We start from the raw sequence: 244,750 nt of genomic DNA on the forward strand, positions 1-244,750 counted from the left end.
GTCTTTGTTTATTATTTATCTAATAGCTGAGTAATCTGGTCAAGATATTTCTCTTTTTTTAACATATTGCGTTAGAATAGCTACTGCTTTCTTAATGTATAAATATTAGCACTGCGTTGGCCGGGAATCGAACCCGGGGTCAACTGCTTGGAAGGCAGCTATGCTCACCACTATACCACCAACGCTCCATGGCATATGTTTTTTTTAAGCTCTAGACATCACAACCCTGAGTTCAATTACTATATTGCCCAGTATCAGAGGTTATTTTTTGGTTTACAGACCAACATGAAAATCAGGAAAAAAGTTCTTGCAACTGCTAAGGAACTGGAGATTGATACCCATGCAAAAGCTGCGCAGAAAAGGAGAAAGGGAAAGCAGCAGTTCAAATCATTGAAATAAGCATATATTGGGCAGCAAGGGAAAAACAGCAGGGTAGAGAAAGAAAACAGCTCCACGAAATTCACAGGAGATTGATAATAGTAGGAGAAAAAAAGGGAATAATAGCGTTCCAAGCAGGCTCAGAAAGAAGTGCGAGGGTCCCATCTTTCGTTAATGGTCATAACTGTGCATCATTTCCTTTGAAGAGTAGGGTTGATTCTCTGACCATCTGTCTCCCTGACTTTGAGCAGAGACCGATAGTTGAGCAGTCTCTTCCCACAAAAAGCTGGCACAAGCCTGCTGTTTTCCGCTCGGGCAGCGTGGAAACGAGAGAGTGGTCCTCACAAGAAAAAAAAAAATCAATCCATGCTAGCAGAGGATGGCTTCGATCCATCAACCTCTGGGTTATGGGCCCAGCACGCTTCCGCTGCGCCACTCTGCTTCCTGTTCAAAATGCTGTGGTTATGCAGATCAGGAGCCTTCAGAGGAGTGGCATGGGATCGCTGGAGCTATTCTGGCAGGGCTCTCACTTCATTTGCCTAAGAATGTCACAAGGCATGCTGGGTGCAGAAAATCTTCGCCTTCCCCTCTCACAGTCAGTCATAGGGGAAAGTCAAGGCCCTCTCAGTCACTAGCCATGTCACGCCTTTGTCAAGACAGAAGCACCCCCACCCGCTCCTTCTCTGTGATCCTGCGCTACCGTGCTCAGGTTTTGGCCTTACCTGGGAGCCAGAGGTGCACCCGGTGAGGGCTTGTCCGGTATGAGCGTTTGGGAGCGTTCGGGACGTGAGTGGACTTAGGATTGGAAGTTCTGTCCATTCGAAGCAGCCAACCTTCCTGCTGCAGACAGGGGCTGTTCCCTTGGGTTTCTTTCACCTTGCTCTCGGATAAATTTGGTTGTATGCTGCAGTTGCCTGCGATGACTACAAGGTGGCGCTGCTTTCAGGTAAGAGCACAAATATGCAGAAAATGTTGGGGACTTTTGCCACATTTATCGGTGGTGGGTCTCGCACATTTTTTCCAGGGGAGAGATATTGACCTGAAACACTTTTTACTACAGAGATGCTGCAGTTCTAAAGGCTGGTCGGGCAGAAGGGCTTAGCCGTTTCATTGCCTGCCCCCCTGCAGCCCATTTATTACCAGCAGTTGTGAGTGGTGACTGCTGTTTGTAAAATATAAAAATTTCAGGACATAGAAAGTCGCAGACGGGGCTTTTGGGATGCCTGCCTATGTCTTTGTTTATTATTTATCTAATAGCTGAGTAATCTGGTCAAGATATTTCTCTTTTTTTTAACATATTGCGTTAGAATAGCTACTGCTTTCTTAATGTATAAATATTAGCACTGTGTTGGCCGGGAATCGAACCCGGGTCAACTGCTTGGAAGGCGGCTATGCTCACCACTATACCACCAACGCTCCATGGCATATGTTTTTTTTAAGCTCTAGACATCACAACCCTGAGTTCAATGACTATATTGCACCAGTATCAGAGGTATTTTTGGTTTACAGACCAACATGAAAATCAGGAAAAAAGTTCTTGCAACTGCTATGGAACTGGAGATTGAAACCCATGCAAAAGCTGCGCAGAAAAGGAGAAAGGGAAAGCAGCAGTTCAAATCATTGAAATAAGCATATATTGGCAGCAAGGGAAAAACAGCAGGGTAGAGAAAGAAAACAGCTCCACGAAATTCACAGGAGATTGATAATAGCAGGACAAAAAAAGGGAATAATAGCGTTCCAAGCAGGCTCAGAAAGAAGTGCGAGGGTCCCATCTTTCGTTAATGGTCATAACTGTGCATCATTTCCTTTGAAGTGTAGGGTTGATTCTCTGACCATCTGTCAACCTGACTTTGAGCAGAGACCGATAGTTGAGAAGTCTCTTCCCACAAAAAGCTGGCACAAGCCTGCTGTTTTCCGCTCTGGCAGCGTGGAAACGAGAGAGTGGTCCTCACAAGAAAAAAAAATCAATCCATGCTAGCAGAGGATGGTTTCGATCCATCGACCTCTGGGTTATGGGCCCAGCACGCTTCCGCTGCGCCACTCTGCTTCCTGTTCAAAATGCTGTGGTTATGCAGATCAGGAGCCTTCAGAGGAGTGGCATGGGATCGCTGGAGCTATTCTGGCAGGGCTCTCACCTCATTTGCCTAAGAATGTCACAAGGCATGCTGGGTGCAGAAAATCTTCGCCTTCCCCTCTCACAGTCAGTCATAGGGGAAAGTCAAGGCCCTCTCAGTCACTAGCCATGTCACGCCTTTGTCAAGACAGAAGCACCCCCACCCGCTCCTTCTCTGTGATCCTGCGCTACCATGCTCAGGTTTTGGCCTTACCTGGGAGCCAGAGGTGCACCCAGTGAGGGCTTGCCCGGTATGAGTGTTTGGGAGCGTTCGGGACGTGAGTGGACTTAGGACTGGAAGTTCTGTCCATTTGAAGCAGCCAACCTTCCTGCTGCAGACAGGGGCTGTTCCCTTGGGTTTCTTTCACCTTGCTCTCGGATAAATTTGGTTGTATGCTGCAGTTGCCTGCGATGACTACAAGGTGGCGCTGCTTTCAGGTAAGAGCACAAATATGCAGAAAATGTTGGGGACTTTTGCCACATTTATCGGTGGTGGGTCTCGCACATTTTTTCCAGGGGAGAGATATTGACCTGAAACACTTTTTACTGCAGAGATGCTGCAGTTCTAAAGGCTGGTCGGGCAGAAGGGCTTAGCCGTTTCATTGCCTGCCCCCCTGCAGCCCATTTATTACCAGCAGTTGTGAGTGGTGACTGCTGTTTGTAAAATATAAAAATTTAAGGACATAGAAAGTCGCAGACGGGGCTTTGGGATGCCTGCCTATGTCTTTGTTTATTATTTATCTAATAGCTGAGTAATCTGGTCAAGATATTTCTCTTTTTTTTAACATATTGCGTTAGAATAGCTACTGCTTTCTTAATGTATAAATATTAGCACTGCGTTGGCCGGGAATCGAACCTGGGTCAACTGCTTGGAAGGCAGCTATGCTCACCACTATACCACCAACGCTCCATGGCATATGTTATTTTTAAGCTCTAGACATCACAACCCTGAGTTCAATTACTATATTGCACCAGTATCAGAGGTATTTTTGGTTTACAGACCAACATGAAAATCAGGAAAAAAGTTCTTGCAACTGCTAAGGAACTGGAGATTGAAACCCATGCAAAAGCTGCGCAGAAAAGGAGAAAGGGAAAGCAGCAGTTCAAATCATTGAAATAAGCATATATTGGCAGCAAGGGAAAAACAGCAGGGTAGAGAAAGAAAACAGCTCCACGAAATTCACAGGAGATTGATAATAGTAGGAGAAAAAAAGGGAATAATAGCGTTCCAAGCAGGCTCAGAAAGAAGTGCGAGGGTCCCATCTTTCGTTAATGGTCATAACTGTGCATCATTTCCTTTGAAGTGTAGGGTTGATTCTCTGACCATCTGTCTCCCTGACTTTGTGCAGAGACCGATAGTTGAGCAGTCTCTTCCCACATAAAGCTGGCACAAGCCTGCTGTTTTCCGCTCTGGCAGCGTGGAAACGAGAGAGTGGTCCTCACAAGAAAAAAAAAATCAATCCATGCTAGCAGAGGATGGTTTCGATCCATCGACCTCTGGGTTATGGGCCCAGCACGCTTCTGCTGCGCCACTCTGCTTCCTGTTCAAAATGCTGTGGTTATGCAGATCAGGAGCCTTCAGAGGAGTGGCATGGGATCGCTGGAGCTATTCTGGCAGGGCTCTCACCTCATTTGCCTAAGAATGTCACAAGACATGCTGGGTGCAGAAAATCTTCGCCTTCCCCTCTCACAGTCAGTCATAGGGGAAAGTCAAGGCCCTCTCTGTCACTAGCCATGTCACGCCTTTGTCAAGACAGAAGCACCCCCACCCGCTCCTTCTCTGTGATCCTGCGCTACCATGCTCAGGTTTTGGCCTTACCTGGGAGCCAGAGGTACACCCGGTGAGGGCTTGCCCGGTATGAGCGTTTGGGAGCGTTCGGGACGTGAGTGGACTTAGGACTGGAAGTTCTGTCCATTCGAAGCAGCCAACCTTCCTGCTGCAGACAGGGGCTGTTCCCTTGGGTTTCTTTCACCTTGCTCTCGGATAAATTTGGTTGTATGCTGCAGTTGCCTGCGGTGACTACAAGGTGGCGCTGCTTTCAGGTAAGAGCACAAATATGCAGAAAATGTTGGGGACTTTTGCCACATTTATCGGTGGTGGGTCTCGCACATTTTTTCCAGGGGAGAGATATTGACCTGAAACACTTTTTACTGCAGAGATGCTGCAGTTCTAAAGGCTGGTCGGGCAGAAGGGCTTAGCCGTTTCATTGCCTGCCCCCCTGCAGCCTATTTATTACCAGCAGTTGTGAGTGGTGACTGCTGTTTGTAAAATATAAAAATTTCAGGACATAGAAAGTCGCAGACGGGGCTTTTGGGATGTCTGCCTATGTCTTTGTTTATTATTTATCTAATAGCTGAGTAATCTGGTCAAGATATTTTTCTTTTTTTTAACATATTGCGTTAGAATAGCTACTGCTTTCTTAATGTATAAATATTAGCACTGCGTTGGCCGGGAATCTAACCCAGGTCAACTGCTCGGAAGGCAGCTATGCTCACCACTATACCACCAACTCTCCATGGTATATTTTTTTTTAAGCTCTAGACATCACAACCCTGAGTTCAATTACTATATTGCACCAGTATCACAGGTATTTTTGGTTTACAGACCAACATGAAAATCAGGAAAAAAGTTCTTGCAACTGCTAAGGAACTGGAGATTGAAACCCATGCAAAAGCTGCGCAGAAAAGGAGAAAGGGAAAGCAGCAGTTCAAATCATTGAAATAAGCATATATTGGCAGCAAGGGAAAAACAGCAGGGTAGAGAAAGAAAACAGCTCCACGAAATTCACAGGAGATTGATAATAGTAGGAGAAAAAAAGGGAATAATAGCGTTCCAAGCAGGCTCAGAAAGAAGTGCGAGGGTCCCATCTTTCGTTAATGGTCATAACTGTGCATCATTTCCTTTGAAGAGTAGGGTTGATTCTCTGACCATCTGTCTCCCTGACTTTGAGCAGAGACCGATAGTTGAGCAGTCTCTTCCCACAAAAAGCTGGCACAAGCCTGCTGTTTTCCGCTCTGGCAGCGTGGAAACAAGAGAGTGGTCCTCACAAGAAAAAAAAATCAATCCATGCTAGCAGAGGATGGTTTCGATCCATCGACCTCTGGGTTATGGGCCCAGCACGCTGCCGCTGCGCCACTCTGCTTCCTGTTCAAAATGCTGTGGTTATGCAGATCAGGAGCCTTCAGAGGAGTGGCATGGGATCGCTGGAGCTATTCTGGCAGGGCTCTCACCTCATTTGCCTAAGAATGTCACAAGGCATGCTGGGTGCAGAAAATCTTCGCCTTCCCCTCTCACAGTCAGTCATAGGGGAAAGTCAAGGCCCTCTCAGTCACTAGCCATGTCACGCCTTTGTCAAGACAGAAGCACCCCCACCCGCTCCTTCTCTGTGATCCTGCGCTACCATGCTCAGGTTTTGGCCTTACCTGGGAGCCAGAGGTGCACCCGGTGAGGGCTTGTCCGGTATGAGCGTTTGGGAGCGTTCGGGACGTGAGTGGACTTAGGACTGGAAGTTCTGTCCATTCGAAGCAGCCAACCTTCCTGCTGCAGACAGGGGCTGTTCCCTTGGGTTTCTTTCACCTTGCTCTCGGATAAATTTGGTTGTATGCTGCAGTTGCCTGCGATGACTACAAGGTGGCGCTGCTTTCAGGTAAGAGCACAAATATGCAGAAAATGTTGGGGACTTTTGCCACATTTATCGCTGGTGGGTCGCGCACATTTTTTCCTGGGAAGAGATATTGACCTGAAACACTTTTTACTGCAGAGATGCTGCAGTTCTAAAGGCTGGTCGGGCAGAAGGGCTTAGCCATTTCATTGCCTGCCCCCCTGCAGCCTATTTATTACCAGCAGTTGTGAGTGGTGACTGCTGTTTGTAAAATATAAAAATTTCAGGACATAGAAAGTCGCAGACGGGGCTTTTGGGATGTCTGCCTATGTCTTTGTTTATTATTTATCTAATAGCTGAGTAATCTGGTCAAGATATTTTTCTTTTTTTTAACATATTGCGTTAGAATAGCTACTGCTTTCTTAATGTATAAATATTAGCACTGCGTTGGCTGGGAATTGAACCCAGGTCAACTGCTCGGAAGGCAGCTATGCTCACCACTATACCACCAACGCTCCATGGTATATTTTTTTTTAAGCTCTAGACATCACAACCCTGAGTTCAATTACTATATTGCACCAGTATCACAGGTATTTTTGGTTTACAGACCAACATGAAAATCAGGAAAAAAGTTCTTGCAACTGCTAAGGAACTGGAGATTGAAACCCATGCAAAAGCTGCGCAGAAAAGGAGAAAGGGAAAGCAGCAGTTCAAATCATTGAAATAAGCATATATTGGCAGCAAGGGAAAAACAGCAGGGTAGAGAAAGAAAACAGCTCCACGAAATTCACAGGAGATTGATAATAGTAGGAGAAAAAAAGGGAATAATAGCGTTCCAAGCAGGCTCAGAAAGAAGTGCGAGGGTCCCATCTTTCGTTAATGGTCATAACTGTGCATCATTTCCTTTGAAGAGTAGGGTTGATTCTCTGACCATCTGTCTCCCTGACTTTGAGCAGAGACCGATAGTTGAGCAGTCTCTTCCCACAAAAAGCTGGCACAAGCCTGCTGTTTTCCGCTCTGGCAGCGTGGAAACAAGAGAGTGGTCCTCACAAGAAAAAAAAATCAATCCATGCTAGCAGAGGATGGTTTCGATCCATCGACCTCTGGGTTATGGGCCCAGCAAGCTTCCGCTGCGCCACTCTGCTTCCTGTTCAAAATGCTGTGGTTATGCAGATCAGGAGCCTTCAGAGGAGTGGCATGGGATCGCTGGAGCTATTCTGGCAGGGCTCTCACCTCATTTGCCTAAGAATCTCACAAGGCATGCTGGGTGCAGAAAATCTTCGCCTTCCCCTCTCACAGTCAGTCATAGGGGAAAGTCAAGGCCCTCTCAGTCACTAGCCATGTCACGCCTTTGTCAAGACAGAAGCACCCCCACCCGCTCCTTCTCTGTGATCCTGCGCTACCATGCTCAGGTTTTGGCCTTACCTGGGAGCCAGAGGTGCACCCGGTGAGGGCTTGTCCGGTATGAGCGTTTGGGAGCGTTCGGGACGTGAGTGGACTTAGGACTGGAAGTTCTGTCCATTCGAAGCAGCCAACCTTCCTGCTGCAGACAGGGGCTGTTCCCTTGGGTTTCTTTCACCTTGCTCTCCGATAAATTTGGTTGTATGCTGCAGTTGCCTGCGATGACTACAAGGTGGCGCTGCTTTCAGGTAAGAGCACAAATATGCAGAAAATGTTGGGGACTTTTGCCACATTTATCGGTGGTGGGTCTCGCACATTTTTTCCAGGGGAGAGATATTGACCTGAAACACTTTTTACTGCAGAGATGCTGCAGTTCTAAAGGCTGGTCGGGCAGAAGGGCTTAGCCGTTTCATTGCCTGCCCCCCTGCAGCCTATATATTACCAGCAGTTGTGAGTGGTGACTGCTGTTTGTAAAATATAAAAATTTCAGGACATAGAAAGTCGCAGACGGGGCTTTTGGGATGCCTGCCTATGTCTTTGTTTATTATTTATCTAATAGCTGAGTAATCTGGTCAAGATATTTCTCTTTTTTTTAACATATTGCGTTAGAATAGCTGCTGCTTTCTTAATGTATAAATATTAGCACTGCGTTGGCCGGGAATCGAACCCGGGTCAACTGCTTGGAAGGCAGCTATGCTCACCACTATACCACCAACGCTCCATGGCGTATGTTTTTTTTAAGCTCTAGACATCACAACCCTGAGTTCAATTACTATATTGCACCAGTATCAGAGGTATTTTTGGTTTACAGACCAACATGAAAATCAGGAAAAAAGTTCTTGCAACTGCTAAGGAACTGGAGATTGATACCCATGCAAAAGCTGCGCAGAAAAGGAGAAAGGGAAAGCAGCAGTTCAAATCATTGAAATAAGCATATATTGGCAGCAAGGGAAAAACAGCAGGGTAGAGAAAGAAAACAGCTCCACGAAATTCACAGGAGATTGATAATAGTAGGAGAAAAAAAGGGAATAATAGCGTTCCAAGCAGGCTCAGAAAGAAGTGCGAGGGTCCCATCTTTCGTTAATGGTCATAACTGTGCATCATTTCCTTTGAAGAGTAGGGTTGATTCTCTGACCATCTGTCTCCCTGACTTTGAGCAGAGACCGATAGTTGAGCAGTCTCTTCCCACAAAAAGCTGGCACAAGCCTGCTGTTTTCCGCTCTGGCAGCGTGGAAACGAGAGAGTGGTCCTCACAAGAAAAAACAATCAATCCATGCTAGCAGAGGATGGTTTCGATCCATCGACCTCTGGGTTATGGGCCCAGCACGCTTCCGCTGCGCCACTCTGCTTCCTGTTCAAAATGCTGTGGTTATGCAGATCAGGAGCCTTCAGAGGAGTGGCATGGGATCGCTGAAGCTATTCTGGCAGGGCTCTCACTTCATTTGCCTAAGAATGTCACAAGGCATGCTGGGTGCAGAAAATCTTCGCCTTCCCCTCTCACAGTCAGTCATAGGGGAAAGTCAAGGCCCTCTCAGTCACTAGCCATGTCACGCCTTTGTCAAGACAGAAGCACCCCCACCCGCTCCTTCTCTGTGATCCTGCGCTACCATGCTCAGGTTTTGGCCTTACCTGGGAGCCAGAGGTGCACCCGGTGAGGGCTTGTCCGGTATGAGCGTTTGGGAGCGTTCGGGACGTGAGTGGACTTAGGACTGGAAGTTCTGTCCATTCGAAGCAGCCAACCTTCCTGCTGCAGACAGGGGCTGTTCCCTTGGGTTTCTTTCACCTTGCTCTCGGATAAATTTGGTTGTATGCTGCAGTTGCCTGCGATGACTACAAGGTGGCGCTGCTTTCAGGTAAGAGCACAAATATGCAGAAAATGTTGGGGACTTTTGCCACATTTATCGGTGGTGGGTCTCGCACATTTTTTCCAGGGGAGAGATATTGACCTGAAACACTTTTTACTACAGAGATGCTGCAGTTCTAAAGGCTGGTCGGGCAGAAGGGCTTAGCCGTTTCATTGCCTGCCCCCCTGCAGCCCATTTATTACCAGCAGTTGTGAGTGGTGACTGCTGTTTGTAAAATATAAAAATTTCAGGACATAGAAAGTCGCAGACGGGGCTTTTGGGATGCCTGCCTATGTCTTTGTTTATTATTTATCTAATAGCTGAGTAATCTGGTCAAGATATTTCTCTTTTTTTTAACATATTGCGTTAGAATAGCTACTGCTTTCTTAATGTATAAATATTAGCACTGCGTTGGCCGGGAATCGAACCCGGGTCAACTGCTTGGAAGGCAGCTATGCTCACCACTATACCACCAACGCTCCATGGCATATGTTTTTTTTAAGCTCTAGACATCACAACCCTGAGTTCAATTACTATATTGCACCAGTATCAGAGGTATTTTTGGTTTACAGACCAACATGAAAATCAGGAAAAAAGTTCTTGCAACTGCTAAGGAACTGGAGATTGATACCCATGCAAAAGCTGCGCAGAAAAGGAGAAAGGGAAAGCAGCAGTTCAAATCATTGAAATAAGCATATATTGGCAGCAAGGGAAAAACAGCAGGGTAGAGAAAGAAAACAGCTCCACGAAATTCACAGGAGATTGATAATAGTAGGAGAAAAAAAGGGAATAATAGCGTTCCAAGCAGGCTCAGAAAGAAGTGCGAGGGTCCCATCTTTCGTTAATGGTCATAACTGTGCATCATTTCCTTTGAAGAGTAGGGTTGATTCTCTGACCATCTGTCTCCCTGACTTTGAGCAGAGACCGATAGTTGAGCAGTCTCTTCCCACAAAAAGCTGGCACAAGCCTGCTGTTTTCCGCTCGGGCAGCGTGGAAACGAGAGAGTGGTCCTCACAAGAAAAAAAAAATCAATCCATGCTAGCAGAGGATGGTTTCGATCCATCAACCTCTGGGTTATGGGCCCAGCACGCTTCCGCTGCGCCACTCTGCTTCCTGTTCAAAATGCTGTGGTTATGCAGATCAGGAGCCTTCAGAGGAGTGGCATGGGATCGCTGGAGCTATTCTGGCAGGGCTCTCACTTCATTTGCCTAAGAATGTCACAAGGCATGCTGGGTGCAGAAAATCTTCGCCTTCCCCTCTCACAGTCAGTCATAGGGGAAAGTCAAGGCCCTCTCAGTCACTAGCCATGTCACGCCTTTGTCAAGACAGAAGCACCCCCACCCGCTCCTTCTCTGTGATCCTGCGCTACCATGCTCAGGTTTTGGCCTTACCTGGGAGCCAGAGGTGCACCCGGTGAGGGCTTGTCCGGTATGAGCGTTTGGGAGCGTTCGGGACGTGAGTGGACTTAGGACTGGAAGTTCTGTCCATTCGAAGCAGCCAACCTTCCTGCTGCAGACAGGGGCTGTTCCCTTGGGTTTCTTTCACCTTGCTCTCCGATAAATTTGGTTGTATGCTGCAGTTGCCTGCGATGACTACAAGGTGGCGCTGCTTTCAGGTAAGAGCACAAATATGCAGAAAATGTTGGGGACTTTTGCCACATTTATCGGTGGTGGGTCTCGCACATTTTTTCCAGGGGAGAGATATTGACCTGAAACACTTTTTACTGCAGAGATGCTGCAGTTCTAAAGGCTGGTCGGGCAGAAGGGCTTAGCCGTTTCATTGCCTGCCCCCCTGCAGCCCATATATTACCAGCAGTTGTGAGTGGTGACTGCTGTTTGTAAAATATAAAAATTTCAGGACATAGAAAGTCGCAGACGGGGCTTTTGGGATGCCTGCCTATGTCTTTGTTTATTATTTATCTAATAGCTGAGTAATCTGGTCAAGATATTTCTCTTTTTTTTAACATATTGCGTTAGAATAGCTGCTGCTTTCTTAATGTATAAATATTAGCACTGCGTTGGCCGGGAATCGAACCCGGGTCAACTGCTTGGAAGGCAGCTATGCTCACCACTATACCACCAACGCTCCATGGCATATGTTTTTTTTAAGCTCTAGACATCACAACCCTGAGTTCAATTACTATATTGCACCAGTATCAGAGGTATTTTTGGTTTACAGACCAACATGAAAATCAGGAAAAAAGTTCTTGCAACTGCTAAGGAACTGGAGATTGATACCCATGCAAAAGCTGCGCAGAAAAGGAGAAAGGGAAAGCAGCAGTTCAAATCATTGAAATAAGCATATATTGGCAGCAAGGGAAAAACAGCAGGGTAGAGAAAGAAAACAGCTCCACGAAATTCACAGGAGATTGATAATAGTAGGAGAAAAAAAGGGAATAATAGCGTTCCAAGCAGGCTCAGAAAGAAGTGCGAGGGTCCCATCTTTCGTTAATGGTCATAACTGTGCATCATTTCCTTTGAAGAGTAGGGTTGATTCTCTGACCATCTGTCTCCCTGACTTTGAGCAGAGACCGATAGTTGAGCAGTCTCTTCCCACAAAAAGCTGGCACAAGCCTGCTGTTTTCCGCTCTGGCAGCGTGGAAACGAGAGAGTGGTCCTCACAAGAAAAAACAATCAATCCATGCTAGCAGAGGATGGTTTCGATCCATCGACCTCTGGGTTATGGGCCCAGCACGCTTCCGCTGCGCCACTCTGCTTCCTGTTCAAAATGCTGTGGTTATGCAGATCAGGAGCCTTCAGAGGAGTGGCATGGGATCGCTGAAGCTATTCTGGCAGGGCTCTCACTTCATTTGCCTAAGAATGTCACAAGGCATGCTGGGTGCAGAAAATCTTCGCCTTCCCCTCTCACAGTCAGTCATAGGGGAAAGTCAAGGCCCTCTCAGTCACTAGCCATGTCACGCCTTTGTCAAGACAGAAGCACCCCCACCCGCTCCTTCTCTGTGATCCTGCGCTACCATGCTCAGGTTTTGGCCTTACCTGGGAGCCAGAGGTGCACCCGGTGAGGGCTTGTCCGGTATGAGCGTTTGGGAGCGTTCGGGACGTGAGTGGACTTAGGACTGGAAGTTCTGTCCATTCGAAGCAGCCAACCTTCCTGCTGCAGACAGGGGCTGTTCCCTTGGGTTTCTTTCACCTTGCTCTCGGATAAATTTGGTTGTATGCTGCAGTTGCCTGCGATGACTACAAGGTGGCGCTGCTTTCAGGTAAGAGCACAAATATGCAGAAAATGTTGGGGACTTTTGCCACATTTATCGGTGGTGGGTCTCGCACATTTTTTCCAGGGGAGAGATATTGACCTGAAACACTTTTTACTACAGAGATGCTGCAGTTCTAAAGGCTGGTCGGGCAGAAGGGCTTAGCCGTTTCATTGCCTGCCCCCCTGCAGCCCATTTATTACCAGCAGTTGTGAGTGGTGACTGCTGTTTGTAAAATATAAAAATTTCAGGACATAGAAAGTCGCAGACGGGGCTTTTGGGATGCCTGCCTATGTCTTTGTTTATTATTTATCTAATAGCTGAGTAATCTGGTCAAGATATTTCTCTTTTTTTTAACATATTGCGTTAGAATAGCTACTGCTTTCTTAATGTATAAATATTAGCACTGCGTTGGCCGGGAATCGAACCCGGGTCAACTGCTTGGAAGGCAGCTATGCTCACCACTATACCACCAACGCTCCATGGCATATGTTTTTTTTAAGCTCTAGACATCACAACCCTGAGTTCAATTACTATATTGCACCAGTATCAGAGGTATTTTTGGTTTACAGACCAACATGAAAATCAGGAAAAAAGTTCTTGCAACTGCTAAGGAACTGGAGATTGATACCCATGCAAAAGCTGCGCAGAAAAGGAGAAAGGGAAAGCAGCAGTTCAAATCATTGAAATAAGCATATATTGGCAGCAAGGGAAAAACAGCAGGGTAGAGAAAGAAAACAGCTCCACGAAATTCACAGGAGATTGATAATAGTAGGAGAAAAAAAGGGAATAATAGCGTTCCAAGCAGGCTCAGAAAGAAGTGCGAGGGTCCCATCTTTCGTTAATGGTCATAACTGTGCATCATTTCCTTTGAAGAGTAGGGTTGATTCTCTGACCATCTGTCTCCCTGACTTTGAGCAGAGACCGATAGTTGAGCAGTCTCTTCCCACAAAAAGCTGGCACAAGCCTGCTGTTTTCCGCTCGGGCAGCGTGGAAACGAGAGAGTGGTCCTCACAAGAAAAAAAAAATCAATCCATGCTAGCAGAGGATGGTTTCGATCCATCAACCTCTGGGTTATGGGCCCAGCACGCTTCCGCTGCGCCACTCTGCTTCCTGTTCAAAATGCTGTGGTTATGCAGATCAGGAGCCTTCAGAGGAGTGGCATGGGATCGCTGGAGCTATTCTGGCAGGGCTCTCACTTCATTTGCCTAAGAATGTCACAAGGCATGCTGGGTGCAGAAAATCTTCGCCTTCCCCTCTCACAGTCAGTCATAGGGGAAAGTCAAGGCCCTCTCAGTCACTAGCCATGTCACGCCTTTGTCAAGACAGAAGCACCCCCACCCGCTCCTTCTCTGTGATCCTGCGCTACCATGCTCAGGTTTTGGCCTTACCTGGGAGCCAGAGGTGCACCCGGTGAGGGCTTGTCCGGTATGAGCGTTTGGGAGCGTTCGGGACGTGAGTGGACTTAGGATTGGAAGTTCTGTCCATTCGAAGCAGCCAACCTTCCTGCTGCAGACAGGGGCTGTTCCCTTGGGTTTCTTTCACCTTGCTCTCGGATAAATTTGGTTGTATGCTGCAGTTGCCTGCGATGACTACAAGGTGGCGCTGCTTTCAGGTAAGAGCACAAATATGCAGAAAATGTTGGGGACTTTTGCCACATTTATCGGTGGTGGGTCTCGCACATTTTTTCCAGGGGAGAGATATTGACCTGAAACACTTTTTACTACAGAGATGCTGCAGTTCTAAAGGCTGGTCGGGCAGAAGGGCTTAGCCGTTTCATTGCCTGCCCCCCTGCAGCCCATTTATTACCAGCAGTTGTGAGTGGTGACTGCTGTTTGTAAAATATAAAAATTTCAGGACATAGAAAGTCGCAGACGGGGCTTTTGGGATGCCTGCCTATGTCATTGTTTATTATTTATCTAATAGCTGAGTAATCTGGTCAAGATATTTCTCTTTTTTTTAACATATTGCGTTAGAATAGCTACTGCTTTCTTAATGTATAAATATTAGCACTGTGTTGGCCGGGAATCGAACCCGGGTCAACTGCTTGGAAGGCGGCTATGCTCACCACTATACCACCAACGCTCCATGGCATATGTTTTTTTTAAGCTCTAGACATCACAACCCTGAGTTCAATGACTATATTGCACCAGTATCAGAGGTATTTTTGGTTTACAGACCAACATGAAAATCAGGAAAAAAGTTCTTGCAACTGCTAAGGAACTGGAGATTGAAACCCATGCAAAAGCTGCGCAGAAAAGGAGAAAGGGAAAGCAGCAGTTCAAATCATTGAAATAAGCATATATTGGCAGCAAGGGAAAAACAGCAGGGTAGAGAAAGAAAACAGCTCCACGAAATTCACAGGAGATTGATAATAGCAGGACAAAAAAAGGGAATAATAGCGTTCCAAGCAGGCTCAGAAAGAAGTGCGAGGGTCCCATCTTTCGTTAATGGTCATAACTGTGCATCATTTCCTTTGAAGTGTAGGGTTGATTCTCTGACCATCTGTCAACCTGACTTTGAGCAGAGACCGATAGTTGAGAAGTCTCTTCCCACAAAAAGCTGGCACAAGCCTGCTGTTTTCCGCTCTGGCAGCGTGGAAACGAGAGAGTGGTCCTCACAAGAAAAAAAAATCAATCCATGCTAGCAGAGGATGGTTTCGATCCATCGACCTCTGGGTTATGGGCCCAGTACGCTTCCGCTGCGCCACTCTGCTTCCTGTTCAAAATGCTGTGGTTATGCAGATCAGGAGCCTTCAGAGGAGTGGCATGGGATCGCTGGAGCTATTCTGGCAGGGCTCTCACCTCATTTGCCTAAGAATGTCACAAGGCATGCTGGGTGCAGAAAATCTTCGCCTTCCCCTCTCACAGTCAGTCATAGGGGAAAGTCAAGGCCCTCTCAGTCACTAGCCATGTCACGCCTTTGTCAAGACAGAAGCACCCCCACCCGCTCCTTCTCTGTGATCCTGCGCTACCATGCTCAGGTTTTGGCCTTACCTGGGAGCCAGAGGTGCACCCAGTGAGGGCTTGCCCGGTATGAGTGTTTGGGAGCGTTCGGGACGTGAGTGGACTTAGGACTGGAAGTTCTGTCCATTTGAAGCAGCCAACCTTCCTGCTGCAGACAGGGGCTGTTCCCTTGGGTTTCTTTCACCTTGCTCTCGGATAAATTTGGTTGTATGCTGCAGTTGCCTGCGATGACTACAAGGTGGCGCTGCTTTCAGGTAAGAGCACAAATATGCAGAAAATGTTGGGGACTTTTGCCACATTTATCGGTGGTGGGTCTCGCACATTTTTTCCAGGGGAGAGATATTGACCTGAAACACTTTTTACTGCAGAGATGCTGCAGTTCTAAAGGCTGGTCGGGCAGAAGGGCTTAGCCGTTTCATTGCCTGCCCCCCTGCAGCCCATTTATTACCAGCAGTTGTGAGTGGTGACTGCTGTTTGTAAAATATAAAAATTTAAGGACATAGAAAGTCGCAGACGGGGCTTTTGGGATGCCTGCCTATGTCTTTGTTTATTATTTATCTAATAGCTGAGTAATCTGGTCAAGATATTTCTCTTTTTTTTAACATATTGCGTTAGAATAGCTACTGCTTTCTTAATGTATAAATATTAGCACTGCGTTGGCTGGGAATCGAACCTGGGTCAACTGCTTGGAAGGCAGCTATGCTCACCACTATACCACCAACGCTCCATGGCATATGTTATTTTTAAGCTCTAGACATCACAACCCTGAGTTCAATTACTATATTGCACCAGTATCAGAGGTATTTTTGGTTTACAGACCAACATGAAAATCAGGAAAAAAGTTCTTGCAACTGCTAAGGAACTGGAGATTGAAACCCATGCAAAAGCTGCGCAGAAAAGGAGAAAGGGAAAGCAGCAGTTCAAATCATTGAAATAAGCATATATTGGCAGCAAGGGAAAAACAGCAGGGTAGAGAAAGAAAACAGCTCCACGAAATTCACAGGAGATTGATAATAGTAGGAGAAAAAAAGGGAATAATAGCGTTCCAAGCAGGCTCAGAAAGAAGTGCGAGGGTCCCATCTTTCGTTAATGGTCATAACTGTGCATCATTTCCTTTGAAGTGTAGGGTTGATTCTCTGACCATCTGTCTCCCTGACTTTGTGCAGAGACCGATAGTTGAGCAGTCTCTTCCCACATAAAGCTGGCACAAGCCTGCTGTTTTCCGCTCTGGCAGCGTGGAAACGAGAGAGTGGTCCTCACAAGAAAAAAAAAATCAATCCATGCTAGCAGAGGATGGTTTCGATCCATCGACCTCTGGGTTATGGGCCCAGCACGCTTCTGCTGCGCCACTCTGCTTCCTGTTCAAAATGCTGTGGTTATGCAGATCAGGAGCCTTCAGAGGAGTGGCATGGGATCGCTGGAGCTATTCTGGCAGGGCTCTCACCTCATTTGCCTAAGAATGTCACAAGACATGCTGGGTGCAGAAAATCTTCGCCTTCCCCTCTCACAGTCAGTCATAGGGGAAAGTCAAGGCCCTCTCTGTCACTAGCCATGTCACGCCTTTGTCAAGACAGAAGCACCCCCACCCGCTCCTTCTCTGTGATCCTGCGCTACCATGCTCAGGTTTTGGCCTTACCTGGGAGCCAGAGGTACACCCGGTGAGGGCTTGCCCGGTATGAGCGTTTGGGAGCGTTCGGGACGTGAGTGGACTTAGGACTGGAAGTTCTGTCCATTCGAAGCAGCCAACCTTCCTGCTGCAGACAGGGGCTGTTCCCTTGGGTTTCTTTCACCTTGCTCTCGGATAAATTTGGTTGTATGCTGCAGTTGCCTGCGGTGACTACAAGGTGGCGCTGCTTTCAGGTAAGAGCACAAATATGCAGAAAATGTTGGGGACTTTTGCCACATTTATCGGTGGTGGGTCTCGCACATTTTTTCCAGGGGAGAGATATTGACCTGAAACACTTTTTACTGCAGAGATGCTGCAGTTCTAAAGGCTGGTCGGGCAGAAGGGCTTAGCCTTTTCATTGCCTGCCCCCCTGCAGCCTATTTATTACCAGCAGTTGTGAGTGGTGACTGCTGTTTGTAAAATATAAAAATTTCAGGACATAGAAAGTCGCAGACGGGGCTTTTGGGATGTCTGCCTATGTCTTTGTTTATTATTTATCTAATAGCTGAGTAATCTGGTCAAGATATTTTTCTTTTTTTTAACATATTGCGTTAGAATAGCTACTGCTTTCTTAATGTATAAATATTAGCACTGCGTTGGCCGGGAATCTAACCCAGGTCAACTGCTCGGAAGGCAGCTATGCTCACCACTATACCACCAACGCTCCATGGTATATTTTTTTTTAAGCTCTAGACATCACAACCCTGAGTTCAATTACTATATTGCACCAGTATCACAGGTATTTTTGGTTTACAGACCAACATGAAAATCAGGAAAAAAGTTCTTGCAACTGCTAAGGAACTGGAGATTGAAACCCATGCAAAAGCTGCGCAGAAAAGGAGAAAGGGAAAGCAGCAGTTCAAATCATTGAAATAAGCATATATTGGCAGCAAGGGAAAAACAGCAGGGTAGAGAAAGAAAACAGCTCCACGAAATTCACAGGAGATTGATAATAGTAGGAGAAAAAAAGGGAATAATAGCGTTCCAAGCAGGCTCAGAAAGAAGTGCGAGGGTCCCATCTTTCGTTAATGGTCATAACTGTGCATCATTTCCTTTGAAGAGTAGGGTTGATTCTCTGACCATCTGTCTCCCTGACTTTGAGCAGAGACCGATAGTTGAGCAGTCTCTTCCCACAAAAAGCTGGCACAAGCCTGCTGTTTTCCGCTCTGGCAGCGTGGAAACAAGAGAGTGGTCCTCACAAGAAAAAAAAATCAATCCATGCTAGCAGAGGATGGTTTCGATCCATCGACCTCTGGGTTATGGGCCCAGCACGCGGCCGCTGCGCCACTCTGCTTCCTGTTCAAAATGCTGTGGTTATGCAGATCAGGAGCCTTCAGAGGAGTGGCATGGGATCGCTGGAGCTATTCTGGCAGGGCTCTCACCTCATTTGCCTAAGAATGTCACAAGGCATGCTGGGTGCAGAAAATCTTCGCCTTCCCCTCTCACAGTCAGTCATAGGGGAAAGTCAAGGCCCTCTCAGTCACTAGCCATGTCACGCCTTTGTCAAGACAGAAGCACCCCCACCCGCTCCTTCTCTGTGATCCTGCGCTACCATGCTCAGGTTTTGGCCTTACCTGGGAGCCAGAGGTGCACCCGGTGAGGGCTTGTCCGGTATGAGCGTTTGGGAGCGTTCGGGACGTGAGTGGACTTAGGACTGGAAGTTCTGTCCATTCGAAGCAGCCAACCTTCCTGCTGCAGACAGGGGCTGTTCCCTTGGGTTTCTTTCACCTTGCTCTCGGATAAATTTGGTTGTATGCTGCAGTTGCCTGCGATGACTACAAGGTGGCGCTGCTTTCAGGTAAGAGCACAAATATGCAGAAAATGTTGGGGACTTTTGCCACATTTATCGCTGGTGGGTCGCGCACATTTTTTCCTGGGAAGAGATATTGACCTGAAACACTTTTTACTGCAGAGATGCTGCAGTTCTAAAGGCTGGTCGGGCAGAAGGGCTTAGCCATTTCATTGCCTGCCCCCCTGCAGCCTATTTATTACCAGCAGTTGTGAGTGGTGACTGCTGTTTGTAAAATATAAAAATTTCAGGACATAGAAAGTCGCAGACGGGGCTTTTGGGATGTCTGCCTATGTCTTTGTTTATTATTTATCTAATAGCTGAGTAATCTGGTCAAGATATTTTTCTTTTTTTTAACATATTGCGTTAGAATAGCTACTGCTTTCTTAATGTATAAATATTAGCACTGCGTTGGCTGGGAATTGAACCCAGGTCAACTGCTCGGAAGGCAGCTATGCTCACCACTATACCACCAACGCTCCATGGTATATTTTTTTTTAAGCTCTAGACATCACAACCCTGAGTTCAATTACTATATTGCACCAGTATCACAGGTATTTTTGGTTTACAGACCAACATGAAAATCAGGAAAAAAGTTCTTGCAACTGCTAAGGAACTGGAGATTGAAACCCATGCAAAAGCTGCGCAGAAAAGGAGAAAGGGAAAGCAGCAGTTCAAATCATTGAAATAAGCATATATTGGCAGCAAGGGAAAAACAGCAGGGTAGAGAAAGAAAACAGCTCCACGAAATTCACAGGAGATTGATAATAGTAGGAGAAAAAAAGGGAATAATAGCGTTCCAAGCAGGCTCAGAAAGAAGTGCGAGGGTCCCATCTTTCGTTAATGGTCATAACTGTGCATCATTTCCTTTGAAGAGTAGGGTTGATTCTCTGACCATCTGTCTCCCTGACTTTGAGCAGAGACCGATAGTTGAGCAGTCTCTTCCCACAAAAAGCTGGCACAAGCCTGCTGTTTTCCGCTCTGGCAGCGTGGAAACAAGAGAGTGGTCCTCACAAGAAAAAAAAATCAATCCATGCTAGCAGAGGATGGTTTCGATCCATCGACCTCTGGGTTATGGGCCCAGCAAGCTTCCGCTGCGCCACTCTGCTTCCTGTTCAAAATGCTGTGGTTATGCAGATCAGGAGCCTTCAGAGGAGTGGCATGGGATCGCTGGAGCTATTCTGGCAGGGCTCTCACCTCATTTGCCTAAGAATCTCACAAGGCATGCTGGGTGCAGAAAATCTTCGCCTTCCCCTCTCACAGTCAGTCATAGGGGAAAGTCAAGGCCCTCTCAGTCACTAGCCATGTCACGCCTTTGTCAAGACAGAAGCACCCCCACCCGCTCCTTCTCTGTGATCCTGCGCTACCATGCTCAGGTTTTGGCCTTACCTGGGAGCCAGAGGTGCACCCGGTGAGGGCTTGTCCGGTATGAGCGTTTGGGAGCGTTCGGGACGTGAGTGGACTTAGGACTGGAAGTTCTGTCCATTCGAAGCAGCCAACCTTCCTGCTGCAGACAGGGGCTGTTCCCTTGGGTTTCTTTCACCTTGCTCTCCGATAAATTTGGTTGTATGCTGCAGTTGCCTGCGATGACTACAAGGTGGCGCTGCTTTCAGGTAAGAGCACAAATATGCAGAAAATGTTGGGGACTTTTGCCACATTTATCGGTGGTGGGTCTCGCACATTTTTTCCAGGGGAGAGATATTGACCTGAAACACTTTTTACTGCAGAGATGCTGCAGTTCTAAAGGCTGGTCGGGCAGAAGGGCTTAGCCGTTTCATTGCCTGCCCCCCTGCAGCCCATATATTACCAGCAGTTGTGAGTGGTGACTGCTGTTTGTAAAATATAAAAATTTCAGGACATAGAAAGTCGCAGACGGGGCTTTTGGGATGCCTGCCTATGTCTTTGTTTATTATTTATCTAATAGCTGAGTAATCTGGTCAAGATATTTCTCTTTTTTTTAACATATTGCGTTAGAATAGCTGCTGCTTTCTTAATGTATAAATATTAGCACTGCGTTGGCCGGGAATCGAACCCGGGTCAACTGCTTGGAAGGCAGCTATGCTCACCACTATACCACCAACGCTCCATGGCATATGTTTTTTTTAAGCTCTAGACATCACAACCCTGAGTTCAATTACTATATTGCACCAGTATCAGAGGTATTTTTGGTTTACAGACCAACATGAAAATCAGGAAAAAAGTTCTTGCAACTGCTAAGGAACTGGAGATTGATACCCATGCAAAAGCTGCGCAGAAAAGGAGAAAGGGAAAGCAGCAGTTCAAATCATTGAAATAAGCATATATTGGCAGCAAGGGAAAAACAGCAGGGTAGAGAAAGAAAACAGCTCCACGAAATTCACAGGAGATTGATAATAGTAGGAGAAAAAAAGGGAATAATAGCGTTCCAAGCAGGCTCAGAAAGAAGTGCGAGGGTCCCATCTTTCGTTAATGGTCATAACTGTGCATCATTTCCTTTGAAGAGTAGGGTTGATTCTCTGACCATCTGTCTCCCTGACTTTGAGCAGAGACCGATAGTTGAGCAGTCTCTTCCCACAAAAAGCTGGCACAAGCCTGCTGTTTTCCGCTCTGGCAGCGTGGAAACGAGAGAGTGGTCCTCACAAGAAAAAACAATCAATCCATGCTAGCAGAGGATGGTTTCGATCCATCGACCTCTGGGTTATGGGCCCAGCACGCTTCCGCTGCGCCACTCTGCTTCCTGTTCAAAATGCTGTGGTTATGCAGATCAGGAGCCTTCAGAGGAGTGGCATGGGATCGCTGAAGCTATTCTGGCAGGGCTCTCACTTCATTTGCCTAAGAATGTCACAAGGCATGCTGGGTGCAGAAAATCTTCGCCTTCCCCTCTCACAGTCAGTCATAGGGGAAAGTCAAGGCCCTCTCAGTCACTAGCCATGTCACGCCTTTGTCAAGACAGAAGCACCCCCACCCGCTCCTTCTCTGTGATCCTGCGCTACCATGCTCAGGTTTTGGCCTTACCTGGGAGCCAGAGGTGCACCCGGTGAGGGCTTGTCCGGTATGAGCGTTTGGGAGCGTTCGGGACGTGAGTGGACTTAGGACTGGAAGTTCTGTCCATTCGAAGCAGCCAACCTTCCTGCTGCAGACAGGGGCTGTTCCCTTGGGTTTCTTTCACCTTGCTCTCGGATAAATTTGGTTGTATGCTGCAGTTGCCTGCGATGACTACAAGGTGGCGCTGCTTTCAGGTAAGAGCACAAATATGCAGAAAATGTTGGGGACTTTTGCCACATTTATCGGTGGTGGGTCTCGCACATTTTTTCCAGGGGAGAGATATTGACCTGAAACACTTTTTACTACAGAGATGCTGCAGTTCTAAAGGCTGGTCGGGCAGAAGGGCTTAGCCGTTTCATTGCCTGCCCCCCTGCAGCCCATTTATTACCAGCAGTTGTGAGTGGTGACTGCTGTTTGTAAAATATAAAAATTTCAGGACATAGAAAGTCGCAGACGGGGCTTTTGGGATGCCTGCCTATGTCTTTGTTTATTATTTATCTAATAGCTGAGTAATCTGGTCAAGATATTTCTCTTTTTTTTAACATATTGCGTTAGAATAGCTACTGCTTTCTTAATGTATAAATATTAGCACTGCGTTGGCCGGGAATCAAACCCGGGTCAACTGCTTGGAAGGCAGCTATGCTCACCACTATACCACCAACGCTCCATGGCATATGTTTTTTTTAAGCTCTAGACATCACAACCCTGAGTTCAATTACTATATTGCACCAGTATCAGAGGTATTTTTGGTTTACAGACCAACATGAAAATCAGGAAAAAAGTTCTTGCAACTGCTAAGGAACTGGAGATTGATACCCATGCAAAAGCTGCGCAGAAAAGGAAAAAGGGAAAGCAGCAGTTCAAATCATTGAAATAAGCATATATTGGCAGCAAGGGAAAAACAGCAGGGTAGAGAAAGAAAACAGCTCCACGAAATTCACAGGAGATTGATAATAGTAGGAGAAAAAAAGGGAATAATAGCGTTCCAAGCAGGCTCAGAAAGAAGTGCGAGGGTCCCATCTTTCGTTAATGGTCATAACTGTGCATCATTTCCTTTGAAGAGTAGGGTTGATTCTCTGACCATCTGTCTCCCTGACTTTGAGCAGAGACCGATAGTTGAGCAGTCTCTTCCCACAAAAAGCTGGCACAAGCCTGCTGTTTTCCGCTCGGGCAGCGTGGAAACGAGAGAGTGGTCCTCACAAGAAAAAAAAAATCAATCCATGCTAGCAGAGGATGGTTTCGATCCATCAACCTCTGGGTTATGGGCCCAGCACGCTTCCGCTGCGCCACTCTGCTTCCTGTTCAAAATGCTGTGGTTATGCAGATCAGGAGCCTTCAGAGGAGTGGCATGGGATCGCTGGAGCTATTCTGGCAGGGCTCTCACTTCATTTGCCTAAGAATGTCACAAGGCATGCTGGGTGCAGAAAATCTTCGCCTTCCCCTCTCACAGTCAGTCATAGGGGAAAGTCAAGGCCCTCTCAGTCACTAGCCATGTCACGCCTTTGTCAAGACAGAAGCACCCCCACCCGCTCCTTCTCTGTGATCCTGCGCTACCATGCTCAGGTTTTGGCCTTACCTGGGAGCCAGAGGTGCACCCGGTGAGGGCTTGTCCAGTATGAGCGTTTGGGAGCGTTCGGGACGTGAGTGGACTTAGGATTGGAAGTTCTGTCCATTCGAAGCAGCCAACCTTCCTGCTGCAGACAGGGGCTGTTCCCTTGGGTTTCTTTCACCTTGCTCTCGGATAAATTTGGTTGTATGCTGCAGTTGCCTGCGATGACTACAAGGTGGCGCTGCTTTCAGGTAAGAGCACAAATATGCAGAAAATGTTGGGGACTTTTGCCACATTTATTGGTGGTGGGTCTCGCACATTTTTTCCAGGGGAGTGATATTGACCTGAAACACTTTTTACTACAGAGATGCTGCAGTTCTAAAGGCTGGTCGGGCAGAAGGGCTTAGCCGTTTCATTGCCTGCCCCCCTGCAGCCCATTTATTACCAGCAGTTGTGAGTGGTGACTGCTGTTTGTAAAATATAAAAATTTCAGGACATAGAAAGTCGCAGACGGGGCTTCTGGGATGCCTGCCTATGTCTTTGTTTATTATTTATGTAATAGCTGAGTAATCTGGTCAAGATATTTCTCTTTTTTTTAACATATTGCGTTAGAATAGCTACTGCTTTCTTAATGTATAAATATTAGCACTGTGTTGGCCAGGAATCGAACCCGGGTCAACTGCTTGGAAGGCGGCTATGCTCACCACTATACCACCAACGCTCCATGGCATATGTTTTTTTTAAGCTCTAGACATCACAACCCTGAGTTCAATGACTATATTGCACCAGTATCAGAGGTATTTTTGGTTTACAGACCAACATGAAAATCAGGAAAAAAGTTCTTGCAACTGCTAAGGAACTGGAGATTGAAACCCATGCAAAAGCTGCGCAGAAAAGGAGAAAGGGAAAGCAGCAGTTCAAATCATTGAAATAAGCATATATTGGCAGCAAGGGAAAAACAGCAGGGTAGAGAAAGAAAACAGCTCCACGAAATTCACAGGAGATTGATAATAGCAGGACAAAAAAAGGGAATAATAGCGTTCCAAGCAGGCTCAGAAAGAAGTGCGAGGGTCCCATCTTTCGTTAATGGTCATAACTGTGCATCATTTCCTTTGAAGTGTAGGGTTGATTCTCTGACCATCTGTAAACCTGACTTTGAGCAGAGACCGATAGTTGAGAAGTCTCTTCCCACAAAAAGCTGGCACAAGCCTGCTGTTTTCCGCTCTGGCAGCGTGGAAACGAGAGAGTGGTCCTCACAAGAAAAAAAAATCAATCCATGCTAGCAGAGGATGGTTTCGATCCATCGACCTCTGGGTTATGGGCCCAGCACGCTTCCGCTGCGCCACTCTGCTCCCTGTTCAAAATGCTGTGGTTATGCAGATCAGGAGCCTTCAGAGGAGTGGCATGGGATCGCTGGAGCTATTCTGGCAGGGCTCTCACCTCATTTGCCTAAGAATGTCACAAGGCATGCTGGGTGCAGAAAATCTTCGCCTTCCCCTCTCACAGTCAGTCATAGGGGAAAGTCAAGGCCCTCTCAGTCACTAGCCATGTCACGCCTTTGTCAAGACAGAAGCACCCCCACCCGCTCCTTCTCTGTGATCCTGCGCTACCATGCTCAGGTTTTGGCCTTACCTGGGAGCCAGAGGTGCACCCGGTGAGGGCTTGTCCGGTATGAGCGTTTGGGAGCGTTCGGGACGTGAGTGGACTTAGGACTGGAAGTTCTGTCCATTCGAAGCAGCCAACCTTCCTGCTGCAGACAGGGGCTGTTCCCTTGGGTTTCTTTCACCTTGCTCTCGGATAAATTTGGTTGTATGCTGCAGTTGCCTGCGATGACTACAAGGTGGCGCTGCTTTCTGGTAAGAGCACAAATATGCAGAAAATGTTGGGGACTTTTGCCACATTTATCGCTGGTGGGTCGCGCACATTTTTTCCTGGGAAGAGATATTGACCTGAAACACTTTTTACTGCAGAGATGCTGCAGTTCTAAAGGCTGGTCGGGCAGAAGGGCTTAGCCATTTCATTGCCTGCCCCCCTGCAGCCTATTTATTACCAGCAGTTGTGAGTGGTGACTGCTGTTTGTAAAATATAAAAATTTCAGGACATAGAAAGTCGCAGACGGGGCTTTTGGGATGTCTGCCTATGTCTTTGTTAATTATTTATCTAATAGCTGAGTAATCTGGTCAAGATATTTTTCTTTTTTTTAACATATTGCGTTAGAATAGCTACTGCTTTCTTAATGTATAAATATTAGCACTGCGTTGGCTGGGAATCGAACCCAGGTCAACTGCTCGGAAGGCAGCTATGCTCACCACTATACCACCAACTCTCCATGGTATATTTTTTTTTAAGCTCTAGACATCACAACCCTGAGTTCAATTACTATATTGCACCAGTATCACAGGTATTTTTGGTTTACAGACCAACATGAAAATCAGGAAAAAAGTTCTTGCAACTGCTAAGGAACTGGAGATTGAAACCCATGCAAAAGCTGCGCAGAAAAGGAGAAAGGGAAGGCAGCAGTTCAAATCATTGAAATAAGCATATATTGGCAGCAAGGGAAAAACAGCAGGGTAGAGAAAGAAAACAGCTCCACGAAATTCACAGGAGATTGATAATAGTAGGAGAAAAAAAGGGAATAATAGCGTTCCAAGCAGGCTCAGAAAGAAGTGCGAGGGTCCCATCTTTCGTTAATGGTCATAACTGTGCATCATTTCCTTTGAAGAGTAGGGTTGATTCTCTGACCATCTGTCTCCCTGACTTTGAGCAGAGACCGATAGTTGAGCAGTCTCTTCCCACAAAAAGCTGGCACAAGCCTGCTGTTTTCCGCTCTGGCAGCGTGGAAACGAGAGAGTGGTCCTCACAAGAAAAAAAAATCAATCCATGCTAGCAGAGGATGGTTTCGATCCATCAACCTCTGGGTTATGAGCCAAGCACGCTTCCGCTGCGCCACTCTGCTTCCTGTTCAAAATGCTGTGGTTATGCAGATCAGGAGCCTTCAGAGGAGTGGCATGGGATCGCTGGAGCTATTCTGGCAGGGCTCTCACCTCATTTGCCTAAGAATGTCACAAGGCATGCTGGGTGCAGAAAATCTTCGCCTTCCCCTCTCACTGTCAGTCATAGGGGAAAGTCAATACCCTCTCAGTCACTAGCCATGTCACGCCTTTGTCAAGACAGAAGCACCCCCACCCGCTCCTTCTCTGTGATCCTGCGCTACCATGCTCAGGTTTTGGCCTTACCTGGGAGCCAGAGGTGCACCCGGTGAGGGCGAGCGTTTGGGAGTGTTCGGGACGTGAGTGGGCTTAGGACTGGAAGTTCTGACCATTCGAATCAGCCAACCTTCATGCTGCAGACAGGGGCTGTTCCCTTGGGTTTCTTTCACCTTGCTCTCGGATAAATTTGGTCTTGTGCTGCAGTTGCCTGCGATAACTACAAGGTGGCGCTGCTTTCAGGTAAGAGCACAAATATGCAGAAAATGTTGGGGACTTTTGCCACATTTATCGGTGGTGGGTCTCGCACATTTTTTCCAGGGGAGAGATATTGACCTGAAACACTTTTTACTGCAGAGATGCTGCAGTTCTAAAGGCTGGTCGGGCAGAAGGGCTTAGCCGTTTCATTGCCTGCCCCCCTGCAGCACATTTATTACCAGCAGTTGTGAGTGGTGACTGCTGTTTGTAAAATATAAAAATTTCAGGACATAGAATGTCGCAGACGGGGCTTTTGGGATGCCTGCCTATGTCTTTGTTTATTATTTATCTAATAGCTGAGTAATCTGGTCAAGATATTTCTCTTTTTTTTAACATATTGCGTTAGAATAGCTACTGCTTTCTTAATGTATAAATATTAGCAATGCGTTGGCCGGGAATCGAACCCGGGTCAACTGCTTGGAAAGCAGCTATGCTCACCACTATACCACCAACGCTCCATGGCATATGTTTTTTTTAAGCTCTAGACATCACAACCCTGAGTTCAATTACTATATTGCACCAGTATCAGAGGTATTTTTGGTTTACAGACCAACATGAAAATCAGGAAAACAGTTCTTGCAACTGCTAAGGAACTGGAGATTGAAACCAATGCAAAAGCTGCGCAGAAAAGGAGAAAGGGAAAGCAGCAGTTCAAATCATTGAAATAAGCATATATTGGCAGCAAGGGAAAAACAGCAGGGTAGAGAAAGAAAACAGCTCCACGAAATTCACAGGAGATTGATAATAGCAGGACAAAAAAAGGGAATAATAGCTTTCCAAGCAGGCTCAGAAAGAAGTGCGAGGGTCCCATCTTTCGTTAATGGTCATAACCGTGCAACATTTCCTTTGAAGTGTAGGGTTGATTCTCTGACCATCTATCTCCCTGACTTTGAGCAGAGACCGATAGTTGAGCAGTCTCTTCCCACAAAAAGCTGGCACAAGCCTGCTGTTTTCCGCTCTGGCAGCGTGGAAACGAGAGAGTGGTCCTCACAAGAAAAAAAAATCAATCCATGCTAGCAGAGGATGGTTTCGATCCATCGACCTCTGGGTTATGGGCCCAGCACGCTTCCGCTGCGCCACTCTGCTTCCTGTTCAAAATGCTGTGGTTATCCAGATCAGGAGCCTTCAGAGGAGTGGCATGGGATCGCTGGAGCTATTCTGGCAGGGCTCTCACCTCATTTGCCTAAGAATGTCACAAGGCATGCTGGGTGCAGAAAATCTTCGCCTTCCCCTCTCACAGTCAGTCATAGGGGAAAGTCAAGGCCCTCTCTGTCACTAGCCATGTCACGCCTTTGTCAAGACAGAAGCACCCCCACCCGCTCCTTCTCTGTGATCCTGCGCTACCATGCTCAGGTTTTGGCCTTACCTGGGAGCCAGAGGTGCACCCGGTGAGAGTGTTTGGGAGCGTTCGGGACGTGAGTGGACTTAGGACTGGAAGTTCTGTCCATTCGAAGCAGCCAACCTTCCTGCTGCAGACAGGGGCTGTTCCCTTGGGTTTCTTTCACCTTGCTCTCGGATAAATTTGGTTGTATGCTGCAGTTGCCTGCGATGACTACAAGGTGGCGCTGCTTTCAGGTAAGAGCACAAATATGCAGAAAATGTTGGGGACTTTTGCCACATTTATCGGTGGTGGGTCTCGCACATTTTTTCCTGGGGAGAGATATTGACCTGAAACACTTTTTACTGCAGAGATGCTGCAGTTCTAAAGGCTGGTCGGGCAGAAGGGCTTAGCCGTTTCATTGCCTGCCCCCCTGCAGCCTATTTATTACCAGCAGTTGTGAGTGGTGACTGCTGTTTGTAAAATATAAAAATTTCAGGACGCAGACGGGGCTTTTGGGATGTCTGCCTATGTCTTTGTTTATTATTTATCTAATAGCTGAGTAATCTGGTCAAGATATTTTTAACATATTGCGTTAGAATAGCTACTGCTTTCTTAATGTATAAATATTAGCACTGCGTTGGCCGGGAATCGAACCCAGGTCAATTGCTTGGAAGGCAGCTATGCTCACCACTATACAACCAACGCTACATGGTATATTTTTTTTTTAAGCTCTAGACATCACAACCCTGAGTTCAATTACTATATTGCACCAGTATCACAGGTATTTTTGGTTTACAGACCAACATGAAAATCAGGAAAAAAGTTCTTGCAACTGCTAAGGAACTGGAGATTCCATGCAAAAGCTGCGCAGAAAAGGAGAAAGGGAAAGCAGCAGTTCAAATCATTGAAATAAGCATATATTGGCAGCAAGGGAAAAACAGCAGGGTAGAGAAAGAAAACAGCTCCACGAAATTCACAGGAGATTGATAATAGTAGGAGAAAAAAAGGGAATAATAGCGTTCCAAGCAGGCTCAGAAAGAAGTGCGAGGGTCCCATCTTTCGTTAATGGTCATAACTGTGCATCATTTCCTTTGAAGTGTAGGGTTGATTCTCTGACCATCTGTCTCCCTGACTTTGAGCAGAGACCGATAGTTGAGCAGTCTCTTCCCACAAAAAGCTGGCACAAGCCTGCTGTTTTCCGCTCTGGCAGCGTGGAAACGAGAGAGTGGTCCTCACAAGAAAAAAAAATCAATCCATGCTAGCAGAGGATGGTTTCGATCCATCAACCTCTGGGTTATGGGCCCAGCACGCTTCCGCTGCGCCACTCTGCTTCCTGTTCAAAATACTGTGGTTATGCAGATCAGGAGCCTTCAGAGGAGTGGCATGGGATCGCTGGAGCTATTCTGGCAGGGCTCTCACCTCATTTGCCTAAGAATGTCACAAGGCATGCTGGGTGCAGAAAATCTTCGCCTTCCCCTCTCACTGTCAGTCATAGGGGAAAGTCAAGGCCCTCTCAGTCACTAGCCATGTCACGCCTTTGTCAAGACAGAAGCACCCCCACCCGCTCCTTCTCTGTGATCATGTGCTACCATGCTCAGGTTTTGGCCTTACCTGGGAGCCAGAGGTGCACCCGGTGAGGGCTTGCCCGGTATGAGCGTTTGGGAGCGTTCGGAACGTGAGTGGACTTAGGACTGGAAGTTCTGACCATTCGATTCAGCCAACCTTCCTGCTGCAGACAGGGGCTGTTCCCTTGGGTTTCTTTCACCTTGCTCTCGGATAAATTTGGTTGTATGCTGCAGTTGCCTGCGATGACTACAAGGTGGCGCTGCTTTCAGGTAAGAGCACAAATATGCAGAAAATGTTGGGGACTTTTGCCACATTTATCGGTGGTGGGTCTCGCACATTTTTTCCAGGGGAGAGATATTGACCTGAAACACTTTTTACTGCAGAGATGCTGCAGTTCTAAAGGCTCGTCGGGCAGAAGGGCTTAGCCGTTTCATTGCCTGCCCCCCTGCAGCACATTTATTACCAGCAGTTGTGAGTGGTGACTGCTGTTTGTAAAATATAAAAATTTCAGGACATAGAAAGTCGCAGACGGGGCTTTTGGGATGCCTGCCTATGTCTTTGTTTATTATTTATCTAATAGCTGAGTAATCTGGTCAAGATATTTCTCTTTTTTTTAACATATTGCGTTAGAATAGCTGCTGCTTTCTTAATGTATAAATATTAGCACTGCGTTGGCCGGGAATCGAACCCGGGTCAATTGCTTGGAAGGCAGCTATGCTCACCACTATACCACCAACGCTCCATGGCATATGTTTTTTTAAGCTCTAGACATCACAACCCTGAGTTCAATTACTATATTGCACCAGTATCAGAGGTATTTTTGGTTTACAGACCAACATGAAAATCAGGAAAAAAGTTCTTGCAACTGCTAAGGAACTGGAGATTGATACCCATGCAAAAGCTGCGCAGAAAAGGAAAAAGGGAAAGCAGCAGTTCAAATCATTGAAATAAGCATATATTGGCAGCAAGGGAAAAACAGCAGGGTAGAGAAAGAAAACAGCTCCACGAAATTCACAGGAGATTGATAATAGTAGGAGAAAAAAAGGGAATAATAGCGTTCCAAGCAGGCTCAGAAAGAAGTGCGAGGGTCCCATCTTTCGTTAATGGTCATAACTGTGCATCATTTCCTTTGAAGAGTAGGGTTGATTCTCTGACCATCTGTCTCCCTGACTTTGAGCAGAGACCGATAGTTGAGCAGTCTCTTCCCACAAAAAGCTGGCACAAGCCTGCTGTTTTCCGCTCGGGCAGCGTGGAAACGAGAGAGTGGTCCTCACAAGAAAAAAAAAATCAATCCATGCTAGCAGAGGATGGTTTCGATCCATCAACCTCTGGGTTATGGGCCCAGCACGCTTCCGCTGCGCCACTCTGCTTCCTGTTCAAAATGCTGTGGTTATGCAGATCAGGAGCCTTCAGAGGAGTGGCATGGGATCGCTGGAGCTATTCTGGCAGGGCTCTCACTTCATTTGCCTAAGAATGTCACAAGGCATGCTGGGTGCAGAAAATCTTCGCCTTCCCCTCTCACAGTCAGTCATAGGGGAAAGTCAAGGCCCTCTCAGTCACTAGCCATGTCACGCCTTTGTCAAGACAGAAGCACCCCCACCCGCTCCTTCTCTGTGATCCTGCGCTACCATGCTCAGGTTTTGGCCTTACCTGGGAGCCAGAGGTGCACCCGGTGAGGGCTTGTCCGGTATGAGCGTTTGGGAGCGTTCGGGACGTGAGTGGACTTAGGATTGGAAGTTCTGTCCATTCGAAGCAGCCAACCTTCCTGCTGCAGACAGGGGCTGTTCCCTTGGGTTTCTTTCACCTTGCTCTCGGATAAATTTGGTTGTATGCTGCAGTTGCCTGCGATGACTACAAGGTGGCGCTGCTTTCAGGTAAGAGCACAAATATGCAGAAAATGTTGGGGACTTTTGCCACATTTATTGGTGGTGGGTCTCGCACATTTTTTCCAGGGGAGTGATATTGACCTGAAACACTTTTTACTACAGAGATGCTGCAGTTCTAAAGGCTGGTCGGGCAGAAGGGCTTAGCCGTTTCATTGCCTGCCCCCCTGCAGCCCATTTATTACCAGCAGTTGTGAGTGGTGACTGCTGTTTGTAAAATATAAAAATTTCAGGACATAGAAAGTCGCAGACGGGGCTTCTGGGATGCCTGCCTATGTCTTTGTTTATTATTTATCTAATAGCTGAGTAATCTGGTCAAGATATTTCTCTTTTTTTTAACATATTGCGTTAGAATAGCTACTGCTTTCTTAATGTATAAATATTAGCACTGTGTTGGCCGGGAATCGAACCCGGGTCAACTGCTTGGAAGGCGGCTATGCTCACCACTATACCACCAACGCTCCATGGCATATGTTTTTTTTAAGCTCTAGACATCACAACCCTGAGTTCAATGACTATATTGCACCAGTATCAGAGGTATTTTTGGTTTACAGACCAACATGAAAATCAGGAAAAAAGTTCTTGCAACTGCTAAGGAACTGGAGATTGAAACCCATGCAAAAGCTGCGCAGAAAAGGAGAAAGGGAAAGCAGCAGTTCAAATCATTGAAATAAGCATATATTGGCAGCAAGGGAAAAACAGAAGGGTAGAGAAAGAAAACAGCTCCACGAAATTCACAGGAGATTGATAATAGCAGGACAAAAAAAGGGAATAATAGCGTTCCAAGCAGGCTCAGAAAGAAGTGCGAGGGTCCCATCTTTCGTTAATGGTCATAACTGTGCATCATTTCCTTTGAAGTGTAGGGTTGATTCTCTGACCATCTGTCAACCTGACTTTGAGCAGAGACCGATAGTTGAGAAGTCTCTTCCCACAAAAAGCTGGCACAAGCCTGCTGTTTTCCGCTCTGGCAGCGTGGAAACAAGAGAGTGGTCCTCACAAGAAAAAAAAATCAATCCATGCTAGCAGAGGATGGTTTCGATCCATCGACCTCTGGGTTATGGGCCCAGCACGCTTCCGCTGCGCCACTCTGCTCCCTGTTCAAAATGCTGTGGTTATGCAGATCAGGAGCCTTCAGAGGAGTGGCATGGGATCGCTGGAGCTATTCTGGCAGGGCTCTCACCTCATTTGCCTAAGAATGTCACAAGGCATGCTGGGTGCAGAAAATCTTCGCCTTCCCCTCTCACAGTCAGTCATAGGGGAAAGTCAAGGCCCTCTCAGTCACTAGCCATGTCACGCCTTTGTCAAGACAGAAGCACCCCCACCCGCTCCTTCTCTGTGATCCTGCGCTACCATGCTCAGGTTTTGGCCTTACCTGGGAGCCAGAGGTGCACCCGGTGAGAGTGTTTGGGAGCGTTCGGGACGTGAGTGGACTTAGGACTGGAAGTTCTGTCCATTCGAAGCAGCCAACCTTCCTGCTGCAGACAGGGGCTGTTCCCTTGGGTTTCTTTCACCTTGCTCTCGGATAAATTTGGTTGTATGCTGCAGTTGCCTGCGATGACTACAAGGTGGCGCTGCTTTCAGGTAAGAGCACAAATATGCAGAAAATGTTGGGGACTTTTGCCACATTTATCGGTGGTGGGTCTCGCACATTTTTTCCTGGGGAGAGATATTGACCTGAAACACTTTTTACTGCAGAGATGCTGCAGTTCTAAAGGCTGGTCGGGCAGAAGGGCTTAGCCGTTTCATTGCCTGCCCCCCTGCAGCCTATTTATTACCAGCAGTTGTGAGTGGTGACTGCTGTTTGTAAAATATAAAAATTTCAGGACGCAGACGGGGCTTTTGGGATGTCTGCCTATGTCTTTGTTTATTATTTATCTAATAGCTGAGTAATCTGGTCAAGATATTTTTAACATATTGCGTTAGAATAGCTACTGCTTTCTTAATGTATAAATATTAGCACTGCGTTGGCCGGGAATCGAACCCAGGTCAATTGCTTGGAAGGCAGCTATGCTCACCACTATACAACCAACGCTACATGGTATATTTTTTTTTTAAGCTCTAGACATCACAACCCTGAGTTCAATTACTATATTGCACCAGTATCACAGGTATTTTTGGTTTACAGACCAACATGAAAATCAGGAAAAAAGTTCTTGCAACTGCTAAGGAACTGGAGATTCCATGCAAAAGCTGCGCAGAAAAGGAGAAAGGGAAAGCAGCAGTTCAAATCATTGAAATAAGCATATATTGGCAGCAAGGGAAAAACAGCAGGGTAGAGAAAGAAAACAGCTCCACGAAATTCACAGGAGATTGATAATAGTAGGAGAAAAAAAGGGAATAATAGCGTTCCAAGCAGGCTCAGAAAGAAGTGCGAGGGTCCCATCTTTCGTTAATGGTCATAACTGTGCATCATTTCCTTTGAAGTGTAGGGTTGATTCTCTGACCATCTGTCTCCCTGACTTTGAGCAGAGACCGATAGTTGAGCAGTCTCTTCCCACAAAAAGCTGGCACAAGCCTGCTGTTTTCCGCTCTGGCAGCGTGGAAACGAGAGAGTGGTCCTCACAAGAAAAAAAAATCAATCCATGCTAGCAGAGGATGGTTTCGATCCATCAACCTCTGGGTTATGGGCCCAGCACGCTTCCGCTGCGCCACTCTGCTTCCTGTTCAAAATACTGTGGTTATGCAGATCAGGAGCCTTCAGAGGAGTGGCATGGGATCGCTGGAGCTATTCTGGCAGGGCTCTCACCTCATTTGCCTAAGAATGTCACAAGGCATGCTGGGTGCAGAAAATCTTCGCCTTCCCCTCTCACTGTCAGTCATAGGGGAAAGTCAAGGCCCTCTCAGTCACTAGCCATGTCACGCCTTTGTCAAGACAGAAGCACCCCCACCCGCTCCTTCTCTGTGATCATGTGCTACCATGCTCAGGTTTTGGCCTTACCTGGGAGCCAGAGGTGCACCCGGTGAGGGCTTGCCCGGTATGAGCGTTTGGGAGCGTTCGGAACGTGAGTGGACTTAGGACTGGAAGTTCTGACCATTCGATTCAGCCAACCTTCCTGCTGCAGACAGGGGCTGTTCCCTTGGGTTTCTTTCACCTTGCTCTCGGATAAATTTGGTTGTATGCTGCAGTTGCCTGCGATGACTACAAGGTGGCGCTGCTTTCAGGTAAGAGCACAAATATGCAGAAAATGTTGGGGACTTTTGCCACATTTATCGGTGGTGGGTCTCGCACATTTTTTCCAGGGGAGAGATATTGACCTGAAACACTTTTTACTGCAGAGATGCTGCAGTTCTAAAGGCTCGTCGGGCAGAAGGGCTTAGCCGTTTCATTGCCTGCCCCCCTGCAGCACATTTATTACCAGCAGTTGTGAGTGGTGACTGCTGTTTGTAAAATATAAAAATTTCAGGACATAGAAAGTCGCAGACGGGGCTTTTGGGATGCCTGCCTATGTCTTTGTTTATTATTTATCTAATAGCTGAGTAATCTGGTCAAGATATTTCTCTTTTTTTTAACATATTGCGTTAGAATAGCTGCTGCTTTCTTAATGTATAAATATTAGCACTGCGTTGGCCGGGAATCGAACCCGGGTCAATTGCTTGGAAGGCAGCTATGCTCACCACTATACCACCAACGCTCCATGGCATATGTTTTTTTAAGCTCTAGACATCACAACCCTGAGTTCAATTACTATATTGCACCAGTATCAGAGGTATTTTTGGTTTACAGACCAACATGAAAATCAGGAAAAAAGTTCTTGCAACTGCTAAGGAACTGGAGATTGATACCCATGCAAAAGCTGCGCAGAAAAGGAAAAAGGGAAAGCAGCAGTTCAAATCATTGAAATAAGCATATATTGGCAGCAAGGGAAAAACAGCAGGGTAGAGAAAGAAAACAGCTCCACGAAATTCACAGGAGATTGATAATAGTAGGAGAAAAAAAGGGAATAATAGCGTTCCAAGCAGGCTCAGAAAGAAGTGCGAGGGTCCCATCTTTCGTTAATGGTCATAACTGTGCATCATTTCCTTTGAAGAGTAGGGTTGATTCTCTGACCATCTGTCTCCCTGACTTTGAGCAGAGACCGATAGTTGAGCAGTCTCTTCCCACAAAAAGCTGGCACAAGCCTGCTGTTTTCCGCTCGGGCAGCGTGGAAACGAGAGAGTGGTCCTCACAAGAAAAAAAAAATCAATCCATGCTAGCAGAGGATGGTTTCGATCCATCAACCTCTGGGTTATGGGCCCAGCACGCTTCCGCTGCGCCACTCTGCTTCCTGTTCAAAATGCTGTGGTTATGCAGATCAGGAGCCTTCAGAGGAGTGGCATGGGATCGCTGGAGCTATTCTGGCAGGGCTCTCACTTCATTTGCCTAAGAATGTCACAAGGCATGCTGGGTGCAGAAAATCTTCGCCTTCCCCTCTCACAGTCAGTCATAGGGGAAAGTCAAGGCCCTCTCAGTCACTAGCCATGTCACGCCTTTGTCAAGACAGAAGCACCCCCACCCGCTCCTTCTCTGTGATCCTGCGCTACCATGCTCAGGTTTTGGCCTTACCTGGGAGCCAGAGGTGCACCCGGTGAGGGCTTGTCCGGTATGAGCGTTTGGGAGCGTTCGGGACGTGAGTGGACTTAGGATTGGAAGTTCTGTCCATTCGAAGCAGCCAACCTTCCTGCTGCAGACAGGGGCTGTTCCCTTGGGTTTCTTTCACCTTGCTCTCGGATAAATTTGGTTGTATGCTGCAGTTGCCTGCGATGACTACAAGGTGGCGCTGCTTTCAGGTAAGAGCACAAATATGCAGAAAATGTTGGGGACTTTTGCCACATTTATTGGTGGTGGGTCTCGCACATTTTTTCCAGGGGAGTGATATTGACCTGAAACACTTTTTACTACAGAGATGCTGCAGTTCTAAAGGCTGGTCGGGCAGAAGGGCTTAGCCGTTTCATTGCCTGCCCCCCTGCAGCCCATTTATTACCAGCAGTTGTGAGTGGTGACTGCTGTTTGTAAAATATAAAAATTTCAGGACATAGAAAGTCGCAGACGGGGCTTCTGGGATGCCTGCCTATGTCTTTGTTTATTATTTATCTAATAGCTGAGTAATCTGGTCAAGATATTTCTCTTTTTTTTAACATATTGCGTTAGAATAGCTACTGCTTTCTTAATGTATAAATATTAGCACTGTGTTGGCCGGGAATCGAACCCGGGTCAACTGCTTGGAAGGCGGCTATGCTCACCACTATACCACCAACGCTCCATGGCATATGTTTTTTTTAAGCTCTAGACATCACAACCCTGAGTTCAATGACTATATTGCACCAGTATCAGAGGTATTTTTGGTTTACAGACCAACATGAAAATCAGGAAAAAAGTTCTTGCAACTGCTAAGGAACTGGAGATTGAAACCCATGCAAAAGCTGCGCAGAAAAGGAGAAAGGGAAAGCAGCAGTTCAAATCATTGAAATAAGCATATATTGGCAGCAAGGGAAAAACAGAAGGGTAGAGAAAGAAAACAGCTCCACGAAATTCACAGGAGATTGATAATAGCAGGACAAAAAAAGGGAATAATAGCGTTCCAAGCAGGCTCAGAAAGAAGTGCGAGGGTCCCATCTTTCGTTAATGGTCATAACTGTGCATCATTTCCTTTGAAGTGTAGGGTTGATTCTCTGACCATCTGTCAACCTGACTTTGAGCAGAGACCGATAGTTGAGAAGTCTCTTCCCATAAAAAGCTGGCACAAGCCTGCTGTTTTCCGCTCTGGCAGCGTGGAAACAAGAGAGTGGTCCTCACAAGAAAAAAAAATCAATCCATGCTAGCAGAGGATGGTTTCGATCCATCGACCTCTGGGTTATGGGCCCAGCACGCTTCCGCTGCGCCACTCTGCTCCCTGTTCAAAATGCTGTGGTTATGCAGATCAGGAGCCTTCAGAGGAGTGGCATGGGATCGCTGGAGCTATTCTGGCAGGGCTCTCACCTCATTTGCCTAAGAATGTCACAAGGCATGCTGGGTGCAGAAAATCTTCGCCTTCCCCTCTCACAGTCAGTCATAGGGGAAAGTCAAGGCCCTCTCAGTCACTAGCCATGTCACGCCTTTGTCAAGACAGAAGCACCCCCACCCGCTCCTTCTCTGTGATCCTGCGCTACCATGCTCAGGTTTTGGCCTTACCTGGGAGCCAGAGGTGCACCCGGTGAGGGCTTGTCCGGTATGAGCGTTTGGGAGCGTTCGGGACGTGAGTGGACTTAGGACTGGAAGTTCTGTCCATTCGAAGCAGCCAACCTTCCTGCTGCAGACAGGGGCTGTTCCCTTGGGTTTCTTTCACCTTGCTCTCGGATAAATTTGGTTGTATGCTGCAGTTGCCTGCGATGACTACAAGGTGGCGCTGCTTTCAGGTAAGAGCACAAATATGCAGAAAATGTTGGGGACTTTTGCCACATTTATCGCTGGTGGGTCGCGCACATTTTTTCCTGGGAAGAGATATTGACCTGAAACACTTTTTACTGCAGAGATGCTGCAGTTCTAAAGGCTGGTCGGGCAGAAGGGCTTAGCCATTTCATTGCCTGCCCCCCTGCAGCCTATTTATTACCAGCAGTTGTGAGTGGTGACTGCTGTTTGTAAAATATAAAAATTTCAGGACATAGAAAGTCGCAGACGGGGCTTTTGGGATGCCTGCCTATGTCTTTGTTTATTATTTATCTAATAGCTGAGTAATCTGGTCAAGATATTTTTCTTTTTTTTAACATATTGCGTTAGAATAGCTACTGCTTTCTTAATGTATAAATATTAGCACTGCGTTGGCTGGGAATCGAACCCAGGTCAACTGCTCGGAAGGCAGCTATGCTCACCACTATACCACCAACTCTCCATGGTATATTTTTTTTTAAGCTCTAGACATCACAACCCTGAGTTCAATTACTATATTGCACCAGTATCACAGGTATTTTTGGTTTACAGACCAACATGAAAATCAGGAAAAAAGTTCTTGCAACTGCTAAGGAACTGGAGATTGAAACCCATGCAAAAGCTGCGCAGAAAAGGAGAAAGGGAAGGCAGCAGTTCAAATCATTGAAATAAGCATATATTGGCAGCAAGGGAAAAACAGCAGGGTAGAGAAAGAAAACAGCTCCACGAAATTCACAGGAGATTGATAATAGTAGGAGAAAAAAAGGGAATAATAGCGTTCCAAGCAGGCTCAGAAAGAAGTGCGAGGGTCCCATCTTTCGTTAATGGTCATAACTGTGCATCATTTCCTTTGAAGAGTAGGGTTGATTCTCTGACCATCTGTCTCCCTGACTTTGAGCAGAGACCGATAGTTGAGCAGTCTCTTCCCACAAAAAGCTGGCACAAGCCTGCTGTTTTCCGCTCTGGCAGCGTGGAAACGAGAGAGTGGTCCTCACAAGAAAAAAAAATCAATCCATGCTAGCAGAGGATGGTTTCGATCCATCAACCTCTGGGTTATGAGCCAAGCACGCTTCCGCTGCGCCACTCTGCTTCCTGTTCAAAATATTGTGGTTATGCAGATCAGGAGCCTTCAGAGGAGTGGCATGGGATCGCTGGAGCTATTCTGGCAGGGCTCTCACCTCATTTGCCTAAGAATGTCACAAGGCATGCTGGGTGCAGAAAATCTTCGCCTTCCCCTCTCACTGTCAGTCATAGGGGAAAGTCAATACCCTCTCAGTCACTAGCCATGTCACGCCTTTGTCAAGACAGAAGCACCCCCACCCGCTCCTTCTCTGTGATCCTGCGCTACCATGCTCAGGTTTTGGCCTTACCTGGGAGCCAGAGGTGCACCCGGTGAGGGCGAGCGTTTGGGAGTGTTCGGGACGTGAGTGGGCTTAGGACTGGAAGTTCTGACCATTCGAATCAGCCAACCTTCATGCTGCAGACAGGGGCTGTTCCCTTGGGTTTCTTTCACCTTGCTCTCGGATAAATTTGGTTGTGTGCTGCAGTTGCCTGCGATAACTACAAGGTGGCGCTGCTTTCAGGTAAGAGCACAAATATGCAGAAAATGTTGGGGACTTTTGCCACATTTATCGGTGGTGGGTCTCGCACATTTTTTCCAGGGGAGAGATATTGACCTGAAACACTTTTTACTGCAGAGATGCTGCAGTTCTAAAGGCTGGTCGGGCAGAAGGGCTTAGCCGTTTCATTGCCTGCCCCCCTGCAGCACATTTATTACCAGCAGTTGTGAGTGGTGACTGCTGTTTGTAAAATATAAAAATTTCAGGACATAGAATGTCGCAGACGGGGCTTTTGGGATGCCTGCCTATGTCTTTGTTTATTATTTATCTAATAGCTGAGTAATCTGGTCAAGATATTTCTCTTTTTTTTAACATATTGCGTTAGAATAGCTACTGCTTTCTTAATGTATAAATATTAGCAATGCGTTGGCCGGGAATCGAACCCGGGTCAACTGCTTGGAAAGCAGCTATGCTCACCACTATACCACCAACGCTCCATGGCATATGTTTTTTTTAAGCTCTAGACATCACAACCCTGAGTTCAATTACTATATTGCACCAGTATCAGAGGTATTTTTGGTTTACAGACCAAGATGAAAATCAGGAAAACAGTTCTTGCAACTGCTAAGGAACTGGAGATTGAAACCAATGCAAAAGCTGCGCAGAAAAGGAGAAAGGGAAAGCAGCAGTTCAAATCATTGAAATAAGCATATATTGGCAGCAAGGGAAAAACAGCAGGGTAGAGAAAGAAAACAGCTCCACGAAATTCACAGGAGATTGATAATAGCAGGACAAAAAAAGGGAATAATAGCTTTCCAAGCAGGCTCAGAAAGAAGTGCGAGGGTCCCATCTTTCGTTAATGGTCATAACCGTGCAACATTTCCTTTGAAGTGTAGGGTTGATTCTCTGACCATCTATCTCCCTGACTTTGAGCAGAGACCGATAGTTGAGCAGTCTCTTCCCACAAAAAGCTGGCACAAGCCTGCTGTTTTCCGCTCTGGCAGCGTGGAAACGAGAGAGTGGTCCTCACAAGAAAAAAAAATCAATCCATGCTAGCAGAGGATGGTTTCGATCCATCGACCTCTGGGTTATGGGCCCAGCACGCTTCCGCTGCGCCACTCTGCTTCCTGTTCAAAATGCTGTGGTTATCCAGATCAGGAGCCTTCAGAGGAGTGGCATGGGATCGCTGGAGCTATTCTGGCAGGGCTCTCACCTCATTTGCCTAAGAATGTCACAAGGCATGCTGGGTGCAGAAAATCTTCGCCTTCCCCTCTCACAGTCAGTCATAGGGGAAAGTCAAGGCCCTCTCTGTCACTAGCCATGTCACGCCTTTGTCAAGACAGAAGCACCCCCACCCGCTCCTTCTCTGTGATCCTGCGCTACCATGCTCAGGTTTTGGCCTTACCTGGGAGCCAGAGGTGCACCCGGTGAGAGTGTTTGGGAGCGTTCGGGACGTGAGTGGACTTAGGACTGGAAGTTCTGTCCATTCGAAGCAGCCAACCTTCCTGCTGCAGACAGGGGCTGTTCCCTTGGGTTTCTTTCACCTTGCTCTCGGATAAATTTGGTTGTATGCTGCAGTTGCCTGCGATGACTACAAGGTGGCGCTGCTTTCAGGTAAGAGCACAAATATGCAGAAAATGTTGGGGACTTTTGCCACATTTATCGGTGGTGGGTCTCGCACATTTTTTCCTGGGGAGAGATATTGACCTGAAACACTTTTTACTGCAGAGATGCTGCAGTTCTAAAGGCTGGTCGGGCAGAAGGGCTTAGCCGTTTCATTGCCTGCCCCCCTGCAGCCTATTTATTACCAGCAGTTGTGAGTGGTGACTGCTGTTTGTAAAATATAAAAATTTCAGGACGCAGACGGGGCTTTTGGGATGTCTGCCTATGTCTTTGTTTATTATTTATCTAATAGCTGAGTAATCTGGTCAAGATATTTTTAACATATTGCGTTAGAATAGCTACTGCTTTCTTAATGTATAAATATTAGCACTGCGTTGGCCGGGAATCGAACCCAGGTCAATTGCTTGGAAGGCAGCTATGCTCACCACTATACAACCAACGCTACATGGTATATTTTTTTTTTAAGCTCTAGACATCACAACCCTGAGTTCAATTACTATATTGCACCAGTATCACAGGTATTTTTGGTTTACAGACCAACATGAAAATCAGGAAAAAAGTTCTTGCAACTGCTAAGGAACTGGAGATTCCATGCAAAAGCTGCGCAGAAAAGGAGAAAGGGAAAGCAGCAGTTCAAATCATTGAAATAAGCATATATTGGCAGCAAGGGAAAAACAGCAGGGTAGAGAAAGAAAACAGCTCCACGAAATTCACAGGAGATTGATAATAGTAGGAGAAAAAAAGGGAATAATAGCGTTCCAAGCAGGCTCAGAAAGAAGTGCGAGGGTCCCATCTTTCGTTAATGGTCATAACTGTGCATCATTTCCTTTGAAGTGTAGGGTTGATTCTCTGACCATCTGTCTCCCTGACTTTGAGCAGAGACCGATAGTTGAGCAGTCTCTTCCCACAAAAAGCTGGCACAAGCCTGCTGTTTTCCGCTCTGGCAGCGTGGAAACGAGAGAGTGGTCCTCACAAGAAAAAAAAATCAATCCATGCTAGCAGAGGATGGTTTCGATCCATCAATCTCTGGGTTATGGGCCCAGCACGCTTCCGCTGCGCCACTCTGCTTCCTGTTCAAAATACTGTGGTTATGCAGATCAGGAGCCTTCAGAGGAGTGGCATGGGATCGCTGGAGCTATTCTGGCAGGGCTCTCACCTCATTTGCCTAAGAATGTCACAAGGCATGCTGGGTGCAGAAAATCTTCGCCTTCCCCTCTCACTGTCAGTCATAGGGGAAAGTCAAGGCCCTCTCAGTCACTAGCCATGTCACGCCTTTGTCAAGACAGAAGCACCCCCACCCGCTCCTTCTCTGTGATCATGTGCTACCATGCTCAGGTTTTGGCCTTACCTGGGAGCCAGAGGTGCACCCGGTGAGGGCTTGCCCGGTATGAGCGTTTGGGAGCGTTCGGAACGTGAGTGGACTTAGGACTGGAAGTTCTGACCATTCGATTCAGCCAACCTTCCTGCTGCAGACAGGGGCTGTTCCCTTGGGTTTCTTTCACCTTGCTCTCGGATAAATTTGGTTGTATGCTGCAGTTGCCTGCGATGACTACAAGGTGGCGCTGCTTTCAGGTAAGAGCACAAATATGCAGAAAATGTTGGGGACTTTTGCCACATTTATCGGTGGTGGGTCTCGCACATTTTTTCCAGGGGAGAGATATTGACCTGAAACACTTTTTACTGCAGAGATGCTGCAGTTCTAAAGGCTCGTCGGGCAGAAGGGCTTAGCCGTTTCATTGCCTGCCCCCCTGCAGCACATTTATTACCAGCAGTTGTGAGTGGTGACTGCTGTTTGTAAAATATAAAAATTTCAGGACATAGAAAGTCGCAGACGGGGCTTTTGGGATGCCTGCCTATGTCTTTGTTTATTATTTATCTAATAGCTGAGTAATCTGGTCAAGATATTTCTCTTTTTTTTAACATATTGCGTTAGAATAGCTACTGCTTTCTTAATGTATAAATATTAGCACTGCGTTGGCCGGGAATCGAACCCGGGTCAATTGCTTGGAAGGCAGCTATGCTCACCACTATACCACCAACGCTCCATGGCATATGTTTTTTTAAGCTCTAGACATCACAACCCTGAGTTCAATTACTATATTGCACCAGTATCAGAGGTATTTTTGGTTTACAGACCAACATGAAAATCAGGAAAAAAGTTCTTGCAACTGCTAAGGAACTGGAGATTGAAACCCATGCAAAAGCTGCGCAGAAAAGGAGAAAGGGAAAGCAGCAGTTCAAATCATTGAAATAAGCATATATTGGCAGCAAGGGAAAAACAGCAGGGTAGAGAAAGAAAACAGCTCCACGAAATTCACAGGAGATTGATAATAGTAGGAGAAAAAAAGGGAATAATAGCGTTCCAAGCAGGCTCAGAAAGAAGTGCGAGGGTCCCATCTTTCGTTAATGGTCATAACTGTGCATCATTTCCTTTGAAGAGTAGGGTTGATTCTCTGACCATCTGTCTCCCTGACTTTGAGCAGAGACCGATAGTTGAGCAGTCTCTTCCCACAAAAAGCTGGCACAAGCCTGCTGTTTTCCGCTCTGGCAGCGTGGAAACGAGAGAGTGGTCCTCACAAGAAAAAAAAATCAATCCATGCTAGCAGAGGATGGTTTCGATCCATCGACCTCTGGGTTATGGGCCCAGCACACTTCCGCTGCGCCACTCTGCTTCCTGTTCAAAATGCTGTGGTTATGCAGATCAGGAGCCTTCAGAGGAGTGACATGGGATCGCTGGAGCTATTCTGGCAGGGCTCTCACCTCATTTGCCTAAGAATGTCACAAGGCATGCTGGGTGCAGAAAATCTTCGCCTTCCCCTCTCACAGTCAGTCATAGGGGAAAGTCAAGGCCCTCTCAGTAACTAGCCATGTCACGCCTTTGTCAAGACAGAAGCACCCCCACCCGCTCCTTCTCTGTGATCCTGCGCTACCATGCTCAGGTTTTGGCCTTACCTGGGAGCTAGAGGTGCACCCGGTGAGGGATTGTCCGGTATGAGCGTTTGGGAGCGTTCGGGACGTGAGTGGACTTAGGACTGGAAGTTCTGTCCATTCGAAGCAGCCAACCTTCCTGCTGCAGACAGGGGCTGTTCCCTTGGGTTTCTTTCACCTTGCTCTCGGATAAATTTGGTTGTATGCTGCAGTTGCCTACGATGACTACAAGGTGGCGCTGCTTTCAGGTAAGAGCACAAATATGCAGAAAATGTTGGGGACTTTTGCCACATTTATCGGTGGTGGGTCTCGCACATTTTTTCCAGGGGAGAGATATTGACCTGAAACACTTTTTACTGCAGAGATGCTGCAGTTCTAAAGGCTGGTCGGGCAGAAGGGCTTAGCCGTTTCATTGCCTGCCCCCCTGCAGCCCATTTATTACCAGCAGTTCTGAGTGGTGACTGCTGTTTGTAAAATATAAAAATTTCAGGACATAGAAAGTCGCAGACGGGGCTTTTGGGATGCCTGCCTATGTCTTTGTTTATTATTTATCTAATAGCTGAGTAATCTGGTCAAGATATTTTTCTTTTTTTTAACATATTGCGTTAGAATAGCTACTGCTTTCTTAATGTATAAATATTAGCACTGCGTTGGCCGGGAATCAAACCCAGGTCAACTGCTTGGAAAGCAGCTATGCTCACCACTATACCACCAACGCTCCATGGTATATTTTTTTTTAAGCTCTAGACATCACAACCCTGAGTTCAATTACTATATTGCACCAGTATCACAGGTATTTTTGGTTTACAGACCAACATGAAAATCAGGAAAAAAGTTCTTGCAACTGCTAAGGAACTGGAGATTGAAACCCATGCAAAAGCTGCGCAGAAAAGGAGAAAGGGAAAGCAGCAGTTCAAATCATTGAAATAAGCATATGTTGGCAGCAAGGGAAAAACAGCAGGGTAGAGAAAGAAAACAGCTCCACGAAATTCACAGGAGATTGATAATAGTAGGAGAAAAAAAGGGAATAATAGCGTTCCAAGCAGGCTCAGAAAGAAGTGCGAGGGTCCCATCTTTCGTTAATGGTCATAACTGTGCATCATTTCCTTTGAAGAGTAGGGTTGATTCTCTGACCATCTGTCTCCCTGACTTTGAGCAGAGACCAATAGTTGAGCAGTCTCTTCCCACAAAAAGCTGGCCCAAGCCTGCTGTTTTCCGCTCTGGCAGCGTGGAAACGAGAGAGTGGTCCTCACAAGAAAAAAAAATCAATCCATGCTAGCAGAGGATGGTTTCGATCCATCGAACTCTGGGTTATGGGCCCAGCACGCTTCCGCTGCGCCACTCTGCTTCCTGTTCAAAATGCTGTGGTTATGCAGATCAGGAGCCTTCAGAGGAGTGGCATGGGATCGCTGGAGCTATTCTGGCAGGGCTCTCACCTCATTTGCCTAAGAATGTCACAAGGCATGCTGGGTGCAGAAAATCTTCGCCTTCCCCTCTCACAGTCAGTCATAGGGGAAAGTCAAGGCCCTCTCAGTCACTAGCCATGTCACGCCTTTGTCAAGACAGAAGCACCCCCACCCGCTCCTTCTCTGTGATCCTGCGCTACCATGCTCAGGTTTTGGCCTTACCTGGGAGCCAGAGGTGCACCTGGTGAGGGCGAGTGTTTGGGAGCGTTCGGGACGTGAGTGGACTTAGGACTGGAAGTTCTGTCCATTCGAAGCAGCCAACTTTCCTGCTGCAGACAGGGCTGTTCCCTTGGGTTTCTTTCACCTTGCTCTCGGATAAATTTGGTTGTATGCTGCAGTTGGCTGTGATGACTACAAGGTGGCGCTGCTTTCAGGTAAGAGCACAAATATGCAGAAAATGTTGGGGACTTTTGCCACATTTATCGGTGGTGGGTCTCGCACATTTTTTCCAGGGGAGAGATATTGACCTGAAACACTTTTTACTGCAGAGATGCTGCAGTTCTAAAGGCTGGTAGGGCAGAAGGGCTTAGCCGTTTCATTGCCTGCCCCCCTGCAGCCCATTTATTACCAGCAGTTGTGAGTGGTGACTGCTGTTTGTAAAATATAAACATTTCAGGACATAGAAAGTCTCAGACGGGGCTTTTGGGATGCCTGCCTATGTCTTTGTTTATTATTTATCTAATAGCTGAGTAATCTGGTCAAGATATTTCTCTTTTTTTTAACATATTGCGTTAGAATAGCTACTGCTTTCTTAATGTATAAATATTAGCACTGCATTGGCTGGGAATCGAACCCGGGTCAACTGCTTGGAAGGCAGCTATGCTCACCACTATACCACCAACGCTCCATGGCATATGTTTTTTTTAAGCTCTAGACATCACAACCCTGAGTTCAATTTCTATATTGCACCAGTATCAGAGGTATTTTTGGTTTACAGACCAACATGAAAATCAGGAAAAAAGTTCTTGCAACTGCTAAGGAACTGGAGATTGAAACCCATGCAAAAGCTGCGCAGAAAAGGAGAAAGGGAAAGCAGCAGTTCAAATCATTGAAATAAGCATATATTGGCAGCAAGGGAAAAACAGCAGGGTAGAGAAAGAAAACAGCTCCACGAAATTCACAGGAGATTGATAATAGCAGGACAAAAAAAGGGAATAATAGCGTTCCAAGCAGGCTCAGAAAGAAGTGCGAGGGTCCCATCTTTCGTTAATGGTCATAACTGTGCATCATTTCCTTTGAAGTGTAGGGTTGATTCTCTGACCATCTGTCTCCCTGACTTTGAGCAGAGACCGATAGTTGAGCAGTCTCTTCCCACAAAAACTGGCACAAGCCTGCTGTTTTCCGCTCTGGCAGCGTGGAAACGAGAGAGTGGTCCTCACAAGAAAAATAATCAATCCATGCTAGCAGAGGATGGTTTCGATCCATCGATCTCTGGGTTATGGGCCCAGCACGCTTCCGCTGCGCCACTTTGCTTCCTGTTCAAAATGCTGTGGTTATGCAGATCAGGAGCCTTCAGAGGAGTGGCATGGGATCGCTGGAGCTATTCTGGCAGGGCTCTCACCTCATTTGCCTAAGAATGTCACAAGGCATGCTGGGTGCAGAAAATCTTCGCCTTCCCCTCTCACAGTCAGTCATAGGGGAAAGTCAAGGCCCTCTCAGTCACTAGCCATGTCACGCCTTTGTCAAGACAGAAGCACCCCCACCCGCTCCTTCTCTGTGATCCTGCGCTACCATGCTCAGGTTTTGGCCTTACCTGGGAGCCAGAGGTGCACCCGGTGAGGGCTTGCCCGGTATGAGCGTTTGAGAGCGTTCGGGACGTGAGTGGACTTAGGACTGGAAGTTCTGTCCATTCGAAGCAGCCAACCTTCCTGCTGCAGACAGGGGCTGTTCCCTTGGGTTTCTTTCACCTTGCTCTCGGATAAATTTGGTTGTATGCTGCAGTTGCCTGCGATGACTACAAGGTGGCGCTGCTTTCAGGTAAGAGCGCAAATATGCAGAAAATGTTGGGGACTTTTGCCACATTTATCGGTGGTGGGTCTCGCACATTTTTTCCAGGGGAGAGATATTGACCTGAAACACTTTTTACTGCAGAGATGCTGCAGTTCTAAAGGCTGGTCGGGCAGAAGGGCTTAGCTGTTTCATTGCCTGCCCCCCATTTATTACCAGCAGTTGTGAGTGGTGACTGCTGTTTGTAAAATATAAAAATTTCAGGACATAGAAAGTCGCAGACGGGGCTTTTGGGATGCCTGCCTATGTCTTTGTTTATTATTTATCTAATAGCTGAGTAATCTGGTCAAGATATTTCTCTTTTTTTTTACATATTGCGTTAGAATAGCTACTGCTTTCTTAATGTATAAATATTAGCACTGCGTTGGCCGGGAATCGAACCCGGGTCAACTGCTTGGAAGGCAGCTATGCTCACCACTATACCACCAACGCTCCATGGCATATGTTTTTTTTAAGCTCTAGACATCACAACCCTGAGTTCAATTACTATATTGCACCAGTATCAGAGGTATTTTTGGTTTACAGACCAACATGAAAATCAGGAAAAAAGTTCTTGCAACTGCTAAGGAACTGGAGATTGAAACCCATGCAAATGCTGCGCAGAAAAGGAGAAAGGGAAAGCAGCAGTTCAAATCATTGAAATAAGCATATATTGGCAGCAAGGGAAAAACAGCAGGGTAGAGAAAGAAAACCGCTCCATGAAATTCACAGGAGATTGATAATAGCAGGACAAAAAAAGGGAATAATAGCGTTCCAAGCAGGCTCAGAAAGAAGTGCGAGGGTCCCATCTTTCGTTAATGGTCATAACTGTGCATCATTTCCTTTGAAGTGTAGGGTTGATTCTCTGACCATCTGTCTCCCTGACTTTGAGCAGAGACCGATAGTTGAGCAGTCTCTTCCCACAAAAACTGGCACAAGCCTGCTGTTTTCCGCTCTGGCAGCGTGGAAACGAGAGAGTGGTCCTCACAAGAAAAAAAAATCAATCCATGCTAGCAGAGGATGGTTTCGATCCATCAACCTCTGGGTTATGGGCCCAGCACGCTTCCGCTGCGCCACTCTGCTTCCTGTTCAAAATGCTGTGGTTATGCAGATCAGGAGCCTTCAGAGGAGTGGCATGGGATCGCTGGAGCTATTCTGGCAGGGCTCTCACCTCATTTGCCTAAGAATGTCACAAGGCATGCTGGGTGCAGAAAATCTTCGCCTTCCCCTCTCACAGTCAGTCATAGGGGAAAGTCAAGGCCCTCTCAGTCACTAGCCATGTCACGCCTTTGTCAAGACAGAAGCACCCCCACCCGCTCCTTCTCTGTGATCCTGCGCTACCATGCTCAGGTTTTGGCCTTACCTGGGAGCCAGAGGTGCACCCGGTGAGGGCTTGCCCGGTATGAGCGTTTGAGAGCGTTCAGGACGTGAGTGGACTTAGGACTGGAAGTTCTGTCCATTCGAAGCAGCCAACCTTCCTGCTGCAGACAGGGGCTGTTCCCTTGGGTTTCTTTCACCTTGCTCTCGGATAAATTTGGTTGTATGCTGCAGTTGCCTGCGATGACTACAAGGTGGCGCTGCTTTCAGGTAAGAGCACAAATATGCAGAAAATGTTGGGGACTTTTGCCACATTTATCGGTGGTGGGTCTCGCACATTTTTTCCAGGGGAGAGATATTGACCTGAAACACTTTTTACTGCAGAGATGCTGCAGTTCTAAAGGCTGGTCGGGCAGAAGGGCTTAGCCGTTTCATTGCCTGCCCCCCTGCAGCCCATTTATTACCAGCAGTTGTGAGTGGTGACTGCTGTTTGTAAAATATAAAAATTTCAGGACATAGAAAGTCGCAGACGGGGCTTTTGGGATGCCTGCCTATGTCTTTGTTTATTATTTATCTAATAGCTGAGTAATCTGGTCAAGATATTTCTCTTTTTTTTAACATATTGCGTTAGAATAGCTACTGCTTTCTTAATGTATAAATATTAGCACTGCGCTGGCCGGGAATCGAACCCGGGTCAACTGCTTGGAAGGCAGCTATGCTCACCACTATACCACCAACGCTCCATGGCATATGTTTTTTTTAAGCTCTAGACATCACAACCCTGAGTTCAATGACTATATTGCGCCAGTATCAGAGGTATTTTTGGTTTACAGACCAACATGAAAATCAGGAAAAAAGTTCTTGCAACTGCTAAGGAACTGGAGATTGAAACCCATGCAAAAGCTGCGCAGAAAAGGAGAAAGGGAAAGCAGCAGTTCAAATCATTGAAATAAGCATATATTGGCAGCAAGGGAAAAACAGCAGGGTAGAGAAAGAAAACAGCTCCACGAAATTCACAGGAGATTGATAATAGCAGGACAAAAAAAGGGAATAATAGCGTTCCAAGCAGGCTCAGAAAGAAGTGCGAGGGTCCCATCTTTCGTTAATGGTCATAACTGTGCATCATTTCCTTTGAAGTGTAGGGTTGATTCTCTGACCATCTGTCTCCCTGACTTTGAGCAGAGACCGATAGTTGAGCAGTCTCTTCCCACAAAAAGCTGGCACAAGCCTGCTGTTTTCCGCTCTGGCAGCGTGGAAACGAGAGAGTGGTCCTCACAAGAAAAATAATCAATCCATGCTAGCAGAGGATGGTTTCGATCCATCGATCTCTGGGTTATGGGGACAGCACGCTTCCGCTGCGCCACTCTGCTTCCTGTTCAAAATGCTGTGGTTATGCAGATCAGGAGCCTTCAGAGGAGTGGCATGGGATCGCTGGAGCTATTCTGGCAGGGCTCTCACCTCATTTGCCTAAGAATGTCACAAGGCATGCTGGGTGCAGAAAATCTTCGCCTTCCCCTCTCACAGTCAGTCATAGGGGAAAGTCAAGTCCCTCTCAGTCACTAGCCATGTCACGCCTTTGTCAAGACAGAAGCACCCCCACCCGCTCCTTCTCTGTGATCCTGCGCTACCATGCTCAGGTTTTGGCCTTACCTGGGAGCCAGAGGTGCACCCGGTGAAGGCTTGCCCGGTATGAGCGTTTGGGAGCGTTCGGGACGTGAGTGGATTTAGGACTGGAAGTTCTGTCCATTCGAAGCAGCCAACCTTCCTGCTGCAGACAGGGGCTGTTCCCTTGGGTTTCTTTCACCTTGCTCTCGGATAAATTTGGTTGTATGCTGCAGTTGCCTGCGATGACTACAAGGTGGCGCTGCTTTCAAGTAAGAGCACAAATATGCAGAAAATGTCGGGGACTTTTGCCACATTTATCGGTGGTGGGTCTCGCACATTTTTTCCAGGGGAGAGATATTGACCTGAAACACTTTTTACTGCAGAGATGCTGCAGTTCTAAAGGCTGGTCGGGCAGAAGGGCTTAGCCGTTTCATTGCCTGCCCCCCTGCAGCCCATTTATTACCAGCAGTTGTGAGTGGTGACTGCTGTTTGTAAAATATAAAAATTTCAGGACATAGAAAGTCGCAGACGGGGCTTTTGGGATGCTTGCCTATGTCTTTGTTTATTATTTATCTAATAGCTGAGTAATCTGGTCAAGATATTTCTCTATTTTTTTAACATATTGCGTTATAATAGCTACTGCTTTCTTAATGTATAAATATTAGCACTGCGTTGGCCGGGAATCGAACCCGGTTCAACTGCTTGGAAGGCAGCTATGCTCACCACTATACCACCAACGCTCCATGGCATATGTTTTTTTTAAGCTCTAGACATCACAACCCTGAGTTCAATGACTATATTGCACCAGTATCAGAGGTATTTTTGGTTTACAGACCAACATGAAAATCAGGAAAAAAGTTCTTGCAACTGCTAAGGAACTGGAGATTGAAACCCATGCAAAAGCTGCGCAGAAAAGGAGAAAGGGAAAGCAGCAGTTCAAATCATTGAAATAAGCATATATTGGCAGCAAGGGAAAAACAGCAGGGTAGAGAAAGAAAACAGCTCCACGAAATTCACAGGAGATTGATAATAGCAGGACAAAAAAAGGGAATAATAGCGTTCCAAGCAGGCTCAGAAAGAAGTGCGAGGGTCCCATCTTTCGTTAATGGTCATAACTGTGCATCATTTCCTTTGAAGTGTAGGGTTGATTCTCTGACCATCTGTCTCCCTGACTTTGAGCAGAGACCGATAGTTGAGCAGTCTCTTCCCACAAAAAGCTGGCACAAGCCTGCTGTTTTCCGCTCTGGCAGCGTGGAAACGAGAGAGTGGTCCTCACAAGAAAAATAATCAATCCATGCTAGCAGAGGATGGTTTCGATCCATCGATCTCTGGGTTATGGGCCCAGCACGCTTCCGCTGCGCCACTCTGCTTCCTGTTTAAAATGCTGTGGTTATGCAGATCAGGAGCCTTCAGAGGAGTGGCATGGGATCGCTGGAGCTATTCTGGCAGGGCTCTCACCTCATTTGCCTAAGAATGTCACAAGGCATGCTGGGTGCAGAAAATCTTCGCCTTCCCCTCTCACAGTCAGTCATAGGGGAAAGTCAAGTCCCTCTCAGTCACTAGCCATGTCACGCCTTTGTCAAGGCAGAAGCACCCCCACCCGCTCCTTCTCTGTGATCCTGCGCTACCATGCTCAGGTTTTGGCCTTACCTGGGAGCCAGAGGTGCACCCGGTGAAGGCTTGCCCGGTATGAGCGTTTGGGAGCGTTCGGGACGTGAGTGGATTTAGGACTGGAAGTTCTGTCCATTCGAAGCAGCCAACCTTCCTGCTGCAGACAGGGGCTGTTCCCTTGGGTTTCTTTCACCTTGCTCTCGGATAAATTTGGTTGTATGCTGCAGTTGCCTGCGATGACTACAAGGTGGCGCTGCTTTCAAGTAAGAGCACAAATATGCAGAAAATGTCGGGGACTTTTGCCACATTTATCGGTGGTGGGTCTCGCCCATTTTTTCCAGGGGAGAGATATTGACCTGAAACACTTTTTACTGCAGAGATGCTGCAGTTCTAAAGGCTGGTCGGGCAGAAGGGCTTAGCCGTTTCATTGCCTGCCCCCCTGCAGCCCATTTATTACCAGCAGTTGTGAGTGGTGACTGCTGTTTGTAAAATATAAAAATTTCAGGACATAGAAAGTCGCAGACGGGGCTTTTGGGATGCCTGCCTATGTCTTTGTTTATTATTTATCTAATAGCTGAGTAATCTGGTCAAGATATTTCTCTATTTTTTTAACATATTGCGTTAGAATAGCTACTGCTTTCTTAATGTATAAATATTAGCACTGCGTTGGCCGGGAATCGAACCCGGGTCAACTGCTTGGAAGGCAGCTATGCTCACCACTATACCACCAACGCTCCATGGCATATGTTTTTTTTAAGCTCTAGACATCACAACCCTGAGTTCAATGACTATATTGCGCCAGTATCAGAGGTATTTTTGGTTTACAGACCAACATGAAAATCAGGAAAAAAGTTCTTGCAACTGCTAAGGAACTGGAGATTGAAACCCATGCAAAAGCTGCGCAGAAAAGGAGAAAGGGAAAGCAGCAGTTCAAATCATTGAAATAAGCATATATTGGCAGCAAGGGAAAAACAGCAGGGTAGAGAAAGAAAACAGCTCCACGAAATTCACAGGAGATTGATAATAGCAGGACAAAAAAAGGGAATAATAGCGTTCCAAGCAGGCTCAGAAAGAAGTGCGAGGGTCCCATCTTTCGTTAATGGTCATAACTGTGCATCATTTCCTTTGAAGTGTAGGGTTGATTCTCTGACCATCTGTCTCCCTGACTTTGAGCAGAGACCGATAGTTGAGCAGTCTCTTCCCACAAAAAGCTGGCACAAGCCTGCTGTTTTCCGCTCTGGCAGCGTGGAAACGAGAGAGTGGTCCTCACATGAAAAATAATCAATCCATGCTAGCAGAGGATGGTTTCGATCCATCGATCTCTGGGTTATGGGGACAGCACGCTTCCGCTGCGCCACTCTGCTTCCTGTTCAAAATGCTGTGGTTATGCAGATCAGGAGCCTTCAGAGGAGTGGCATGGGATCGCTGGAGCTATTCTGGCAGGGCTCTCACCTCATTTGCCTAAGAATGTCACAAGGCATGCTGGGTGCAGAAAATCTTCGCCTTCCCCTCTCACAGTCAGTCATAGGGGAAAGTCAAGTCCCTCTCAGTCACTAGCCATGTCACGCCTTTGTCAAGACAGAAGCACCCCCACCCGCTCCTTCTCTGTGATCCTGCGCTACCATGCTCAGGTTTTGGCCTTACCTGGGAGCCAGAGGTGCACCCGGTGAGGGCTTGCCCGGTATGAGCGTTTGGGAGCGGTCGGGACGTGAGTGGACTTAGGACTGGAAGTTCTGTCCATTCGAAGCAGCCAACCTTCCTGCTGCAGACAGGGGCTGTTCCCTTGGGTTTCTTTCACCTTGCTCTCGGATAAATTTGGTTGTATGCTGCAGTTGCCTGCGATGACTACAAGGTGGCGCTGCTTTCAGGTAAGAGCACAAATATGCAGAAAATGTTGGGGACTTTTGCCACATTTATCGGTGGTGGGTCTCGCACATTTTTTCCAGGGGAGAGATATTGACCTGAAACACTTTTTACTGCAGAGATGCTGCAGTTCTAAAGGCTGGTCGGCCAGAAGGGCTTAGCCGTTTCATTGCCTGCCCCCCTGCAGCCCATTTATTACCAGCAGTTGTGAGTGGTGACTGCTGTTTGTAAAATATAAAAATTTCAGGACATAGAAAGTCGCAGACGGGGCTTTTGGGATGCCTGCCTATGTCTTTGTTTATTATTTATCTAATAGCTGAGTAATCTGGTCAAGATATTTCTCTTTTTTTTAACATATTGCGTTAGAATAGCTACTGCTTTCTTAATGTATAAATATTAGCACTGCGTTGGCCGGGAATCGAACCCGGGTCAACTGCTTGGAAGGCAGCTATGCTCACCACTATACCACCAACGCTCCATGGCATATGTTTTTTTTAAGCTCTAGACATCACAACCCTGAGTTCAATGACTATATTGCGCCAGTATCAGAGGTATTTTTGGTTTACAGACCAACATGAAAATCAGGAAAAAAGTTCTTGCAACTGCTAAGGAACTGGAGATTGAAACCCATGCAAAAGCTGCGCAGAAAAGGAGAAAGGGAAAGCAGCAGTTCAAATCATTGAAATAAGCATATATTGGCAGCAAGGGAAAAACAGCAGGGTAGAGAAAGAAAACAGCTCCACGAAATTCACAGGAGATTGATAATAGCAGGACAAAAAAAGGGAATAATAGCGTTCCAAGCAGGCTCAGAAAGAAGTGCGAGGGTCCCATCTTTCGTTAATGGTCATAACTGTGCATCATTTCCTTTGAAGTGTAGGGTTGATTCTCTGACCATCTGTCTCCCTGACTTTGAGCAGAGACCGATAGTTGAGCAGTCTCTTCCCACAAAAAGCTGGCACAAGCCTGCTGTTTTCCGCTCTGGCAGCGTGGAAACGAGAGAGTGGTCCTCACAAGAAAAATAATCAATCCATGCTAGCAGAGGATGGTTTCGATCCATCGATCTCTGGGTTATGGGCCCAGCACGCTTCCGCTGCGCCACTCTGCTTCCTGTTCAAAATGCTGTGGTTATGCAGATCAGGAGCCTTCAGAGGAGTGGCATGGGATCGCTGGAGCTATTCTGGCAGGGCTCTCACCTCATTTGCCTAAGAATGTCACAAGGCATGCTGGGTGCAGAAAATCTTCGCCTTCCCCTCTCACAGTCAGTCATAGGGGAAAGTCAAGTCCCTCTCAGTCACTAGCCATGTCACGCCTTTGTCAAGACAGAAGCACCCCCACCCGCTCTTTCTCTGTGATCCTGCGCTACCATGCTCAGGTTTTCGCCTTACCTGGGAGCCAGAGGTGCACCCGGTGAAGGCTTGCCCGGTATGAGCGTTTGGGAGCGTTTGGGACGTGAGTGGACTTAGGACTGGAAGTTCTGTCCATTCGAAGCAGCCAACCTTCCTGCTGCAGACAGGGGCTGTTCCCTTGGGTTTCTTTCACCTTGCTCTCGGATAAATTTGGTTGTATGCTGCAGTTGCCTGCGATGACTACAAGGTGGCGCTGCTTTCAGGTAAGAGCACAAATATGCAGAAAATGTCGGGTACTTTTGCCACATTTATCGGTGGTGGGTCTCGCACATTTTTTCCAGGGGAGAGATATTGACCTGAAACACTTTTTACTGCAGAGATGCTGCAGTTCTAAAGGCTGGTCGGGCAGAAGGGCTTAGCCGTTTCATTGCCTGCCCCCCTGCAGCCCATTTATTACCAGCAGTTGTGAGTGGTGACTGCTGTTTGTAAAATATAAAAATTTCAGGACATAGAAAGTCGCAGACGGGGCTTTTGGGATGCCTGCCTATGTCTTTGTTTATTATTTATCTAATAGCTGAGTAATCTGGTCAAGATATTTCTCTTTTTTTTAACATATTGCGTTAGAATAGCTACTGCTTTCTTAATGTATAAATATTAGCACTGCGTTGGCCGGGAATCAAACCCGGGTCAACTGCTTGGAAGGCAGCTATGCTCACCACTATACCACCAACGCTCCATGGCTTATGTTTTTTTTAAGCTCTAGACATCACAACCCTGAGTTCAATTACTATATTGCACCAGTATCAGAGGTATTTTTGGTTTACAGACCAACATGAAAATCAGGAAAAAAGTTCTTGCAACTGCTAAGGAACTGGAGATTGAAACCCATGCAAAAGCTGCGCAGAAAAGGAGAAAGGGAAAGCAGCAGTTCAAATCATTGAAATAAGCATATATTGGCAGCAAGGGAAAAACAGCAGGGTAGAGAAAGAAAACAGCTCCACGAAATTCACAGGAGATTGATAATAGCAGGACAAAAAAAGGGAATAATAGCGTTCCAAGCAGGCTCAGAAAGAAGTGCGAGGGTCCCATCTTTCGTTAATGGTCATAACTGTGCATCATTTCCTTTGAAGTGTAGGGTTGATTCTCTGACCATCTGTCTCCCTGACTTTGAGCAGAGACCGATAGTTGAGCAGTCTCTTCCCACAAAAAGCTGGCACAAGCTGCTGTTTTCCGCTCTGGCAGCGTGGAAACGAGAGAGTGGTCCTCACAAGAAAAATAATCAATCCATGCTAGCAGAGGATGGTTTCGATCCATCGATCTCTGGGTTATGGGCCCAGCACGCTTCCGCTGCGCCACTCTGCTTCCTGTTCAAAATGCTGTGGTTATGCAGATCAGGAGCCTTCAGAGGAGTGGCATGGGATCGCTGGAGCTATTCTGGCAGGGCTCTCACCTCATTTGATTAAGAATGTCACAAGGCATGCTGGGTGCAGAAAATCTTCGCCTTCCCCTCTCACAGTCAGTCATAGGGGAAAGTCAAGTCCCTCTCAGTCACTAGCCATGTCACGCCTTTGTCAAGGCAGAAGCACCCCCACCCGCTCCTTCTCTGTGATCCTGCGCTACCATGCTCAGGTTTTGGCCTTACCTGGGAGCCAGAGGTGCACCCGGTGAAGGCTTGCCCGATATGAGCGTTTGGGAGCGTTCGGGACGTGAGTGGATTTAGGACTGGAAGTTCTGTCCATTCGAAGCAGCCAACCTTCCTGCTGCAGACAGGGGCTGTTCCCTTGGGTTTCTTTCACCTTGCTCTCGGATAAATTTGGTTGTATGCTGCAGTTGCCTGCGATGACTACAAGGTGGCGCTGCTTTCAAGTAAGAGCACAAATATGCAGAAAATGTCGGGGACTTTTGCCACATTTATCGGTGGTGGGTCTCGCACATTTTTTCCAGGGGAGAGATATTGACCTGAAACACTTTTTACTGCAGAGATGCTGCAGTTCTAAAGGCTGGTCGGGCAGAAGGGCTTAGCCGTTTCATTGCCTGCCCCCCTGCAGCCCATTTATTACCAGCAGTTGTGAGTGGTGACTGCTGTTTGTAAAATATAAAAATTTCAGGACATAGAAAGTCGCAGACGGGGCTTTTGGGATGCCTGCCTATGTCTTTGTTTATTATTTATCTAATAGCTGAGTAATCTGGTCAAGATATTTCTCTTTTTTTTAACATATTGCGTTAGAATAGCTACTGCTTTCTTAATGTATAAATATTAGCACTGCGTTGGCCGGGAATCGAACCCGGGTCAACTGCTTGGAAGGCAGCTATGCTCACCACTATACCACCAACGCTCCATGGCATATGTTTTTTTTAAGCTCTAGACATCACAACCCTGAGTTCAATGACTATATTGCGCCAGTATCAGAGGTATTTTTGGTTTACAGACCAACATGAAAATCAGGAAAAAAGTTCTTGCAACTGCTAAGGAACTGGAGATTGAAACCCATGCAAAAGCTGCGCAGAAAAGGAGAAAGGGAAAGCAGCAGTTCAAATCATTGAAATAAGCATATATTGGCAGCAAGGGAAAAACAGCAGGGTAGAGAAAGAAAACAGCTCCACGAAATTCACAGGAGATTGATAATAGCAGGACAAAAAAAGGGAATAATAGCGTTCCAAGCAGGCTCAGAAAGAAGTGCGAGGGTCCCATCTTTCGTTAATGGTCATAACTGTGCATCATTTCCTTTGAAGTGTAGGGTTGATTCTCTGACCATCTGTCTCCCTGACTTTGAGCAGAGACCGATAGTTGAGCAGTCTCTTCCCACAAAAAGCTGGCACAAGCCTGCTGTTTTCCGCTCTGGCAGCGTGGAAACGAGAGAGTGGTCCTCACATGAAAAATAATCAATCCATGCTAGCAGAGGATGGTTTCAATCCATCGATCTCTGGGTTATGGGGACAGCACGCTTCCGCTGCGCCACTCTGCTTCCTGTTCAAAATGCTGTGGTTATGCAGATCAGGAGCCTTCAGAGGAGTGGCATGGGATCGCTGGAGCTATTCTGGCAGGGCTCTCACCTCATTTGCCTAAGAATGTCACAAGGCATGCTGGGTGCAGAATATCTTCGCCTTCCCCTCTCACAGTCAGTCATAGGGGAAAGTCAAGTCCCTCTCAGTCACTAGCCATGTCACGCCTTTGTCAAGACAGAAGCACCCCCACCCGCTCCTTCTCTGTGATCCTGCGCTACCATGCTCAGGTTTTGGCCTTACCTGGGAGCCAGAGGTGCACCCGGTGAGGGCTTGCCCGGTATGAGCGTTTGGGAGCGGTCGGGACGTGAGTGGACTTAGGACTGGAAGTTTTGTCCATTCGAAGCAGCCAACCTTCCTGCTGCAGACAGGGGCTGTTCCCTTGGGTTTCTTTCACCTTGCTCTCGGATAAATTTGGTTGTATGCTGCAGTTGCCTGCGATGACTACAAGGTGGCGCTGCTTTCAGGTAAGAGCACAAATATGCAGAAAATGTTGGGGACTTTTGCCACATTTATCGGTGGTGGGTCTCGCACATTTTTTCCAGGGGAGAGATATTGACCTGAAACACTTTTTACTGCAGAGATGCTGCAGTTCTAAAGGCTGGTCGGCCAGAAGGGCTTAGCCGTTTCATTGCCTGCCCCCCTGCAGCCCATTTATTACTAGCAGTTGTGAGTGGTGACTGCTGTTTGTAAAATATAAAAATTTCAGGACATAGAAAGTCGCAGACGGGGCTTTTGGGATGCCTGCCTATGTCTTTGTTTATTATTTATCTAATAGCTGAGTAATCTGGTCAAGATATTTCTCTTTTTTTTTACATATTGCGTTAGAATAGCTACTGCTTTCTTAATGTATAAATATTAGCACTGCGTTGGCCGGGAATCGAACCCGGGTCAACTGCTTGGAAGGCAGCTATGCTCACCACTATACCACCAACGCTCCATGGCATATGTTTTTTTTAAGCTCTAGACATCACAACCCTGAGTTCAATGACTATATTGCGCCAGTATCAGAGGTATTTTTGGTTTACAGACCAACATGAAAATCAGGAAAAAAGTTCTTGCAACTGCTAAGGAACTGGAGATTGAAACCCATGCAAAAGCTGCGCAGAAAAGGAGAAAGGGAAAGCAGCAGTTCAAATCATTGAAATAAGCATATATTGGCAGCAAGGGAAAAACAGCAGGGTAGAGAAAGAAAACAGCTCCACGAAATTCACAGGAGATTGATAATAGCAGGACAAAAAAAGGGAATAATAGCGTTCCAAGCAGGCTCAGAAAGAAGTGCGAGGGTCCCATCTTTCGTTAATGGTCATAACTGTGCATCATTTCCTTTGAAGTGTAGGGTTTATTCTCTGACCATCTGTCTCCCTGACTTTGAGCAGAGACCGATAGTTGAGCAGTCTCTTCCCACAAAAAGCTGGCACAAGCCTGCTGTTTTCCGCTCTGGCAGCGTGGAAACGAGAGAGTGGTCCTCACAAGAAAAATAATCAATCCATGCTAGCAGAGGATGGTTTCGATCCATCGATCTCTGGGTTATGGGCCCAGCACGCTTCCGCTGCGCCACTCTGCTTCCTGTTCAAAATGCTGTGGTTATGCAGATCAGGAGCCTTCAGAGGAGTGGCATGGGATCGCTGGAGCTATTCTGGCAGGGCTCTCACCTCATTTGCCTAAGAATGTCACAAGGCATGCTGGGTGCAGAAAATCTTCGCCTTCCCCTCTCACAGTCAGTCATAGGGGAAAGTCAAGTCCCTCTCAGTCACTAGCCATGTCACGCCTTTGTCAAGACAGAAGCACCCCCACCCGCTCTTTCTCTGTGATCCTGCGCTACCATGCTCAGGTTTTCGCCTTACCTGGGAGCCAGAGGTGCACCCGGTGAAGGCTTGCCCGGTATGAGCGTTTGGGAGCGTTTGGGACGTGAGTGGACTTAGGACTGGAAGTTCTGTCCATTCGAAGCAGCCAACCTTCCTGCTGCAGACAGGGGCTGTTCCCTTGGGTTTCTTTCACCTTGCTCTCGGATAAATTTGGTTGTATGCTGCAGTTGCCTGCGATGACTACAAGGTGGCGCTGCTTTCAAGTAAGAGCACAAATATGCAGAAAATGTCGGGGACTTTTGCCACATTTATCGGTGGTGGGTCTCGCACATTTTTTCCAGGGGAGAGATATTGACCTGAAACACTTTTTACTGCAGAGATGCTGCAGTTCTAAAGGCTGGTCGGGCAGAAGGGCTTAGCCGTTTCATTGCCTGCCCCCCTGCAGCCCATTTATTACCAGCAGTTGTGAGTGGTGACTGCTGTTTGTAAAATATAAAAATTTCAGGACATAGAAAGTCGCAGACGGGGCTTTTGGGATGCCTGCCTATGTCTTTGTTTATTATTTATCTAATAGCTGAGTAATCTGGTCAAGATATTTCTCTTTTTTTTAACATATTGCGTTAGAATAGCTACTGCTTTCTTAATGTATAAATATTAGCACTGCGTTGGCCGGGAATCGAACCCGGGTCAACTGCTTGGAAGGCAGCTATGCTCACCACTATACCACCAACGCTCCATGGCATATGTATTTTTTAAGCTCTAGACATCACAACCCTGAGTTCAATTACTATATTGCGCCAGTATCAGAGGTATTTTTGGTTTACAGACCAACATGAAAATCAGGAAAAAAGTTCTTGCAACTGCTAAGGAACTGGAGATTGAAACCCATGCAAAAGCTGCGCAGAAAAGGAGAAAGGGAAAGCAGCAGTTCAAATCATTGAAATAAGCATATATTGGCAGCAAGGGAAAAACAGCAGGGTAGAGAAAGAAAACAGCTCCACGAAATTCACAGGAGATTGATAATAGCAGGACAAAAAAAGGGAATAATAGCGTTCCAAGCAGGCTCAGAAAGAAGTGCGAGGGTCCCATCTTTCGCTAATGGTCATAACTGTGCATCATTTCCTTTGAAGTGTAGGGTTGATTCTCTGACCATCTGTCTCCCTGACTTTGAGCAGAGACCGATAGTTGAGCAGTCTCTTCCCACAAAAAGCTGGCACAAGCCTGCTGTTTTCCGCTCTGGCAGCATGGAAACGAGAGACTGGTCCTCACAAGAAAAAAAAATCAATCCATGCTAGCAGAGGATGGTTTCGATCCATCGGCCTCTGGGTTATGGGCCCAGCACGCTTCCGCTGCGCCACTCTGCTTCCTGCTCAAAATGCTGTGGTTATGCAGATCAGGAGCCTTCAGAGGAGTGGCATGGGATCGCTGGAGCTATTCTGGCAGGGCTCTCACCTCATTTGCCTAAGAATGTCACAAGGCATGCTGGGTGCAGAAAATCTTCGCCTTCCCCTCTCACAGTCAGTCATAGGGGAAAGTCAAGGCCCTCTCAGTCACTAGCCATGTCACGCCTTTGTCAAGACAGAAGCACCCCCACCCGCTCCTTCTCTGTGATCCTGCGCTACCATGCTCAGGTTTTGGCCTTACCTGGGAGCCAGAGGTGCACCCAGTGAGGGCTTGCCCGGTATGAGCGTTTGGGAGCGTTCGGGACGTGAGTGGACTTAGGACTGGAAGTTCTGTCCATTCGAAGCAGCCAACCTTCCTGCTGCAGACAGGGGCTGTTCCCTTGGGTTTCTTTCACCTTGCTCTCGGATAAATTTGGTTGTATGCTGCAGTTGCCTGCGATGACTACAAGGTGGCGCTGCTTTCAGGTAAGAGCACAAATATGCAGAAAATGTTGGGGACTTTTGCCACATTTATCGGTGGTGGGTCTCGCACATTTTTTCCAGGGGAGAGATATTGACCTGAAACACTTTTTACTGCAGAGATGCTGCAGTTCTAAAGGCTGGTCGGGCAGAAGGGCTTAGCCGTTTCATTGCCTGCCCCCCTGCAGCCCATTTATTACCAGCAGTTGTGAGTGGTGACTGCTGTTTGTAAAATATAAAAATGTCAGGACATAGAAAGTCGCAGACGGGGCTTTTGGGATGCCTGCCTATGTCTTTGTTTATTATTTATCTAATAGCTGAGTAATCTGGTCAAGATATTTCTCTTATTTTTAACATATTGTGTTAGAATTGCTACTGCTTTCTTAATGTATAAATATTAGCACTGCGTTGGCCGGGAATCGAACCCGGGTCAACTGCTTGGAAGGCAGCTATGCTCACCACTATACCACCAACGCTCCATGGCATATGTTTTTTTTAAGCTCTAGACATCACAACCCTGAGTTCAATGACTATATTGCACCAGTATCAGAGGTATTTTTGGTTTACAGACCAACATGAAAATCAGGAAAAAAGTTCTTGCAACTGCTAAGGAACTGGAGATTGAAACCAATGCAAAAGCTGCGCAGAAAAGGAGAAAGGGAAAGCAGCAGTTCAAATCATTGAAATAAGCATATATTGGCAGCAAGGGAAAAACAGCAGGGTAGAGAAAGAAAACAGCTCCACGAAATTCACAGGAGATTGATAATAGCAGGACAAAAAAAGGGAATAATAGCGTTCCAAGCAGGCTCAGAAAGAAGTGCGAGGGTCCCATCTTTCGTTAATGGTCATAACTGTGCATCATTTCCTTTGAAGTGTAGGGTTGATTCTCTGACCATCTGTCTCCCTGAGTTTGAGCAGAGACCGATAGTTGAGCAGTCTCTTCCCACAAAAAGCTGGCACAAGCCTGCTGTTTTCCGCTCTGGCAGCGTGGAAACGAGAGAGCGGTCCTCAAAAGAAAAAAAAATCAATCCATGCTAGCAGAGGATGGTTTCAATCCATCGACCTCTGGGTTATGGGCCCAGCACGCTTCCGCTGCGCCACTCTGCTTCCTGTTCAAAATGCTGTGGTTATGCAGATCAGGAGCCTTCAGAGGAGTGGCATGGGATCGCTGGAGCTATTCTGGCAGGGCTTTCACCTCATTTGCCTAAGAATGTCACAAGGCATGCTGGGTGCAGAAAATCTTCGCCTTCCCCTCTCACAGTCAGTCATAGGGGAAAGTCAAGTCCCTCTCAGTCACTAGCCATGTCACGCCTTTGTCAAGACAGAAGCACCCCCACCCGCTCCTTCTCTGTGATCCTGCGCTACCATGCTCAGGTTTTGGCCTTACCTGGGAGCCAGAGGTGCACCCGGTGAGGACGAGTGTTTGGGAGCGTTCGGGACGTGAGTGGACTTAGGACTGGAAGTTCTGTCCATTCGAAGCAGCTAACCTTCCTGCTGCAGACAGGGGCTGTTCCCTTGGGTTTCTTTCACCTTGCTCTCGGATAAATTTGGTTGTATGCTGCAGTTGCCTGTGATGACTACAAGGTGGCGCTGCTTTCAGGTAAGAGCACAAATATGCAGAAAATGTTGGGGACTTTTGCCACATTTATCGGTGGTGGGTCTCGCACATTTTTTCCAGGGGAGAGATATTGACCTGAAACACTTTTTACTGCAGAGATGCTGCAGTTCTAAAGGCTGGTAGGGCAGAAGGGCTTAGCCGTTTCATTGCCTGCCCCCCTGCAGCCCATTTATTACCAGCAGTTGTGAGTGGTGACTGCTGTTTGTAAAATATAAAAATTTCAGGACATAGAAAGTCTCAGACGGGGCTTTTGGGATGCCTGCCTATGTCTTTGTTTATTATTTATCTAATAGCTGAGTAATCTGGTCAAGATATTTCTCTTTTTTTTAACATATTGCGTTAGAATAGCTACTGCTTTCTTAATGTATAAATATTAGCACTGCGTTGGCCGGGAATCGAACCCGGGTCAACTGCTTGGAAGGCAGCTATGCTCACCACTATACCACCAACGCTCCATGGCATATGTTTTTTTTAAGCTCTAGACATCACAACCCTGAGTTCAATGACTATATTGCGCCAGTATCATAGGTATTTTTGGTTTACAGACCAACATGAAAATCAGGAAAAAAGTTCTTGCAACTTCTAAGGAACTGGAGATTGAAACCCATGCAAAAGCTGCGCAGAAAAGGAGAAAGGGAAAGCAGCAGTTCAAATCATTGAAATAAGCATATATTGGCAGCAAGGGAAAAACAGCAGTGTAGAGAAAGAAAACAGCTCCACGAAATTCACAGGAGATTGATAATAGCAGGACAAAAAAAGGGAATAATAGCGTTCCAAGCAGGCTCAGAAAGAAGTGCGAGGGTCCCATCTTTTGTTAATGGTCATAACTGTGCATCATTTCCTTTGAAGTGTAGGGTTGATTCTCTGACCATCTGTCTCCCTGACTTTGAGCAGAGACCGATAGTTGAGCAGTCTCTTCCCACAAAAAGCTGGCACAAGCCTGCTGTTTTCCGCTCTGGCAGCGTGGAAACGAGAGAGTGGTCCTCACAAGAAAAACAAATCAATCCATGCTAGCAGAGGATGGTTTCGATCCATCAACCTCTGGGTTATGGGCCCAGCACGCTTCCGCTGCGCCACTCTGCTTCCTGTTCAAAATGCTGTGGTTATGCAGATCAGGAGCCTTCAGAGGAGTGGCATGGGATCGCTGGAGCTATTCTGGCAGGGCTCTCACCTCATTTGCCTAAGAATGTCACAAGGCATGCTGGGTGCAGAAAATCTTCGCCTTCCCCTCTCACAGTCAGTCATAGGGGAAAGTCAAGGCCCTCTCAGTCACTAGCCATGTCACGCCTTTGTCAAGACAGAAGCACCCCCACCCGCTCCTTCTCTGTGATCCTGCGCTACCATGCTCAGGTTTTGGCCTTACCTGGGAGCCAGAGGTGCACCCGGTGCGGGCTTGCCCGGTATGAGCGTTTGAGAGCGTTCGGGACGTGAGTGGACTTAGGACTGGAAGTTCTGTCCATTCGAAGCAGCCAACCTTCCTGCTGCAGACAGGGGCTGTTCCCTTGGGTTTCTTTCACTTTGCTCTCGGATAAATTTGGTTGTATGCTGCAGTTGCCTGCGATGACTACAAGGTGGCGCTGCTTTCAGGTAAGAGCACAAATATGCAGAAAATGTTGGGGACTTTTGCCACATTTATCGGTGGTGGGTCTCGCACATTTTTTCCAGGGGAGAGATATTGACCTGAAACACTTTTTACTGCAGAGATGCTGCAGTTCTAAAGGCTGGTCGGGCAGAAGGGCTTAGCCGTTTCATTGCCTGCCCCCCATTTATTACCAGCAGTTGTGAGTGGTGACTGCTGTTTGTAAAATATAAAAATTTCAGGACATAGAAAGTCGCAGACGGGGCTTTTGGGATGCCTGCCTATGTCTTTGTTTATTATTTATCTAATAGCTGAGTAATCTGGTCAAGATATTTCTCTTTTTTTTAACATATTGCGTTAGAATAGCTACTGCTTTCTTAATGTATAAATATTAGCACTGCGTTGGCCGGGAATCAAACCCGGGTCAACTGCTTGGAAGGCAGCTATGCTCACCACTATACCACCAACGCTCCATGGCATATGTTTTTTTTAAGCTCTAGACATCACAACCCTGAGTTCAATTACTATATTGCACCAGTATCAGAGGTATTTTTGGTTTACAGACCAACATGAAAATCAGGAAAAAAGTTCTTGCAACTGCTAAGGAACTGGAGATTGAAACCCATGCAAAAGCTGCGCAGAAAAGGAGAAAGGGAAAGCAGCAGTTCAAATCATTGAAATAAGCATATTGGCAGCAAGGGAAAAACAGCAGGGTAGAGAAAGAAAACAGCTCCATGAAATTCACAGGAGATTGATAATAGCAGGACAAAAAAAGGGAATAATAGCGTTCCAAGCAGGCTCAGAAAGAAGTGCGAGGGTCCCATCTTTCGTTAATGGTCATAACTGTGCATCATTTCCTTTGAAGTGTAGGGTTGATTCTCTGACCATTTGTCTCCCTGACTTTGAGCAGAGACCGATAGTTGAGCAGTCTCTTCCCACAAAAAGCTGGCACAAGCCTGCTGTTTTCCGCTCTGGCAGCGAGGAAACGAGAGAGTGGTCCTCACAAGAAAAATAATCAATCCATGCTAGCAGAGAATGGTTTCGATCCATCGATCTCTGGGTTATGGGCCCAGCACGCTTCCGCTGCGCCACTCTGCTTCCTGTTCAAAATGCTGTGGTTATGCAGATCAGGAGCCTTCAGAGGAGTGGCATGGGATCGCTGGAGCTATTCTGGCAGGGCTCTCACCTCATTTGCCTAAGAATGTCACAAGGCATGCTGGGTGCAGAAAATCATCGCCTTCCCCTCTCACAGTCAGTCATAGGGGAAAGTCAAGGCCCTCTCAGTCACTAGCCATGTCACGCCTTTGTCAAGACAGAAGCACCCCCACCTGCTCCTTCTCTGTGATCCTGCGCTACCATGCTCAGGTTTTGGCCTTACCTGGGAGCTAGAGGTGCAGCCGGTGAGGGCTTGCCCGGTATGAGCGTTTGAGAGCGTTCGGGACGTGAGTGGACTTAGGACTGGAAGTTCTGTCCATTCGAAGCAGCCAACCTTTCTGCTGCAGACAGGGGCTGTTCCCTTGGGTTTCTTTCACCTTGCTCTTGGATAAATTTGGTTGTATGCTGCAGTTGCCTGCGATGACTACAAGGTGGCGCTGCTTTCAGGTAAGAGCACAAATATGCAGAAAATGTTGGGGACTTTTGCCACATTTATCGGTGGTGGGTCTCGCACATTTTTTCCAGGGGAGAGATATTGACCTGAAACACTTTTTACTGCAGAGATGCTGCAGTTCTAAAGGCTGGTCGGGCAGAAGGGCTTAGCCGTTTCATTGCCTGCCCCCCTGCAGCCCATTTATTAAAAGCAGTTGTGAGTGGTGACTGCTGTTTGTAAAATATAAAAATTTCAGGACATAGAAAGTCGCAGACGGGGCTTTTGGGATGCCTGCCTATGTCTTTGTTTATTATTTATCTAATAGCTGAGTAATCTGGTCAAGATATTTCTCTTTTTTTTAACATATTGCGTTAGAATAGCTACTGCTTTCTTAATGTATAAATATTAGCACTGCGTTGGCCGGGAATCGAACCCGGGTCAACTGCTTGGAAGGCAGCTATGCTCACCACTATACCACCAACGCTCCATGGCATATGTTTTTTTTAAGCTCTAGACATCACAACCCTGAGTTCAATTACTATATTGCACCAGTATCAGAGGTATTTTTGGTTTACAGACCAACATGAAAATCAGGAAAAAAGTTCTTGCAACTGCTAAGGAACTGGAGATTGAAACCCATGCAAAAGCTGCGCAGAAAAGGAGAAAGGGAAAGCAGCAGTTCAAATCATTGAAATAAGCATATATTGGCAGCAAGGGAAAAACAGCAGGGTAGAGAAAGAAAACAGCTCCACGAAATTCACAGGAGATTGATAATAGCAGGACAAAAAAAGGGAATAATAGCGTTCCAAGCAGGCTCAGAAAGAAGTGCGAGGGTCCCATCTTTCGTTAATGGTCATAACTGTGCATCATTTCCTTTGAAGTGTAGGGTTGATTCTCTGACCATCTGTCTCCCTGACTTTGAGCAGAGACCGATAGTTGAGCAGTCTCTTCCCACAAAAAGCTGGCACAAGCCTGCTGTTTTCCGCTCTGGCAGCGTGGAAACGAGAGAGTGGTCCTCACAAGAAAAAAAAATCAATCCATGCTAGCAGAGGATGGTTTCGATCCATCGACCTCTGGGTTATGGGCCCAGCACGCTTCCGCTGCGCCACTCTGCTTCCTGTTTAAAATGCTGTGGTTATGCAGATCAGGAGCCTTCAGAGGAGTGGCATGGGATCGCTGGAGCTATTCTGGCAGGGCTCTCACCTCATTTGCCTAAGAATGTCACAAGGCATGCTGGGTGCAGAAAATCTTCGCCTTCCCCTCTCACAGTCAGTCATAGGGGAAAGTCAAGTCCCTCTCAGTCACTAGCCATGTCACGCCTTTGTCAAGACAGAAGCACCCCCACCCGCTCCTTCTCTGTGATCCTGCGCTACCATGCTCAGGTTTTGGCCTTACCTGGGAGCCAGAGGTGCACCTGGTGAGGGTTTGCCCGGTATGAGCGTTTGGGAGCGTTCGGGACGTGAGTGGACTTAGGACTGGAAGTTCTGTCCATTCGAAGCAGCCAACCTTCCTGCTGCAGACAGGGGCTGTTCCCTTGGGTTTCTTTCACCTTGCTCTCGGATAAATTTGGTTGTATGCTGCAGTTGCCTGCGATGACTACAAGGTGGCGCTGCTTTCAGGTAAGAGCACAAATATGCAGAAAATGTTGGGGACTTTTGCCACATTTATCGGTGGTGGGTCTCGCACATTTTTTCCAGGGGAGAGATATTGACCTGAAACACTTTTTACTGCAGAGATGCTGCAGTTCTAAAGGCTGGTCGGGCAGAAGGGCTTAGCCGTTTCATTGCCTGCCCCCCTGCAGCCCATTTATTACCAGCAGTTGTGAGTGGTGACTGCTGTTTGTAAAATATAAAAATTTCAGGACATAGAAAGTCGCAGACGGGGCTTTTGGGATGCCTGCCTATGTCTTTGTTTATTATTTATCTAATAGCTGAGTAATCTGGTCAAGATATTTCTCTTTTTTTTTACATATTGCGTTAGAATAGCTACTGCTTTCTTAATGTATAAATATTAGCACTGCGTTGGCCGGGAATCGAACCCGGGTCAACTGCTTGGAAGGCAGCTATGCTCACCACTATACCACCAACGCTCCATGGCATATATTTTTTTTAAGCTCTAGACATCACAACCCTGAGTTCAATGACTATATTGCGCCAGTATCAGAGGTATTTTTGGTTTACAGACCAACATGAAAATCAGGAAAAAAGTTCTTGCAACTGCTAAGGAACTGGAGATTGAAACCCATGCAAAAGCTGCGCAGAAAAGGAGAAAGGGAAAGCAGCAGTTCAAATCATTGAAATAAGCATATATTGGCAGCAAGGGAAAAACAGCAGGGTAGAGAAAGAAAACAGCTCCACGAAATTCACAGGAGATTGATAATAGCAGGACAAAAAAAGGGAATAATAGCGTTCCAAGCAGGCTCAGAAAGAAGTGCGAGGGTCCCATCTTTCGTTAATGGTCATAACTGTGCATCATTTCCTTTGAAGTGTAGGGTTGATTCTCTGACCATCTGTCTCCCTGACTTTGAGCAGAGACCGATAGTTGAGCAGTCTCTTCCCACAAAAAAATGGCACAAGCCTGCTGTTTTCCGCTCTGGCAGCGTGGAAACGAGAGAGTGGTCCTCACAAGAAAAACAAATCAATCCATGCTAGCAGAGGATGGTTTCGATCCATCGACCTCTGGGTTATGGGCCCAGCACGCTTCCGCTGCGCCACTCTGCTTCCTGTTCCAAATGCTGTGGTTATGCAGATCAGGAGCCTTCAGAGGAGTGGCATGGGATCGCTGGAGCTATTCTGGCAGGGCTCTCACCTCATTTGCCTAAGAATGTCACAAGGCATGCTGGGTGCAGAAAATCTTCGCCTTCCCCTCTCACAGTCAGTCATATGGGAAAGTCAAGGCACTCTCAGTCACTAGCCATGTCACGCCTTTGTCAAGACAGAAGCACCCCCACCCGCTCCTTCTCTGTGATCCTGCGCTACCATGCTCAGGTTTTGGCCTTACCTGGGAGCCAGAGGTGCACCCGGTGAGGGCTTGCCCGGTATGAGCGTTTGAGAGCGTTCGGGACGTGAGTGGACTTAGGACTGGAAGTTCTGTCCATTCGAAGCAGCCAACCTTCCTGCTGCAGACAGGGGCTGTTCCCTTGGGTTTCTTTCACCTTGCTCTCGGATAAATTTGGTTGTATGCTGCAGTTGCCTGCGATGACTACAAGGTGGCGCTGCTTTCAGGTAAGAGCACAAATATGCAGAAAATGTTGGGGACTTTTGCCACATTTATCGGTGGTGGGTCTCGCACATTTTTTCCAGGGGAGAGATATTGACCTGAAACACTTTTTACTGCAGAGATGCTGCAGTTCTAAAGGCTGGTCGGGCAGAAGGGCTTAGCCGTTTCATTGCCTGCCCCCCTGCAGCCCATTTATTACCAGCAGTTGTGAGTGGTGACTGCTGTTTGTAAAATATAAAAATTTCAGGACATAGAAAGTCGCAGACGGGGCTTTTGGGATGCCTGCCTATGTCTTTGTTTATTATTTATCTAATAGCTGAGTAATCTGGTCAAGATATTTCTCTTTTTTTTAACATATTGCGTTAGAATAGCTACTGCTTTCTTAATGTATAAATATTAGCACTGCGTTGGCCGGGAATCAAACCCGGGTCAACTGCTTGGAAGGCAGCTATGCTCACCACTATACCACCAACGCTCCATGGCATATGTTTTTTTTAAGCTCTAGACATCACAACCCTGAGTTCAATGACTATATTGCACCAGTATCAGAGGTATTTTTGGTTTACAGACCAACATGAAAATCAGGAAAAAAGTTCTTGCAACTGCTAAGGAACTGGAGATTGAAACCAATGCAAAAGCTGCGCAGAAAAGGAGAAAGGGAAAGCAGCAGTTCAAATCATTGAAATAAGCATATATTGGCAGCAAGGGAAAAACAGCAGGGTAGAGAAAGAAAACAGCTCCACGAAATTCACAGGAGATTGATAATAGCAGGACAAAAAAAGGGAATAATAGCGTTCCAAGCAGGCTCAGAAAGAAGTGCGAGGGTCCCATCTTTCGTTAATGGTCATAACTGTGCATCATTTCCTTTGAAGTGTAGGGTTGATTCTCTGACCATCTGTCTCCCTGACTTTGAGCAGAGACCGATAGTTGAGCAGTCTCTTCCCATAAAAAGCTGGCACAAGCCTGCTGTTTTCCGCTCTGGCAGCGTGGAAACGAGAGAGTGGTCCTCAAAAGAAAAAAAAATCAATCTATGCTAGCAGAGGATGGTTTCGATCCATCGACCTCTGGGTTATGGGCCCAGCACGCTTCCGCTGCGCCACTCTGCTTCCTGTTCAAAATGCTGTGGTTATGCAGATCAGGAGCATTCAGAGGAGTGGCATGGGATCGCTGGAGCTATTCTGGCAGGGCTCTCACCTCATTTGCCTAAGAATGTCACAAGGCATGCTGGGTGCAGAAAATCTTCGCCTTCCCCTCTCACAGTCAGTCATAGGGGAAAGTCAAGTCCCTCTCAGTCACTAGCCATGTCACGCCTTTGTCAAGACAGAAGCACCCCCACCCGCTCCTTCTCTGTGATCCTGCGCTACCATGCTCAGGTTTTGGCCTTACCTGGGAGCCAGAGGTGCACCCGGTGAGGGTGAGCGTTTGGGAGCGTTCGGGACGTGAGTGGACTTAGGACTGGAAGTTCTGTCCATTCGAAGCAGCCAACCTTCCTGCTGCAGACAGGGGCTGTTCCCTTGGGTTTATTTCACCTTGCTCTCGGATAAATTTGGTTGTATGATGCAGTTGCCTGTGATGACTACAAGGTGGCGCTGCTTTCAGGTAAGAGCACAAATATGCAGAAAATGTTGGGGACTTTTGCCACATTTATCGGTGGTGGGTCTCGCACATTTTTTCCAGGGGAGAGATATTGACCTGAAACACTTTTTACTGCAGAGATGCTGCAGTTCTAAAGGCTGGTAGGGCAGAAGGGCTTAGCCGTTTCATTGCCTGCCCCCCTGCAGCCCATTTATTACCAGCAGTTGTGAGTGGTGACTGCTGTTTGTAAAATATAAAAATTTCAGGACATAGAAAGTCTCAGACGGGGCTTTTGGGATGCCTGCCTATGTCTTTGTTTATTATTTATCTAATAGCTGAGTAATCTGGTCAAGATAATTCTCTTTTTTTTAACATATTGCGTTAGAATAGCTACTGCTTTCTTAATGTATAAATATTAGCACTGTGTTGGCCGGGAATCGAACCCGGGTCAACTGCTTGGAAGGCAGCTATGCTCACCACTATACCACCAACGCTCCATGGCATATGTTTTTTTTAAGCTCTAGACATCACAACCCTGAGTTCAATGACTATATTGCGCCAGTATCAGAGGTATTTTTGGTTTACAGACCAACATGAAAATCAGGAAAAAAGTTCTTGCAACTGCTAAGGAACTGGAGATTGAAACCCATGCAAAAGCTGCGCAGAAAAGGAGAATGGGAAAGCAGCAGTTCAAATCATTGAAATAAGCATATATTGGCAGCAAGGGAAAAACAGCAGGGTAGAGAAAGAAAATAGCTCCACGAAATTCACAGGAGATTGATAATAGCAGGACAAAAAAAGGGAATAATAGCGTTCCAAGCAGGCTCAGAAAGAAGTGCGAGGGTCCCATCTTTCGTTAATGGTCATAACTGTGCATCATTTCCTTTGAAGTGTAGGGTTGATTCTCTGACCATCTGTCTCCCTGACTTTGAGCAGAGACCGATAGTTGAGCAGTCTCTTCCCACAAAAAGCTGGCACAAGCCTGCTGTTTTCCGCTCTGGCAGCGTGGAAACGAGAGAGTGGTCCTCACAAGAAAAAAAAATCAATCCATGCTAGCAGAGGATGGTTTCGATCCATCGAACTCTGGGTTATGGGCCCAGCACGCTTCAGCTGCGCCACTCTGCTTCCTGTTCAAAATGCTGTGGTTATGCAGATCAGGAGCCTTAAGAGGAGTGGCATGGGATCGCTGGAGCAATTCTGGCAGGGCTCTCACCTCATTTGCCTAAGAATGTCACAAGGCATGCTGGGTGCAGAAAATCTTCGCCTTCCCCTCTCACAGTCAGTCATAGGGGAAAGTCAAGGCCCTCTCAGTCACTAGCCATGTCACGCCTTTGTCAAGACAGAAGCACCCCCACCCGCTCCTTCTCTGTCATCCTGCGCTACCATGCTCAGGTTTTGGCCTTACCTGGGAGCCAGAGGTGCACCCGGTGAGGGCTTGCCCGGTATGAGCGTTTGGGAGCGTTCGGGACGTGAGTGGACTTAGGACTGGAAGTTCTGTCCATTCGAAGCAGCCAACCTTCCTGCTGCAGACAGGGGCTGTTCCCTTGGGTTTCTTTCAGCTTGCTCTCGGATAAATTTGGTTGTATGCTGCAGTTGCCTGCGATGACTACAAGGTGGCGCTGCTTTCAGGTAAGAGCACAAATATGCAGAAAATGTTGGGGACTTTTGCCACATTTATCGGTGGTGGGTCTCGCACATTTTTTCCAGGGGAGAAATATTGACCTGAAACACTTTTTACTGCAGAGATGCTGCAGTTCTAAAGGCTGGTCGGGCAGAAGGGCTTAGCCGTTTCATTGCCTGCCCCCCTGCAGCCCATTTATTACCAGCAGTTGTGAGTGGTGACTGCTGTTTGTAAAATATAAAAATTTCAGGACATAGAAAGTCGCAGACGGGGCTTTTGGGATGCCTGCCTATGTCTTTGTTTATTATTTATCTAATAGCTGAGTAATCTGGTCAAGATATTTTTCTTTTTTTTAACATATTGCGTTAGAATAGCTACTGCTTTCTTAATGTATAAATATTAGCACTGCGTTGGCCGGGAATCAAACCCAGGTCAACTGCTTGGAAGGCAGCTATGCTCACCACTATACCACCAACGCTCCATGGTATATTTTTTTTTAAGCTCTAGACATCACAACCCTGAGTTCAATTACTATATTGCACCAGTATCAGAGGTATTTTTGGTTTACAGACCAACATGAAAATCAGGAAAAAAGTTCTTGCAACTGCTAAGGAACTGGAGATTGAAACCCATGCAAAAGCTGCGCAGAAAAGGAGAAAGGGAAAGCAGCAGTTCAAATCATTGAAATAAGCATATATTGGCAGCAAGGGAAAAACAGCAGGGTAGAGAAAGAAAACAGCTCCACGAAATTCACAGGAGATTGATAATAGTAGGAGAAAAAAAGGGAATAATAGCGTTCCAAGCAGGCTCAGAAAGAAGTGCGAGGGTCCCATCTTTCGTTAATGGTCATAACTGTGCATCATTTCCTTTGAAGAGTAGGGTTGATTCTCTGACCATCTGTCTCCCTGACTTTGAGCAGAGACCAATAGTTGAGCAGTCTCTTCCCACAAAAAGCTGGCACAAGCCTGCTGTTTTCCGCTCTGGCAGCGTGGAAACCAGAGAGTGGTCCTCACAAGAAAAAAAAATCAATCCATGCTAGCAGAGGATGGTTTCGATCCATCGACCTCTGGGTTATGGGCCCAGCACGCTTCCGCTGCGCCACTCTGCTTCCTGTTCAAAATGCTGTGGTTATGCAGATCAGGAGCCTTCAGAGGAGTGGCATGGGATCGCTGGAGCTATTCTGGCAGGGCTCTCACCTAATTTGCCGAAGAATGTCACAAGGCATGCTGGGTGCAGAAAATCTTCGCCTTCCCCTCTCACAGTCAGTCATAGGGGAAAGTCAAGGCCCTCTCAGTCACTAGCCATGTCACGCCTTTGTCAAGACAGAAGCACCCCCACCCGCTCCTTCTCTGTGATCCTGCGCTACCGAGCTCAGGTTTTGGCCTTACTTGGGAGCCAGAGGTGCACCCGGTGAGGGCTTGCCCGGTATGAGCGTTTGAGAGTGTTCGGGACGTGAGTGGACTTAGGACTGGAAGTTCTGTCCATTCGAAGCAGCCAACCTTCCTGCTGCAGACAGGGGCTGTTCCCTTGGGTTTCTTTCACCTTGCTCTCGGATAAATTTGGTTGTATGCTGCAGTTGCCTGCGATGACTACAAGGTGGCGCTGCTTTCAGGTAAGAGCACAAATATGCAGAAAATGTTGGGGACTTTTGCCACATTTATCGGTGGTGGGTCTCGCACATTTTTTCCAGGGGAGAGATATTGACCTGAAACACTTTTTACTGCAGAGATGCTGCAGTTCTAAAGGCTGGTCGGGCAGAAGGGCTTAGCCGTTTCATTGCCTGCCCCCCATTTATTACCAGCAGTTGTGAGTGGTGACTGCTGTTTGTAAAATATAAAAATTTCAGGACATAGAAAGTCGCAGACGGGGCTTTTGGGATGCCTGCCTATGTCTTTGTTTATTATTTATCTAATAGCTGAGTAATCTGGTCAAGATATTTCTCTTTTTTTTAACGTATTGCGTTAGAATAGCTACTGCTTTCTTAATGTATAAATATTAGCACTGCGTTGGCCGGGAATCGAACCCGGGTCAACTGCTTGGAAGGCAGCTATGCTCACCACTATACCACCAACGCTCCAGGGCATATGTTTTTTTTAAGCTCTAGACATCACAACCCTGAGTTCAATTACTATATTGCACCAGTATCAGAGGTATTTTTGGTTTACAGACCAACATGAAAATCAGGAAAAAAGTTCTTGCAACTGCTAAGGAACTGGAGATTGAAACCCATGCAAAAGCTGCGCAGAAAAGGAGAAAGGGAAAGCAGCAGTTCAAATCATTGAAATAAGCATATATTGGCAGCAAGGGAAAAACAGCAGGGTAGAGAAAGAAAACAGCTCCATGAAATTCACAGTAGATTGATAATAGCAGGACAAAAAAAGGGAATAATAGCGTTCCAAGCAGGCTCAGAAAGAAGTGCGAGGGTCCCATCTTTCGTTAATGGTCATAACTGTGCATCATTTCCTTTGAAGTGTAGGGTTGATTCTCTGACCATCTGTCTCCCTGACTTTGAGCAGAGACCGATAGTTGAGCAGTCTCTTCCCACAAAAAGCTGGCACAAGCCTGCTGTTTTCCGCTCTGGCAGCGTGGAAACGAGAGAGTGGTCCTCACAAGAAAAAAAAATCAATCCATGCTAGCAGAGGATGGTTTCGATCCATCGACCTCTGGGTTATGGGCCCAGCACGCTTCCGCTGCACCACTCTGTTTCCTGTTCAAAATGCTGTGGTTATGCAGATCAGGAGCCTTCAGAGGAGTGGCATGGGATCGCTGGAGCAATTCTGGCAGGGCTCTCACCTCATTTGCCTAAGAATGTCACAAGGCATGCTGGGTGCAGAAAATCTTCGCCTTCCCCTCTCACAGTCAGTCATAGGGGAAAGTCAAGGCCCTCTCAGTCACTAGCCATGTCACGCCTTTGTCAAGACAGAAGCACCCCCACCCGCTCCTTCTCTGTGATCCTGCGCTACCATGCTCAGGTTTTGGCCTTACCTGGGAGCCAGAGGTGCACCCAATGAGGGCTTGCCTGGTATGAGCGTTTGAGAGCGTTCGGGACGTGAGTGGACTTAGGACTGGAAGTTCTGTCCATTCAAAGCAGCCAACCTTTCTGCTGCAGACAGGGGCTGTTCCCTTGGGTTTCTTTCACCTTGCTCTCGGATAAATTTGGTTGTATGCTGCAGATGCCTGCGATGACTACAAGGTGGCGCTGCTTTCAGGTAAGAGCACAAATATGCAGAAAATGTTGGGGACTTTTGCCACATTTATCGGTGGTGGGTCTCGCACATTTTTTCCAGGGGAGAGATATTGACCTGAAACACTTTTTACTGCAGAGATGCTGCAGTTCTAAAGGCTGGTCGGGCAGAAGGGCTTAGCCGTTTCATTGCCTGCCCCCCTGCAGCCCATTTATTACCAGCAGTTGTGAGTGGTGACTGCTGTTTGTAAAATATAAAAATTTCAGGACATAGAAAGTCGCAGACGGGGCTTTTGGGATGCCTGCCTATGTCTTTGTTTATTATTTATCTAATAGCTGAGTAATCTGGTCAAGATATTTCTCTTTTTTTTAACATATTGCGTTAGAATAGCTACTGCTTTCTTAATGTATAAATATTAGCACTGCGTTGGCCGGGAATCAAACCCAGGTCAACTGCTTGGAAGGCAGCTATGCTCACCACTATACCACCAACGCTCCATGGTATATTTTTTTTTAAGCTCTAGACATCACAACCCTGAGTTCAATTACTATATTGCACCAGTATCAGAGGTATTTTTGGTTTACAGACCAACATGAAAATCAGGAAAAAAGTTCTTGCAACTGCTAAGGAACTGGAGATTGAAACCCATGCAAAAGCTGCGCAGAAAAGGAGAAAGGGAAAGCAGCAGTTCAAATCATTGAAATAAGCATATATTGGCAGCAAGGGAAAAACAGCAGGGTAGAGAAAGAAAACAGCTCCACGAAATTCACAGGAGATTGATAATAGTAGGAGAAAAAAAGGGAATAATAGCGTTCCAAGCAGGCTCAGAAAGAAGTGCGAGGGTCCCATCTTTCGTTAATGGTCATAACTGTGCATCATTTCCTTTGAAGAGTAGGGTTGATTCTCTGACCATCTGTCTCCCTGACTTTGAGCAGAGACCAATAGTTGAGCAGTCTCTTCCCACAAAAAGCTGGCACAAGCCTGCTGTTTTCCGCTCTGGCAGCGTGGAAACCAGAGAGTGGTCCTCACAAGAAAAAAAAATCAATCCATGCTAGCAGAGGATGGTTTCGATCCATCGACCTCTGGGTTATGGGCCCAGCACGCTTCCGCTGCGCCACTCTGCTTCCTGTTCAAAATGCTGTGGTTATGCAGATCAGGAGCCTTCAGAGGAGTGGCATGGGATCGCTGGAGCTATTCTGGCAGGGCTCTCACCTAATTTGCCGAAGAATGTCACAAGGCATGCTGGGTGCAGAAAATCTTCGCCTTCCCCTCTCACAGTCAGTCATAGGGGAAAGTCAAGGCCCTCTCAGTCACTAGCCATGTCACGCCTTTGTCAAGACAGAAGCACCCCCACCCGCTCCTTCTCTGTGATCCTGCGCTACCGAGCTCAGGTTTTGGCCTTACTTGGGAGCCAGAGGTGCACCCGGTGAGGGCTTGCCCGGTATGAGCGTTTGAGAGTGTTCGGGACGTGAGTGGACTTAGGACTGGAAGTTCTGTCCATTCGAAGCAGCCAACCTTCCTGCTGCAGACAGGGGCTGTTCCCTTGGGTTTCTTTCACCTTGCTCTCGGATAAATTTGGTTGTATGCTGCAGTTGCCTGCGATGACTACAAGGTGGCGCTGCTTTCAGGTAAGAGCACAAATATGCAGAAAATGTTGGGGACTTTTGCCACATTTATCGGTGGTGGGTCTCGCACATTTTTTCCAGGGGAGAGATATTGACCTGAAACACTTTTTACTGCAGAGATGCTGCAGTTCTAAAGGCTGGTCGGGCAGAAGGGCTTAGCCGTTTCATTGCCTGCCCCCCATTTATTACCAGCAGTTGTGAGTGGTGACTGCTGTTTGTAAAATATAAAAATTTCAGGACATAGAAAGTCGCAGACGGGGCTTTTGGGATGCCTGCCTATGTCTTTGTTTATTATTTATCTAATAGCTGAGTAATCTGGTCAAGATATTTCTCTTTTTTTTAACGTATTGCGTTAGAATAGCTACTGCTTTCTTAATGTATAAATATTAGCACTGCGTTGGCCGGGAATCGAACCCGGGTCAACTGCTTGGAAGGCAGCTATGCTCACCACTATACCACCAACGCTCCAGGGCATATGTTTTTTTTAAGCTCTAGACATCACAACCCTGAGTTCAATTACTATATTGCACCAGTATCAGAGGTATTTTTGGTTTACAGACCAACATGAAAATCAGGAAAAAAGTTCTTGCAACTGCTAAGGAACTGGAGATTGAAACCCATGCAAAAGCTGCGCAGAAAAGGAGAAAGGGAAAGCAGCAGTTCAAATCATTGAAATAAGCATATATTGGCAGCAAGGGAAAAACAGCAGGGTAGAGAAAGAAAACAGCTCCATGAAATTCACAGTAGATTGATAATAGCAGGACAAAAAAAGGGAATAATAGCGTTCCAAGCAGGCTCAGAAAGAAGTGCGAGGGTCCCATCTTTCGTTAATGGTCATAACTGTGCATCATTTCCTTTGAAGTGTAGGGTTGATTCTCTGACCATCTGTCTCCCTGACTTTGAGCAGAGACCGATAGTTGAGCAGTCTCTTCCCACAAAAAGCTGGCACAAGCCTGCTGTTTTCCGCTCTGGCAGCGTGGAAACGAGAGAGTGGTCCTCACAAGAAAAAAAAATCAATCCATGCTAGCAGAGGATGGTTTCGATCCATCGACCTCTGGGTTATGGGCCCAGCACGCTTCCGCTGCACCACTCTGTTTCCTGTTCAAAATGCTGTGGTTATGCAGATCAGGAGCCTTCAGAGGAGTGGCATGGGATCGCTGGAGCAATTCTGGCAGGGCTCTCACCTCATTTGCCTAAGAATGTCACAAGGCATGCTGGGTGCAGAAAATCTTCGCCTTCCCCTCTCACAGTCAGTCATAGGGGAAAGTCAAGGCCCTCTCAGTCACTAGCCATGTCACGCCTTTGTCAAGACAGAAGCACCCCCACCCGCTCCTTCTCTGTGATCCTGCGCTACCATGCTCAGGTTTTGGCCTTACCTGGGAGCCAGAGGTGCACCCAATGAGGGCTTGCCTGGTATGAGCGTTTGAGAGCGTTCGGGACGTGAGTGGACTTAGGACTGGAAGTTCTGTCCATTCAAAGCAGCCAACCTTTCTGCTGCAGACAGGGGCTGTTCCCTTGGGTTTCTTTCACCTTGCTCTCGGATAAATTTGGTTGTATGCTGCAGATGCCTGCGATGACTACAAGGTGGCGCTGCTTTCAGGTAAGAGCACAAATATGCAGAAAATGTTGGGGACTTTTGCCACATTTATCGGTGGTGGGTCTCGCACATTTTTTCCAGGGGAGAGATATTGACCTGAAACACTTTTTACTGCAGAGATGCTGCAGTTCTAAAGGCTGGTCGGGCAGAAGGGCTTAGCCGTTTCATTGCCTGCCCCCCTGCAGCCCATTTATTACCAGCAGTTGTGAGTGGTGACTGCTGTTTGTAAAATATAAAAATTTCAGGACATAGAAAGTCGCAGACGGGGCTTTTGGGATGCCTGCCTATGTCTTTGTTTATTATTTATCTAATAGCTGAGTAATCTGGTCAAGATATTTCTCTTTTTTTTAACATATTGCGTTAGAATAGCTACTGCTTTCTTAATGTATAAATATTAGCACTGCGTTGGCCGGGAATCGAACCCGGGTCAACTGCTTGGAAGGCAGCTATGCTCACCACTATACCACCAACGCTCCATGGCATATGTTTTTTTTAAGCTCTAGACATCACAACCCTGAGTTCAATTACTATATTGCACCAGTATCAGAGGTATTTTTGGTTTACAGACCAACATGAAAATCAGGAAAAAAGTTCTTGCAACTGCTAAGGAACTGGAGATTGAAACCCATGCAAAAGCTGCGCAGAAAAGGAGAAAGGGAAAGCAGCAGTTCAAATCATTGAAATAAGCATATATTGGCAGCAAGGGAAAAACAGCAGGGTAGAGAAAGAAAACAGCTCCACGAACTTCACAGGAGATTGATAATAGCAGGACAAAAAAAGGGAATAATAGCGTTCCAAGCAGGCTCAGAAAGAAGTGCGAGGGTCCCATCTTTCGTTAATGGTTATAACTGTGCATCATTTCCTTTGAAGTGTAGGGTTGATTCTCTGACCATCTGTCTCCCTGACTTTGAGCAGAGACCGATAGTTGAGCAGTCTCTTCCCACAAAAAGCTGGCACAAGCCTGCTGTTTTCCGCTCTGGCAGCGTGGAAACGAGAGAGTGGTCCTCACAAGAAAAAAAAATCAATCCCTGCTAGCAGAGGATGGTTTCGATCCATCGACCTCTGGGTTATGGGCCCAGCACGCTTCCGCTGCGCCACTCTGCTTCCTGTTCAAAATGCTGTGGTTATGCAGATCAGGAGCCTTCAGAGGAGTGGCATGGGATCGCTGGAGCTATTCTGGCAGGGCTCTCACCTCATTTGCCTAAGAATGTCACAAGGCATGCTGGGTGCAGAAAATCTTCGCCTTACCCTCTCACAGTCAGTCATAGGGGAAAGTCAAGTCCCTCTCAGTCACTAGCCATGTCACGCCTTTGTCAAGACAGAAGCACCCCCACCCGCTCCTTCTCTGTGATCCTGCGCTACCATGCTCAGGTTTTGGCCTTACCTGGGAGGCAGAGGTGCACCCGGTGAGGGTTTGCCCGGTATGAGCGTTCGGGACGTGAGTGGACTTAGGACTGGAAGTTCTGTCCATTCGAAGCAGCCAACCTTCCTGCTGCAGACAGGGGCTGTTCCCTTGGGTTTCTTTCACCTTGCTCTCGGATAAATTTGGTTGTATGCTGCAGTTGCCTGCGATGACTACAAGGTGGCGCTGCTTTCAGGTAAGAGCACAAATATGCAGAAAATGTTGGGGACTTTTGCCACATTTATCGGTGGTGGGTCTCGCACATTTTTTCCAGGGGAGAGATATTGACCTGAAACACTTTTTACTGCAGAGATGCTGCAGTTCTAAAGGCTGGTCGGGCAGAAGGGCTTAGCCGTTTCATTGCCTGCCCCCCTGCAGCCCATTTATTACCAGCAGTTGTGAGTGGTGACTGCTGTTTGTAAAATATAAAAATTTCAGGACATAGAAAGTCGCAGACGGGGCTTTTGGGATGCCTGCCTATGTCTTTGTTTATTATTTATCTAATAGCTGAGTAATCTGGTCAAGATATTTCTCTTTTTTTTAACATATTGCGTTAGAATAGCTACTGCTTTCTTAATGTATAAATATTAGCACTGCGTTGGCCGGGAATCGAACCCAGGTCAACTGCTTGGAAGGCAGCTATGCTCACCACTATACCACCAACGCTCCATGGCATATGTTTTTTTTAAGCTCTAGACATCACAACCCTGAGTTCAATTACTATATTGCGCCAGTATCAGAGGTATTTTTGGTTTACAGACCAACATGAAAATCAGGAAAAAAGTTCTTGCAACTGCTAAGGAACTGGAGATTGAAACCCATGCAAAAGCTGCGCAGAAAAGGAGAATGGGAAAGCAGCAGTTCAAATCATTGAAATAAGCATATATTGGCAGCAAGGGAAAAACAGCAGGGTAGAGAAAGAAAATAGCTCCACGAAATTCACAGGAGATTGATAATAGCAGGACAAAAAAAGGGAATAATAGCGTTCCAAGCAGGCTCAGAAAGAAGTGCGAGGGTCCCATCTTTCGTTAATGGTCATAACTGTGCATCATTTCCTTTGAAGTGTAGGGTTGATTCTCTGACCATCTGTCTCCCTGACTTTGAGCAGAGACCGATAGTTGAGCAGTCTCTTCCCACAAAAAGCTGGCACAAGCCTGCTGTTTTCCGCTCTGGCAGCGTGGAAACGAGAGAGTGGTCCTCACAAGAAAAAAAAATCAATCCATGCTAGCAGAGGATGGTTTCGATCCATCGAACTCTGGGTTATGGGCCCAGCACGCTTCAGCTGCGCCACTCTGCTTCCTGTTCAAAATGCTGTGGTTATGCAGATCAGGAGCCTTCAGAGGAGTGGCATGGGATCGCTGGAGCTATTCTGGCAGGGCTCTCACCTCATTTGCCTAAGAATGTCACAAGGCATGCTGGGTGCAGAAAATCTTCGCCTTCCCCTCTCACAGTCAGTCATAGGGGAAAGTCAAGGCCCTCTCAGTCACTAGCCATGTCACGCCTTTGTCAAGACAGAAGCACCCCCACCCGCTCCTTCTCTGTGATCCTGCGCTACCATGCTCAGGTTTTGGCCTTACCTGGGAGCCAGAGGTGCACCCGGTGAGGGCTTGCCCGGTATGAGCGTTTGGGAGCATTCGGGACGTGAGTGGACTTAGGACTGGAAGTTCTGTCCATTCGAAGCAGCCAACCTTCCTGCTGCAGACAGGGGCTGTTCCCTTGGGTTTCTTTCACCTTGCTCTCGGATAAATTTGGTTGTATGCTGCAGTTGCCTGCGATGACTACAAGGTGGCGCTGCTTTCAGGTAAGAGCACAAATATGCAGAAAATGTTGGGGACTTTTGCCACATTTATCGGTGGTGGGTCTCGCACATTTTTTCCAGGGGAGAAATATTGACCTGAAACACTTTTTACTGCAGAGATGCTGCAGTTCTAAAGGCTGGTCGGGCAGAAGGGCTTAGCCGTTTCATTGCCTGCCCCCCTGCAGCCCATTTATTACCAGCAGTTGTGAGTGGTGACTGCTGTTTGTAAAATATAAAAATTTCAGGACATAGAAAGTCGCAGACGGGGCTTTTGGGATGCCTGCCTATGTCTTTGTTTATTATTTATCTAATAGCTGAGTAATCTGGTCAAGATATTTTTCTTTTTTTTAACATATTGCGTTAGAATAGCTACTGCTTTCTTAATGTATAAATATTAGCACTGCGTTGGCCGGGAATCAAACCCAGGTCAACTGCTTGGAAGGCAGCTATGCTCACCACTATACCACCAACGCTCCATGGTATATTTTTTTTTAAGCTCTAGACATCACAACCCTGAGTTCAATTACTATATTGCACCAGTATCACAGGTATTTTTGGTTTACAGACCAACATGAAAATCAGGAAAAAAGTTCTTGCAACTGCTAAGGAACTGGAGATTGAAACCCATGCAAAAGCTGCGCAGAAAAGGAGAAAGGGAAAGCAGCAGTTCAAATCATTGAAATAAGCATATATTGGCAGCAAGGGAAAAACAGCAGGGTAGAGAAAGAAAACAGCTCCACGAAATTCACAGGAGATTGATAATAGTAGGAGAAAAAAAGGGAATAATAGCGTTCCAAGCAGGCTCAGAAAGAAGTGCGAGGGTCCCATCTTTCGTTAATGGTCATAACTGTGCATCATTTCCTTTGAAGAGTAGGGTTGATTCTCTGACCATCTGTCTCCCTGACTTTGAACAGAGACCAATAGTTGAGCAGTCTCTTCCCACAAAAAGCTGGCACAAGCCTGCTGTTTTCCGCTCTGGCAGCGTGGAAACGAGAGAGTGGTCCTCACAAGAAAAAAAAATCAATCCATGCTAGCAGAGGATGGTTTCGATCCATCGACCTCTGGGTTATGGGCCCAGCACGCTTCCGCTGCGCCACTCTGCTTCCTGTTCAAAATGCTGTGGTTATGCAGATCAGGAGCCTTCAGAGGAGTGGCATGGGATCGCTGGAGCTATTCTAGCAGGGCTCTCACCTAATTTGCCGAAGAATGTCACAAGGCATGCTGGGTGCAGAAAATCTTCGCCTTCCCCTCTCACAGTCAGTCATAGGGGAAAGTCAAGGCCCTCTCAGTCACTAGCCATGTCACGCCTTTGTCAAGACAGAAGCACCCCCACCCGCTCCTTCTCTGTGATCCTGCGCTACCATGCTCAGGTTTTGGCCTTACTTGGGAGCCAGAGGTGCACCCGGTGAGGGCTTGCCCGGTATGAGCGTTTGAGAGCGTTTGGGACGTGAGTGGACTTAGGACTGGAAGTTCTGTCCATTCGAAGCAGCCAACCTTCCTGCTGCAGACAGGGGCTGTTCCCTTGGGTTTCTTTCACCTTGCTCTCGGATAAATTTGGTTGTATGCTGCAGTTGCCTGCGATGACTACAAGGTGGCGCTGCTTTCAGGTAAGAGCACAAATATGCAGAAAATGTTGGGGACTTTTGCCACATTTATCGGTGGTGGGTCTCGCACATTTTTTCCAGGGGAGAGATATTGACCTGAAACACTTTTTACTGCAGAGATGCTGCAGTTCTAAAGGCTGGTCGGGCAGAAGGGCTTAGCCGTTTCATTGCCTGCCCCCCATTTATTACCAGCAGTTGTGAGTGGTGACTGCTGTTTGTAAAATATAAAAATTTCAGGACATAGAAAGTCGCAGACGGGGCTTTTGGGATGCCTGCCTATGTCTTTGTTTATTATTTATCTAATAGCTGAGTAATCTGGTCAAGATATTTCTCTTTTTTTTAACGTATTGCGTTAGAATAGCTACAGCTTTCTTAATGTATAAATATTAGCACTGCGTTGGCCGGGAATCGAACCCGGGTCAACTGCTTGGAAGGCAGCTATGCTCACCACTATACCACCAACGCTCCAGGGCATATGTTTTTTTTAAGCTCTAGACATCACAACCCTGAGTTCAATTACTATATTGCACCAGTATCAGAGGTATTTTTGGTTTACAGACCAACATGAAAATCAGGAAAAAAGTTCTTGCAACTGCTAAGGAACTGGAGATTGAAACCCATGCAAAAGCTGCGCAGAAAAGGAGAAAGGGAAAGCAGCAGTTCAAATCATTGAAATAAGCATATATTGGCAGCAAGGGAAAAACAGCAGGGTAGAGAAAGAAAACAGCTCCATGAAATTCACAGTAGATTGATAATAGCAGGACAAAAAAAGGGAATAATAGCGTTCCAAGCAGGCTCAGAAAGAAGTGCGAGGGTCCCATCTTTCGTTAATGGTCATAACTGTGCATCATTTCCTTTGAAGTGTAGGGTTGATTCTCTGACCATCTGTCTCCCTGACTTTGAGCAGAGACCGATAGTTGAGCAGTCTCTTCCCACAAAAAGCTGGCACAAGCCTGCTGTTTTCCGCTCTGGCAGCATGGAAACGAGAGAGTGGTCCTCACAAGAAAAAAAAATCAATCCATGCTAGCAGAGGATGGCTTCGATCCATCGACCTCTGGGTTATGGGCCCAGCACGCTTCCGCTGCACCACTCTGCTTCCTGCTCAAAATGCTGTGGTTATGCACATCAGGAGCCTTCAGAGGAGTGGCATGGGATCGCTGGAGCTATTCTGGCAGGGCTCTCACCTCATTTGCCTAAGAATGTCACAAGGCATGCTGGGTGCAGAAAATCTTCGCCTTCCCCTCTCACAGTCAGTCATAGGGGAAAGTCAAGGCCCTCTCAGTCACTAGCCATGTCACGCCTTTGTCAAGACAGAAGCACCCCCACCCGCTCCTTCTCTGTGATCCTGCGCTACCATGCTCAGGTTTTGGCCTTACCTGGGAGCCAGAGGTGCACCCGGTGAGGGCTTGCCCGGTATGAGCGTTTGAGAGCGTTCGGGACGTGAGTGGACTTAGGACTGGAAGTTCTGTCCATTCGAAGCAGCCAACCTTCCTGCTGCAGACAGGGGCTGTTCCCTTGGGTTTCTTTCACCTTGCTCTCGGATAAATTTGGTTGTATGCTGCAGTTGCCTGCGATGACTACAAGGTGGCGCTGCTTTCAGGTAAGAGCACAAATATGCAGAAAATGTTGGGGACTTTTGCCACATTTATCGGTGGTGGGTCTCGCACATTTTTTCCAGGGGAGAGATATTGACCTGAAACACTTTTTACTGCAGAGATGCTGCAGTTCTAAAGGCTGGTCGGGCAGAAGGGCTTAGCCGTTTCATTGCCTGCCCCCCATTTATTACCAGCAGTTGTGAGTGGTGACTGCTGTTTGTAAAATATAAAAATTTCAGGACATAGAAAGTCGCAGACGGGGCTTTTGGGATGCCTGCCTATGTCTTTGTTTATTATTTATCTAATAGCTGAGTAATCTGGTCAAGATATTTCTCTTTTTTTTAACGTATTGCGTTAGAATAGCTACTGCTTTCTTAATGTATAAATATTAGCACTGCGTTGGCCGGGAATCGAACCCGGGTCAACTGCTTGGAAGGCAGCTATGCTCACCACTATTCCACCAACGCTCCAGGGCATATGTTTTTTTTAAGCTCTAGACATCACAACCCTGAGTTCAATTACTATATTGTACCAGTATCAGAGGTATTTTTGGTTTACAGACCAACATGAAAATCAGGAAAAAAGTTCTTGCAACTGCTAAGGAACTGGAGATTGAAACCCATGCAAAAGCTGCACAGAAAAGGAGAAAGGGAAAGCAGCAGTTCAAATCATTGAAATAAGCATATATTGGCAGCAAGGGAAAAACAGCAGGGTAGAGAAAGAAAACAGCTCCATGAAATTCACAGTAGATTGATAATAGCAGGACAAAAAAAGGGAATAATAGCGTTCCAAGCAGGCTCAGAAAGAAGTGCGAGGGTCCCATCTTTCGTTAATGGTCATAACTGTGCATCATTTCCTTTGAAGTGTAGGGTTGATTCTCTGACCATCTGTCTCCCTGACTTTGAGCAGAGACCGATAGTTGAGCAGTCTCTTCCCACAAAAAGCTGGCACAAGCCTGCTGTTTTCCGCTCTGGCAGCGTGGAAACGAGAGAGTGGTCCTCACAAGAAAAAAAAATCAATCCATGCTAGCAGAGGATGGCTTCGATCCATCGACCTCTGGGTTATGGGCCCAGCACGCTTCCGCTGCACCACTCTGTTTCCTGTTCAAAATGCTGTGGTTATGCACATCAGGAGCCTTCAGAGGAGTGGCATGGGATCGCTGGAGCTATTCTGGCAGGGCTCTCACCTCATTTGCCTAAGAATGTCACAAGGCATGCTGGGTGCAGAAAATCTTCGCCTTCCCCTCTCACAGTCAGTCATAGGGGAAAGTCAAGGCCCTCTCAGTCACTAGCCATGTCACGCCTTTGTCAAGACAGAAGCACCCCCACCCGCTCCTTCTCTGTGATCCTGCGCTACCATGCTCAGGTTTTGGCCTTACCTGGGAGCCAGAGGTGCACCCGGTGAGGGCTTGCCCGGTATGAGCGTTTGAGAGCGTTCGGGACGTGAGTGGACTTAGGACTGGAAGTTCTGTCCATTCGAAGCAGCCAACCTTTCTGCTGCAGACAGGGGCTGTTCCCTTGGGTTTCTTTCACCTTGCTCTCGGATAAATTTGGTTGTATGCTGCAGTTGCCTGCGATGACTACAAGGTGGCGCTGCTTTCAGGTAAGAGCACAAATATGCAGAAAATGTTGGGGACTTTTGCCACATTTATCGGTGGTGGGTCTCGCACATTTTTTCCAGGGGAGAGATATTGACCTGAAACACTTTTTACTGCAGAGATGCTGCAGTTCTAAAGGCTGGTCGGGCAGAAGGGCTTAGCCGTTTCATTGCCTGCCCCCCTGCAGCCCATTTATTACCAGCAGTTGTGAGTGGTGACTGCTGTTTGTAAAATATAAAAATTTCAGGACATAGAAAGTCGCAGACGGGGCTTTTGGGATGCCTGCCTATGTCTTTGTTTATTATTTATCTAATAGCTGAGTAATCTGGTCAAGATATTTCTCTTTTTTTTAACATATTGCGTTAGAATAGCTACTGCATTCTTAATGTATAAATATTAGCACTGCGTTGGCCGGGAATCGAACCCGGGTCAACTGCTTGGAAGGCAGCTATGCTCACCACTATACCACCAACGCTCCATGGCATATGTTTTTTTTAAGCTCTAGACATCACAACCCTGAGTTCAATTACTATATTGCACCAGTATCAGAGGTGTTTTTGGTTTACAGACCAACATGAAAATCAGGAAAAAAGTTCTTGCAACTGCTAAGGAACTGGAGATTGAAACCCATGCAAAAGCTGCGAAAAGGAGAAAGGGAAAGCAGCAGTTCAAATCATTGAAATAAGCATATATTGGCAGCAAGGGAAAAACAGCAGGGTAGAGAAAGAAAACAGCTCCACGAAATTCACAGGAGATTGATAATAGCAGGACAAAAAAAGGGAATAATAGGCTCAGAAAGAAGTGCGAGGGTCCCATCTTTCGTTAATGGTCATAACTGTGCATCATTTCCTTTGAAGTGTAGGGTTGATTCTCTGACCATCTGTCTCCCTGACTTTGAGCAGAGACCGATAGTTGAGCAGTCTCTTCCCACAAAAAGCTGGCACAAGCCTGCTGTTTTCCGCTCTGGCAGCGTGGAAACGAGAGAGTGGTCCTCACAAGAAAAAAAAATCAATCCATGCTAGCAGAGGATGGCTTCGATCCATCGACCTCTGGGTTATGGGCCCAGCACGCTTCCGCTGCACCACTCTGTTTCCTGTTCAAAATGCTGTGGTTATGCACATCAGGAGCCTTCAGAGGAGTGGCATGGGATCGCTGGAGCTATTCTGGCAGGGCTCTCACCTCATTTGCCTAAGAATGTCACAAGGCATGCTGGGTGCAGAAAATCTTCGCCTTCCCCTCTCACAGTCAGTCATAGGGGAAAGTCAAGGCCCTCTCAGTCACTAGCCATGTCACGCCTTTGTCAAGACAGAAGCACCCCCACCCGCTCCTTCTCTGTGATCCTGCGCTACCATGCTCAGGTTTTGGCCTTACCTGGGAGCCAGAGGTGCACCCGGTGAGGGCTGAGCGTTTGAGAGCGTTCGGGACGTGAGTGGACTTAGGACTGGAAGTTCTGTCCATTCGAAGCAGCCAACCTTTCTGCTGCAGACAGGGGCTGTTCCCTTGGGTTTCTTTCACCTTGCTCTCGGATAAATTTGGTTGTATGCTGCAGTTGCCTGCGATGACTACAAGGTGGCGCTGCTTTCAGGTAAGAGCACAAATATGCAGAAAATGTTGGGGACTTTTGCCACATTTATCGGTGGTGGGTCTCGCACATTTTTTCCAGGGGAGAGATATTGACCTGAAACACTTTTTACTGCAGAGATGCTGCAGTTCTAAAGGCTGGTCGGGCAGAAGGGCTTAGCCGTTTCATTGCCTGCCCCCCTGCAGCCCATTTATTACCAGCAGTTGTGAGTGGTGACTGCTGTTTGTAAAGTATAAAAATTTCAGGACATAGAAAGTCACAGACGGGGCTTTTGGGATGCCTGCCTATGTCTTTGTTTATTATTTATCTAATAGCTGAGTAATCTGGTCAAGATATTTCTCTTTTTTTTAACATATTGCGTTAGAATAGCTACTGCATTCTTAATGTATAAATATTAGCACTGCGTTGGCCGGGAATCGAACCCAGGTCAACTGCTTGGAAGGCAGCTATGCTCACCACTATACCACCAACGCTCCATGGCATATGTTTTTTTTAAGCTCTAGACATCACAACCCTGAGTTCAATTACTATATTGCACCAGTATCAGAGGTATTTTTGGTTTACAGACCAACATGAAAATCAGGAAAAAAGTTCTTGCAACTGCTAAGGAACTGGAGATTGAAACCCATGCAAAAGCTGCGCAGAAAAGGAGAAAGGGAAAGCAGCAGTTCAAATCATTGAAATAAGCATATATTGGCAGCAAGGGAAAAACAGCAGGGTAGAGAAAGAAAACAGCTCCACGAAATTCACAGGAGATTGATAATAGCAGGACAAAAAAAGGGAATAATAGGCTCAGAAAGAAGTGCGAGGGTCCCATCTTTCGTTAATGGTCATAACTGTGCATCATTTCCTTTGAAGTGTAGGGTTGATTCTCTGACCATCTGTCTCCCTGACTTTGAGCAGAGACCGATAGTTGAGCAGTCTCTTCCCACAAAAAGCTGGCACAAGCCTGCTGTTTTCCGCTCTGGCAGCGTGGAAACGAGAGAGTGGTCCTCACAAGAAAAAAAAATTAATCCATGCTAGCAGAGGATGGCTTCGATCCATCGACCTCTGGGTTATGGGCCCAGCACGCTTCCGCTGCACCACTCTGTTTCCTGTTCAAAATGCTGTGGTTATGCACATCAGGAGCCTTCAGAGGAGTGGCATGGGATCGCTGGAGCTATTCTGGCAGGGCTCTCACCTCATTTGCCTAAGAATGTCACAAGGCATGCTGGGTGCAGAAAATCTTCGCCTTCCCCTCTCACAGTCAGTCATAGGGGAAAGTCAAGGCCCTCTCAGTCACTAGCCATGTCACACCTTTGTCAAGACAGAAGCACCCCCACCCGCTCCTTCTCTGTGATCCTGCGCTACCATGCTCAGGTTTTGGCCTTACCTGGGAGCCAGAGGTGCACCCGGTGAGGGCTTGCCCGGTATGAGCGTTTGAGAGCGTTCGGGACGTGAGTGGACTTAGGACTGGAAGTTCTGTCCATTCGAAGCAGCCAACCTTTCTGCTGCAGACAGGGGCTGTTCCCTTGGGTTTCTTTCACCTTGCTCTCGGATAAATTTGGTTGTATGCTGCAGTTGCCTGCGATGACTACAAGGTGGCGCTGCTTTCAGGTAAGAGCACAAATATGCAGAAAATGTTGGGGACTTTTGCCACATTTATCGGTGGTGGGTCTCGCACATTTTTTCCAGGGGAGAGATATTGACCTGAAACACTTTTTACTGCAGAGATGCTGCAGTTCTAAAGGCTGGTCGGGCAGAAGGGCTTAGCCGTTTCATTGCCTGCCCCCCTGCAGCCCATTTATTACCAGCAGTTGTGAGTGGTGACTGCTGTTTGTAAAATATAAAAATTTCAGGACATAGAAAGTCGCAGACGGGGCTTTTGGGATGCCTGCCTATGTCTTTGTTTATTATTTATCTAATAGCTGAGTAATCTGGTCAAGATATTTCTCTTTTTTTTAACATATTGCGTTAGAATAGCTACTGCATTCTTAATGTATAAATATTAGCACTGCGTTGGCCGGGAATCGAACCCGGGTCAACTGCTTGGAAGGCAGCTATGCTCACCACTATACCACCAACGCTCCATGACATATGTTTTTTTTAAGCTCTAGACATCACAACCCTGAGTTCAATTACTATATTGCACCAGTATCAGAGGTATTTTTGGTTTACAGACCAACATGAAAATCAGGAAAAAAGTTCTTGCAACTGCTAAGGAACTGGAGATTGAAACCCATGCAAAAGCTGCGCAGAAAAGGAGAAAGGGAAAGCAGCAGTTCAAATCATTGAAATAAGCATATATTGGCAGCAAGGGAAAAACAGCAGGGTAGAGAAAGAAAACAGCTCCACGAAATTCACAGGAGATTGATAATAGCAGGACAAAAAAAGGGAATAATAGCGTTCCAAGCAGGCTCAGAAAGAAGTGCGAGGGTCCCATCTTTCGTTAATGGTTATAACTGTGCATCATTTCCTTTGAAGTGTAGGGTTGATTCTCTGACCATCTGTCTCCCTGACTTTGAGCAGAGACCGATAGTTGAGCAGTCTCTTCCCACAAAAAGCTGGCACAAGCCTGCTGTTTTCCGCTCTGGCAGCGTGGAAACGAGAGAGTGGTCCTCACAAGAAAAAAAAATCAATCCCTGCTAGCAGAGGATGGTTTCGATCCATCGACCTCTGGGTTATGGGCCCAGCACGCTTCCGCTGCGCCACTCTGCTTCCTGTTCAAAATGCTGTGGTTATGCAGATCAGGAGCCTTCAGAGGAGTGGCATGGGATCGCTGGAGCTATTCTGGCAGGGCTCTCACCTCATTTGCCTAAGAATGTCACAAGGCATGCTGGGTGCAGAAAATCTTCGCCTTACCCTCTCACAGTCAGTCATAGGGGAAAGTCAAGTCCCTCTCAGTCACTAGCCATGTCACGCCTTTGTCAAGACAGAAGCACCCCCACCCGCTCCTTCTCTGTGATCCTGCGCTACCATGCTCAGGTTTTGGCCTTACCTGGGAGGCAGAGGTGCACCCGGTGAGGGTTTGCCCGGTATGAGCGTTCGGGACGTGAGTGGACTTAGGACTGGAAGTTCTGTCCATTCGAAGCAGCCAACCTTCCTGCTGCAGACAGGGGCTGTTCCCTTGGGTTTCTTTCACCTTGCTCTCGGATAAATTTGGTTGTATGCTGCAGTTGCCTGCGATGACTACAAGGTGGCGCTGCTTTCAGGTAAGAGCACAAATATGCAGAAAATGTTGGGGACTTTTGCCACATTTATCGGTGGTGGGTCTCGCACATTTTTTCCAGGGGAGAGATATTGACCTGAAACACTTTTTACTGCAGAGATGCTGCAGTTCTAAAGGCTGGTCGGGCAGAAGGGCTTAGCCGTTTCATTGCCTGCCCCCCTGCAGCCCATTTATTACCAGCAGTTGTGAGTGGTGACTGCTGTTTGTAAAATATAAAAATTTCAGGACATAGAAAGTCGCAGACGGGGCTTTTGGGATGCCTGCCTATGTCTTTGTTTATTATTTATCTAATAGCTGAGTAATCTGGTCAAGATATTTCTCTTTTTTTTAACATATTGCGTTAGAATAGCTACTGCTTTCTTAATGTATAAATATTAGCACTGCGTTGGCCGGGAATCGAACCCAGGTCAACTGCTTGGAAGGCAGCTATGCTCACCACTATACCACCAACGCTCCATGGCATATGTTTTTTTTAAGCTCTAGACATCACAACCCTGAGTTCAATTACTATATTGCGCCAGTATCAGAGGTATTTTTGGTTTACAGACCAACATGAAAATCAGGAAAAAAGTTCTTGCAACTGCTAAGGAACTGGAGATTGAAACCCATGCAAAAGCTGCGCAGAAAAGGAGAATGGGAAAGCAGCAGTTCAAATCATTGAAATAAGCATATATTGGCAGCAAGGGAAAAACAGCAGGGTAGAGAAAGAAAATAGCTCCACGAAATTCACAGGAGATTGATAATAGCAGGACAAAAAAAGGGAATAATAGCGTTCCAAGCAGGCTCAGAAAGAAGTGCGAGGGTCCCATCTTTCGTTAATGGTCATAACTGTGCATCATTTCCTTTGAAGTGTAGGGTTGATTCTCTGACCATCTGTCTCCCTGACTTTGAGCAGAGACCGATAGTTGAGCAGTCTCTTCCCACAAAAAGCTGGCACAAGCCTGCTGTTTTCCGCTCTGGCAGCGTGGAAACGAGAGAGTGGTCCTCACAAGAAAAAAAAATCTATCCATGCTAGCAGAGGATGGTTTCGATCCATCGAACTCTGGGTTATGGGCCCAGCACGCTTCAGCTGCGCCACTCTGCTTCCTGTTCAAAATGCTGTGGTTATGCAGATCAGGAGCCTTCAGAGGAGTGGCATGGGATCGCTGGAGCTATTCTGGCAGGGCTCTCACCTCATTTGCCTAAGAATGTCACAAGGCATGCTGGGTGCAGAAAATCTTCGCCTTCCCCTCTCACAGTCAGTCATAGGGGAAAGTCAAGGCCCTCTCAGTCACTAGCCATGTCACGCCTTTGTCAAGACAGAAGCACCCCCACCCGCTCCTTCTCTGTGATCCTGCGCTACCATGCTCAGGTTTTGGCCTTACCTGGGAGCCAGAGGTGCACCCGGTGAGGGCTTGCCCGGTATGAGCGTTTGGGAGCATTCGGGACGTGAGTGGACTTAGGACTGGAAGTTCTGTCCATTCGAAGCAGCCAACCTTCCTGCTGCAGACAGGGGCTGTTCCCTTGGGTTTCTTTCACCTTGCTCTCGGATAAATTTGGTTGTATGCTGCAGTTGCCTGCGATGACTACAAGGTGGCGCTGCTTTCAGGTAAGAGCACAAATATGCAGAAAATGTTGGGGACTTTTGCCACATTTATCGGTGGTGGGTCTCGCACATTTTTTCCAGGGGAGAAATATTGACCTGAAACACTTTTTACTGCAGAGATGCTGCAGTTCTAAAGGCTGGTCGGGCAGAAGGGCTTAGCCGTTTCATTGCCTGCCCCCCTGCAGCCAATTTATTACCAGCAGTTGTGAGTGGTGACTGCTGTTTGTAAAATATAAAAATTTCAGGACATAGAAAGTCGCAGACGGGGCTTTTGGGATGCCTGCCTATGTCTTTGTTTATTATTTATCTAATAGCTGAGTAATCTGGTCAAGATATTTTTCTTTTTTTTAACATATTGCGTTAGAATAGCTACTGCTTTCTTAATGTATAAATATTAGCACTGCGTTGGCCGGGAATCAAACCCAGGTCAACTGCTTGGAAGGCAGCTATGCTCACCACTATACCACCAACGCTCCATGGTATATTTTTTTTTAAGCTCTAGACATCACAACCCTGAGTTCAATTACTATATTGCACCAGTATCACAGGTATTTTTGGTTTACAGACCAACATGAAAATCAGGAAAAAAGTTCTTGCAACTGCTAAGGAACTGGAGATTGAAACCCATGCAAAAGCTGCGCAGAAAAGGAGAAAGGGAAAGCAGCAGTTCAAATCATTGAAATAAGCATATATTGGCAGCAAGGGAAAAACAGCAGGGTAGAGAAAGAAAACAGCTCCACGAAATTCACAGGAGATTGATAATAGTAGGAGAAAAAAAGGGAATAATAGCGTTCCAAGCAGGCTCAGAAAGAAGTGCGAGGGTCCCATCTTTCGTTAATGGTCATAACTGTGCATCATTTCCTTTGAAGAGTAGGGTTGATTCTCTGACCATCTGTCTCCCTGACTTTGAACAGAGACCAATAGTTGAGCAGTCTCTTCCCACAAAAAGCTGGCACAAGCCTGCTGTTTTCCGCTCTGGCAGCGTGGAAACGAGAGAGTGGTCCTCACAAGAAAAAAAAATCAATCCATGCTAGCAGAGGATGGTTTCGATCCATCGACCTCTGGGTTATGGGCCCAGCACGCTTCCGCTGCGCCACTCTGCTTCCTGTTCAAAATGCTGTGGTTATGCAGATCAGGAGCCTTCAGAGGAGTGGCATGGGATCGCTGGAGCTATTCTAGCAGGGCTCTCACCTAATTTGCCGAAGAATGTCACAAGGCATGCTGGGTGCAGAAAATCTTCGCCTTCCCCTCTCACAGTCAGTCATAGGGGAAAGTCAAGGCCCTCTCAGTCACTAGCCATGTCACGCCTTTGTCAAGACAGAAGCACCCCCACCCGCTCCTTCTCTGTGATCCTGCGCTACCATGCTCAGGTTTTGGCCTTACTTGGGAGCCAGAGGTGCACCCGGTGAGGGCTTGCCCGGTATGAGCGTTTGAGAGCGTTTGGGACGTGAGTGGACTTAGGACTGGAAGTTCTGTCCATTCGAAGCAGCCAACCTTCCTGCTGCAGACAGGGGCTGTTCCCTTGGGTTTCTTTCACCTTGCTCTCGGATAAATTTGGTTGTATGCTGCAGTTGCCTGCGATGACTACAAGGTGGCGCTGCTTTCAGGTAAGAGCACAAATATGCAGAAAATGTTGGGGACTTTTGCCACATTTATCGGTGGTGGGTCTCGCACATTTTTTCCAGGGGAGAGATATTGACCTGAAACACTTTTTACTGCAGAGATGCTGCAGTTCTAAAGGCTGGTCGGGCAGAAGGGCTTAGCCGTTTCATTGCCTGCCCCCCATTTATTACCAGCAGTTGTGAGTGGTGACTGCTGTTTGTAAAATATAAAAATTTCAGGACATAGAAAGTCGCAGACGGGGCTTTTGGGATGCCTGCCTATGTCTTTGTTTATTATTTATCTAATAGCTGAGTAATCTGGTCAAGATATTTCTCTTTTTTTTAACGTATTGCGTTAGAATAGCTACAGCTTTCTTAATGTATAAATATTAGCACTGCGTTGGCCGGGAATCGAACCCGGGTCAACTGCTTGGAAGGCAGCTATGCTCACCACTATACCACCAACGCTCCAGGGCATATGTTTTTTTTAAGCTCTAGACATCACAACCCTGAGTTCAATTACTATATTGCACCAGTATCAGAGGTATTTTTGGTTTACAGACCAACATGAAAATCAGGAAAAAAGTTCTTGCAACTGCTAAGGAACTGGAGATTGAAACCCATGCAAAAGCTGCGCAGAAAAGGAGAAAGGGAAAGCAGCAGTTCAAATCATTGAAATAAGCATATATTGGCAGCAAGGGAAAAACAGCAGGGTAGAGAAAGAAAACAGCTCCATGAAATTCACAGTAGATTGATAATAGCAGGACAAAAAAAGGGAATAATAGCGTTCCAAGCAGGCTCAGAAAGAAGTGCGAGGGTCCCATCTTTCGTTAATGGTCATAACTGTGCATCATTTCCTTTGAAGTGTAGGGTTGATTCTCTGACCATCTGTCTCCCTGACTTTGAGCAGAGACCGATAGTTGAGCAGTCTCTTCCCACAAAAAGCTGGCACAAGCCTGCTGTTTTCCGCTCTGGCAGCATGGAAACGAGAGAGTGGTCCTCACAAGAAAAAAAAATCAATCCATGCTAGCAGAGGATGGCTTCGATCCATCGACCTCTGGGTTATGGGCCCAGCACGCTTCCGCTGCACCACTCTGTTTCCTGTTCAAAATGCTGTGGTTATGCACATCAGGAGCCTTCAGAGGAGTGGCATGGGATCGCTGGAGCTATTCTGGCAGGGCTCTCACCTCATTTGCCTAAGAATGTCACAAGGCATGCTGGGTGCAGAAAATCTTCGCCTTCCCCTCTCACAGTCAGTCATAGGGGAAAGTCAAGGCCCTCTCAGTCACTAGCCATGTCACGCCTTTGTCAAGACAGAAGCACCCCCACCCGCTCCTTCTCTGTGATCCTGCGCTACCATGCTCAGGTTTTGGCCTTACCTGGGAGCCAGAGGTGCACCCGGTGAGGGCTTGCCCGGTATGAGCGTTTGAGAGCGTTCGGGACGTGAGTGGACTTAGGACTGGAAGTTCTGTCCATTCGAAGCAGCCAACCTTCCTGCTGCAGACAGGGGCTGTTCCCTTGGGTTTCTTTCACCTTGCTCTCGGATAAATTTGGTTGTATGCTGCAGTTGCCTGCGATGACTACAAGGTGGCGCTGCTTTCAGGTAAGAGCACAAATATGCAGAAAATGTTGGGGACTTTTGCCACATTTATCGGTGGTGGGTCTCGCACATTTTTTCCAGGGGAGAGATATTGACCTGAAACACTTTTTACTGCAGAGATGCTGCAGTTCTAAAGGCTGGTCGGGCAGAAGGGCTTAGCCGTTTCATTGCCTGCCCCCCATTTATTACCAGCAGTTGTGAGTGGTGACTGCTGTTTGTAAAATATAAAAATTTCAGGACATAGAAAGTCGCAGACGGGGCTTTTGGGATGCCTGCCTATGTCTTTGTTTATTATTTATCTAATAGCTGAGTAATCTGGTCAAGATATTTCTCTTTTTTTTAACGTATTGCGTTAGAATAGCTACTGCTTTCTTAATGTATAAATATTAGCACTGCGTTGGCCGGGAATCGAACCCGGGTCAACTGCTTGGAAGGCAGCTATGCTCACCACTATTCCACTAACGCTCCAGGGCATATGTTTTTTTTAAGCTCTAGACATCACAACCCTGAGTTCAATTACTATATTGTACCAGTATCAGAGGTATTTTTGGTTTACAGACCAACATGAAAATCAGGAAAAAAGTTCTTGCAACTGCTAAGGAACTGGAGATTGAAACCCATGCAAAAGCTGCACAGAAAAGGAGAAAGGGAAAGCAGCAGTTCAAATCATTGAAATAAGCATATATTGGCAGCAAGGGAAAAACAGCAGGGTAGAGAAAGAAAACAGCTCCATGAAATTCACAGTAGATTGATAATAGCAGGACAAAAAAAGGGAATAATAGCGTTCCAAGCAGGCTCAGAAAGAAGTGCGAGGGTCCCATCTTTCGTTAATGGTCATAACTGTGCATCATTTCCTTTGAAGTGTAGGGTTGATTCTCTGACCATCTGTCTCCCTGACTTTGAGCAGAGACCGATAGTTGAGCAGTCTCTTCCCACAAAAAGCTGGCACAAGCCTGCTGTTTTCCGCTCTGGCAGCGTGGAAACGAGAGAGTGGTCCTCACAAGAAAAAAAAATCAATCCATGCTAGCAGAGGATGGCTTCGATCCATCGACCTCTGGGTTATGGGCCCAGCACGCTTCCGCTGCACCACTCTGTTTCCTGTTCAAAATGCTGTGGTTATGCACATCAGGAGCCTTCAGAGGAGTGGCATGGGATCGCTGGAGCTATTCTGGCAGGGCTCTCACCTCATTTGCCTAAGAATGTCACAAGGCATGCTGGGTGCAGAAAATCTTCGCCTTCCCCTCTCACAGTCAGTCATAGGGGAAAGTCAAGGCCCTCTCAGTCACTAGCCATGTCACGCCTTTGTCAAGACAGAAGCACCCCCACCCGCTCCTTCTCTGTGATCCTGCGCTACCATGCTCAGGTTTTGGCCTTACCTGGGAGCCAGAGGTGCACCCGGTGAGGGCTTGCCCGGTATGAGCGTTTGAGAGCGTTCGGGACGTGAGTGGACTTAGGACTGGAAGTTCTGTCCATTCGAAGCAGCCAACCTTTCTGCTGCAGACAGGGGCTGTTCCCTTGGGTTTCTTTCACCTTGCTCTCGGATAAATTTGGTTGTATGCTGCAGTTGCCTGCGATGACTACAAGGTGGCGCTGCTTTCAGGTAAGAGCACAAATATGCAGAAAATGTTGGGGACTTTTGCCACATTTATCGGTGGTGGGTCTCGCACATTTTTTCCAGGGGAGAGATATTGACCTGAAACACTTTTTACTGCAGAGATGCTGCAGTTCTAAAGGCTGGTCGGGCAGAAGGGCTTAGCCGTTTCATTGCCTGCCCCCCTGCAGCCCATTTATTACCAGCAGTTGTGAGTGGTGACTGCTGTTTGTAAAATATAAAAATTTCAGGACATAGAAAGTCGCAGACGGGGCTTTTGGGATGCCTGCCTATGTCTTTGTTTATTATTTATCTAATAGCTGAGTAATCTGGTCAAGATATTTCTCTTTTTTTTAACATATTGCGTTAGAATAGCTACTGCATTCTTAATGTATAAATATTAGCACTGCGTTGGCCGGGAATCGAACCCGGGTCAACTGCTTGGAAGGCAGCTATGCTCACCACTATACCACCAACGCTCCATGGCATATGTTTTTTTTAAGCTCTAGACATCACAACCCTGAGTTCAATTACTATATTGCACCAGTATCAGAGGTGTTTTTGGTTTACAGACCAACATGAAAATCAGGAAAAAAGTTCTTGCAACTGCTAAGGAACTGGAGATTGAAACCCATGCAAAAGCTGCGAAAAGGAGAAAGGGAAAGCAGCAGTTCAAATCATTGAAATAAGCATATATTGGCAGCAAGGGAAAAACAGCAGGGTAGAGAAAGAAAACAGCTCCACGAAATTCACAGGAGATTGATAATAGCAGGACAAAAAAAGGGAATAATAGGCTCAGAAAGAAGTGCGAGGGTCCCATCTTTCGTTAATGGTCATAACTGTGCATCATTTCCTTTGAAGTGTAGGGTTGATTCTCTGACCATCTGTCTCCCTGACTTTGAGCAGAGACCGATAGTTGAGCAGTCTCTTCCCACAAAAAGCTGGCACAAGCCTGCTGTTTTCCGCTCTGGCAGCGTGGAAACGAGAGAGTGGTCCTCACAAGAAAAAAAAATCAATCCATGCTAGCAGAGGATGGCTTCGATCCATCGACCTCTGGGTTATGGGCCCAGCACGCTTCCGCTGCACCACTCTGTTTCCTGTTCAAAATGCTGTGGTTATGCACATCAGGAGCCTTCAGAGGAGTGGCATGGGATCGCTGGAGCTATTCTGGCAGGGCTCTCACCTCATTTGCCTAAGAATGTCACAAGGCATGCTGGGTGCAGAAAATCTTCGCCTTCCCCTCTCACAGTCAGTCATAGGGGAAAGTCAAGGCCCTCTCAGTCACTAGCCATGTCACGCCTTTGTCAAGACAGAAGCACCCCCACCCGCTCCTTCTCTGTGATCCTGCGCTACCATGCTCAGGTTTTGGCCTTACCTGGGAGCCAGAGGTGCACCCGGTGAGGGCTGAGCGTTTGAGAGCGTTCGGGACGTGAGTGGACTTAGGACTGGAAGTTCTGTCCATTCGAAGCAGCCAACCTTTCTGCTGCAGACAGGGGCTGTTCCCTTGGGTTTCTTTCACCTTGCTCTCGGATAAATTTGGTTGTATGCTGCAGTTGCCTGCGATGACTACAAGGTGGCGCTGCTTTCAGGTAAGAGCACAAATATGCAGAAAATGTTGGGGACTTTTGCCACATTTATCGGTGGTGGGTCTCGCACATTTTTTCCAGGGGAGAGATATTGACCTGAAACACTTTTTACTGCAGAGATGCTGCAGTTCTAAAGGCTGGTCGGGCAGAAGGGCTTAGCCGTTTCATTGCCTGCCCCCCTGCAGCCCATTTATTACCAGCAGTTGTGAGTGGTGACTGCTGTTTGTAAAGTATAAAAATTTCAGGACATAGAAAGTCACAGACGGGGCTTTTGGGATGCCTGCCTATGTCTTTGTTTATTATTTATCTAATAGCTGAGTAATCTGGTCAAGATATTTCTCTTTTTTTTAACATATTGCGTTAGAATAGCTACTGCATTCTTAATGTATAAATATTAGCACTGCGTTGGCCGGGAATCGAACCCAGGTCAACTGCTTGGAAGGCAGCTATGCTCACCACTATACCACCAACGCTCCATGGCATATGTTTTTTTTAAGCTCTAGACATCACAACCCTGAGTTCAATTACTATATTGCACCAGTATCAGAGGTATTTTTGGTTTACAGACCAACATGAAAATCAGGAAAAAAGTTCTTGCAACTGCTAAGGAACTGGAGATTGAAACCCATGCAAAAGCTGCGCAGAAAAGGAGAAAGGGAAAGCAGCAGTTCAAATCATTGAAATAAGCATATATTGGCAGCAAGGGAAAAACAGCAGGGTAGAGAAAGAAAACAGCTCCACGAAATTCACAGGAGATTGATAATAGCAGGACAAAAAAAGGGAATAATAGGCTCAGAAAGAAGTGCGAGGGTCCCATCTTTCGTTAATGGTCATAACTGTGCATCATTTCCTTTGAAGTGTAGGGTTGATTCTCTGACCATCTGTCTCCCTGACTTTGAGCAGAGACCGATAGTTGAGCAGTCTCTTCCCACAAAAAGCTGGCACAAGCCTGCTGTTTTCCGCTCTGGCAGCGTGGAAACGAGAGAGTGGTCCTCACAAGAAAAAAAAATTAATCCATGCTAGCAGAGGATGGCTTCGATCCATCGACCTCTGGGTTATGGGCCCAGCACGCTTCCGCTGCACCACTCTGTTTCCTGTTCAAAATGCTGTGGTTATGCACATCAGGAGCCTTCAGAGGAGTGGCATGGGATCGCTGGAGCTATTCTGGCAGGGCTCTCACCTCATTTGCCTAAGAATGTCACAAGGCATGCTGGGTGCAGAAAATCTTCGCCTTCCCCTCTCACAGTCAGTCATAGGGGAAAGTCAAGGCCCTCTCAGTCACTAGCCATGTCACACCTTTGTCAAGACAGAAGCACCCCCACCCGCTCCTTCTCTGTGATCCTGCGCTACCATGCTCAGGTTTTGGCCTTACCTGGGAGCCAGAGGTGCACCCGGTGAGGGCTTGCCCGGTATGAGCGTTTGAGAGCGTTCGGGACGTGAGTGGACTTAGGACTGGAAGTTCTGTCCATTCGAAGCAGCCAACCTTTCTGCTGCAGACAGGGGCTGTTCCCTTGGGTTTCTTTCACCTTGCTCTCGGATAAATTTGGTTGTATGCTGCAGTTGCCTGCGATGACTACAAGGTGGCGCTGCTTTCAGGTAAGAGCACAAATATGCAGAAAATGTTGGGGACTTTTGCCACATTTATCGGTGGTGGGTCTCGCACATTTTTTCCAGGGGAGAGATATTGACCTGAAACACTTTTTACTGCAGAGATGCTGCAGTTCTAAAGGCTGGTCGGGCAGAAGGGCTTAGCCGTTTCATTGCCTGCCCCCCTGCAGCCCATTTATTACCAGCAGTTGTGAGTGGTGACTGCTGTTTGTAAAATATAAAAATTTCAGGACATAGAAAGTCGCAGACGGGGCTTTTGGGATGCCTGCCTATGTCTTTGTTTATTATTTATCTAATAGCTGAGTAATCTGGTCAAGATATTTCTCTTTTTTTTAACATATTGCGTTAGAATAGCTACTGCATTCTTAATGTATAAATATTAGCACTGCGTTGGCCGGGAATCGAACCCGGGTCAACTGCTTGGAAGGCAGCTATGCTCACCACTATACCACCAACGCTCCATGGCATATGTTTTTTTTAAGCTCTAGACATCACAACCCTGAGTTCAATTACTATATTGCACCAGTATCAGAGGTATTTTTGGTTTACAGACCAACATGAAAATCAGGAAAAAAGTTCTTGCAACTGCTAAGGAACTGGAGATTGAAACCCATGCAAAAGCTGCGCAGAAAAGGAGAAAGGGAAAGCAGCAGTTCAAATCATTGAAATAAGCATATATTGGCAGCAAGGGAAAAACAGCAGGGTAGAGAAAGAAAACAGCTCCACGAAATTCACAGGAGATTGATAATAGCAGGACAAAAAAAGGGAATAATAGCGTTCCAAGCAGGCTCAGAAAGAAGTGCGAGGGTCCCATCTTTCGTTAATGGTCATAACTGTGCATCATTTCCTTTGAAGTGTAGGGTTGATTCTCTGACCATCTGTCTCCCTGACTTTGAGCAGAGACCGATAGTTGAGCAGTCTCTTCCCACAAAAAGCTGGCACAAGCCTGCTGTTTTCCGCTCTGGCAGCGTGGAAACGAGAGAGTGGTCCTCACAAGAAAAAAAAATCAATCCCTGCTAGCAGAGGATGGTTTCGATCCATCGACCTCTGGGTTATGGGCCCAGCACGCTTCCGCTGCGCCACTCTGCTTCCTGTTCAAAATGCTGTGGTTATGCAGATCAGGAGCCTTCAGAGGAGTGGCATGGGATCGCTGGAGCTATTCTGGCAGGGCTCTCACCTCATTTGCCTAAGAATGTCACAAGGCATGCTGGGTGCAGAAAATCTTCGCCTTACCCTCTCACAGTCAGTCATAGGGGAAAGTCAAGTCCCTCTCAGTCACTAGCCATGTCACGCCTTTGTCAAGACAGAAGCACCCCCACCCGCTCCTTCTCTGTGATCCTGCGCTACCATGCTCAGGTTTTGGCCTTACCTGGGAGCCAGAGGTGCACCCGGTGAGGGTTTGCCCGGTATGAGCGTTCGGGACGTGAGTGGACTTAGGACTGGAAGTTCTGTCCATTCGAAGCAGCCAACCTTCCTGCTGCAGACAGGGGCTGTTCCCTTGGGTTTCTTTCACCTTGCTCTCGGATAAATTTGGTTGTATGCTGCAGTTGCCTGCGATGACTACAAGGTGGCGCTGCTTTCAGGTAAGAGCACAAATATGCAGAAAATGTTGGGGACTTTTGCCACATTTATTGGTGGTGGGTCTCGCACATTTTTTCCAGGGGAGAGATATTGACCTGAAACACTTTTTACTGCAGAGATGCTGCAGTTCTAAAGGCTGGTCGGGCAGAAGGGCTTAGCCGTTTCATTGCCTGCCCCCCTGCAGCCCATTTATTACCAGCAGTTGTGAGTGGTGACTGCTGTTTGTAAAATATAAAAATTTCAGGACATAGAAAGTCGCAGACGGGGCTTTTGGGATGCCTGCCTATGTCTTTGTTTATTATTTATCTAATAGCTGAGTAATCTGGTCAAGATATTTCTCTTTTTTTTAACATATTGCGTTAGAATAGCTACTGCTTTCTTAATGTATAAATATTAGCACTGCGTTGGCCGGGAATCGAACCCGGGTCAACTGCTTGGAAGGCAGCTATGCTCACCACTATACCACCAACGCTCCAGGGCATATGTTTTTTTTAAGCTCTAGACATCACAACCCTGAGTTCAATTACTATATTGCACCAGTATCAGAGGTATTTTTGGTTTACAGACCAACATGAAAATCAGGAAAAAAGTTCTTGCAACTGCTAAGGAACTGGAGATTGAAACCCATGCAAAAGCTGCGCAGAAAAGGAGAAAGGGAAAGCAGCAGTTCAAATCATTGAAATAAGCATATATTGGCAGCAAGGGAAAAACAGCAGGGTAGAGAAAGAAAACAGCTCCATGAAATTCACAGTAGATTGATAATAGCAGGACAAAAAAAGGGAATAATAGCGTTCCAAGCAGGCTCAGAAAGAAGTGCGAGGGTCCCATCTTTCGTTAATGGTCATAACTGTGCATCATTTCCTTTGAAGTGTAGGGTTGATTCTCTGACCATCTGTCTCCCTGACTTTGAGCAGAGACCGATAGTTGAGCAGTCTCTTCCCACAAAAAGCTGGCACAAGCCTGCTGTTTTCCGCTCTGGCAGCGTGGAAACGAGAGAGTGGTCCTCACAAGAAAAAAAAATCAATCCATGCTAGCAGAGGATGGCTTCGATCCATCGACCTCTGGGTTATGGGCCCAGCACGCTTCCGCTGCACCACTCTGTTTCCTGTTCAAAATGCTGTGGTTATGCACATCAGGAGCCTTCAGAGGAGTGGCATGGGATCGCTGGAGCTATTCTGGCAGGGCTCTCACCTCATTTGCCTAAGAATGTCACAAGGCATGCTGGGTGCAGAAAATCTTCGCCTTCCCCTCTCACAGTCAGTCATAGGGGAAAGTCAAGGCCCTCTCAGTCACTAGCCATGTCACGCCTTTGTCAAGACAGAAGCACCCCCACCCGCTCCTTCTCTGTGATCCTGCGCTACCATGCTCAGGTTTTGGCCTTACCTGGGAGCCAGAGGTGCACGCGGTGAGGGCTGAGCGTTTGAGAGCGTTCGGGACGTGAGTGGACTTAGGACTGGAAGTTCTGTCCATTCGAAGAAGCCAACCTTTCTGCTGCAGACAGGGGCTGTTCCCTTGGGTTTCTTTCACCTTGCTCTCGGATAAATTTGGTTGTATGCTGCAGTTGCCTGCGATGACTACAAGGTGGCGCTGCTTTCAGGTAAGAGCACAAATATGCAGAAAATGTTGGGGACTTTTGCCACATTTATCGATGGTGTGTCTCGCACATTTTTTCCAGGGGAGAGATATTGACCTGAAACACTTTTTACTGCAGAGATGCTGCAGTTCTAAAGGCTGGTCGGGCAGAAGGGCTTAGCCGTTTCATTGCCTGCCCCCCTGCAGCCCATTTATTACCAGCAGTTGTGAGTGGTGACTGCTGTTTGTAAAGTATAAAAATTTCAGGACATAGAAAGTCACAGACGGGGCTTTTGGGATGCCTGCCTATGTCTTTGTTTATTATTTATCTAATAGCTGAGTAATCTGGTCAAGATATTTCTCTTTTTTTTAACATATTGCGTTAGAATAGCTACTGCATTCTTAATGTATAAATATTAGCACTGCGTTGGCCGGGAATCGAACCCGGGTCAACTGCTAGGAAGGCAGCTATGCTCACCACTATACCACCAACGCTCCATGGCATATGTTTTTTTTAAGCTCTAGACATCACAACCCTGAGTTCAATTACTATATTGCACCAGTATCAGAGGTATTTTTGGTTTACAGACCAACATGAAAATCAGGAAAAAAGTTCTTGCAACTGCTAAGGAACTGGAGATTGAAACCCATGCAAAAGCTGCGCAGAAAAGGAGAAAGGGAAAGCAGCAGTTCAAATCATTGAAATAAGCATATATTGGCAGCAAGGGAAAAACAGCAGGGTAGAGAAAGAAAACAGCTCCACGAAATTCACAGGAGATTGATAATAGCAGGACAAAAAAAGGGAATAATAGGCTCAGAAAGAAGTGCGAGGGTCCCATCTTTCGTTAATGGTCATAACTGTGCATCATTTCCTTTGAAGTGTAGGGTTGATTCTCTGACCATCTGTCTCCCTGACTTTGAGCAGAGACCGATAGTTGAGCAGTCTCTTCCCACAAAAAGCTGGCACAAGCCTGCTGTTTTCCGCTCTGGCAGCGTGGAAACGAGAGAGTGGTCCTCACAAGAAAAAAAAATCAATCCATGCTAGCAGAGGATGGCTTCGATCCATCGACCTCTGGGTTATGGGCCCAGCACGCTTCCGCTGCACCACTCTGTTTCCTGTTCAAAATGCTGTGGTTATGCACATCAGGAGCCTTCAGAGGAGTGGCATGGGATCGCTGGAGCTATTCTGGCAGGGCTCTCACCTCATTTGCCTAAGAATGTCACAAGGCATGCTGGGTGCAGAAAATCTTCGCCTTCCCCTCTCACAGTCAGTCATAGGGGAAAGTCAAGGCCCTCTCAGTCACTAGCCATGTCACGCCTTTGTCAAGACAGAAGCACCCCCACCCGCTCCTTCTCTGTGATCCTGCGCTACCATGCTCAGGTTTTGGCCTTACCTGGGAGCCAGAGGTGCACCCGGTGAGGGCTTGCCCGGTATGAGCGTTTGAGAGCGTTCGGGACGTGAGTGGACTTAGGACTGGAAGTTCTGTCCATTCGAAGCAGCCAACCTTTCTGCTGCAGACAGGGGCTGTTCCCTTGGGTTTCTTTCACCTTGCTCTCGGATAAATTTGGTTGTATGCTGCAGTTGCCTGCGATGACTACAAGGTGGCGCTGCTTTCAGGTAAGAGCACAAATATGCAGAAAATGTTGGGGACTTTTGCCACATTTATCGGTGGTGGGTCTCGCACATTTTTTCCAGGGGAGAGATATTGACCTGAAACACTTTTTACTGCAGAGATGCTGCAGTTCTAAAGGCTGGTCGGGCAGAAGGGCTTAGCCGTTTCATTGCCTGCCCCCCTGCAGCCCATTTATTACCAGCAGTTGTGAGTGGTGACTGCTGTTTGTAAAATATAAAAATTTCAGGACATAGAAAGTCGCAGACGGGGCTTTTGGGATGCCTGCCTATGTCTTTGTTTATTATTTATCTAATAGCTGAGTAATCTGGTCAAGATATTTCTCTTTTTTTTAACATATTGCGTTAGAATAGCTACTGCATTCTTAATGTATAAATATTAGCACTGCGTTGGCCGGGAATCGAACCCGGGTCAACTGCTTGGAAGGCAGCTATGCTCACCACTATACCACCAACGCTCCATGGCATATGTTTTTTTTAAGCTCTAGACATCACAACCCTGAGTTCAATTACTATATTGCACCAGTATCAGAGGTGTTTTTGGTTTACAGACCAACATGAAAATCAGGAAAAAAGTTCTTGCAACTGCTAAGGAACTGGAGATTGAAACCCATGCAAAAGCTGCGCAGAAAAGGAGAAAGGGAAAGCAGCAGTTCAAATCATTGAAATAAGCATATATTGGCAGCAAGGGAAAAACAGCAGGGTAGAGAAAGAAAACAGCTCCACGAAATTCACAGGAGATTGATAATAGCAGGACAAAAAAAGGGAATAATAGGCTCAGAAAGAAGTGCGAGGGTCCCATCTTTCGTTAATGGTCATAACTGTGCATCATTTCCTTTGAAGTGTAGGGTTGATTCTCTGACCATCTGTCTCCCTGACTTTGAGCAGAGACCGATAGTTGAGCAGTCTCTTCCCACAAAAAGCTGGCACAAGCCTGCTGTTTTCCGCTCTGGCAGCGTGGAAACGAGAGAGTGGTCCTCACAAGAAAAAAAAATCAATCCATGCTAGCAGAGGATGGCTTCGATCCATCGACCTCTGGGTTATGGGCCCAGCACGCTTCCGCTGCACCACTCTGTTTCCTGTTCAAAATGCTGTGGTTATGCACATCAGGAGCCTTCAGAGGAGTGGCATGGGATCGCTGGAGCTATTCTGGCAGGGCTCTCACCTCATTTGCCTAAGAATGTCACAAGGCATGCTGGGTGCAGAAAATCTTCGCCTTCCCCTCTCACAGTCAGTCATAGGGGAAAGTCAAGGCCCTCTCAGTCACTAGCCATGTCACGCCTTTGTCAAGACAGAAGCACCCCCACCCGCTCCTTCTCTGTGATCCTGCGCTACCATGCTCAGGTTTTGGCCTTACCTGGGAGCCAGAGGTGCACCCGGTGAGGGCTGAGCGTTTGAGAGCGTTCGGGACGTGAGTGGACTTAGGACTGGAAGTTCTGTCCATTCGAAGCAGCCAACCTTTCTGCTGCAGACAGGGGCTGTTCCCTTGGGTTTCTTTCACCTTGCTCTCGGATAAATTTGGTTGTATGCTGCAGTTGCCTGCGATGACTACAAGGTGGCGCTGCTTTCAGGTAAGAGCACAAATATGCAGAAAATGTTGGGGACTTTTGCCACATTTATCGGTGGTGGGTCTCGCACATTTTTTCCAGGGGAGAGATATTGACCTGAAACACTTTTTACTGCAGAGATGCTGCAGTTCTAAAGGCTGGTCGGGCAGAAGGGCTTAGCCGTTTCATTGCCTGCCCCCCTGCAGCCCATTTATTACCAGCAGTTGTGAGTGGTGACTGCTGTTTGTAAAGTATAAAAATTTCAGGACATAGAAAGTCACAGACGGGGCTTTTGGGATGCCTGCCTATGTCTTTGTTTATTATTTATCTAATAGCTGAGTAATCTGGTCAAGATATTTCTCTTTTTTTTAACATATTGCGTTAGAATAGCTACTGCATTCTTAATGTATAAATATTAGCACTGCGTTGGCCGGGAATCGAACCCAGGTCAACTGCTTGGAAGGCAGCTATGCTCACCACTATACCACCAACGCTCCATGGCATATGTTTTTTTTAAGCTCTAGACATCACAACCCTGAGTTCAATTACTATATTGCACCAGTATCAGAGGTATTTTTGGTTTACAGACCAACATGAAAATCAGGAAAAAAGTTCTTGCAACTGCTAAGGAACTGGAGATTGAAACCCATGCAAAAGCTGCGCAGAAAAGGAGAAAGGGAAAGCAGCAGTTCAAATCATTGAAATAAGCATATATTGGCAGCAAGGGAAAAACAGCAGGGTAGAGAAAGAAAACAGCTCCACGAAATTCACAGGAGATTGATAATAGCAGGACAAAAAAAGGGAATAATAGGCTCAGAAAGAAGTGCGAGGGTCCCATCTTTCGTTAATGGTCATAACTGTGCATCATTTCCTTTGAAGTGTAGGGTTGATTCTCTGACCATCTGTCTCCCTGACTTTGAGCAGAGACCGATAGTTGAGCAGTCTCTTCCCACAAAAAGCTGGCACAAGCCTGCTGTTTTCCGCTCTGGCAGCGTGGAAACGAGAGAGTGGTCCTCACAAGAAAAAAAAATTAATCCATGCTAGCAGAGGATGGCTTCGATCCATCGACCTCTGGGTTATGGGCCCAGCACGCTTCCGCTGCACCACTCTGTTTCCTGTTCAAAATGCTGTGGTTATGCACATCAGGAGCCTTCAGAGGAGTGGCATGGGATCGCTGGAGCTATTCTGGCAGGGCTCTCACCTCATTTGCCTAAGAATGTCACAAGGCATGCTGGGTGCAGAAAATCTTCGCCTTCCCCTCTCACAGTCAGTCATAGGGGAAAGTCAAGGCCCTCTCAGTCACTAGCCATGTCACACCTTTGTCAAGACAGAAGCACCCCCACCCGCTCCTTCTCTGTGATCCTGCGCTACCATGCTCAGGTTTTGGCCTTACCTGGGAGCCAGAGGTGCACCCGGTGAGGGCTTGCCCGGTATGAGCGTTTGAGAGCGTTCGGGACGTGAGTGGACTTAGGACTGGAAGTTCTGTCCATTCGAAGCAGCCAACCTTTCTGCTGCAGACAGGGGCTGTTCCCTTGGGTTTCTTTCACCTTGCTCTCGGATAAATTTGGTTGTATGCTGCAGTTGCCTGCGATGACTACAAGGTGGCGCTGCTTTCAGGTAAGAGCACAAATATGCAGAAAATGTTGGGGACTTTTGCCACATTTATCGGTGGTGGGTCTCGCACATTTTTTCCAGGGGAGAGATATTGACCTGAAACACTTTTTACTGCAGAGATGCTGCAGTTCTAAAGGCTGGTCGGGCAGAAGGGCTTAGCCGTTTCATTGCCTGCCCCCCTGCAGCCCATTTATTACCAGCAGTTGTGAGTGGTGACTGCTGTTTGTAAAATATAAAAATTTCAGGACATAGAAAGTCGCAGACGGGGCTTTTGGCATGCCTGCCTATGTCTTTGTTTATTATTTATCTAATAGCTGAGTAATCTGGTCAAGATATTTCTCTTTTTTTTAACATATTGCGTTAGAATAGCTACTGCATTCTTAATGTATAAATATTAGCACTGCGTTGGCCGGGAATCGAACCCGGGTCAACTGCTTGGAAGGCAGCTATGCTCACCACTATACCACCAACGCTCCATGGCATATGTTTTTTTTAAGCTCTAGACATCACAACCCTGAGTTCAATTACTATATTGCACCAGTATCAGAGGTATTTTTGGTTTACAGACCAACATGAAAATCAGGAAAAAAGTTCTTGCAACTGCTAAGGAACTGGAGATTGAAACCCATGCAAAAGCTGCGCAGAAAAGGAGAAAGGGAAAGCAGCAGTTCAAATCATTGAAATAAGCATATATTGGCAGCAAGGGAAAAACAGCAGGGTAGAGAAAGAAAACAGCTCCACGAAATTCACAGGAGATTGATAATAGCAGGACAAAAAAAGGGAATAATAGCGTTCCAAGCAGGCTCAGAAAGAAGTGCGAGGGTCCCATCTTTCGTTAATGGTCATAACTGTGCATCATTTCCTTTGAAGTGTAGGGTTGATTCTCTGACCATCTGTCTCCCTGACTTTGAGCAGAGACCGATAGTTGAGCAGTCTCTTCCCACAAAAAGCTGGCACAAGCCTGCTGTTTTCCGCTCTGGCAGCGTGGAAACGAGAGAGTGGTCCTCACAAGAAAAAAAAATCAATCCCTGCTAGCAGAGGATGGTTTCGATCCATCGACCTCTGGGTTATGGGCCCAGCACGCTTCCGCTGCGCCACTCTGCTTCCTGTTCAAAATGCTGTGGTTATGCAGATCAGGAGCCTTCAGAGGAGTGGCATGGGATCGCTGGAGCTATTCTGGCAGGGCTCTCACCTCATTTGCCTAAGAATGTCACAAGGCATGCTGGGTGCAGAAAATCTTCGCCTTACCCTCTCACAGTCAGTCATAGGGGAAAGTCAAGTCCCTCTCAGTCACTAGCCATGTCACGCCTTTGTCAAGACAGAAGCACCCCCACCCGCTCCTTCTCTGTGATCCTGCGCTACCATGCTCAGGTTTTGGCCTTACCTGGGAGCCAGAGGTGCACCCGGTGAGGGTTTGCCCGGTATGAGCGTTCGGGACGTGAGTGGACTTAGGACTGGAAGTTCTGTCCATTCGAAGCAGCCAACCTTCCTGCTGCAGACAGGGGCTGTTCCCTTGGGTTTCTTTCACCTTGCTCTCGGATAAATTTGGTTGTATGCTGCAGTTGCCTGCGATGACTACAAGGTGGCGCTGCTTTCAGGTAAGAGCACAAATATGCAGAAAATGTTGGGGACTTTTGCCACATTTATTGGTGGTGGGTCTCGCACATTTTATCCAGGGGAGAGATATTGACCTGAAACACTTTTTACTGCAGAGATGCTGCAGTTCTAAAGGCTGGTCGGGCAGAAGGGCTTAGCCGTTTCATTGCCTGCCCCCCTGCAGCCCATTTATTACCAGCAGTTGTGAGTGGTGACTGCTGTTTGTAAAATATAAAAATTTCAGGACATAGAAAGTCGCAGACGGGGCTTTTGGGATGCCTGCCTATGTCTTTGTTTATTATTTATCTAATAGCTGAGTAATCTGGTCAAGATATTTCTCTTTTTTTTAACATATTGCGTTAGAATAGCTACTGCTTTCTTAATGTATAAATATTAGCACTGCGTTGGCCGGGAATCGAACCCGGGTCAACTGCTTGGAAGGCAGCTATGCTCACCACTATACCACCAACGCTCCAGGGCATATGTTTTTTTTAAGCTCTAGACATCACAACCCTGAGTTCAATTACTATATTGCACCAGTATCAGAGGTATTTTTGGTTTACAGACCAACATGAAAATCAGGAAAAAAGTTCTTGCAACTGCTAAGGAACTGGAGATTGAAACCCATGCAAAAGCTGCGCAGAAAAGGAGAAAGGGAAAGCAGCAGTTCAAATCATTGAAATAAGCATATATTGGCAGCAAGGGAAAAACAGCAGGGTAGAGAAAGAAAACAGCTCCATGAAATTCACAGTAGATTGATAATAGCAGGACAAAAAAAGGGAATAATAGCGTTCCAAGCAGGCTCAGAAAGAAGTGCGAGGGTCCCATCTTTCGTTAATGGTCATAACTGTGCATCATTTCCTTTGAAGTGTAGGGTTGATTCTCTGACCATCTGTCTCCCTGACTTTGAGCAGAGACCGATAGTTGAGCAGTCTCTTCCCACAAAAAGCTGGCACAAGCCTGCTGTTTTCCGCTCTGGCAGCGTGGAAACGAGAGAGTGGTCCTCACAAGAAAAAAAAATCAATCCATGCTAGCAGAGGATGGCTTCGATCCATCGACCTCTGGGTTATGGGCCCAGCACGCTTCCGCTGCACCACTCTGTTTCCTGTTCAAAATGCTGTGGTTATGCACATCAGGAGCCTTCAGAGGAGTGGCATGGGATCGCTGGAGCTATTCTGGCAGGGCTCTCACCTCATTTGCCTAAGAATGTCACAAGGCATGCTGGGTGCAGAAAATCTTCGCCTTCCCCTCTCACAGTCAGTCATAGGGGAAAGTCAAGGCCCTCTCAGTCACTAGCCATGTCACGCCTTTGTCAAGACAGAAGCACCCCCACCCGCTCCTTCTCTGTGATCCTGCGCTACCATGCTCAGGTTTTGGCCTTACCTGGGAGCCAGAGGTGCACGCGGTGAGGGCTGAGCGTTTGAGAGCGTTCGGGACGTGAGTGGACTTAGGACTGGAAGTTCTGTCCATTCGAAGAAGCCAACCTTTCTGCTGCAGACAGGGGCTGTTCCCTTGGGTTTCTTTCACCTTGCTCTCGGATAAATTTGGTTGTATGCTGCAGTTGCCTGCGATGACTACAAGGTGGCGCTGCTTTCAGGTAAGAGCACAAATATGCAGAAAATGTTGGGGACTTTTGCCACATTTATCGATGGTGTGTCTCGCACATTTTTTCCAGGGGAGAGATATTGACCTGAAACACTTTTTACTGCAGAGATGCTGCAGTTCTAAAGGCTGGTCGGGCAGAAGGGCTTAGCCGTTTCATTGCCTGCCCCCCTGCAGCCCATTTATTACCAGCAGTTGTGAGTGGTGACTGCTGTTTGTAAAATATAAAAATTTCAGGACATAGAAAGTCGCAGACGGGGCTTTTGGGATGCCTGCCTATGTCTTTGTTTATTATTTATCTAATAGCTGAGTAATCTGGTCAAGATATTTCTCTTTTTTTTAACATATTGCGTTAGAATAGCTACTGCATTCTTAATGTATAAATATTAGCACTGCGTTGGCCGGGAATCGAACCCGGGTCAACTGCTTGGAAGGCAGCTATGCTCACCACTATACCACCAACGCTCCATGGCATATGTTTTTTTTAAGCTCTAGACATCACAACCCTGAGTTCAATTACTATATTGCACCAGTATCAGAGGTGTTTTTGGTTTACAGACCAACATGAAAATCAGGAAAAAAGTTCTTGCAACTGCTAAGGAACTGGAGATTGAAACCCATGCAAAAGCTGCGCAGAAAAGGAGAAAGGGAAAGCAGCAGTTCAAATCATTGAAATAAGCATATATTGGCAGCAAGGGAAAAACAGCAGGGTAGAGAAAGAAAACAGCTCCACGAAATTCACAGGAGATTGATAATAGCAGGACAAAAAAAGGGAATAATAGGCTCAGAAAGAAGTGCGAGGGTCCCATCTTTCGTTAATGGTCATAACTGTGCATCATTTCCTTTGAAGTGTAGGGTTGATTCTCTGACCATCTGTCTCCCTGACTTTGAGCAGAGACCGATAGTTGAGCAGTCTCTTCCCACAAAAAGCTGGCACAAGCCTGCTGTTTTCCGCTCTGGCAGCGTGGAAACGAGAGAGTGGTCCTCACAAGAAAAAAAAATCAATCCATGCTAGCAGAGGATGGCTTCGATCCATCGACCTCTGGGTTATGGGCCCAGCACGCTTCCGCTGCACCACTCTGTTTCCTGTTCAAAATGCTGTGGTTATGCACATCAGGAGCCTTCAGAGGAGTGGCATGGGATCGCTGGAGCTATTCTGGCAGGGCTCTCACCTCATTTGCCTAAGAATGTCACAAGGCATGCTGGGTGCAGAAAATCTTCGCCTTCCCCTCTCACAGTCAGTCATAGGGGAAAGTCAAGGCCCTCTCAGTCACTAGCCATGTCACGCCTTTGTCAAGACAGAAGCACCCCCACCCGCTCCTTCTCTGTGATCCTGCGCTACCATGCTCAGGTTTTGGCCTTACCTGGGAGCCAGAGGTGCACCCGGTGAGGGCTGAGCGTTTGAGAGCGTTCGGGACGTGAGTGGACTTAGGACTGGAAGTTCTGTCCATTCGAAGCAGCCAACCTTTCTGCTGCAGACAGGGGCTGTTCCCTTGGGTTTCTTTCACCTTGCTCTCGGATAAATTTGGTTGTATGCTGCAGTTGCCTGCGATGACTACAAGGTGGCGCTGCTTTCAGGTAAGAGCACAAATATGCAGAAAATGTTGGGGACTTTTGCCACATTTATCGGTGGTGGGTCTCGCACATTTTTTCCAGGGGAGAGATATTGACCTGAAACACTTTTTACTGCAGAGATGCTGCAGTTCTAAAGGCTGGTCGGGCAGAAGGGCTTAGCCGTTTCATTGCCTGCCCCCCTGCAGCCCATTTATTACCAGCAGTTGTGAGTGGTGACTGCTGTTTGTAAAGTATAAAAATTTCAGGACATAGAAAGTCACAGACGGGGCTTTTGGGATGCCTGCCTATGTCTTTGTTTATTATTTATCTAATAGCTGAGTAATCTGGTCAAGATATTTCTCTTTTTTTTAACATATTGCGTTAGAATAGCTACTGCATTCTTAATGTATAAATATTAGCACTGCGTTGGCCGGGAATCGAACCCAGGTCAACTGCTTGGAAGGCAGCTATGCTCACCACTATACCACCAACGCTCCATGGCATATGTTTTTTTTAAGCTCTAGACATCACAACCCTGAGTTCAATTACTATATTGCACCAGTATCAGAGGTATTTTTGGTTTACAGACCAACATGAAAATCAGGAAAAAAGTTCTTGCAACTGCTAAGGAACTGGAGATTGAAACCCATGCAAAAGCTGCGCAGAAAAGGAGAAAGGGAAAGCAGCAGTTCAAATCATTGAAATAAGCATATATTGGCAGCAAGGGAAAAACAGCAGGGTAGAGAAAGAAAACAGCTCCACGAAATTCACAGGAGATTGATAATAGCAGGACAAAAAAAGGGAATAATAGGCTCAGAAAGAAGTGCGAGGGTCCCATCTTTCGTTAATGGTCATAACTGTGCATCATTTCCTTTGAAGTGTAGGGTTGATTCTCTGACCATCTGTCTCCCTGACTTTGAGCAGAGACCGATAGTTGAGCAGTCTCTTCCCACAAAAAGCTGGCACAAGCCTGCTGTTTTCCGCTCTGGCAGCGTGGAAACGAGAGAGTGGTCCTCACAAGAAAAAAAAATTAATCCATGCTAGCAGAGGATGGCTTCGATCCATCGACCTCTGGGTTATGGGCCCAGCACGCTTCCGCTGCACCACTCTGTTTCCTGTTCAAAATGCTGTGGTTATGCACATCAGGAGCCTTCAGAGGAGTGGCATGGGATCGCTGGAGCTATTCTGGCAGGGCTCTCACCTCATTTGCCTAAGAATGTCACAAGGCATGCTGGGTGCAGAAAATCTTCGCCTTCCCCTCTCACAGTCAGTCATAGGGGAAAGTCAAGGCCCTCTCAGTCACTAGCCATGTCACACCTTTGTCAAGACAGAAGCACCCCCACCCGCTCCTTCTCTGTGATCCTGCGCTACCATGCTCAGGTTTTGGCCTTACCTGGGAGCCAGAGGTGCACCCGGTGAGGGCTTGCCCGGTATGAGCGTTTGAGAGCGTTCGGGACGTGAGTGGACTTAGGACTGGAAGTTCTGTCCATTCGAAGCAGCCAACCTTTCTGCTGCAGACAGGGGCTGTTCCCTTGGGTTTCTTTCACCTTGCTCTCGGATAAATTTGGTTGTATGCTGCAGTTGCCTGCGATGACTACAAGGTGGCGCTGCTTTCAGGTAAGAGCACAAATATGCAGAAAATGTTGGGGACTTTTGCCACATTTATCGGTGGTGGGTCTCGCACATTTTTTCCAGGGGAGAGATATTGACCTGAAACACTTTTTACTGCAGAGATGCTGCAGTTCTAAAGGCTGGTCGGGCAGAAGGGCTTAGCCGTTTCATTGCCTGCCCCCCTGCAGCCCATTTATTACCAGCAGTTGTGAGTGGTGACTGCTGTTTGTAAAATATAAAAATTTCAGGACATAGAAAGTCGCAGACGGGGCTTTTGGGATGCCTGCCTATGTCTTTGTTTATTATTTATCTAATAGCTGAGTAATCTGGTCAAGATATTTCTCTTTTTTTTAACATATTGCGTTAGAATAGCTACTGCATTCTTAATGTATAAATATTAGCACTGCGTTGGCCGGGAATCGAACCCGGGTCAACTGCTTGGAAGGCAGCTATGCTCACCACTATACCACCAACGCTCCATGGCATATGTTTTTTTTAAGCTCTAGACATCACAACCCTGAGTTCAATTACTATATTGCACCAGTATCAGAGGTATTTTTGGTTTACAGACCAACATGAAAATCAGGAAAAAAGTTCTTGCAACTGCTAAGGAACTGGAGATTGAAACCCATGCAAAAGCTGCGCAGAAAAGGAGAAAGGGAAAGCAGCAGTTCAAATCATTGAAATAAGCATATATTGGCAGCAAGGGAAAAACAGCAGGGTAGAGAAAGAAAACAGCTCCACGAAATTCACAGGAGATTGATAATAGCAGGACAAAAAAAGGGAATAATAGCGTTCCAAGCAGGCTCAGAAAGAAGTGCGAGGGTCCCATCTTTCGTTAATGGTCATAACTGTGCATCATTTCCTTTGAAGTGTAGGGTTGATTCTCTGACCATCTGTCTCCCTGACTTTGAGCAGAGACCGATAGTTGAGCAGTCTCTTCCCACAAAAAGCTGGCACAAGCCTGCTGTTTTCCGCTCTGGCAGCGTGGAAACGAGAGAGTGGTCCTCACAAGAAAAAAAAATCAATCCCTGCTAGCAGAGGATGGTTTCGATCCATCGACCTCTGGGTTATGGGCCCAGCACGCTTCCGCTGCGCCACTCTGCTTCCTGTTCAAAATGCTGTGGTTATGCAGATCAGGAGCCTTCAGAGGAGTGGCATGGGATCGCTGGAGCTATTCTGGCAGGGCTCTCACCTCATTTGCCTAAGAATGTCACAAGGCATGCTGGGTGCAGAAAATCTTCGCCTTACCCTCTCACAGTCAGTCATAGGGGAAAGTCAAGTCCCTCTCAGTCACTAGCCATGTCACGCCTTTGTCAAGACAGAAGCACCCCCACCCGCTCCTTCTCTGTGATCCTGCGCTACCATGCTCAGGTTTTGGCCTTACCTGGGAGCCAGAGGTGCACCCGGTGAGGGTTTGCCCGGTATGAGCGTTCGGGACGTGAGTGGACTTAGGACTGGAAGTTCTGTCCATTCGAAGCAGCCAACCTTCCTGCTGCAGACAGGGGCTGTTCCCTTGGGTTTCTTTCACCTTGCTCTCGGATAAATTTGGTTGTATGCTGCAGTTGCCTGCGATGACTACAAGGTGGCGCTGCTTTCAGGTAAGAGCACAAATATGCAGAAAATGTTGGGGACTTTTGCCACATTTATTGGTGGTGGGTCTCGCACATTTTTTCCAGGGGAGAGATATTGACCTGAAACACTTTTTACTGCAGAGATGCTGCAGTTCTAAAGGCTGGTCGGGCAGAAGGGCTTAGCCGTTTCATTGCCTGCCCCCCTGCAGCCCATTTATTACCAGCAGTTGTGAGTGGTGACTGCTGTTTGTAAAATATAAAAATTTCAGGACATAGAAAGTCGCAGACGGGGCTTTTGGGATGCCTGCCTATGTCTTTGTTTATTATTTATCTAATAGCTGAGTAATCTGGTCAAGATATTTCTCTTTTTTTTAACATATTGCGTTAGAATAGCTACTGCTTTCTTAATGTATAAATATTAGCACTGCGTTGGCCGGGAATCGAACCCGGGTCAACTGCTTGGAAGGCAGCTATGCTCACCACTATACCACCAACGCTCCAGGGCATATGTTTTTTTTAAGCTCTAGACATCACAACCCTGAGTTCAATTACTATATTGCACCAGTATCAGAGGTATTTTTGGTTTACAGACCAACATGAAAATCAGGAAAAAAGTTCTTGCAACTGCTAAGGAACTGGAGATTGAAACCCATGCAAAAGCTGCGCAGAAAAGGAGAAAGGGAAAGCAGCAGTTCAAATCATTGAAATAAGCATATATTGGCAGCAAGGGAAAAACAGCAGGGTAGAGAAAGAAAACAGCTCCATGAAATTCACAGTAGATTGATAATAGCAGGACAAAAAAAGGGAATAATAGCGTTCCAAGCAGGCTCAGAAAGAAGTGCGAGGGTCCCATCTTTCGTTAATGGTCATAACTGTGCATCATTTCCTTTGAAGTGTAGGGTTGATTCTCTGACCATCTGTCTCCCTGACTTTGAGCAGAGACCGATAGTTGAGCAGTCTCTTCCCACAAAAAGCTGGCACAAGCCTGCTGTTTTCCGCTCTGGCAGCGTGGAAACGAGAGAGTGGTCCTCACAAGAAAAAAAAATCAATCCATGCTAGCAGAGGATGGCTTCGATCCATCGACCTCTGGGTTATGGGCCCAGCACGCTTCCGCTGCACCACTCTGTTTCCTGTTCAAAATGCTGTGGTTATGCACATCAGGAGCCTTCAGAGGAGTGGCATGGGATCGCTGGAGCTATTCTGGCAGGGCTCTCACCTCATTTGCCTAAGAATGTCACAAGGCATGCTGGGTGCAGAAAATCTTCGCCTTCCCCTCTCACAGTCAGTCATAGGGGAAAGTCAAGGCCCTCTCAGTCACTAGCCATGTCACGCCTTTGTCAAGACAGAAGCACCCCCACCCGCTCCTTCTCTGTGATCCTGCGCTACCATGCTCAGGTTTTGGCCTTACCTGGGAGCCAGAGGTGCACGCGGTGAGGGCTGAGCGTTTGAGAGCGTTCGGGACGTGAGTGGACTTAGGACTGGAAGTTCTGTCCATTCGAAGAAGCCAACCTTTCTGCTGCAGACAGGGGCTGTTCCCTTGGGTTTCTTTCACCTTGCTCTCGGATAAATTTGGTTGTATGCTGCAGTTGCCTGCGATGACTACAAGGTGGCGCTGCTTTCAGGTAAGAGCACAAATATGCAGAAAATGTTGGGGACTTTTGCCACATTTATCGATGGTGTGTCTCGCACATTTTTTCCAGGGGAGAGATATTGACCTGAAACACTTTTTACTGCAGAGATGCTGCAGTTCTAAAGGCTGGTCGGGCAGAAGGGCTTAGCCGTTTCATTGCCTGCCCCCCTGCAGCCCATTTATTACCAGCAGTTGTGAGTGGTGACTGCTGTTTGTAAAGTATAAAAATTTCAGGACATAGAAAGTCACAGACGGGGCTTTTGGGATGCCTGCCTATGTCTTTGTTTATTATTTATCTAATAGCTGAGTAATCTGGTCAAGATATTTCTCTTTTTTTTAACATATTGCGTTAGAATAGCTACTGCATTCTTAATGTATAAATATTAGCACTGCGTTGGCCGGGAATCGAACCCGGGTCAACTGCTAGGAAGGCAGCTATGCTCACCACTATACCACCAACGCTCCATGGCATATGTTTTTTTTAAGCTCTAGACATCACAACCCTGAGTTCAATTACTATATTGCACCAGTATCAGAGGTATTTTTGGTTTACAGACCAACATGAAAATCAGGAAAAAAGTTCTTGCAACTGCTAAGGAACTGGAGATTGAAACCCATGCAAAAGCTGCGCAGAAAAAGAGAATGGGAAAGCAGCAGTTCAAATCATTGAAATAAGCATATATTGGCAGCAAGGGAAAAACAGCAGGGTAGAGAAAGAAAATAGCTCCACGAAATTCACAGGAGATTGATAATAGCAGGACAAAAAAAGGGAATAATAGCGTTCCAAGCAGGCTCAGAAAGAAGTGCGAGGGTCCCATCTTTCGTTAATGGTCATAACTGTGCATCATTTCCTTTGAAGTGTAGGGTTGATTCTCTGACCATCTGTCTCCCTGACTTTGAGCAGAGACCGATAGTTGAGCAGTCTCTTCCCACAAAAAGCTGGCACAAGCCTGCTGTTTTCCGCTCTGGCAGCGTGGAAACGAGAGAGTGGTCCTCACAAGAAAAAAAAATCAATCCATGCTAGCAGAGGATGGTTTCGATCCATCGAACTCTGGGTTATGGGCCCAGCACGCTTCAGCTGCGCCACTCTGCTTCCTGTTCAAAATGCTGTGGTTATGCAGATCAGGAGCCTTCAGAGGAGTGGCATGGGATCGCTGGAGCTATTCTGGCAGGGCTCTCACCTCATTTGCCTAAGAATGTCACAAGGCATGCTGGGTGCAGAAAATCTTCGCCTTCCCCTCTCACAGTCAGTCATAGGGGAAAGTCAAGGCCCTCTCAGTCACTAGCCATGTCACGCCTTTGTCAAGACAGAAGCACCCCCACCCGCTCCTTCTCTGTGATCCTGCGCTACCATGCTCAGGTTTTGGCCTTACCTGGGAGCCAGAGGTGCACCCGGTGAGGGCTTGCCCGGTATCAGCGTTTGGGAGCGTTCGGGACGTGAGTGGACTTAGGACTGGAAGTTCTGTCCATTCGAAGCAGCCAACCTTCCTGCTGCAGACAGGGGCTGTTCCCTTGGGTTTCTTTCACCTTGCTCTCGGATAAATTTGGTTGTATGCTGCAGTTGCCTGCGATGACTACAAGGTGGCGCTGCTTTCAGGTAAGAGCACAAATATGCAGAAAATGTTGGGGACTTTTGCCACATTTATCGGTGGTGGGTCTCGCACATTTTTTCCAGGCGAGAAATATTGACCTGAAACACTTTTTACTGCAGAGATGCTGCAGTTCTAAAGGCTGGTCGGGCAGAAGGGCTTAGCCGTTTCATTGCCTGCCCCCCTGCAGCCAATTTATTACCAGCAGTTGTGAGTGGTGACTGCTGTTTGTAAAATATAAAAATTTCAGGACATAGAAAGTCGCAGACGGGGCTTTTGGGATGCCTGCCTATGTCTTTGTTTATTATTTATCTAATAGCTGAGTAATCTGGTCAAGATATTTTTCTTTTTTTTAACATATTGCGTTAGAATAGCTACTGCTTTCTTAATGTATAAATATTAGCACTGCGTTGGCCGGGAATCAAACCCAGGTCAACTGCTTGGAAGGCAGCTATGCTCACCACTATACCACCAACGCTCCATGGTATATTTTTTTTTAAGCTCTAGACATCACAACCCTGAGTTCAATTACTATATTGCACCAGTATCAGAGGTATTTTTGGTTTACAGACCAACATGAAAATCAGGAAAAAAGTTCTTGCAACTGCTAAGGAACTGGAGATTGAAACCCATGCAAAAGCTGCGCAGAAAAGGAGAAAGGGAAAGCAGCAGTTCAAATCATTGAAATAAGCATATATTGGCAGCAAGGGAAAAACAGCAGGGTAGAGAAAGAAAACAGCTCCACGAAATTCACAGGAGATTGATAATAGTAGGAGAAAAAAAGGGAATAATAGCGTTCCAAGCAGGCTCAGAAAGAAGTGCGAGGGTCCCATTTTCGTTAATGGTCATAACTGTGCATCATTTCCTTTGAAGAGTAGGGTTGATTCTCTGACCATCTGTCTCCCTGACTTTGAGCAGAGACCAATAGTTGAGCAGTCTCTTCCCACAAAAAGCTGGCACAAGCCTGCTGTTTTCCGCTCTGGCAGCGTGGAAACGAGAGAGTGGTCCTCACAAGAAAAAAAAATCAATCCATGCTAGCAGAGGATGGTTTCGATCCATCGACCTCTGGGTTATGGGCCCAGCACGCTTCCGCTGCGCCACTCTGCTTCCTGTTCAAAATGCTGTGGTTATGCAGATCAGGAGCCTTCAGAGGAGTGGCATGGGATCGCTGGAGCTATTCTGGCAGGGCTCTCACCTAATTTGCCGAAGAATGTCACAAGGCATGCTGGGTGCAGAAAATCTTCGCCTTCCCCTCTCACAGTCAGTCATAGGGGAAAGTCAAGGCCCTCTCAGTCACTAGCCATGTCACGCCTTTGTCAAGACAGAAGCACCCCCACCCGCTCCTTCTCTGTGATCCTGCGCTACCATGCTCAGGTTTTGGCCTTACCTGGGAGCCAGAGGTGCACCCGGTGAGGGCGAGTGTTTGAGAGCGTTCGGGACGTGAGTGGACTTAGGACTGGAAGTTCTGTCCATTCGAAGCAGCCAACCTTCCTGCTGCAGACAGGGGCTGTTCCCTTGGGTTTCATTCACCTTGCTCTCGGATAAATTTGGTTGTATGCTGCAGTTGCCTGCGATGACTACAAGGTGGCGCTGCTTTCAGGTAAGAGCACAAATATGCAGAAAATGTTGCGGACTTTTGTCACATTTATCGGTGGTGGGTCTCGCACATTTTTTCCAGGGGAGAGATATTGACCTGAAACACTTTTTACTGCAGAGATGCTGCAGTTCTAAAGGCTGGTCGGGCAGAAGGGCTTAGCCGTTTCATTGCCTGCCCCCCTGCAGCCCATTTATTACCAGCAGTTGTGAGTGGTGACTGCTGTTTGTAAAATATAAGAATTTGAGGACATAGAAAGTCGCAGACGGGGCTTTTGGGATGCATGCCTATGTCTTTGTTTATTATTTATCTAATAGCTGAGTAATCTGGTCAAGATATTTCTCTTTTTTTTAACATATTGCGTTAGAATAGCTACTGCTTTCTTAATGTATAAATATTAGCATGCGTTGGCCGGGAATCGAACCCGGGTCAACTGCTTGGAAGGCAGCTATGCTCACCACTATACCACCAACACTCCATGGCATATGTTTTTTTTAAGCTCTAGACATCACAACTCTGAGTTCAATGACTATATTGCGCCAGTATCAGAGGTATTTTTGGTTTACAGACCAACATGAAAATCAGGAAAAAAGTTCTTGCAACTGCTAAGGAACTGGAGATTGAAACCCATGCAAAAGCTGCGCAGAAAAGGAGAAAGGGAAAGCAGCAGTTCAAATCATTGAAATAAGCATATATTGGCAGCAAGGGAAAAACAGCAGGGTAGAGAAAGAAAACAGCTCCACGAAATTCACAGGAGATTGATAATAGCAGGACAAAAAAAGGGAATAATAGCGTTCCAAGCAGGCTCAGAAAGAAGTGCGAGGGTCCCATCTTTCGTTAATGGTCATAACTGTGCATCATTTCCTTTGAAGTGTAGGGTTGATTCTCTGACCATCTGTCTCCCTGACTTTGAGCAGAGACCGATAGTTGAGCAATCTCTTCCCACAAAAAGCTGGCACAAGCCTGCTGTTTTCCGCTCTGGAAGCGTGGAAACGAGAGAGTGGTCCTCACAAGAAAAATAATCAATCCATGCTAGCAGAGGATGGTTTCGATCCATTGACCTCTGGGTTATGGGCCCAGCACGCTTCCGCTGCGCCACTCTGCTTCCTGTTCAAAATGCTGTGGTTATGCAGATCAGAAGCCTTCAGAGGAGTGGCATGGGATCGCTGGAGCTATTCTGGCAGGGCTCTCACCTCATTTGCCTAAGAATGTCACAAGGCATGCTGGGTGCAGAAAATCTTCACCTTCCCCTCTCACAGTCAGTCATAGGGGAAAGTCAAGTCCCTCTCAGTCACTAGCCATGTCACGCCTTTGTCAAGACAGAAGCACCCCCACCCGCTCCTTCTCTGTGATCCTGCGCTACCATGCTCAGGTTTTGGCCTTACCTGGGAGCCAGAGGTGCACCCGGTGAGGGCTTGCCCGGTATGAGCCTTTGGGAGCGTTCGGGACGTGAGTGGACTTAGGACTGGAAGTTCTGTCCATTCGAAGCAGCCAACCTTCCTGCTGCAGACAGGGGCTGTTCCCTTGGGTTTCTTTCACCTTGCTCTCGGATAAATTTGGTTGTATGCTGCAGTTGCCTGCGATGACTACAAGGTGGCGCTGCTTTCAGGTAAGAGCACAAATATGCAGAAAATGTTGGGGACTTTTGCCACATTTATCGGTGGTGGGTCTCGCACATTTTTTCCAGGGGAGAGATATTGACCTGAAACACTTTTTACTGCAGAGATGCTGCAGTTCTAAAGGCTGGTCGGGCAGAAGGGCTTAGCCGTTTCATTGCCTGCCCCCCTGCAGCCCATTTATTACCAGCAGTTGTGAGTGGTGACTGCTGTTTGTAAAATATAAAAATTTCAGGACATAGAAAGTCGCAGACGGGGCTTTTGGGATGCCTGCCTATGTCTTTGTTTATTATTTATCTAATAGCTGAGTAATCTGGTCAAGATATTTCTCTTTTTTTTAACATATTGCGTTAGAATAGCTACTGCTTTCTTAATGTATAAATATTAGCACTACGTTGGCCGGGAATCGAACCCGGGTCAACTGCTTGGATGGCAGCTTTGCTCACCACTATACCACCAACACTCCATGGCATATGTTTTTTTTAAGCTCTAGACATGACAACCCTGAGTTCAATTACTATATTGCGCCAGTATCAGAGGTATTTTTGGATTACAGACCAACATGAAAATCAGGAAAAAAGTTCTTGCAACTGCTAAGGAACTGGAGATTGAAACCCATGCAAAAGCTGCGCAGAAAAGGAGAAAGGGAAAGCAGCAGTTCAAATCATTGAAATAAGCATATATTGGCAGCAAGGGAAAAACAGCAGGGTAGAGAAAGAAAACAGCTCCACGAAATTCACAGGAGATTGATAATAGCAGGACAAAAAAAGGGAATAATAGCGTTCCAAGCAGGCTCAGAAAGAAGTGCGAGGGTCCCATCTTTCGTTAATGGTCATAACTGTGCATCATTTCCTTTGAAGTGTAGGGTTGATTCTCTGACCATCTGTCTCCCTGACTTTGAGCAGAGACCGATAGTTGAGCAGTCTCTTCCCACAAAAAGCTGGCACAAGCCTGCTGTTTTCCGCTCTGGCAGCGTGGAAACGAGAGAGTGGTCCTCACAAGAAAAATAATCAATCCATGCTAGCAGAGGATGGTTTCGATCCATCGACCTCGGGGTTATGGGCCCAGCACGCTTCCGCTGCGCCACTCTGCTTCCTGTTCAAAATGCTGTGGTTATGCAGATCAGGAGCCTTCAGAGGAGTGGCATGGGATCGCTGGAGCTATTCTGGCAGGGCTCTCACCTCATTTGCCTAAGAATGTCACAAGGCATGCTGGGTGCAGAAAATCTTCGCCTTTCCCTCTCACAGTCAGTCATAGGGGAAAGTCAAGTCCCTCTCAGTCACTAGCCATGTCACGCCTTTGTCAAGAGAGAAGCACCCCCACCCGCTCCTTCTCTGTGATCCTGCGCTACCATGCTCAGGTTTTGGCCTTACCTGGGAGCCAGAGGTGCACCCGGTGAGGGCTTGCCCGGTATGAGCGTTTGGGAGCGTTTGGGACGTGAGTGGACTTAGGACTGGAAGTTCTGTCCATTCGAAGCAGCCAACCTTCCTGCTGCAGACAGGGGCTGTTCCCTTGGGTTTCTTTCACCTTGCTCTCGGATAAATTTGGTTGTATGCTGCAGTTGCCTGCGATGACTACAAGGTGGCGCTGCTTTCAGGTAAGAGCACAAATATGCAGAAAATGTTGGGGACTTTTGCCACATTTATCGGTGGTGGGTCTCGCACATTTTTTCCAGGGGAGAGATATTGACCTGAAACACTTTTTACTGCAGAGATGCTGCAGTTCTAAAGGCTGGTCGGGCAGAAGGGCTTAGCCGTTTCATTGCCTGCCCCCCTGCAGCCCATTTATTACCAGCAGTTGTGAGTGGTGACTGCTGTTTGTAAAATATAAAAATGTCAGGACATAGAAAGTCGCAGATGGGGCTTTTGGGATGCCTGCCTATGTCTTTGTTTATTATTTATCTAATAGCTGAGTAATCTGGTCAAGATATTTATCTTTTTTTTAACATATTGCGTTAGAATAGCTACTGCTTTCTTAATGTATAAATATTAGCACTGCGTTGGCCGGGAATCGAACCCGGGTCAACTGCTTGGAAGGCAGCTTTGCTCACCACTATACCACCAACACTCCATGGCATATGTTTTTTTTAAGCTCTAGACATGACAACCCTGAGTTCAATTACTATATTGCACCAGTATCAGAGGTATTTTTGGTTTACAGACCAACATGAAAATCAGGAAAAAAGTTCTTGCAACTGCTAAGGAACTGGAGATTGAAACCCATGCAAAAGCTGCGCAGAAAAGGAGAAAGGGAAAGCAGCAGTTCAAATCATTGAAATAAGCATATATTGGCAGCAAGGGAAAAACAGCAGGGTAGAGAAAGAAAACAGCTCCACGAAATTCACAGGAGATTGATAATAGCAGGACAAAAAAAGGGAATAATAGCGTTCCAAGCAGGCTCAGAAAGAAGTGCGAGGGTCCCAACTTTCGTTAATGGTCATAACTGTGCATCATTTCCTTTGAAGTGTAGGGTTGATTCTCTGACCATCTGTCTCCCTGACTTTGTGCAGAGACCGATAGTTGAGCAGTCTCTTCCCACAAAAAGCTGGCACAAGCCTGCTGTTTTCCGCTCTGGCAGCGTGGAAACGAGAGTGTGGTCCTCACAAGAAAAAAAAATCAATCCATGCTAGCAGAGGATGGTTTCGATCCATCGACCTCTGGGTTATGGGCCCAGCACGCTTCCGCTGCGCCACTCTGCTTCCTGTTCAAAATGCTGTGGTTATGCAGATCAGGAGCCTTCAGAGGAGTGGCATGGGATCGCTGGAGCTATTCTGGCAGGGCTCTCACCTCATTTGCCTAAGAATGTCACAAGGCATGCTGGGTGCAGAAAATCTTCGCCTTCCCCTCTCACAGTCAGTCATAGGGGAAAGTCAAGGCCCTCTCAGTCACTAGCCATGTCACGCCTTTGTCAAGACAGAAGCACCCCCACCTGCTCCTTCTCTGTGATCCTGCGCTACCATGCTCAGGTTTTGGCCTTACCTGGGAGCCAGAGGTGCACCCGGTGAGGGCTTGCCCGGTATGAGCGTTTGGGAGTGTTCGGGACGTGAGTGGACTTAGGACTGGAAGTTCTGTCCATTCGAAGCAGCCAACCTTCCTGCTGCAGACAGGGGCTGTTCCCTTGGGTTTCTTTCACCTTGCTCTCGGATAAATTTGGTTGTATGCTGCAGTTGCCTGCGATGACTACAAGGTGGCGCTGCTTTCAGGTAAGAGCACAAATATGCAGAAAATGTTGGGGACTTTTGCCACATTTATCGGTGGTGGGTCTCGCACATTTTTTCCAGGGGAGAGATATTGTCCTGAAACACTTTTTACTGCAGAGATGCTGCAGTTCTAAAGGCTGGTCGGGCAGAAGGGCTTAGCCGTTTCATTGCCTGCCCCCCTGCAGCCCATTTATTACCAGCAGTTGTGAGTGGTGACTGCTGTTTGTAAAATATAAAAATTTCAGGACATAGAAAGTCGCAGACGGGGCTTTTGGGATGCCTGCTTATGTCTTTGTTTATTATTTATCTAATAGCTGAGTAATCTGGTCAAGATATTTCTCTTTTTTTTAACATATTGCCTTAGAATAGCTACTGCTTTCTTAATGTATAAATGTTAGCACTGCGTTGGCCGGGAATCGAACCCGGGTCAACTGCTTGGAAGGCAGCTATGCTCACCACTATACCACCAACGCTCCATGGCATATGTTTTTTTTAAGCTCTAGACATCACAACCCTGAGTTCAATTACTATATTGCACCAGTATCAGAGGTATTTTTGGTTTACAGACCAACATGAAAATCAGGAAAAAAGTTCTTGCAACTGCTAAGGAACTGGAGATTGTAACCCATGCAAAAGCTGCGCAGAAAAGGAGAAAGGGAAAGCAGCAGTTCAAATCATTGAAATAAGCATATATTGGCAGCAAGGGAAAAACAGCAGGGTAGAGAAAGAAAACAGCTCCACGAAATTCACAGGAGATTGATAATAGCAGGACAAAAAAAGGGAACAATAGCGTTCCAAGCAGGCTCAGAAAGAAGTGCGAGGGTCCCATCTTTCGTTAATGGTCATAACTGTGCATCATTTCCTTTGAAGTGTAGGGTTGATTCTCTGACCATCTGTCTCCCTGACTTTGATCAGAGACCGATAGTTGAGCAGTCTCTTCCCACAAAAAGCTGGCACAAGCCTGCTGTTTTCCGCTCTGGCAGCGTGGAAACGAGAGAGTGGTCCTCACAAGAAAAAATAAATCAATCCATGCTAGCAGAGGATGGTTTCGATCCATCAACCTCTGGGTTATGGGCCCAGCACGCTTCCGCTGCGCCACTTTGCTTCCTGTTCAAAATGCTGTGGTTATGCAGATCAGGAGCCTTCAGAGGAGTGGCATGGGATCGCTGGAGCTATTCTGGCAGGGCTCTCACCTCATTTGCCTAAGAATGTCACAAGGCATGCTGGGTGCAGAAAATCTTCGCCTTCCCCTCTCACAGTCAGTCATAGGGGAAAGTCAAGTCCCTCTCAGTCACTAGCCATGTCACGCCTTTGTCAAGACAGAAGCACCCCCACCCGCTCCTTCTCTGTGATCCTGCGCTACCATGCTCAGGTTTTGGCCTTACCTGGGAGCCAGAGGTGCACCCGGTGAAGGCTTGCCTGGTATGAGCGTTTGGGAGCGTTCGGGAAGTGAGTGGACTTAGGACTGGAAGTTCTGTCCATTCGAAGCAGCCAACCTTCCTGCTGCAGACAGGGGCTGTTCCCTTGGGTTTCTTTCACCTTGCTCTCAGATAAATTTGGTTGTATGCTGCAGTTGCCTGCGATGACTACAAGGTGGCGCTGCTTTCAGGTAAGAGCACAAATATGCAGAAAATGTTGGGGACTTTTGCCACATTTATCGGTGGTGGGTCTCGCACATTTTTTCCAGGGGAGAGATATTGACCTGAAACACTTTTTACTGCAGAGATGCTGCAGTTCTAAAGGCTGGTCGGGCAGAAGGGCTTAGCCGTTTCATTGCCTGCCCCCCTGCAGCCCATTTATTACCAGCAGTTGTGAGTGGTGACTGCTGTTTGTAAAATATAAAAATTTCAGGACATAGAAAGTCGCAGACGGGGCTTTTGGGATGCCTGCCTATGTCTTTGTTTATTATTTATCTAATAGCTGAGTAATCTGGTCAAGATATTTATCTTTTTTTTAACATATTGCGTTAGAATAGCTACTGCTTTCTTAATGTATAAATATTAGCACTGCGTTGGCCGGGAATTGAACCCGGGTCAACTGCTTGGAAGGCAGCTATGCTCACCACTATACCACCAACGCTCCATGGCATATGTTTTTTTTAAGCTCTAGACATCACAACCCTGAGTTCAATGACTATATTGCGCCAGTATCAGAGGTATTTTTGGTTTACAGACCAACATGAAAATCAGGAAAAAAGTTCTTGCAACTGCTAAGGAACTGGAGATTGAAACCCATGCAAAAGCTGCGCAGAAAAGGAGAAAGGGAAAGCAGCAGTTCAAATCATTGAAATAAGCATATATTGGCAGCAAGGGAAAAACAGCAGGGTAGAGAAAGAAAACAGCTCCACGAACTTCACAGGAGATTGATAATAGCAGGACAAAAAAAGGGAATAATAGCGTTCCAAGCAGGCTCAGAAAGAAGTGCGAGGGTCCCATCTTTCGTTAATGGTCATAACTGTGCATCATTTCCTTTGAAGTGTAGGGTTGATTCTCTGACCATCTGTCTCCCTGACTTTGAGCAGAGACCGATAGTTGAGCAGTCTCTTCCCACAAAAAGCTGGCACAAGCCTGCTGTTTTCCGCTCTGGCAGCGTGGAAACGAGAGAGTGGTCCTCACAAGAAAAATAATCAATCCATGCTAGCAGAGGATGGTTTCGATCCATCGACCTCTGGGTTATGGGCCCAGCACGCTTCCGCTGCGCCACTCTGCTTCCTGTTCAAAATGCTGTGGTTATGCAGATCAGGAGCCTTCAGAGGAGTGGCATGGGATCGCTGGAGCTATTCTGGCAGGGCTCTCACCTCATTTGCCTAAGAATGTCACAAGGCATGCTGGGTGCAGAAAATCTTCGCCTTTCCCTCTCACAGTCAGTCATAGGGGAAAGTCAAGTCCCTCTCAGTCACTAGCCATGTCACGCCTTTGTCAAGACAGAAGCACCCCCACCCGCTCCTTCTCTGTGATCCTGCGCTACCATGCTCAGGTTTTGGCCTTACCTGGGAGTCAGAGGTGCACCCGGTATGAGCGTTTGGGAGCGTTCGGGACGTGAGTGGACTTAGGACTGGAAGTTCTGTCCATTCAAAGCAGCCAACCTTCCTGCTGCAGACAGGGGCTGTTCCCTTGGGTTTCTTTCACCTTGCTCTTGGATAAATTTGGTTGTATGCTGCAGTTGCCTGCGATGACTACAAAGTGGCGCTGCTTTCAGGTAAGAGCACAAATATGCAGAAAATGTTGGGGACTTTTGCCACATTTATCGGTTTTGGGTCTCGCACATTTTTTCCAGGGGAGAGATATTGACCTGAAACAATTTTTACTGCAGAGATGCTGCAGTTCTAAAGGCTGGTCGGGCAGAAGGGCTTAGCCGTTTCATTGCCTGCCCCCCTGCAGCCCATTTATTACCAGCAGTTGTGAGTGGTGACTGCTGTTTGTAAAATATAAAAATTTCAGGACATAGAAAGTCGCAGACGGGGCTTTTGGGATGCCTGCCTATGTCTTTGTTTATTATTTATCTAATAGCTGAGTAATCTGGTCAAGATATTTCTCTTTTTTTTAACATATTGCGTTAGAATAGCTACTGCTTTCTTAATGTATAAATATTAGCACTGCATTGGCCGGGAATCGAACCCGGGTCAACTGCTTGGAAGGCAGCTATGCTCACCACTATACCACCAACGCTCCATGGCATATGTTTTTTTTAAACTGAGTTCAATGACTATATTGCGCCAGTATCAGAGGTATTTTTGGTTTACAGACCAACATGAAAATCAGGAAAAAAGTTCTTGCAACTGCTAAGGAACTGGAGATTGAAACCCATGCAAAAGCTGCGCAGAAAAGGAGAAAGGGAAAGCAGCAGTTCAAATCATTGAAATAAGCATATATTGGCAGCAAGGGAAAAACAGCAGGGTAGAGAAAGAAAACAGCTCCACGAAATTCACAGGAGATTGATAATAGCAGGACAAAAAAAGGGAATAATAGCGTTCCAAGCAGGCTCAGAAAGAAGTGCGAGGGTCCCATCTTTCGTTAATGGTCATAACTGTGCATCATTTCCTTTGAAGTGTAGGGTTGATTCTCTGACCATCTGTCTCCCTGACTTTGAGCAGAGACCGATAGTTGAGCAGTCTCTTCCCACAAAAAGCTGGCACAAGCCTGCTGTTTTCCGCTCTGGCAGCGTGGAAACGAGAGAGTGGTCCTCACAAGAAAAATAATCAATCCATCCTAGCAGAGGATGGTTTCAATCCATCGACCTCTGGGTTATGGGCCCAGCACGCTTCCGCTGCGCCACTCTGCTTCCTGTTCAAAATGCTGTGGTTATGCAGATCAGGAGCCTTCAGAGGAGTGGCATGGGATCGCTGGAGCTATTCTGGCAGGGCTCTCACCTCATTTGCCTAAGAATGTCACAAGGCATGCTGGGTGCAGAAAATCTTCGCCTTCCCCTCTCACAGTCAGTCATAGGGGAAAGTCAAGTCCCTCTCAGTCACTAGCCATGTCACGCCTTTGTCAAGACAGAAGCACCCCCACCCGCTCCTTCTCTGTGATCCTGCGCTACCATGCTCAGGTTTTGGCCTTACCTGGGAGCCAGAGGTGCACCCAGTGAGGGCTTGGCCGGTATGAGTGTTTGGGAGCGTTCGGGACGTGAGTGGACTTAAGACTGGAAGTTCTGTCGATTCGAAGCAGCCAACCTTCCTGCTGCAGACAGGGGCTGTTCCCTTGGGTTTCTTTCACCTTGCACTCGGATAAATTTGGTTGTATGCTGCAGTTGCCTGCGATGACTACAAGGTGGCGCTGCTTTCAGGTAAGAGCACAAATATGCAGAAAATGTTGGGGACTTTTGCCACATTTATCGGTGGTGGGTGTCGCACATTTTTTCCAGGGGAGAGATATTGACCTGAAACACTTTTTACTGCAGAGATGCTGCAGTTCTAAAGGCTGGTCGGGCAGAAGGGCTTAGCCGTTTCATTGCCTGCCCCCCTGCAGCCCATTTATTACCAGCAGTTGTGAGTGGTGACTGCTGTTTGTAAAATATAAAAATTTCAGGACATAGAAAGTCGCAGACGGGGCTTTTGGGATGCCTGCCTATGTCTTTGTTTATTATTTATCTAATAGCTGAGTAATCTGGTCAAGATATTTCTCTTTTTTTTAACATATTGCGTTAGAATAGCTACTGCTTTCTTAATGTATAAATATTAGCACTGCGTTGGCCGGGAATCGAACCCGGGTCAACTGCTTGGAAGGCAGCTATGCTCACCACTATACCACCAACGTTCCATGGCATATGTTTTTTTTAAGCTCTAGACATCACAACCCTGAGTTCAATTACTATATTGCACCAGTATCAGAGGTATTTTTGGTTTACAGACCAACATGAAAATCAGGAAAAAAGTTCTTGCAACTGCTAAGGAACTGGAGATTGAAACCCATGCAAAAGCTGCGCAGAAAAGGAGAAAGGGAAAGCAGCAGTTCAAATCATTGAAATAAGCATATATTGGCAGCAAGGGAAAAACAGCAGGGTAGAGAAAGAAAACAGCTCCACGAAATTCACAGGAGATTGATAATAGCAGGACAAAAAAAGGGAATAATAGCGTTCCAAGCAGGCTCAGAAAGAAGTGCGAGGGTCCCATCTTTCGTTAATGGTCATAACTGTGCATCATTTCCTTTGAAGTGTAGGGTTGATTCTCTGACCATCTGTCTCCCTGACTTTGAGCAGAGACTGATAGTTGAGCAGTCTCTTCCCACAAAAAGCTGGCACAAGCCTGCTGTTTTCCGCTCTGGCAGCGTGGAAACGAGAGAGTGGTCCTCACAAGAAAAAAAAAATCAATCCATGCTAGCAGAGGATGGTTTCGATCCATCAACCTCTGGGTTATGGGCCCAGCACGCTTCCCCTGCGCCACTTTGCTTCCTGTTCAAAATGCTGTGGTTATGCAGATCAGGAGCCTTCAGAGGAGTGGCATGGGATCGCTGGAGCTATTCTGGCAGGGCTCTCACCTCATTTGCCTAAGAATGTCACAAGGCATGCTGGGTGCAGAAAATCTTTGCCTTCCCCTCTCACAGTCAGTCATAGGGGAAAGTCAAGTCCCTCTCAGTCACTAGCCATGTCACGCCTTTGTCAAGACAGAAGCACCCCCACCCGCTCCTTCTCTGTGATCCTGCGCTACCATGCTCAGGTTTTGGCCTTACCTGGGAGCCAGAGGTGCACCCGGTGAGGGCTTGCCTGGTATGAGCGTTTGGGAGAGTTCGGGAAGTGAGTGGACTTAGGACTGGAAGTTCTGTCCATTCGAAGCAGCCAACCTTCCTGCTGCAGACAGGGGCTGTTCCCTTGGGTTTCTTTCACCTTGCTCTCGGATAAATTTGGTTGTATGCTGCAGTTGCCTGCGATGACTACAAGGTGGCGCTGCTTTCAGGTAAGAGCACAAATATGCAGAAAATGTTGGGGACTTTTGCCACATTTATCGGTGGTGGGTCTCGCACATTTTTTCCAGGGGAGAGATATTGACCTGAAACACTTTTTACTGCAGAGATGCTGCAGTTCTAAAGGCTGGTCGGGCAGAAGGGCTTAGCCGTTTCATTGCCTGCCCCCCTGCAGCCCATTTATTACCAGCAGTTGTGAGTGGTGACTGGTGTTTGTAAAATATAAAAATTTCAGGACATAGAAAGTCGCAGACGGGGCTTTTGGGATGCCTGCCTATGTCTTTGTTTATTATTTATCTAATAGCTGAGTAATCTGGTCAAGATATTTATCTTTTTTTTAACATATTGCGTTAGAATAGCTACTGCTTTCTTAATGTATAAATATTAGCACTGCGTTGGCTGGGAATCGAACCCGGGTCAACTGCTTGGAAGACAGCTATGCTCACCACTATACCACCAACGCTCCATGGCATATGTTTTTTTTAAGCTCTAGACATCACAACCCTGAGTTCAATGACTATATTGCGCCAGTATCAGAGGTATTTTTGGTTTACAGACCAACATGAAAATCAGGAAAAAAGTTCTTGCAACTGCTAAGGAACTGGAGATTGAAACCCATGCAAAAGCTGCGCAGAAAAGGAGAAAGGGAAAGCAGCAGTTCAAATCATTGAAATAAGCATATATTGGCAGCAAGGGAAAAACAGCAGGGTAGAGAAAGAAAACAGCTCCACGAAATTCACAGGAGATTGATAATAGCAGGACAAAAAAAGGGAATAATAGCGTTCCAAGCAGGCTCAGAAAGAAGTGCGAGGGTCCCATCTTTCGTTAATGGTCATAACTGTGCATCATTTCCTTTGAAGTGTAGGGTTGATTCTCTGACCATCTGTCTCCCTGACTTTGAGCAGAGACCGATAGTTGAGCAGTCTCTTCCCACAAAAAGCTGGCACAAGCCTGCTGTTTTCCGCTCTGGCAGCGTGGAAACGAGAGAGTGGTCCTCACAAGAAAAAAAAAAACAATCCATGCTAGCAGAGAATGGTTTCGATCCATCGACCTCTGGGTTATGGGCCCAGCACGCTTCCGCTGCGCCACTCTGCTTCCTGTTCAAAATGCTGTGGTTATGCAGATCAGGAGCCTTCAGAGGAGTGGCATGGGATCGCTGGAGCTATTCTGGCAGGGCTCTCACCTCATTTGCCTAAGAATGTCACAAGGCATGCTGGGTGCAGAAAATCTTCGCCTTTCCCTCTCACAGTCAGTCATAGGGGAAAGTCAAGTCCCTCTCAGTCACTAGCCATGTCACGCCTTTGTCAAGACAGAAGCACCCCCACCCGCTCCTTCTCTGTGATCCTGCGCTACCATGCTCAGGTTTTGGCCTTACCTGGGAGCCAGAGGTGCACCCGGTGAGGGCTTGCCCGGTATGAGCGTTTGGGAGCGTTTGGGACGTGAGTGGACTTAGGACTGGAAGTTCTGTCCATTCGAAGCAGCCAACCTTCCTGCTGCAGACAGGGGCTGTTCCCTTGGGTTTCTTTCACCTTGCTCTCGGATAAATTTGGTTGTATGCTGCAGTTGCCTGCGATGACTACAAGGTGGCGCTGCTTTCAGGTAAGAGCACAAATATGCAGAAAATGTTGGGGACTTTTGCCACATTTATCGGTGGTGGGTCTCGCACATTTTTTCCAGGGGAGAGATATTGACCTGAAACACTTTTTACTGCAGAGATGCTGCAGTTCTAAAGGCTGGTCGGGCAGAAGGGCTTAGCCGTTTCATTGCCTGCCCCCCTGCAGCCCATTTATTACCAGCAGTTGTGAGTGGTGACTGCTGTTTGTAAAATATAAAAATGTCAGGACATAGAAAGTCGCAGACGGGGCTTTTGGGATGCCTGCCTATGTCTTTGTTTATTATTTATCTAATAGCTGAGTAATCTGGTCAAGATATTTATCTTTTTTTTAACATATTGCGTTAGAATAGCTACTGCTTTCTTAATGTATAAATATTAGCACTGCGTAGGCCGGGAATCGAACCCGGGTCAACTGCTTGGAAGGCAGCTTTGCTCACCACTATACCACCAACACTCCATGGCATATGTTTTTTTTAAGCTCTAGACATGACAACCCTGAGTTCAATTACTATATTGCACCAGTATCAGAGGTATTTTTGGTTTACAGACCAACATGAAAATCAGGAAAAAAGTTCTTGCAACTGCTAAGGAACTGGAGATTGAAACCCATGCAAAAGCTGCGCAGAAAAGGAGAAAGGGAAAGCAGCAGTTCAAATCATTGAAATAAGCATATATTGGCAGCAAGGGAAAAACAGCAGGGTAGAGAAAGAAAACAGCTCCACGAAATTCACAGGAGATTGATAATAGCAGGACAAAAAAAGGGAACAATAGCGTTCCAAGCAGGCTCAGAAAGAAGTGCGAGGGTCCCATCTTTCGTTAATGGTCATAACTGTGCATCATTTCCTTTGAAGTGTAGGGTTGATTCTCTGACCATCTGTCTCCCTGACTTTGATCAGAGACCGATAGTTGAGCAGTCTCTTCCCACAAAAAGCTGGCACAAGCCTGCTGTTTTCCGCTCTGGCAGCGTGGAAACGAGAGAGTGGTCCTCACAAGAAAAAATAAATCAATCCATGCTAGCAGTGGATGGTTTCGATCCATCAACCTCTGGGTTATGGGCCCAGCACGCTTCCGCTGCGCCACTTTGCTTCCTGTTCAAAATGCTGTGGTTATGCAGATCAGGAGCCTTCAGAGGAGTGGCATGGGATCGCTGGAGCTATTCTGGCAGGGCTCTCACCTCATTTGCCTAAGAATGTCACAAGGCATGCTGGGTGCAGAAAATCTTCGCCTTCCCCTCTCACAGTCAGTCATAGGGGAAAGTCAAGTCCCTCTCAGTCACTAGCCATGTCACGCCTTTGTCAAGACAGAAGCACCCCCACCCGCTCCTTCTCTGTGATCCTGCGCTACCATGCTCAGGTTTTGGCCTTACCTGGGAGCCAGAGGTGCACCCGGTGAAGGCTTGCCTGGTATGAGCGTTTGGGAGCGTTCGGGAAGTGAGTGGACTTAGGACTGGAAGTTCTGTCCATTCGAAGCAGCCAACCTTCCTGCTGCAGACAGGGGCTGTTCCCTTGGGTTTCTTTCACCTTGCTCTCAGATAAATTTGGTTATATGCTGCAGTTGCCTGCGATGACTACAAGGTGGCGCTGCTTTCAGGTAAGAGCACAAATATGCAGAAAATGTTGGGGACTTTTGCCACATTTATCGGTGGTGGGTCTCGCACATTTTTTCCAGGGGAGAGATATTGACCTGAAACACTTTTTACTGCAGAGATGCTGCAGTTCTAAAGGCTGGTCGGGCAGAAGGGCTTAGCCGTTTCATTGCCTGCCCCCCTGCAGCCCATTTATTACCAGCAGTTGTGAGTGGTGACTGCTGTTTGTAAAATATAAAAATTTCAGGAAATAGAAAGTCGCAGACGGGGCTTTTGGGATGCCTGCCTATGTCTTTGTTTATTATTTATCTAATAGCTGAGTAATCTGGTCAAGATATTTATCTTTTTTTTAACATATTGCGTTAGAATAGCTACTGCTTTCTTAATGTATAATTATTAGCACTGCGTTGGCCGGGAATTGAACCCGGGTCAACTGCTTGGAAGGCTGCTATGCTCACCACTATACCACCAACGCTCCATGGCATATGTTTTTTTTAAGCTCTAGACATCACAACCCTGAGTTCAATGACTATATTGCGCCAGTATCAGAGGTATTTTTGGTTTACAGACCAACATGAAAATCAGGAAAAAAGTTCTTGCAACTGCTAAGGAACTGGAGATTGAAACCCATGCAAAAGCTGCGCAGAAAAGGAGAAAGGGAAAGCAGCAGTTCAAATCATTGAAATAAGCATATATTGGCAGCAAGGGAAAAACAGCAGGGTAGAGAAAGAAAACAGCTCCACGAAATTCACAGGAGATTGATAATAGCAGGACAAAAAAAGGGAATAATAGCGTTCCAAGCAGGCTCAGAAAGAAGTGCGAGGGTCCCATCTTTCGTTAATGGTCATAACTGTGCATCATTTCCTTTGAAGTGTAGGGTTGATTCTCTGACCATCTGTCTCCCTGACTTTGAGCAGAGACCGATAGTTGAGCAGTCTCTTCCCACAAAAAGCTGGCACAAGCCTGCTGTTTTCCGCTCTGGCAGCGTGGAAACGAGAGAGTGGTCCTCACAAGAAAAATAATCAATCCATGCTAGCAGAGGATGGTTTTGATCCATCGACCTCGGGGTTATGGGCCCAGCACGCTTCCGCTGCGCCACTCTGCTTCCTGTTCAAAATGCTGTGGTTATGCAGATCAGGAGCCTTCAGAGGAGTGGCATGGGATCGCTGGAGCTATTCTGGCAGGGCTCTCACCTCATTTGCCTAAGAATGTCACAAGGCATGCTGGGTGCAGAAAATCTTCGCCTTTCCCTCTCACAGTCAGTCATAGGGGAAAGTCAAGTCCCTCTCAGTCACTAGCCATGTCACGCCTTTGTCAAGACAGAAGCACCCCCACCCGCTCCTTCTCTGTGATCCTGCGCTACCATGCTCAGGTTTTGGCCTTACCTGGGAGCCAGAGGTGCACCCGGTGAGGGCTTGCCCGGTATGAGTGTTTGGGACGTGAGTGGACTTAGCACTGGAAGTTCTGTCCATTCGAAGCAGCCAACCTTCCTGCTGCAGACAGGGGCTGTTCCCTTGGGTTTCTTTCACCTTGCTCTCGGATAAATTTGGTTGTATGCTGCAGTTGCCTGCGATGACTACAAGGTGGCGCTGCTTTCAGGTAAGAGCACAAATATGCAGAAAATGTTGGGGACTTTTGCCACATTTATCGGTGGTGGGTCTCGCACATTTTTTCCAGGGGAGAGATATTGACCTGAAACACTTTTTACTGCAGAGATGCTGCAGTTCTAAAGGCTGGTCGGGCAGAAGGGCTTAGCCGTTTCATTGCCTGCCCCCCTGCAGCCCATTTATTACCAGCAGTTGTGAGTGGTGACTGCTGTTTGTAAAATATAAAAATTTCAGGACATAGAAAGTCGCAGACGTGGCTTTTGGGATGCCTGCCTATGTCTTTGTTTATTATTTATCTAATAGCTGAGTAATCTGGTCAAGATATTTATCTTTTTTTTAACATATTGCGTTAGAATAGCTACTGCTTTCTTAATGTATAAATATTAGCACTGCGTTGGCCGGGAATCGAACCCGGGTCAACTGCTTGGAATGCAGCTTTGCTCACCACTATACCACCAACACTCCATGGCATATGTTTTTTTTAAGCTCTAGACATGACAACCCTGAGTTCAATTACTATATTGCACCAGTATCAGAGGTATTTTTGGTTTACAGACCAACATGAAAATCAGGAAAAAAGTTCTTGCAACTGCTAAGGAACTGGAGATTGAAACCCATGCAAAAGCTGCGCAGAAAAGGAGAAAGGGAAAGCAGCAGTTCAAATCATTGAAATAAGCATATATTGGCAGCAAGGGAAAAACAGCAGGGTAGAGAAAGAAAACAGCTCCACGAAATTCACAGGAGATTGATAATAGCAGGACAAAAAAAGGGAATAATAGCGTTCCAAGCAGGCTCAGAAAGAAGTGCGAGGGTCCCATCTTTCGTTAATGGTCATAACTGTGCATCATTTCCTTTGAAGTGTAGGGTTGATTCTCTGACCATCTGTTTCCCTGACTTTGTGCAGAGACCGATAGTTGAGCAGTCTCTTCCCACAAAAAGCTGGCACAAGCCTGCTGTTTTCCGCTCTGGCAGCGTGGAAACGAGAGAGTGGTCCTCACAAGAAAAAAAAAATCAATCCATGCTAGCAGAGGATGGTTTCGATCCATCGACCTCTGGGTTATGGGCCCAGCACGCTTCCGCTGCGCCACTCTGCTTCCTGTTCAAAATGCTGTGGTTATGCAGATCAGGAGCCTTCAGAGGAGTGGCATGGGATCGCTGGAGCTATTCTGGCAGGGCTCTCACCTCATTTGCCTAAGAATGTCACAAGGCATGCTGGGTGCAGAAAATCTTCGCCTTCCCCTCTCACAGTCAGTCATAGGGGAAAGTCAAGGCCCTCTCAGTCACTAGCCATGTCACGCCTTTGTCAAGACAGAAGCACCCCCACCCGCTCCTTCTCTGTGATCCTGCGCTACCATGCTCAGGTTTTGGCCTTACCTGGGAGCCAGAGGTGCACCCGGTATGAGCGTTTGGGAGCGTTCGGGACGTGAGTGGACTTAGGACTGGAAGTTCTGTCCATTCGAAGCAGCCAACCTTCCTGCTGCAGACAGGGGCTGTTCCCTTGGGTTTCTTTCACCTTGCTCTTGGATAAATTTGGTTGTATGCTGCAGTTGCCTGCGATGACTACAAGGTGGCGCTGCTTTCAGGTAAGAGCACAAATATGCAGAAAATGTTGGGGACTTTTGCCACATTTATCGGTGGTGGGTCTCGCACATTTTTTCCAGGGGAGAGATATTGACCTGAAACAATTTTTACTGCAGAGATGCTGCAGTTCTAAAGGCTGGTCGGGCAGAAGGGCTTAGCCGTTTCATTGCCTGCCCCCCTGCAGCCCATTTATTACCAGCAGTTGTGAGTGGTGACTGCTGTTTGTAAAATATAAAAATTTCAGGACATAGAAAGTCGCAGACGGGGCTTTTGGGATGCCTGCCTATGTCTTTGTTTATTATTTATCTAATAGCTGAGTAATCTGGTCAAGATATTTCTCTTTTTTTTAACATATTGCGTTAGAATAGCTACTGCTTTCTTAATGTATAAATATTAGCACTGCATTGGCCGGGAATCGAACCCGGGTCAACTGCTTGGAAGGCAGCTATGCTCACCACTATACCACCAACGCTCCATGGCATATGTTTTTTTTTAAACTGAGTTCAATGACTATATTGCGCCAGTATCAGAGGTATTTTTGGTTTACAGACCAACATGAAAATCAGGAAAAAAGTTCTTGCAACTGCTAAGGAACTGGAGATTGAAACCCATGCAAAAGCTGCGCAGAAAAGGAGAAAGGGAAAGCAGCAGTTCAAATCATTGAAATAAGCATATATTGGCAGCAAGGGAAAAACAGCAGGGTAGAGAAAGAAAACAGCTCCACGAAATTACAGGAGATTGATAATAGCAGGACAAAAAAAGGGAATAATAGCGTTCCAAGCAGGCTCAGAAAGAAGTGCGAGGGTCCCATCTTTCGTTAATGGTCATAACTGTGCATCATTTCCTTTGAAGTGTAGGGTTGATTCTCTGACCAACTGTCTCCCTGACTTTGAGCAGAGACCGATAGTTGAGCAGTCTCTTCCCACAAAAAGCTGGCACAAGCCTGCTGTTTTCCGCTCTGGCAGCGTGGAAACGAGAGAGTGGTCCTCACAAGAAAAATAATCAATCCATCCTAGCAGAGGATGGTTTCAATCCATCGACCTCTGGGTTATGGGCCCAGCACGCTTCCGCTGCGCCACTCTGCTTCCTGTTCAAAATGCTGTGGTTATGCAGATCAGGAGCCTTCAGAGGAGTGGCATGGGATCGCTGGAGCTATTCTGGCAGGGCTCTCACCTCATTTGCCTAAGAATGTCACAAGGCATGCTGGGTGCAGAAAATCTTCGCCTTCCCCTCTCACAGTCAGTCATAGGGGAAAGTCAAGTCCCTCTCAGTCACTAGCCATGTCACGCCTTTGTCAAGACAGAAGCACCCCCACCCGCTCCTTCTCTGTGATCCTGCGCTACCATGCTCAGGTTTTGGCCTTACCTGGGAGCCAGAGGTGCACCCAGTGAGGGCTTGGCCGGTATGAGTGTTTGGGAGCGTTCGGGACGTGAGTGGACTTAAGACTGGAAGTTCTGTCCATTCGAAGCAGCCAACCTTCCTGCTGCAGACAGGGGCTGTTCCCTTGGGTTTCTTTCACCTTGCTCTCGGATAAATTTGGTTGTATGCTGCAGTTGCCTGCGATGACTACAAGGTGGCGCTGCTTTCAGGTAAGAGCACAAATATGCAGAAAATGTTGGGGACTTTTGCCACATTTATCGGTGGTGGGTGTCGCACATTTTTTCCAGGGGAGAGATATTGACCTGAAACACTTTTTACTGCAGAGATGCTGCAGTTCTAAAGGCTGGTCGGGCAGAAGGGCTTAGCCGTTTCATTGCCTGCCCCCCTGCAGCCCATTTATTACCAGCAGTTGTGAGTGGTGACTGCTGTTTGTAAAATATAAAAATTTCAGGACATAGAAAGTCGCAGACGGGGCTTTTGGGATGCCTGCCTATGTCTTTGTTTATTATTTATCTAATAGCTGAGTAATCTGGTCAAGATATTTCTCTTTTTTTTAACATATTGCGTTAGAATAGCTACTGCTTTCTTAATGTATAAATATTAGCACTGCGTTGGCCGGGAATCGAACCCGGGTCAACTGCTTGGAAGGCAGCTATGCTCACCACTATACCACCAACGTTCCATGGCATATGTTTTTTTTAAGCTCTAGACATCACAACCCTGAGTTCAATTACTATATTGCACCAGTATCAGAGGTATTTTTGGTTTACAGACCAACATGAAAATCAGGAAAAAAGTTCTTGCAACTGCTAAGGAACTGGAGATTGAAACCCATGCAAAAGCTGCGCAGAAAAGAAGAAAGGGAAAGCAGCAGTTCAAATCATTGAAATAAGCATATATTGGCAGCAAGGGAAAAACAGCAGGGTAGAGAAAGAAAACAGCTCCACGAAATTCACAGGAGATTGATAATAGCAGGACAAAAAAAGGGAATAATAGCGTTCCAAGCAGGCTCAGAAAGAAGTGCGAGGGTCCCATCTTTCGTTAATGGTCATAACTGTGCATCATTTCCTTTGAAGTGTAGGGTTGATTCTCTGACCATCTGTCTCCCTGACTTTGAGCAGAGACTGATAGTTGAGCAGTCTCTTCCCACAAAAAGCTGGCACAAGCCTGCTGTTTTCCGCTCTGGCAGCGTGGAAACGAGAGAGTGGTCCTCACAAGAAAAAAAAAATCAATCCATGCTAGCAGAGGATGGTTTCGATCCATCAACCTCTGGGTTATGGGCCCAGCACGCTTCCGCTGCGCCACTTTGCTTCCTGTTCAAAATGCTGTGGTTATGCAGATCAGGAGCCTTCAGAGGAGTGGCATGGGATCGCTGGAGCTATTCTGGCAGGGCTCTCACCTCATTTGCCTAAGAATGTCACAAGGCATGCTGGGTGCAGAAAATCTTCGCCTTCCCCTCTCACAGTCAGTCATAGGGGAAAGTCAAGTCCCTCTCAGTCACTAGCCATGTCACGCCTTTGTCAAGACAGAAGCACCCCCACCCGCTCCTTCTCTGTGATCCTGCGCTACCATGCTCAGGTTTTGGCCTTACCTGGGAGCCAGAGGTGCACCCGGTGAGGGCTTGCCTGGTATGAGCGTTTGGGAGAGTTCGGGAAGTGAGTGGACTTAGGACTGGAAGTTCTGTCCATTCGAAGCAGCCAACCTTCCTGCTGCAGACAGGGGCTGTTCCCTTGGGTTTCTTTCACCTTGCTCTCGGATAAATTTGGTTGTATGCTGCAGTTGCCTGCGATGACTAAAAGGTGGCGCTGCTTTCAGGTAAGAGCACAAATATGCAGAAAATGTTGGGGACTTTTGCCACATTTATCGGTGGTGGGTCTCGCACATTTTTTCCAGGGGAGAGATATTGACCTGAAACACTTTTTACTGCAGAGATGCTGCAGTTCTAAAGGCTGGTCGGGCAGAAGGGCTTAGCCGTTTCATTGCCTGCCCCCCTGCAGCCCATTTATTACCAGCAGTTGTGAGTGGTGACTGCTGTTTGTAAAATATAAAAATTTCAGGACATAGAAAGTCGCAGACGGGGCTTTTGGGATGCCTGCCTATGTCTTTGTTTATTATTTATCTAATAGCTGAGTAATCTGGTCAAGATATTTATCTTTTTTTTAACATATTGCGTTAGAATAGCTACTGCTTTCTTAATGTATAAATATTAGCACTGCGTTGGCCGGGAATCGAACCCGGGTCAACTGCTTGGAAGACAGCTATGCTCACCACTATACCACCAACGCTCCATAGCATATGTTTTTTTTAAGCTCTAGACATCACAACCCTGAGTTCAATGACTATATTGCGCCAGTATCAGAGGTATTTTTGGTTTACAGACCAACATGAAAATCAGGAAAAAAGTTCTTGCAACTGCTAAGGAACTGGAGATTGAAACCCATGCAAAAGCTGCGCAGAAAAGGAGAAAGGGAAAGCAGCAGTTCAAATCATTGAAATAAGCATATATTGGCAGCAAGGGAAAAACAGCAGGGTAGAGAAAGAAAACAGCTCCACGAAATTCACAGGAGATTGATAATAGCAGGACAAAAAAAGGGAATAATAGCGTTCCAAGCAGGCTCAGAAAGAAGTGCGAGGGTCCCATCTTTCGTTAATGGTCATAACTGTGCATCATTTCCTTTGAAGTGTAGGGTTGATTCTCTGACCATCTGTCTCCCTGACTTTGAGCAGAGACCGATAGTTGAGCAGTCTCTTCCCACAAAAAGCTGGCACAAGCCTGCTGTTTTCCGCTCTGGCAGCGTGGAAACGAGAGAGTGGTCCTCACAAGAAAAAGAAAACAATCCATGCTAGCAGAGGATGGTTTCGATCCATCGACCTCTGGGTTATGGGCCCAGCACGCTTCCGCTGCGCCACTCTGCTTCCTGTTCAAAATGTTGTGGTTATGCAGATCAGGAGCCTTCAGAGGAGTGGCATGGGATCGCTGGAGCTATTCTGGCAGGGCTCTCACCTCATTTGCCTAAGAATGTCACAAGGCATGCTGGGTGCAGAAAATCTTCGCCTTCCCCTCTCACAGTCAGTCATAGGGGAAAGTCAAGTCCCTCTCAGTCACTAGCCATGTCACGCCTTTGTCAAGACAGAAGCACCCCCACCCGCTCCTTCTCTGTGATCCTGCGCTACCATGCTCAGGTTTTGGCCTTACCTGGGAGCCAGAGGTGCACCCGGTGAGGGCTTGCCCGGTATGAGCGTTTGGGAGCGTTCGGGAAGTGAGTGGACTTAGGACTGGAAGTTCTGTCCATTCGAAGCAGCCAACCTTCCTGCTGCAGACAGGGGCTGTTCCCTTGGGTTTCTTTCACCTTGCTCTCGGATAAATTTGGTTGTATGCTGCAGTTGCCTGCGATGACTACAAGGTGGCGCTGCTTTCAGGTAAGAGCACAAATATGCAGAAAATGTTGTGGACTTTTGCCACATTTATCGGTGGTGGGTCTCGCACATTTTTTCCAGGGGAGAGATATTGACCTGAAACACTTTTTACTGCAGAGATGCTGCAGTTCTAAAGGCTGGTCGGGCAGAAGGGCTTAGCCGTTTCATTGCCTGCCCCCCTGCAGCCCATTTATTACCAGCAGTTGTGAGTGGTGACTGCTGTTTGTAAAATATAAAAATTTCAGGACATAGAAAGTCGCAGACGGGGCTTTTGGGATGCCTGCTTATGTCTTTGTTTATTATTTATCTAATAGCTGAGTAATCTGGTCAAGATATTTATCTTTTTTTTAACATATTGCGTTAGAATAGCTACTGCTTTCTTAATGTATAAATATTAGCACTGCGTTGGCCGGGAATCGAACCCGGGTCAACTGCTTGGAAGGCAGCTATGCTCACCACTATACCACCAACGCTCCATGGCATATGTTTTTTTTAAGCTCTAGACATCACAACCCTGAGTTCAATTACTATATTGCACCAGTATCAGAGGTATTTTTGGTTTACAGACCAACATGAAAATCAGGAAAAAAGTTCTTGCAACTGCTAAGGAACTGGAGATTGTAACCCATGCAAAAGCTGCGCAGAAAAGGAGAAAGGGAAAGCAGCAGTTCAAATCATTGAAATAAGCATATATTGGCAGCAAGGGAAAAACAGCAGGGTAGAGAAAGAAAACAGCTCCACGAAATTCACAGGAGATTGATAATAGCAGGACAAAAAAAGGGAACAATAGCGTTCCAAGCAGGCTCAGAAAGAAGTGCGAGGGTCCCATCTTTCGTTAATGGTCATAACTGTGCATCATTTCCTTTGAAGTGTAGGGTTGATTCTCTGACCATCTGTCTCCCTGACTTTGATCAGAGACCGATAGTTGAGCAGTCTCTTCCCACAAAAAGCTGGCACAAGCCTGCTGTTTTCCGCTCTGGCAGCGTGGAAACGAGAGAGTGGTCCTCACAAGAAAAAAAAAACAATCCATGCTAGCAGAGGATGGTTTCGATCCATCGACCTCTGGGTTATGGGCCCAGCACGCTTCCGCTGCGCCACTTTGCTTCCTGTTCAAAATGCTGTGGTTATGCAGATCAGGAGCCTTCAGAGGAGTGGCATGGGATCGCTGGAGCTATTCTGGCAGGGCTCTCACCTCATTTGCCTAAGAATGTCACAAGGCATGCTGGGTGCAGAAAATCTTCGCCTTCCCCTCTCACAGTCAGTCATAGGGGAAAGTCAAGTCCCTCTCAGTCACTAGCCATGTCACGCCTTTGTCAAGACAGAAGCACCCCCACCCGCTCCTTCTCTATGATCCTGCGCTACCATGCTCAGGTTTTGGCCTTACCTGGGAGCCAGAGGTGCACCCGGTATGAGCGTTTGGGAGCGTTCGGGACGTGAGTGGACTTAGGACTGGAAGTTCTGTCCATTCGAAGCAGCCAACCTTCCTGCTGCAGACAGGGGCTGTTCCCTTGGGTTTCTTTCACCTTGCTCTTGGATAAATTTGGTTGTATGCTGCAGTTGCCTGCGATGACTACAAGGTGGCGCTGCTTTCAGGTAAGAGCACAAATATGCAGAAAATGTTGGGGACTTTTGCCACATTTATCGGTGGTGGGTCTCGCACATTTTTTCCAGGGGAGAGATATTGACCTGAAACAATTTTTACTGCAGAGATGCTGCAGTTCTAAAGGCTGGTCGGGCAGAAGGGCTTAGCCGTTTCATTGCCTGCCCCCCTGCAGCCCATTTATTACCAGCAGTTGTGAGTGGTGACTGCTGTTTGTAAAATATAAAAATTTCAGGACATAGAAAGTCGCAGACGGGGCTTTTGGGATGCCTGCCTATGTCTTTGTTTATTATTTATCTAATAGCTGAGTAATCTGGTCAAGATATTTCTCTTTTTTTTAACATATTGCGTTAGAATAGCTACTGCTTTCTTAATGTATAAATATTAGCACTGCATTGGCCGGGAATCGAACCCGGGTCAACTGCTTGGAAGGCAGCTATGCTCACCACTATACCACCAACGCTCCATGGCATATGTTTTTTTTAAACTGAGTTCAATGACTATATTGCGCCAGTATCAGAGGTATTTTTGGTTTACAGACCAACATGAAAATCAGGAAAAAAGTTCTTGCAACTGCTAAGGAACTGGAGATTGAAACCCATGCAAAAGCTGCGCAGAAAAGGAGAAAGGGAAAGCAGCAGTTCAAATCATTGAAATAAGCATATATTGGCAGCAAGGGAAAAACAGCAGGGTAGAGAAAGAAAACAGCTCCACGAAATTCACAGGAGATTGATAATAGCAGGACAAAAAAAGGGAATAATAGCGTTCCAAGCAGGCTCAGAAAGAAGTGCGAGGGTCCCATCTTTCGTTAATGGTCATAACTGTGCATCATTTCCTTTGAAGTGTAGGGTTGATTCTCTGACCATCTGTCTCCCTGACTTTGAGCAGAGACCGATAGTTGAGCAGTCTCTTCCCACAAAAAGCTGGCACAAGCCTGCTGTTTTCCGCTCTGGCAGCGTGGAAACGAGAGAGTGGTCCTCACAAGAAAAATAATCAATCCATCCTAGCAGAGGATGGTTTCAATCCATCGACCTCTGGGTTATGGGCCCAGCACGCTTCCGCTGCGCCACTCTGCTTCCTGTTCAAAATGCTGTGGTTATGCAGATCAGGAGCCTTCAGAGGAGTGGCATGGGATCGCTGGAGCTATTCTGGCAGGGCTCTCACCTCATTTGCCTAAGAATGTCACAAGGCATGCTGGGTGCAGAAAATCTTCGCCTTCCCCTCTCACAGTCAGTCATAGGGGAAAGTCAAGTCCCTCTCAGTCACTAGCCATGTCACGCCTTTGTCAAGACAGAAGCACCCCCACCCGCTCCTTCTCTGTGATCCTGCGCTACCATGCTCAGGTTTTGGCCTTACCTGGGAGCCAGAGGTGCACCCAGTGAGGGCTTGGCCGGTATGAGTGTTTGGGAGCGTTCGGGACGTGAGTGGACTTAAGACTGGAAGTTCTGTCCATTCGAAGCAGCCAACCTTCCTGCTGCAGACAGGGGCTGTTCCCTTGGGTTTCTTTCACCTTGCTCTCGGATAAATTTGGTTGTATGCTGCAGTTGCCTGCGATGACTACAAGGTGGCGCTGCTTTCAGGTAAGAGCACAAATATGCAGAAAATGTTGGGGACTTTTGCCACATTTATCGGTGGTGGGTGTCGCACATTTTTTCCAGGGGAGAGATATTGACCTGAAACACTTTTTACTGCAGAGATGCTGCAGTTCTAAAGGCTGGTCGGGCAGAAGGGCTTAGCCGTTTCATTGCCTGCCCCCCTGCAGCCCATTTATTACCAGCAGTTGTGAGTGGTGACTGCTGTTTGTAAAATATAAAAATTTCAGGACATAGAAAGTCGCAGACGGGGCTTTTGGGATGCCTGCCTATGTCTTTGTTTATTATTTATCTAATAGCTGAGTAATCTGGTCAAGATATTTCTCTTTTTTTTAACATATTGCGTTAGAATAGCTACTGCTTTCTTAATGTATAAATATTAGCACTGCGTTGGCCGGGAATCGAACCCGGGTCAACTGCTTGGAAGGCAGCTATGCTCACCACTATACCACCAACGTTCCATGGCATATGTTTTTTTTAAGCTCTAGACATCACAACCCTGAGTTCAATTACTATATTGCACCAGTATCAGAGGTATTTTTGGTTTACAGACCAACATGAAAATCAGGAAAAAAGTTCTTGCAACTGCTAAGGAACTGGAGATTGAAACCCATGCAAAAGCTGCGCAGAAAAGGAGAAAGGGAAAGCAGCAGTTCAAATCATTGAAATAAGCATATATTGGCAGCAAGGGAAAAACAGCAGGGTAGAGAAAGAAAACAGCTCCACGAAATTCACAGGAGATTGATAATAGCAGGACAAAAAAAGGGAATAATAGCGTTCCAAGCAGGCTCAGAAAGAAGTGCGAGGGTCCCATCTTTCGTTAATGGTCATAACTGTGCATCATTTCCTTTGAAGTGTAGGGTTGATTCTCTGACCATCTGTCTCCCTGACTTTGAGCAGAGACTGATAGTTGAGCAGTCTCTTCCCACAAAAAGCTGGCACAAGCCTGCTGTTTTCCGCTCTGGCAGCGTGGAAACGAGAGAGTGGTCCTCACAAGAAAAAAAAAATCAATCCATGCTAGCAGAGGATGGTTTCGATCCATCAACCTCTGGGTTATGGGCCCAGCACGCTTCCGCTGCGCCACTTTGCTTCCTGTTCAAAATGCAGTGGTTATGCAGATCAGGAGCCTTCAGAGGAGTGGCATGGGATCGCTGGAGCTATTCTGGCAGGGCTCTCACCTCATTTGCCTAAGAATGTCACAAGGCATGCTGGGTGCAGAAAATCTTCGCCTTCCCCTCTCACAGTCAGTCATAGGGGAAAGTCAAGTCCCTCTCAGTCACTAGCCATGTCACGCCTTTGTCAAGACAGAAGCACCCCCACCCGCTCCTTCTCTGTGATCCTGCGCTACCATGCTCAGGTTTTGGCCTTACCTGGGAGCCAGAGGTGCACCCGGTGAGGCCTTGCCTGGTATGAGCGTTTGGGAGAGTTCGGGAAGTGAGTGGACTTAGGACTGGAAGTTCTGTCCATTCGAAGCAGCCAACCTTCCTGCTGCAGACAGGGGCTGTTCCCTTGGGTTTCTTTCACCTTGCTCTCGGATAAATTTGGTTGTATGCTGCAGTTGCCTGCGATGACTACAAGGTGGCGCTGCTTTCAGGTAAGAGCACAAATATGCAGAAAATGTTGGGGACTTTTGCCACATTTATCGGTGGTGGGTCTCGCACATTTTTTCCAGGGGAGAGATATTGACCTGAAACACTTTTTACTGCAGAGATGCTGCAGTTCTAAAGGCTGGTCGGGCAGAAGGGCTTAGCCGTTTCATTGCCTGCCCCCCTGCAGCCCATTTATTACCAGCAGTTGTGAGTGGTGACTGCTGTTTGTAAAATATAAAAATTTCAGGACATAGAAAGTCGCAGACGGGGCTTTTGGGATGCCTGCCTATGTCTTTGTTTATTATTTATCTAATAGCTGAGTAATCTGGTCAAGATATTTATCTTTTTTTTAACATATTGCGTTAGAATAGCTACTGCTTTCTTAATGTATAAATATTAGCACTGCGTTGGCCGGGAATCGAACCCGGGTCAACTGCTTGGAAGACAGCTATGCTCACCACTATACCACCAACGCTCCATAGCATATGTTTTTTTTAAGCTCTAGACATCACAACCCTGAGTTCAATGACTATATTGCGCCAGTATCAGAGGTATTTTTGGTTTACAGACCAACATGAAAATCAGGAAAAAAGTTCTTGCAACTGCTAAGGAACTGGAGATTGAAACCCATGCAAAAGCTGCGCAGAAAAGGAGAAAGGGAAAGCAGCAGTTCAAATCATTGAAATAAGCATATATTGGCAGCAAGGGAAAAACAGCAGGGTAGAGAAAGAAAACAGCTCCACGAAATTCACAGGAGATTGATAATAGCAGGACAAAAAAAGGGAATAATAGCGTTCCAAGCAGGCTCAGAAAGAAGTGCGAGGGTCCCATCTTTCGTTAATGGTCATAACTGTGCATCATTTCCTTTGAAGTGTAGGGTTGATTCTCTGACCATCTGTCTCCCTGACTTTGAGCAGAGACCGATAGTTGAGCAGTCTCTTCCCACAAAAAGCTGGCACAAGCCTGCTGTTTTCCGCTCTGGCAGCGTGGAAACGAGAGAGTGGTCCTCACAAGAAAAAAAAAACAATCCATGCTAGCAGAGGATGGTTTCGATCCATCGACCTCTGGGTTATGGGCCCAGCACGCTTCCGCTGCGCCACTCTGCTTCCTGTTCAAAATGCTGTGGTTATGCAGATCAGGAGCCTTCAGAGGAGTGGCATGGGATCGCTGGAGCTATTCTGGCAGGGCTCTCACCTCATTTGCCTAAGAATGTCACAAGGCATGCTGGGTGCAGAAAATCTTCGCCTTCCCCTCTCACAGTCAGTCATAGGGGAAAGTCAAGTCCCTCTCAGTCACTAGCCATGTCACGCCTTTGTCAAGACAGAAGCACCCCCACCCGCTCCTTCTCTGTGATCCTGCGCTACCATGCTCAGGTTTTGGCCTTACCTGGGAGCCAGAGGTGCACCCGGTGAGGGCTTGCCGGGTATGAGCGTTTGGGAGCGTTCGGGAAGTGAGTGGACTTAGGACTGGAAGTTCTGTCCATTCGAAGCAGCCAACCTTCCTGCTGCAGACAGGGGCTGTTCCCTTGGGTTTCTTTCACCTTGCTCTCGGATAAATTTGGTTGTATGCTGCAGTTGCCTGCGATGACTACAAGGTGGCGCTGCTTTCAGGTAAGAGCACAAATATGCAGAAAATGTTGGGGACTTTTGCCACATTTATCGGTGCTGGGTCTCGCACATTTTTTCCAGGGGAGAGATATTGACCTGAAACACTTTTTACTGCAGAGATGCTGCAGTTCTAAAGGCTGGTCGGGCAGAAGGGCTTAGCCGTTTCATTGCCTGCCCCCCTGCAGCCCATTTATTACCAGCAGTTGTGAGTGGTGACTGCTGTTTGTAAAATATAAAAATTTCAGGACATAGAAAGTCGCAGACGGGGCTTTTGGGATGCCTGCTTATGTCTTTGTTTATTATTTATCTAATAGCTGAGTAATCTGGTCAAGATATTTATCTTTTTTTTAACATATTGCGTTAGAATAGCTACTGCTTTCTTAATGTATAAATATTAGCACTGCGTTGGCCGGGAATCGAACCCGGGTCAACTGCTTGGAAGGCAGCTATGCTCACCACTATACCACCAACGCTCCATGGCATATGTTTTTTTTAAGCTCTAGACATCACAACCCTGAGTTCAATTACTATATTGCACCAGTATCAGAGGTATTTTTGGTTTACAGACCAACATGAAAATCAGGAAAAAAGTTCTTGCAACTGCTAAGGAACTGGAGATTGTAACCCATGCAAAAGCTGCGCAGAAAAGGAGAAAGAGAAAGCAGCAGTTCAAATCATTGAAATAAGCATATATTGGCAGCAAGGGAAAAACAGCAGGGTAGAGAAAGAAAACAGCTCCACGAAATTCACAGGAGATTGATAATAGCAGGACAAAAAAAGGGAACAATAGCGTTCCAAGCAGGCTCAGAAAGAAGTGCGAGGGTCCCATCTTTCGTTAATGGTCATAACTGTGCATCATTTCCTTTGAAGTGTAGGGTTGATTCTCTGACCATCTGTCTCCCTGACTTTGAGCAGAGACTGATAGTTGAGCAGTCTCTTCCCACAAAAAGCTGGCACAAGCCTGCTGTTTTCCGCTCTGGCAGCGTGGAAACGAGAGAGTGGTCCTCACAAGAAAAAAAAAATCAATCCATGCTAGCAGAGGATGGTTTCGATCCATCAACCTCTGGGTTAAGGGCCCAGCACGCTTCCGCTGCGCCACTTTGCTTCCTGTTCAAAATGCAGTGGTTATGCAGATCAGGAGCCTTCAGAGGAGTGGCATGGGATCGCTGGAGCTATTCTGGCAGGGCTCTCACCTCATTTGCCTAAGAATGTCACAAGGCATGCTGGGTGCAGAAAATCTTCGCCTTCCCCTCTCACAGTCAGTCATAGGGGAAAGTCAAGTCCCTCTCAGTCACTAGCCATGTCACGCCTTTGTCAAGACAGAAGCACCCCCACCCGCTCCTTCTCTGTGATCCTGCGCTACCATGCTCAGGTTTTGGCCTTACCTGGGAGCCAGAGGTGCACCCGGTGAGGCCTTGCCTGGTATGAGCGTTTGGGAGAGTTCGGGAAGTGAGTGGACTTAGGACTGGAAGTTCTGTCCATTCGAAGCAGCCAACCTTCCTGCTGCAGACAGGGGCTGTTCCCTTGGGTTTCTTTCACCTTGCTCTCGGATAAATTTGGTTGTATGCTGCAGTTGCCTGCGATGACTACAAGGTGGCGCTGCTTTCAGGTAAGAGCACAAATATGCAGAAAATGTTGGGGACTTTTGCCACATTTATCGGTGGTGGGTCTCGCACATTTTTTCCAGGGGAGAGATATTGACCTGAAACACTTTTTACTGCAGAGATGCTGCAGTTCTAAAGGCTGGTCGGGCAGAAGGGCTTAGCCGTTTCATTGCCTGCCCCCCTGCAGCCCATTTATTACCAGCAGTTGTGAGTGGTGACTGCTGTTTGTAAAATATAAAAATTTCAGGACATAGAAAGTCGCAGACGGGGCTTTTGGGATGCCTGCCTATGTCTTTGTTTATTATTTATCTAATAGCTGAGTAATCTGGTCAAGATATTTATCTTTTTTTTAACATATTGCGTTAGAATAGCTACTGCTTTCTTAATGTATAAATATTAGCACTGCGTTGGCCGGGAATCGAACCCGGGTCAACTGCTTGGAAGACAGCTATGCTCACCACTATACCACCAACGCTCCATAGCATATGTTTTTTTTAAGCTCTAGACATCACAACCCTGAGTTCAATGACTATATTGCGCCAGTATCAGAGGTATTTTTGGTTTACAGACCAACATGAAAATCAGGAAAAAAGTTCTTGCAACTGCTAAGGAACTGGAGATTGAAACCCATGCAAAAGCTGCGCAGAAAAGGAGAAAGGGAAAGCAGCAGTTCAAATCATTGAAATAAGCATATATTGGCAGCAAGGGAAAAACAGCAGGGTAGAGAAAGAAAACAGCTCCACGAAATTCACAGGAGATTGATAATAGCAGGACAAAAAAAGGGAATAATAGCGTTCCAAGCAGGCTCAGAAAGAAGTGCGAGGGTCCCATCTTTCGTTAATGGTCATAACTGTGCATCATTTCCTTTGAAGTGTAGGGTTGATTCTCTGACCATCTGTCTCCCTGACTTTGAGCAGAGACCGATAGTTGAGCAGTCTCTTCCCACAAAAAGCTGGCACAAGCCTGCTGTTTTCCGCTCTGGCAGCGTGGAAACGAGAGAGTGGTCCTCACAAGAAAAAAAAAACAATCCATGCTAGCAGAGGATGGTTTCGATCCATCGACCTCTGGGTTATGGGCCCAGCACGCTTCCGCTGCGCCACTCTGCTTCCTGTTCAAAATGCTGTGGTTATGCAGATCAGGAGCCTTCAGAGGAGTGGCATGGGATCGCTGGAGCTATTCTGGCAGGGCTCTCACCTCATTTGCCTAAGAATGTCACAAGGCATGCTGGGTGCAGAAAATCTTCGCCTTCCCCTCTCACAGTCAGTCATAGGGGAAAGTCAAGTCCCTCTCAGTCACTAGCCATGTCACGCCTTTGTCAAGACAGAAGCACCCCCACCCGCTCCTTCTCTGTGATCCTGCGCTACCATGCTCAGGTTTTGGCCTTACCTGGGAGCCAGAGGTGCACCCGGTGAGGGCTTGCCCGGTATGAGCGTTTGGGAGCGTTCGGGAAGTGAGTGGACTTAGGACTGGAAGTTCTGTCCATTCGAAGCAGCCAACCTTCCTGCTGCAGACAGGGGCTGTTCCCTTGGGTTTCTTTCACCTTGCTCTCGGATAAATTTGGTTGTATGCTGCAGTTGCCTGCGATGACTACAAGGTGGCGCTGCTTTCAGGTAAGAGCACAAATATGCAGAAAATGTTGGGGACTTTTGCCACATTTATCGGTGCTGGGTCTCGCACATTTTTTCCAGGGGAGAGATATTGACCTGAAACACTTTTTACTGCAGAGATGCTGCAGTTCTAAAGGCTGGTCGGGCAGAAGGGCTTAGCCGTTTCATTGCCTGCCCCCCTGCAGCCCATTTATTACCAGCAGTTGTGAGTGGTGACTGCTGTTTGTAAAATATAAAAATTTCAGGACATAGAAAGTCGCAGACGGGGCTTTTGGGATGCCTGCTTATGTCTTTGTTTATTATTTATCTAATAGCTGAGTAATCTGGTCAAGATATTTATCTTTTTTTTAACATATTTTGTTAGAATAGCTACTGCTTTCTTAATGTATAAATAATAGCACTGCGTTGGCCGGGAATCGAACCCGGGTCAACTGCTTGGAAGGCAGCTATGCTCACCACTATACCACCAACGCTCCATGGCATATGTTTTTTTTAAGCTCTAGACATCACAACCCTGAGTTCAATTACTATATTGCACCAGTATCAGAGGTATTTTTGGTTTACAGACCAACATGAAAATCAGGAAAAAAGTTCTTGCAACTGCTAAGGAACTGGAGATTGTAACCCATGCAAAAGCTGCGCAGAAAAGGAGAAAGGGAAAGCAGCAGTTCAAATCATTGAAATAAGCATATATTGGCAGCAAGGGAAAAACAGCAGGGTAGAGAAAGAAAACAGCTCCACGAAATTCACAGGAGATTGATAATAGCAGGACAAAAAAAGGGAACAATAGCGTTCCAAGCAGGCTCAGAAAGAAGTGCGAGGGTCCCATCTTTCGTTAATGGTCATAACTGTGCATCATTTCCTTTGAAGTGTAGGGTTGATTCTCTGACCATCTGTCTCCCTGACTTTGATCAGAGACCGATAGTTGAGCAGTCTCTTCCCACAAAAAGCTGGCACAAGCCTGCTGTTTTCCGCTCTGGCAGCGTGGAAACGAGAGAGTGGTCCTCACAAGAAAAAAAAACCAATCCATGCTAGCAGAGGATGGTTTCGATCCATCGACCTCTGGGTTATGGGCCCAGCACGCTTCCGCTGCGCCACTTTGCTTCCTGTTCAAAATGCTGTGGTTATGCAGATCAGGAGCCTTCAGAGGAGTGGCATGGGATCGCTGGAGCTATTCTGGCAGGGCTCTCACCTCATTTGCCTAAGAATGTCACAAGGCATGCTGGGTGCAGAAAATCTTCGCCTTCCCCTCTCACAGTCAGTCATAGGGGAAAGTCAAGTCCCTCTCAGTCACTAGCCATGTCACGCCTTTGTCAAGACAGAAGCACCCCCACCCGCTCCTTCTCTATGATCCTGCGCTACCATGCTCAGGTTTTGGCCTTACCTGGGAGCCAGAGGTACACCCGGTGAGGGCTTGCCCGGTATGAGCGTTTGGGAGCGTTCGGGACGTGAGTGGACTTAGGACTGGAAGTTCTGTCCATTCAAAGCAGCCAACCTTCCTGCTGCAGACAGGGGCTGTTCCCTTGGGTTTCTTTCACCTTGCTCTCGGATAAATTTGGTTGTATGCTGCAGTTGCCTGCGATGACTACAAGGTGGCGCTGCTTTCAGGTAAGAGCACAAATATGCAGAAAATGTTGGGGACTTTTGCCACATTTATCGGTGGTGAGTCTCGCACATTTTTTCCAGGGGAGAGATATTGACCTGAAACACTTTTTACTGCAGAGATGCTGCAGTTCTAAAGGCTGGTCGGGCAGAAGGGCTTAGCCGTTTCATTGCCTGCCCCCCTGCAGCCCATTTATTACCAGCAGTTGTGAGTGGTGACTGCTGTTTGTAAAATATAAAAATTTCAGGACATAGAAAGTCGCAGACGGGGCTTTTGGGATGCCTGCTTATGTCTTTGTTTATTATTTATCTAATAGCTGAGTAATCTGGTCAAGATATTTCTCTTTTTTTTTAACATATTGCGTTAGAATAGCTACTGCTTTCTTAATGTATAAATGTTAGCACTGCGTTGGCCAGGAATCGAACCCGGGTCAACTGCTTGGAAGGCAGCTATGCTCACCACTATACCACCAACGCTCCATGGCATATGTTTTTTTTAAGCTCTAGACATCACAACCCTGAGTTCAATTACTATATTGCACCAGTATCAGAGGTATTTTTGGTTTACAGACCAACATGAAAATCAGGAAAAAAGTTCTTGCAACTGCTAAGGAACTGGAGATTGTAACCCATGCAAAAGCTGCGCAGAAAAGGAGAAAGGGAAAGCAGCAGTTCAAATCATTGAAATAAGCATATATTGGCAGCAAGGGAAAAACAGCAGGGTAGAGAAAGAAAACAGCTCCACGAAATTCACAGGAGATTGATAATAGCAGGACAAAAAAAGGGAACAATAGCGTTCCAAGCAGGCTCAGAAAGAAGTGCGAGGGTCCCATCTTTCGTTAATGGTCATAACTGTGCATCATTTCCTTTGAAGTGTAGGGTTGATTCTCTAACCATCTGTCTCCCTGACTTTGATCAGAGACCGATAGTTGAGCAGTCTCTTCCCACAAAAAGCTGGCACAAGCCTGCTGTTTTCCGCTCTGGCAGCGTGGAAACGAGAGAGTGGTCCTCACAAGAAAAAAAAAATCAATCCATGCTAGCAGAGGATGGTTTCGATCCATCAACCTCTGGGTTATGGGCCCAGCACGCTTCCGCTGCGCCACTTTGCTTCCTGTTCAAAATGCTGTGGTTATGCAGATCAGGAGCCTTCAGAGGAGTGGCATGGGATCGCTGGAGCTATTCTGGCAGGGCTCTCACCTCATTTGCCTAAGAATGTCACAAGGCATGCTGGGTGCAGAAAATCTTCGCCTTCCCCTCTCACAGTCAGTCATAGGGGAAAGTCAAGTCCCTCTCAGTCACTAGCCATGTCACGCCTTTGTCAAGACAGAAGCACCCCCACCCGCTCCTTCTCTGTGATCCTGCGCTACCATGCTCAGGTTTTGGCCTTACCTGGGAGCCAGAGGTGCACCCGGTGAGGGCTTGCCTGGTATGAGCGTTTGGGAGCGTTTGGGACGTGAGTGGACTTAGGACTGGAAGTTCTGTCCATTCGAAGCAGCCAACCTTCCTGCTGCAGACAGGGGCTGTTCCCTTGGGTTTCTTTCACCTTGCTCTCGGATAAATTTGGTTGTATGCTGCAGTTGCCTTAGATGACTACAAGGTGGCGCTGCTTTCAGGTAAGAGCACAAATATGCAGAAAATGTTGGGGACTTTTGCCACATTTATCGGTGGTGGGTCTCGCACATTTTTTCCAGGGGAGAGATATTGACCTGAAACACTTTTTAATGCAGAGATGCTGCAGTTCTAAAGGCTGGTCGGGCAGAAGGGCTTAGCCGTTACATTGCCTGCCCCCCTGCAGCCCATTTATTACCAGCAGTTGTGAGTGGTGACTGCTGTTTGTAAAATATAAAAATTTCAGGACATAGAAAGTCGCAGACGGGGCTTTTGGGATGCCTGCTTATGTCTTTGTTTATTATTTATCTAATAGCTGAGTAATCTGGTCAAGATATTTCTCTTTTTTTTAACATATTGCGTTAGAATAGCTACTGCTTTCTTAATGTATAAATGTTAGCACTGCGTTGGCCGGGAATCGAACCCGGGTCAACTGCTTGGAAGGCAGCTATACTCACCACTATACCACCAACGCTCCATGGCATATGTTTTTTTTAAGCTCTAGACATCACAACCCTGAGTTCAATTACTATATTGCACCAGTATCAGAGGTATTTTTGGTTTACAGACCAACATGAAAATCAGGAAAAAAGTTCTTGCAACTGCTAAGGAACTGGAGATTGTAACCCATGCAAAAGCTGCGCAGAAAAGGAGAAAGGGAAAGCAGCAGTTCAAATCATTGAAATAAGCATATATTGGCAGCAAGGGAAAAACAGCAGGGTAGAGAAAGAAAACAGCTCCACGAAATTCACAGGAGATTGATAATAGCAGGACAAAAAAAGGGAACAATAGCGTTCCAAGCAGGCTCAGAAAGAAGTGCGAGGGTCCCATCTTTCGTTAATGGTCATAACTGTGCATCATTTCCTTTGAAGTGTAGGGTTGATTCTCTGACCATCTGTCTCCCTGACTTTGATCAGAGACCGATAGTTGAGCAGTCTCTTCCCACAAAAAGCTGGCACAAGCCTGCTGTTTTCCGCTCTGGCAGCGTGGAAACGAGAGAGTGGTCCTCACAAGAAAAAAAAAACAATCCATGCTAGCAGAGGATGGTTTCGATCCATCGACCTCTGGGTTATGGGCCCAGCACGCTTCCGCTGCGCCACTTTGCTTCCTGTTCAAAATGCTGTGGTTATGCAGATCAGGAGCCTTCAGAGGAGTGGCATGGGATCGCTGGAGCTATTCTGGCAGGGCTCTCACCTCATTTGCCTAAGAATGTCACAAGGCATGCTGGGTGCAGAAAATCTTCGCCTTCCCCTCTCACAGTCAGTCATAGGGGAAAGTCAAGTCCCTCTCAGTCACTAGCCATGTCACGCCTTTGTCAAGACAGAAGCACCCCCACCCGCTCCTTCTCTGTGATCCTGCGCTACCATGCTCAGGTTTTGGCCTTACCTGGGAGCCAGAGCTGCACCCGGTGAGGGCTTGCCCGGTATGAGCGTTCGGGACGTGAGTGGACTTAGGACTGGAAGTTCTGTCCATTCGAAGCAGCCAACCTTCCTACTGCAGACAGGGGCTGTTCCCTTGGGTTTGTTTCACCTTGCTCTCGGATAAATTTGGTTGTATGCTGCAGTTGCCTGCGATGACTACAAGGTGGTGCTGCTTTCAGGTAAGAGCACAAATATGCAGAAAATGTTGGGGACTTTTGCCACATTTATCGGTGGTGGGTCTCGCACATTTTTTCCAGGGGAGAGATATTGACCTGAAACACTTTTTACTGCAGAGATGCTGCAGTTCTAAAGGCTGGTCGGGCAGAAGGGCTTAGCCGTTTCATAGCCTGCCCCCCTGCAGCCCATTTATTATCAGCAGTTGTGAGTGGTGACTGCTGTTTGTAAAATATAAAAATTTCAGGACATAGAAAGTCGCAGACGGGGCTTTTGGGATGCCTGCCTATGTCTTTGTTTATTATTTATCTAATAGCTGAGTAATCTGGTCAAGATATTTCTCTTTTTTTTAACATATTGCGTTAGAATAGCTACTGCTTTCTTAATGTATAAATATTAGCACTGCGTTGGCCGGGAATCGAACCCGGGTCAACTGCTTGGAAGGCAGCTATGCTCACCACTATACCACCAACGCTCCATGGCATATGTTTTTTTTAAGCTCTAGACATCACAACCCTGATTTCAATTACTTTATTGCACCAGTATCAGAGGTATTTTTGGTTTACAGACCAACATGAAAATCATGAAAAAAGTTCTTGCAACTGCTAAGGAACTGGAGATTGAAACCCATGCAAAAGCTGCGCAGAAAAGGAGAAAGGGAAAGCAGCAGTTCAAATCATTGAAATAAGCATATATTGGCAGCAAGGGAAAAACAGCAGGGTAGAGAAAGAAAACAGCTCCACGAAATTCACAGGAGATTGATAATAGCAGGACAAAAAAAGGGAATAATAGCGTTCCAAGCAGGCTCAGAAAGAAGTGCGAGGGTCCCATCTTTCGTTAATGGTCGTAACTGTGCATCATTTCCTTTGAAGTGTAGGGTTGATTCTCTGACCATCTGTCTCGCTGACTTTGAGCAGAGACCGATAGTTGAGCAGTCTCTTCCCACAAAAAGCTGGCACAAGCCTGCTGTTTTCCGCTCTGGCAGCGTGGAAACGAGAGAGTGGTCCTCACAAGAAAAAAAAATCAATCCTTCGACCTCTGGGTTATGGGCCCAGCACGCTTCTGCTGCGCCACTCTGCTTCCTGTTCAAAATGCTGTGGTTATGCAGATCAGGAGCCTTCAGAGGAGTGGCATGGGATCGCTGGAGCTATTCTGGCAGGGCTCTCACCTCATTTGCCTAAGAATGTCACAAGGCATGCTGGGTGCAGAAAATCTTCGCCTTCCCCTCTCACAGTCAGTCATAGGGGAAAGTCAAGTCCCTCTCAGTCACTAGCCATGTCACGCCTTTGTCAAGACAGAAGCACCCCGACCCCCTCCTTCTCTGTGATCCTGCACTACCATGCTCAGGTTTTGGCCTTACCTGGGAGCCAGAGGTGCACCCGGTGAGGGCTTGCCCGGTATGAGCGTTTGGGAGCGTTCGGGACGTGAGTGGACTTAGGACTGGAAGTTCTGTCCATTCGAAGCAGCCAACCTTCCTGCTGCAGACAGGGGTTGTTCCCTTGGGTTTCTCTCACCTTGCTCTCGGATAAATTTGGTTGTATGCTGCAGTTGCCTGCGATGACTACAAGGTGGCGCTGCTTTCAGGTAAGAGCACAAATATGCAGAAAATGTTGGGGACTTTTGCCACATTTATCGGCGGTGGGTCTCGCACATTTTTTCCAGGGGAGAGATATTGACCTGAAACACTTTTTACTGCAGAGATGCTGCAGTTCTAAAGGCTGGTCGGGCAGAAGGGCTTAGCCATTTCATTGCCTGCCCCCCTGCAGCCCATTTATTACCAGCAGTTGTGAGTGGTGACTGCTGTTTGTAAAATATAAAAATTTCAGGACATAGAAAGTCGCAGACGGGGCTTTTGGGATGCCTGCCTATGTCTTTGTTTATTATTTATCTAATAGCTGAGTAATCTGGTCAAGATATTTCTCTTTTTTTTAACATATTGAGTTAGAATAGCTACTGCATTCTTAATGTATAAATATTAGCACTGCGTTGGCCAGGAATCGAACCCAGGTCAACTGCTTGGAAGGCAGCTTTGCTCACCACTATACCACCAACACTCCATGGCATATGTTTTTTTTAAGCTCTAGACATCACAACCCTGAGTTCAATGACTATATTGCACCAGTATCAGAGGTATTTTTGGTTTACAGACCAACATGAAAATCAGGAAAAAAGTTCTTGCAACTGCTAAGGAACTGGAGATTGAAACCCATGCAAAAGCTGCGCAGAAAAGGAGAAAGGGAAAGCAGCAGTTCAAATCATTGAAATAAGCATATATTGGCAGCAAGGGAAAAACAGCAGGGTAGAGAAAGAAAACAGCTCCACGAAATTCACAGGAGATTGATAATAGCAGGACAAAAAAAGGGAATAATAACGTTCCAAGCAGGCTCAGAAAGAAGTGCGAGGGTCCCATCTTTCGTTAATGGTCATAACTGTGCATCATTTCCTTTGAAGTGTAGGGTTGATTCTCTGACCATCTGTCTCCCTGACTTTGTGCAGAGACCGATAGTTGAGCAGTCTCTTCCCACAAAATGCTGGCACAAGCCTGCTGTTTTCCGCTCTGGCAGCGTGGAAACGAGAGAGTGGTCCTCACAAGAAAAAAAAATCAATCCATGCTAGCAGAGTATGGTTTCGATCCATCGACCTCTGGGTTATGGGCCCAGCACGCTTCCGCTGCGCCACTCTGCTTCCTGTTCAAAATGCTGTGGTTATGCAGATCAGGAGCCTTCAGAGGAGTGGCATGGGATCGCTGGAGCTATTCTGGCAGGGCTCTCACCTCATTTGCCTAAGAATGTCACAAGGCATGCTGGGTGCAGAAAATCTTCGCCTTCCCCTCTCACAGTCAGTCATAGGGGAAAGTCAAGTCCCTCTCAGTCACTAGCCATGTCACGCCTTTGTCAAGACAGAAGCACCCCCACCCGCTCCTTCTCTGTGATCCTGCGCTACCATGCTCAGGTTTTGGCCTTACCTGGGAGCCAGAGCTGCACCCGGTGACGGCTTGCCCGGTATGAGCGTTCGGGACGTGAGTGGACTTAGGACTGGAAGTTCTGTCCATTCGAAGCAGCCAACCTTCCTGCTGCAGACAGGGGCTGTTCCCTTGGGTTTCTTTCACCTTGCTCTCGGATAAATTTGGTTGTATGCTGCAGTTGCCTGCGATGACTACAAGGTGGCGCTGCTTTCAGGTAAGAGCACAAATATGCAGAAAATGTTGGGGACTTTTGCCACATTTATCGGCGGTGGGTCTCGCACATTTTTTCCAGGGGAGAGATATTGACCTGAAACACTTTTTACTGCAGAGATGCTGCAGTTCTAAAGGCTGGTCGGGCAGAAGGGCTTAGCCGTTTCATTGCCTGCCCCCCTGCAGCCCATTTATTACCAGCAGTTGTGAGTGGTGACTGCTGTTTGTAAAATATAAAAATTTCAGGACATAGAAAGTCGCAGACGGGGCTTTTGGGATGCCTGCCTATGTCTTTGTGTATTATTTATCTAATAGCTGAGTAATCTGGTCAAGATATTTCTCTTTTTTTTAACATATTGCGTTAGAATAGCTACTGCTTTCTTAATGTATAAATATTAGCACTGCGTTGGCCGGGAATCGAACCCGGGTCAACTGCTTGGAAGGCAGCTATGCTCACCACTATACCACCAACGCTCCATGGCATATGTTTTTTTTAAGCTCTAGACATCACAACCCTGAGTTCAATTACTATATTGCACCAGTATCAGAGGTATTTTTGGTTTACAGACCAACATGAAAATCAGGAAAAAAGTTCTTGCAACTGCTAAGGAACTGGAGATTGTAACCCATGCAAAAGCTGCGCAGAAAAGGAGAAAGGGAAAGCAGCAGTTCAAATCATTGAAATAAGCATATATTGGCAGCAAGGGAAAAACAGCAGGGTAGAGAAAGAAAACAGCTCCACGAAATTCACAGGAGATTGATAATAGCAGGACAAAAAAAGGGAACAATAGCGTTCCAAGCAGGCTCAGAAAGAAGTGCGAGGGTCCCATCTTTCGTTAATGGTCATAACTGTGCATCATTTCCTTTGAAGTGTAGGGTTGATTCTCTGACCATCTGTCTCCCTGACTTTGATCAGAGACCGATAGTTGAGCAGTCTCTTCCCACAAAAAGCTGGCACAAGCCTGCTGTTTTCCGCTCTGGCAGCGTGGAAACGAGAGAGTGGTCCTCACAAGAAAAAAAAACCAATCCATGCTAGCAGAGGATGGTTTCGATCCATCGACCTCTGGGTTATGGGCCCAGCACGCTTCCGCTGCGCCACTTTGCTTCCTGTTCAAAATGCTGTGGTTATGCAGATCAGGAGCCTTCAGAGGAGTGGCATGGGATCGCTGGAGCTATTCTGGCAGGGCTCTCACCTCATTTGCCTAAGAATGTCACAAGGCATGCTGGGTGCAGAAAATCTTCGCCTTCCCCTCTCACAGTCAGTCATAGGGGAAAGTCAAGTCCCTCTCAGTCACTAGCCATGTCACGCCTTTGTCAAGACAGAAGCACCCCCACCCGCTCCTTCTCTGTGATCCTGCGCTACCATGCTCAGGTTTTGGCCTTACCTGGGAGCCAGAGGTGCACCCGGTGAGGGCTTGCCCGGTATGAGCGTTTGGGAGCGTTCGGGACGTGAGTGGACTTAGGACTGGAAGTTCTGTCCATTCGAAGCAGCCAACCTTCCTGCTGCAGACAGGGGCTGTTCCCTTGGGTTTCTTTCACCTTGCTCTCGGATAAATTTGGTTGTATGCTGCAGTTGCCTGCGATGACTACAAGGTGGCGCTGCTTTCAGGTAAGCGCACAAATATGCAGAAAATGTTGGGGACTTTTGCCACATTTATCGGTGGTGGGTCTCGCACATTTTTTCCAGGGGAGAGATATTGACCTGAAACACTTTTTACTGCAGAGATGCTGCAGTTCTAAAGGCTGGTCGGGCAGAAGGGCTTAGCCGTTTCATTGCCTGCCCCCCTGCAGCCCATTTATTACCAGCAGTTGTGAGTGGTGACTGCTGTTTGTAAAATATAAAAATTTCAGGACATAGAAAGTCGCAGACGGGGCTTTTGGGATGCCTGCCTATGTCTTTGTTTATTATTTATCTAATAGATGAGTAATCTGGTCAAGATATTTCCTTTTTTTTAACATATTGCGTTAGAATAGCTACTGCTTTCTTAATGTATAAATATTAGCACTGCGTTGGCCGGGAATCGAACCCGGGTCAACTGCTTGGAAGGCAGCTATGCTCACCACTATACCACCAACGCTCCATGGCATATGTTTTTTTTAAGCTCTAGACATCACAACCCTGAGTTCAATTACTTTATTGCACCAGTATCAGAGGTATTTTTGGTTTATAGACCAACATGAAAATCAGGAAAAAAGTTCTTGCAACTGCTAAGGAACTGGAGATTGAAACCCATGCAAAAGCTGCGCAGAAAAGGAGAAAGGGAAAGCAGCAGTTCAAATCATTGAAATAAGCATATATTGGCAGCAAGGGAAAAACAGCAGGGTAGAGAAAGAAAACAGCTCCACGAAATTCACAGGAGATTGATAATAGCAGGACAAAAAAAGGGAACAATAGCGTTCCAAGCAGGCTCAGAAAGAAGTGCGAGGGTCCCATCTTTCGTTAATGGTCATAACTGTGCATCATTTCCTTTGAAGTGTAGGGTTGATTCTCTGACCATCTGTCTCCCTGACTTTGATCAGAGACCGATAGTTGAGCAGTCTCTTCCCACAAAAAGCTGGCACAAGCCTGCTGTTTTCCGCTCTGGCAGCGTGGAAACGAGTGAGTGGTCCTCACAAGAAAAAAAAACCAATCCATGCTAGCAGAGGATGGTTTCAATCCATCGACCTCTGGGTAATGGGCCCAGCACGCTTCCGCTGCGCCACTTTGCTTCCTGTTCAAAATGCTGTGGTTATGCAGATCAGGAGCCTTCAGAGGAGTGGCATGGGATCGCTGGAGCTATTCTGGCAGGGCTCTCACCTCATTTGCCTAAGAATGTCACAAGGCATGCTGGGTGCAGAAAATCTTCGCCTTCCCCTCTCACAGTCAGTCATAGGGGAAAGTCAAGGCCCTCTCAGTCACTAGCCATGTCACGGCTTTGTCAAGACAGAAGCACCCCCACCCGCTCCTTCTCTGTGATCCTGCGCTACCATGCTCAGGTTTTGGCCTTACCTGGGAGCCAGAGGTGCACCCGGTATGAGCGTTTGGGACGTGAGTGGACTTAGGACTGGAAGTTCTGTCCATTCGAAGCAGCCAACCTTCCTGCTGCAGACAGGGGCTGTTCCCTTGGGTTTCTTTCACCTTGCTCTTGGATAAATTTGGTTGTATGCTGCAGTTGCCTGCGATGACTACAAGGTGGCGCTGCTTTCAGGTAAGAGCACAAATATGCAGAAAATGTTGGGGACTTTTGCCACATTTATCGGTGGTGGGTCTCGCACATTTTTTCCAGGGGAGAGATATTGACCTGAAACAATTTTTACTGCAGAGATGCTGCAGTTCTAAAGGCTGGTCGGGCAGAAGGGCTTAGCCGTTTCATTGCCTGCCCCCCTGCAGCCCATTTATTACCAGCAGTTGTGAGTGGTGACTGCTGTTTGTAAAATATAAAAATTTCAGGACATAGAAAGTTGCAGACGGGGCTTTTGGGATGCCTGCCTATGTCTTTGTTTATTATTTATCTAATAGCTGAGTAATCTGGTCAAGATATTTCTCTTTTTTTTAACATATTGCGTTAGAATAGCTACTGCTTTCTTAATGTATAAATATTAGCACTGCATTGGCCGGGAATCGAACCCGGGTCAACTGCTTGGAAGGCAGCTATGCTCACCACTATACCACCAACGCTCCATGGCATATGTTTTTTTTAAACTGAGTTCAATGACTATATTGCGCCAGTATCAGAGGTATTTTTGGTTTACAGACCAACATGAAAATCAGGAAAAAAGTTCTTGCAACTGCTAAGGAACTGGAGATTGAAACCCATGCAAAAGCTGCGCAGAAAAGGAGAAAGGGAAAGCAGCAGTTCAAATCATTGAAATAAGCATATATTGGCAGCAAGGGAAAAACAGCAGGGTAGAGAAAGAAAACAGCTCCACGAAATTCACAGGAGATTGATAATAGCAGGACAAAAAAAGGGAATAATAGCGTTCCAAGCAGGCTCAGAAAGAAGTGCGAGGGTCCCATCTTTCGTTAATGGTCATAACTGTGCATCATTTCCTTTGAAGTGTAGGGTTGATTCTCTGACCATCTGTCTCCCTGACTTTGAGCAGAGACCGATAGTTGAGCAGTCTCTTCCCACAAAAAGCTGGCACAAGCCTGCTGTTTTCCGCTCTGGCAGCGTGGAAACGAGAGAGTGGTCCTCACAAGAAAAATAATCAATCCATCCTAGCAGAGGATGGTTTCAATCCATCGACCTCTGGGTTATGGGCCCAGCACGCTTCCGCTGCGCCACTCTGCTTTCTGTTCAAAATGCTGTGGTTATGCAGATCAGGAGCCTTCAGAGGAGTGGCATGGGATCGCTGGAGCTATTCTGGCAGGGCTCTCACCTCATTTGCCTAAGAATGTCACAAGGCATGCTGGGTGCAGAAAATCTTCGCCTTCCCCTCTCACAGTCAGTCATAGGGGAAAGTCAAGTCCCTCTCAGTCACTAGCCATGTCACGCCTTTGTCAAGACAGAAGCACCCCCACCCGCTCCTTCTCTGTGATCCTGCGCTACCATGCTCAGGTTTTGGCCTTACCTGGGAGCCAGAGGTGCACCCAGTGAGGGCTTGGCCGGTATGAGTGTTTGGGAGCGTTCGGGACGTGAGTGGACTTAAGACTGGAAGTTCTGTCCATTCGAAGCAGCCAACCTTCCTGCTGCAGACAGGGGCTGTTCCTTTGGGTTTCTTTCACCTTGCTCTCGGATAAATTTGGTTGTATGCTGCAGTTGCCTGCGATGACTACAAGGTGGCGCTGCTTTCAGGTAAGAGCACAAATATGCAGAAAATGTTGGGGACTTTTGCCACATTTATCGGTGGTGGGTGTCGCACATTTTTTCCAGGGGAGAGATATTGACCTGAAACACTTTTTACTGCAGAGATGCTGCAGTTCTAAAGGCTGGTCGGGCAGAAGGGCTTAGCCGTTTCATTGCCTGCCCCCCTGCAGCCCATTTATTACCAGCAGTTGTGAGTGGTGACTGCTGTTTGTAAAATATAAAAATTTCAGGACATAGAAAGTCGCAGACGGGGCTTTTGGGATGCCTGCCTATGTCTTTGTTTATTATTTATCTAATAGCTGAGTAATCTGGTCAAGATATTTCTCTTTTTTTTAACATATTGCGTTAGAATAGCTACTGCTTTCTTAATGTATAAATATTAGCACTGCGTTGGCCGGGAATCGAACCCGGGTCAACTGCTTGGAAGGCAGCTATGCTCACCACTATACCACCAACGTTCCATGGCATATGTTTTTTTTAAGCTCTAGACATCACAACCCTGAGTTCAATTACTATATTGCACCAGTATCAGAGGTATTTTTGGTTTACAGACCAACATGAAAATCAGGAAAAAAGTTCTTGCAACTGCTAAGGAACTGGAGATTGAAACCCATGCAAAAGCTGCGCAGAAAAGGAGAAAGGGAAAGCAGCAGTTCAAATCATTGAAATAAGCATATATTGGCAGCAAGGGAAAAACAGCAGGGTAGAGAAAGAAAACAGCTCCACGAAATTCACAGGAGATTGATAATAGCAGGACAAAAAAAGGGAATAATAGCGTTCCAAGCAGGCTCAGAAAGAAGTGCGAGGGTCCCATCTTTCGTTAATGGTCATAACTGTGCATCATTTCCTTTGAAGTGTAGGGTTGATTCTCTGACCATCTGTCTCCCTGACTTTGAGCAGAGACTGATAGTTGAGCAGTCTCTTCCCACAAAAAGCTGGCACAAGCCTGCTGTTTTCCGCTCTGGCAGCGTGGAAACGAGAGAGTGGTCCTCACAAGAAAAAAAAAATCAATCCATGCTAGCAGAGGATGGTTTCGATCCATCAACCTCTGGGTTATGGGCCCAGCACGCTTCCGCTGCGCCACTTTGCTTCCTGTTCAAAATGCTGTGGTTATGCAGATCAGGAGCCTTCAGAGGAGTGGCATGGGATCGCTGGAGCTATTCTGGCAGGGCTCTCACCTCATTTGCCTAAGAATGTCACAAGGCATGCTGGGTGCAGAAAATCTTCGCCTTCCCCTCTCACAGTCAGTCATAGGGGAAAGTCAAGTCCCTCTCATCACTAGCCATGTCACGCCTTTGTCAAGACAGAAGCACCCCCACCCGCTCCTTCTCTGTGATCCTGCGCTACCATGCTCAGGTTTTGGCCTTACCTGGGAGCCAGAGGTGCACCCGGTGAGGGCTTGCCTGGTATGAGCGTTTGGGAGAGTTCGGGAAGTGAGTGGACTTAGGACTGGAAGTTCTGTCCATTCGAAGCAGCCAACCTTCCTGCTGCAGACAGGGGCTGTTCCCTTGGGTTTCTTTCACCTTGCTCTCGGATAAATTTGGTTGTATGCTGCAGTTGCCTGCGATGACTACAAGGTGGCGCTGCTTTCAGGTAAGAGCACAAATATGCAGAAAATGTTGGGGACTTTTGCCACATTTATCGGTGGTGGGTCTCGCACATTTTTTCCAGGGGAGAGATATTGACCTGAAACACTTTTTACTGCAGAGATGCTGCAGTTCTAAAGGCTGGTCGGGCAGAAGGGCTTAGCCGTTTCATTGCCTGCCCCCCTGCAGCCCATTTATTACCAGCAGTTGTGAGTGGTGACTGCTGTTTGTAAAATATAAAAATTTCAGGACATAGAAAGTCGCAGACGGGGCTTTTGGGATGCCTGCCTATGTCTTTGTTTATTATTTATCTAATAGCTGAGTAATCTGGTCAAGATATTTATCTTTTTTTTAACATATTGCGTTAGAATAGCTACTGCTTTCTTAATGTATAAATATTAGCACTGCGTTGGCCGGGAATCGAACCCGGGTCAACTGCTTGGAAGACAGCTATGCTCACCACTATACCACCAACGCTCCATAGCATATGTTTTTTTTAAGCTCTAGACATCACAACCCTGAGTTCAATGACTATATTGCGCCAGTATCAGAGGTATTTTTGGTTTACAGACCAACATGAAAATCAGGAAAAAAGTTCTTGCAACTGCTAAGGAACTGGAGATTGAAACCCATGCAAAAGCTGCGCAGAAAAGGAGAAAGGGAAAGCAGCAGTTCAAATCATTGAAATAAGCATATATTGGCAGCAAGGGAAAAACAGCAGGGTAGAGAAAGAAAACAGCTCCACGAAATTCACAGGAGATTGATAATAGCAGGACAAAAAAAGGGAATAATAGCGTTCCAAGCAGGCTCAGAAAGAAGTGCGAGGGTCCCATCTTTCGTTAATGGTCATAACTGTGCATCATTTCCTTTGAAGTGTAGGGTTGATTCTCTGACCATCTGTCTCCCTGACTTTGAGCAGAGACCGATAGTTGAGCAGTCTCTTCCCACAAAAAGCTGGCACAAGCCTGCTGTTTTCCGCTCTGGCAGCGTGGAAACGAGAGAGTGGTCCTCACAAGAAAAAAAAATCAATCCTTCGACCTCTGGGTTATGGGCCCAGCACGCTTCTGCTGCGCCACTCTGCTTCCTGTTCAAAATGCTGTGGTTATGCAGATCAGGAGCCTTCAGAGGAGTGGCATGGGATCGCTGGAGCTATTCTGGCAGGGCTCTCACCTCATTTGCCTAAGAATGTCACAAGGCATGCTGGGTGCAGAAAATCTTCGCCTTCCCCTCTCACAGTCAGTCATAGGGGAAAGTCAAGTCCCTCTCAGTCACTAGCCATGTCACGCCTTTGTCAAGACAGAAGCACCCCGACCCCCTCCTTCTCTGTGATCCTGCACTACCATGCTCAGGTTTTGGCCTTACCTGGGAGCCAGAGGTGCACCCGGTGAGGGCTTGCCCGGTATGAGCGTTTGGGAGCGTTCGGGACGTGAGTGGACTTAGGACTGGAAGTTCTGTCCATTCGAAGCAGCCAACCTTCCTGCTGCAGACAGGGGCTGTTCCCTTGGGTTTCTTTCACCTTGCTCTCGGATAAATTTGGTTGTATGCTGCAGTTGCCTGCGATGACTACAAGGTGGCGCTGCTTTCAGGTAAGAGCACAAATATGCAGAAAATGTTGGGGACTTTTGCCACATTTATCGGTGGTGGGTCTCGCACATTTTTTCCAGGGGAGAGATATTGACCTGAAACACTTTTTACTGCAGAGATGCTGCAGTTCTAAAGGCTGGTCGGGCAGAAGGGCTTAGCCGTTTCATTGCCTGCCCCCCTGCAGCCCATTTATTACCAGCAGTTGTGAGTGGTGACTGCTGTTTGTAAAATATAAAAATTTCAGGACATAGAAAGTCGCAGACGGGGCTTTTGGGATGCCTGCCTATGTCTTTGTTTATTATTTATCTAATAGCTGAGTAATCTGGTCAAGATATTTCTCTTTTTTTTAACATATTGCGTTAGAATAGCTACTGCTTTCTTAATGTATAAATATTAGCACTGCGTTGGCCGGGAATCGAACCCGGGTCAACTGCTTGGAAGGCAGCTATGCTCACCACTATACCACCAACGCTCCATGGCATATGTTTTTTTTAAGCTCTAGACATCACAACCCTGAGTTCAATTACTTTATTGCACCAGTATCAGAGGTATTTTTGGTTTATAGACCAACATGAAAATCAGGAAAAAAGTTCTTGCAACTGCTAAGGAACTGGAGATTGAAACCCATGCAAAAGCTGCGCAGAAAAGGAGAAAGGGAAAGCAGCAGTTCAAATCATTGAAATAAGCATATATTGGCAGCAAGGGAAAAACAGCAGGGTAGAGAAAGAAAACAGCTCCACGAAATTCACAGGAGATTGATAATAGCAGGACAAAAAAAGGGAATAATAGCGTTCCAAGCAGGCTCAGAAAGAAGTGCGAGGGTCCCATCTTTCGTTAATGGTCATAACTGTGCATCATTTCCTTTGAAGTGTAGGGTTGATTCTCTGACCATCTGTCTCCCTGACTTTGAGCAGAGACTGATAGTTGAGCAGTCTCTTCCCACAAAAAGCTGGCACAAGCCTGCTGTTTTCCGCTCTGGCAGCGTGGAAACGAGAGAGTGGTCCTCACAAGAAAAAAAAAATCAATCCATGCTAGCAGAGGATGGTTTCGATCCATCAACCTCTGGGTTATGGGCCCAGCACGCTTCCGCTGCGCCACTTTGCTTCCTGTTCAAAATGCTGTGGTTATGCAGATCAGGAGCCTTCAGAGGAGTGGCATGGGATCGCTGGAGCTATTCTGGCAGGGCTCTCACCTCATTTGCCTAAGAATGTCACAAGGCATGCTGGGTGCAGAAAATCTTCGCCTTCCCCTCTCACAGTCAGTCATAGGGGAAAGTCAAGTCCCTCTCATCACTAGCCATGTCACGCCTTTGTCAAGACAGAAGCACCCCCACCCGCTCCTTCTCTGTGATCCTGCGCTACCATGCTCAGGTTTTGGCCTTACCTGGGAGCCAGAGGTGCACCCGGTGAGGGCTTGCCTGGTATGAGCGTTTGGGAGAGTTCGGGAAGTGAGTGGACTTAGGACTGGAAGTTCTGTCCATTCGAAGCAGCCAACCTTCCTGCTGCAGACAGGGGCTGTTCCCTTGGGTTTCTTTCACCTTGCTCTCGGATAAATTTGGTTGTATGCTGCAGTTGCCTGCGATGACTACAAGGTGGCGCTGCTTTCAGGTAAGAGCACAAATATGCAGAAAATGTTGGGGACTTTTGCCACATTTATCGGTGGTGGGTCTCGCACATTTTTTCCAGGGGAGAGATATTGACCTGAAACACTTTTTACTGCAGAGATGCTGCAGTTCTAAAGGCTGGTCGGGCAGAAGGGCTTAGCCGTTTCATTGCCTGCCCCCCTGCAGCCCATTTATTACCAGCAGTTGTGAGTGGTGACTGCTGTTTGTAAAATATAAAAATTTCAGGACATAGAAAGTCGCAGACGGGGCTTTTGGGATGCCTGCCTATGTCTTTGTTTATTATTTATCTAATAGCTGAGTAATCTGGTCAAGATATTTATCTTTTTTTTAACATATTGCGTTAGAATAGCTACTGCTTTCTTAATGTATAAATATTAGCACTGCGTTGGCCGGGAATCGAACCCGGGTCAACTGCTTGGAAGACAGCTATGCTCACCACTATACCACCAACGCTCCATAGCATATGTTTTTTTTAAGCTCTAGACATCACAACCCTGAGTTCAATGACTATATTGCGCCAGTATCAGAGGTATTTTTGGTTTACAGACCAACATGAAAATCAGGAAAAAAGTTCTTGCAACTGCTAAGGAACTGGAGATTGAAACCCATGCAAAAGCTGCGCAGAAAAGGAGAAAGGGAAAGCAGCAGTTCAAATAATTGAAATAAGCATATATTGGCAGCAGGGGAAAAACAGCAGGGTAGAGAAAGAAAACAGCTCCACGAAATTCACAGGAGATTGATAATAGCAGGACAAAAAAAGGGAATAATAGCGTTCCAAGCAGGCTCAGAAAGAAGTGCGAGGGTCCCATCTTTCGTTAATGGTCATAACTGTGCATCATTTCCTTTGAAGTGTAGGGTTGATTCTCTGACCATCTGTCTCCCTGACTTTGAGCAGAGACCGATAGTTGAGCAGTCTCTTCCCACAAAAAGCTGGCACAAGCCTGCTGTTTTCCGCTCTGGCAGCGTGGAAACGAGAGAGTGGTCCTCACAAGAAAAAAAAATCAATCCTTCGACCTCTGGGTTATGGGCCCAGCACGCTTCTGCTGCGCCACTCTGCTTCCTGTTCAAAATGCTGTGGTTATGCAGATCAGGAGCCTTCAGAGGAGTGGCATGGGATCGCTGGAGCTATTCTGGCAGGGCTCTCACCTCATTTGCCTAAGAATGTCACAAGGCATGCTGGGTGCAGAAAATCTTCGCCTTCCCCTCTCACAGTCAGTCATAGGGGAAAGTCAAGTCCCTCTCAGTCACTAGCCATGTCACGCCTTTGTCAAGACAGAAGCACCCCGACCCCCTCCTTCTCTGTGATCCTGCACTACCATGCTCAGGTTTTGGCCTTACCTGGGAGCCAGAGGTGCACCCGGTGAGGGCTTGCCCGGTATGAGCGTTTGGGAGCGTTCGGGACGTGAGTGGACTTAGGACTGGAAGTTCTGTCCATTCGAAGCAGCCAACCTTCCTGCTGCAGACAGGGGCTGTTCCCTTGGGTTTCTTTCACCTTGCTCTCGGATAAATTTGGTTGTATGCTGCAGTTGCCTGCGATGACTACAAGGTGGCGCTGCTTTCAGGTAAGAGCACAAATATGCAGAAAATGTTGGGGACTTTTGCCACATTTATCGGTGGTGGGTCTCGCACATTTTTTCCAGGGGAGAGATATTGACCTGAAACACTTTTTACTGCAGAGATGCTGCAGTTCTAAAGGCTGGTCGGGCAGAAGGGCTTAGCCGTTTCATTGCCTGCCCCCCTGCAGCCCATTTATTACCAGCAGTTGTGAGTGGTGACTGCTGTTTGTAAAATATAAAAATTTCAGGACATAGAAAGTCGCAGACGGGGCTTTTGGGATGCCTGCCTATGTCTTTGTTTATTATTTATCTAATAGCTGAGTAATCTGGTCAAGATATTTCTCTTTTTTTTAACATATTGCGTTAGAATAGCTACTGCTTTCTTAATGTATAAATATTAGCACTGCGTTGGCCGGGAATCGAACCCGGGTCAACTGCTTGGAAGGCAGCTATGCTCACCACTATACCACCAACGCTCCATGGCATATGTTTTTTTTAAGCTCTAGACATCACAACCCTGAGTTCAATTACTTTATTGCACCAGTATCAGAGGTATTTTTGGTTTATAGACCAACATGAAAATCAGGAAAAAAGTTCTTGCAACTGCTAAGGAACTGGAGATTGAAACCCATGCAAAAGCTGCGCAGAAAAGGAGAAAGGGAAAGCAGCAGTTCAAATCATTGAAATAAGCATATATTGGCAGCAAGGGAAAAACAGCAGGGTAGAGAAAGAAAACAGCTCCACGAAATTCACAGGAGATTGATAATAGCAGGACAAAAAAAGGGAATAATAGCGTTCCAAGCAGGCTCAGAAAGAAGTGCGAGGGTCCCATCTTTCGTTAATGGTCATAACTGTGCATCATTTCCTTTGAAGTGTAGGGTTGATTCTCTGACCATCTGTCTCCCTGACTTTGAGCAGAGACCGATAGTTGAGCAGTCTCTTCCCACAAAAAGCTGGCACAAGCCTGCTGTTTTCCGCTCTGGCAGCGTGGAAACGAGAGAGTGGTCCTCACAAGAAAAAAAAATCAATCCATCGACCTCTGGGTTATGGGCCCAGCACGCTTCTGCTGCGCCACTCTGCTTCCTGTTCAAAATGCTGTGGTTATGCAGATCAGGAGCCTTCAGAGGAGTGGCATGGGATCGCTGGAGCTATTCTGGCAGGGCTCTCACCTCATTTGCCTAAGAATGTCACAAGGCATGCTGGGTGCAGAAAATCTTCGCCTTCCCCTCTCACAGTCAGTCATAGGGGAAAGTCAAGTCCCTCTCAGTCACTAGCCATGTCACGCCTTTGTCAAGACAGAAGCACCCCCACCCGCTCCTTCTCTGTGATCCTGCGCTACCATGCTCAGGTTTTGGCCTTACCTGGGAGACAGAGGTGCACCCGGTGAGGGCGAGCGTTTGGGAGCGTTCGGGACGTGAGTGGACTTAGGACTGGAAGTTCTGTCCATTCGAAGCAGCCAACCTTCCTGCTGCAGACAGGGGCTGTTCCCTTGGGTTTCTTTCACCTTGCTCTCGGATAAATTTGGTTGTATGCTGCAGTTGCCTGCGATGACTACAAGGTGGCGCTGCTTTCAGGTAAGAGCACAAATATGCAGAAAATGTTGGGGACTTTTGCCACATTTATCGGTGGTGGGTCTCGCACATTTTTTCCAGGGGAGAGATATTGACCTGAAACACTTTTTACTGCAGAGATGCTGCAGTTCTAAAGGCTGGTCGGGCAGAAGGGCTTAGCCGTTTCATTGCCTGCCCCCCTGCAGCCCATTTATTACCAGCAGTTGTGAGTGGTGACTGCTGTTTGTAAAATATAAAAATTTCAGGACATAGAAAGTCGCAGACGGGGCTTTTGGGATGCCTGCCTATGTCTTTGTTTATTATTTATCTAATAGCTGAGTAATCTGGTCAAGATATTTCTCTTTTTTTTAACATATTGCGTTAGAATAGCTACTGCTTTCTTAATGTATAAATATTAGCACTGCGTTGGCCGGGAATCGAACCCAGGTCAACTGCTTGGAAGGCAGCTTTGCTCACCACTATACCACCAACACTCCATGGCATATGTTTTTTTTTAAGCTCTAGACATCACAACCCTGAGTTCAATTAATATATTGCACCAGTATCAGAGGTATTTTTGGTTTACAGACCAACATGAAAATCAGGAAAAAAGTTCTTGCAACTGCTAAGGAACTGGAGATTGTAACCCATGCAAAAGCTGCGCAGAAAAGGAGAAAGGGAAAGCAGCAGTTCAAATCATTGAAATAAGCATATATTGGCAGCAAGGGAAAAACAGCAGGGTAGAGAAAGAAAACAGCTCCACGAAATTCACAGGAGATTGATAATAGCAGGACAAAAAAAGGGAACAATAGCGTTCCAAGCAGGCTCAGAAAGAAGTGCGAGGGTCCCATCTTTCGTTAATGGTCATAACTGTGCATCATTTCCTTTGAAGTGTAGGGTTGATTCTCTGACCATCTGTCTCCCTGACTTTGTGCAGAGACCGATAGTTGAGCAGTCTCTTCCCACAAAAAGCTGGCACAAGCCTGCTGTTTTCCGCTCTGGCAGCGTGGAAACGAGAGAGTGGTCCTCACAAGAAAAAAAAATCAATCCATGCTAGCAGAGGATGGTTTCGATCCATCGACCTCTGGGTTATGGGCCCAGCACGCTTCCGCTGCGCCACTCTGCTTCCTGTTCAAAATGCTGTGGTTATGCAGATCAGGAGCCTTCAGAGGAGTGGCATGGGATCGCTGGAGCTATTCTGGCAGGGCTCTCACCTCATTTGCCTAAGAATGTCACAAGGCATGCTGGGTGCAGAAAATCTTCGCCTTCCCCTCTCACAGTCAGTCATAGGGGAAAGTCAAGGCCCTCTCAGTCACTAGACATGTCACGCCTTTGTCAAGACAGAAGCACCCCCACCCGCTCCTTCTCTGTGATCCTGCGCTACCATGCTCAGGTTTTGGCCTTACCTGGGAGCCAGAGGTGCACCCGGTGAGGGCTTGCCCGGTATGAGCGTTTGGGAGCGTTCGGGACGTGAGTGGACTTAGGACTGGAAGTTCTGTCCATTCAAAGCAGCCAACCTTCCTGCTGCAGACAGGGGCTGTTCCCTTGGGTTTCTTTCACCTTGCTCTCGGATAAATTTGGTTGTATGCTGCAGTTGCCTGCGATGACTACAAGGTGGCGCTGCTTTCAGGTAAGAGCACAAATATGCAGAAAATGTTGGGGACTTTTGCCACATTTATCGGTGGTGGGTCTCGCACATTTTTTCCAGGGGAGAGATATTGACCTGAAACACTTTTTACTGCAGAGATGCTGCAGTTCTAAAGGCTGGTCGGGCAGAAGGGTTTAGCCGTTTCATTGCCTGCCCCCCTGCAGCCCATTTATTACCAGAAGTTGTGAGTGGTGACTGCTGTTTGTAAAATATAAAAATTTCAGGACATAGAAAGTCGCAGACGGGGCTTTTGGGTTGCCTGCCTATGTCTTTGTTTATTATTTATCTAATAGCTGAGTAATCTGGTCAAGATATTTCTCTTTTTTTTAACATATTGCGTTAGAATAGCTACTGCTTTCTTAATGTATAAATATTAGCACTGCGTTGGCCGGGAATCGAACCCGGGTCAACTGCTTGGAAGGCAGCTATGCTCACCACTATACCACCAACGCTCCATGGCATATGTTTTTTTTAAGCTCTAGACATCACAACCCTGAGTTCAATTACTATATTGCACCAGTATCAGAGGTATTTTTGGTTTACAGACCAACATGAAAATCAGGAAAAAAGTTCTTGCAAATGCTAAGGAACTGGAGATTGAAACCCATGCAAAAGCTGCGCAGAAAAGGAGAAAGGGAAAGCAGCAGTTCAAATCATTTAAATAAGCATATATTGGCAGCAAGGGAAAAACAGCAGGGTAGAGAAAGAAAACAGCTCCACGAAATTCACAGGAGATTGATAATAGCAGGACAAAAAAAGGGAATAATAGCGTTCCAAGCAGGCTCAGAAAGAAGTGCGAGGGTCCCATCTTTCGTTAATGGTCATAACTGTGCATCATTTCCTTTGAAGTGTAGGGTTGATTCTCTGACCATCTGTCTCCCTGACTTTGAGCAGAGACCGATAGTTGAGCAGTCTCTTCCCACAAAAAGCTGGCACAAGCCTGCTGTTTTCCGCTCTGGCAGCGTGGAAACGAGAGAGTGGTCCTCACAAGAAAAAAAAATCAATCCTTCGACCTCTGGGTTATGGGCCCAGCACGCTTCTGCTGCGCCACTCTGCTTCCTGTTCAAAATGCTGTGGTTATGCAGATCAGGAGCCTTCAGAGGAGTGGCATGGGATCGCTGGAGCTATTCTGGCAGGGCTCTCACCTCATTTGCCTAAGAATGTCACAAGGCATGCTGGGTGCAGAAAATCTTCGCCTTCCCCTCTCACAGTCAGTCATAGGGGAAAGTCAAGTCCCTCTCAGTCACTAGCCATGTCACGCCTTTGTCAAGACAGAAGCACCCCGACCCCCTCCTTCTCTGTGATCCTGCACTACCATGCTCAGGTTTTGGCCTTACCTGGGAGCCAGAGGTGCACCCGGTGAGGGCTTGCCCGGTATGAGCGTTTGGGAGCGTTCGGGACGTGAGTGGACTTAGGACTGGAAGTTCTGTCCATTCGAAGCAGCCAACCTTCCTGCTGCAGACAGGGGCTGTTCCCTTGGGTTTCTTTCACCTTGCTCTCGGATAAATTTGGTTGTATGCTGCAGTTGCCTGCGATGACTACAAGGTGGCGCTGCTTTCAGGTAAGAGCACAAATATGCAGAAAATGTTGGGGACTTTTGCCACATTTATCGGTGGTGGGTCTCGCACATTTTTTCCAGGGGAGAGATATTGACCTGAAACACTTTTTACTGCAGAGATGCTGCAGTTCTAAAGGCTGGTCGGGCAGAAGGGCTTAGCCGTTTCATTGCCTGCCCCCCTGCAGCCCATTTATTACCAGCAGTTGTGAGTGGTGACTGCTGTTTGTAAAATATAAAAATTTCAGGACATAGAAAGTCGCAGACGGGGCTTTTGGGATGCCTGCCTATGTCTTTGTTTATTATTTATCTAATAGCTGAGTAATCTGGTCAAGATATTTCTCTTTTTTTTAACATATTGCGTTAGAATAGCTACTGCTTTCTTAATGTATAAATATTAGCACTGCGTTGGCCGGGAATCGAACCCGGGTCAACTGCTTGGAAGGCAGCTACGCTCACCACTATACCACCAACGCTCCATGGCATATGTTTTTTTTAAGCTCTAGACATCACAACCCTGAGTTCAATTACTTTATTGCACCAGTATCAGAGGTATTTTTGGTTTATAGACCAACATGAAAATCAGGAAAAAAGTTCTTGCAACTGCTAAGGAACTGGAGATTGAAACCCATGCAAAAGCTGCGCAGAAAAGGAGAAAGGGAAAGCAGCAGTTCAAATCATTGAAATAAGCATATATTGGCAGCAAGGGAAAAACAGCAGGGTAGAGAAAGAAAACAGCTCCACGAAATTCACAGGAGATTGATAATAGCAGGACAAAAAAAGGGAATAATAGCGTTCCAAGCAGGCTCAGAAAGAAGTGCGAGGGTCCCATCTTTCGTTAATGGTCATAACTGTGCATCATTTCCTTTGAAGTGTAGGGTTGATTCTCTGACCATCTGTCTCCCTGACTTTGAGCAGAGACCGATAGTTGAGCAGTCTCTTCCCACAAAAAGCTGGCACAAGCCTGCTGTTTTCCGCTCTGGCAGCGTGGAAACGAGAGAGTGGTCCTCACAAGAAAAAAAAATCAATCCATCGACCTCTGGGTTATGGGCCCAGCACGCTTCTGCTGCGCCACTCTGCTTCCTGTTCAAAATGCTGTGGTTATGCAGATCAGGAGCCTTCAGAGGAGTGGCATGGGATCGCTGGAGCTATTCTGGCAGGGCTCTCACCTCATTTGCCTAAGAATGTCACAAGGCATGCTGGGTGCAGAAAATCTTCGCCTTCCCCTCTCACAGTCAGTCATAGGGGAAAGTCAAGTCCCTCTCAGTCACTAGCCATGTCACGCCTTTGTCAAGACAGAAGCACCCCCACCCGCTCCTTCTCTGTGATCCTGCGCTACCATGCTCAGGTTTTGGCCTTACCTGGGAGACAGAGGTGCACCCGGTGAGGGCGAGCGTTTGGGAGCGTTCGGGACGTGAGTGGACTTAGGACTGGAAGTTCTGTCCATTCGAAGCAGCCAACCTTCCTGCTGCAGACAGGGGCTGTTCCCTTGGGTTTCTTTCACCTTGCTCTCGGATAAATTTGGTTGTATGCTGCAGTTGCCTGCGATGACTACAAGGTGGCGCTGCTTTCAGGTAAGAGCACAAATATGCAGAAAATGTTGGGGACTTTTGCCACATTTATCGGTGGTGGGTCTCGCACATTTTTTCCAGGGGAGAGATATTGACCTGAAACACTTTTTACTGCAGAGATGCTGCAGTTCTAAAGGCTGGTCGGGCAGAAGGGCTTAGCCGTTTCATTGCCTGCCCCCCTGCAGCCCATTTATTACCAGCAGTTGTGAGTGGTGACTGCTGTTTGTAAAATATAAAAATTTCAGGACATAGAAAGTCGCAGACGGGGCTTTTGGGATGCCTGCCTATGTCTTTGTTTATTATTTATCTAATAGCTGAGTAATCTGGTCAAGATATTTCTCTTTTTTTTAACATATTGCGTTAGAATAGCTACTGCTTTCTTAATGTATAAATATTAGCACTGCGTTGGCCGGGAATCGAACCCAGGTCAACTGCTTGGAAGGCAGCTTTGCTCACCACTATACCACCAACACTCCATGGCATATGTTTTTTTTTAAGCTCTAGACATCACAACCCTGAGTTCAATTAATATATTGCACCAGTATCAGAGGTATTTTTGGTTTACAGACCAACATGAAAATCAGGAAAAAAGTTCTTGCAACTGCTAAGGAACTGGAGATTGTAACCCATGCAAAAGCTGCGCAGAAAAGGAGAAAGGGAAAGCAGCAGTTCAAATCATTGAAATAAGCATATATTGGCAGCAAGGGAAAAACAGCAGGGTAGAGAAAGAAAACAGCTCCACGAAATTCACAGGAGATTGATAATAGCAGGACAAAAAAAGGGAACAATAGCGTTCCAAGCAGGCTCAGAAAGAAGTGCGAGGGTCCCATCTTTCGTTAATGGTCATAACTGTGCATCATTTCCTTTGAAGTGTAGGGTTGATTCTCTGACCATCTGTCTCCCTGACTTTGTGCAGAGACCGATAGTTGAGCAGTCTCTTCCCACAAAAAGCTGGCACAAGCCTGCTGTTTTCCGCTCTGGCAGCGTGGAAACGAGAGAGTGGTCCTCACAAGAAAAAAAAATCAATCCATGCTAGCAGAGGATGGTTTCGATCCATCGACCTCTGGGTTATGGGCCCAGCACGCTTCCGCTGCGCCACTCTGCTTCCTGTTCAAAATGCTGTGGTTATGCAGATCAGGAGCCTTCAGAGGAGTGGCATGGGATCGCTGGAGCTATTCTGGCAGGGCTCTCACCTCATTTGCCTAAGAATGTCACAAGGCATGCTGGGTGCAGAAAATCTTCGCCTTCCCCTCTCACAGTCAGTCATAGGGGAAAGTCAAGGCCCTCTCAGTCACTAGACATGTCACGCCTTTGTCAAGACAGAAGCACCCCCACCCGCTCCTTCTCTGTGATCCTGCGCTACCATGCTCAGGTTTTGGCCTTACCTGGGAGCCAGAGGTGCACCCGGTGAGGGCTTGCCCGGTATGAGCGTTTGGGAGCGTTCGGGACGTGAGTGGACTTAGGACTGGAAGTTCTGTCCATTCAAAGCAGCCAACCTTCCTGCTGCAGACAGGGGCTGTTCCCTTGGGTTTCTTTCACCTTGCTCTCGGATAAATTTGGTTGTATGCTGCAGTTGCCTGCGATGACTACAAGGTGGCGCTGCTTTCAGGTAAGAGCACAAATATGCAGAAAATGTTGGGGACTTTTGCCACATTTATCGGTGGTGGGTCTCGCACATTTTTTCCAGGGGAGAGATATTGACCTGAAACACTTTTTACTGAAGAGATGCTGCAGTTCTAAAGGCTGGTCGGGCAGAAGGGTTTAGCCGTTTCATTGCCTGCCCCCCTGCAGCCCATTTATTACCAGAAGTTGTGAGTGGTGACTGCTGTTTGTAAAATATAAAAATTTCAGGACATAGAAAGTCGCAGACGGGGCTTTTGGGTTGCCTGCCTATGTCTTTGTTTATTATTTATCTAATAGCTGAGTAATCTGGTCAAGATATTTCTCTTTTTTTTAACATATTGCGTTAGAATAGCTACTGCTTTCTTAATGTATAAATATTAGCACTGCGTTGGCCGGGAATCGAACCCGGGTCAACTGCTTGGAAGGCAGCTATGCTCACCACTATACCACCAACGCTCCATGGCATATGTTTTTTTTAAGCTCTAGACATCACAACCCTGAGTTCAATTACTATATTGCACCAGTATCAGAGGTATTTTTGGTTTACAGACCAACATGAAAATCAGGAAAAAAGTTCTTGCAAATGCTAAGGAACTGGAGATTGAAACCCATGCAAAAGCTGCGCAGAAAAGGAGAAAGGGAAAGCAGCAGTTCAAATCATTTAAATAAGCATATATTGGCAGCAAGGGAAAAACAGCAGGGTAGAGAAAGAAAACAGCTCCACGAAATTCACAGGAGATTGATAATAGCAGGACAAAAAAAGGGAATAATAGCGTTCCAAGCAGGCTCAGAAAGAAGTGCGAGGGTCCCATCTTTCGTTAATGGTCATAACTGTGCATCATTTCCTTTGAAGTGTAGGGTTGATTCTCTGACCATCTGTCTCCCTGACTTTGAGCAGAGACCGATAGTTGAGCAGTCTCTTCCCACAAAAAGCTGGCACAAGCCTGCTGTTTTCCGCTCTGGCAGCGTGGAAACGAGAGAGTGGTCCTCACAAGAAAAAAAAATCAATCCATGCTAGCAGAGGATGGTTTCGATCCATCGACCTCTGGGTTATGAGCCCAGCACGCTTCCGCTGCGCCACTCTGCTTCCTGTTCAAAATGCTGTGGTTATGCAGATCAGGAGCCTTCAGAGGAGTGGCATGGGATCGCTGGAGCTATTCTGGCAGGGCTCTCACCTCATTTGCCTAAGAATGTCACAAGGCATGCTGGGTGCAGAAAATCTTCGCCTTCCCCTCTCACAGTCAGTCATAGGGGAAAGTCAAGGCCCTCTCAGTCACTAGACATGTCACGCCTTTGTCAAGACAGAAGCAACCCCACCCGCTCCTTCTCTGTGATCCTGCGCTACCATGCTCAGGTTTTGGCCTTACCTGGGAGCCAGAGGTGCACCCAGTGAGGGCTTGCCCGGTATGAGCGTTTGGGAGCGTTCTGGACGTGAGTGGACTTAGGACTGGAAGTTCTGTCCATTCAAAGCAGCCAACCTTCCTGCTGCAGACAGGGGCTGTTCCCTTGGGTTTCTCTCACCTTGCTCTCGGATAAATTTGGTTGTATGCTGCAGTTGCCTGCAATGACTACAAGGTGGCGCTGCTTTCAGGTAAGAGCACAAATATGCAGAAAATGTTGGGGACTTTTGCCACATTTATCGGCGGTGGGTCTCGCACATTTTTTCCAGGGGAGAGATATTGACCTGAAACACTTTTTACTGCAGAGATGCTGCAGTTCTAAAGGCTGGTCGGGCAGAAGGGCTTAGCCGTTTCATTGCCTGCCCCCCTGCAGCCCATTTATTACCAGCAGTTGTGAGTGGTGACTGCTGTTTGTAAAATATAAAAATTTCAGGACATAGAAAGTCGCAGACGGGGCTTTTGGGATGCCTGCCTATGTCTTTGTGTATTATTTATCTAATAGCTGAGTAATCTGGTCAAGATATTTCTCTTTTTTTTAACATATTGCGTTAGAATAGCTACTGCTTTCTTAATGTATAAATATTAGCACTGCGTTGGCCGGGAATCGAACCCGGGTCAACTGCTTGGAAGGCAGCTATGCTCACCACTATACCACCAACGCTCCATGGCATATGTTTTTTTTAAGCTCTAGACATCACAAACCTGAGTTCAATTACTATATTGCACCAGTATCAGAGGTATTTTTGGTTTACAGACCAACATGAAAATCAGGAAAAAAGTTCTTGCAACTGCTAAGGAACTGGAGATTGAAACCCATGCAAAAGCTGCGCAGAAAAGGAGAAAGGGAAAGCAGCAGTTCAAATCATTGAAATAAGCATATATTGGCAGCAAGGGAAAAACAGCAGGGTAGAGAAAGAAAACAGCTCCACGAAATTCACAGGAGATTGATAATAGCAGGACAAAAAAAGGGAATAATAGCGTTCCAAGCAGGCTCAGAAAGAAGTGCGAGGGTCCCATCTTTCGTTAATGGTCATAACTGTGCATCATTTCCTTTGAAGTGTAGGGTTGATTCTCTGACCATCTGTCTCCCTGACTTTGAGCAGAGACCGATAGTTGAGCAGTCTCTTCCCACAAAAAGCTGGCACAAGCCTGCTGTTTTCCGCTCTGGCAGCGTGGAAACGAGAGAGTGGTCCTCACAAGAAAAAAAAAATCAATCCATGCTAGCAGAGAATGGTTTCGATCCATCGACCTCTGGGTTATGGGCCCAGCACGCTTCCGCTGCGCCACTCTGCTTCCTGTTCAAAATGCTGTGGTTATGCAGATCAGGAGCCTTCAGAGGAGTGGCATGGGATCGCTGGAGCTATTCTGGCAGGGCTCTCACCTCATTTGCCTAAGAATGTCACAAGGCATGCTGGGTGCAGAAAATCTTCGCCTTCCCCTCTCACAGTCAGTCATAGGGGAAAGTCAAGTCCCTCTCAGTCACTAGCCATGTCACGCCTTTGTCAAGACAGAAGCACCCCCACCCGCTCCTTCTCTGTGATCCTGCGCTACCATGCTCAGGTTTTGGCCTTACCTGGGAGCCAGAGGTGCACCCGGTGAGGGCTTGCCCGGTATGAGCGTTCGGGACGTGAGTGGACTTAGGACTGGAAGTTCTGTCCATTCGAAGCAGCCAACCTTCCTGCTGCAGACAGGGGCTGTTCCCTTGGGTTTCTTTCACCTTGCTCTCGGATAAATTTGGTTGTATGCTGCAGTTGCCTGAGATGACTACAAGGTGGCGCTGCTTTCAGGTAAGAGCACAAATATGCAGAAAATGTTGGGGACTTTTGCCACATTTATCGGTGGTGGGTCTCGCACATTTTTTCCAGGGGAGAGATATTGACCTGAAACACTTTTTACTGCAGAGATGCTGCAGTTCTAAAGGCTGGTCGGGCAGAAGGGCTTAGCCGTTACATTGCCTGCCCCCCTGCAGCCCATTTATTACCAGCAGTTGTGAGTGGTGACTGCTGTTTGTAAAATATAAAAATTTCAGGACATAGAAAGTCGCAGACGGGGCTTTTGGGATGCCTGCTTAAGTCTTTGTTTATTATTTATCTAATAGCTGAGTAATCTGGTCAAGATATTTCTCTATTTTTTAACATATTGCGTTAGAATAGCTACTGCTTTCTTAATGTATAAATGTTAGCACTGCGTTGGCCGGGAATCGAACCCGGGTCAACTGCTTGGAAGGCAGCTATACTCACCACTATACCACCAACGCTCCATGGCATATGTTTTTTTTAAGCTCTAGACATCACAACCCTGAGTTCAATTACTATATTGTACCAGTATCAGAGGTATTTTTGGTTTACAGACCAACATGAAAATCAGGAAAAAAGTTCTTGCAACTGCTAAGGAACTGGAGATTGTAACCCATGCAAAAGCTGCGCAGAAAAGGAGAAAGGGAAAGCAGCAGTTCAAATCATTGAAATAAGCATATATTGGCAGCAAGGGAAAAACAGCAGGGTAGAGAAAGAAAACAGCTCCACGAAATTCACAGGAGATTGATAATAGCAGGACAAAAAAAGGGAACAATAGCGTTCCAAGCAGGCTCAGAAAGAAGTGCGAGGGTCCCATCTTTCGTTAATGGTCATAACTGTGCATCATTTCCTTTGAAGTGTAGGGTTGATTCTCTGACCATCTGTCTCCCTGACTTTGATCAGAGACCGATAGTTGAGCAGTCTCTTCCCACAAAAAGCTGGCACAAGCCTGCTGTTTTCCGCTCTGGCAGCGTGGAAACGAGAGAGTGGTCCTCACAAGAAAAAAAAAACAATCCATGCTAGCAGAGGATGGTTTCGATCCATCGACCTCTGGGTTATGGGCCCAGCACGCTTCCGCTGCGCCACTTTGCTTCCTGTTCAAAATGCTGTGGTTATGCAGATCAGGAGCCTTCAGAGGAGTGGCATGGGATCGCTGGAGCTATTCTGGCAGGGCTCTCACCTCATTTGCCTAAGAATGTCACAAGGCATGCTGGGTGCAGAAAATCTTCGCCTTCCCCTCTCACAGTCAGTCATAGGGGAAAGTCAAGTCCCTCTCAGTCACTAGCCATGTCACGCCTTTGTCAGGACAGAAGCACCCCCACCCGCTCCTTCTCTGTGATCCTGCGCTACCATGCTCAGGTTTTGGCCTTACCTGGGAGCCAGAGCTGCACCCGGTGAGGGCTTGCCCGGTATGAGCGTTCGGGACGTGAGTGGACTTAGGACGGGAAGTTCTGTCCATTCGAAGCAGCCAACCTTCCTGCTGCAGACAGGGGCTGTTCCCTTGGGTTTGTTTCACCTTGCTCTCGGATAAATTTGGTTGTATGCTGCAGTTGCCTGCGATGACTACAAGGTGGCGCTGCTTTCAGGTAAGAGCACAAATATGCAGAAAATGTTGGGGACTTTTGCCACATTTATCGGTGGTGGGTCTCGCACATTTTTTCCAGGGGAGAGATATTGACCTGAAACACTTTTTACTGCAGAGATGCTGCAGTTCTAAAGGCTGGTCGGGCAGAAGGGCTTAGCCATTTCATAGCCTGCCCCCCTGCAGCCCATTTATTATCAGCAGTTGTGAGTGGTGACTGCTGTTTGTAAAATATAAAAATTTCAGGACATAGAAAGTCGCAGACGGGGCTTTTGGGATGCCTGCCTATGTCTTTGTTTATTATTTATCTAATAGCTGAGTAATCTGGTCAAGATATTTCTCTTTTTTTTAACATATTGCGTTAGAATAGCTACTGCTTTCTTAATGTATAAATATTAGCACTGCGTTGGCCGGGAATCGAACCCGGGTCAACTGCTTGGAAGGCAGCTATGCTCACCACTATACCACCAACGCTCCATGGCATATGTTTTTTTTAAGCTCTAGACATCACAACCCTGATTTCAATTACTTTATTGCACCAGTATCAGAGGTATTTTTGGTTTACAGACCAACATGAAAATCAGGAAAAAAGTTCTTGCAACTGCTAAGGAACTGGAGATTGAAACCCATGCAAAAGCTGCGCAGAAAAGGAGAAAGGGAAAGCAGCAGTTCAAATCATTGAAATAAGCATATATTGGCAGCAAGGGAAAAACAGCAGGGTAGAGAAAGAAAACAGCTCCACGAAATTCACAGGAGATTGATAATAGCAGGACAAAAAAAGGGAATAATAGCGTTCCAAGCAGGCTCAGAAAGAAGTGCGAGGGTCCCATCTTTCGTTAATGGTCATAACTGTGCATCATTTCCTTTGAAGTGTAGGGTTGATTCTCTGTACATCTGTCTCGCTGACTTTGAGCAGAGACCGATAGTTGAGCAGTCTCTTCCCACAAAAAGCTGGCACAAGCCTGCTGTTTTCCGCTCTGGCAGCGTGGAAACGAGAGAGTGGTCCTCACAAGAAAAAAAAATCAATCCTTCGACCTCTGGGTTATGGGCCCAGCACGCTTCTGCTGCGCCACTCTGCTTCCTGTTCAAAATGCTGTGGTTATGCAGATCAGGAGCCTTCAGAGGAGTGGCATGGGATCGCTGGAGCTATTCTGGCAGGGCTCTCACCTCATTTGCCTAAGAATGTCACAAGGCATGCTGGGTGCAGAAAATCTTCGCCTTCCCCTCTCACAGTCAGTCATAGGGGAAAGTCAAGTCCCTCTCAGTCACTAGCCATGTCACGCCTTTGTCAAGACAGAAGCACCCCGACCCCCTCCTTCTCTGTGATCCTGCACTACCATGCTCAGGTTTTGGCCTTACCTGGGAGCCAGAGGTGCACCCGGTGAGGGCTTGCCCGGTATGAGCGTTTGGGAGCGTTCGGGACGTGAGTGGACTTAGGACTGGAAGTTCTGTCCATTCGAAGCAGCCAACCTTCCTGCTGCAGACAGGGGTTGTTCCCTTGGGTTTCTCTCACCTTGCTCTCGGATAAATTTGGTTGTATGCTGCAGTTGCCTGCGATGACTACAAGGTGGCGCTGCTTTCAGGTAAGAGCACAAATATGCAGAAAATGTTGGGGACTTTTGCCACATTTATCGGCGGTGGGTCTCGCACATTTTTTCCAGGGGAGAGATATTGACCTGAAACACTTTTTACTGCAGAGATGCTGCAGTTCTAAAGGCTGGTCGGGCAGAAGGGCTTAGCCATTTCATTGCCTGCCCCCCTGCAGCCCATTTATTACCAGCAGTTGTGAGTGGTGACTGCTGTTTGTAAAATATAAAAATTTCAGGACATAGAAAGTCGCAGACGGGGCTTTTGGGATGCCTGCCTATGTCTTTGTTTATTATTTATCTAATAGCTGAGTAATCTGGTCAAGATATTTCTCTTTTTTTTAACATATTGCGTTAGAATAGCTACTGCTTTCTTAATGTATAAATATTAGCACTGCGTTGGCCGGGAATCGAACCCGGGTCAACTGCTTGGAAGGCAGCTTTGCTCACCACTATACCACCAACACTCCATGGCATATGTTTTTTTTAAGCTCTAGACATCACAACCCTGAGTTCAATGACTATATTGCACCAGTATCAGAGGTATTTTTGGTTTACAGACCAACATGAAAATCAGGAAAAAAGTTCTTGCAACTGCTAAGGAACTGGAGATTGAAACCCATGCAAAAGCTGCGCAGAAAAGGAGAAAGGGAAAGCAGCAGTTCAAATCATTGAAATAAGCATATATTGGCAGCAAGGGAAAAACAGCAGGGTAGAGAAAGAAAACAGCTCCACGAAATTCACAGGAGATTGATAATAGCAGGACAAAAAAAGGGAATAATAGCGTTCCAAGCAGGCTCAGAAAGAAGTGTGAGGGTCCCATCTTTCGTTAATGGTCATAACTGTGCATCATTTCCTTTGAAGTGTAGGGTTGATTCTCTGACCATCTGTCTCCCTGACTTTGTGCAGAGACCGATAGTTGAGCAGTCTCTTCCCACAAAAAGCTGGCACAAGCCTGCTGTTTTCCGCTCTGGCAGCGTGGAAACGAGAGAGTGGTCCTCACAAGAAAAAAAAATCAATCCATGCTAGCAGAGTATGGTTTCGATCCATCGACCTCTGGGTTATGGGCCCAGCACGCTTCCGCTGCGCCACTCTGCTTCCTGTTCAAAATGCTGTGGTTATGCAGATCAGGAGCCTTCAGAGGAGTGGCATGGGATCGCTGGAGCTATTCTGGCAGGGCTCTCACCTCATTTGCCTAAGAATGTCACAAGGCATGCTGGGTGCAGAAAATCTTCGCCTTCCCCTCTCACAGTCAGTCATAGGGGAAAGTCAAGTCCCTCTCAGTCACTAGCCATGTCACGCCTTTGTCAAGACAGAAGCACCTCCACCCGCTCCTTCTCTGTGATCCTGCGCTACCATGCTCAGGTTTTGGCCTTACCTGGGAGCCAGAGCTGCACCCGGTGACGGCTTGCCCGGTATGAGCGTTCGGGACGTGAGTGGACTTAGGAATGGAAGTTCTGTCCATTCGAAGCAGCCAACCTTCCTGCTGCAGACAGGGGCTGTTCCCTTGGGTTTCTTTCACCTTGCTCTCGGATAAATTTGGTTGTATGCTGCAGTTGCCTGCGATGACTACAAGGTGGCGCTGCTTTCAGGTAAGAGCACAAATATGCAGAAAATGTTGGGGACTTTTGCCACATTTATCGGTGGTGGGTCTCGCACATTTTTTCCAGGGGAGAGATATTGACCTGAAACACTTTTTACTGCAGAGATGCTGCAGTTCTAAAGGCTGGTCGGGCAGAAGGGCTTAGCCGTTTCATTGCCTGCCCCCCTGCAGCCCATTTATTACCAGCAGTTGTGAGTGGTGACTGCTGTTTGTAAAATATAAAAATTTCAGGACATAGAAAGTGGCAGACGGGGCTTTTGGGATGCCTGCCTATGTCTTTGTTTATTATTTATCTAATAGCTGAGTAATCTGGTCAAGATATTTCTCTTTTTTTTAACATATTGCGTTAGAATAGCTACTGCTTTCTTAATGTATAAATATTAGCACTGCGTTGGCCGGGAATCAAACCCGGGTCAACTGCTTGGAAGGCAGCTATGCTCACCACTATACCACCAACGCTCCATGGCATATGTTTTTTTTAAGCTCTAGACATCACAACCCTGAGTTCAATTACTTTATTGCACCAGTATCAGAGGTATTTTTGGTTTATAGACCAACATGAAAATCAGGAAAAAAGTTCTTGCAACTGCTAAGGAACTGGAGATTGAAACCCATGCAAAAGCTGCGCAGAAAAGGAGAAAGGGAAAGCAGCAGTTCAAATCATTGAAATAAGCATATATTGGCAGCAAGGGAAAAACAGCAGGGTAGAGAAAGAAAACAGCTCCATGAAATTCACAGGAGATTGATAATAGCAGGACAAAAAAAGGGAATAATAGCGTTCCAAGCAGGCTCAGAAAGAAGTGCGAGGGTCCCATCTTTCGTTAATGGTCATAACTGTGCATCATTTCCTTTGAAGTGTAGGGTTGATTCTCTGACCATCTGTCTCCCTGACTTTGAGCAGAGACCGATAGTTGAGCAGTCTCTTCCCACAAAAAGCTGGCACAAGCCTGCTGTTTTCCGCTCTGGCAGCGTGGAAACGAGAGAGTGGTCCTCACAAGAAAAAAAAATCAATCCATCGACCTCTGGGTTATGGGCCCAGCACGCTTCTGCTGCGCCACTCTGCTTCCTGTTCAAAATGCTGTGGTTATGCAGATCAGGAGCCTTCAGAGGAGTGGCATGGGATCGCTGGAGCTATTCTGGCAGGGCTCTCACCTCATTTGCCTAAGAATGTCACAAGGCATGCTGGGTGCAGAAAATCTTCGCCTTCCCCTCTCACAGTCAGTCATAGGGGAAAGTCAAGTCCCTCTCAGTCACTAGCCATGTCACGCCTTTGTCAAGACAGAAGCACCCCCACCCGCTCCTTCTCTGTGATCCTGCGCTACCATGCTCAGGTTTTGGCCTTACCTGGGAGCCAGAGGTGCACCCGGTGAAGGCTTGCCCGGTATGAGCGTTTGGGAGCGTTCGGGACGTGAGTGGACTTAAGACTGGAAGTTCTGTCCATTCGAAGCAGCCAACCTTCCTGCTGCAGACAGGGGCTGTTCCCTTGGGTTTCTTTCACCTTGCTCTCGGATAAATTTGGTTGTATGCTGCAGTTGCCTGCGATGACTACAAGGTGGCGCTGCTTTCAGGTAAGAGCACAAATATGCAGAAAATGTTGGGGACTTTTGCCACATTTATCGGTGGTGGGTCTCGCACATTTTTTCCAGGGGAGAGATATTGACCTGAAACACTTTTTACTGCAGAGATGCTGCAGTTCTAAAGGCTGGTCGGGCAGAAGGGCTTAGCCGTTTCATTGCCTGCCCCCCTGCAGCCCATTTATTACCAGCAGTTGTGAGTGGTGACTGCTGTTTGTAAAATATAAAAATTTCAGGACATAGAAAGTCGCAGACGGGGCTTTTGGGATGCCTGCCTATGTCTTTGTTTATTATTTATCTAATAGCTGAGTAATCTGGTCAAGATATTTCACTTTTTTTAACATATTGCGTTAGAATAGCTACTGCTTTCTTAATGTATAAATATTAGCACTGCGTTGGCCGGGAATCGAACCCGGGTCAACTGCTTGGAAGGCAGCTTTGCTCACCACTATACCACCAACACTCCATGGCATATGTTTTTTTTTAAGCTCTAGACATCACAACCCTGAGTTCAATTACTATATTGCACCAGTATCAGAGGTATTTTTGGTTTACAGACCAACATGAAAATCAGGAAAAAAGTTCTTGCAACTGCTAAGGAACTGGAGATTGAAACCCATGCAAAAGCTGCGCAGAAAAGGAGAAAGGGAAAGCAGCAGTTCAAATCATTGAAATAAGCATATATTGGCAGCAAGGGAAAAACAGCAGGGTAGAGAAAGAAAACAGCTCCACGAAATTCACAGGAGATTGATAATAGCAGGACAAAAAAAGGGAATAATAGCGTTCCAAGCAGGCTCAGAAAGAAGTGCGAGGGTCCCATCTTTCGTTAATGGTCATAACTGTGCATCATTTCCTTTGAAGTGTAGGGTTGATTCTCTGACCATCTGTCTCCCTGACTTTGTGCAGAGACCGATAGTTGAGCAGTCTCTTCCCACAAAAAGCTGGCACAAGCCTGCTGTTTTCCGCTCTGGCAGCGTGGAAACGAGAGAGTGGTCCTCACAAGAAAAAAAAATCAATACATGCTAGCAGAGGATGGTTTCGATCCATCGACCTCTGGGTTATTTGCCCAGCACGCTTCCGCAGCGCCACTCTGCTTCCTGTTCAAAATGCTGTGGTTATGCAGATCAGGAGCCTTCAGAGGAGTGGCATGGGATCGCTGGAGCTATTCTGGCAGGGCTCTCACCTCATTTGCCTAAGAATGTCACAAGGCATGCTGGGTGCAGAAAATCTTCGCCTTCCCCTCTCACAGTCAGTCATAGGGGAAAGTCAAGGCCCTCTCAGTCACTAGACATGTCACGCCTTTGTCAAGACAGAAGCACCCCCACCCGCTCCTTGTCTGTGATCCTGCGCTACCATGCTCAGGTTTTGGCCTTACCTGGGAGCCAGAGGTGCACCCGGTGAGGGCTTGCCTGGTATGAGCGTTTGGGAGCGTTCGGGACGTGAGTGGACTTAAGACTGGAAGTTCTGTCCATTCGAAGCAGCCAACCTTCCTGCTGCAGACAGGGGCTGTTCCCTTGGGTTTCTTTCACCTTGCTCTCGGATAAATTTGGTTGTATGCTGCAGTTGCCTGCGATGACTACAAGGTGGCGCTGCTTTCAGGTAAGAGCACAAATATGCAGAAAATGTTGGGGACTTTTGCCACATTTATCGGTGGTGGGTCTCGCACATTTTTTCCAGGGGAGAGATATTGACCTGAAACACTTTTTACTGCAGAGATGCTGCAGTTCTAAAGGCTGGTCGGGCAGAAGGGCTTAGCCGTTTCATTGCCTGCCCCCCTGCAGCCCATTTATTACCAGCAGTTGTGAGTGGTGACTGCTGTTTGTAAAATATAAAAATTTCAGGACATAGAAAGTCGCAGACTGGGCTTTTGGGATGCCTGCCTATGTCTTTGTTTATTATTTATCTAATAGCTGAGTAATCTGGTCAAGATATTTCTCTTTTTTTTAACATATTGCGTTAGAATAGCTACTGCTTTCTTAATGTATAAATATTAGCACTGCGTTGGCCGGGAATCGAACCCGGGTCAACTGCTTGGAAGGCAGCTATGCTCACCACTATACCACCAACGCTCCATGGCATATGTTTTTTTTAAGCTCTAGACATCACAACCCTGAGTTCAATTACTATATTGCACCAGTATCAGAGGTATTTTTGGTTTACAGACCAACATGAAAATCATGAAAAAAGTTCTTGCAACTGCTAAGGAACTGGAGATTGAAACCCATGCAAAAGCTGCGCAGAAAAGGAGAAAGGGAAAGCAGCAGTTCAAATCATTGAAATAAGCATATATTGGCAGCAAGGGAAAAACAGCAGGGTAGAGAAAGAAAACAGCTCCACGAAATTCACAGGAGATTGATAATAGCAGGACAAAAAAAGGGAATAATAGCGTTCCAAGCAGGCTCAGAAAGAAGTGCGAGGGTCCCATCTTTCGTTAATGGTCATAACTGTGCATCATTTCCTTTGAAGTGTAGGGTTGATTCTCTGACCATCTGTCTCCCTGACTTTGAGCAGAGACCGATAGTTGAGCAGTCTCTTCCCACAAAAAGCTGGCACAAGCCTGCTGTTTTCCGCTCTGGCAGCGTGGAAACGAGAGAGTGGTCCTCACAAGAAAAAAAAATCAATCCATGCTAGCAGAGGATGGTTTCGATCCATCGACCTCTGGGTTATGAGCCCAGCACGCTTCCGCGGCGCCACTCTGCTTCCTGTTCAAAATGCTGTGGTTATGCAGATCAGGAGCCTTCAGAGGAGTGGCATGGGATCGCTGGAGCTATTCTGGCAGGGCTCTCACCTCATTTGCCTAAGAATGTCACAAGGCATGCTGGGTGCAGAAAATCTTCGCCTTCCCTTCTCACAGTCAGTCATAGGGGAAAGTCAAGGCCCTCTCAGTCACTAGACATGTCACGCCTTTGTCAAGACAGAAGCAACCCCACCCGCTCCTTCTCTGTGATCCTGCGCTACCATGCTCAGGTTTTGGCCTTACCTGGGAGCCAGAGGTGCACCCAGTGAGGGCTTGCCCGGTATGAGAGTTTGGGAGCGTTCGGGACGTGAGTGGACTTAAGACTGGAAGTTCTGTCCATTCGAAGCAGCCAACCTTCCTGCTGCAGACAGGGGCTGTTCCCTTGGGTTTCTTTCACCTTGCTCTCGGATAAATTTGGTTGTATGCTGCAGTTGCCTGCGATGACTACAAGGTGGCGCTGCTTTCAGGTAAGAGCACAAATATGCAGAAAATGTTGGGGACTTTTGCCACATTTATCGGTGGTGGGTCTCGCACATTTTTTCCAGGGGAGAGATATTGACCTGAAACACTTTTTACTGCAGAGATGCTGCAGTTCTAAAGGCTGGTCGGGCAGAAGGGCTTAGCCGTTTCATTGCCTGCCCCCCTGCAGCCCATTTATTACCAGCAGTTGTGAGTGGTGACTGCTGTTTGTAAAATATAAAAATTTCAGGACATAGAAAGTCGCAGACGGGGCTTTTGGGATGCCTGCTTATGTCTTTGTTTATTATTTATCTAATAGCTGAGTAATCTGGTCAAGATATGTCTCTTTTTTTTAACATATTGCGTTAGAATAGCTACTGCTTTCTTAATGTATAAATGTTAGCACTGCGTTGGCCGGGAATCGAACCCGGGTCAACTGCTTGGAAGGCAGCTATGCTCACCACTATACCACCAACGCTCCATGGCATATGTTTTTTTTAAGCTCTAGACATCACAACCCTGAGTTCAATTACTATATTGCACCAGTATCAGAGGTATTTTTGGTTTACAGACCAACATGAAAATCAGGAAAAAAGTTCTTGCAACTGCTAAGGAACTGGAGATTGTAACCCATGCAAAAGCTGCGCAGAAAAGGAGAAAGGGAAAGCAGCAGTTCAAATCATTGAAATAAGCATATATTGGCAGCAAGGGAAAAACAGCAGGGTAGAGAAAGAAAACAGCTCCACGAAATTCACAGGAGATTGATAATAGCAGGACAAAAAAAGGGAACAATAGCGTTCCAAGCAGGCTCAGAAAGAAGTGCGAGGGTCCCATCTTTCGTTAATGGTCATAACTGTGCATCATTTCCTTTGAAGTGTAGGGTTGATTCTCTGACCATCTGTCTCCCTGACTTTGATCAGAGACCGATAGTTGAGCAGTCTCTTCCCACAAAAAGCTGGCACAAGCCTGCTGTTTTCCGCTCTGGCAGCGTGGAAACGAGAGAGTGGTCCTCACAAGAAAAAAAAAAATCAATCCATGCTAGCAGAGGATGGTTTAGATCCATCAACCTCTGGGTTATGGGCCCAGCACGCTTCCGCTGCGCCACTTTGCTTCCTGTTCAAAATGCTGTGGTTATGCAGATCAGGAGCCTTCAGAGGAGTGGCATGGGATCGCTGGAGCTATTCTTGCAGGGCTCTCACCTCATTTGCCTAAGAATGTCACAAGGCATGCTGGGTGCAGAAAATCTTCGCCTTCCCCTCTCACAGTCAGTCATAGGGGAAAGTCAAGTCCCTCTCAGTCACTAGCCATGTCACGCCTTTGTCAAGACAGAAGCACCCCCACCCGCTCCTTCTCTGTGATCCTGCGCTACCATGCTCAGGTTTTGGCCTTACCTGGGAGCCAGAGGTGCACCCGGTGAGGGCTTGCCTGGTATGAGCGTTTGGGAGCGTTCGGGAAGTGAGTGGACTTAGGACTGGAAGTTCTGTCCATTCGAAGCAGCCAACCTTCCTGCTGCAGACAGGGGCTGTTCCCTTGGGTTTCTTTCACCTTGCTCTCGGATAAATTTGGTTGTATGCTGCAGTTGCCTGCGATGACTACAAGGTGGCGCTGCTTTCAGGAAAGAGCACAAATATGCAGAAAATGTTGGGGACTTTTGCCACATTTATCGGTGGTGGGTCTCGCACATTTTTTCCAGGGGAGAGATATTGACCTGAAACACTTTATACTGCAGAGATGCTGCAGTTCTAAAGGCTGGTCGGGCAGAAGGGCTTAGCCGTTTCATTGCCTGCCCCCCTGCAGCCCATTTATTACCAGCAGTTGTGAGTGGTGACTGCTGTTTGTAAAATATAAAAATTTCAGGACATAGAAAGTCGCAGACGGGGCTTTTGGGATGCCTGCCTCTGTCTTTGTTTATTATTTATCTAATAGCTGAGTAATCTGGTCAAGATATTTCTCTTTTTTTTAACATATTGCGATAGAATAGCTACTGCTTTCTTAATGTATAAATATTAGCACTGCGTTGGCCGGGAAACGAACCCGGGTCAACTGCTTGGAAGGCAGCTATGCTCACCACTATACCACCAACGCTCCATGGCACATGTTTTTTTTAAGCTCTAGACATCACAACCCTGAGTTCAATGACTATATTGCACCAGTATCAGAGGTATTTTTGGTTTACAGACCTACATGAAAATCAGGAAAAAAGTTCTTGCAACTGCTAAGGAACTGGAGATTGAAACCAATGCAAAAGCTGCGCAGAAAAGGAGAAAGGGAAAGCAGCAGTTCAAATCATTGAAATAAGCATATATTGGCAGCAAGGGAAAAACAGCAGGGTAGAGAAAGAAAACAGCTCCACGAAATTCACAGGAGATTGATAATAGCAGGACAAAAAAAGGGAATAATAGCGTTCCAAGCAGGCTCAGAAAGAAGTGCGAGGGTCCCATCTTTCGTTAATGGTCATAACTGTGCATCATTTCCTTTGAAGTGTAGGGTTGATTCTCTGACCATCTGTCTCCCTGACTTTGAGCAGAGACCGATAGTTGAGCAGTCTCTTCCCACAAAAAGCTGGCACAAGCCTGCTGTTTTCCGCTCTGGCAGCGTGGAAACGAGAGAGTGGTCCTCACAAGAAAAAAAAATCAATCCATGCTAGCAGAGGATGGTTTCGATCCATCGAACTCTGGGTTATGGGCCCAGCACGCTTCAGCTGCGCCACTCTGCTTCCTGTTCAAAATGCTGTGGTTATGCAGATCAGGAGCCTTCAGAGGAGTGGCATGGGATCGCTGGAGCTATTCTGGCAGGGCTCTCACCTCATTTGCCTAAGAATGTCACAAGGCATGCTGGGTGCAGAAAATCTTCGCCTTCCCCTCTCACAGTCAGTCATAGGGGAAAGTCAAGGCCCTCTCAGTCACTAGCCATGTCACGCCTTTGTCAAGACAGAAGCACCCCCACCCGCTCCTTCTCTGTGATCCTGCGCTACCATGCTCAGGTTTTGGCCTTACCTGGGAGCCAGAGGTGCACCCGGTGAGGGCTTGCCCGGTATGAGCGTTTGGGAGCGTTCGGGACGTGAGTGGACTTAGGACTGGAAGTTCTGTCCATTCGAAGCAGCCAACCTTCCTGCTGCAGACAGGGGCTGTTCCCTTGGGTTTCTTTCACCTTGCTCTCGGATAAATTTGGTTGTATGCTGCAGTTGCCTGCGATGACTACAAGGTGGCGCTGCTTTCAGGTAAGAGCACAAATATGCAGAAAATGTTGGGGACTTTTGCCACATTTATCGGTGGTGGGTCTCGCACATTTTTTCCAGGGGAGAAATATTGACCTGAAACACTTTTTACTGCAGAGATGCTGCAGTTCTAAAGGCTGGTCGGGCAGAAGGGCTTAGCCGTTTCATTGCCTGCCCCCCTGCAGCCCATTTATTACCAGCAGTTGTGAGTGGTGACTGCTGTTTGTAAAATATAAAAATTTCAGGACATAGAAAGTCGCAGACGGGGCTTTTGGGATGCCTGCCTATGTCTTTGTTTATTATTTATCTAATAGCTGAGTAATCTGGTCAAGATATTTCTCTTTTTTTTAACATATTGCGTTAGAATAGCTACTGCTTTCTTAATGTATAAATATTAGCACTGCGTTGGCCGGGAATCGAACCCGGGTCAACTGCTTGGAAGGCAGCTATGCTCACCACTATACCACCAACGCTCCATGGCATATGTTTTTTTTAAGCTCTAGACATCACAACCCTGAGTTCAATTACTATATTGCACCAGTATCAGAGGTATTTTTGGTTTACAGACCAACATGAAAATCAGGAAAAAAGTTCTTGCAACTGCTAAGGAACTGGAGATTGTAACCCATGCAAAAGCTGCGCAGAAAAGGAGAAAGGGAAAGCAGCAGTTCAAATCATTGAAATAAGCATATATTGGCAGCAAGGGAAAAACAGCAGGGTAGAGAAAGAAAACAGCTCCACGAAATTCACAGGAGATTGATAATAGCAGGACAAAAAAAGGGAACAATAGCGTTCCAAGCAGGCTCAGAAAGAAGTGCGAGGGTCCCATCTTTCGTTAATGGTCATAACTGTGCATCATTTCCTTTGAAGTGTAGGGTTGATTCTCTGACCATCTGTCTCCCTGACTTTGATCAGAGACCGATAGTTGAGCAGTCTCTTCCCACAAAAAGCTGGCACAAGCCTGCTGTTTTCCGCTCTGGCAGCGTGGAAACGAGAGAGTGGTCCTCACAAGAAAAAAAAAACAATCCATGCTAGCAGAGGATGGTTTCGATCCATCGACCTCTGGGTTATGAGCCCAGCACGCTTCCGCTGCGCCACTCTGCTTCCTGTTCAAAATGCTGTGGTTATGCAGATCAGGAGCCTTCAGAGGAGTGGCATGGGATCGCTGGAGCTATTCTGGCAGGGCTCTCACCTCATTTGCCTAAGAATGTCACAAGGCATGCTGGGTGCAGAAAATCTTCGCCTTCCCCTCTCACAGTCAGTCATAGGGGAAAGTCAAGTCCCTCTCAGTCACTAGCCATGTCACGCCTTTGTCAAGACAGAAGCACCCCCACCCGCTCCTTCTCTGTGATCCTGCGCTACCATGCTCAGGTTTTGGCCTTACCTGGGAGCCAGAGGTGCACCCGGTGAGGGCTTGCCCGGTATGAGCGTTTGGGAGCGTTCGGGACGTGAGTGGACTTAGGACTGGAAGTTCTGTCCATTCGAAGCAGCCAACCTTCCTGCTGCAGACAGGGGCTGTTCCCTTGGGTTTCTTTCACCTTGCTCTCGGATAAATTTGGTTGTATGCTGCAGTTGCCTGCGATGACTACAAGGTGGCGCTGCTTTCAGGTAAGAGCACAAATATGCAGAAAATGTTGGGGACTTTTGCCACATTTATCGGTGGTGGGTCTCGCACATTTTTTCCAGGGGAGAGATATTGACCTGAAACACTTTTTACTGCAGAGATGCTGCAGTTCTAAAGGCTGGTCGGGCAGAAGGGCTTAGCCGTTTCATTGCCTGCCCCCCTGCAGCCCATTTATTACCAGCAGTTGTGAGTGGTGACTGCTGTTTGTAAAATATAAAAATTTCAGGACATAGAAAGTCGCAGACGGGGCTTTTGGGATGCCTGCCTATGTCTTTGTTTATTATTTATCTAATAGATGAGTAATCTGGTCAAGATATTTCTCTTTTTTTTAACATATTGCGTTAGAATAGCTACTGCTTTCTTAATGTATAAATATTAGCACTGCGTTGGCCGGGAATCGAACCCGGGTCAACTGCTTGGAAGGCAGCTATGCTCACCACTATACCACCAACGCTCCATGGCATATGTTTTTTTTAAGCTCTAGACATCACAACCCTGAGTTCAATTACTTTATTGCACCAGTATCAGAGGTATTTTTGGTTTATAGACCAACATGAAAATCAGGAAAAAAGTTCTTGCAACTGCTAAGGAACTGGAGATTGAAACCCATGCAAAAGCTGCGCAGAAAAGGAGAAAGGGAAAGCAGCAGTTCAAATCATTGAAATAAGCATATATTGGCAGCAAGGGAAAAACAGCAGGGTAGAGAAAGAAAACAGCTCCACGAAATTCACAGGAGATTGATAATAGCAGGACAAAAAAAGGGAATAATAGCGTTCCAAGCAGGCTCAGAAAGAAGTGCGAGGGTCCCATCTTTCGTTAATGGTCATAACTGTGCATCATTTCCTTTGAAGTGTAGGGTTGATTCTCTGACCATCTGTCTCCCTGACTTTGAGCAGAGACCGATAGTTGAGCAGTCTCTTCCCACAAAAAGCTGGCACAAGCCTGCTGTTTTCCGCTCTGGCAGCGTGGAAACGAGAGAGTGGTCCTCACAAGAAAAAAAAATCAATCCATCGACCTCTGGGTTATGGGCCCAGCACGCTTCTGCTGCGCCACTCTGCTTCCTGTTCAAAATGCTGTGGTTATGCAGATCAGGAGCCTTCAGAGGAGTGGCATGGGATCGCTGGAGCTATTCTGGCAGGGCTCTCACCTCATTTGCCTAAGAATGTCACAAGGCATGCTGGGTGCAGAAAATCTTCGCCTTCCCCTCTCACAGTCAGTCATAGGGGAAAGTCAAGTCCCTCTCAGTCACTAGCCATGTCACGCCTTTGTCAAGACAGAAGCACCCCCACCCGCTCCTTCTCTGTGATCCTGCGCTACCATGCTCAGGTTTTGGCCTTACCTGGGAGACAGAGGTGCACCCGGTGAGGGCGAGCGTTTGGGAGCGTTCGGGACGTGAGTGGACTTAGGACTGGAAGTTCTGTCCATTCGAAGCAGCCAACCTTCCTGCTGCAGACAGGGGCTGTTCCCTTGGGTTTCTTTCACCTTGCTCTCGGATAAATTTGGTTGTATGCTGCAGTTGCCTGCGATGACTACAAGGTGGCGCTGCTTTCAGGTAAGAGCACAAATATGCAGAAAATGTTGGGGACTTTTGCCACATTTATCGGTGGTGGGTCTCGCACATTTTTTCCAGGGGAGAGATATTGACCTGAAACACTTTTTACTGCAGAGATGCTGCAGTTCTAAAGGCTGGTCGGGCAGAAGGGCTTAGCCGTTTCATTGCCTGCCCCCCTGCAGCCCATTTATTACCAGCAGTTGTGAGTGGTGACTGCTGTTTGTAAAATATAAAAATTTCAGGACATAGAAAGTCGCAGACGGGGCTTTTGGGATGCCTGCCTATGTCTTTGTTTATTATTTATCTAATAGCTGAGTAATCTGGTCAAGATATTTCTCTTTTTTTTAACATATTGCGTTAGAATAGCTACTGCTTTCTTAATGTATAAATATTAGCACTGCGTTGGCCGGGAATCGAACCCGGGTCAACTGCTTGGAAGGCAGCTTTGCTCACCACTATACCACCAACACTCCATGGCATATATTTTTTTTTAAGCTCTAGACATCACAACCCTTAGTTCAATTACTATATTGCACCAGTATCAGAGGTATTTTTGGTTTACAGACCAACATGAAAATCAGGAAAAAAGTTCTTGCAACTGCTAAGGAACTGGAGATTGAAACCCATGCAAAAGCTGCGCAGAAAAGGAGAAAGGGAAAGCAGCAGTTCAAATCATTGAAATAAGCATATATTGGCAGCAAGGGAAAAACAGCAGGGTAGAGAAAGAAAACAGCTCCACGAAATTCACAGGAGATTGATAATAGCAGGACAAAAAAAGGGAATAATAGCGTTCCAAGCAGGCTCAGAAAGAAGTGCGAGGGTCCCATCTTTCGTTAATGGTCATAACTGTGCATCATTTCCTTTGAAGTGTAGGGTTGATTCTCTGACCATCTGTCTCCCTGACTTTGTGCAGAGACCGATAGTTGAGCAGTCTCTTCCCACAAAAAGCTGGCACAAGCCTGCTGTTTTCCGCTCTGGCAGTGTGGAAACGAGAGAGTGGTCCTCACAAGAAAAAAAAATCAATCCATGCTAGCAGAGGATGGTTTCGATCCATCGACCTCTGGGTTATGGGCCCAGCACGCTTCCGCTGCGCCACTCTGCTTCCTGTTCAAAATGCTGTGGTTATGCAGATCAGGAGCCTTCAGAGGAGTGGCATGGGATCGCTGGAGCTATTCTGGCAGGGCTCTCACCTCATTTGCCTAAGAATGTCACAAGGCATGCTGGGTGCAGAAAATCTTCGCCTTCCCCTCTCACAGTCAGTCATAGGGGAAAGTCAAGGCCCTCTCAGTCACTAGACATGTCACGCATTTGTCAAGACATAAGCACCCCCACCCGCTCCTTCTCTGTGATCCTGCGCTACCATGCTCAGGTTTTGGCCTTACCTGGGAGCCAGAGGTGCACCCGGTGAGGGCTTGCCTGGTATGAGCGTTTGGGAGCGTTCGGGACGTGAGTGGACTTAAGACTGGAAGTTCTGTCCATTCGAAGCAGCCAACCTTCCTGCTGCAGACAGGGGCTGTTCCCTTGGGTTTCTTTCACCTTGCTCTCGGATAAATTTGGTTGTATGCTGCAGTTGCCTGCGATGACTACAAGGTGGCGCTGCTTTCAGGTAAGAGCACAAATATGCAGAAAATGTTGGGGACTTTTGCCACATTTATCGGTGGTGGGTCTCGCACATTTTTTCCAGGGGAGAGATATTGACCTGAAACACTTTTTACTGCAGAGATGCTGCAGTTCTAAAGGCTGGTCGGGCAGAAGGGCTTAGCCGTTTCATTGCCTGCCCCCCTGCAGCCCATTTATTACCAGCAGTTGTGAGTGGTGACTGCTGTTTGTAAAATATAAACATTTCAGGACATAGAAAGTCGCAGACAGGGCTTTTGGGATGCCTGCCTATGTCTTTGTTTATTATTTATCTAATAGCTGAGTAATCTGGTCAAGATATTTCTCTTTTTTTTAACATATTGCGTTAGAATAGCTACTGCTTTCTTAATGTATAAATATTAGCACTGCGTTGGCCGGGAATCGAACCCGGGTCAACTGCTTGGAAGGCAGCTATGCTCACCACTATACCACCAACGCTCCATGGCATATGTTTTTTTTAAGCTCTAGACATCACAACCCTGAGTTCAATTACTATATTGCACCAGTATCAGAGGTATTTTTGGTTTACAGACCAACATGAAAATCAGGAAAAAAGTTCTTGCAACTGCTAAGGAACTGGAGATTGAAACCCATGCAAAAGCTGCGCAGAAAAGGAGAAAGGGAAAGCAGCAGTTCAAATCATTGAAATAAGCATATATTGGCAGCAAGGGAAAAACAGCAGGGTAGAGAAAGAAAACAGCTCCACGAAATTCACAGGAGATTGATAATAGCAGGACAAAAAAAGGGAATAATAGCGTTCCAAGCAGGCTCAGAAAGAAGTGCGAGGGTCCCATCTTTCGTTAATGGTCATAACTGTGCATCATTTCCTTTGAAGTGTAGGGTTGATTCTCTGACCATCTGTCTCCCTGACTTTGAGCAGAGACCGATAGTTGAGCAGTCTCTTCCCACAAAAAGCTGGCACAAGCCTGCTGTTTTCCGCTCTGGCAGCGTGGAAACGAGAGAGTGGTCCTCACAAGAAAAAAAAATCAATCCATGCTAGCAGAGGATGGTTTCGATCCATCGACCTCTGGGTTATGAGCCCAGCACGCTTCCGCTGCGCCACTCTGCTTCCTGTTCAAAATGCTGTGGTTATGCAGATCAGGAGCCTTCAGAGGAGTGGCATGGGATCGCTGGAGCTATTCTGGCAGGGCTCTCACCTCATTTGCCTAAGAATGTCACAAGGCATGCTGGGTGCAGAAAATATTCGCCTTCCCCTCTCACAGTCAGTCATAGGGGAAAGTCAAGGCCCTCTCAGTCACTAGACATGTCACGCCTTTGTCAAGACAGAAGCAACCCCACCCGCTCCTTCTCTGTGATCCTGCGCTACCATGCTCAGGTTTTGGCCTTACCTGGGAGCCAGAGGTGCACCCAGTGAGGGCTTGCCCGGTATGAGAGTTTGGGAGCGTTCGGGACGTGAGTGGACTTAAGACTGGAAGTTCTGTCCATTCGAAGCAGCCAACCTTCCTGCTGCAGACAGGGGCTGTTCCCTTGGGTTTCTTTCACCTTGCTCTCGGATAAATTTGGTTGTATGCTGCAGTTGCCTGCGATGACTACAAGGTGGCGCTGCTTTCAGGTAAGAGCACAAATATGCAGAAAATGTTGGGGACTTTTGCCACATTTATCGGTGGTGGGTCTCGCACATTTTTTCCAGGGGAGAGATATTGACCTGAAACACTTTTTACTGCAGAGATGCTGCAGTTCTAAAGGCTGGTCGGGCAGAAGGGCTTAGCCGTTTCATTGCCTGCCCCCCTGCAGCCCATTTATTACCAGCAGTTGTGAGTGGTGACTGCTGTTTGTAAAATATAAAAATTTCAGGACATAGAAAGTCGCAGACGGGGCTTTTGGGATGCCTGCCTATGTCTTTGTTTATTATTTATCTAATAGCTGAGTAATCTGGTCAAGATATTTCTCTTTTTTTTAACATATTGCGTTAGAATAGCTACTGCTTTCTTAATGTATAAATGTTAGCACTGCGTTGGCCGGGAATCGAACCCGGGTCAACTGCTTGGAAGGCAGCTATGCTCACCACTATACCACCAACGCTCCATGGCATATGTTTTTTTTAAGCTCTAGACATCACAACCCTGAGTTCAATTACTATATTGCACCAGTATCAGAGGTATTTTTGGTTTACAGACCAACATGAAAATCAGGAAAAAAGTTCTTGCAACTGCTAAGGAACTGGAGATTGAAACCCATGCAAAAGCTGCGCAGAAAAGGAGAAAGGGAAAGCAGCAGTTCAAATCATTGAAATAAGCATATATTGGCAGCAAGGGAAAAACAGCAGGGTAGAGAAAGAAAACAGCTCCACGAAATTCACAGGAGATTGATAATAGCAGGACAAAAAAAGGGAATAATAGCGTTCCAAGCAGGCTCAGAAAGAAGTGCGAGGGTCCCATCTTTCGTTAATGGTCATAACTGTGCATCATTTCCTTTGAAGTGTAGGGTTGATTCTCTGACCATCTGTCTCCCTGACTTTGAGCAGAGACCAATAGTTGAGCAGTCTCTTCCCACAAAAAGCTGGCACAAGCCTGCTGTTTTCCGCTCTGGCAGCGTGGAAACGAGAGAGTGGTCCTCACAAGAAAAAAAAATCAATCCATGCTAGCAGAGGATGGTTTCGATCCATCGACCTCTGGGTTATGAGCCCAGCACGCTTCCGCTGCGCCACTCTGCTTCCTGTTCAAAATGCTGTGGTTATGCAGATCAGGAGCCTTCAGAGGAGTGGCATGGGATCGCTGGAGCTATTCTCGCAGGGCTCTCACCTCATTTGCCTAAGAATGTCACAAGGCATGCTGGGTGCAGAAAATCTTCGCCTTCCCCTCTCACAGTCAGTCATAGGGGAAAGTCAAGGCCCTCTCAGTCACTAGACATGTCACGCCTTTGTCAAGACAGAAGCAACCCCACCCGCTCCTTCTCTGTGATCCTGCGCTACCATGCTCAGGTTTTGGCCTTACCTGGGAGCCAGAGGTGCACCCAGTGAGGGCTTGCCCGGTATGAGAGTTTGGGAGCGTTCGGGACGTGAGTGGACTTAAGACTGGAAGTTCTGTCCATTCGAAGCAGCCAACCTTCCTGCTGCAGACAGGGGCTGTTCCCTTGGGTTTCTTTCACCTTGCTCTCGGATAAATTTGGTTGTATGCTGCAGTTGCCTGCGATGACTACAAGGTGGCGCTGCTTTCAGGTAAGAGCACAAATATGCAGAAAATGTTGGGGACTTTTGCCACATTTATCGGTGGTGGGTCTCGCACATTTTTTCCAGGGGAGAGATATTGACCTGAAACACTTTTTACTGCAGAGATGCTGCAGTTCTAAAGGCTGGTCGGGCAGAAGGGCTTAGCCGTTTCATTGCCTGCCCCCCTGCAGCCCATTTATTACCAGCAGTTGTGAGTGGTGACTGCTGTTTGTAAAATACAAAAATTTCAGGACATAGAAAGTCGCAGACGGGGCTTTTGGGATGCCTGCCTATGTCTTTGTTTATTATTTATCTAATAGCTGAGTAATCTGGTCAAGATATTTCTCTTTTTTTTAACATATTGCGTTAGAATAGCTACTGCTTTCTTAATGTATAAATATTAGCACTGCGTTGGCCGGGAATCGAACCCGGGTCAACTGCTTGGAAGGCAGCTATGCTCACCACTATACCACCAACACTCCATGGCATATGTTTTTTTTAAGCTCTAGACATCACAACCCTGAGTTCAATGACTATATTGCGCCAGTATCAGAGGTATTTTTGGTTTACAGACCAACATGAAAATCAGGAAAAAAGTTCTTGCAACTGCTAAGGAACTGGAGATTGAAACCCATGCAAAAGCTGCGCAGAAAAGGAGAAAGGGAAAGCAGCAGTTCAAATCATTGAAATAAGCATATATTGGCAGCAAGGGAAAAACAGCAGGGTAGAGAAAGAAAACAGCTCCACGAAATTCACAGGAGATTGATAATAGCAGGACAAAAAAAGGGAATAATAGCGTTCCAAGCAGGCTCAGAAAGAAGTGCGAGGGTCCCATCTTTCGTTAATGGTCATAACTGTGCATCATTTCCTTTGAAGTGTAGGGTTGATTCTCTGACCATCTGTCTCCCTGACTTTGAGCAGAGACCGATAGTTGAGCAGTCTCTTCCCACAAAAAGCTGGCACAAGCCTGCTGTTTTCCGCTCTGGCAGCGTGGAAACGAGAGAGTGGTCCTCACAAGAAAAAAAAAATCAATCCATGCTAGCAGAGAATGGTTTCGATCCATCGACCTCTGGGTTATGGGCCCAGCACGCTTCCGCTGCGCTACTCTGCTTCCTGTTCAAAATGCTGTGGTTATGCAGATCAGGAGCCTTCAGAGGAGTGGCATGGGATCGCTGGAGCTATTCTGGCAGGGCTCTCACCTCATTTGCCTAAGAATGTCACAAGGCATGCTGGGTGCAGAAAATCTTCGCCTTCCCCTCTCACAGTCAGTCATAGGGGAAAGTCAAGTCCCTCTCAGTCACTAGCCATGTCACGCCTTTGTCAAGACAGAAGCACCCCCACCCGCTCCTTCTCTGTGATCCTGCGCTACCATGCTCAGGTTTTGGCCTTACCTGGGAGCCAGAGGTGCACCCGGTGAGGGCTTGCCCGGTATGAGCGTTCGGGACGTGAGTGGACTTAGGACTGGAAGTTCTGTCCATTCGAAGCAGCCAACCTTCCTGCTGCAGACAGGGGCTGTTCCCTTGGGTTTCTTTCACCTTGCTCTCGGATAAATTTGGTTGTATGCTGCAGTTGCTTGCGATGACTACAAGGTGGCGCTGCTTTCAGGTAAGAGCACAAATATGCAGAAAATGTTGGGGACTTTTGCCACATTTATCGGTGGTGGGTCTCGCACATTTTTTCCAGGGGAGAGATATTGACCTGAAACACTTTTTACTGAAGAGATGCTGCAGTTCTAAAGGCTGGTCGGGCAGAAGGGCTTAGCCGTTTCATTGCCTGCCCCCCTGCAGCCCATTTATTACCAGCAGTTGTGAGTGGTGACTGCTGTTTGTAAAATATAAAAATTTCAGGACATGGAAAGTCGCAGACGGGGCTTTTGGGATGCCTGCTTATGTCTTTGTTTATTATTTATCTAATAGCTGAGTAATCTGGTCAAGATATTTCTCTTTTTTTTAACATATTGCGTTAGAATAGCTACTGCTTTCTTAATGTATAAATGTTAGCACTGCGTTGGCCGGGAATCGAACCCGGGTCAACTGCTTGGAAGGCAGCTATGCTCACCACTATACCACCAACGCTCCATGGCATATGTTTTTTTTAAGCTCTAGACATCACAACCCTGAGTTCAATTACTATATTGCACCAGTATCAGAGGTATTTTTGGTTTACAGAGCAACATGAAAATCAGGAAAAAAGTTCTTGCAACTGCTAAGGAACTGGAGATTGTAACCCATGCAAAAGCTGCGCAGAAAAGGAGAAAGGGAAAGCAGCAGTTCAAATCATTGAAATAAGCATATATTGGCAGCAAGGGAAAAACAGCAGGGTAGAGAAAGAAAACAGCTCCACGAAATTCACACCAGATTGATAATAGCAGGACAAAAAAAGGGAACAATAGCGTTCCAAGCAGGCTCAGAAAGAAGTGCGAGGGTCCCATCTTTCGTTAATGGTCATAACTGTGCATCATTTCCTTTGAAGTGTAGGGTTGATTCTCTGACCATCTGTCTCCCTGACTTTGATCAGAGACCGATAGTTGAGCAGTCTCTTCCCACAAAAAGCTGGCACAAGCCTGCTGTTTTCCGCTCTGGCAGCGTGGAAACGAGAGAGTGGTCCTCACAAGAAAAAAAAAACAATCCATGCTAGCAGAGGATGGTTTCGATCCATCGACCTCTGGGTTATGGGCCCAGCACGCTTCCGCTGCGCCACTTTGCTTCCTGTTCAAAATGCTGTGGTTATGCAGATCAGGAGCCTTCAGAGGAGTGGCATGGGATCGCTGGAGCTATTCTGGCAGGGCTCTCACCTCATTTGCCTAAGAATGTCACAAGGCATGCTGGGTGCAGAAAATCTTCGCCTTCCCCTCTCACAGTCAGTCATAGGGGAAAGTCAAGTCCCTCTCAGTCACTAGCCATGTCACGCCTTTGTCAAGACAGAAGCACCCCCACCCGCTCCTTCTCTGTGATCCTGCGCTACCATGCTCAGGTTTTGGCCTTACCTGGGAGCCAGAGGTGCACCCGGTGAGGGCTTGCCCGGTATGAGCGTTTGGGAGCGTTCGGGACGTGAGTGGACTTAGGACTGGAAGTTCTGTTCATTCGAAGCAGCCAACCTTCCTGCTGCAGACAGGGGCTGTTCCCTTGGGTTTCTTTCACCTTGCTCTCGGATAAATTTGGTTGTATGCTGCAGTTGCCTGCGATGACTACAAGGTGGCGCTGCTTTCAGGTAAGAGCACAAATATGCAGAAAATGTTGGGGACTTTTGCCACATTTATCGGTGGTGGGTCTCGCACATTTTTTCCAGGGGAGAGATATTGACCTGAAACACTTTTTACTGCAGAGATGCTGCAGTTCTAAAGGCTGGTCGGGCAGAAGGGCTTAGCCGTTTCATTGCCTGCCCCCCTGCAGCCCATTTATTATCAGCAGTTGTGAGTGGTGACTGCTGTTTGTAAAATATAAAAATTTCAGGACATAGAAAGTCGCAGACGGGGCTTTTGGGATGCCTGCCTATGTCTTTGTTTATTATTTATCTAATAGCTGAGTAATCTGGTCAAGATATTTCTCTTTTTTTTAACATATTGCGTTAGAATAGCTACTGCTTTCTTAATGTATAAATATTAGCACTGCGTTGGCCGGGAATCGAACCCGGATCAACTGCTTGGAAGGCAGCTATGCTCACCACTATACCACCAACGCTCCATGGCATATGTTTTTTTTAAGCTCTAGACATCACAACCCTGAGTTCAATTACTTTATTGCACCAGTATCAGAGGTATTTTTGGTTTACAGACCAACATGAAAATCAGGAAAAAAGTTCTTGCAACTGCTAAGGAACTGGAGATTGAAACCCATGCAAAAGCTGCGCAGAAAAGGAGAAAGGGAAAGCAGCAGTTCAAATCATTGAAATAAGCATATATTGGAAGCAAGGGAAAAACAGCAGGGTAGAGAAAGAAAACAGCTCCACGAAATTCACAGGAGATTGATAATAGCAGGACAAAAAAAGGGAATAATAGCGTTCCAAGCAGGCTCAGAAAGAAGTGCGAGGGTCCCATCTTTCGTTAATGGTCATAACTGTGCATCATTTCCTTTGAAGTGTAGGGTTGATTCTCTGACCATCTGTCTCGCTGACTTTGAGCAGAGACCGATAGTTGAGCAGTCTCTTCCCACAAAAAGCTGGCACAAGCCTGCTGTTTTCCGCTCTGGCAGCGTGGAAACGAGAGAGTGGTCCTCACAAGAAAAAAAAATCAATCCATCGACCTCTGGGTTATGGGCCCAGCACGCTTCTGCTGCGCCACTCTGCTTCCTGTTCAAAATGCTGTGGTTATGCAGATCAGGAGCCTTCAGAGGAGTGGCATGGGATCGCTGGAGCTATTCTGGCAGGGCTCTCACCTCATTTGCCTAAGAATGTCACAAGGCATGCTGGGTGCAGAAAATCTTCGCCTTCCCCTCTCACAGTCAGTCATAGGGGAAAGTCAAGTCCCTCTCAGTCACTAGCCATGTCACGCCTTTGTCAAGACAGAAGCACCCCGACCCCCTCCTTCTCTGTGATCCTGCACTACCATGCTCAGGTTTTGGCCTTACCTGGGAGCCAGAGGTGCACCCGGTGAGGGCTTGCCCGGTATGAGCGTTTGGGAGCGTTCGGGACGTGAGTGGACTTAGGACTGGAAGTTCTGTCCATTCGAAGCAGCCAACCTTCCTGCTGCAGACAGGGGCTGTTCCCTTGGGTTTCTCTCACCTTGCTCTCGGATAAATTTGGTTGTATGCTGCAGTTGCCTGCGATGACTACAAGGTGGCGCTGCTTTCAGGTAAGAGCACAAATATGCAGAAAATGTTGGGGACTTTTGCCACATTTATCGGTGGTGGGTCTCGCACATTTTTTCCAGGGGAGAGATATTGACCTGAAACACTTTTTACTGCAGAGATGCTGCAGTTCTAAAGGCTGGTCGGGCAGAAGGGCTTAGCCGTTTCATTGCCTGCCCCCCTGCAGCCCATTTATTACCAGCAGTTGTGAGTGGTGACTGCTGTTTGTAAAATATAAAAATTTCAGGACATAGAAAGTCGCAGACGGGGCTTTTGGGATGCCTGCCTATGTCTTTGTTTATTATTTATCTAATAGATGAGTAATCTGGTCAAGATATTTCTCTTTTTTTTAACATATTGCGTTAGAATAGCTACTGCTTTCTTAATGTATAAATATTAGCACTGCGTTGGCCGGGAATCGAACCCGGGTCAACTGCTTGGAAGGCAGCTATGCTCACCACTATACCACCAACGCTCCATGGCATATGTTTTTTTTAAGCTCTAGACATCACAACCCTGAGTTCAATTACTTTATTGCACCAGTATCAGAGGTATTTTTGGTTTATAGACCAACATGAAAATCAGGAAAAAAGTTCTTGCAACTGCTAAGGAACTGGAGATTGAAACCCATGCAAAAGCTGCGCAGAAAAGGAGAAAGGGAAAGCAGCAGTTCAAATCATTGAAATAAGCATATATTGGCAGCAAGGGAAAAACAGCAGGGTAGAGAAAGAAAACAGCTCCACGAAATTCACAGGAGATTGATAATAGCAGGACAAAAAAAGGGAATAATAGCGTTCCAAGCAGGCTCAGAAAGAAGTGCGAGGGTCCCATCTTTCGTTAATGGTCATAACTGTGCATCATTTCCTTTGAAGTGTAGGGTTGATTCTCTGACCATCTGTCTCCCTGACTTTGAGCAGAGACCGATAGTTGAGCAGTCTCTTCCCACAAAAAGCTGGCACAAGCCTGCTGTTTTCCGCTCTGGCAGCGTGGAAACGAGAGAGTGGTCCTCACAAGAAAAAAAAATCAATCCATCGACCTCTGGGTTATGGGCCCAGCACGCTTCTGCTGCGCCACTCTGCTTCCTGTTCAAAATGCTGTGGTTATGCAGATCAGGAGCCTTCAGAGGAGTGGCATGGGATCGCTGGAGCTATTCTGGCAGGGCTCTCACCTCATTTGCCTAAGAATGTCACAAGGCATGCTGGGTGCAGAAAATCTTCGCCTTCCCCTCTCACAGTCAGTCATAGGGGAAAGTCAAGTCCCTCTCAGTCACTAGCCATGTCACGCCTTTGTCAAGACAGAAGCACCCCCACCCGCTCCTTCTCTGTGATCCTGCGCTACCATGCTCAGGTTTTGGCCTTACCTGGGAGACAGAGGTGCACCCGGTGAGGGCGAGCGTTTGGGAGCGTTCGGGACGTGAGTGGACTTAGGACTGGAAGTTCTGTCCATTCGAAGCAGCCAACCTTCCTGCTGCAGACAGGGGCTGTTCCCTTGGGTTTCTTTCACCTTGCTCTCGGATAAATTTGGTTGTATGCTGCAGTTGCCTGCGATGACTACAAGGTGGCGCTGCTTTCAGGTAAGAGCACAAATATGCAGAAAATGTTGGGGACTTTTGCCACATTTATCGGTGGTGGGTCTCGCACATTTTTTCCAGGGGAGAGATATTGACCTGAAACACTTTTTACTGCAGAGATGCTGCAGTTCTAAAGGCTGGTCGGGCAGAAGGGCTTAGCCGTTTCATTGCCTGCCCCCCTGCAGCCCATTTATTACCAGCAGTTGTGAGTGGTGACTGCTGTTTGTAAAATATAAAAATTTCAGGACATAGAAAGTCGCAGACGGGGCTTTTGGGATGCCTGCCTATGTCTTTGTTTATTATTTATCTAATAGCTGAGTAATCTGGTCAAGATATTTCTCTTTTTTTTAACATATTGCGTTAGAATAGCTACTGCTTTCTTAATGTATAAATATTAGCACTGCGTTGGCCGGGAATCGAACCCGGGTCAACTGCTTGGAAGGCAGCTTTGCTCACCACTATACCACCAACACTCCATGGCATATATTTTTTTTTAAGCTCTAGACATCACAACCCTTAGTTCAATTACTATATTGCACCAGTATCAGAGGTATTTTTGGTTTACAGACCAACATGAAAATCAGGAAAAAAGTTCTTGCAACTGCTAAGGAACTGGAGATTGAAACCCATGCAAAAGCTGCGCAGAAAAGGAGAAAGGGAAAGCAGCAGTTCAAATCATTGAAATAAGCATATATTGGCAGCAAGGGAAAAACAGCAGGGTAGAGAAAGAAAACAGCTCCACGAAATTCACAGGAGATTGATAATAGCAGGACAAAAAAAGGGAATAATAGCGTTCCAAGCAGGCTCAGAAAGAAGTGCGAGGGTCCCATCTTTCGTTAATGGTCATAACTGTGCATCATTTCCTTTGAAGTGTAGGGTTGATTCTCTGACCATCTGTCTCCCTGACTTTGTGCAGAGACCGATAGTTGAGCAGTCTCTTCCCACAAAAAGCTGGCACAAGCCTGCTGTTTTCCGCTCTGGCAGTGTGGAAACGAGAGAGTGGTCCTCACAAGAAAAAAAAATCAATCCATGCTAGCAGAGGATGGTTTCGATCCATCAACCTCTGGGTTATGGGCCCAGCACGCTTCCGCTGCGCCACTCTGCTTCCTGTTCAAAATGCTGTGGTTATGCAGATCAGGAGCCTTCAGAGGAGTGGCATGGGATCGCTGGAGCTATTCTGGCAGGGCTCTCACCTCATTTGCCTAAGAATGTCACAAGGCATGCTGGGTGCAGAAAATCTTCGCCTTCCCCTCTCACAGTCAGTCATAGGGGAAAGTCAAGGCCCTCTCAGTCACTAGACATGTCACGCATTTGTCAAGACATAAGCACCCCCACCCGCTCCTTCTCTGTGATCCTGCGCTACCATGCTCAGGTTTTGGCCTTACCTGGGAGCCAGAGGTGCACCCGGTGAGGGCTTGCCTGGTATGAGCGTTTGGGAGCGTTCGGGACGTGAGTGGACTTAAGACTGGAAGTTCTGTCCATTCGAAGCAGCCAACCTTCCTGCTGCAGACAGGGGCTGTTCCCTTGGGTTTCTTTCACCTTGCTCTCGGATAAATTTGGTTGTATGCTGCAGTTGCCTGCGATGACTACAAGGTGGCGCTGCTTTCAGGTAAGAGCACAAATATGCAGAAAATGTTGGGGACTTTTGCCACATTTATCGGTGGTGGGTCTCGCACATTTTTTCCAGGGGAGAGATATTGACCTGAAACACTTTTTACTGCAGAGATGCTGCAGTTCTAAAGGCTGGTCGGGCAGAAGGGCTTAGCCGTTTCATTGCCTGCCCCCCTGCAGCCCATTTATTACCAGCAGTTGTGAGTGGTGACTGCTGTTTGTAAAATATAAACATTTCAGGACATAGAAAGTCGCAGACAGGGCTTTTGGGATGCCTGCCTATGTCTTTGTTTATTATTTATCTAATAGCTGAGTAATCTGGTCAAGATATTTCTCTTTTTTTTAACATATTGCGTTAGAATAGCTACTGCTTTCTTAATGTATAAATATTAGCACTGCGTTGGCCGGGAATCGAACCCGGGTCAACTGCTTGGAAGGCAGCTATGCTCACCACTATACCACCAACGCTCCATGGCATATGTTTTTTTTAAGCTCTAGACATCACAACCCTGAGTTCAATTACTATATTGCACCAGTATCAGAGGTATTTTTGGTTTACAGACCAACATGAAAATCAGGAAAAAAGTTCTTGCAACTGCTAAGGAACTGGAGATTGAAACCCATGCAAAAGCTGCGCAGAAAAGGAGAAAGGGAAAGCAGCAGTTCAAATCATTGAAATAAGCATATATTGGCAGCAAGGGAAAAACAGCAGGGTAGAGAAAGAAAACAGCTCCACGAAATTCACAGGAGATTGATAATAGCAGGACAAAAAAAGGGAATAATAGCGTTCCAAGCAGGCTCAGAAAGAAGTGCGAGGGTCCCATCTTTCGTTAATGGTCATAACTGTGCATCATTTCCTTTGAAGTGTAGGGTTGATTCTCTGACCATCTGTCTCCCTGACTTTGAGCAGAGACCGATAGTTGAGCAGTCTCTTCCCACAAAAAGCTGGCACAAGCCTGCTGTTTTCCGCTCTGGCAGCGTGGAAACGAGAGAGTGGTCCTCACAAGAAAAAAAAATCAATCCATGCTAGCAGAGGATGGTTTCGATCCATCGACCTCTGGGTTATGAGCCCAGCACGCTTCCGCTGCGCCACTCTGCTTCCTGTTCAAAATGCTGTGGTTATGCAGATCAGGAGCCTTCAGAGGAGTGGCATGGGATCGCTGGAGCTATTCTGGCAGGGCTCTCACCTCATTTGCCTAAGAATGTCACAAGGCATGCTGGGTGCAGAAAATATTCGCCTTCCCCTCTCACAGTCAGTCATAGGGGAAAGTCAAGGCCCTCTCAGTCACTAGACATGTCACGCCTTTGTCAAGACAGAAGCAACCCCACCCGCTCCTTCTCTGTGATCCTGCGCTACCATGCTCAGGTTTTGGCCTTACCTGGGAGCCAGAGGTGCACCCAGTGAGGGCTTGCCCGGTATGAGAGTTTGGGAGCGTTCGGGACGTGAGTGGACTTAAGACTGGAAGTTCTGTCCATTCGAAGCAGCCAACCTTCCTGCTGCAGACAGGGGCTGTTCCCTTGGGTTTCTTTCACCTTGCTCTCGGATAAATTTGGTTGTATGCTGCAGTTGCCTGCGATGACTACAAGGTGGCGCTGCTTTCAGGTAAGAGCACAAATATGCAGAAAATGTTGGGGACTTTTGCCACATTTATCGGTGGTGGGTCTCGCACATTTTTTCCAGGGGAGAGATATTGACCTGAAACACTTTTTACTGCAGAGATGCTGCAGTTCTAAAGGCTGGTCGGGCAGAAGGGCTTAGCCGTTTCATTGCCTGCCCCCCTGCAGCCCATTTATTACCAGCAGTTGTGAGTGGTGACTGCTGTTTGTAAAATATAAAAATTTCAGGACATAGAAAGTCGCAGACGGGGCTTTTGGGATGCCTGCCTATGTCTTTGTTTATTATTTATCTAATAGCTGAGTAATCTGGTCAAGATATTTCTCTTTTTTTTAACATATTGCGTTAGAATAGCTACTGCTTTCTTAATGTATAAATGTTAGCACTGCGTTGGCCGGGAATCGAACCCGGGTCAACTGCTTGGAAGGCAGCTATGCTCACCACTATACCACCAACGCTCCATGGCATATGTTTTTTTTAAGCTCTAGACATCACAACCCTGAGTTCAATTACTATATTGCACCAGTATCAGAGGTATTTTTGGTTTACAGACCAACATGAAAATCAGGAAAAAAGTTCTTGCAACTGCTAAGGAACTGGAGATTGAAACCCATGCAAAAGCTGCGCAGAAAAGGAGAAAGGGAAAGCAGCAGTTCAAATCATTGAAATAAGCATATATTGGCAGCAAGGGAAAAACAGCAGGGTAGAGAAAGAAAACAGCTCCACGAAATTCACAGGAGATTGATAATAGCAGGACAAAAAAAGGGAATAATAGCGTTCCAAGCAGGCTCAGAAAGAAGTGCGAGGGTCCCATCTTTCGTTAATGGTCATAACTGTGCATCATTTCCTTTGAAGTGTAGGGTTGATTCTCTGACCATCTGTCTCCCTGACTTTGAGCAGAGACCGATAGTTGAGCAGTCTCTTCCCACAAAAAGCTGGCACAAGCCTGCTGTTTTCCGCTCTGGCAGCGTGGAAACGAGAGAGTGGTCCTCACAAGAAAAAAAAATCAATCCATGCTAGCAGAGGATGGTTTCGATCCATCGACCTCTGGGTTATGAGCCCAGCACGCTTCCGCTGCGCCACTCTGCTTCCTGTTCAAAATGCTGTGGTTATGCAGATCAGGAGCCTTCAGAGGAGTGGCATGGGATCGCTGGAGCTATTCTGGCAGGGCTCTCACCTCATTTGCCTAAGAATGTCACAAGGCATGCTGGGTGCAGAAAATCTTCGCCTTCCCCTCTCACAGTCAGTCATAGGGGAAAGTCAAGGCCCTCTCAGTCACTAGACATGTCACGCCTTTGTCAAGACAGAAGCAACCCCACCCGCTCCTTCTCTGTGATCCTGCGCTACCATGCTCAGGTTTTGGCCTTACCTGGGAGCCAGAGGTGCACCCAGTGAGGGCTTGCCCGGTATGAGAGTTTGGGAGCGTTCGGGACGTGAGTGGACTTAAGACTGGAAGTTCTGTCCATTCGAAGCAGCCAACCTTCCTGCTGCAGACAGGGGCTGTTCCCTTGGGTTTCTTTCACCTTGCTCTCGGATAAATTTGGTTGTATGCTGCAGTTGCCTGCGATGACTACAAGGTGGCGCTGCTTTCAGGTAAGAGCACAAATATGCAGAAAATGTTGGGGACTTTTGCCACATTTATCGGTGGTGGGTCTCGCACATTTTTTCCAGGGGAGAGATATTGACCTGAAACACTTTTTACTGCAGAGATGCTGCAGTTCTAAAGGCTGGTCGGGCAGAAGGGCTTAGCCGTTTCATTGCCTGCCCCCCTGCAGCCCATTTATTACCAGCAGTTGTGAGTGGTGACTGCTGTTTGTAAAATACAAAAATTTCAGGACATAGAAAGTCGCAGACGGGGCTTTTGGGATGCCTGCCTATGTCTTTGTTTATTATTTATCTAATAGCTGAGTAATCTGGTCAAGATATTTCTCTTTTTTTTAACATATTGCGTTAGAATAGCTACTGCTTTCTTAATGTATAAATATTAGCACTGCGTTGGCCGGGAATCGAACCCGGGTCAACTGCTTGGAAGGCAGCTATGCTCACCACTATACCACCAACACTCCATGGCATATGTTTTTTTTAAGCTCTAGACATCACAACCCTGAGTTCAATGACTATATTGCGCCAGTATCAGAGGTATTTTTGGTTTACAGACCAACATGAAAATCAGGAAAAAAGTTCTTGCAACTGCTAAGGAACTGGAGATTGAAACCCATGCAAAAGCTGCGCAGAAAAGGAGAAAGGGAAAGCAGCAGTTCAAATCATTGAAATAAGCATATATTGGCAGCAAGGGAAAAACAGCAGGGTAGAGAAAGAAAACAGCTCCACGAAATTCACAGGAGATTGATAATAGCAGGACAAAAAAAGGGAATAATAGCGTTCCAAGCAGGCTCAGAAAGAAGTGCGAGGGTCCCATCTTTCGTTAATGGTCATAACTGTGCATCATTTCCTTTGAAGTGTAGGGTTGATTCTCTGACCATCTGTCTCCCTGACTTTGAGCAGAGACCGATAGTTGAGCAGTCTCTTCCCACAAAAAGCTGGCACAAGCCTGCTGTTTTCCGCTCTGGCAGCGTGGAAACGAGAGAGTGGTCCTCACAAGAAAAAAAAAATCAATCCATGCTAGCAGAGAATGGTTTCGATCCATCGACCTCTGGGTTATGGGCCCAGCACGCTTCCGCTGCGCTACTCTGCTTCCTGTTCAAAATGCTGTGGTTATGCAGATCAGGAGCCTTCAGAGGAGTGGCATGGGATCGCTGGAGCTATTCTGGCAGGGCTCTCACCTCATTTGCCTAAGAATGTCACAAGGCATGCTGGGTGCAGAAAATCTTCGCCTTCCCCTCTCACAGTCAGTCATAGGGGAAAGTCAAGTCCCTCTCAGTCACTAGCCATGTCACGCCTTTGTCAAGACAGAAGCACCCCCACCCGCTCCTTCTCTGTGATCCTGCGCTACCATGCTCAGGTTTTGGCCTTACCTGGGAGCCAGAGGTGCACCCGGTGAGGGCTTGCCCGGTATGAGCGTTCGGGACGTGAGTGGACTTAGGACTGGAAGTTCTGTCCATTCGAAGCAGCCAACCTTCCTGCTGCAGACAGGGGCTGTTCCCTTGGGTTTCTTTCACCTTGCTCTCGGATAAATTTGGTTGTATGCTGCAGTTGCTTGCGATGACTACAAGGTGGCGCTGCTTTCAGGTAAGAGCACAAATATGCAGAAAATGTTGGGGACTTTTGCCACATTTATCGGTGGTGGGTCTCGCACATTTTTTCCAGGGGAGAGATATTGACCTGAAACACTTTTTACTGCAGAGATGCTGCAGTTCTAAAGGCTGGTCGGGCAGAAGGGCTTAGCCGTTTCATTGCCTGCCCCCCTGCAGCCCATTTATTACCAGCAGTTGTGAGTGGTGACTGCTGTTTGTAAAATATAAAAATTTCAGGACATGGAAAGTCGCAGACGGGGCTTTTGGGATGCCTGCTTATGTCTTTGTTTATTATTTATCTAATAGCTGAGTAATCTGGTCAAGATATTTCTCTTTTTTTTAACATATTGCGTTAGAATAGCTACTGCTTTCTTAATGTATAAATGTTAGCACTGCGTTGGCCGGGAATCGAACCCGGGTCAACTGCTTGGAAGGCAGCTATGCTCACCACTATACCACCAACGCTCCATGGCATATGTTTTTTTTAAGCTCTAGACATCACAACCCTGAGTTCAATTACTATATTGCACCAGTATCAGAGGTATTTTTGGTTTACAGAGCAACATGAAAATCAGGAAAAAAGTTCTTGCAACTGCTAAGGAACTGGAGATTGTAACCCATGCAAAAGCTGCGCAGAAAAGGAGAAAGGGAAAGCAGCAGTTCAAATCATTGAAATAAGCATATATTGGCAGCAAGGGAAAAACAGCAGGGTAGAGAAAGAAAACAGCTCCACGAAATTCACACCAGATTGATAATAGCAGGACAAAAAAAGGGAACAATAGCGTTCCAAGCAGGCTCAGAAAGAAGTGCGAGGGTCCCATCTTTCGTTAATGGTCATAACTGTGCATCATTTCCTTTGAAGTGTAGGGTTGATTCTCTGACCATCTGTCTCCCTGACTTTGATCAGAGACCGATAGTTGAGCAGTCTCTTCCCACAAAAAGCTGGCACAAGCCTGCTGTTTTCCGCTCTGGCAGCGTGGAAACGAGAGAGTGGTCCTCACAAGAAAAAAAAACCAATCCATGCTAGCAGAGGATGGTTTCGATCCATCGACCTCTGGGTTATGGGCCCAGCACGCTTCCGCTGCGCCACTTTGCTTCCTGTTCAAAATGCTGTGGTTATGCAGATCAGGAGCCTTCAGAGGAGTGGCATGGGATCGCTGGAGCTATTCTGGCAGGGCTCTCACCTCATTTGCCTAAGAATGTCACAAGGCATGCTGGGTGCAGAAAATCTTCGCCTTCCCCTCTCACAGTCAGTCATAGGGGAAAGTCAAGTCCCTCTCAGTCACTAGCCATGTCACGCCTTTGTCAAGACAGAAGCACCCCCACCCGCTCCTTCTCTGTGATCCTGCGCTACCATGCTCAGGTTTTGGCCTTACCTGGGAGCCAGAGGTGCACCCGGTGAGGGCTTGCCCGGTATGAGCGTTTGGGAGCGTTCGGGACGTGAGTGGACTTAGGACTGGAAGTTCTGTTCATTCGAAGCAGCCAACCTTCCTGCTGCAGACAGGGGCTGTTCCCTTGGGTTTCTTTCACCTTGCTCTCGGATAAATTTGGTTGTATGCTGCAGTTGCCTGCGATGACTACAAGGTGGCGCTGCTTTCAGGTAAGAGCACAAATATGCAGAAAATGTTGGGGACTTTTGCCACATTTATCGGTGGTGGGTCTCGCACATTTTTTCCAGGGGAGAGATATTGACCTGAAACACTTTTTACTGCAGAGATGCTGCAGTTCTAAAGGCTGGTCGGGCAGAAGGGCTTAGCCGTTTCATTGCCTGCCCCCCTGCAGCCCATTTATTATCAGCAGTTGTGAGTGGTGACTGCTGTTTGTAAAATATAAAAATTTCAGGACATAGAAAGTCGCAGACGGGGCTTTTGGGATGCCTGCCTATGTCTTTGTTTATTATTTATCTAATAGCTGAGTAATCTGGTCAAGATATTTCTCTTTTTTTTAACATATTGCGTTAGAATAGCTACTGCTTTCTTAATGTATAAATATTGGCACTGCGTTGGCCGGGAATCGAACCCGGATCAACTGCTTGGAAGGCAGCTATGCTCACCACTATACCACCAACGCTCCATGGCATATGTTTTTTTTAAGCTCTAGACATCACAACCCTGAGTTCAATTACTTTATTGCACCAGTATCAGAGGTATTTTTGGTTTACAGACCAACATGAAAATCAGGAAAAAAGTTCTTGCAACTGCTAAGGAACTGGAGATTGAAACCCATGCAAAAGCTGCGCAGAAAAGGAGAAAGGGAAAGCAGCAGTTCAAATCATTGAAATAAGCATATATTGGAAGCAAGGGAAAAACAGCAGGGTAGAGAAAGAAAACAGCTCCACGAAATTCACAGGAGATTGATAATAGCAGGACAAAAAAAGGGAATAATAGCGTTCCAAGCAGGCTCAGAAAGAAGTGCGAGGGTCCCATCTTTCGTTAATGGTCATAACTGTGCATCATTTCCTTTGAAGTGTAGGGTTGATTCTCTGACCATCTGTCTCGCTGACTTTGAGCAGAGACCGATAGTTGAGCAGTCTCTTCCCACAAAAAGCTGGCACAAGCCTGCTGTTTTCCGCTCTGGCAGCGTGGAAACGAGAGAGTGGTCCTCACAAGAAAAAAAAATCAATCCATCGACCTCTGGGTTATGGGCCCAGCACGCTTCTGCTGCGCCACTCTGCTTCCTGTTCAAAATGCTGTGGTTATGCAGATCAGGAGCCTTCAGAGGAGTGGCATGGGATCGCTGGAGCTATTCTGGCAGGGCTCTCACCTCATTTGCCTAAGAATGTCACAAGGCATGCTGGGTGCAGAAAATCTTCGCCTTCCCCTCTCACAGTCAGTCATAGGGGAAAGTCAAGTCCCTCTCAGTCACTAGCCATGTCACGCCTTTGTCAAGACAGAAGCACCCCGACCCCCTCCTTCTCTGTGATCCTGCACTACCATGCTCAGGTTTTGGCCTTACCTGGGAGCCAGAGGTGCACCCGGTGAGGGCTTGCCCGGTATGAGCGTTTGGGAGCGTTCGGGACGTGAGTGGACTTAGGACTGGAAGTTCTGTCCATTCGAAGCAGCCAACCTTCCTGCTGCAGACAGGGGCTGTTCCCTTGGGTTTCTCTCACCTTGCTCTCGGATAAATTTGGTTGTATGCTGCAGTTGCCTGCGATGACTACAAGGTGGCGCTGCTTTCAGGTAAGAGCACAAATATGCAGAAAATGTTGGGGACTTTTGCCACATTTGTCGGCGGTGGGTCTCGCACATTTTTTCCAGGGGAGAGATATTGACCTGAAACACTTTTTACTGCAGAGATGCTGCAGTTCTAAAGGCTGGTCGGGCAGAAGGGCTTAGCCATTTCATTGCCTGCCCCCCTGCAGCCCATTTATTACCAGCAGTTGTGAGTGGTGACTGCTGTTTGTAAAATATAAAAATTTCAGGACATAGAAAGTCGCAGACGGGGCTTTTGGGATGCCTGCCTATGTCTTTGTGTATTATTTATCTAATAGCTGAGTAATCTGGTCAAGATATTTCTCTTTTTTTTAACATATTGCGTTAGAATAGCTACTGCTTTCTTAATGTATAAATATTAGCACTGCGTTGGCCGGGAATCGAACCCGGGTCAACTGCTTGGAAGTCAGCTTTGCTCACCACTATACCACCAACACTCCATGGCATATGTTTTTTTTAAGCTCTAGACATCACAACCCTGAGTTCAATGACTATATTGCACCAGTATCAGAGGTATTTTTGGTTTACAGACCAACATGAAAATCAGGAAAGAAGTACTTGCAACTGCTAAGGAACTGGAGATTGAAACCCATGCAAAAGCTGCGCAGAAAAGGAGAAAGGGAAAGCAGCAGTTCAAATCATTGAAATAAGCATATATTGGCAGCAAGGGAAAAACAGCAGGGTAGAGAAAGAAAACAGCTCCACAAAATTCACAGGAGATTGATAATAGCAGGACAAAAAAAGGGAATAATAGCGTTCCAAGCAGGCTCAGAAAGAAGTGTGAGGGTCCCATCTTTCGTTAATGGTCATAACTGTGCATCATTTCCTTTGAAGTGTAGGGTTGATTCTCTGACCATCTGTCTCCCTGACTTTGTGCAGAGACCGATAGTTGAGCAGTCTCTTCCCACAAAAAGCTGGCACAAGCCTGCTGTTTTCCGCTCTGGCAGCGTGGAAACGAGAGAGTGGTCCTCACAAGAAAAAAAAATCAATCCATGCTAGCAGAGTATGGTTTCGATCCATCGACCTCTGGGTTATGGGCCCAGCACGCTTCCGCTGCGCCACTCTGCTTCCTGTTCAAAATGCTGTGGTTATGCAGATCAGGAGCCTTCAGAGGAGTGGCATGGGATCGCTGGAGCTATTCTGGCAGGGCTCTCACCTCATTTGCCTAAGAATGTCACAAGGCATGCTGGGTGCAGAAAATCTTCGCCTTCCCCTCTCACAGTCAGTCATAGGGGAAAGTCAAGTCCCTCTCAGTCACTAGCCATGTCACGCCTTTGTCAAGACAGAAGCACCCCCACCCGCTCCTTCTCTGTGATCCTGCGCTACCATGCTCAGGTTTTGGCCTTACCTGGGAGCCAGAGCTGCACCCGGTGAGGGCTTGCCCGGTATGAGCGTTCGGGACGTGAGTGGACTTAGGACTGGAAGTTCTGTCCATTCGAAGCAGCCAACCTTCCTGCTGCAGACAGGGGCTGTTCCCTTGGGTTTCTTTCACCTTGCTCTCGGATAAATTTGGTTGTATGCTGCAGTTGCCTGCGATGACTACAAGGTGGCGCTGCTTTCAGGTAAGAGCACAAATATGCAGAAAATGTTGGGGACTTTTGCCACATTTATCGGTGGTGGGTCTCGCACATTTTTTCCAGGGGAGAGATATTGACCTGAAACACTTTTTACTGCAGAGATGCTGCACTTCTAAAGGCTGGTCGGGCAGAAGGGCTTAGGCGTTTCATTGCCTGCCCCCCTGCAGCCCATTTATTATCAGCAGTTGTGAGTGGTGACTGCTGTTTGTAAAATATAAAAATTTCAGGACATAGAAAGTCGCAGACGGGGCTTTTGGGATGCCTGCCTATGTCTTTGTTTATTATTTATCTAATAGCTGAGTAATCTGGTCAAGATATTTCTCTTTTTTTTAACATATTGCGTTAGAATAGCTACTGCTTTCTTAATGTATAAATATTAGCACTGCGTTGGCCGGGAATCGAACCCGGATCAACTGCTTGGAAGGCAGCTATGCTCACCACTATACCACCAACGCTCCATGGCATATGTTTTTTTTAAGCTCTAGACATCACAACCCTGAGTTCAATTACTTTATTGCACCAGTATCAGAGGTATTTTTGGTTTACAGACCAACATGAAAATCAGGAAAAAAGTTCTTGCAACTGCTAAGGAACTGGAGATTGAAACCCATGCAAAAGCTGCGCAGAAAAGGAGAAAGGGAAAGCAGCAGTTCAAATCATTGAAATAAGCATATATTGGCAGCAAGGGAAAAACAGCAGGGTAGAGAAAGAAAACAGCTCCACGAAATTCACAGGAGATTGATAATAGCAGGACAAAAAAAGGGAATAATAGCGTTCCAAGCAGGCTCAGAAAGAAGTGCGAGGGTCCCATCTTTCGTTAATGGTCATAACTGTGCATCATTTCCTTTGAAGTGTAGGGTTGATTCTCTGACCATCTGTCTCGCTGACTTTGAGCAGAGACCGATAGTTGAGCAGTCTCTTCCCACAAAAAGCTGGCACAAGCCTGCTGTTTTCCGCTCTGGCAGCGTGGAAACGAGAGAGTGGTCCTCACAAGAAAAAAAAATCAATCCATGCTAGCAGAGGATGGTTTCGATCCATCGTCCTCTGGGTTATAGGCCCAGCACGCTTCCGCTGCGCCACTCTGCTTCCTGTTCAAAATGGTGTGCTTATGCAGATCAGGAGCCTTCAGAGGAGTGGCATGGGATCGCTGGAGCTATTCTGGCAGGGCTCTCACCTCATTTGCCTAAGAATGTCACAAGGCATGCTGGGTGCAGAAAATCTTCGCCTTCCCCTCTCACAGTCAGTCATAGGGGAAAGTCAAGGCCCTCTCAGTCACTAGACATGTCACGCCTTTGTCAAGACAGAGGCAACCCCACCCGCTCCTTCTCTGTGATCCTGCGCTACCATGCTCAGGTTTTGGCCTTACCTGGGAGCCAGAGGTGCACCCAGTGAGGGCTTGCCCGGTATGAGCGTTTGGGAGCGTTCGGGACGTGAGTGGACTTAAGACTGGAAGTTCTGTCCATTCGAAGCAGCCAACCTTCCTGCTGCAGACAGGGGCTGTTCCCTTGGGTTTCTTTCACCTTGCTCTCGGATAAATTTGGTTGTATGCTGCAGTTGCCTGCGATGACTACAAGGTGGCGCTGCTTTCAGGTAAGAGCACAAATATGCAGAAAATGTTGGGGACTTTTGCCACATTTATCGGTGGTGGGTCTCGCACATTTTTTCCAGGGGAGAGATATTGACCTGAAACACTTTTTACTGCAGAGATGCTGCAGTTCTAAAGGCTGGTCGGGCAGAAGGGCTTAGCCGTTTCATTGCCTGCCCCCCTGCAGCCCATTTATTACCAGCAGTTGTGAGTGGTGACTGCTGTTTGTAAAATATACAAATTTCAGGACATAGAAAGTCGCAGACGGGGCTTTTGGGATGCCTGCCTATGTCTTTGTTTATTATTTATCTAATAGCTGAGTAATCTGGTCAAGATATTTCTCTTTTTTTTAACATATTGCGTTAGAATAGCTACTGCTTTCTTAATGTATAAATATTAGCACTGGTTTGGCCGGGAATCGAACCCGGGTCAACTGCTTGGAAGGCAGCTATGCTCACCACTATACCACCAACGCTCCATGGCATATGTTTTTTTTAAGCTCTAGACATCACAACCCTGAGTTCAATTACTATATTGCACCAGTATCAGAGGTATTTTTGGTTTACAGACCAACATGAAAATCAGGAAAAATGTTCTTGCAACTGCTAAGGAACTGGAGATTGAAACCCATGCAAAAGCTGCCCAGAAAAGGAGAAAGGGAAAGCAGCAGTTCAAATCATTGAAATAAGCATATATTGGCAGCAAGGGAAAAACAGCAGGGTAGAGAAAGAAAACAGCTCCACGAAATTCACAGGAGATTGATAATAGCAGGACAAAAAAAGGGAATAATAGCGTTCCAAGCAGGCTCAGAAAGAAGTGCGATGGTCCCATCTTTCGTTAATGGTCATAACTGTGCATCATTTCCTTTGAAGTGTAGGGTTGATTCTCTGACCATCTGTCTCCCTGACTTTGAGCAGAGACCGATAGTTGAGCAGTCTCTTCCCACAAAAAGCTGGCACAAGCCTGCTGTTTTCCGCTCTGGCAGCGTGGAAACGAGAGAGTGGTCCTCACAAGAAAAAAAAATCAATCCATGCTAGCAGAGGATGGTTTCGATCCATCGACCTCTGGGTTATGAGCCCAGCACGCTTCCGCTGCACCACTCTGCTTCCTGTTCAAAATGCTGTGGTTATGCAGATCAGGAGCCTTCAGAGGAGTGGCATGGGATCGCTGGAGCTATTCTGGCAGGGCTCTCACCTCATTTGCCTAAGAATGTCACAAGGCATGCTGGGTGCAGAAAATCTTCGCCTTCCCCTCTCACAGTCAGTCATAGGGGAAAGTCAAGGCCCTCTCAGTCACTAGACATGTCACGCCTTTGTCAAGACAGAAGCAACCCCACCCGCTCCTTCTCTGTGATCCTGCGCTACCATGCTCAGGTTTTGGCCTTACCTGTGAGCCAGAGGTGCACCCAGTGAGGGCTTGCCCGGTATGAGCGTTTGGGAGCGTTCGGGACGTGAGTGGACTTAAGACTGGAAGTTCTGTCCATTCGAAACAGCCAACCTTCCTGCTGCAGACAGGGGCTGTTCCCTTGGGTTTCTTTCACCTTGCTCTCGGATAAATTTGGTTGTATGCTGCAGTTGCCTGCGATGACTACAAGGTGGCGCTGCTTTCAGGTAAGAGCACAAATATGCAGAAAATGTTGGGGACTTTTGCCACATTTATCGGTGGTGGGTCTCGCACATTTTTTCCAGGGGAGAGATATTGACCTGAAACACTTTTTACTGCAGAGATGCTGCAGTTCTAAAGGCTGGTCGGGCAGAAGGGCTTAGCCGTTTCATTGCCTGCCCCCCTGCAGCCCATTTATTACCAGCAGTTGTGAGTGGTGACTGCTGTTTGTAAAATATAAAAATTTCAGGACATAGAAAGTCGCAGACGGGGCTTTTGGGATGCCTGCCTATGTCTTTGTTTATTATTTATCTAATAGCTGAGTAATCTGGTCAAGATATTTCTCTTTTTTTTAACATATTGCGTTAGAATAGCTACTGCTTTCTTAATGTATAAATATTAGCACTGCGTTGGCCGGGAATCGAACCCGGGTCAACTGCTTGGAAGGCAGCTATGCTCACCACTATACCACCAACGCTCCATGGTATATGTTTTTTTTAAGCTCTAGACATCACAACCCTGAGTTCAATTACTATATTGCACCAGTATCAGAGGTATTTTTGGTTTACAGACCAACATGAAAATCAGGAAAAAAGTTCTTGCAACTGCTAAGGAACTGGAGATTGAAACCCATGCAAAAGCTGCGCAGAAAAGGAGAAAGGGAAAGCAGCAGTTCAAATCATTGAAATAAGCATATATTGGCAGCAAGGGAAAAACAGCAGGGTAGAGAAAGAAAACAGCTCCACGAAATTCACAGGAGATTGATAATAGCAGGACAAAAAAAGGGAATAATAGCGTTCCAAGCAGGCTCAGAAAGAAGTGCGAGGGTCCCATCTTTCGTTAATGGTCATAACTGTACATCATTTCCTTTGAAGTGTAGGGTTGATTCTCTGACCATCTGTCTCCCTGACTTTGAGCAGAGACCGATAGTTGAGCAGTCTCTTCCCACAAAAAGCTGGCACAAGCCTGCTGTTTTCCGCTCTGGCAGCGTGGAAACGAGAGAGTGGTCCTCACAAGAAAAAAAAATCAATCCATGCTAGCAGAGGATGGTTTCGATCCATCGACCTCTGGGTTATGAGCCCAGCACGCTTCCGCTGCGCCACTCTGCTTCCTGTTCAAAATGCTGTGGTTAAGCAGATCAGGAGCCTTCAGAGGAGTGGCATGGGATCGCTGGAGCTATTCTGGCAGGGCTCTCACCTCATTTGCCTAAGAATGTCACAAGGCATGCTGGGTGCAGAAAATCTTCGCCTTCCCCTCTCACAGTCAGTCATAGGGGAAAGTCAAGTCCCTCTCAGTCACTAGCCATGTCACGCCTTTGTCAAGACAGAAGCACCCCCACCCGCTCCTTCTCTGTGATCCTGCGCTACCATGCTCAGGTTTTGGCCTTACCTGGGAGCCAGAGGTGCACCCGGTGAGGGCATGCCCGGTATGAGCGTTCGGGAGCGTTCGGGAGCGTGAGTGGACTTAGGACTGGAAGTTCTGTCCATTCAAAGCAGCCAACCTTCCTGCTGCAGACAGGGGCTGTTCCTTTGGGTTTCTTTCACCTTGCTCTCGGATAAATTTGGTTGTATGCTGCAGTTGCCTGCGATGACTACAAGGTGGCGCTGCTTTCAGGTAAGAGCACAAATATGCAGAAAATGTTGGGGACTTTTGCCACATTTATCGGTGGTGGGTCTCGCACATTTTTTCCAGGGGAGAGATATTGACCTGAAACACTTTTTACTGCAGAGATGCTGCAGTTCTAAAGGCTGGTCGGGCAGAAGGGCTTAGCCGTTTCATTGCCTGCCCCCCTGCAGCCCATTTATTACCAGCAGTTGTGAGTGGTGACTGCTGTTTGTAAAATATAAAAATTTCAGGACATAGAAAGTCGCAGACGGGGCTTTTGGGATGCCTGCCTATGTCTTTGTTTATTATTTATCTAATAGCTGAGTAATCTGGTCAAGATATTTCTCTTTTTTTTAACATATTGCGTTAGAATAGCTACTGCTTTCTTAATGTATAAATATTAGCACTGCGTTGGCCGGGAATCGAACCCGGGTCAACTGCTTGGAAGGCAGCTATGCTCACCACTATACCACCAACGCTCCATGGCATATGTTTTTTTTAAGCTCTAGACATCACAGCCCTGAGTTCAATGACTATATTGCGCCAGTATCAGAGGTATTTTTGGTTTACAGACCAACATGAAAATCAGGAAAAAAGTTCTTGCAACTGCTAAGGAACTGGAGATTGAAACCCATGCAAAAGCTGCGCAGAAAAGGAGAAAGGGAAAGCAGCAGTTCAAATCATTGAAATAAGCATATATTGGCAGCAAGGGAAAAACTGCAGGGTAGAGAAAGAAAACAGCTCCACGAAATTCACAGGAGATTGATAATAGCAGGACAAAAAAAGGGAATAATAGCGTTCCAAGCAGGCTCAGAAAGAAGTGCGAGGGTCCCATCTTTCGTTAATGGTCATAACTGTGCATCATTTCCTTTGAAGTGTAGGGTTGATTCTCTGACCATGTGTCTCCCTGACTTTGAGCAGAGACCGATAGTTGAGCAGTCTCTTCCCACAAAAAGCTGGCACAAGCCAGCTGTTTTCCGCTCTGGCAGCGTGGAAACGAGAGAGTGGTCCTCACAAGAAAAAAAAATCAATCCATGCTAGCAGAGGATGGTTTCGATCCATCGACCTCTGGGTTATGGGCCCAGCAAGCTTCCGCTGCGCCACTCTGCTTCCTGTTCAAAATGCTGTGGTTATGCAGATCAGGAGCCTTCAGAGGAGTGGCATGGGATCGCTGGAGCTATTCTGGCAGGGCTCTCACCTCATTTGCCTAAGAATGTCACAAGGCATGCTGGGTGCAGAAAATCTTCGCCTTCCCCTCTCACAGTCAGTCATAGGGGAAAGTCAAGTCCCTCTCAGTCACTAGCCATGTCACGCCTTTGTCAAGACAGAAGCACCCCCACCCGCTCCTTCTCTGTGATCCTGCGCTACCATGCTCAGGTTTTGGCCTTACCTGGGAGCCAGAGGTGCACCCGGTGAGGGCTTGCCCCGTATGAGCGTTCGGGACGTGAGTGGACTTAAGACTGGAAGTTCTGTCCATTCGAAACAGCCAACCTTCCTGCTGCAGACAGGGGCTGTTCCCTTGGGTTTCTTTCACCTTGCTCTCGGATAAATTTGGTTGTATGCTGCAGTTGCCTGCGATGACTACAAGGTGGCGCTGCTTTCAGGTAAGAGCACAAATATGCAGAAAATGTTGGGGACTTTTGCCACATTTATCGGTGGTGGGTCTCGCACATTTTTTCCAGGGGAGAGATATTGACCTGAAACACTTTTTACTGCAGAGATGCTGCAGTTCTAAAGGCTGGTCGGGCAGAAGGGCTTAGCCGTTTCATTGCCTGCCCCCCTGCAGCCCATTTATTACCAGCAGTTGTGAGTGGTGACTGCTGTTTGTAAAATATAAAAATTTCAGGACATAGAAAGTCGCAGACGGGGCTTTTGGGATGCCTGCCTATGTCTTTGTTTATTATTTATCTAATAGCTGAGTAATCTGGTCAAGATATTTCTCTTTTTTTTAACATATTGCGTTAGAATAGCTACTGCTTTCTTAATGTATAAATATTAGCACTGCGTTGGCCGGGAATCGAACCCGGGTCAACTGCTTGGAAGGCAGCTATGCTCACCACTATACCACCAACGCTCCATGGTATATGTTTTTTTTAAGCTCTAGACATCACAACCCTGAGTTCAATTACTATATTGCACCAGTATCAGAGGTATTTTTGGTTTACAGACCAACATGAAAATCAGGAAAAAAGTTCTTGCAACTGCTAAGGAACTGGAGATTGAAACCCATGCAAAAGCTGCGCAGAAAAGGAGAAAGGGAAAGCAGCAGTTCAAATCATTGAAATAAGCATATATTGGCAGCAAGGGAAAAACAGCAGGGTAGAGAAAGAAAACAGCTCCACGAAATTCACAGGAGATTGATAATAGCAGGACAAAAAAAGGGAATAATAGCGTTCCAAGCAGGCTCAGAAAGAAGTGCGAGGGTCCCATCTTTCGTTAATGGTCATAACTGTACATCATTTCCTTTGAAGTGTAGGGTTGATTCTCTGACCATCTGTCTCCCTGACTTTGAGCAGAGACCGATAGTTGAGCAGTCTCTTCCCACAAAAAGCTGGCACAAGCCTGCTGTTTTCCGCTCTGGCAGCGTGGAAACGAGAGAGTGGTCCTCACAAGAAAAAAAAATCAATCCATGCTAGCAGAGGATGGTTTCGATCCATCGACCTCTGGGTTATGAGCCCAGCACGCTTCCGCTGCGCCACTCTGCTTCCTGTTCAAAATGCTGTGGTTAAGCAGATCAGGAGCCTTCAGAGGAGTGGCATGGGATCGCTGGAGCTATTCTGGCAGGGCTCTCACCTCATTTGCCTAAGAATGTCACAAGGCATGCTGGGTGCAGAAAATCTTCGCCTTCCCCTCTCACAGTCAGTCATAGGGGAAAGTCAAGTCCCTCTCAGTCACTAGCCATGTCACGCCTTTGTCAAGACAGAAGCACCCCCACCCGCTCCTTCTCTGTGATCCTGCGCTACCATGCTCAGGTTTTGGCCTTACCTGGGAGCCAGAGGTGCACCCGGTGAGGGCATGCCCGGTATGAGCGTTTGGGAGCGTTCGGGAGCGTGAGTGGACTTAGGACTGGAAGTTCTGTCCATTCAAAGCAGCCAACCTTCCTGCTGCAGACAGGGGCTGTTCCTTTGGGTTTCTTTCACCTTGCTCTCGGATAAATTTGGTTGTATGCTGCAGTTGCCTGCGATGACTACAAGGTGGCGCTGCTTTCAGGTAAGAGCACAAATATGCAGAAAATGTTGGGGACTTTTGCCACATTTATCGGTGGTGGGTCTCGCACATTTTTTCCAGGGGAGAGATATTGACCTGAAACACTTTTTACTGCAGAGATGCTGCAGTTCTAAAGGCTGGTCGGGCAGAAGGGCTTAGCCGTTTCATTGCCTGCCCCCCTGCAGCCCATTTATTACCAGCAGTTGTGAGTGGTGACTGCTGTTTGTAAAATATAAAAATTTCAGGACATAGAAAGTCGCAGACGGGGCTTTTGGGATGCCTGCCTATGTCTTTGTTTATTATTTATCTAATAGCTGAGTAATCTGGTCAAGATATTTCTCTTTTTTTTAACATATTGCGTTAGAATAGCTACTGCTTTCTTAATGTATAAATATTAGCACTGCGTTGGCCGGGAATCGAACCCGGGTCAACTGCTTGGAAGGCAGCTATGCTCACCACTATACCACCAACGCTCCATGGCATATGTTTTTTTTTAAGCTCTAGACATCACAGCCCTGAGTTCAATGACTATATTGCGCCAGTATCAGAGGTATTTTTGGTTTACAGACCAACATGAAAATCAGGAAAAAAGTTCTTGCAACTGCTAAGGAACTGGAGATTGAAACCCATGCAAAAGCTGCGCAGAAAAGGAGAAAGGGAAAGCAGCAGTTCAAATCATTGAAATAAGCATATATTGGCAGCAAGGGAAAAACTGCAGGGTAGAGAAAGAAAACAGCTCCACGAAATTCACAGGAGATTGATAATAGCAGGACAAAAAAAGGGAATAATAGCGTTCCAAGCAGGCTCAGAAAGAAGTGCGAGGGTCCCATCTTTCGTTAATGGTCATAACTGTGCATCATTTCCTTTGAAGTGTAGGGTTGATTCTCTGACCATGTGTCTCCCTGACTTTGAGCAGAGACCGATAGTTGAGCAGTCTCTTCCCACAAAAAGCTGGCACACGCCTGCTGTTTTCCGCTCTGGCAGCGTGGAAACGAGAGAGTGGTCCTCACAAGAAAAATAATCAATCCATCCTAGCAGAGGATGGTTTCGATCCATCGACCTCTGGGTTATGGGCCCAGCACGCTTCCGCTGCGCCACTCTGCTTCCTGTTCAAAATGCTGTGGTTATGCAGATCAGGAGCCTTCAGAGGAGTGGCATGGGATCGCTGGAGCTATTCTGGCAGGGCTCTCACCTCATTTGCCTAAGAATGTCACAAGGCATGCTGGGTGCAGAAAATCTTCGCCTTCCCCTCTCACAGTCAGTCATAGGGGAAAGTCAAGTCCCTCTCAGTCACTAGCCATGTCACGCCTTTGTCAAGACAGAAGCACCCCCACCCCGCTCCTTCTCTGTGATCCTGCGCTACCATGCTCAGGTTTTGGCCTTACCTGGGAGCCAGAGGTGCACCCAGTGAGGGCTTGCCCGGTATGAGCGTTTGGGAGTGTTCGGGACGTGAGTGGACTTAAGACTGTAAGTTCTGTCCATTCGAAGCAGCCAACCTTCCTGCTGCAGACAGGGGCTGTTACCTTGGGTTTCTTTCACCTTGCTCTCGGATAAATTTGGTTGTATGCTGCAGTTGCCTGCGATGACTACAAGGTGGCGCTGCTTTCAGGTAAGAGCACAAATATGCAGAAAATGTTGGGGACTTTTGCCACATTTATCGGTGGTGGGTCTCGCACATTTTTTCCAGGGGAGAGATATTGACCTGAAACACTTTTTACTGCAGAGATGCTACACTTCTAAAGGCTGGTCGGGCAGAAGGGCTTAGCCGTTTCATTGCCTGCCCCCCTGCAGCCCATTTATTACCAGCAGTTGTGAGTGGTGACTGCTGTTTGTAAAATATAAAAATTTCAGGACATAGAAAGTCGCAGACGGGGCTTTTGGGATGCCTGCCTATGTCTTTGTTTATTATTTATCTAATAGCTGAGTAATCTGGTCAAGATATTTCTCTTTTTTTTAACATATTGCGTTAGAATAGCTACTGCTTTCTTAATGTATAAATATTAGCACTGCGTTGGCCGGGAATCGAACCCGGGTCAACTACTTGGAAGGCAGCTATGCTCACCACTATACCACCAACGCTCCATGGCATATGTTTTTTTTAAGCTCTAGACATCACAACCCTGAGTTCAATTACTATATTGCACCAGTATCAGAGGTATTTTTGGTTTACAGACCAACATGAAAATCAGGAAAAAAGTTCTTGCAACTGCTAAGGAACTGGAGATTGAAACCCATGCAAAAGCTGCGCAGAAAAGGAGAAAGGGAAAGCAGCAGTTCAAATCATTGAAATAAGCATATATTGGCAGCAAGGGAAAAACAGCAGGGTAGAGAAAGAAAACAGCTCCACGAAATTCACAGGAGATTGATAATAGCAGGACAAAAAAAGGGAATAATAGCGTTCCAAGCAGGCTCAGAAAGAAGTGCGAGGGTCCCATCTTTCGTTAATGGTCATAACTGTGCATCATTTCCTTTGAAGTGTAGGGTTGATTCTCTGACCATCTGTCTCCCTGACTTTGAGCAGAGACCGATAGTTGAGCAGTCTCTTCCCACAAAAAGCTGGCACAAGCCTGCTGTTTTCCGCTCTGGCAGCGTGGAAACGAGAAAGTGGTCCTCACAAGAAAAAAAATCAATCCATGCTAGCAGAGGATCGTTTCGATCCATCGACCTCTGGGTTATGGGCCCAGCACGCTTCCGCTGCGCCACTCTGCTTCCTGTTCAAAATGCTGTGGTTATGCAGATCAGGAGCCTTCAGAGGAGTGGCATGGGATCGCTGGAGCTATTCTGGCAGGGCTCTCACCTCATTTGCCTAAGAATGTCACAAGGCATGCTGGGTGCAGAAAATCTTCGCCTTCCCCTCTCACAGTCAGTCATAGGGGAAAGTCAAGTCCCTCTCAGTCACTAGCCATGTCACGCCTTTGTCAAGACAGAAGCACCCCCACCCGCTCCTTCTCTGTGATCCTGCGCTACCATGCTCAGGTTTTGGCCTTACCTGGGAGCCAGAGGTGCACCCGGTGAGGGCTTGCCCGGTATGAGCGTTTGGGAGCGTTCGGGACGTGAGTGGACTTAGGACTGGAAGTTCTGTCCATTCGAAGCAGCCAACCTTCCTGCTGCAGACAGGGGCTGTTCCCTTGGGTTTCTTTCACCTTGCTCTCGGATAAATTTGGTTGTATGCTGCAGTTGCCTGCGATGACTACAAGGTTTCGCTGCTTTCAGGTAAGAGCACAAATATGCAGAAAATGTTGGGGACTTTTGCCACATTTATCGGTGGTGGGTCTCGCACATTTTTTCCAGGGGAGAGATATTGACCTGAAACACTTTTTACTGCAGAGATGCTGCAGTTCTAAAGGCTGGTCGGGCAGAAGGGCTTAGCCGTTTCATTGCCTGCCCCCCTGCAGCCCATTTATTACCAGCAGTTGTGAGTGGTGACTGCTGTTTGTAAAATATAAAAATTTCAGGACATAGAAAGTCGCAGACGGGGCTTTTGGGATGCCTGCCTATGTCTTTGTTTATTATTTATCTAAGAGCTGAGTAATCTGGTCAAGATATTTCTCTTTTTTTTAATATATTGCGTTAGAATAGCTACTGCTTTCTTAATGTATAAATATTAGCACTGCGTTGGCCGGGAATCGAACCCGGGTCAACTGCTTGGAAGGCAACTATGCTCACCACTATACCACCAACACTCCATGGCATATGTTTTTTTTAAGCTCTAGACATCACAACCCTGAGTTCAATGACTATATTGCACCAGTATCAGAGGTATTTTTGGTTTACAGACCAACATGAAAATCAGGAAAAAAGTTCTTGCAACTGCTAAGGAACTGGAGATTGAAACCCATGCAAAAGCTGCGCAGAAAAGGAGAAAGGGAAAGCAGCAGTTCAAATCATTGAAATAAGCATATATTGGCAGCAAGGGAAAAACCGCAGGGTAGAGAAAGAAAACAGCTCCACGAAATTCACAGGAGATTGATAATAGCAGGACAAAAAAAGGGAATAATAGCGTTCCAAGCAGGCTCAGAAAGAAGTGCGAGGGTCCCATCTTTCGTTAATGGTCATAACTGTGCATCATTTCCTTTGAAGTGTAGGGTTGATTCTCTGACCATCTGTCTCCCTGACTTTGAGCAGAGACCGATAGTTGAGCAGTCTCTTCCCACAAAAAGCTGGCACAAGCCAGCTTTTTTCCGCTCTGGCAGCGTGGAAACGAGAGAGTGGTCCTCACAAGAAAAAAAAATCAATCCATGCTAGCAGAGGATGGTTTCGATCCATCGACCTCTGGGTTATGGGCCCAGCAAGCTTCCGCTGCGCCACTCTGCTTCCTGTTCAAAATGCTGTGGTTATGCAGATCAGGAGCCTTCAGAGGAGTGGCATGGGATCGCTGGAGCTATTCTGGCAGGGCTCTCACCTCATTTGCCTAAGAATGTCACAAGGCATGCTGGGTGCAGAAAATCTTCGCCTTCCCCTCTCACAGTCAGTCATAGGGGAAAGTCAAGTCCCTCTCAGTCACTAGCCATGTCACGCCTTTGTCAAGACAGAAGCACCCCCACCCGCTCCTTCTCTGTGATCCTGCGCTACCATGCTCAGGTTTTGGCCTTACCTGGGAGCCAGAGGTGCACCCGGTGAGGGCTTGCCCCGTATGAGCGTTCGGGACGTGAGTGGACTTAGGACTGGAAGTTCTGTCCATTCGAAGCAGCCAACCTTCCTGCTGCAGACAGGGGCTGTTCCCTTGGGTTTCTTTCACCTTGCTCACGGATAAATTTGGTTGTATGCTGCAGTTGCCTGCGATGACTACAAGGTGGCGCTGCTTTCAGGTAAGAGCACAAATATGCAGAAAATGTTGGGGACTTTTGCCACATTTATCGGTGGTGGGTCTCGCACATTTTTTCCTGGGGAGAGATATTGACCTGAAACACTTTTTACTGCAGAGATGCTGCAGTTCTAAAGGCTGGTCGGGCAGAAGGGCTTAGCCGTTTCATTGCCTGCCCCCCTGCAGCCCATTTATTACCAGCAGTTGTGAGTGGTGACTGCTGTTTGTAAAATATAAAAATTTCAGGACATAGAAAGTCGCAGACGGGGCTTTTGGGATGCCTGCCTATGTCTTTGTTTATTATTTATCTAAGAGCTGAGTAATCTGGTCAAGATATTTCTCTTTTTTTTAACATATTGCGTTAGAATAGCTACTGCTTTCTTAATGTATAAATATTAGCACTGCGTTGGCCGGGAATCGAACCCGGGTCAACTGCTTGGAAGGCAACTATGCTCACCACTATACCACCAACACTCCATGGCATATGTTTTTTTTAAGCTCTAGACATCACAACCCTGAGTTCAATGACTATATTGCGCCAGTATCAGAGGTATTTTTGGTTTACAGACCAACATGAAAATCAGGAAAAAAGTTCTTGCAACTGCTAAGGAACTGGAGATTGAAACCCCTGCAAAAGCTGCGCAGAAAAGGAGAAAGGGAAAGCAGCAGTTCAAATCATTGAAATAAGCATATATTGGCAGCAAGGGAAAAACAGCAGGGTAGAGAAAGAAAGCAGCTCCACGAAATTCACAGGAGATTGATAATAGCAGGACAAAAAAAGGGAATAATAGCGTTCCAAGCAGGCTCAGAAAGAAGTGCGAGGGTCCCATCTTTCGTTAATGGTCATAACTGTGCATCATTTCCTTTGAAGTGTAGGGTTGATTCTCTGACCATCTGTCTCCCTGACTTTGAGCAGAGACCGATAGTTGAGCAGTCTCTTCCCACAAAAAGCTGGCACAAGCCTGCTGTTTTCCGCTCTGGCAGCGTGGAAACGAGAGAGTGGTCCTCACAAGAAAAAAAAATCAATCCATGCTAGCAGAGGATGGTTTCGATCCATCGACCTCTGAGTTATGGGCCCAGCAAGCTTCCGCTGCGCCACTCTGCTTCCTGTTCAAAATGCTGTGGTTATGCAGATCAGGAGCCTTCAGAGGAGTGGCATGGGATCGCTGGAGCTATTCTGGCAGGGCTCTCACCTCATTTGCCTAAGAATGTCACAAGGCATGCTGGGTGCAGAAAATCTTCGCCTTCCCCTCTCACAGTCAGTCATAGGGGAAAGTCAAGTCCCTCTCAGTCACTAGCCATGTCACGCCTTTGTCAAGACAGAAGCACCCCCACCCGCTCCTTCTCTGTGATCCTGCGCTACCATGCTCAGGTTTTGGCCTTACCTGGGAGCCAGAGGTGCACCCGGTGAGGGCTTGCCCGGTATGAGCGTTCGGGACGTGAGTGGACTTAGGACTGGAAGTTCTGTCCATTCGAAGCAGCCAACCTTCCTGCTGCAGACAGGGGCTGTTCCCTTGGGTTTCTTTCACCTTGCTCACGGATAAATTTGGTTGTATGCTGCAGTTGCCTGCGATGACTACAAGGTGGCGCTGCTTTCAGGTAAGAGCACAAATATGCAGAAAATGTTGGGGACTTTTGCCACATTTATCGGTGGTGGGTCTCGCACATTTTTTCCAGGGGAGAGATATTGACCTGAAACACTTTTTACTGCAGAGATGCTGCAGTTCTAAAGGCTGGTCGGGCAGAAGGGCTTAGCCGTTTCATTGCCTGCCCCCCTGCAGCCCATTTATTACCAGCAGTTGTGAGTGGTGACTGCTGTTTGTAAAATATAAAAATTTCAGGACATAGAAAGTCGCAGACGGGGCTTTTGGGATGCCTGCCTATGTCTTTGTTTATTATTTATCTAATAGCTGAGTAATCTGGTCAAGATATTTCTCTTTTTTTTAACATATTGCGTTAGAATAGCTACTGCTTTCTTAATGTATAAATATTAGCACTGCGTTGGCCGGGAATCAAACCCGGGTCAACTGCTTGGAAGGCAGCTATGCTCACCACTATACCACCAACGCTCCATGGCATATGTTTTTTTTAAGCTCTAGACATCACAACCCTGAGTTCAATGACTATATTGCGCCAGTATCAGAGGTATTTTTGGTTTACAGACCAACATGAAAATCAGGAAAAAAGTTCTTGCAACTGCTAAGGAACTGGAGATTGAAACCCATGCAAAAGCTGCGCAGAAAAGGAGAAAGGGAAAGCAGCAGTTCAAATCATTGAAATAAGCATATATTGGCAGCAAGGGAAAAACAGCAGGGTAGAGAAAGAAAACAGCTCCACGAAATTCACAGGAGATTGATAATAGCAGGACAAAAAAAGGGAATAATAGCGTTCCAAGCAGGCTCAGAAAGAAGTTCGAGGGTCCCATCTTTCGTTAATGGTCATAACTGTGCATCATTTCCTTTGAAGTGTAGGGTTGATTCTCTGACCATCTGTCTCCCTGACTTTGTGCAGAGACCGATAGTTGAGCAGTCTCTTCCCACAAAAAGCTGGCACAAGCCTGCTGTTTTCCGCTCTGGCAGCGTGGAAACGAGAGAGTGGTCCTCACAAGAAAAAAAAATCAATCCATGCTAGCAGAAGATGGTTTCGATCCATCGACCTCTGGGTTATGGGCCCTGCACGCTTCCGCTGCGCCACTCTGCTTCCTGTTCAAAATGCTGTGGTTATGCAGATCAGGAGCCTTCAGAGGAGTGGCATGGGATCGCTGGAGCTATTCTGGCAGGGCTCTCACCTCATTTGCCTAAGAATGTCACAAGGCATGCTGGGTGCAGAAAATCTTCGCCTTCCCCTCTCACAGTCAGTCATAGGGGAAAGTCAAGGCCCTCTCAGTCACTAGCCATGTCACGCCTTTGTCAAGACAGAAGCACCCCCACCCGCTCCTTCTCTGTGATCCTGCGCTACCATGCTCAGGTTTTGGCCTTACCTGGGAGCCAGAGGTGCACCCGGTATGAGCGTTTGAGAGCGTTCGGGACGTGAGTGGACTTAGGACTGGAAGTTCTGTCCATTCGAAGCAGCCAACCTTCCTGCTGCAGACAGGGGCTGTTCCCTTGGGTTTCTTTCACCTTGCTCTTGGATAAATTTGGTTGTATGCTGCAGTTGCCTGCGATGACTACAAGGTGGCGCTGCTTTCAGGTAAGAGCACAAATATGCAGAATATGTTGGGGACTTTTGCCACATTTATCGGTGGTGGGTCTCGCACATTTTTTCCAGGGGAGAGATATTGACCTGAAACAATTTTTACTGCAGAGATGCTGCAGTTCTAAAGGCTGGTCGGGCAGAAGGGCTTAGCCGTTTCATTGCCTGCCCCCCTGCAGCCCATTTATTACCAGCAGTTGTGAGTGGTGACTGCTGTTTGTAAAATATAAAAATTTCAGGACATAGAAAGTCGCAGACGTGGCTTTTGGGATGCCTGCCTATGTCTTTGTTTATTATTTATCTAATAGCTGAGTAATCTGGTCAAGATATTTCTCTTTTTTTTAACATATTGCGTTAGAATAGCTACTGCTTTCTTAATGTATAAATATTAGCACTGCGTTGGCCGGGAATCGAACCCGGGTCAACTGCTTGGAAGGCAGCTATGCTCACCACTATACCACCAACGCTCCATGGCATATGTTTTTTTTAAGCTCTAGACATCATAACCCTGAGTTCAATGACTATATTGCGCCAGTATCAGAGGTATTTTTGGTTTACAGACCAACATGAAAATCAGGAAAAAAGTTCTTGCAACTGCTAAGGAACTGGAGATTGAAACCCATGCAAAAGCTGCGCAGAAAAGGAGAAAGGGAAAGCAGCAGTTCAAATCATTGAAATAAGCGTATATTGGCAGCAAGGGAAAAACAGCAGGGTAGAGAAAGAAAACAGCTCCACGAAATTCACAGGAGATTGATAATAGCAGGACAAAAAAAGGGAATAATAGCGTTCCAAGCAGGCTCAGAAAGAAGTGCGAGGGTCCCATCTTTCGTTAATGGTCATAACTGTGCATCATTTCCTTTGAAGTGTAGGGTTGATTCTCTGACCATCTGTCTCCCTGACTTTGAGCAGAGACCGATAGTTGAGCAGTCTCTTCCCACAAAAAGCTGGCACAAGCCTGCTGTTTTCCGCTCTGGCAGCGTGGAAACGAGAGAGTGGTCCTCACTAGAAAAATAATCAATCCATCCTAGCAGAGGATGGTTTCGATCCATCGACCTCTGGGTTATGGGCCCAGCACGCTTCCGCTGCGCCACTCTGCTTCCTGTTCAAAATGCTGTGGTTATGCAGATCAGGAGCCTTCAGAGGAGTGGCATGGGATCGCTGGAGCTATTCTGGCAGGGCTCTCACCTCATTTGCCTAAGAATGTCACAAGGCATGCTGGGTGCAGAAAATCTTCGCCTTCCCCTCTCACAGTCAGTCATAGGAGAAAGTCAAGTCCCTCTCAGTCACTAGCCATGTCATGCCTTTGTCAAGACAGAAGCACCCCCACCCGCTCCTTCTCTGTGATCCTGCGCTACCATGCTCAGGTTTTGGCCTTACCTGGGAGCCAGAGGTGCACCCAGTGAGGGCTTGCCCGGTATGAGCGTTTGGGAGCGTTCGGGACGTGAGTGGACTTAAGACTGGAAGTTCTGTCCATTCGAAGCAGCCAACCTTCCTGCTGCAGACAGGGGCTGTTCCCTTGGGTTTCTTTCACCTTGCTCTCGGATAAATTTGGTTGTATGCTGCAGTTGCCTGCGATGACTACAAGGTGGCGCTGCTTTCAGGTAAGAGCTCAAATATGCAGAAAATGTTGGGGACTTTTGCCACATTTATCGGTGGTGGGTCTCGCACATTTTTTCCAGGGGAGAGATATTGACCTGAAACACTTGTTACTGCAGAGATGCTGCAGTTCTAAAGGCTGGTCGGGCAGAAGGGCTTAGCCGTTTCATTGCCTGCCCCCCTGCAGCCCATTTATTACCAGCAGTTGTGAGTGGTGGTTGCTGTTTGTAAAATATTAAAATTTCAGGACATAGAAAGTCGCAGACGGGGCTTTTGGGATGCCTGCCTATGTCTTTGTTTATTATTTATCTAATAGCTGAGTAATCTGGTCAAGATATTTCTCTTTTTTTTAACATATTGCGTTAGAATAGCTACTGCTTTCTTAATGTATAAATATTAGCACTGCGTTGGCCAGGAATCGAACCCGGGTCAACTGCTTGGAAGGCAGCTATGCTCACCACTATACCACCAACGCTCCATGGCATATGTTTTTTTTAAGCTCTAGACATCACAACCCTGAGTTCAATTACTATATTGCACCAGTATCAGAGGTATTTTTGGTTTACAGACCAACATGAAAATCAGGAAAAAAGTTCTTGCAACTGCTAAGGAACTGGAGATTGAAACCCATGCAAAAGCTGCGCAGAAAAGGAGAAAGGGAAAGCAGCAGTTCAAATCATTGAAATAAGCATATATTGGCAGCAAGGGAAAAACAGCAGGGTAGAGAAAGAAAACAGCTCCACGAAATTCACAGGAGATTGATAATAGCAGGACAAAAAAAGGGAATAATAGCGTTCCAAGCAGGCTCAGAAAGAAGTGCGAGGGTCCCATCTTTCGTTAATGGTCATAACTGTGCATCATTTCCTTTGAAGTGTAGGGTTGATTCTCTGACCATCTGTCTCCCTGACTTTGAGCAGAGACCGATAGTTGAGCAGTCTCTTCCCACAAAAAGCTGGCACAAGCCTGCTGTTTTCCGCTCTGGCAGCGTGGAAACGAGAGAGTGGTCCTCACAAGAAAAAAAAAATCAATCCATGCTAGCAGAGAATGGTTTCGATCCATCGACCTCTGGGTTATGGGCCCAGCACGCTTCCGCTGCGCCACTCTGCTTCCTGTTCAAAATGTTGTGGTTATGCAGATCAGGAGCCTTCAGAGGAGTGGCATGGGATCGCTGGAGCTATTCTGGCAGGGCTCTCACCTCATTTGCCTAAGAATGTCACAAGGCATGCTGGGTGCAGAAAATCTTCGCCTTCCCCTCTCACAGTCAGTCATAGGGGAAAGTCAAGTCCCTCTCAGTCACTAGCCATGTCACGCCTTTGTCAAGACAGAAGCACCCCCACCCGCTCCTTCTCTGTGATCCTGCGCTACCATGCTCAGGTTTTGGCCTTACCTGGGAGCCAGAGGTGCACCCGGTGAGGGCGAGCGTTTGGGAGTGTTCGGGACGTGAGTGGACTTAGGACTGGAAGTTCTGTCCATTCGAAGCAGCCAACCTTCCTGCTGCAGACAGGGGCTGTTCCCTTGGGTTTCTTTCACCTTGCTCTCAGATAAATTTGGTTGTATGCTGCAGTTGCCTGCGATGACTACAAGGTGGCGCTGCTTTCAGGTAAGAGCACAAATATGCAGAAAATGTTGGGGACTTTTGCCACATTTATCGGTGGTGGGTCTCGCACATTTTTTCCAGGGGAGAGATATTGACCTGAAACACTTTTTACTGCAGAGATGCTGCAGTTCTAAAGGCTGGTCGGGCAGAAGGGCTTAGCCGTTTCATTGCCTGCCCCCCTGCAGCCCATTTATTACCAGCAGTTGTGAGTGGTGACTGCTGTTTGTAAAATATAAAAATTTCAGGACATAGAAAGTCGCAGACGGGGCTTTTGGGATGCCTGCCTATGTCTTTGTTTATTATTTATCTAATAGCTGAGTAATCTGGTCAAGATATTTCTCTTTTTTTTAACATATTGCGTTAGAATAGCTACTGCTTTCTTAATGTATAAATATTAGCACTGCGTTGGCCGGAATCGAACCCGGGTCAACTGCTTGGAAGGAAGCTATGCTCACCACTATACCACCAACGCTCCATGGCATATGTTTTTTTTAAGCTCTAGACATCACAACCCTGAGTTCAATTACTATATTGCACCAGTATCAGAGGTATTTTTGGTTTACAGACCAACATGAAAATCAGGAAAAAAGTTCTTGCAACTGCTAAGGAACTGGAGATTGAAACCCATGCAAAAGCTGCGCATAAAAGGAGAAAGGGAAAGCAGCAGTTCAAATCATTGAAATAAGCATATATTGGCAGCAAGGGAAAAACAGCAGGGTAGAGAAAGAAAACAGCTCCACGAAATTCACAGGAGATTGATAATAGCCGGACAAAAAAAGGGAACAATAGCGTTCCAAGCAGGCTCAGAAAGAAGTGCGAGGGTCCCATCTTTCGTTAATGGTCATAACTGTGCATCATTTCCTTTGAAGTGTAGGGTTGATTCTCTGACCATCTGTCTCCCTGACTTTGAGCAGAGACCGATAGTTGAGCAGTCTCTTCCCACAAAAAGCTGGCACAAGCCTGCTGTTTTCCGCTCTGGCAGCGTGGAAACGAGAGAGTGGTCCTCACAAGAAAAAAAAAACAATCCATGCTAGCAGAGGATGGTTTCGATCCATCGACCTCTTGGTTATGGGCCCAGCACGCTTCCGCTGCGCCACTTTGCTTCCTGTTCAAAATGCTGTGGTTATGCAGATCAGGAGCCTTCAGAGGAGTGGCATGGGATCGCTGGAGCTATTCTGGCAGGGCTCTCACCTCATTTGCCTAAGAATGTCACAAGGCATGCTGGGTGCAGAAAATCTTCGCCTTCCCCTCTCACAGTCAGTCATAGGGGAAAGTCAAGTCCCTCTCAGTCACTAGCCATGTCACGCCTTTGTCAAGACAGAAGCACCCCCACCCGCTCCTTCTCTGTGATCCTGCGCTACCATGCTCAGGTTTTGGCCTTACCTGGGAGCCAGAGGTGCACCCGGTGAGGGCTTGCCCGGTATGAGCGTTTGGGAGCGTTCGGGACGTGAGTGGACTTAGGACTGGAAGTTCTGTCCATTCGAAGCAGCCAACCTTCCTGCTGCAGACAGGGGCTGTTCCCTTGGGTTTCTTTCACCTTGCTCTCGGATAAATTTGGTTGTATGCTGCAGTTGCCTGCGATGACTACAAGGTGGCGCTGCTTTCAGGTAAGAGCACAAATATGCAGAAAATGTTGGGGACTTTTGCCACATTTATCGGTAGTGGGTCTCGCACATTTTTTCCAGGGGAGAGATATTGACCTGAAACACTTTTTACTGCAGAGATGCTGCAGTTCTAAAGGCTGGTCGGGCAGAAGGGCTTAGCCGTTTCATTGCCTGCCCCCCTGCAGCCCATTTATTACCAGCAGTTGTGAGTGGTGACTGCTGTTTGTAAAATATAAAAATTTCAGGACATAGAAAGTCGCAGACGGGGCTTTTGGGATGCCTGCTTATGTCTTTGTTTATTATTTATCTAATAGCTGAGTAATCTGGTCAAGATATTTCTCTTTTTTTTAACATATTGCGTTAGAATAGCTACTGCTTTCTTAATGTATAAATGTTAGCACTGCGTTGGCCGGGAATCGAACCAGGGTCAACTGCTTGGAAGGCAGCTATGCTCACCACTATACCACCAACGCTCCATGGCAAATGTTTTTTTTAAGCTCTAGACATCACAACCCTGAGTTCAATTACTATATTGCACCAGTATCAGAAGTATTTTTGGTTTACAGACCAACATGAAAATCAGGAAAAAAGTTCTTGCAACTG

At 46.9% G+C, this 244,750-nt stretch overlaps 100 non-coding genes across 100 annotated transcripts; all 100 read right to left on the reverse strand.

The window, feature by feature from the left end:
• Positions 1 to 112: 112 nt before the first annotated feature.
• TRNAG-UCC (transfer RNA glycine (anticodon UCC)) lies at positions 113 to 185 on the reverse strand. Its single transcript has one exon. It is a non-coding gene; the product is annotated as a tRNA-Gly (tRNA).
• A 6,351-nt stretch (positions 186 to 6,536) lies between these two features.
• TRNAG-UCC (transfer RNA glycine (anticodon UCC)) lies at positions 6,537 to 6,608 on the reverse strand. The gene has a single exon. It is a non-coding gene; the product is annotated as a tRNA-Gly (tRNA).
• Positions 6,609 to 8,140: 1,532 nt separating this feature from the next.
• TRNAG-UCC (transfer RNA glycine (anticodon UCC)) lies at positions 8,141 to 8,212 on the reverse strand. The gene has a single exon. It is a non-coding gene; the product is annotated as a tRNA-Gly (tRNA).
• Positions 8,213 to 9,745: 1,533 nt separating this feature from the next.
• TRNAG-UCC (transfer RNA glycine (anticodon UCC)) lies at positions 9,746 to 9,817 on the reverse strand. The gene has a single exon. It is a non-coding gene; the product is annotated as a tRNA-Gly (tRNA).
• A 1,534-nt stretch (positions 9,818 to 11,351) lies between these two features.
• On the reverse strand, positions 11,352 to 11,423 carry TRNAG-UCC (transfer RNA glycine (anticodon UCC)). The gene has a single exon. It is a non-coding gene; the product is annotated as a tRNA-Gly (tRNA).
• A 1,533-nt stretch (positions 11,424 to 12,956) lies between these two features.
• Positions 12,957 to 13,028, reverse strand: TRNAG-UCC (transfer RNA glycine (anticodon UCC)). The gene has a single exon. It is a non-coding gene; the product is annotated as a tRNA-Gly (tRNA).
• A 6,349-nt stretch (positions 13,029 to 19,377) lies between these two features.
• On the reverse strand, positions 19,378 to 19,449 carry TRNAG-UCC (transfer RNA glycine (anticodon UCC)). Its single transcript has one exon. It is a non-coding gene; the product is annotated as a tRNA-Gly (tRNA).
• A 1,532-nt stretch (positions 19,450 to 20,981) lies between these two features.
• On the reverse strand, positions 20,982 to 21,053 carry TRNAG-UCC (transfer RNA glycine (anticodon UCC)). The gene has a single exon. It is a non-coding gene; the product is annotated as a tRNA-Gly (tRNA).
• A 1,533-nt stretch (positions 21,054 to 22,586) lies between these two features.
• TRNAG-UCC (transfer RNA glycine (anticodon UCC)) lies at positions 22,587 to 22,658 on the reverse strand. The gene has a single exon. It is a non-coding gene; the product is annotated as a tRNA-Gly (tRNA).
• A 4,732-nt stretch (positions 22,659 to 27,390) lies between these two features.
• TRNAG-UCC (transfer RNA glycine (anticodon UCC)) lies at positions 27,391 to 27,462 on the reverse strand. The gene has a single exon. It is a non-coding gene; the product is annotated as a tRNA-Gly (tRNA).
• Positions 27,463 to 40,140: 12,678 nt separating this feature from the next.
• On the reverse strand, positions 40,141 to 40,212 carry TRNAG-UCC (transfer RNA glycine (anticodon UCC)). Its single transcript has one exon. It is a non-coding gene; the product is annotated as a tRNA-Gly (tRNA).
• Positions 40,213 to 48,102: 7,890 nt separating this feature from the next.
• On the reverse strand, positions 48,103 to 48,174 carry TRNAG-UCC (transfer RNA glycine (anticodon UCC)). The gene has a single exon. It is a non-coding gene; the product is annotated as a tRNA-Gly (tRNA).
• Positions 48,175 to 49,706: 1,532 nt separating this feature from the next.
• On the reverse strand, positions 49,707 to 49,778 carry TRNAG-UCC (transfer RNA glycine (anticodon UCC)). Its single transcript has one exon. It is a non-coding gene; the product is annotated as a tRNA-Gly (tRNA).
• A 3,138-nt stretch (positions 49,779 to 52,916) lies between these two features.
• TRNAG-UCC (transfer RNA glycine (anticodon UCC)) lies at positions 52,917 to 52,988 on the reverse strand. The gene has a single exon. It is a non-coding gene; the product is annotated as a tRNA-Gly (tRNA).
• Positions 52,989 to 54,520: 1,532 nt separating this feature from the next.
• TRNAG-UCC (transfer RNA glycine (anticodon UCC)) lies at positions 54,521 to 54,592 on the reverse strand. Its single transcript has one exon. It is a non-coding gene; the product is annotated as a tRNA-Gly (tRNA).
• Positions 54,593 to 56,124: 1,532 nt separating this feature from the next.
• Positions 56,125 to 56,196, reverse strand: TRNAG-UCC (transfer RNA glycine (anticodon UCC)). Its single transcript has one exon. It is a non-coding gene; the product is annotated as a tRNA-Gly (tRNA).
• A 1,531-nt stretch (positions 56,197 to 57,727) lies between these two features.
• On the reverse strand, positions 57,728 to 57,799 carry TRNAG-UCC (transfer RNA glycine (anticodon UCC)). The gene has a single exon. It is a non-coding gene; the product is annotated as a tRNA-Gly (tRNA).
• Positions 57,800 to 59,331: 1,532 nt separating this feature from the next.
• TRNAG-UCC (transfer RNA glycine (anticodon UCC)) lies at positions 59,332 to 59,403 on the reverse strand. Its single transcript has one exon. It is a non-coding gene; the product is annotated as a tRNA-Gly (tRNA).
• A 1,532-nt stretch (positions 59,404 to 60,935) lies between these two features.
• On the reverse strand, positions 60,936 to 61,007 carry TRNAG-UCC (transfer RNA glycine (anticodon UCC)). Its single transcript has one exon. It is a non-coding gene; the product is annotated as a tRNA-Gly (tRNA).
• Positions 61,008 to 62,540: 1,533 nt separating this feature from the next.
• Positions 62,541 to 62,612, reverse strand: TRNAG-UCC (transfer RNA glycine (anticodon UCC)). Its single transcript has one exon. It is a non-coding gene; the product is annotated as a tRNA-Gly (tRNA).
• A 1,522-nt stretch (positions 62,613 to 64,134) lies between these two features.
• TRNAG-UCC (transfer RNA glycine (anticodon UCC)) lies at positions 64,135 to 64,206 on the reverse strand. The gene has a single exon. It is a non-coding gene; the product is annotated as a tRNA-Gly (tRNA).
• A 1,525-nt stretch (positions 64,207 to 65,731) lies between these two features.
• On the reverse strand, positions 65,732 to 65,803 carry TRNAG-UCC (transfer RNA glycine (anticodon UCC)). Its single transcript has one exon. It is a non-coding gene; the product is annotated as a tRNA-Gly (tRNA).
• Positions 65,804 to 67,333: 1,530 nt separating this feature from the next.
• On the reverse strand, positions 67,334 to 67,405 carry TRNAG-UCC (transfer RNA glycine (anticodon UCC)). The gene has a single exon. It is a non-coding gene; the product is annotated as a tRNA-Gly (tRNA).
• A 1,533-nt stretch (positions 67,406 to 68,938) lies between these two features.
• TRNAG-UCC (transfer RNA glycine (anticodon UCC)) lies at positions 68,939 to 69,010 on the reverse strand. Its single transcript has one exon. It is a non-coding gene; the product is annotated as a tRNA-Gly (tRNA).
• Positions 69,011 to 70,543: 1,533 nt separating this feature from the next.
• Positions 70,544 to 70,615, reverse strand: TRNAG-UCC (transfer RNA glycine (anticodon UCC)). The gene has a single exon. It is a non-coding gene; the product is annotated as a tRNA-Gly (tRNA).
• A 1,522-nt stretch (positions 70,616 to 72,137) lies between these two features.
• Positions 72,138 to 72,209, reverse strand: TRNAG-UCC (transfer RNA glycine (anticodon UCC)). The gene has a single exon. It is a non-coding gene; the product is annotated as a tRNA-Gly (tRNA).
• A 3,129-nt stretch (positions 72,210 to 75,338) lies between these two features.
• On the reverse strand, positions 75,339 to 75,410 carry TRNAG-UCC (transfer RNA glycine (anticodon UCC)). Its single transcript has one exon. It is a non-coding gene; the product is annotated as a tRNA-Gly (tRNA).
• A 3,129-nt stretch (positions 75,411 to 78,539) lies between these two features.
• On the reverse strand, positions 78,540 to 78,611 carry TRNAG-UCC (transfer RNA glycine (anticodon UCC)). The gene has a single exon. It is a non-coding gene; the product is annotated as a tRNA-Gly (tRNA).
• A 1,533-nt stretch (positions 78,612 to 80,144) lies between these two features.
• TRNAG-UCC (transfer RNA glycine (anticodon UCC)) lies at positions 80,145 to 80,216 on the reverse strand. The gene has a single exon. It is a non-coding gene; the product is annotated as a tRNA-Gly (tRNA).
• A 1,523-nt stretch (positions 80,217 to 81,739) lies between these two features.
• Positions 81,740 to 81,811, reverse strand: TRNAG-UCC (transfer RNA glycine (anticodon UCC)). The gene has a single exon. It is a non-coding gene; the product is annotated as a tRNA-Gly (tRNA).
• Positions 81,812 to 84,940: 3,129 nt separating this feature from the next.
• On the reverse strand, positions 84,941 to 85,012 carry TRNAG-UCC (transfer RNA glycine (anticodon UCC)). The gene has a single exon. It is a non-coding gene; the product is annotated as a tRNA-Gly (tRNA).
• A 3,130-nt stretch (positions 85,013 to 88,142) lies between these two features.
• On the reverse strand, positions 88,143 to 88,214 carry TRNAG-UCC (transfer RNA glycine (anticodon UCC)). The gene has a single exon. It is a non-coding gene; the product is annotated as a tRNA-Gly (tRNA).
• Positions 88,215 to 89,722: 1,508 nt separating this feature from the next.
• TRNAG-UCC (transfer RNA glycine (anticodon UCC)) lies at positions 89,723 to 89,794 on the reverse strand. The gene has a single exon. It is a non-coding gene; the product is annotated as a tRNA-Gly (tRNA).
• Positions 89,795 to 91,315: 1,521 nt separating this feature from the next.
• On the reverse strand, positions 91,316 to 91,387 carry TRNAG-UCC (transfer RNA glycine (anticodon UCC)). The gene has a single exon. It is a non-coding gene; the product is annotated as a tRNA-Gly (tRNA).
• Positions 91,388 to 92,910: 1,523 nt separating this feature from the next.
• TRNAG-UCC (transfer RNA glycine (anticodon UCC)) lies at positions 92,911 to 92,982 on the reverse strand. The gene has a single exon. It is a non-coding gene; the product is annotated as a tRNA-Gly (tRNA).
• A 3,129-nt stretch (positions 92,983 to 96,111) lies between these two features.
• TRNAG-UCC (transfer RNA glycine (anticodon UCC)) lies at positions 96,112 to 96,183 on the reverse strand. The gene has a single exon. It is a non-coding gene; the product is annotated as a tRNA-Gly (tRNA).
• Positions 96,184 to 99,313: 3,130 nt separating this feature from the next.
• TRNAG-UCC (transfer RNA glycine (anticodon UCC)) lies at positions 99,314 to 99,385 on the reverse strand. Its single transcript has one exon. It is a non-coding gene; the product is annotated as a tRNA-Gly (tRNA).
• Positions 99,386 to 100,893: 1,508 nt separating this feature from the next.
• Positions 100,894 to 100,965, reverse strand: TRNAG-UCC (transfer RNA glycine (anticodon UCC)). The gene has a single exon. It is a non-coding gene; the product is annotated as a tRNA-Gly (tRNA).
• Positions 100,966 to 102,486: 1,521 nt separating this feature from the next.
• On the reverse strand, positions 102,487 to 102,558 carry TRNAG-UCC (transfer RNA glycine (anticodon UCC)). The gene has a single exon. It is a non-coding gene; the product is annotated as a tRNA-Gly (tRNA).
• Positions 102,559 to 104,081: 1,523 nt separating this feature from the next.
• Positions 104,082 to 104,153, reverse strand: TRNAG-UCC (transfer RNA glycine (anticodon UCC)). The gene has a single exon. It is a non-coding gene; the product is annotated as a tRNA-Gly (tRNA).
• Positions 104,154 to 107,269: 3,116 nt separating this feature from the next.
• On the reverse strand, positions 107,270 to 107,341 carry TRNAG-UCC (transfer RNA glycine (anticodon UCC)). Its single transcript has one exon. It is a non-coding gene; the product is annotated as a tRNA-Gly (tRNA).
• Positions 107,342 to 108,852: 1,511 nt separating this feature from the next.
• TRNAG-UCC (transfer RNA glycine (anticodon UCC)) lies at positions 108,853 to 108,924 on the reverse strand. Its single transcript has one exon. It is a non-coding gene; the product is annotated as a tRNA-Gly (tRNA).
• A 1,521-nt stretch (positions 108,925 to 110,445) lies between these two features.
• On the reverse strand, positions 110,446 to 110,517 carry TRNAG-UCC (transfer RNA glycine (anticodon UCC)). Its single transcript has one exon. It is a non-coding gene; the product is annotated as a tRNA-Gly (tRNA).
• A 1,523-nt stretch (positions 110,518 to 112,040) lies between these two features.
• Positions 112,041 to 112,112, reverse strand: TRNAG-UCC (transfer RNA glycine (anticodon UCC)). Its single transcript has one exon. It is a non-coding gene; the product is annotated as a tRNA-Gly (tRNA).
• Positions 112,113 to 113,635: 1,523 nt separating this feature from the next.
• On the reverse strand, positions 113,636 to 113,707 carry TRNAG-UCC (transfer RNA glycine (anticodon UCC)). Its single transcript has one exon. It is a non-coding gene; the product is annotated as a tRNA-Gly (tRNA).
• A 1,511-nt stretch (positions 113,708 to 115,218) lies between these two features.
• On the reverse strand, positions 115,219 to 115,290 carry TRNAG-UCC (transfer RNA glycine (anticodon UCC)). The gene has a single exon. It is a non-coding gene; the product is annotated as a tRNA-Gly (tRNA).
• A 1,521-nt stretch (positions 115,291 to 116,811) lies between these two features.
• Positions 116,812 to 116,883, reverse strand: TRNAG-UCC (transfer RNA glycine (anticodon UCC)). Its single transcript has one exon. It is a non-coding gene; the product is annotated as a tRNA-Gly (tRNA).
• A 1,523-nt stretch (positions 116,884 to 118,406) lies between these two features.
• On the reverse strand, positions 118,407 to 118,478 carry TRNAG-UCC (transfer RNA glycine (anticodon UCC)). The gene has a single exon. It is a non-coding gene; the product is annotated as a tRNA-Gly (tRNA).
• Positions 118,479 to 123,197: 4,719 nt separating this feature from the next.
• Positions 123,198 to 123,269, reverse strand: TRNAG-UCC (transfer RNA glycine (anticodon UCC)). Its single transcript has one exon. It is a non-coding gene; the product is annotated as a tRNA-Gly (tRNA).
• Positions 123,270 to 128,010: 4,741 nt separating this feature from the next.
• On the reverse strand, positions 128,011 to 128,082 carry TRNAG-UCC (transfer RNA glycine (anticodon UCC)). The gene has a single exon. It is a non-coding gene; the product is annotated as a tRNA-Gly (tRNA).
• A 1,534-nt stretch (positions 128,083 to 129,616) lies between these two features.
• Positions 129,617 to 129,688, reverse strand: TRNAG-UCC (transfer RNA glycine (anticodon UCC)). Its single transcript has one exon. It is a non-coding gene; the product is annotated as a tRNA-Gly (tRNA).
• Positions 129,689 to 131,205: 1,517 nt separating this feature from the next.
• TRNAG-UCC (transfer RNA glycine (anticodon UCC)) lies at positions 131,206 to 131,277 on the reverse strand. The gene has a single exon. It is a non-coding gene; the product is annotated as a tRNA-Gly (tRNA).
• Positions 131,278 to 140,795: 9,518 nt separating this feature from the next.
• TRNAG-UCC (transfer RNA glycine (anticodon UCC)) lies at positions 140,796 to 140,867 on the reverse strand. The gene has a single exon. It is a non-coding gene; the product is annotated as a tRNA-Gly (tRNA).
• Positions 140,868 to 143,988: 3,121 nt separating this feature from the next.
• TRNAG-UCC (transfer RNA glycine (anticodon UCC)) lies at positions 143,989 to 144,060 on the reverse strand. Its single transcript has one exon. It is a non-coding gene; the product is annotated as a tRNA-Gly (tRNA).
• A 1,533-nt stretch (positions 144,061 to 145,593) lies between these two features.
• On the reverse strand, positions 145,594 to 145,665 carry TRNAG-UCC (transfer RNA glycine (anticodon UCC)). Its single transcript has one exon. It is a non-coding gene; the product is annotated as a tRNA-Gly (tRNA).
• A 1,518-nt stretch (positions 145,666 to 147,183) lies between these two features.
• TRNAG-UCC (transfer RNA glycine (anticodon UCC)) lies at positions 147,184 to 147,255 on the reverse strand. The gene has a single exon. It is a non-coding gene; the product is annotated as a tRNA-Gly (tRNA).
• A 3,121-nt stretch (positions 147,256 to 150,376) lies between these two features.
• TRNAG-UCC (transfer RNA glycine (anticodon UCC)) lies at positions 150,377 to 150,448 on the reverse strand. The gene has a single exon. It is a non-coding gene; the product is annotated as a tRNA-Gly (tRNA).
• A 1,533-nt stretch (positions 150,449 to 151,981) lies between these two features.
• On the reverse strand, positions 151,982 to 152,053 carry TRNAG-UCC (transfer RNA glycine (anticodon UCC)). The gene has a single exon. It is a non-coding gene; the product is annotated as a tRNA-Gly (tRNA).
• A 1,534-nt stretch (positions 152,054 to 153,587) lies between these two features.
• TRNAG-UCC (transfer RNA glycine (anticodon UCC)) lies at positions 153,588 to 153,659 on the reverse strand. The gene has a single exon. It is a non-coding gene; the product is annotated as a tRNA-Gly (tRNA).
• Positions 153,660 to 155,192: 1,533 nt separating this feature from the next.
• Positions 155,193 to 155,264, reverse strand: TRNAG-UCC (transfer RNA glycine (anticodon UCC)). The gene has a single exon. It is a non-coding gene; the product is annotated as a tRNA-Gly (tRNA).
• A 3,140-nt stretch (positions 155,265 to 158,404) lies between these two features.
• Positions 158,405 to 158,476, reverse strand: TRNAG-UCC (transfer RNA glycine (anticodon UCC)). The gene has a single exon. It is a non-coding gene; the product is annotated as a tRNA-Gly (tRNA).
• Positions 158,477 to 159,999: 1,523 nt separating this feature from the next.
• Positions 160,000 to 160,071, reverse strand: TRNAG-UCC (transfer RNA glycine (anticodon UCC)). The gene has a single exon. It is a non-coding gene; the product is annotated as a tRNA-Gly (tRNA).
• Positions 160,072 to 163,173: 3,102 nt separating this feature from the next.
• Positions 163,174 to 163,245, reverse strand: TRNAG-UCC (transfer RNA glycine (anticodon UCC)). The gene has a single exon. It is a non-coding gene; the product is annotated as a tRNA-Gly (tRNA).
• Positions 163,246 to 164,777: 1,532 nt separating this feature from the next.
• Positions 164,778 to 164,849, reverse strand: TRNAG-UCC (transfer RNA glycine (anticodon UCC)). The gene has a single exon. It is a non-coding gene; the product is annotated as a tRNA-Gly (tRNA).
• Positions 164,850 to 166,357: 1,508 nt separating this feature from the next.
• On the reverse strand, positions 166,358 to 166,429 carry TRNAG-UCC (transfer RNA glycine (anticodon UCC)). The gene has a single exon. It is a non-coding gene; the product is annotated as a tRNA-Gly (tRNA).
• A 3,120-nt stretch (positions 166,430 to 169,549) lies between these two features.
• TRNAG-UCC (transfer RNA glycine (anticodon UCC)) lies at positions 169,550 to 169,621 on the reverse strand. The gene has a single exon. It is a non-coding gene; the product is annotated as a tRNA-Gly (tRNA).
• A 1,507-nt stretch (positions 169,622 to 171,128) lies between these two features.
• On the reverse strand, positions 171,129 to 171,200 carry TRNAG-UCC (transfer RNA glycine (anticodon UCC)). Its single transcript has one exon. It is a non-coding gene; the product is annotated as a tRNA-Gly (tRNA).
• Positions 171,201 to 172,733: 1,533 nt separating this feature from the next.
• On the reverse strand, positions 172,734 to 172,805 carry TRNAG-UCC (transfer RNA glycine (anticodon UCC)). Its single transcript has one exon. It is a non-coding gene; the product is annotated as a tRNA-Gly (tRNA).
• A 1,507-nt stretch (positions 172,806 to 174,312) lies between these two features.
• Positions 174,313 to 174,384, reverse strand: TRNAG-UCC (transfer RNA glycine (anticodon UCC)). Its single transcript has one exon. It is a non-coding gene; the product is annotated as a tRNA-Gly (tRNA).
• A 3,102-nt stretch (positions 174,385 to 177,486) lies between these two features.
• On the reverse strand, positions 177,487 to 177,558 carry TRNAG-UCC (transfer RNA glycine (anticodon UCC)). The gene has a single exon. It is a non-coding gene; the product is annotated as a tRNA-Gly (tRNA).
• Positions 177,559 to 179,065: 1,507 nt separating this feature from the next.
• On the reverse strand, positions 179,066 to 179,137 carry TRNAG-UCC (transfer RNA glycine (anticodon UCC)). The gene has a single exon. It is a non-coding gene; the product is annotated as a tRNA-Gly (tRNA).
• A 3,102-nt stretch (positions 179,138 to 182,239) lies between these two features.
• On the reverse strand, positions 182,240 to 182,311 carry TRNAG-UCC (transfer RNA glycine (anticodon UCC)). Its single transcript has one exon. It is a non-coding gene; the product is annotated as a tRNA-Gly (tRNA).
• Positions 182,312 to 183,844: 1,533 nt separating this feature from the next.
• TRNAG-UCC (transfer RNA glycine (anticodon UCC)) lies at positions 183,845 to 183,916 on the reverse strand. The gene has a single exon. It is a non-coding gene; the product is annotated as a tRNA-Gly (tRNA).
• Positions 183,917 to 185,440: 1,524 nt separating this feature from the next.
• TRNAG-UCC (transfer RNA glycine (anticodon UCC)) lies at positions 185,441 to 185,512 on the reverse strand. Its single transcript has one exon. It is a non-coding gene; the product is annotated as a tRNA-Gly (tRNA).
• Positions 185,513 to 187,035: 1,523 nt separating this feature from the next.
• TRNAG-UCC (transfer RNA glycine (anticodon UCC)) lies at positions 187,036 to 187,107 on the reverse strand. Its single transcript has one exon. It is a non-coding gene; the product is annotated as a tRNA-Gly (tRNA).
• Positions 187,108 to 190,209: 3,102 nt separating this feature from the next.
• TRNAG-UCC (transfer RNA glycine (anticodon UCC)) lies at positions 190,210 to 190,281 on the reverse strand. Its single transcript has one exon. It is a non-coding gene; the product is annotated as a tRNA-Gly (tRNA).
• A 3,112-nt stretch (positions 190,282 to 193,393) lies between these two features.
• Positions 193,394 to 193,465, reverse strand: TRNAG-UCC (transfer RNA glycine (anticodon UCC)). The gene has a single exon. It is a non-coding gene; the product is annotated as a tRNA-Gly (tRNA).
• A 1,533-nt stretch (positions 193,466 to 194,998) lies between these two features.
• On the reverse strand, positions 194,999 to 195,070 carry TRNAG-UCC (transfer RNA glycine (anticodon UCC)). The gene has a single exon. It is a non-coding gene; the product is annotated as a tRNA-Gly (tRNA).
• Positions 195,071 to 198,210: 3,140 nt separating this feature from the next.
• Positions 198,211 to 198,282, reverse strand: TRNAG-UCC (transfer RNA glycine (anticodon UCC)). Its single transcript has one exon. It is a non-coding gene; the product is annotated as a tRNA-Gly (tRNA).
• A 1,533-nt stretch (positions 198,283 to 199,815) lies between these two features.
• Positions 199,816 to 199,887, reverse strand: TRNAG-UCC (transfer RNA glycine (anticodon UCC)). The gene has a single exon. It is a non-coding gene; the product is annotated as a tRNA-Gly (tRNA).
• A 3,102-nt stretch (positions 199,888 to 202,989) lies between these two features.
• TRNAG-UCC (transfer RNA glycine (anticodon UCC)) lies at positions 202,990 to 203,061 on the reverse strand. The gene has a single exon. It is a non-coding gene; the product is annotated as a tRNA-Gly (tRNA).
• A 1,533-nt stretch (positions 203,062 to 204,594) lies between these two features.
• Positions 204,595 to 204,666, reverse strand: TRNAG-UCC (transfer RNA glycine (anticodon UCC)). The gene has a single exon. It is a non-coding gene; the product is annotated as a tRNA-Gly (tRNA).
• A 1,533-nt stretch (positions 204,667 to 206,199) lies between these two features.
• Positions 206,200 to 206,271, reverse strand: TRNAG-UCC (transfer RNA glycine (anticodon UCC)). Its single transcript has one exon. It is a non-coding gene; the product is annotated as a tRNA-Gly (tRNA).
• Positions 206,272 to 207,795: 1,524 nt separating this feature from the next.
• On the reverse strand, positions 207,796 to 207,867 carry TRNAG-UCC (transfer RNA glycine (anticodon UCC)). The gene has a single exon. It is a non-coding gene; the product is annotated as a tRNA-Gly (tRNA).
• Positions 207,868 to 209,400: 1,533 nt separating this feature from the next.
• TRNAG-UCC (transfer RNA glycine (anticodon UCC)) lies at positions 209,401 to 209,472 on the reverse strand. The gene has a single exon. It is a non-coding gene; the product is annotated as a tRNA-Gly (tRNA).
• A 1,507-nt stretch (positions 209,473 to 210,979) lies between these two features.
• On the reverse strand, positions 210,980 to 211,051 carry TRNAG-UCC (transfer RNA glycine (anticodon UCC)). The gene has a single exon. It is a non-coding gene; the product is annotated as a tRNA-Gly (tRNA).
• A 3,102-nt stretch (positions 211,052 to 214,153) lies between these two features.
• Positions 214,154 to 214,225, reverse strand: TRNAG-UCC (transfer RNA glycine (anticodon UCC)). The gene has a single exon. It is a non-coding gene; the product is annotated as a tRNA-Gly (tRNA).
• Positions 214,226 to 215,758: 1,533 nt separating this feature from the next.
• Positions 215,759 to 215,830, reverse strand: TRNAG-UCC (transfer RNA glycine (anticodon UCC)). Its single transcript has one exon. It is a non-coding gene; the product is annotated as a tRNA-Gly (tRNA).
• A 1,533-nt stretch (positions 215,831 to 217,363) lies between these two features.
• TRNAG-UCC (transfer RNA glycine (anticodon UCC)) lies at positions 217,364 to 217,435 on the reverse strand. Its single transcript has one exon. It is a non-coding gene; the product is annotated as a tRNA-Gly (tRNA).
• A 1,524-nt stretch (positions 217,436 to 218,959) lies between these two features.
• TRNAG-UCC (transfer RNA glycine (anticodon UCC)) lies at positions 218,960 to 219,031 on the reverse strand. Its single transcript has one exon. It is a non-coding gene; the product is annotated as a tRNA-Gly (tRNA).
• A 1,533-nt stretch (positions 219,032 to 220,564) lies between these two features.
• Positions 220,565 to 220,636, reverse strand: TRNAG-UCC (transfer RNA glycine (anticodon UCC)). The gene has a single exon. It is a non-coding gene; the product is annotated as a tRNA-Gly (tRNA).
• A 3,102-nt stretch (positions 220,637 to 223,738) lies between these two features.
• Positions 223,739 to 223,810, reverse strand: TRNAG-UCC (transfer RNA glycine (anticodon UCC)). Its single transcript has one exon. It is a non-coding gene; the product is annotated as a tRNA-Gly (tRNA).
• A 559-nt stretch (positions 223,811 to 224,369) lies between these two features.
• On the reverse strand, positions 224,370 to 224,441 carry TRNAI-UAU (transfer RNA isoleucine (anticodon UAU)). Its single transcript has one exon. It is a non-coding gene; the product is annotated as a tRNA-Ile (tRNA).
• A 2,507-nt stretch (positions 224,442 to 226,948) lies between these two features.
• TRNAG-UCC (transfer RNA glycine (anticodon UCC)) lies at positions 226,949 to 227,020 on the reverse strand. Its single transcript has one exon. It is a non-coding gene; the product is annotated as a tRNA-Gly (tRNA).
• Positions 227,021 to 228,554: 1,534 nt separating this feature from the next.
• TRNAG-UCC (transfer RNA glycine (anticodon UCC)) lies at positions 228,555 to 228,626 on the reverse strand. The gene has a single exon. It is a non-coding gene; the product is annotated as a tRNA-Gly (tRNA).
• A 1,523-nt stretch (positions 228,627 to 230,149) lies between these two features.
• Positions 230,150 to 230,221, reverse strand: TRNAG-UCC (transfer RNA glycine (anticodon UCC)). The gene has a single exon. It is a non-coding gene; the product is annotated as a tRNA-Gly (tRNA).
• Positions 230,222 to 231,755: 1,534 nt separating this feature from the next.
• TRNAG-UCC (transfer RNA glycine (anticodon UCC)) lies at positions 231,756 to 231,827 on the reverse strand. The gene has a single exon. It is a non-coding gene; the product is annotated as a tRNA-Gly (tRNA).
• A 1,534-nt stretch (positions 231,828 to 233,361) lies between these two features.
• TRNAG-UCC (transfer RNA glycine (anticodon UCC)) lies at positions 233,362 to 233,433 on the reverse strand. The gene has a single exon. It is a non-coding gene; the product is annotated as a tRNA-Gly (tRNA).
• A 4,722-nt stretch (positions 233,434 to 238,155) lies between these two features.
• Positions 238,156 to 238,227, reverse strand: TRNAG-UCC (transfer RNA glycine (anticodon UCC)). The gene has a single exon. It is a non-coding gene; the product is annotated as a tRNA-Gly (tRNA).
• Positions 238,228 to 239,745: 1,518 nt separating this feature from the next.
• On the reverse strand, positions 239,746 to 239,817 carry TRNAG-UCC (transfer RNA glycine (anticodon UCC)). The gene has a single exon. It is a non-coding gene; the product is annotated as a tRNA-Gly (tRNA).
• Positions 239,818 to 244,750: the final 4,933 nt, after the last annotated feature.

Source organism: Pleurodeles waltl, unplaced genomic scaffold (assembly GCF_031143425.1).
Source record: "Pleurodeles waltl isolate 20211129_DDA unplaced genomic scaffold, aPleWal1.hap1.20221129 scaffold_69, whole genome shotgun sequence".
NCBI classification, from domain to species: Eukaryota; Metazoa; Chordata; class Amphibia; order Caudata; family Salamandridae; genus Pleurodeles; species Pleurodeles waltl.